The following is a 247,183-nucleotide window of genomic DNA, read 5'->3' as shown; positions in this document are numbered from 1 at the left end:
TTTCCCAAAGTCTGTTTCTCATTTGGGTTTTTTTTTTCCTCCCCCCCAGTCGATGGGTTTTGGGCTTGAAATTTGATGCGAAGAAAAACTCTGAGAGGATTTGAAAGAATCTCTCTCTCTCTCTCTCTCTCTCTCTCTCTCTCTCTCTCTCTGAGTGTGTGTGTGTGTGTGTTGAAAAAAATTTTTTTGAACATATCCCTTATTTTATGGCCTGATGTGTCCTAATAGACAGGGTGATGGGTTATATTCCCTGCATGAAGTATTTACTGGGAATAAAAAAAATCTACATGGTCTGAGTAGAAGGAAGCGGATGGAAACAGAAGCTGACAGAGGTCATGACTGCTTCTGATGTGACTCAGAGCTGAGCTCCAGGACCTCAAACTGGAAAAAGAGGTCGGGAAAAAAAAAAGAAAAAAAAGAAAAAAAAAAAAAAAAAAAAGAGCAGAGATTATTTGGGTTGCTATTAAATTGAATGTAATCGGAAATACATTTTGAAAGAAGTTCCACTGCAATACTTGAGTACATACTGTGAGTGGATTATACACTGCAAAAAAAAAAAAAAAAAAAAAAAAAAGATATCTTAGCAAATCAAACTATCTTGAATATAGTCAAATGCATCATTATATCCTGTTATGAAATTACAACAAACATAGACATTTTTACTCATTTCAAGATTGAAATACTCTTGTTCCATTGGCAGATAATTTTGCTAATTAGGTCTAGAAATTTTTATAATCTTATATTTGGTTTATGGTAATCTTGTAAGAGAAAATAGTAGATCAATTTGACTATATTTTGACAAAATATTTTCACTTGCTACGATGTTATTTTTTACAGTGTATCTGAGGTGTCTCTTAATTCTAAAAGAAATAGTACAAAATTGCAGAGAAAATTTTATATATATATATATATATATATATAGAGAGAGAGAGAGAGAGAGAGAGAATATGCAGATTGAGCGTAACTGTAAAAAGTCTTTACAGTTTTTGCATTACCACACAAAATAAATATCAGATTTTTCTTTCATCAGTCTATCTATAACCCAGGGTCAGAATTTCTGCACAAAGTTCATATCTTCAAAAATAAGTGTGTAAAGATAACACTATATTTGTCACAAGACTTCAAAGTATAATATCTAAAGTAAAATGTCATTTTTTAAAATAATCTTTCGATCAGTTAGTGGCCAGATTTCTTTCTATTTCCTGGTGTTCAACGCAGTTTGTCTAGCTGATAACTATTCATTTATTTTTTCACATTAGAATATAAAAAAACTGTAGAATGTAAAAAGAATCCCATTATTTCATGCAATTCAAATTCAAATAAATGGATAAATCCAGGTTTATTTGTGCTACACTGAGGTCAGTTGTGTTACACTGTGTTCCAGCTGTCCTCTTTAATGAACACACACATTTCTCTAAATTTCACTACAACAACAACAAAAAAAAAGAACTAAATGCAACATGGCATACAGTGTAATTTTTTATAGTAAACCCATGAATGATTACAACAGTCCTGGTTTAATTTCAAGGTCAAGTAGGCACAAGGAGCTTTCCAAAATGAAAGTAGAATAGGAAAGTAGAAAAATTAATCCTCTAAACAGACTGCTGCTGAGATTTCCAGAGTGAAGAGTGCATGTAGTTTAAGCTGGACGAATATGAATGTAATGAAAGTAGAAGCCTAGATGGAAATGTTCATTGTAAACTAAGACAGAAATGAATACTATGACCAACAGTTTGATTTAAAAATAAATAAATAAAAAAATTAGGTCAGGTACGTTAAATGTCTGGAAATTTCCAGACACTAATCTATGAAGGTCACAACCACTCTCGTACAGTTTTTTTTTTTTTTTTCATCGGGTCACAAAAAGCATTCACGGATTCATCTGAAAGGTTAACTTTATGCTAGCTGGTATATCCCAGGTATACCACAGGGCTGCTGAATTCTCCATTCTGATTGGTCAGAAGGTGTTGATTAATTTTCTATAACAGCAGCTCTGACTGTAGTTCCGGCATGCAAGTCAAATCACGGGTTTATATTAAAGCGCTCTGTCTAATATATTACCGTTTCCATAGTAACATCATTCACAGAGAATTAAATGGCAGTCAGTGTACATAATCTAAGATACTTTAATCTAAAAATAAAAAGGATTTAACAGTCACTATTTCTTTCGCCAAAAGAAAGTCTTCAAGACAAAAGACTGCATTTTGTTTTTTTAATCTTATTAACCTCAAGAGAGAGAGAAAAAAAGAGAGGCTGATGATTGAACTATTGTTTATAGCTGCTACAAACCAAGTGATACCAGGAACTAACTTGTCTCTGACAAATCATTAAATATAACATTAAATATAACTAGAATTGTATACAATGTACAATGTGCCATTCTTTTAATAAATAACAAATCGTTAGTGTTGGCATGTTGCTGGGATATAAGAGGAATAAAACATTTTGAGGTGTGCTGCTATGGGAAAATAATCATCTTCGGGGTAGTAACAGTACGACATCACTCCGCCACTGATTATTTTATTGTAACACTTGTGTGGAAGTGTTTTATCCTTTACTTAGCTACCATTAAACTAAATGCAGTAGCTAATAACTAGCTAATGTCAGCTTATGTGAGCAGCCTCACACTATAAAGGTATTAAGGCAGCTAAAACAGTAAGCCGTACAGCTTAGCCGTTAAGCAATAAAATAATAACTAGACAATTCTACAGGTCCATTTAGATGGTCTGATTATGAAAAAAAAGGAAACTACCAGACTTTAAAATTCCAAAACTTTATAATAGCAGAATCCTACTTCTTCCATAACTCGGAGGATGATGAGAGCCAGACTAACCAATCTCATTGGTATTTCCTGTAAATGTTTATATTGCGTTTGATTCATACAGGTCGAATAAGAAGCTCATATTCACAGCATGTAGTGCATCAACTTCACAGAGCACCATGGGAGTCGTATATGACTGCACGGCCTTGATATGTGTGTCAGAGGTCACGAAGGTCAAAGTGAAGAGAGGGCAGAGAGTGCAGCTGCTGTTCCGGATTAGCCTCAAACGAAAACTCCACCCTGAAGCACATTAACTCTGTTTATATTGAAATATTTGTGGTGTGTTTAGTGATTCTGGTGCTAATTTATCGGTCGCTGTTGTATTTTCATTATTCCTGTGAGAGACGTTAACAGTTGTGTGATGTGCTGATGTCACAGGGTGACATTGTGCAGTGTGCAATCTAGTGCAGTTACAACGGCGTTTATTAGGAGGAAAAAAATCAGCGATCTCAAACACAAGTCATGACGATCAGGTTTTGCTGTTAGCTCCGAAAAACAAGAGAGCAAGAGCTTCTTTTCTCACACTCTATTTTCCAGTGATGTTCAACATCACACTCTTGAGAAACCCAACATAGAAGTAGTGGAGATATTGGTGCAAACGCTGGACTCCAATTCCCAGAATGCAATGCGGCTATACGAGTATACAGCAGAGACTCGGCTCAGCTAGATGGCGATGGTATTAGCATCAGAGTTGAAGCTTTGGAAGCTGATCTGTTTGAGCAGAGTATAAAGAAGAGGAGGTGACAGAGCTGGACAAAGTAAAGGACTAAAGCGCTGCTGCATCGCTCTCTTTAGTTAGAGATGAAGCGAGGGCTAACTGCCACTGCACCACTATCAGCAGGTAGTGTAACGGCATTGTGGGTAATGTCAACTAAATTGTCAAAGAAATCATTTTCACCTAAAAAAAAATTCAAATCTTGGATGATCACATGTTAATTATAAAGATGAATATGCAAATCGCCAGGGTGGATTTTTACTTTGAGTTTTGTTTTGGACTAAATTAAACTCTCAAATGGAGACTCCACTGAAAATGTACTTTCAGTCACGGTGAAAGCCTTAATCAGTAGCTGGAATATGAAAAGCCAAAATATAAAGCTATCGCTCTGCCTGTAAAAGCTGTATTTCATACTTTCACTGGTTTAAAGGGTGACTGAAAGGGAAGTGTGGAAAGAAATGTAACTATCCTGGACCAGATCAGTACATGATGACTCGGAGAGATCTTCAGTGCTGATGGTATAGTACAGCATGGTTTCCTTTGAATTGAGGCAGAAAGAAAAAAAAAAGAAAAAAAAAAAGCAATGAAAGCATTTCTCCAGAAGGTGGTAGCCTTGCTGAGGGAGTTTGATTACACAGTTCAAAAGGGCGCCGTGATATCAACAAAACACCCAAAGATCAGTTTAATAACCACATTCATAACAGTCCTGATATAATAATAATAAAACCGTATTTATTAAACGAATCCACAAGAAATCCATAAAAATGTGAAACGTGATCACAACAGCTAAAAGGAATCCATATTTCACAGATGTGGTCACTCGTCACACTCCCTCGCCCCACACACACACACACACACACACACACACACACCCACACACACACACACACGCACGCTCCTGGACAGATCAGTATCAGTCTCTCTCGCCTTTTGGCTCCAGGGCGCATAAGGATTTCCTGCTCCTCAGGCTGTACCTCGGCTGTGGATGAGAAATGAATCCGTATTAGCAAATGAATGCAACTGCAACGTAAAAACCGAGACAAAAACAAAGCCCTAGTATGATAACATCTTACAGACGTATGATCAATCTCTAAACTGTCATCTGTGTGAATAAGCAGGATTGGAAGGAATGGAATTTAAAAGGGCTGTCTTAGTGAATTCCTGACATGCCTGGGAATTAGGAAGGAATTTTTAGAACGTACTCTGCAAAAAAGGACATGCAGGTTTTTTTGTTTTTTTTTGGCATCCATTTATCAAGGATTGAAGTCATACACTGCGTATCAGGATTTTATCCTTATTCACCACTGACGCATCTCTGGATTAAAGTCTGGTTGCTCTAAAGCATATAATTTTAAAAGATGATGCTGTTTATACTGTTTAATACAACAGCAAACAGTATTATGGTCCACAGTTACATTTCTGAAGATGGGCCTTTCAGAGTTCTTGGTTCTTGGCACATTTGAATGGATAGTGGAGGCCACATTTCCTGATAAGCTATTTTTCTGCTGAGGTCATGATATCATGCATTCAGAGGGACTGTGGTCATCAGATGGCTTTTACAGACGGAAGTATTTACACGTTTTGCCAAAGACCTCAAGACGTGGTTTAAATGCCTACTGGGTGCATTCTTGCCTCCATGTTGATGTGGACAATCCGTGTATAATCAGACAAGCAGGTGTCAAATATAATGACTTTTGTTTAAACATAACGTTTGCTTTTTTTTTTTTTGGTTGGGATTTTGGCCCAGTTCCTGGAAAGATGCAGTGAGATTAGAGTGAAATTTCTGTGCATCACAGGGAAAACCTCCTGTTTACAAAAGCTTGTTTATGGAAAAACCTACTGTACATCATTCCTTAGTCATAAAACAACCAACACCATATTTGGACTGAAACAAAAAGAGTAAATAAACTGATGAGATATCTCTAAAATATTTTACACTAGTAATTTCTATAATTATCTAGTAATACATTGAGTCCAGCTCCGTGTTCTCAGTGCTCATGTGATTTTATGATTTCTGCGCATGCTTGGCAAAGGTTTGATTACATTTTTCTGTCATTGTATTTCTGACCAATAAATGAAAGTTTTATGCTTGCATTTGCAATCCTACACCCCCCTCAGCCAACGTTTTTTTTTTTGTTTTTTTGATTTGTTTAAATTATGTGCAGTGAGAAAGCAAAAAACTAAATGGCAAGTGAACAAAAAGTATCAGTTTCAGTCCGATTTGGTCTCAGGAACCGGATTAACAGGTATGAATGCACCCTTAGTCATAAAACAACCAACACCATATCATTAAATACAACACGATGGGATGAATGATAGCCTTGCACATAGTGTTTATCACTGCTGATAAACACTGAAATTAATGACTCTATGTTCACACCAGCAATAGACAAACAGTTTGTCTCTTGTGGGTGTGTAGCTACGGCTACCGTCACCGTCGTCGCTTGTAGGCGTACACAAATTACACACTGTACTAATCAGTGTGATTAAATGATACATGCTTGTCTTTGTATTTGCTTCAGTGCCAGATTAGAAAAGCAAGCTAACCGTACTAGCTACTCATACTCATCAGAGACACCAATAATCTCTGTTACTTCTTTTCACACTGTATTTTTGTTTGGAATGCACCTCTATACGTTAAATGAGAAGTCTTGTATCACAGGATGTGACCAAACCACAGTTATAAGGTTTTCTTTTATATTTACGCCACAAACAGTAAATGGGAACTAACTGCAGGTAGGAATTAAGTTGTGAGTGGGGAACTGAAGAAACATCAGACCACGCGCTCCATAGGATTGTTCCGAGGAATCATTCAAACAAATTTTGAATTTAACTCTTTATTACGTCACACCTAATTTGAATCTCGGGTTGAAATGTCGCTGTGAAATCCTGGCTCTGTGTCCCCTGTCACTTTGTTGCTTGTTAGTGTAAATGTAGGATAAAATGCTTCTGTTTGGGTATGGAAATTCCTTTAGGGTTTAAATTGAAAGCTTTTTCTAGATGTTGCTCTAGACTGTGCATCAAAATTTCACTTGAGAATGCAGTTTGTAATTTTTTTTTTTTTTAATTGAACTGCAATTACAGTGAAAACACTGACAGATCTTCCCCTTCCCCATGACTTTCCCCACCTCCTCCACTGAAACTACCAATGTCCTGTGAGAAAAATGTCAGCTTATTCCAACTGGGGGCGGAGCTCATTTCAGGCCCAGAAAAATGAAAAGAGAAGCCTGAAATGAACAAACTAGCCCGGTGCACTACAAAGCAATAATGTGAATTCTAAAGTTTATTTGAAATTCTATGATTATTACATGTCTACAAACATGCTTAAACAACACAAACTGCCCCTTGAAAGAACTACAGCGAGGTGTAACATTCATCATTACAGCGTAATAGAGAAAACATTAAATTGTGTGTGGAGGCAGGGGTGTGGTCGAGCGCAGGTTTGTGATTGGAGGGTGGAGTCGGGAGAGTGAGTGGTAAGGACCTGCACCTGTGGGGGATTTTTTTGACGAGTGTTTTGTGTTTCAGTGAGTGGCGGTGAGGATAAAAAGGGAAGAGACAAAAGCCACGGGAGAGAGAGCTGACCAGCACAGAACCGAGTGTGTGTGTGTGTGTGTGTGTGTGTGTATATATATACACACACATGTATTTATGTTGGTGTGAGCCTCGGAGCATGGTGCTAAAAGAACATAAAAGAGAAAAGAAAGAGCACCCTTTTGAGTTGCCCCATGCCTGCCTCCCATTTCCCGTCGAACACGAGGGAGTGTCACACTGTGTGCAGCGCAGAGGCTTACGCCTCAAGTTGTCACCTTAAGGGGGAAATTGCAGGAGTGAGTTTTCATACCTGGTTGTGGCTGTCCTCCACTATCACGCTGTAGACGAGTGCCGAAGAGTTACGCACACGGGAGCCTGAAGAACGACGCTGCCTTCTCTTTGGGATCTCTGAGGTGCTCGGAGCCTCCAGTGGTGGAACAAAGCTCTCACACTGCCGGCCTAATAAGCACAAAGACAAACTCTCAGGGAGAAAAAAGAGGTCCAACAGGAAGGTGGCGGCATGAAATGGTTCCAGAGGGCTGACATTTTTCACTCAACTTTTTTTTTTTTCTCCTAAAACTGAAACCTTTTCAGTGGCTGAAATTTCTGTGCATTAATAAATATAGTTTTCTGATATTAATTATATTCCTGCCTAACGTTAGCCAAGACAAATATGATTGATAGATTTTTTTCACATTAATAAACTCAAAACGTGTTTATTCCATTTAAATCAAGGGCACTGCATAAGTGGGTCTTTCTAGCTGGAAAATCAAGATAATACAAGATCACAGGCCAAAAGATGACTAATGAGGTCTGTGTGGCAGCGAGAGTCGGCTGCGTATGGAGAGGAGGCGGGTTGAAACAGCAGGTAACGCCTGATGATTTTCACCTGTGTGATTACTGCCAGTTTATATATATGTGCTTTTTTTGTCCTTTCAGTAATGTGGTGGGCGAGAGAGACAGAGAGCCAGCTGAGCTGGCTCTCAACACACACACACACACACACACACACACACACAGTGCCTGATCTAGTCTGAAGTGAACTTGAACGAGGTGGAAGCCATGAACTAGTGAGATGGCTTTTTTTTTTTTTTTTTGGTCTTGTTTTGAGTGACTGTAAAGCGCACTGAAAATCGCAGTCGAGAAAATAAAGGGAGCCTGAAGCTCCAAGGAAAATTCAACCTGCCTCCTTCCTGATTCCTCCTTCACACACAGACACACATTGCAGAAGCACTCATCACAATTTTCTCATATCTCTTTCAGTTTCACTTTGTGTGTACTGGGGTTGAACACTCATATCTGATCCTTTACTGACGTCCAAAAAAAGTTAAGGAATCATAAAACCCTATAACAGTTGCTTCTGTGAGGTCATGACTGATGTCCTTTCTGCTTGGCATGATGTAGACACACACCTCTAGACCACCAAACTGCCAAAATAGAGGTAGTCTCACAGTTCTTGATGATTCATTAATCTTGTGCATTTCATTAGTAACTAGTAACCAGGCCGCTAACTCTCTTAATGACTGTGAATGTAGGAAGGGTTTCTGAAGGTCAGTTTACTTTTTGGGAGAAAATGACTACATTTTGAAATCTTTTTTTTTTTTGTCACCTGAGGTTATTTGTTTGTCGTTAGAAGGTAGTGAGGACCACACAATTGTTATTTAGAGCCTGATAAATAAAAACATAGAATTGAAGGAGAGTGTAATTTCTTTTTCGCAAGATTATACTCTTGGCCATGAAACTGCTTATGAGTCAATTGTCCAATTCCTTAAGAGTCTGTGAAAATGGATGGACTATGTAAAAAAAAAAAAAAAAATGGCTGTAATTCCTAAACTGTTAATGAAAATATTTTTGTTAAACCCTTTCAATTAAAGCTGAAAGTATACACTTCAGTCACATCTTGATTGCTTCACTTCAAATCCATGGTGGTGTACAGAGTTACAAAAACTGTGGTCTGTGAGAGGCGTACTGAATACAGGATTTTGCTGTTATCTTGAACAGACAGGGATCTTAAAGCAGACATGCAGAATGTCTAGTGTTGAGTTTGACTCAGCTCACCATCTAACTGATCGGCTGCCATTAAGACAATCCACGAAAGGACAGTTTATCCCCATAACTGATTACCATGGCTCCTCTGACCACGTAAGTCTCACAAGTTAAAGACTGAAAAAATTCCATGTGATGTTTTTCCAATCTCCAGCTCTCCAGTTTTGGTGAGATTCCTGTTCTTGGCTGACAGGAGTGGACCCCGATGTGGTCTTCTGCTGTTGTACCACAACCACCGCAAGGTTTGATATGTTGTGCATTCTGAGATGCTTTTCTGCTCACCATGGTTGGAAAGAGTGGTTATTTGAGTTACCATAGCATTCCTGGCAGCTTGAAACAGTCTGGCAATTTTCCTCTGACCTCTTACATCAGCACCAGGTTCTACAGCCTGGTACAGAAAAATACTACTGATCAATAACTCAACATTACTATTATGAATCTATTATGTTTGAGTTTCATATACACACAGGAACACAACTTGTTGAAATACAGGTAGGCATTACCATTCACGACTGTCAAGTGGTTCATTCCCTAATCATGCCATGTCTTATCTGAACAGCACGCATGGCAAACAGAAAAGCTGTGTTTACAGATAACCAGCTCTTTTGTGCAAACAACATAAAACTGTCCTCCCTTTGTGTTAGTTGTACTTTGATTGCACAACGTCCGCTTAGTCTACTTACTTCTAGGGTGTCCACCAAAGGTCAATGATTGAGGAACATCTTGTCAGTATTTATTTGTCTGCTATTTGTACATTTCACTCTATGTAATCAGCTGACACAACTGTCACTGATAGGCTGCATGAATCTACAGTCTGGGCTAGAAAGAAATCAGCCTCACTTCTTCATGCCAATCTGTGAGGTCTACCTTACAACTAAGTAACAAAAGCGAAAAAAAAATAGCCAGATGTGAAAGTCAAAATTTGAGCCTTATTTTTATGTATTTTTCCTTCACAATCAGATGCCATGAAAATATACTTATTCTTACTCCTGTGAAGGGAAGAAAGTGACGGCAAGGTGGCCTCTACGGCGCCAGAAGAATGCAAAATGACCAAACTGCTCCCCTCTTCTTGTTCCCACTTTCCACCCCATTGCTTCTGTCTGGGCTCGGTCCAGTCATTTAAATACCCTGAAAGACGCTCTGGGGGAAAAAACAAAAGAAAACAAAACTCAAACTCATGTACATACCAATAAGCAACTCGTGGTTACAGATAAATTTAAGCAGAGGGCAAATCCCAGGTGAAGCCAGTCCCTTACCTGCTTTCCTCAAGGTTTGCTTAAGATTAGTTTGAGTCTCTTTCAGCTCCTTCAGGATCTCCAGACTTTCCCTGTTCACATTGCGGAACCGGGAGGAAAAGTACAGCAGAACAACGCAGGCGATCATCACCATGGCCTTCCTGAGAAGCCCGACCAAAAAGGTGATCCGCTCCTATACAACAGCAGCAATTACATCAGGAGTGTCAACATAAAAAAATAAATAAATAATCCAACAGAAATGGACGTTCACACTAAGAATAATTCATTCTGAACTAGTCATGTGTCATTATGTGTTCATATCCTGATGATTGCTTAAAGTTTTATTACCATTTATACCACAGCACTGTAGATTTCCCGATTCTGTTAATGGGCTCGCTCTAATACACTATCTTTTCTATCGTGACAGCTCATTCACAGGAACTTATAGGTTGCACAATCGAGAGACTAACAATAAACCTATTTTTTTAAAAATGACATTTAACAAATAAAAAGATATGATCATTGATAATGTGAAGTCTTCTGTAAAAAGATATTGATTTAACATTTATAGGAGTCTCCAGTGTCAGTAATAGTTAGTTTTCCACCACGGGAAAGTCTTCAGGGAAATTCCCTCACCAGCCTCTCTTTCTCCTCTCTCTTGATGTTAGTAAGACAAAAACTACAGCTTGTGGTGTCACTGAGAATGCATATGTCATTCATGAATTAAAAAATTGTGATTGCTGTGAAATTGCTGTGGTATAAGAGAAATAAAACACTTCCGGAAAACAACTTCAGAGTGGTAAAAGTAACTCAACTTTTTGTCATTGATTATTGTCTTATAACAACATGCCCCATCTTGTTTTACTCCTTACTCCTAAACGCTTTTTTCGGCGCTCTCTCTCTCTGGCATTTTCTATAACTGATTATTGCCAAATATGTTAAAAACCCACCATCTGCTGATATCCGGGATTATCATCTTCCAGCACCGTCCTACAAATCAGACGCTCCAGGTACACATTCAGAGCCACCAGCCCGAACAGAAAAAGCCTTCAAGACAAGACAGTTTCATTTTACAAAATGTAACATATGCAGTTTATATGGTTAATCCCTTTGCATTACATTCCAACATGAGCAGGATCAAACAATGCACCATGATGACATGTGAAACAGCGGGTATGGGCAACTCTAACCCTGCTCCAACACGCCGGATGTAGCTTATCAGCTAATTATTGCGCCCTAGATGAGCTTAATCAAGAAGCCCTTCAAGAACGTACTCTGAATACAAAAACACTCCCATCTGAGGGTCATCTTCACCTTGCCGGTCTGTGGGCAGTGACTGCATTAAAGCCTGATATTACTGAAGCACTGAAACCATTTATCTGTTTAATCATAATGAAAGAGCAGGAGAACATTGTCCCCTTTCAGACAGGGGTGAAAATTACTCTTAAGCTTGCAAATTGTCTTTTGCTAGCCAGATGAACGGCCTTCATATAAAACTACTGCAATTTTGCTTCCAATATTACGGTCTACTGTACTTACAGCCCTGGATGGAAAACCTGGATGTAAATACATGGTGGTAATCACTCACCTCGCTCCTGAGGTGCGGCGTGTAGAGGTGAGCAGGAAGGATGCACAGAGCCCCAGCGCATTGTACAACAGAGAGCTGAGGGTGTGTGACTCAGACATGATGAAGCTCTGAAGGAAAGCGACGCGGTTAAAGATCTCGGCAAACGCCACCTGCTGCTCCTCAACAGAATGCCTCATCTCAGCAAACACATCCCTCAGACCTGCAACACAAACGCCAAGTAAAGAATAAACCACAACGAGGTGTGCGGTTATAGGATAATAATCAACGTATGTATGATGCAGCCTGAAGCAAAAGTTACCACCCTGAAGTTAATTATTTTCCAATAACAGCATGTCCCAAAGTGTTTTATTATTCTTATACTACAATTTGTCAACGATTACAATTATTAATTTATTAAAGAATGACATGTCATACTTTTAACCATTTATAGTTACTTTTAATGTTATGGAACTTCCACAAGACAAGTTAGATCCTGTTACAACTTAGCTTATAGCAGTTATAAACAGTCATTCCCTCACCAGCCTCTCTTTTTTTCCCCTCTTACAAAGCACTGACACTGGAGACTCCTTCCATAAACACCTCCTTACAGAAAACTTTATGAAGAAAACTATATGAATGCTTATACACCTTTGTTAAATAGCAAATGTTTTTAGCTGTTCACTACTAGCCTTAGATTGCATACATTGTTTCCACACACATCCTTGTGAATGTTACTATAGAAACAATGGCATATTATAACAAGCCCATTAATATAAAACTGTAATTTGCCTTACAGCCGGAACTATTGTCAGAGCCACTGTTATAGAAAATTAATCAACTCCTTATGACCAATCAGACTCAAGAATTCAACAGCACTGTGGTATAAAAATAGATAAACAATGTTAAAGACAAAATATGACTAAGAAATATGTCTTCATGCCATTTTTAAACACCAACTAAAACTTGATGATGTATTACAATAAGTTTTACAGCTCTAAACACCTGATTTATCAAGTCATTAGGTCAAAATGGTCCAAAAACACCAAACAATATTAAATGAGTCATAAACTTAGAAGAAAGAAAAAAAAAAAACTTGAAATGTGGCAGAAAATTTAATGTGCATGAACAGATCACAGAACTGTATTTCAGGATGTGTTCAGAGACATAGAGAGAAAAATATGCATAAAATAAGTGTAGAAAAATATTTAAAGGTATGTGAAATTACAGTAGGGATGCCTGAAGGGCAGAAATGGTTATTCCCACTGATGGAACTTCATACACAAAAGGTCTGCTTTTAAGAGAAAAAACACTCAGGGTTGTACACAGTTATTGTGCTTGCAGTATGTGAAAGCATACCACAATTTCCTTCTGGTTTAAAGCCACCCTGTTACCCTTTGTGGAGTGCTGCAGCGTGGTCTTCAGCTCTTCTCCGTTGCGCAGGATGGTTTCCTGAGATTTCAGAGCAGCACTTTGGGCCTCCACTAGATCCTCAGCCATCCTCTGGGTGGACGCAAGCTGCTCGGCCACACCGGCTGAACTCTCCGTCAGCCTGAGACACACGCAGTGAGAAAAATAAATATAATTGATATAATTATTAAAACAATATCAGACTGGCATGCTTTATGTTATTGGCACAACCAGTACACTAGACAGTCAGCTCCAGAATTATTGGCAAAAAAGGATATGATATGAAAAATGTTATTGATAACGGTTTTTATTTTCTTCTATTAAAGGGTAGATCTCTCATATTTGACTTAAATTTCTTCACCCACCTTTACCAAGGGTGCCAATAATTATGGAGTTGACCATAACTGTGGACAAATGCAAGACTTTATTTCCAGGTAGGTGTTATGTAAGTGTTCATGAAATTGTCCACCTCTGCACTACATTAAACTTTGATGTGTTCTTAACACTGTAATTAATATGAAAGGGTCTGCAGTACTCAAGCTGTTGGAGCACCTGTGGATGGTGTTTTCTGCCCGATGCTGCCACTGCTCACTCTGGAGGTAGTGGCAAATGCTGTGGGCGTGGGTGAAGAACTCTGTGTAGGTATTAAAAGCGACGGGGTCCATGTCGCGAGTGCACGTTTTAACATCGCTGCCCTCAGGACACTCCGGAAAACTCCGTCCAGACCTGTAATGAACCCAGCTGGCTTTTTAATGGACACTACACATGCTGTAGAAGATTTATGGAGTGTAATTATAATAGCCACTTGGGATCTAGCCACAATGTGTACACAGTATACACGGTTTACAATAGCCTACTGGAAATATTTTCCTCCCAAAGCAATTACCCATTGCAATATACAGCATTAAAACAAAATTGTAAACCTGGGATGTTCCACAAGTTTAAAAAAAATCGGCCCACGTGAATTTGACAAATTAATTTCTGATCACTCCAATGCCACAATTTAACAAAACTTACTGTAATGTAGCGGTTCTCAAACCTTTTGCAGCCCATGAACCTTTTAACTGTAAAATAAATTCCACACACTCCCTCAGCACATATTTATTTTATGAACATAATCCAACTATTCAAACATTTGGCTCATCGTTTAAAGGTGTACAATATTATTCTGGCTATTTGTTAGAACCATGAGATTTTATTCCTGAACTTTCCACCAGCAGAAAACAATAAGTCCAATTCAACATTATTTATAGGCTGACTTGTTTTCGAGTTATTGATGTTTTGGATTAAACCCATTCAATTCACATGACAGGCTTATAACTATAAAAACTCAATAATGAATAATGAATAGTAAATTTGATAAGGGTGGGTTGGGATTTCCATTGCTGTAATACAATTTAAAAAAATAAATAAATAAAATTTCACAGAACCTCTGGCTATGCTTCACAGAACCCTGGAGGTCCCTGGACTCCACTTTGAAAACCACTGCTATTATACACTGCTATTATTCATGCAAGCTTATAATGAGTCATATTTAGCTCACGTTGATTAAAACAACCAAAGCCTTGCAGTTTAGACCTAATATTAAAAAAACTGAGATCTCTGTACATCTGAGAAACCAAACGGAGACTTGATCGTTTTGTTGAGCACCTCTGTACCATCCGAATGAAGGATTTATCCTTTCCAGTGGTCAGGCTCTTCAACAGTAATGGATAAAACATTAATGACATCTCTCTTTGCTTTACTAGTTTTTAATGGAAGCAATCATATGAGAAAAAAGAGCTCGTACTCACGCAGCTTTAGAACCCCATGTAATGAATGTCATGTTTTGACATCAGCTATTACATCATCAATCATTTCGATCTACTGGATTCACCTCCAAAAGCACAGCGGATGAAGGACTTCTCTGATAGATTGTGTTTCTCTGAAAATTTTTTGTACTACTTCTCTTAACTTTTACTGTATCTACAATACTTAAGTATTCTGCGGTTACACCCTGGATTTTTCTTCAGATCTAAAGGTGGTGTCACCTTGGTACTCCTTTGCCAACCCAGGTGTAAAGATAAGGCATGCTGTTGCGTACTTGCTGTTGAAGGCTTCTGTGATGTGATGTGATATCAGGAGTGCAAAAGTCAGTACTGGAATTAAAAACACCGACCCAGTTGAACGTTTCCTTCCTCCACAGAAAGAGGATAAGGCTGGATTCTTGGGTCAGAGCTCAATGCATAGGACATGACTCTGGGCTCAACTTAAGCTTGCAATGCATTAAACTGATCCAAAGAAATAAGATCCTACATTCAAGTCAAATCACACCAGTTAAGACACAAGGTACTGAATCCAGCTTCATATCAGCAGCAACAGAGCCATCCAGCACACTGGGAGAACACTGCTGCACGCATGGATGCACAACTCTGTGTGTGTGTGTGTGAGTGAGAGATAATTCTGACCTTCTCAGGTGACAGTGAGTGAAGGCCAGAGCCATCATACTCTGCGTGTCGTCGGAGAAATCCCGACAGTTTGCATGGACTTTCTCCAGCGCCCTGGACCAGCACGCGCCATACCGCGTCTGACCCGCAAACTCCCGCAGCTTCTGTAGCTCCACGCGCCCTTTCTCTGCTAAAGCTTTATCCGCAGCCGTGGCGAGAAAAAGATTAAACGCAACGTAAAGCACCGGAATCGTGAACATCGCCCGTTTCTGGAAATTAAAAGCGAGTCTAATATAAGACAGATATAAAACTTATCCAAATACAAAATGAACTCGAGTTCAGCGCGTGCACAAGGCCAGCTTGCAGGCACTTCCGGTCGACGATTAGAGAAGCTGTAAATAGTATGGAAAGGATTGAATTAAAAAGGCATTCTACTGCCCAGTTTCGTTACTGTTCGATGTACTGAAGTAAATATTGAAGTAAATCTATGAAGTGGTGAAATAAAGTGAATTAGGGTCCTGTTTCATTACAAACATAATGCAACCCCATTAACTTGCCCTTGCTACATTTCTCTGAGGAAAACACGCCGCCATTTTGAAGGCCACTACAGTGACCAGGTCCTGAAGTGTTTCTCACTTTATTAAAGCGTATACATCAAAACACGGTGTTTATCACCTTATAAATTTATGTTTCTTAGAAGACTCTGGAGGACTGATGATTCAAAGAATATATCTTTTTTCTGAAAATGTACCAATTCCTATCACACTCCCTACAAATGTGCATTAATGTCTGCTTTGTATCCAGTTGCCAACTCTTTTCAGGGGAAAGTAGCTAAAGCACGCTCAAAATGTCGCTGGAAGTCACCGGATGACGTCATGTGCTTGTTTGCATATTTATTGATTCGTCATGATGATTTGCATATCAAAACATGCTAAATGAAGAAGGAATCTTTTCTGGAGCCATTTAGAATAGTACAGAATAGAATAGATTTGCGTCTGATCAGAATGGAAAATAATTGATTATAATCTAAGAACACAGAAATGCTAGTTCAAGAAATACACATGAAGGAAACAATTACAGATGGAATAATTTACTTTTATTACTTGTAAGTGAAGTGACATATGGCCAAGTATGGTGACCCATACTCAGAATTTATGCTCTGCATTTAACCCATCCAAGTACACAGAGAGAGAGAGAGAGAGAGAGAGAGAGAGCACAGCAGGCAGCCTTTTTTGCTGTGGCACCTGGGGAGCAGTTGGGGGTTTGCTCAAGGGTCTCACCTCAGCTGTGGTATTGAGGAGGCGCTGGTCATTCACTCCCCCACCTACAATCCCTGCCAGACCTGAGACTCAAACCCACAACCTTTGGGTTACAAGGCCAACGCTTTGACCATTAGGCCACGACTACCCTGTAGAGACAACCAAGAAGTGTGCAGGTGGGACAAACAATGGTGATTAACTGCCGAGCTAACTGCCGAGCTACACTCCTGAGCTGCCGGTGATCCAGACCTCCCCCCCCCTTCACTCTGGACCTGTCCACCGGCAATGCTTCATACTGCCACGAAAACGCTTCAGCTGTTTTCCATGGACTACACCAACACACATTGTGCTCACACACACGCACACTACAGTGTAAACCCATATGAGGATGGGTTCTCTGTTGAGCCTGGTTCCTCTCAAGGTTTCTTCCTATCACCATCTCAGGGAGTTTTTCCTTGCCACCGTCGCCCTGCTTGCTCATCAGAGACGGCACACACACACACTTCACTTTACTTTTGTTTGTGTAAAGCTGCTTTGAGACAATGACCTTTGTAAAAAGCGCTATACAAATAAAAATGAATTGAATTGAATTGAATTGATTAGTGATTGGTCTTTGGGGACAGTAGTGATCAGTGATTGGTCATTGAGGACAATGGTGATCAGTCATTGGTCTTTGGGGACAATAGTGATCAGTGATTGGTCATTGAGGACAATGGTGATCAGTCATTGGTCTTTGGGGACAATAGTGATCATTGATTGGTCGTTGGGGACACTGGAGTTCAGTGATTGGTTATTAGAAACAGTGGTGATCAGTGATTGGTTATTGACGCATACCCTTAACTCAGTCAGGCTTTACACATTGGTGGTGAGTTGGACAAACCTGGTCTTTCAGCTTGTATAACCAGCAGCTACGATGTGAGCTGTACAGCTGAATCAGTTGCAGGACATTCACAAGTTTTGTCTCTAGACACTTTTTTGAAAAGTTCTAAAGGGGTCTAAAAAGTCACCAAATCCAGCAACAAAGTCACAACATTTACAACACTGTTTTGTACCAGCAGCTTTTGTACACGAAGCAATTGCAGTGCACTGTGGGATTGAGTGCGCTGAGTGTAATTCATAATGCTTTCATAAAATGACTGTAAGATGGCAATGCTCCACCTTCACTAAACCGGGTGTGATTTTCACACAGAGTGATAATAAACTTTGGGAGGAAAAATTACCCAGGAGGCGTTGTGGTCTCATGTTGTTTCCTTTTCAAACCACTAACAAATATGAAAGCTCTTTGTAAGCAGGATCAGTGTTTCACATAAAATGTAACATAATTTGTCCACTTCAAATTGTGTTTTATTTAGCCCACTGCTCCATTTATAGCTGACATAAATTAATTCACTCTGCATTTCGTTAGCACCCTTATTTTAGGGCTCTGTTTCAATACAGTGTGATACTTCGGCAACTTGCTCCTGCCATTTCCTTACAGGGGAATCCCCACAGCCACCTTAAGGACTTCTTTATCAGTTTATGAAGTGCTTATCACTTTATAAACACCAATGTGTTGAAAATAAAGTGTTACAATTCTAAATTGTATAATTGCTTAGATGAGATTTTGAAAGATTAAGGGATCAATTAAATTTAACTATAGACTTCAGAAGCAGAAATGACAGAGAAGGCATTTCCTTTTTAAACTTGCAAAAAAAAAAAAAAAAAATGGACAAAGCTGTTTATATGAACACAAGACAGTTAATGAAAATTGATTAACAGTTAATACTAGATATTGTAATTATTACTAGTTATTGTAAAGGTATCTACCATCAACACTACCCCCCCCCCCCCCCCCCCCCCCAAAAAAAAAAAAAAAATTAGTTTAAGGGTGAATACAAAGAAATGCAGCACTTATACCTCTAAACGTGAAGTGTGTTTAAAACTAATAACCCTGAAAAAACATAACATTTTAAGTTTCAAGAGTCTTTCTTTTATTATTATTTTTTTTATAGTTAATTTTGAGCTTGCTTGTTCAAAAATAAGAAATGTGATGCATGTGCCACATTGGAGCATTGGGTAAGAGATTTGATCCTGACTTCACGTTTCTGTCTGTGCAGACTTCTGAATGTTGTGATTCGATAATCTAACTCTTAATCATTTGTCAGAAATGTAAATTTTCTTAATTCCTGTGGAACCCATAATCAAAACCAAGATCAAAATATTGACATTTAATTGCTCGTACACCATCTTTTAAATTTAAAGGTTATTTCTTTATGAGTAAATGTCAGAAAGCAGAGGTGAGCACAGGAAACATGTCAATAATAACTGCACTATTTTTATAATATGTGCATGTTTTTCTTAGAATAATATTTCATACCACAGGACTATTGAACTTTTAAAACTGATTGGTCAGAAGGTGTTTAATTTCTTATAACAGCAGCTCTGACAGTACTTCCAGCAGTAATTCCAGCTGTAGTTCCACATAATATAAGGCTAATAATAAACAGATTAAAAACGTTATTTAGCAGTGAAAACGTATAATCACTGATATGGTGAAGTTTTTCTTTAAGGAGACATTTATTTCACATTTATGGAAGGAGTTTCCATAGTCAGTATTCAGACACAGGAAAGTCTTCAGGATAGAGGACTTTGCGCTTTGTGGTTTGCAGATTATCGGTAATGTGATAAATTATATTTTTTAGCTTATTGAATAAAAAGAGGGGCTGGTGAGGGAACGACTCTGTATAGCTGCTATAACATAAGCGATAACAGGCACTAACTTGTCTTGCAGATGTACAAAATTAAATGTAACTACAAATGGATAAAAAGTGTGCAGTATCATTCTTTAATTAATAAATTAAAATTTGTTATTGTTATTAATTGCTGGGGTATAAGCAGAATAAAAAAACTTGAGGATGAACTTCTATAATAAAATAATCAACTTCTGTGCGGTAACAGTAACTCTGCTTTGTGTTGTCGATTACTTTTCTATAACAGCACACACTGTCATGTTGTATTCATTACTTATTTGTCTAGCAAATATTCCTGTCTAGATATGACTGTACATAGTTCAAAGGGAATTGAGTGCACAAGACAAATCGCTTCATTTGGAAACGTTGTGAAAAATAAGGCTCCATTGTACTGCTTTCTCTTGGTTGTGAAGCGCACCAGTCGTGTGATGTGGGTGCATCAGCCATCAGAGGAAGTCAAAAGGCCAGGCAGAAAACAGTAATGAAATGGAGCTTAAATGATCCTGTGGGCTGATTATTTGTCCCATAAGCATTGTGGTGTTCAGATGATACAAGCTGTGTATCAGTTTACAGATGATCAATGAGATTTGACGCTTTGGGGAACCTCTGTTCAATAATTTTGGCTCAGATGGAAATGGAAGTGGGATTAACAATACAACAGGCAATGTAATCATGAAGTACTTAATGCCACAATGATATTTTCCAGTTTAAAAAAAAGCTTGGTTTTGTTCATGCATGTCATAAATGAACTGATACCACAGCACTGATGAATCTTCAAATCTGATTGGTCAGAAGGTGTTGATTAATGTTTATATTAATATGCTCATTCTAATATGTTACTGTTTCTACAGTAACAGCTTACACAGAAATGTTTATGCTGGTTGCTTCACAATACTTTGAGGATAATAATCAAAAAATTATTGTTACTTAACAAAGAGGAAAATCAGATAATCGTTGATATAATAAACCTTTCTGTAAAAAGATGTTTAGGTAACATTTTTGGAAGGAGTCTCCAGTACCACTGCTATAACTTCATGACAGAGGAGTTTATGTTTTGCTGTTTCTCTGTAACATGACAAGCTATGTTTTTTGCTTTGTTACCTTTGAATAAAAGAGAAAAGCTGGTGAGGGAATGACTGTTTATAGCTGCTATAACATAAGTGATAATAGGAACTACTTCGTTACGTGGATGTTCAACATCAAAATGTAACTGTAAACAATTAAACTGATGACGTCAAGTCAAGAAGCATGTATCCTGTAATTGCAAATGTGTGTGTGAAGGTAAATATAAAATGGTGTAATGGGCCTCAGGGACATATTAGAGTCATTGAATGGGAAGCAAGGAGTGGATTGCACAAATAGTAAGTGGGCTATTTGTGATGCAGCTTCAGGGAATACAAAGAGCAACACGGAAAGTTAAACGATTGTTTTATTGGACTAGAGGAATTGTAAATTAATGATTGTAAGAGAAAGTAAAGTAAAGTAGCTTTAAGATATTCTGCATTCATGGCCCTCTGCTTACAATATTAGTTTATAATAAGCCACCGTAGATGTAAAATCTGGGGGAAATAAGCTAGGGTGTATAGACACTACATAATTCTGTTCAGGTTTATGACAGACATTTAAGTAAAAACAGTGAACCTCTACAGCTAAAAAAAAATAGAAATACTGTCTCACATGAGAATAAAACATGCTAATGGGAATGATTTTTATTGAAACATTTTCTTATCAGAATGTAATGATTTTAATGATTCTAAAAGCCCGGATATTTTCAGTGTAAATAATTAAATTGTATTTGAATGGAGCATTAGCCAGTTTGATCTAGATCACTATGAACTAGATACACCACTTCTTTCCTGTTTCTTTACAGGCAACTTGAAGTGCAGAATCATTACAGACTTCAGCATTTATCACAGAAGTCCTCTGTGCCCATTAAATCAGCCTAGGTTCTATGGCTATGTCTGAGAAATGGATTTGATCAGTTCTTTACCAAGCAGAGGGATGTTTTACAGGGAGGGTGACCTTGAGTGATCTGGGAAAATTCTTTACAAAATTGACTTCTCTAATGTTTTCTGTCCTCCAGCCAATATCTTAGCATGACTTGTTATGGATTTCTAAAACTCCCAAAATATCATATGGAAAAAATACAGATATTTTGCTCCTTAATGATATGTGTTCCTCACTTATGTTAGTACTATTTATGACTTTTTGTGTCTAGTGTCGGCTTCTAGAGGTCAAATTAATTTATATGACAGCAAATCTCAGGTTTATATTAATGCGCTTGTTCTAATATGTTATCACAACACACATAGGAACTTGTATGATGGATGCTTCATATAAACAAATTTTAAAACTGTAATTATTAATATGGTGAAGTTTTCTGTCAAGAGATGTTTATTTATCATTTCGGAAGGAGTCTCCAGAGTCAAAGCTTTATAACAGTCACAGGTAAAGCTGTAACTGAAAGTCTTCAGTCCAGAGGAGTTTTTGCGATTTTGTCTTATGGAGTTTGTCTTATGAATTTCAAGAGAAATAAAAAAGAGAGGCTGGTGAGGGAACAACTTTTTATAAAAAGTTTATAGCTGCTACAATGTACATGATAACAGGAGCAAACTTGTTTCACAGACATTAAATGTAACTATATGTGGATAATAGATAAAAACGTTATTTGGCAAATTGCTGTAGAAAAAGTGGAATAAAACTCTTCAGAATATATAGGAAAATAATCAACAGTTATGTTTTATCCTTTACTTAAACACCAATACGTCACACATTACCTGAGTTCACCCTACAATAAATAGGCTTACTGTTCATGTGTTTAATTTGTATTCACTATTCCCTTGCTCTCCACAAACACATAGGGTGTATCTGTTTAAATACAGCTGTTTAATACAGACGCAGTTTCCTGGTTCACACGGGTTACTGTCTGTGTGGAGTTTTGCACGTTCTCCCCGTGTCTGTGTGAGTTTCCTCCACATTCTCCGGTTTCATCCCTCCTCCCACCAACATGTTAGTAGGTGTGTGTGTGTGTGTGTGTGTGTGTGCAGGGGCGGATTTAGTGATTTGGGGGCCCTTGGCAAAATATAGGAATGGGGCCCTCATTTCAGTGTTTTAACGTCAATATTTAAAATTTCAGCATACGTTATTTAGCATTAATAATTACAAATATATATAATTTGCATTTTTAGGGGGCCCTTGGCTTCTGGGGGCCCAAGGCGGTTGCCTATCTTTGCCTAGTGCTAAGTCTGCCCCTGTGTGTGTGAATCTGCCCTGCGAAGGACTGGCATCCCACCTGGCGTGTATTCCCACCTCCCACCCCGTGTTCCTGGGACAGGCTCCGGTTCCATCTTCAGCTCTTACTGAAGATAAACGAATGAATAAACAATGTTTAAATGGTTAACCATACAAGGCGTAAAGGTTTATTGACTCGATTGAGTTAGTCAGACTGAGTCAGTGACGTGTCTGTCATTAGTTTGGTGGTCCTATTTTAAGACTCTTATTAAATGTGATATCAACACTTCATTTGGAAAAAAAAAAGCATCACTAATCACTATCATTAAGGACTGCCATATGGTTAACATAATATTGAAACACATGTTGTGTAACTTTGTGACTTTGTTTTGAGAGAAAGACGAATGGAAGTAAATTAGGCAGTTAAATGAAAGAAAGAGAAAAGAGCGCCAACACCGTACTGAGCAGTTTATTCTGATGTGCACCGCAGTGTCCCTTGCGAGGCCTAGACATTCTTCTCTGATGATCATTACCTTCCGCTGGTTCTCGCGAGAGGATCTGAGACCCGCCGTTAAGCGCGACTGGAAATCTCGCGAGAATCGGGGCAGCTTCTATGGTGTAGTAGAGGGAGTGGGAGAGAGGGTGAGAGGAGGGGGTACTCACAAAGATGTTGCGTGATTTTTTTGGAAATTTATTTATTTAAATAAAAAAAATGGCCGCCGCAGAGAGCGGAGAGGAGAGACTGTAAGTGTGAATGACTATGTTCATGTTGTAATGTTGTGGCGAATTCAAACGGCGGGCGCCGCAAATCGCTATTGCGTATTTATCGCAGCTAACCATTATTGTGTGTGGTGAAAAACGTTAGCTTGCTAAGTCCGTTAGCTTTAGCTTTAGCTTTAGCTTGGAATAACGTCACTTGTATTTCCCCCCATTGCTTTTCCCAGATCATGGATGAACACTTTTAGCTTACTTGCTAACCAGCTAGCTAGCTAGCTACCTACTAGGAGGAGGTGTGTGTGTGTGTGTGCGTGTATGTGTGTATGTGTGTGTGTGTATGTGTGTGTGTATGTATGTGTGTGTGTGTCATTTTCTGACGTTACTCTGAACTCTTAGCTAAGCTAATATCACATTTAATGTGCAACACTACAGCAGCTTCCTGTCGCTTATCTGATATTTGAAAGCATGTTTACATCCTAAACTCTGCACATTTTTAAAATAAGTGCTGCTAATGTTTAATGGCTGTCAAAACACCAGCCAGTTAGAAGTTAGCTGGCTAAGAAGCTAGTGCACAGCTGCATGCTGGAATTACATTTTGTCCCAAAAACCTGTTTAGCTCATGTGCTGGGATATTAGTAACAGAAATCCTGATGGATGTGCAGGTTTGTTTATGTGGCTGCACATCCAAGTTTGCACATGCATGCAAGTTAGTTAGTTTGGTTTCTAAATGCACAGCACTATACTGATATTCTAGCAATTTCAGCTCACTGTTTCTGAGGTGGTCTTGTTTTTCAAGTGTCCCTGAAATGAAAAAAAATTGGTGTTTCACAACACCTTGTACCTGTCTCTTGGTGTTATGGACACTAATATGATAATATATTTAGAAAAAAAAATAGTTTTAGAGATTCAAATTCATACTTCCGTCACTTCTGGGAATTTTTTTTTTTGATGATTCATCCTGTACTTGTCTTGTGTTCGTCCAATTAAATCATTTCTAGAATGATTATGTCCCGCCCCTGGGGAGAGGGGGGCGTGTCTTGTTCTACATCGCAACTTGTTAGCAGCAAACTAGGGGCGGAATGAATTCAAATCCGATACGATACATTTTCAACACAGCACCATAACATGAGCATTGACTGAATATAGGTTTCCATTTCGACATGATAAAAGTACAAGATTTTAAACTTAATGTCAGTGTTTACGTCATCTGCGTCTTAGCAGCGTATAATGAAACGTTACATGTAGCGTAACAAAACGAAAGGCGTGAATCACGAGGTGGGCGTGTCTAAAGCACGGGGCTTTTACTGTGCTGCCTCAGAGTCACGCAGCTCTCTGTAGCACAAGGCGTGTTTTCGAATCCTGTGTTCTCCACTTCCTTGTTGATTTCTTTAGCCCGGATTGATTCATCGAGGAAAGTTTGGCTGAATGAAAGTTGGTGTGTGTGTGTGTGTGTGTGTGTGTGTGTGTGTGTGTGTGTGTGTGTGTGGTATTAGCGTCGTAACTGAAGAGGAAGTCGAATTTCTTCCAAACACCAGACCTTAAAGACTTGGGGGAAAGTTCCAGCTTCTGAATGTAGGAGATACTATACCAGTGTATTGCCTCATCAAAAAAAAAAAAAAAAAAAAAAATCCAGCATGCTTAAAGGTGCAATAGTTAATTTTTTGTACTCTTTACATGAACAAATAACCTGGAACATTTTTAGAAAATGATTTACAAAAAAATAGATGAAGCCGTCGTCTGAGCAAAAGTTTATAAAGTCGCTGAGGAAACCCACTTGGAGAACTTGCTTCCGGTCCTGAACGCTTGTTTGTGTTTGGACGCGTCTCCTGTCAGTCATTTTATAGACACGCTACGGGCCACTGGGGCGGAGCTTCATGAACATGAGCGGGGAAAAAAATATAATTCAAATGTCGAACCCACCTAACTGTTAGAAGAAAAGACTAATCGTACCTAATGCGCCTTTAAGAGAACAATTTTTAAAATCCCTGTTGCCTCTCCTGAGTTGAGACAAAGAGGAAGCTACTTTTTTTTAAGCTTTTTTTAATTTTTTATTACATTTTTTAAAAGATTTAAAAATGTTTTTTTTTTTTTTATTATTTTTTTTACACACATCATGTAATATAAGCGCTTTTTTACGACAGCTAGGATACTGTTGTACATATTGTTGGATGCAGAGAAATATGGACTAGAGAGCCTCGTATTGTATCACATCGTATCGTTACGTCCCTACAGCAGACGTGAGTTTTTTGGCTTTGCGTCTTCTCATAGCCTGTTCCCTTTTCGGAAGAGTGTTTTATCAACTTCGAGCTGTTCTTGGACAGATCGCGAACATGATTCCGTCTTTATACACCATCGAGGCTTCTCCATCAGTATGAGTCAGTAATATCATTTTATCAAGAAGCATAATATTTCAAATTAATTTTAAGCCTACCACGCATCAGATGTCTCCTGATGACATTCTTGCGGTTCTTTGTCACCGTTATCGACCTCGGTTCAAACGTACAGCGCAACTCACAAAACACACACAGCATCTTGTCGTTCAGGATATCGTCCTGTATAAATCGGACAGTTGTGGGGGGAAGACAGCGGTAAGAAATCCTCCACAGCTGAAAAAATTCTCTCACCGGGTCTCGTAGTTAGCTAGTTCGCAAAGCTACTCTTGAGTTTGTTCGGATTTTGTTTAGACTTTAGGGTGTGGCGTATTTTAAATTTCGCTATTGGCTATTGGCTGCAAATCAGTCGAGCATTTCACCACACCATCAGCATGATGTCTCATTTCTGAAGTAAATACGTCAACGAGCGAAATCAAATCGAAGTAATTTCACAGAGGCTTTAATGAGTATCAGCGTGTGTGTAACAGCACACGGCACTACCATGTTAAACAGACTCGACACATTAGACAGATTGTTAGATTTAGGGTTGAGATGGCTTCCTGTTCGCAGCTAACATTTAAGCAGCGTGTTGCGTGTGATTGTGTGAGTGTGTGTGAGAGACATAGCTGGGGATTTACCCAAACTACGTGAAATGAAATCATTCTGTTTGTAAGTGCAATGCATTTGGGATTTCCAAAACCTCCCATAATGCATGTATGTGAACGCATGTGAGAAATTTTCTTCTAGAGAGCATTAAAATAGGAAGACTAGAGTGCAGTCGGGCTGACCTGATGTGACCCGTGTGATGCACTCACTCACACGCACTCAGACACACACACACACACACACACACACACACACACACAGTGCTGCTGCGTCCCTTCCCTTCCCTTCCTGAGCGTGATGGCTGGCTACATTTGCTTTATGAATTTTGCAGTGTGACTAAAACGAGGCAGAGAGGACAAGCATGACGTTTTCACACAGGTTAAAATTGTGGTTTTTTGGTCGGTTGTGTATTATACCACATAATCATCATCAGCAGTTAAAAGATGTTGCACTGTTCTGTTTCTCTCTCTCTCTCTCTCTCTCTCTCTCTCTCTCTCTTCCTCTCTCGCTCTCTGTTTCTCTCTCTCTCTCTCTCTCTCTCTCTCTCTCTCTTCCTCTCTCGCTCTCTGGTTCTCTCTTTGCTCTTTACAAAGTTGTTCTTCCTGCATGCTGGACTAACTTTTCTTTCACAGGTCCTGCACTTAAATGTGCAAATCGTGTAATCGTATAAATGATGATAATAGGAAAGACTGATCCCGTGCTTTCAATATGATAACAATATCAGAGCTCTGATGTATCCGGGACGACTCTCTATCAGCTTTTCTTTTCTTTTCTTTTTTTCTTTTTTTTTTTACTAACTTTAATTAAGAACATTATGTGCTTTTAGACAAGGACGCAAAAAGCTTCAATGGATCAGACGAGGAAAATGCAAATGCGATCTAATATCTAATATTCTGAGTACGGAAGAAAACATTTTGGACTCGCTGTGAGCTTCTTTTGCTAAGTTATTAAGAACATTACAGGCGTGATGTGATATTTCGCGTTATCAGATGACGAAAGAAACGCAAGTCTGATCTAAGCTCACTCCAGCTCGCCAGAAAAATTTTGGACCTCCGTAAAGCTTCCTAAATATAAGGAAAATAAATATAAGAAAGAAATAAAACACTTTGTGGCGTGCTGTTACAGGACAATATTCAAATGACAAGATAGTGTGTTCCCACCCTGTTACCACCCTGAAGTTGATTATTTTCCAATAACTGCATGTCCTGAAGTGTTTTATTCCTCTCGTACCACAGCAGTTTGCCGATGAGCATAATTTTTTATTAACTAAAGAATGACGCGTCATACTTTTTATCTATTTATAGTTACCTTTCACGAAACAAGTTAGTTCCTGTTCTCTGCTGTATACTGTCGTTTCTCTCATTTTTCCCTCTCCTGAAGACTTGCCCGTGTCGGAAAACTTAAAGCTACAGCTTTACCTCTGACTGGTACAAAGCACTGACACTGGAGACTCCTTCCAAAAACGGACTGATTGTTCCTACAGAAACGATAATGTAGATTGAGTGTGTTAATGTAATCCTGACAGCAGAGCTGCTGCTATAGAAAAATAATCAGCATCCTCTGACACATCTGATGCTGGGGTAGACAAAGAAATTAAACAACAGAGTTCACGTTTGTTCTGGTTTGTGCCGATTTGGTTTAGATGTGGTATTGTGGTAAAAATAAACGTACTAAACATAGACATTTGTTACATTAACCATTTCCTGCCTGTGTCTGTTGTTTACAGAGAGTAATGTTTTTGGGGTGCTGTGTTTATTCTGTTTGAATTGAACCCCTGTGTGTTTTACCCCACAGCAGTCACACTTGGGTTAATTCCTGCATTCGACTTACCTCGGAAGTGGAAAGTCGGAGGTCGGAGTTATGTCATTTTTGCCCTCGTGCTACAGAGTGGGAGGAAAAACACATTTTCGTCTTTTGTTAGCAACAAGCTAGCCAGCTAACTGTCATGAGTGGTGTATATTTCCATCTTGTACAGTCAGATTATAGATTTAATAAGTGAATATGTCTGTATGTTGATTAAAGCAAATATTTATATATGCAGTGTACCGCATTTAAAAGTAAGAAGTGCTACTGTGTTTACTGTGAGCAGCCATTTTGATTTGATGTCGCTTGCTGAACTCGGAGTTGAGGAGACCGTCCTGAGTTCCCAAGAAGGAATTCTGATTTGAAGAGACATTTTCTTTCTTTTCTTTTTTTTTTCTTGTTTTTTCCCCCCTGGAATTACGCATTATGATCTCAAATGCAGCATTAGACAACCAGTTTGAGAGCGCTTCCAAAATCCCAAGAACCCTACTGCGAGACAAGCGTTTTCGTCTCTCAAACTAACCAAACATGCCGCAACTATTTGTTTTATGGGTTGCGAGCAGTATTTTTTTGTAGACGTGAGCTGCTAAACTGAGCCAAGGGACAGAGATGTAGCGCTGAGGAAATGCCATGTGTTCTGGAGATTTGATCCAACGAACAAAAAGAGGAAAACAACTTTTTGAACTAGTTATTTATATAAGTATCGAATCATTTATTTTTCCGTGTTTTCTGTGCTTTGGTGAATTGCTTTTTAGTTTGTTTAATTATATGCAGTGCGAAACCAAACCAAACCAGAAACCAAAAGTATCAATTTCGCTTTGATCAGAGTAGGCAAATGACACCTTAATGTGCGTGAAAGCTGGCTTAATGGTACACTGAGTACTTTTTGAGCCTTTTCTTTGATTTGCATAGTACTCGCTGTTCTCTGATTGCATCACTGGGCACGTTGGCCATAGCATGTAGTTTTTAACTGTTTAAACGTTTAAACATTTAAGCGCACACACAAGGCGTGAATCAGTTTATTAAATCGTGACACGATCGACACTGGAACACAGCTCCGTTTGCCGGGCCTCTGAGGACGCCCCTGTGTAACTATTTTACAAATCAGCATTGCTAGCTGACAGCTTTTCTTCCCACAAGCGCAGTGACCACAAGGACGTTTTATTGCTTTCGGTTTTTTTTTTTTGAATGCATTTATCACAAAGCAGACGGTGATGGCTTGCTGAAAGGAAAAAAAATTAAAAATACAGCACGCTGTGTGTAGTGAACCATGATGTTTGTGTTACTAATGAGACAAACAAGACAGTCGCTTCATTAAAGCCTTATCATGACCCGTCTTCATCCTTTTAGCATTTTGGAATTGAATGAATTTAATAATGTACACTGTCACAACGAAAGGTTTCAGGTTCTAAAAGTGTGTCTGATAGGAAACAATCACCAGTTTCATGTACTGCTGTTCATTTCAGGTGATTTCCCTATTTATTGCGCTTTCACTTTTGGTCACAGACCAGCGTTCTTTTATCAATACTATTTTAAATCTTTTTTTTAGTTGTGCATTTTATTTCCTGCACCTTTAAGAAGGGACTGATTTTAAAATTTGCAAAAGATGTGTCAGTGAGCAAAAACTTCCTCATACTTTCACATTTGAAGACATTTTGATGATGCACAATACGTCAGTACATAGCAAGATACTTAAATCTGCTGATGTTTATTAAATCAGTAGACTGCAAAAAAAAAAAACACGTAAATGATTTTTAAAAGATTTAAAAAATAAAACCACTAATATAAGTAACAAGAAATGAACGGGAAATCAATTAATCAGACACTTGTTTCTGTGATTAATGAAGGAGATAGTCAGTGATACACAACAAAACTCTCAATAAAGCATAAAGCATAACTTCTCACAGTAAATCAAAAAATTACTATGAACTGTGAGGTTTCATTTTGTAAACAAAATATACTACAGGTTCACCCTATCTTAATAATTAATAATAATAATAAAAAAATTTTAGATTGAATAAACAAAGTGTCTGACCCGGGGAAAATGATTGACTGAAACAATGATAATGAGCTCCGTAGTATAAATAGAGCTCCAAAGTCGGCTAAAATGCCCGATTTGCCTGCGGCCTCAAATGCCCGATTTGCCTGCGGCCTCAAATGCGATCATGTGACCAGTATGCTCTCTGTATATTTAAACTCTATGGGCTGCACAGATTGGGGCCTCTGGTGTTCAAACAGTGCAACTGCATTAGATGCATAATTAATAGAAAGCTAATTCCCACGATGTGAATCGCACACATTTTTGCATCGTGATGTATCGTTACACCCCTGAAATACCGATATCATCACCTCACCCAACTTTACAACATACTTTAATGTTCAGCATCAGTCTTACAAGTTATTATTTCTATAGTAACAGCTGATTCACATGGATTTTTATGGTGGACACTAAGGCGGGGTGATATGATGATATAATATTGGTATCGTGATAAATTGTTATATTGTTTTATCTTTTCATTACATTAAAATTATAAAATAAAAATTACAAACTGGAAGTAGTTAATATGATTTTGAAATGTTATCTTTAAAATTTAAGAATTTTTTTCTTTTTCAGTGATAAATATTTTTTTTAAATAACATAATACATATAAAAAAGAAACAATATATTAAATTAAATATTTTAAAAACAAATTAATAAATATATTTTGAATTTTGAAAATAATTTATATGTTCAAGTTTTTTTTTTTTTTTTTAAGCGCAATGCTACTGTTATGGTGGCAGGTTGTGATCCAACTAATATTTATTTATTTATTTATTTATTTATGGTGTGTCATTGAATGTCTTTCCCTGAATCATGATATGATATTTTTTGTCATATCATCCACCCTTAGTGGATGCGCCACATAATCTAAAAGTAATAATAAGCAACTTTCTATAAGGAGACGTTTATTTAACATTTTTGGAAGGAGTCTTCAGTGTGAGCACTTGTATAACAGTCAGAGGTAGAGCTGTAACTTTACATTTCCTGACACTGGAGGAGTTTGTGCTTTACGGTTTCACAGTAAAATGACAAGCTGCTTTTTTTTTTTGTCTTACTAATTTAAAAGGGGGGGTTCATGAGGGAATGGCCGTTCATAACTGCTGTAATAACAAGAACTAACATTAAATATAACTACTAATGGATAAAAAGAATGATGTGTCATTCTTTAGTTAATAAAAATTTAATTGGTAAATCGCTGTGGTATAAAGGAATATAACACTTGGTAACAGCAACCGTGTTTCATCACACTACCTTGTCATTGATTATTTCCCTGTATCCGCACACCCGGAAGTGTTTTACTCCTTACTTATTAAAGTGATGACGTATTATGAAGCTAAACACTGAATCAGAGAACAGGAACACGAACAGCCAATGAACGTGATGAGAAGATTTTGATTTTGCACGTGCCTCATAGATTATGTTGGGTAAATTCTTTACAAATAAATTTTTAACTAGACTTGTGTTTCGCAGTTATTCAGGATTTTCCCCCCACTGCTTTGTACGCTGCAGATTGAGTGCGAGGCTCGTGGATGGTGGGAGCAGGAGCAAACCCAGACTGATTGAACAGGCCATGAGATTATTGCAGGAGTATTATAGGCCTGAGTGGGCTTTTCTTTTTGAGCAGAGTTAGCCTCGTGGTGCCAAGTAGGAAGAGATCTGAGCCTCTAAGGTCGTTATCCCGCTCACCATCATGGTTGCCGTGTTCTTCATTATTAAGTGATTATTATTCAGTTTGCCCTGGCGCTCTCTGTCTGGCAACATGGATCAGCCATTTAGCTTTAAGCCAGAAGAGGTTTATTCCTCAAGCTTTTTGCATCTAACTAACACGTGAGTGACAATCAGTTATACAACATACAGCAGTATTCAGGACGCAATATTATCATCATACACAGTTTAAAACTTCATCAGTACAGTAGAGATGTAGAACTTTTCCCTCCAAGGCTTGCTGGAAACTGTCAGGAAAAAAGAAACGATTATAGTTTGACTGCTTTTTATTTATTTTAATTGCTAAAATACTTAAATGAAAAGGACATTGCAATGTGTAATTTGCAGTGTGTAATTTGTAAGGAATTAAGCACTTGGAGCATGCTGTTTTTGGGAAAATAATCAACAGCAGGACGGTGTGATGTGGCCCGAGGTGAAGCGGAGTTACTGTCACCACCCTGAAGTGGAATATGTTTCCAATATCAGCAAGAGTTTTATTCCTCTGATACCACAGCAATTTGCCAACACTATTTAGTTATTTAGTTATTTATTTAGTTAGTTATCTGTTTATAATTACGTTTAATGTTGTGGAACTTCCGAGAAACAAGTTATTTCCTGTTCTCATTTATGCGATAGCAGCTATAAACAGATCCCTTCACCAGCCTCTCATTTTTTTTCTCTCTCTCTTGAAAGTAACAAGACAAAAAAAAAATGAAGCTTGTCATGTTACACAGAAACTACAAACCACAATGTCTTAAATATTTTTGCCTTTGTCAGGAACAGCTTTACCTCTGACTGTCACAAAGCACTAGTTCTCGAAAATTAATCAAGCCCTTCTGACCAACCAGAATTTAACAGTACCTTGGCTGAAAAGGTTTTAAAATGATCTTAGGCTAAGCCTTTTGTACAGATTTAAAAAAAAAAATTACAGGGAAAACAAGAGGTATAATCCACATATTTGTTCATATCCTGCATTTTTTTTTTTTTCTTACACCAGTGTCAGGTGTAAATCATTTCTGCTTTTTTGCATCTTTGTGGCTTTTTTTCCCCCCACAAGCGCAAAACAAAAAAAGAAAATGTAGGCCTCCAAACTAAAATGCCCACAAAGGGGCCAGCAGTGGCCTTGAGGGAGATTCCACCAGCACTCATCAAAAGGTGCAGTAATCTCGCCCTCGCACAACAGCTGGGGAATCTTCACACTCCACTCGAGTGAGGTGAAACGACATGGCTGGTGATTTCCCTGCAATTCTTCAACCAACTGCAACTAAATACACTGTCACTGTTTCTGGTTTTGATAATGGAAAATTCATCATTGTGTTAACTTTCCACAGATTGCTTGTTAATAAACATTTACTATGAAGTGGCACAGATTTTTGCAGTCACAGCTCTTTGGTCTCTGATTCTTTTTCTGCTTTAGGGTTTGGCACCTCAGTAGACGTTTCTTGCTTACAGTGCTGGTGGTGCAGGATGTGATAATGAACACACGTTTATACAAAATCAGAAGTCATAACTGCAGCATAGATATGCATAAGGAAAATACAGCTGCATTTTTAATTACTCAGTTGATTTTGCATTCTCTCTAACTTGGAGTCTTTCCTCTTGTGTTGTGTGCAGAGGTGACGGAAAGGGGGAGGACCAGGAGGGTTCTAAAGAAGCAACTCAAAAACAGAAGAAAAGCAAAAAAGAGCAGGAACAGGATGTGGAGAGAGTCGAGCCTGCCGTTGTGGAGGGGGACGACGGACAGCGAGCAGAGGCGGGCCAATCTGAGCCCTCGGCCCCTGAGCCTGCAGCGGCCCTCGGCGCTCCGGAAGCTTCTTCCTCGGCCAAGCAGCGGCGATCCATCATTCGGGACCGCGGGCCTTTGTACGATGACCCCTCGCTGCCTCAGGGCTGGACGCGCAAGCTCAAACAGCGCAAGTCAGGACGATCGGCTGGCAAATTCGACGTCTACCTGATCAAGTGAGTAGTCCATAGGGCTGTCCCAGTAATCGATTACAAGATGTACTGCAATTATCAAGACGGTTATTGCCACTAACATTTAATGTGATGCCGCTGGTTAAAATGGTGCTTAATCAGAACAGGATCAAGTAAAAATGTAGTCATAACAGAATATTGTGGTATCGTAAACCAAGATAAAATGTTACGTTTTATTAATGTGGTATGAAAATGATGTTGATGTTAAATAGTGGTTTTGAAGGGGCAGACATGCATATAAATTCTAAGATGGCTTTGGTTAACTCAGCTAAGACCTCTGATAATATTAATCCTCCACAGACTTTTCTTTTTTTAAACCAAACATGTACTGCTGGAGGAGGTGAACTAGATGAGGGGAAGTGTAATGTTGTGATATGGTTCAGACGAGGCTTGTCTGGGCTCTTGAGTGCTGAGACAAACAGCCTGGGTGACTCCTTGCACTCTAGTGCTCACAGCGTCTAATTCAATATAACTCTAAATTGCCTGCACAGAGATTTATAATGTTTTTGCCCTTTTTTTTTTTTTTCTTTTTTTTCCCCCTCCTTAAAACGAGGAGTCTTGTGCTGTTCGATTGCTTGGGAGATGTGTGTTTTAATCTAGAGCTGTGATCCGATTGAGTTACAAGATGCACTGCAAAGCTGAATAATTCAGTGGTGTGAATGTGAAGTGGTGTGAATTGTTCGACTGACCAGTTTGACATGATGGACATCTGAATAATACACATCCTGTGGGAGTTTGTGAGTCAGCATGGACCAGTACTTCCCAGTTCCCACACCACTTCTGTATCTATAACAGCATGAAAGAAAGTGCTTGACTTTTGGAGGGATTTACAGCATGAGCAAGGATTATTAGCTCAGCATTTTTTTCCCTACTTTTGTGTGTTTGTCATCTGTCTTTAAATATGTAGCAAACCTTCTTTGTTTATTTTTCCAGCCCAGAAGGGAAAGCCTTCCGTTCCAAAGTGGAGCTCATGGCGTACTTCCAAAAGGTGGGTGACACCACCACAGACCCAAATGACTTTGACTTTACTGTCACGGGGCGCGGGAGCCCATCGCGCAGGGAGAAGAGACCGCCGAAGAAGCCCAAAGTGGCCAAGCCGACTGGCCGAGGGAGGGGCCGGCCGAAGGGCAGTGGCAAAGTACGGCAGGCCACAGAGGGTGTAGCGGTGAAACGTGTGGTAGAAAAGAGTCCGGGCAAACTCCTCGTCAAGATGCCCTTCGTGGCTCCGAAATCGGAGGCAGGCTCACCCTCAGGGCAAGTCCCCGTCGTCAAACAGCGCCCAGGACGCAAGAGAAAAGCAGAAAAAGAGCAGGCAAGCGCGCCAAAGAAACGTGGTAGGAAGCCGGCAGCTGCTTCTCAGTCTGCGGCAGGAGGGACAGGCTCCAGTGCAGCTTACGCTGCTGCAGCTATCGCGACATCGGAGGCCAAGAAGAAAGCGCAAAAGGAATTGGCAGCCAAGCCTGTGCAGGAGAAGGCGCTTCCCATCAAGAAGCGCAAGACACGGGAGACTATGGAGGAGGCAGAAGGATCTACTACGACTACACCCGAGGCACCAAGCAGTGTAGCAAAACGACCTGTGAGTCAAACGGCGCCCTCTGCTGGAGTGGAGTCAGAAACAGGACAGAAGCTTCACAAGCACTCAAGCCGGAAGCATAAGGAAGCAATGGATTCTGGAAATGGCAGCAGCAGTGGACCAAAAGTCCACAAAAAGAGAGATCAGCGTGAGCAACAACTGAAACACCTCCACCATCACCATCATCACCACCATCACCAACATCACCTGCCGCTGATGGAGCCGTCCATCTTCACCCCGCAGGCTCACCAGCTTTCCCTCGGCCACTCCATGCATGGAGGACCCCCAGTGGAGAACGAGCCCCAGGACTTGAGCACTTCCAGGTCGAGACAGGAGCCGCTAGCCTGCAGGGAGGAGGCCCGAACCGATAGTAACACGGTTAGAGACACTTCAGGCAAGATGGCAGCAACGGAGTTGCGAACCCAACAACAACAACAGCAGCAGCATGGCACTGTGACGGGGGATGGAAAGGAACTGAGAGACATTGTTCCTCCTTCCGCCGTTCCCAGGCCGAGTCGAGAAGAAACAGTCGAGTCCAGGACGCCTGTGAGCGAACGCGTGAGCTGAAGGACGTGACTGATATTCAGACTAACTGACCAATCAGCAGCAACGGCTGTATTCTCGCGCAGGAATAGAGGCACTCACAGGGGGAGGAGTTGTTTTTTTGTTTGTTTGTTTGTTTGTTTGTTTTATTTTTTCTGTTTTTTAAACAAGAAATAATGAAAAAAATCCACAAAAATGTAAATGTACTTACAAAAGGCAGCTGTTGTGTCGAGTGTTGTGAGTTGTATGCAGAGCGATGATACAATCGCTGGCATACCGCTTCTGAATGAATTCTCAGATTTCTTTTTGTTTGCCCAGTTTCATTTTATCGTTATATTAATATAGAAATCATAGGAACCACGTGTTATTGCTTCATTAGAGCTTCTAGGAAATAGCAAGACACTGAGATAGTAATGGATGCACAAGTAACACTTCACTGGGAAGCTGATTTTCAACTAATCTTTCCCTGCCAAAACCTGACGCCTCACAAACGTGTTATAAATAAGGGTTGATTTTACATCATATTTCTCCTCTTTCTTCATATTATAGAAGTGACTATTAGAAGAAGGCAGTCTGGTTAACTGCATGAAGAGTGTCAGTTCTTTATAAAAGAAAGGCCATGCTTCATGAAAAAAAAAAAACAAAAAAAAACTGCAGCACTTGTACCCCGTCAATCATGTTTTAAACAAGAAAGGCTTATGGGATGGGAAGAGGGTAGTTTTTAAATTTTCTCTTTTTTTTTTTTTTTTTTTGGGACATCAATTATGTTTTGCGATGGCTGGTTAAGTTCTGAACCTAAATGTCTTTCTCTCGTTCTTGCATTTTAAATGCAGAGATATGGAGAGGAATGTCTGAACGCTGAGTAATGTGATTAACCTCGCCATCTGTTTCAGCAGTGCTGGATAGCAGCCTAATACAGTAATATAGTAGGAAATGTTTTCTCTATTATACTTTCTTTTTAGGTGTTTGGCGGGGGGGGGGGGGGGGGGGGGGGGGGGTTAAGCACAAATGGATTTGTGAATGAACGCTGAAAGCACAGTCTAAATAAGTGTGTGAAAAGAGAACAAAAAAATAGAAATGAAATTCCAAAGCAGTGCGTTCTAACACATTTTCTTCCTCTTCCTTATTTTTTTTTTCCTATTTATCTATCTAGTTTTTTTCTATGACGTGAAATTGAAAACAGTGGCCTTGTGTTTCCTGAACACATCAGAGCCAACAGTGTTTGGAAATGTAGCCATTCAGTTTTTTTCTCCTTGACATGGTGATGGAGAGCAAATAGGGAAGTCGATGTGAACAGAAGACACAATATGCGTGCTATATTTACTAGACTTCCTATCATATGACAGCTGCGACAGTTCACACAGGACATTTTTCACGTTGACTCCATCCACGTTGACTCCATTCTTGACGCAAAGAGAGACGCACACTTTCTGGATATTCAGAGTTCAGTGGAGGGAAAACAAAGATATGTTCAGAATCCCTGTTTAACCTTTGTTTACATTTAAAATATCATTGCAATGATAAAATTGTCTGGATTTTACAGGGTTGCCATCTTGTATGGAGCCATATCAATGGCTTAAACTATAAAAAATGAGCATAGGAAATTAATTAGAAAGTGTCAAATAGTCACACAATTTGCAAATTTTGGTATTTATTTATGCACTTGGGAGATAGCAAAGGAATAACAGACATTTTTTCAGGCACCCAAATAAAGTCTTTATGATAGATTAACATCCATCAAGTGTGTTTTTATATCATAGGTGGAAGATCGTTGAGATATCAGGGCCTCCCCCACATTTCAAAGTCACACATGAAGTCACACATTTCTGTTTCATGTCCGTTTTGTCTTCTTTTAGACCGTAGCGCAGTTTGCAGACTCACAGCGGATGTGAGGTATATCCTTCCTCATTTCATTCCTTTGAGCGACTTTTTATTCCCCTCTCCTCTAAAGCCATGAGGTACTGACACGAGACAGTACGCATAAAGATGTAACATTGATGAGTGTGATTGTAGCGAGGCACTCAGTTGATTTACAGAAATACATGTATAGAGACGTATGGAGACGATGCCTGACCACAGGCTAATCTCATCTATTTTATTTAAATGCATAATAATGGCCAATGATGTACAAGTGGAGGCCATTACGAGGAGTCGTTAACTCCTCTCACATGAAGCAGTGCTTTTATGGTAGTGGAAACGTTTAACTGGTAATACCTTATAGACATCCCCCATTTATTTTTCCTTCTACAGGAAGCCTTCTGGCCGAGAAGGATTGGTAGTCATTGAAGTGTTCATTTCAGGGAAGTGTGCGATTCAATTTCTACATCCTTGCTGATGCTTTCCCTGCTGATGAAGGTCAAATCATCAAACATCAGAAAAGAGCGCTCAACATGCTCTTCATTTCTTGTTGAACTTTGAATCCACAGTGTCATCTATTTTTTTTATTTTTTTTATTTTTTTTTTTTTTAGAACCACATTGTAGCGTTCACTCGTGTTTAAAAAAAGCATGCAACTGAGAGCTACACATGAGTCATTTTTATGAAGTGTGCTTTAGGATAGTGAGTGTTTCATTATACGGTATCTTAAAGATGTTAGAAAACCTCCCTTTCTCTAGCTGACTGTAGATCGATTTAGATTTTAACAATCACCAGAGAAATATAAAATTTTTTTAAGTTTCTACTAGTATCTACTTTTATTTTTTTTTCCTTTCATCGAAGGTCAGTGTACAGAAGTGGTGCTTGACAGAACTCATCCTTTAGCCTCCTCTCCACCTCGACCCTAGCCAGTGGGGAAGAGGACACAGAGAAACTAGAGCACTTGCGCTCTAGAGAAAAGGGCTATGAAATTATCTCAAAAAAGAAAGATTGATTCGAAGGCATTCCTAGGTGCGTTCGCACATGGTTACCTGCTTGAGGTCCGATCACTGAGGTCTCAAGCATCTTCAGATCCCACTAGCTTGCTCTGTTCCAGCAGATCACATGTATTGAGTGCTCACCTCGACTGGAGAGAAAAAAAAAAAAAGATCCAGGATGTGTGATGCGTGTGACTTGCTGGAACAGAGATCTTAACCAGCGGACTATGACGCACCTGACCTACATGTGGTAGATGTCGTCGTTCCTGGTCTGACTAATCTGAGAGGGGAGGCTCGAGGATTACAGTGTTGAGTATGCAAGCACAGCATGGAATGTGTACACATGAAATGTATCGTGACAAACTGGCGTGAGATCAAAAAAAACAAGCAACAAAAAAAGGATCACCTGAATTGCAGTGGTCGTGGCTCTACGTTAAATTAATGTGTAAATATCGACAGCGCTGTGTGAGAGAAAAACAGCAGCGGTCTGCCACAGAATGGGCAGTGCCTTCATTTTGGGAATCTGACCAAGGTGGCCTTTGATTAAAAAAAAGAAATAAATAAAAGAAAAAAAAAAAGGAGATGCCTTTATCCCAACTTAGCAAAACAAGAGGTTAAATCAAGATGGGCTGATTTGGTCCTTTTTTTTTTTTTTTTTTTTTTTAAAAGCAGGCTCTCCATTAATCTTTGCTGTACCATTTGTTATTTTTCATCATCTGGTCATATGGTGTCCATAGAGAAGACATATCCATGTAACCTTCCACTTACACAGTGATTTATGCTTTTTGTATCACTCAATGCCCACTGTCAAAAAAAACAAAAAACACCACCACCAACAACGGGGGTCCTATAAGTAAACATGAAATGACCTTTATTATATCTGTTTTGTGCCTCTGGCAGACAAATATGCTATGGAATGTCCTCGTGTCCCTGTAGCCAAAATTTACATGCTATGTACGTGAACATGTATCAGTATGCATGATTGCCATTAGAAGTTAGTACATTGCTTGCCCTTTACTATTCTTCGTAACAATGTTTTTTTTTTGTTTTGTTTTGTTTTGTTTTTTTTTTCCTCTGGAACACTCCTCTCCGAGAGCCGGCCAAAAAGTCTGAGCGCAGGATTCTCACCCAAAACCTGAACACGGCTGTACACAGCGAAACTACAAGGTTACTTGTATGTTTGTGCACTTCAGTTTAAAACAAAAAAAAAGGACAAAAAAAACCAACAAAAAGGAATCAAAAACAAATAAAAAAAAAAAAAACTTCAGTTAAGTTGGACAAGAATAGTTTTTACGTTATTCAGATTTTTTTTTCTATTCCAGTTGATTTCTCAGATCTGAGATGACGGTTACGCATGGGCTCCTAAAGCTGTTCCTCCTTAAGATGTCCCCAATGCCGTGGCAGACCTATTCCAACTAAATTATTATTTGTGGATTTTAGTGTTTTTTTTTCTATTTTTTAAAAGAAGCCAATGTTAGGAGTAGACTATTTTACCTTAAGAGCAATAGTTATATTTAGTAGATCTTATTTGCTTTTATTTTTATTTTTTTTCCATTTCTTGTGTCTTTAGATTGTGTACGATGTTATATATTTGAAGAAAAAAAAAACAAAAAAAACAAGGTTAAAGCTGAATTATAAGGAATGCCTGAAATACAAATTCAATTATAGCACTCGAGATAATACAAGAAAGGAGAATGAAGGTCAAATAAAACCACACATTCAGCTTCAAGTCTTCATCGGTAGAACATTCATGGTCTATTTAACATAGTCTTGTGCCTTGAAGTTTCAGTAATAGAACTTTATACGGTAGTTGTATTTTTATTCTGAGTCCTGTGTTTGCCTCTTGTTGGTATTCAGTGCTTTGGCTGTGTTGAGGATTTATAGAGACTGATGATATGTTTGTCTTGTTTTATTTTCGTACAGGAAAAACCACATTTGGAATAAATTAGGACAAATGTACCTGGGCAATATTGACTGTGTAGAAGGTAATAGGATACTGGTATTATTATTTTTTTTCATCCCTGCTATGTTGAATGTGTCTCCTGTTGGATGAAGTGTATTTGTTGGGAAATGTTCTCCATTTTAACATTTTAACGTGGCAAGTTATTCGTCATTATATATATAAATATATATATATATATATATATATTTACGCCTGCCTCAAACGGTATCTTCCAAGCACCATTTTGCATTTTATGAAAGGAATTGTTCAACCATGACTGATGTGACGATGAATTTAAGACCTGCACTTTATAAAGTATGTTTCCTGGCAGGACGCCCATTAACGTTTTTTTGTATGTATTTTTTACCGTTGTCCGAAGTTGCTGTTTTATTTTCCTATGTTCTGATTTAGTTTGAAATAAAAGGGATGGGTAGTACTATGTATCTAAAAGGTATATTATTTTAACCAAACAGTCCTACAGCCTAGGTGTCAGTGGTTCCTCACCATTTGCCAAGCTAAGTCCTTGCCTTCCTGAAAGTGAAAACAAAAGTATAGTTTGTGTCTACTTTTATAGTACTGTGTTACTGTATTATTTGTTTGCCGTATGTAACAGATACACAACAGTAAACAACATTTACCTTCTGCTTGTCTAAAACATTTATTTCACTCCCGGTCTAGATTTGCACTGAGGACTTGAAGGTCTTAACAATCTTTTTAAAAGAAGGGCATGATAGAGGGGAAGGTTTGCTACATTTTTATTTTCTAAAATGTGCAAAATTTATTCACCCGGACGATTTTCCTTCATGCCCACAAGTTTAGGTGTAGTGCGATTGAAAATAAGATCATACAGTGGTGTCCAAAGTCTGAGAGCACTCGTGAAAATGCTTCTGTTTCGAATCATTTTTTAACGTACAGAAATTTACATTACAAATCATATCATCAGCAACAAAGTGAGTGAAATGTAGAATCTTAGAAATATGTATAAGTATTTGGTATTTGCTCTTTTGCTTTAATGTCAGTGTGCACTTGAGCTGGAATGGTCTCCACAAGTCTCAGAGAAAAGACTCAAGAAAAATCTGACCGCTTGTACAAAGGAGATAGCATGGGTTATATCACAAATTTGCTTACATTTAAACAGACCTAGAAAAACCTAGAGAATATCCTCTCTTTGTTTTACATTTTTCAAAATTCTGAAATCTTCTGTGTATTTCCAGTTTTAAATGGAAAACAAACTTTTTTGGACTCTGCTGTATGAGTAAAGATTTTCACCAGCTTTACGCCATGTCTCCATGACACCATGGTGTAATTTTTTTTTCTTTTTAAACATTTAAAGCTGTATAAAGTACTTACCTCTTTTAATGAACTCAATTCAAATTACTCAAGGCATTTAAATGAAATGCTGTCCCTCGGGAGAGTCAGACATCTCAGTACTGACGTGACCTGAAATCGTTCAAGAAGACATGATCAATGGTTTCCAACAGTCTGCTATCACACTGCAGTCATTTCTGAGGTATTTTGTACATTCTTGTTTAAACAGCTAACTGTAAGTAAGTTCAAATCTGAGACTTCGATTATTGATTCCTACCTCTAATAGTGTCACACTTGCAAATGTGTAACAATTTACATGACTCAAATCATATGAACGAAGGTTAGACACATTTTACTAAGGTTAAACTTGGAGTTAGTGTTTGTTATGACAAATTGAATGTTTTTTTTCCAATTTCCCATATTTATTCAAATTCATACAAATTTCTCATAATGTCTGGTTGCATTTGCAGAATCAGAATGCAGATCCACTATTATGCAGGTTGTATATAATACTATAAGACCAGGTTCTCAGAGTGGGGCCTGTGATTTTTACCTTTTATTGCAGTGGTGGAAATCACAAGCCATCATTAACAAAGTTATTATTTTTAAAATATAAATATGTGTTCTGTGAGTGGAACATTCAGAAATATAACTAATAAATAGCCAAAATATCAATATACTTGTTTAAATAATGAGCCTAATATTTGAATGTTTATGAAATAAATCTGAGTGGGGTCTTTGGGATTTTTATTTATTTATTTATTTATTTATTTATTTAAACCGTTAAAGGGGTCCCTGGCTGCAAGACATTTCAGAACCCCTTCTATTAGATAAAACAATATTTAGGTCATGGCAAAACATCAAGAAACTCAGTGAAGTACCACAGACCACAAGCTACATCCAGCGTTCTACATTTTTGACGTTGTGGAAATTTTCATAAAGCTGAAAACTGGTCAAGAGGTTGCTGTAGTAGAAGGTAGGATTGAAAAAGCACATCAGAAATGAAAAACACAAAAACTCATTTGATCAGTTCTGATGGGAGCACCTGAATGTGTGTTTACAGCATCCTGCAAATTCTGTTTATTTTTATATGTCAATTAAAAGATAATTTAAGACAACTTCCATGCTTTATTCCATCTGCATCTTCATTTTCTTCAGAAAAACAGCACAAGCGGCAAAAAAGATAATTGAACTTGTAAAGTAAACTAGGACCTTCCCTACCTCTCATCCGACATGTCTACAACCTTTAGTTTAATTCCATCAATTTAATTCCATTTTGTTAATTGATATGATGGACAGGTGATATCAAAATAGACCACAGCTTTCTCCAACCTCTTTCATAAAAAAAAAAACTTGCAGTATTTATTGTTAAGTAGCTTAAATATTGTTTGATGAATTTATGGTGGATAAATGAGGATTCAGTTTAATCCCAGTCTAGCACATCGGACTCAGTGAATGATCGTTCTGATGGTTATCTGAACATACAGTTCATCAGCCTGTAAGCTGCAGTTCAGATTATTAAATAAAACCTAAATGAAAGCATAATGATCTGTTTATTGAATTGTGTTAACTTTATGTTCTTCTTGCTCAGAAGCTTTAAGCTAGTTTGCTCAGTAGTCTACATTTACTGCATATCTAGTGATTATATTATGCTTCTTCTCAGTGCACTTTACGCATTTGTGTTACTGTAGGGCCTGGTATAGATTCATCAGGATGTAGGATTTCTTCTACGCTCGTTGTCTTAAAGGAGTAGCTCGCTCTAAAACGCCCATGTACGCCAGGTTTTAAGTAAACAGTAAACGTAACTGTTTGCAGTTTGTATCCTGCTGCAGGCCCGCAGTCCAGCGATGTGAAGCCCCAGACGGGGCAGAAGAAGCCAATACTTGGCCAGAACTAATCTGCCATTTAAACCAAAAGCCTGGTGATTAAAATGTGGACTGAAATAATGCTTTGGCAAATAAATTATAAAATAAATATTTAATTCACGAACTCACACAAATTATAATTATTTATTTATTTATTTATGTTACCAGAGTGCTACTTTGTTTAAAGTGTTCAGTTTGAAACGTAACTACTGTATATAATGACAGCATTCCTTTCACTAAATGGCACACAATCTTCATTAGTTCCAGCTAGGACTGTGTGATATAATTTTTTTCCCTGCTCGCAGTTTACCATTTTAAAAAAATCATGATAAACTGTGTTTATCAAAAGACTGCTGTTTTGGTGTATTTTTTGGTGTACTTAAAGTAATAGATAGTAAACATCACTGGATATTGAAGTATTATAATATTGTGATGAGGCGATAAAATTGTTATAGTGCAAAAACCAATTTCCAGCTGTAATTCAAATGAGATGTTTATATTAATGCGCTCGTTCTAATGTTAGTTTTTTCTAGAGTAACAACTCATTCACAGAGCAGGCACTCTATATAATCTAAACAAATAATAAACAGATTAAAAAGTGTTGTTATTTAACAAAAAATGTATAATCATTGAAATGGTGAAGCCTTTTTTTTTAAGGAGTCTCCGGTGTCAGCAATGAGGGAATAATCGTTTATAGCTGCTATAGCGTAAGTAATAAATTTTTTATTGATTAATGATGGACACATTGCTCTTTTTAACTGTTCATAGTTACGTGTAGTGTTACAGGATGTCCGCCAGACTCGAGTCTTCAGGACAATTAAGTTTTCGCTTTGCGGTTTCTCAGTGACAAGCTACATTTTTGTGTCTTATTAACTTCAAGAAAGAAAAAAAAGAGAGACTAGTGAGAGAACGACTAGCTGCTATAATATCTTACTCGAACACTGACACTAGAGACTACGTCTATGGAAGTTAAACAAATGTCTAACCGAAAACCACATATAGAGTGAATGATTATATGCTTTTCTTTTTGTATAACAGCACATTTTTCATCTGTTTAATAGTAGGCTGAGATTATGTGAAGCGTCTGCCAGACAAGTCCCTGTGACTCCGTAGTTTTAGAATGAAAAACCTATTATTTATGTTACAGTTGTAAATATTCAGGTCCATGCTGTAATAGAAAATTAATCAACACCTTCTGATTCGAGAATTCAAATGTGATAATAATTGTAAAGTGGTATAATCAACACAATCTCTGTTAAAAGAAAAATTATTTGACCATCATTCAGGTGTGATATCATAGCTAGCCCCACGAGTATGCTGCTTAAAATGATACAACAGTTAGTTCCCGTCCTCTAATTTGATTGGACAAGTGGCGTTCCAGGAGCGCTTATATTTAGTATAACAGCACTGGGATATTTCACTGTTTGTATCACTCCGCTTGTCTGTGTTCATTATATAAAATTCCAATTGGAGCAATAATTCATTAAATTAAAACTGTTACTACACTTATTATGGGCTGTCAGTCAGTCTGTGTGTTACACTGCAACTTGCATCGCTCAATCCAGCTGTGGGAATTATTTCTCTTGACTGAGCAAAAATGAACAAACTATATAGCCATATTGTGTCTGAAATGTCAGTCACTTAAATATCAGTCAGTCAAAGAAATATCACACTCGCAATCGTACTGTTGTACTGAAGACTGGCACGGTGCCGCTATTCAGCGTAACACTTTTGCTCGTGCGTTATTGCTCAATTCCAGCACCCCAATGTAAAATGCCTTCCTGCGTCCCTATGCTGTGGATTATTTTCCTATAACAGCATGACATGGACTGTTTTATTGATTATTTATTTTTTATGCTGGCTTATCCGTCCATCCGTATGAGATTATCTTTAGCGCGATATCTCAAGAACGAGTGGTTGAATGTTTGAAGGATTTATAGGGGATTATCATTGTAACCAGTAGTTGAACTGATTAGATTTTGGAACTGATCCAAACAGGGCCAAGTTCACAGCATGGTCAACTGTCTGAAATAGTCTTCCTTCAATAGCTTCCTTTTTGTTTGTCAGAAAAAAAGCTGTTACGTACACGTTCATGTTCAGGAACTCAAGACCCATTTTTGGCTAGCTACAGTTTTTGCCATTGGTCCATCCTTGTGTCCATCCATGTGTCCCTCCGTCTGTCCGTCCGTGTGTTGGAGTGAGCTTCGAGATTCTCTTTAATGCGATATTGCAAGAACAGATGGTTGAAATAGTTTATCTTTAATAGCTTAATTCCTGTCTGAAGTATATTTTCATAAACATAACATTTAAACATAACATTTAGTGACACGAAGGACTAGACCTTGGCATTGAGTTCGACTTATTTGTAATAGTGTTGCATTTTGATATGCAAATTTATAACTGTGATTCAGTGGTTATGCATATTAATTTGTGGCGTCATCAGGGGACTTTTTTTTTTTAAAGCATGCATTAGCTACTTTCCCCTGAAAAGAGCTGGCAGTAACGAGTTGATGTCACTCTGGTTTTAACATTTACTGAAGAGTTATTTTTTTTTTAGACAGCAGTATTAGCATGTCATTCACATTTCATATTAAAGAAACTTTAAAAGGTCTGGTTTGGTGAGTATTGCTGGATAGAACAGGCGTCTTGGACAAATCAGTTTTCATGAAAGGTGAAGTTGATGTCCTTTTTTTTCTTTTCTTTTTTTTTTTAATAGTATGTGAAGAAAGGGGAAGTGCAAACAAGCTGCCTATATACTGATCTATAGCTGAGAAAGAAGTAGTTGTCAAACATGACACGGGAACATGGATTCGCGTCCCAAAACCTTGTAAAAGCTGACATTTTTAGCCACTTAGTCACACAAGTAGGAGAAATCATCACTTCAGGCTCAGAGTCGATACTGGGCTTACTTAGTCATTTTTCCTTCAGCCTGTTGGAGTGTTTTTCCCCCTACAGCCCTAAATGACAGGGTTAGTAAGATAGTTAGCTCTGTTTAGGCACCGGGATCAGTTTTTTAACAAGCTCTTCAACTCTTTCAGCTCGGGAATTTTGGTTAGACATGTCAAATTTGACTTTTAATAGCGAATATCTTTACAATTTACCCGCGGCTGCTGTTCATGAATTCACCCGTGTTATGGATTCACTCCCGGATTCAGACTGGCTGAGATTTGGTAAGATTTTTTTTGTTCTGTTTTAATTATTATTATTTATTTGGTTGTCTCAAATGGTTTACTTTCATATCCACATGATATTCTAACTTTTATAATACTATCCCCCCCAGTAGAAAACATTGTGTAGTTGTTTAGTCACGTTAGTCAGGCGACTTCCTCAACTTGAGTGAAAGTTATCCATTTAACACACTGCTTGGTAGCTAGCTAGCATTATTAGCTGATGTGTGTTTAGCATTTTAAAACCTTTCATTCTCTTTAATTCTGAGTCATTCTTGTTGTTAAATATAAAGTATAATTTTCTTACAGAACATGGTGAGTTAATAATTCGTGTCGAAAACGTCGTTAGCTAGGTGAGCTAGCTAAATAAATATTTACCTGTTTTACTTAATGCTGTCAGCTGAGCGAAACGATTAGCTGACACAGTTAGCTGTATTAGCAACATTAACAAATTTGGAGAAAATTCGAGAAAAATTTCCCAACTACGTGTAACAGCTAGAAAAAAGAAACTCCATTAAGGATGTAGGTTCACTGCACTGAGTGAGTGACTGCATCCCAAATGACTCCATGCTGCCTGTATAAGTGCACTAGACAGCCAGAGATGACCAGCTTTATCCCTGGTTTCTGAGAGGAAAATTTACCTACACTGAGTTCAGTGTTCAGTTAATGGTGCTGATAATCCCTTAAATAACATCACTGACCACTTTAATAGGAACACCTGTACCCCTGCTCACTCATGCACTTGTGCAGCATAAAATCACACAGATACAGGTGAAGAGCTTCAGACTATTGTCACTAGGTTCACTTTAAACAGAACTGTGTCCTGGTTGGCGCTGCACTGGGACTTACTATGCCCATTGTCTGTCCCAGTAGTCATTGTACTGTCTTGTACTGTTTTGTGCTGTCTGCGCATGTTTGCACTTGTGCACATCATTGTATAATTTATGTAGTCCCTTGTAGTTCTATGTTGTTCTGTGTTTCTTATGTAGCACCTTGGTCTTGGAGAAACGTTGTTTCGTTTCACTATGTACTTCTACATGGCTGAAATGACAATAAACTCCACTTGAACTTGAGATAAAGTTCAAATCAAACATCAAATCAGAACATGGGGAAAAATGATCTCGGTGTTTTTGATCGTGGCATGGTGGTTGGTGTCAGATGTGTTGGTTTCAGTATTTCTGAAACTGCTGATCTGCTTTGATTTTCCCACAAAGCGGTCTAGGGTACACGGAAAGGTGTGGGAGAAAAAAACATCCAGTGAGCGGGCGTCAGTTCTGTCAGTGGAAACGCCTTGTTGATGAGAGAGTTCAGAGGAAAGTGGCTAGATGTGTTCAAGCAAATAGAATGTGTACAGTAACTCACATAGCCACTCTTTACAACCGTGGTGAGCAGAAAAGCACCTTAAAACGCACAAGATGCTAAACCTTGAGGTGGATGGGCTACAACAGCAGGGGAGCGCATCATGTTCCACTCCATTCAGCCAAGAACTGAAATCTGAGACTGCAGTGTTTTTTGTTTTGTTTTTTTCCCCCAACCTTCAACTGTCTGGTTTTTGTGAGCCTGTGACCACTGTAGCCTCGGATTCCTGTTTTAGGCTGACAGGAGTGAAACCTGATGTTGTCCTCTGCTGTTGTACCACATCCGCACATGTTGCGCATTCTGAGATGCTTTTCTGCTCACCACGTTTGTAAAGAGTGGTTATTTGTATGTACGCTGTTCCTGTTCTAAGGAGTTCAGTCATTTATCTAAAGCCACTGGAAATGCCCCTTCTCTGACCCATCATCTATAATTTATTGTTCTGCCTTTTAAACTTGGCCAGTAGTTGGTCTTGTTTTAAATTCAGCAGAAAAAAGTGAGAAAAGCACGAGCACTGCATGAAATGTCTTTTCACCCAAGAAAAAATCCGAAACTTCTTATAATCCGCGGGATATAACTGTATCTTTATCGACTTGTGAATCCAGACGGGATATATTTTACCTGGAGGTGTTTTTACTGGTCATTTTGTAGAAGGTAAAATATGGTGCATGCACAACCCTTTTAAAAAAATTACAGATCTGATGGATTTGGATGGGACTAAAATCCCAGAGATACTCTGGTAATAACCACATTACAGTACCTCCCTGCGTAAAACTAATCCAGTTCGAATACGGCTTATGTGCCGAAATAAGTAGTTAAATAACAGTCATAACATACTTTCAGTTTTATTTAAGGCTTTATTTATTAAATAGTCTCAGTCTTCAAGGAAATTGTTAGGAGTCAATGAGATCAGGAAGCCAGCTTTTTAGACAAGCGCTAAAAGAGAAAATATCGACGTTTTAAGTGGTAAGTGTTTGGTGAGTGTTTGCCAAATTCATTCATTCATCATCAGTAAGTGCTTTATCCTGGTCAGGGTCACTGTGGATCCGGAGTCTGTCCTGGGAACACTGGGCATGTGGTGGAAATACACCCTGGATGAAAACCAGTTCATCAAACAGCATCATGAACACACACCATATTTTTGGTCGTGGGTGGCACGATGGTGCACCGAGTGGCCATGTCGCCTCAGAGCTCCAGGGTCCCGGGTTCTTCCCTGAGCTCGGCTTACTGTCTTTGTCAAGCTTCTTATGTTCTACCTGGGTCTGTGTGGATTTCCTTCAGGTTCTCCAGTTTCCTTCCACCTCACAAAAACATCCCAGTAGGTGTATTGGCGACGCTAAAGTGCCCTTAGTGTGTGAATGTGTGTGTATGGTTTCCGGGGTGTATTCCCTCCTCATGCCCAGTGTTCCGAGGATAGGCTCTGGCTCCATCACATCCCTGACTAGAATAAAACACTTACTGAAGATGAATGAATAAATACTACTTTGTTTAGATCTTACAGTTCCTCTATATGTATAATATTTTATAGTATAATAATCTGTTTAATATGCTAATTTTTCTGCACATCATTATTCGGTCAGACTGGGACTTTAAAGGATTCAACCAATATTTTTAATTTAGTTTGACATTCATATGAAATGAAATCTCCTGAGAAGTTGCTTCATATTCGCCTCATAGTGCCAGTTTTCGATAACATAGAGACAGTACCATCTGTGAAACTGAGACATTGACTCAACAGTGACTTGAAGACAGATTGTGGTATCTACTTAAGTGTGTAAAATATATATATATATATAAACACACAAACAGTATTGACAGTGTTAAAAAAATATTTATTTCTCTATGAAGAGTTAAAAAAAAAAAAAAGGAAAAGTCATGAGTATGTCAGCACTCTTCCCTGAAGGAATGATTCATTATGATGTTTTAGCAACATTTCCTGAGTCAAGAAAGTGAATCTTTCCCCCCCCTTGTTGTTTTTAACAATCCAGCTTCCCGAGTAATATGTGACCAGACAGAGCTTCGGCTTGTGGCGAAGAGCAGCAGACGGACGGAAACACTAATGCACAACTGGGGGTGCAGGAACGGGACAGTCGGGGATCTCATAACCATCCTGCAAGATTTGGAGCTATTCAGACCTCGAGATATCATTCTTAAATGTGAGTAGGGTGGCACGGTGGTGTAGCGGGTAGCGTTGCTGCCTCACAGCTCCAGGGTTCCTGTTTCGATCCTGATCTTGGAGTGATGTCTGTTTGAAGCTCTACATATTCTCGTTTTCTCTGGGTTCTTCGGTTTCCTTTCACCATATATTGCTGTGACTAAACAGTTTCCTTCAGGGATCATTAAAGAACTCTATCTGTCTATCTATCTATCTATCTATCTATCTAAGTGGCCCTAAGTGTGTGTGTATCCAGGGTGTATTCCCACATAGCGCAGAGTGTTCCCGAGATAGGCTCTGGATCCACCTCAAACCCTAACCAAGGATAAAGTGCATACTGGATAGGAATATCTTTTTTTGTTTGTTTGTTTTTTGTTTTTTTTCCCCCCACTTTTTACAGCCTCAGAACCACAGCTAATGAAACACTGTTGCCCAAAATGTACTGGTTCTCTGGAAACTTTGTGTACTATGTATAACTTTCACTACATCCCTATATATAATTCATAGATTGCATCCAGAAGAAATGAGTCATAAATAATATTAATAATATTTGCTGGCAGGTACCTCAGACTCGATCTCTTTGCACCAGCTTTGCCGTTTTGGACTGGTCTCGGACTATGCTAGCCATCAGAGGAATTAAAAAAAAAAAAAAAAAGGAAATTTATTTGGAAATGAATATACCTGTAGATTGAATGGGTGTTTTTGAAAAGACTTTGACACTTTGCCTTTTGCTCTTGCTAGCTCATTATTCTTTTCAACTCCCATCATTTCAGCTGTCATTGAAGTTAACATTTCCTTGTCTGATTTTATTCAATTGTCTGATTTTATTCTGTAGCTTTTATTATGTCTAATATGATCCCTAGGAATGTTTTTGCTTGATTGGTGCAGCCACCATCGCTAGTTTGAATCCTGACGATGCTGTAGTCGTACCTGGTTGGGAGTGTGAGAGCGTAACTGGCTCTACGCTCTGACTGGGAAAGATGGCTGCCCTTTCTCCATTGATTAGTGCAATAACTGCCATTCACAGACATATGTATGGGCACGTAAACAGAATAGGGCAAATCACTGATGTCGGAGCTGTGCATTATGATTGGTTAGAAAGATTTAATTTAATTTTGTTACTGTTACCAGATTATAAATAATTTGCATAAAATTGAAAGATAAAAAAAATCTTGCTTTCTAGCAGTTTTCTGATACATTTCTATCTCTCTCTCTCTCTCTCTCTCTCTCTCTCTCTCTCTCTCTCTCTCTCTGTAAAGGGCGGCGTATTCCACAGCTGAGCTCTGTCTCAACCTCCTCCAGCTCCCTGCTATCACCGAGCCTCACCCGCCACAGCTCACCCCCCTCATCGATCTTTACCCCCTCTAAAGATGTCACCCGGGCCCTCCCCATTCTAGGTAACCCCTTACTCATCTTCTTCATATGTCATGCACAAAGGGCTGGGCATTTTGTTGATGCAACGTTGATCTCGTGATAAATTATGTCGCAATACACTTTTCTGTTATATGGGTCCCTGGAGGAGTAGTGGTTAGGCCACAGCACTCTCACCACTGCGGCCCAGGTTCGATTCCCGGCCAGGGAACCGTGCAACAGTGTGCTCTCAGTGCCGGTCCCAAGCCCCGGACAAAACTGGGGAGGGCTGCGTCAGGAAAGGCATTCAGCGTAAAAAAACTGTGCCAAATCAAATACGCTGACCAGTGATCTGCTGTGGCGACCCCTAATGGGAGCAGCTGAAAGAGGAACAACAACAACACTTTTCTGTTATATCATCTAATTAGAACCTATTCTTTTATATAACAGTTTCAAACTCATCACAGACAGCTGGTTCATTTTGGACTGAATTAAAAAAAAAATTGTAATATGTTTTTCAAAAATTTTATTACAGAATTTAAAAAAAAAAAACTTTTTCAGTGTTTATTTTTTTGGAGATGTTAAATACACCTATCATTTAACGAACTATTTAAGTTTTTTTTTTAATGGCTGCCAAACCTGTCGTATATATCATACATACAGTATCTTGATTTTTTTCATATCACCCATCCCCAAATGCACATTAGTAAAACATATACAACAAATGGACAGTACATTGAGTCTTAAATCACACACACACACACACATATATATATAAAAAATGTATGTATGTATGTATATATTTATACAATGTGTGTATCACCTCTAAAACCCCCTGTTGGTGTATTCTAGTTTAGTCTTTGTCCCATTTTAGCTTCAGTTGCTATCTATGTATTCTATTGTGCAAGGAGATATTAGACTTCATTGCAGTTAAAGTCATTATGTAACTATATTTTGGCTATTTGGCTTATTTTGGTTAAAAAGACAAGCTAACGGGTGCTGTTTTGTCTTTGCTTTATTATTCATAGCACAAAAAAAAAAAAACACGTTTGAGTCCAAAAAACACAATGCAAGCACTGTTCTTCACTTGTGCATAAACAGTAGTTACAGGCTGTTCAGTCAGGATATAACAATAGCTACATTTCCTATGACCACAATTTACAACATGAATAATTTCCTCCATTATAATGCCACCTGTTTGTTTGGTGCTCGAGAGATTTTTTTTGATAGTCCACTACAGTATTCTGGTTTTGTTTGTGTCCTTAGAGAGCAAGAAGCTGCTACCCAAACCTGGACCTCCACCCCCGGATCTGAACAGAACATGTCCCTGTCCACCATCAACAGTTTTAAAAGAAGGAGAGAAAGAAGAGGTAAATATATTCAATTTGCCCTAACACTAGGCAAGTGCCGCTAATCAATCATAATACGACACGTTATGATATTTAGTATGCTCGCTATTGTTATTGCGATGGTTCCAACATCATCACACCCTCGTGTCCTATTTAGACGGCAGCGCAAATGCAGCTGCTTCTTAATGGCTTTTATTTTGAACACACTTGAAGGCAGCATCACGTTTTTGGAGAAGACAATCTCATAATTCTCTTACCCGTTAAAATCTTGCCACAGAATTATGATTGAGGAATAATTTAATAATTAAGTTAATTTAATATACAATATTGTAATAAAAGTGTTTCACAATTGTCCTGGTTATTAAAAAAAAAAAAAAAAAAAAAAGGTGGCGCAACAGAAAAGCTCTCACCCTATCGTCTGGAGACTGTGAGTTTGAGTCTCGACGATGCCACATCCCTGGCTGAGAGTCCACAGGAGCAGAATTGGCCGTGCTCTCTGGGTGGCAGGGGTGGCATTACTCTCTCTCCCCCTGCCAATCACAGCGACGCCAATCATGGGCGTCTGTGAGTTCATGCATGCGGAAGAGGGCGGATAGTGCTTTCCTATGAGTGTGTTACGCCGCCCCCGATGTAGCATGAGTAGCAGTTTGAAAAGATGCAGCTGACTGGATTCACATGACTAGCCACATGTGATAGCCTTCACCCTCCCGGATTGCTAGCTGTCATATGGTAAGGGAGACTTGCCTAACTGGTGGGTGGGCATTGCCCAACAAAATCAGCCACGGAGTTTGAATTTAGTTGTTGCTGTATTCAACTTTAATTATCTGGTGTTACTCTGTTCTCCTTTGTTATATAATTTAGCAATTCATTATAATTCTATTTGCAGCATTCTTGTGATAGCTATACAGCTGAGTCTCCTCTGTTCACGGGCGTCATGTGCTGGCCGTTTGAAGAAGTGCAGCGAGGTACGGACAATTTCTCCGCAGCCAGGCAGATCGGAGAGGGAGGCTTCGGCCACGTGTACCGCGCCTCTATGAGGAACACTGACTTTGCAGTGAAGAGGCTCAAAGAGGCAAGTGGATGGAGAAATGAATGAGTAGATAAGTAAGAAGTAAAACTTGGAGGTGTGCTGTTATAGGAAAATAATCAACCACGAGATGGTATGATGCAGCTCAACATGAAACAGAATTACCATTTGTTACCATTACAAAGTTGCTTATTTTTCTGTAACAACATGTGGAAATGTTTTCTTCCCTTTATACCACAGCTACAAGTTTGCCAAAGCTACAATTGCTTTTTATCCATTTATAGTTACATTCAGTTGTGGAACATTCTTGAAAGAAGTTAGCTCATTCTTTTTCCCCCTGAAGTTAATAAGACAAAAAAAAAACCCGCAGCTTTTCAAGTTACTGAGAAAGCACAAAGTCCTGAAGACTTAGTTACAGCTTTATCTCTAAGTGTTACAAAGCTCTGACGCTGGAGACTCCTTCCATAAAGAGACGTCTCCTCACAGAGAACTTGTATGGAGTGTCCACTATACAAGTCCCTGTGTACAATAAGCCATTGCTCTAGAAGTGTAGTATTAGAATGTATTAGAAGCCATAATTACTGTCAGTGCTGCTGTTATAGAAAATTAATCAACACCTTCTGACCAATCAGAATCAAGAATTCAACAACAGCTCTCTTTTGTGGGCTTTGTATCATTTTTGTGGGCTTTTTGTTTTTAGCTGTGTGTTGTCTGGACGGGGCCACGTGTCTTGTCCATTAATGAGAAGCTCTTAATGTCTTAAGCAGGATTCCCATATGGGTTGGAGTGTGGTGAAGGAAAGTTTTAGGACTGAGGTGGAAAGACTCTCACAGTAAGAAGCCTTCTCTTTCCATGCTTGCTTTGGCAACTGCTTCATTCATCTGGCACTTTCTTTTCTCATCCTTTCACACTCCTTTAGGTGGCATTGGCCATGGATTTAAAAAATATATATATATATTTATATGTATACTTTGTATTACAAACACACACTGTGAGAAGGACTTTCCCATCTGAAATTTTTATTGCCCACTGTACAGGCCACATGAGGGCCACACCCATAAAAAACAAAAGTCTTCTGCCTCTCCGTCTCCCCTTGTTGTGGTCAGTTACCTTTTGTTTGACTCTCAGTTTGGGTCATTGGGGTTTTCACACTTTGTAACCTTTTTTCTTGCTTTGCACTTTCAGCCTTTTTGGTTACTGCCTGTCTTTCAACATGAAGGCTTCACCAAGGCCTGTTTTATTTCCTAGATATCGACACCCAAACATAATGGACTTGGTTGGTTACAGTGTGGGAGGTGGAACGTACTGTCTTATCTACGTGTACATGCCCAGCGGTTCTCTGGAGGACCGGCTACGCTGTGAGGTAAACCACCGTCTTGAGTGCAAATTGCCTTTCCTGCTAATATGCACTTATTTACAGATTAGATTTGATTGTGGTTAAAGAAATAGTTCTAGTTTTAACCAAAATGTAGCTGATCAATCAAGGTGGACAAATTAATAGCCCGTCCTCATTACATGTCCGGACTGTTAGTTTCTTATTCATAATTGCAGACAAAGTGGCTCAGGAAGCTAGCATTGTCAAGTTGTTTTTTTTTCCCTTCTTCAACAACAAGAGACAGGAAAAAAAAACTTACACACTTTTGACTTTGACAAAACAAAAGTTTTCACTTCACGGTGGTGCGACACACATCGGTGCTCTAACTCTAACACATGCTACTCGTTCTGAATCCCACCACCTGCTGCACCACACACATCGGCATTTACTACTCAGATTCATTAGCTCGAATGGCTAATTACCACGTTTTCAGAATCAGGAATACAGAGTTATGTGGAGACACCGAAACGACTGAGCAAAATAAACTGCAGAGTAACAGATAAATATATCGAAAAAAAAAAAACATATGAATTGAATATTTTTTACGTGCTATGTGAAGAGAGCTGCAACACTGCAGCTCATTGCCAAACACTGACTAGCAATTTTTGTTGAGGACACAAACACAATGTGCTACCAGAATGTGACACTTTCTTAGAAAGGGATAATGACTGAGTCATTCTCTACACATATGTGTGTCTGTATTAATGCACTTAACTAGCTAACTATCTCACTGTACTTTATTACATTACGTTAGCTACCACTTCTTAGCCTAGTCAGTTTCTGGGCAACTAAAACATCGGACCGGGCAGCATGCTTTCTCAGAGGGGATAGCTTCCGAGGATTTGTTCAGTACCGAAACACGTTTGGTGTTTGACTTTTGTTTCTGTAGTTTTGCACTGGAACTTCCATGCTAATGAAATGAAAGGAAGATTTTGTCTGTAGATCTCTGCCTTAAGCCAGATCAAGTTCTTCATTGAAGTCACACAGGCTTACTCACATTGGAGCTTCCAAAGCTGAAAGTTCAGCTATTTAGAAAATTGCAGTGTGACATCAAGGACTTTTTTTTTTAACCTCCCAACCAATCAGGTTGTGGGGCAAATGAGGAAAAACAAACATGGCTGAGGAAACTTAGCCTAATTAATGCGTGAATAGGAGGAAATTCACAAAAGATTGCATCAGAAATATTTCTTTACCAATGTTCCAATGTTGCAATGTAACTAAATATAACAACTTGGTTATTTTTGGGAAGTTCACTGGTAGGCGATGTGATGTCTCACTTTGACTGTGGCTGCACATAGTCACGTCACCCAAGCAGCTCAAATTCTCTTGATTTTCTGCCTCCAAAGCTACAGCGAGAGCAAACCACCTCCTCATCACCAATCTTTATTTCATCTCTATTATTGATAATAACAAAATCGACACTAGAGAGCAAGTTAGGCTAGATAGTAGGCTTAAAAAAAGTGTGAAAGCAGCCTTATTGTAATCACTATGATTGTAACACTGTGGGTCAGCTCTCTTGAAGAGCTGTCAAATAGTTTGCCTTCTGTATCTCCAGTGAAAAACTAAAGATGAAAACATCATGCACCAGACATGTTTTGGCTAATAAATTACATTTGGCGATTAAAAATTTCTTGATTTATGCATTTTAGGTTAGGACTGTTTAGGTAGCAGAAGCTACATATACACAGAAGGCATGTCTGAATTCTTTAAACAGCTCTGGAAAGTCATCACTCTGCACGGTTTAGCTATTGGCTAACTTTTTTTAATTTATCTTAATGAGGGTTAATTATTAGGCACCTTCCCCAGTTGATGTTATGGGTTTGCTCCTGTCTTTCAGAATGGCTCTGCCCTCTCCTGGTCACAGCGTGTAAAAGTGGTGCTGGGTTCGGCGAAAGCTATTCAGTACCTTCATTCCTGCTCTCCTGCACTCATCCACGGAGATGTCAAAAGGTACAGCCAGTTTGTTTTAGTGTCTTCATTTAATGTTCAGGCAGTTTAGTATCATTTTTAACACAGTGCAGAAAATAAAACTTTTCTCTTCATACACGGTTATTCTGTTTCTACTCCTCAATGTTTTCTTTTTTTAATTTGTGGTTCTTTTTTTTTTTTTTTTTTTTTTTTTTTTTACATGCTTTATAAAGTGACCTTGGGTATTAGAAAGGCACGATATAAGTTGAAAAAACAAATAAACAAATGAATAAATAAATAAATTATTGAATGAAGAAGCAGATAGATAGATAGATAGATAGAGTTGTTCTTTGCAATGTGAAATTTTATGCATTACAATTATGCACACATTATATACTTTATAATCAAACTAAATGGCTTTGGAAATGGGAAAACAAGGGACAGGTGCACACAATGATGGAAACATCCCAGTGATGAGATGGGGGTGGAGTCTAAACAACAGAACAGGAAGTTGCCATGACATCATAAATGTATAATAAAAAATCTGTTATCCCTTCTCCCCCAGCTCCAACATTCTCTTAGGGGAACATCTGGACCCGAAGCTGGGCGACTTTGGTCTGGCGCGGTTGTGTCGTAACCCCAGCAGAACTCCAGGGAAGACGAGCAGCGTGGCTCAAACCTCTACAGTGCGCGGCACCCTGGCGTACCTGCCCGACGAGTACCTGAAAGATGGCCAGCTGGGCACGGAGATCGACATTTACAGCTTTGGAGTGGTACGAGCCGCCATGTCTGAGATTAACGCTCACAAATCTTTAGTAGCTTATAATAAAATGCTGCATGCACATTTTTTTGCACAGTTTCTAAGAATGCGTCTGTTAAAGACACAGTGTAATTTGTTATTATGATTATCAAACGCTTAAAAAAGGAATACATGAAAAAAAAACTGCAGATGATGAATTGTAAATACTTATTATTGGTCCAGAAATGTATATATATTTAATATATAAGTAGGTAAAATGTTAATCTGTTCCCTTCAGGTGTTGCTGGAGGTACTGACAGGTCGAAGAGCTTTAGAAACCAGCAGCCAGTCAAAGAATGTTTACCTGGTGAGAAGCTAAGCTTTACATTCACAGCATACTCCAACATACTCACTCACAAGACAAAACCCAAAGACAATATCTTTTGTGCAGAAAGACCTGGTGTCAGAACTGGAGGACGATGGGAAAAGTTACAGCAGAAAGAAGGACACTCGAGAGCTCTCTAATTCACAGGCAGCAGAGAACATCTGGAAGAAGCATCTGGATCCTTGGCTGATGTCGGCAGGAACGTCTGGCCCTCACGGGTCAAAAGAAATCGCTCAGCTGGCGTGTCGCTGCTTAGACCGCCGGAGAAAGAAAAGGCCTCCGATGATTGAGGTGGGACAGAACGGCCATTTTATCTCACTGGCTGCAGTGCTTTTGTTGATTTCATTTTTAAGTCATTTGTACGCAAGAAAACAGTCACATTTACAACCATAAAACGCATTATACAAACTTAATTTAAAAACTTTGCATAAAAAACTACACAATATAAAAATAAATAAAAAGTCTTTTAAAAAAGTTTAATGTTTTAAACTAATTCATTCATCTAACTGTTTACAGCTACATATGAAATTAATAACAAATATTAATATGACCCATTACAGGCAAAGAAATGAATTTGAATAAATTGTGACGTGGAACTTGCAGTTGAGGTCATTGTGAAATCTAGATGTCGTAAGTTTTATATTTGATATGTTCTATCTCCTCTTCCAGGTCTTCAGTACTCTGCTGGACGTGCAAACAGGCTTGGAGGCTTTGAACACAACGGTTACAGTCAGAACGTCTCCTACTCTTCCTCATCTGTCCGGCCCGAAGCCTCTGCGCTCCGATAACTCTGTGGACTCTCTCTCGTGTCAGTTCTCAAAGCTCGGCCCTCAGGAGAACACTTTCTGTTGCTCGCACAACCACAGCTTCCCACACTCCCCTTCCACAGTGACTTGCTCAGAACTCCCCGAGTCGGGAAGGAGAGAAGGGTCATGGGACAGTCGCTATTCCTCCTCTCATGCGCCGTGTGAATCAGATGAGAGTCAAGGATATTCACAGTATTTTTTGCCAACGTGTACAGCGCAGAGAAACACGCCTCAGCTGGCCAATGTCAAGACCACACAGTCAAGTAGCTTCTCAATAGTTTCACCGATGCCATCGAGTGTCACTGCAGGTAAAAGGCTTTCATTTGTGCTTAACAGAAATACAGTCTTTATTCCCTTTGTGGAAAAAAAAACCCAAAACAAAACAAAAAAAAAGACAAAATCCTGGGCAGTTTGGGTGGGTTTAGCACTCAAGAGATCAATATTCCCTTAGGGCAGTTTACCAAAAGCAAATTGTTCATTCTTAAAGGAAATGTCCACTCTCAGAGGGTAGTCAAATGGCATTGTGGGTAATGTAGGAAACTGTTAAAAAGAAAACAGACCAAAAGATCAATGAAAGAAGTTTAAACTAAAAAGAAATTCATTAAAAAACAAGTCTTGGATGCCATTAAAAGTCTCGCGTTAATTCAAATATTGACAGGTTGGTCAGGGTGGATTTCTCCTTTAAGTCCATTCCAACTGTGTGTTTAAAGTGAGAATTTTTAGCACTGAGACCACTAAATTAGTCAGAGGAAAAAAAAAAAAAAAAAGTTCCCTTTTTGGCACCAGACAACCTGCTAATCTTAAACTGAGGAGGTGAGGATGCTGTATCCATGGAGCAGATGATCATTTTATTGCCATAACAGCCATTCAGGGTATTGAGTTGTCAGCAATATGCTGCAAAAAGCTTTAACGGTTACTGTTTTAGAAAACAGCAAATCATTATCACAGCAGCGGCTCTGTAACCCTGTTTACATAGTGCAACTGCAAGTTTATTTCTTTGTTTTGATTTTAGTTCTGATTTTATCAGCTACGTTGGTGTTTTTTCTCCCTCGTCCACTCAGAAAATTACAGATCAACAGTTTTTTTGACCAACTCTGTAGTGGTTTAATCATTTCAGTCCTGAGAATAGACGGCTCTGTGATTTTCGCAGGCACATGCTGCCATTTTTTTGCCTGCTGCTACTCGCATTATTATTTAGCATCATATCCATATTATAATACCAAATGGCGAAATCAGAAGAGCTTGATGCTGCAAGCTGATTAAAGGAGCTGTTTACTGCCACTTTATATTCACATATGCCACAATATCACACCTGTTTTGTCAGCTAATGTTAGATGCTGCAAAATGAACATGAATGTAAATGATTAATTTTCTCTGTATTCAAACCACTAATGTGTATATAACAACACATGACTGTGTCACCCAGACATCCACGTCCGTAGGAAAACAGATCACTCATCCCACGTTAATTTAATTGCCATCTGGAGAGGTTTATCTCGGAGGTGTCGTGTAAAAATGATATTACACCCATAGACACTAACCCCCTCTAGATAAGGTTTATGATCCCTAGAAGTAGCAAATGCTTTAGCGAGTGATTAGGCCTATAATAAAGTGAGTAGACAGCTGATGCTAATACTAACAAAGAATAAACAGCTAACGCAATTCAAAGCGTAGTTGTCTTGGGCATACTCACTCTGAGTGTGTGTATGATGAAGCATTTGACGTGAATAAAACTGGTATAGAAGTTGTAATTTTGGTTATGTGCTGGGTAAATTCCATATCTAAGTATGTAATGGCTCAGCTCTCAAATCAGCTGAAGTGTGGGCTGGTTTTAAGTCCAGCGGGTTCCCGGGGTCAATGAAACAGTAGGTTAGGGGTTTGTTTTTCCAAACTACAGTAAAAAAAAGTGTTTTTTTTTTCTCCCAGAGTCAGGACTCATACATGAAATTATGATTGAAATCCTTTGAGGTGTTTAAAAAATGTTTTAAACTAACAATATATTTGTAGTCCCGCTCTGTCAGAAGTGCAAACATCTACAGTTTAGCTGCAATATTTATGATTTTTTTTTCTCCCAGTTTAGTCATTTGCCAATTTCCACCCACTAGCTAGTTCTCCTCTATCATACAACAGCTACCAAGGGAGGGTGAAGCCATGTACCTACGACCACACAGAGGAAAACTCGCTATCTGCCCCCTTCCACATACATGACCTCACACAAGCCTGTGATTGGCTAGTGTCACTGTGATTGACAGGGGAGAGAGAGTATGCCATCCATCCCACCCTGAGAGCACAACCAATTTTGGCTGTACATCACTCGCAGTCTCCTGTTGAAAGGGTGAGCGTTTTAGTGCCGTGACCCTTGGGAGAATATTATTGTTTTTAACCAAAGAATATTTATAGTCGTACTCTGTCAGAGATGCTGGCATATGACTTAGCTGTAGCATTTACAGTTTTTGACCCCTCGATACAGTAATACAGGAGATACCTGAAAGGTTTCCTGCTTTTTCAGCTAAAGCAGACGTCAGACCAAACGCAAATAACATTCACCTGGAAGAAAAGCTAATACACTGAAGGAGAAATTATGCAGTGATCGATGGATTTGCTTCTGATATCATGTTTACTTTATCTAGGGGGACTTTGACCTGTGAATTCATGAGCCTCAGTCTTGTGAGCTGATAGAAAACTGGACTGTGGTCTCTTTGATTGGTTAAAAAAAAAAAAAATGGAGGCGCTGCTTATTTTGTAGCTTCCCCCAACACCTTTGCCTAAATTTTCTTACTGTTGCTTGGTGCACATCTGGGGGGTAAAATGTTGTCTATGTGGGCATCTGATTATCACATCCATATGTGCCCATTCCAAAACCATGGGCATTAACACCAGTTAAGTGTGGCTGTGGGGATTTGTGTTCATTCAGCTACAAGAGCATTAGTGAGGTCAGGCACTGATGTTGGGCGACGAGGTCTGGGGTGCAGTCGGTGTTCCAGTTCATCCCAAAGGTGTTCAGTGGGGTTGAGGTCAGGGCTCTGTGCAGGACACTCGAGTTCTTCCACTCCAACCTTCACACACCATGTCTTCATGGAGCTCGCTTTGTGCATGCTGGAATATGTTTGGACCCCTTAGTTCCAGTGAAGGGAAACTGTAATACTACAGCATACAAGTGTGCTTTCAACTTTGTGGCAACATTTTGGGGAAGACCCACATATGGATGTGATGGTCAGGTGTCCACAAACTTCCGGCCATGTAGTGTGTATGTTAGGGTTTTTGTGGTAAAATTGTTTTTTTTTTTTTTTTCCCTCTTTCTGTCGGCTAGCTTTTCTTGGTAGCAGTGTTGGCACCTCTGCTCTGTGCTCACTCTCTGATTTTCTTCCTATGTCTTTGCAGATGACAGAGTTATTATTAATCCAGTCAGACAGCGTTTAGTTGAGAAAATGGCACTTTACGAGGAAGGTCGGATCCTGACATCAGACCTCTTCTCTTCTGGCGGTCCATCAAGTAAGTCCTGCAGGTGAAGTGTGACTGCACAGGTCCTGAAAAAACAACTTGTATATAAGAGAATGATATCATTTGCATTCATTACTTGCAGTTTTGAAATGTTATTTTTCCTAAATGGATGGCTTGTGGAAAATATAGCTTAGAGACAGAAAGAGATGGATAGAAGTTCCCTTTTTACACTGTTTAGAGTTAAAGGTAAACTCCCCGAACAAAAAAAAAAAAAAAAAAAAAAAAGGATCAGATGAGTAATTTCTTTTCTAATACTTGGTCACGCCTCCCCTGGTCGTAATAACAGGGCTGATCCTGTCAGATGAGGATTCCTCTAGTGTCTTGAAGCCGCTGTTCCAAATGACATCATGAGTAATGTCACAGGGGACGATGATTTTGCAGGCCTGTTAAAGTGTCTCAGTGTTCCATCATACTCACTGAACAAGTCATGACCCAGTACATCCTATAGTCATCATCCTGGAGCATGGGAATGTCAGCGTTGTGTACTGCTTGGATATAAAGCACAAAAAGGAACCTCAAAATCTGACCAATTTGTCCCTCAACATGCATGTTTTTAATCTGGGGAGCTTATCTAAGGGATGGTTTAGATACAACCCATACAGGCTGCACTGTGCTGAACATTTCTTGTCAATGTCGTCATCTGGTATCGTTCTTTTCTACCGGATTCTGTGTTATGTAATGTTAGGGTAACAAATCTGTGATGCAACATTTTGTCATAATATCCATCGCAGTCTTGACTACCCTTCTTTCCAGGGTACCAGGACAAAGTAAAGCAGATCATTGTTCGATGTAAAATAAATAAATAAATAAAATAAAAAATAAGAAACAATCGGCACTAAATCATCATGAGTTGTAGAATCAGACAACTTCCAGTTTTTGGAAAAAACAACAGCAAAAACATGCAAGGGTTGTGTCCCAAATCACAAACTGTATATGTATTAAATAGTACGCTATATAGCCAAAAGTTTGTGCGCACCTGACCAACACACCCATATGTGCTTGTTGAACATCCCATTCCAGATTTATTCCCCTTTATTCTTCTAGGAAGGCTTTCCACTAGATTTTGGAGCGTGGCTGTGGGGATTTGTGTTCATTCAGCCACAAGAGCATTAGTGAGGTCAGGCACTGATGTTGGGTGATCGGTCGGTGTTCCAGTTCATCCCAAAGGTGTTCAGTGTGGTTGAGGTCAGGGCTCTGTGCAGGACACTCAAGTTCTTCCACTCCAACCTTCACACACCATGTCTTCATGGAGCTCGCTTTGTGCACAGGGGCATTGTCATGCTGGAACAGGTTTAGACCTCTTAGTTCCAGTGAAGGGAAACTGTAATACTACAGCATACAAACACATCCTACACAGTTGTGTGCTTCAAGCATTGTGGCAACATTTTGGGTGAGATAGTCAGGTGTCCACATACAATTGGCCATATAGCGCATGTCAAAAATAGCCAAATACATACAGTGTTGTACTATTTAGAACAATGTACATTCCTAACATTTGTACTTAGTACAATGAAAAACCTGGAAAGTTTCTTTTAGTCGGCTGCTTTATGCGTGTTCACATTAGGGATGTGTACTGCTATTCAAATATTGAAATCATTTTGTTTTTTCTGCTATGCTGTACATCCACAGTAAGAAAATGTGAAAAAGAAAAGTGACGTCTGGTGATATTTTGAGACAGTGTTGCAGTGTGCACGTAAAAGTATCGGAAGAAAGCAGTTTTCACTCTCATGCAGGCGGGAGTGAGAGGTCAGATATGAAGCTCATAGGATAAAAAAAGAGATAATAACATTCAGTACAACTCCGTTGGCATTCAAGACTTTTAATAGACACAAATCAGGTGGCTCAGGTTTGCGATTTAACTGCATTCCCAGACGTCACACTGCAATGCTTTTTATTTTATACCTGCTGCTGCTCTCACATGGGGCATGTATTTCAAGGTTCCATTCACTTGCTGAGTAAATACACAAATATCTTTCCTATAGATGTGTTAATCCAATGGCAGTTTTAAAGGTGTTAATAAAGAGGAACATAATCATTGACGTGATATAGTTTTTTGTTAGGAGACGTTAATGTAACATTTGAATTCAATTCAACTTTTTTGTCATTATGCCAATACAGGGGCTATACAGTATGATGAAACACTGTCAAGCTACTTCTCTAGTGCAAGACAATAGACAGAGACAGTAGTCAAAAGACAGACAATAAGTGCGTAGACATTGAAGACAGGATGTGTGCAATGAACAGTAACTATAGGTCAAAGGGAAGAGGTAGGTTTATGGAAGAAGTCCTGGTTTCAGTACTTTGTTATCGTTATTTTGCTTTGTAAAGTTTCCCTAGCACAGGAAAGTGTTCAGGGCGGAGGAGTTTACGCTTTCCAGTTCCTCAGTAAAACGACAAAGTTGAATTTTTGTCTTATTAACTTTAAGAGAGTCTGGTGAAGGAGCAACTGTTTATAATGTAAGTGAAAACAGGAAGTAACTTGTCTTGTGGATATTCCATGACATATAAAATGTAAATACAAATGCTGAAAAAGCGCAGTATACGATATACGAGAATTTCCCGTCATTTACCAAACTTTAGAAGCTTCAATGAAAATTCTGAAGGCTATCAAAACCGTTCCAGCAGCGCTCCTTTAGCACCAGTGGCAGAAATGTATGATTTTATATACAACTCTATACAATTCTATACAATTATCTGTACATCTATACATATCTATACATAATTCTATACAAAACTCACAAGTAAAAAAAGATGACGGATAAAAATAGCCTATGACAGAATTTTTACAACCCTGTCCGTCAAGGTGATTTACTGTAATGCAACCTCTGGCAGTATGTCATTACTTAATGAATGAAAATTTGTAATTGTTGACATCGCTGTAGTATAAGCGGAATAATGCACTTGAGACCATGCTGTTATATGAAAAATAATCCACTATAAAAAATAATCCACTCAGGCCGTATCACACTGATTATTTTCCGTCTGTTGTTGCAGTTTCTCAGATATAACGTCCATCAAACAAGTAAACACGCATCACTGCTGACAGGAGGAACGTTGCTCCGTGATGCGTTACGTTAAAGACAATTTCCCCCTTCTTTTAAAAGTTAACCGTATATCCATTTGTTAAATCTTACAAATATTTGAATATTATAATTAGACAGAATATCCCTTCTTCACATAAAACCAAATTCTGAGTAAAATCTGAAGTTTCTGGAAAACGGATACAGGTTCCAGAGCAGATCTGGAATTGGATTAGCATCCATACCCTGACGTAACACACAGTCCAGTGGAAAAGTGCTATTATTTGAACAGTAGAACATTTATAAAATAGGCTGGTAATGCATATTCAGTACATTAGACACTTGACCATATTGTCAGAAATATTGTATTTGCACATAGATAGTTGAATGGTTTATATTTAGTTCTAAATCTAAACTGTTTTCTACACAGTACTGCTCTTAACCTGTGTTTAGATATTGTGTGTTTTAATGCAGTAGATTAATGACTTATGTTGACCCATTGCAGACGGAGTGATGAATACACAACCACGGGAACCAGAGGAGAGCGACGAGTTTGCTAGCGGTTTAGCCTAGACCACTCAAACTGCTACCTGCTGACGAATTCCAACACTCGAGAGGAAATCGGGCACGAAGGCGCTTAGCTGGTCAAGATTTCCCGGCACCAAATGTTCTCAACACCAAAGTGGTGGCCTATGAACAGTTTTATTAATACTATATATATTTTTGTACATTTTTAATCGTTGGATGGAAATTTCCCAAATAGACTGTGCTGCCTAACCACTGGACAGTACCTCCTATATGAATCAGGACATAAACGTGTGTGGGATTTAAGGAGACACTGGATAATATACCTTATGCCAAGTTTAATCCCGGATCCTGCAATCTTCAAATCTGCACAGAAATCACAACTCTTTCTTTCTTCTGTCTGAAAGTGGACACCGGTACAGAACAGAGCGAGTCAGCCTGCATCGCTGGCGGTAGTAACCGTGAAACTGCGATATGTTGAAATTTCAGGAAAGGCAAACGGTTTTAAAGCCAGGCCTGGCTGCTGTTAGGCTCGTTTTGGCGGCCTTTATACTGTGACTGCACATTGCATGAAGATTAAAACATGCGTCTGACTGGTTTAATATGAAAAGGTTTGTACAAGTGTTGTCGACGTGAATAGTTTCTATATTTCTTAGTCTGATTTTTTAGGATTATGTTACACTTGAACAAGTAATATTATCTTTCTCGAGCGTGCTGTGATTTCAACACCGTTCCTGTCATGAATGTGGTCTTTATGATTTAGCTGGACCACAAACTGGTAGTAAAACAGTTTACTCTTTCTTTTTCCTTCAGACATATTTCTGCTTCACACTTCACACCACAGCTTGGAGTTGACCTACAAGCTGAATAAGTAATTCAAGTGCTGCGTTATTTCAAGGGTACATTTACAGGATTTGCAAACTACACAAGGGATTTCGTTTGTGATTAATAACTCTTTGGTCTTGCACTATTGGCTGTAGGAGTTCAACTCAGTTCAGTGTCATTTTCCACATCCAAGTTTATCACAGTTAATGCTGACTTTGATGTAATTTAATGTGTGTATGTGCATGCTAGAAGTGGGTGATATGTGAAAAATATCATGTCACAATATTTGTGTAATGCACGATATGCATCACAACACTTAGGTTTTTTAAACTGCCAACATCATTTTTTTTTTTTTGTTTTGTTTTGAAAAAAGTAGTGTTATTTAAGAAATATGTTTATTTAACATCTACAAAAATGACTTAACACTGAAAATTTACCTTTTTTTTTATACATTTAATCAGCTGCTTTCCATCGGTGTTATAAAAATTTTAATGATACTAATGATACCAAAAATCAAGCATATTGTGACGCTTTAATTATCACAATATCAACATTGTTATATTGTCATATCACTCAGCCCTAGTTCCTCTGTCTCTCATGGTACGTTTCTGTTTGACTGTTGGGTTTTAGTGGATCTTGGTGAGGGGGGAAAAAAAAATTAAATATTAACATTATGTAAAATATCAGTCTGTATGTGTTATGTGTATGGTTGTTTAGTAAGGTGCCTGACCTCGCTTGTTTTATTCTGACTGTTTTTGCTTAATTTTATTTGTCCATCAACATCAGTCAAGTTATAATAAGATTTCATTTTTGGGATCGGCAATATGGCAAAAATGTCATATTGTGATACTTGAAGATGTTGTGATACAGGGCATGTATCACAATATTTTGTTTTTCTGTTTTATTAACAGTAAAAAAAAAAAAATAAGTAAGTAAGTAAGTAAATAAATAAATAAATAAGATGTGTGTGTGTGTGTGTGTATATATATATATATATATATATATATATATATATATATATATAAACACACACACAAGTTTATACATTTATAAATTGAATTTATAAATTCAAAAAACTTAATGAGGCTAAGGAGAGAAAATTTTCAATGATTGCTATACAAAAAAATGTTGGCACCCTCTCCGTAATTGGTTGTAATATGTAACAGATGAGTTTATTGATAGCAGTATTATAGTGTCCAGCCCCATTTAAAACCATAAATATATTTATGATTTATGAACATAATATATTAGTTGTGTAATAGTTACTAGTGGACAGATTCACTCATTTTAAATCAAAGCATCATGGCCAAAACTGCTGATTTTTGCTTCAGATTTTCAGAATTTTGGATCTCTTCCGTCTGTAACTTTCATTTTTCAAGACTACGTAAAAAGAAATTGACAATTCTTGACATAATTTATTTATACCAAAAAAATTGCACATAGCAAAATTTATTTTAATTTGTTTTCATTAATTAATTTTTTCAGATAGAAGCTTTAAATCTGTCTGTATAGTTACATTTAGTTTGATGTCATGTCTTCCTTTAGTCTATATCTATCCCTATATCTATCTATCTATCTATACTGTATATATGCTGTATACTGTATATATACTTTTTATATATATACACACACACACTGTATATTCACTTACATGATGTAAAGATTTGCTGAATGATTATTTTCTGATGTCCCATGAATTACTCACATCATCAGTTTCCTAATAATAACCCATCTCCCCATGAGTCATTTGTCCTGAGCCTTTAAAGGACGTACATGCAGAGGTTTTACTGGGTGGGAGATTGTAGGAACAGAACTTCTGAATGTAGGGTTTATCATCATGAACATCTCATGTACATCTCTCAGAATAAGACACCATTTTATATTATTTTAGTGGAACAAGGAAAGCTAGAAACTTAAAGTCTGGTCATGCAGTAAGTAGTTAAAGCCCCTAGGACAAAGACAGATATAAAATCAGATATATGTTTTAATCACATTTCATTATATCAATTTTGAACATTATATAAATAAGGAATAAAACAGTTATAGGAAAATAATCAACGACTCAGTAGTGTGATCCAGCCTGCCTCAAAGCACAGTCACTGTTATCATCCTGAAGTTAATTAATTTTAAATAACAGCATGTCCGGTAGTGTTTTATTGCTCTTATACCACAGCAATGTGCCAACATTAACAGTGAATTATTTATTAAAAAATGATACGTCATACTTTTTCTATCTGTTTATTGTTACATTTAATGTAACAGCTGTAAATAATCTTCTTTCACCAGCTTTTCTTTTTCTCTATCTCATGAAGTTAAGACAAAAAAAAAAAAAGCATCCTGTTACCAAGAAACTGCAAACTGTATCTGAAAACCTCAAAATTTTTATCCGTTTATTGTTACATGTAATGTAACAGCCGTAAACAATCTTCTCTCACCAGCCTTTCTTTTTTCTCATGAACGTAAGACAAAGAATGCATCTTGTTACTGCAGACTGTATCGGAAAACTTCAAGTTACAGGTTTAGCCCTGACTGTGGCACAGTGCTGGCACTGGAGACTCCTTCCACAAATGTTAAATAAACGTCTCCTTACAGAAAACCTCACCATATCAACAACTACACAGATGAATGAATGAATGAATGAATGAATGAACACAGAATAAGCCCATCTTTGATCAGCATATTTTTCAGAGAACTTTTTAACTGAGTTCTGATGTGAATAAAAGGAAACACAAATGAGGTACCGTGAGGTGTGTGGTGTAATGACAGGTGTAAAAGTGCTCTGATGTGGAAAACAAAACCGGATATTTGCACTCATTTGCCGTGCTGTAGAAGCTCCACAGCTGGAGCAGAGCTGCAGTTAGTTGTTGGAGAAGAGCGCTCGGTTAGTTGGTGGATGTTATGAGTGAAAGTTGTTGGAGGGAAGCGGAGGGAAGCGGAGCGCCGCTCACCGTCCGACCCGCCGCACTGCCGGCGCTACAGAGGCACAAGCAGCCACGGCGCTTATTTACTGAAGGGGCTTGTCAAGAAGATGGCGGCTTCCTGGGCGGCATGAAAGGATGTAGAGTTAGCAATATCTACAGAAAACAAACACACACTCGGGGTTGAATTCGTTTAACTGAGTCTCTCCCTCGATTTTTTCGGTTTTAAAATAACAACTCGGAAGTCTCGAGTAAGTATTTATTCACGCTTCGAGATGAGCGAGCGTGAATACTTTTGCACCATTCTGATGACGGCTAACGGTACATCCGCCATTTTTCTTAAGGGAAGCTAGCTAGCGATAAACGAGACAAACGAATATTTGAGGGAATTGCATAAATGCCTCTCTTTCATGATGAATAAAAACACACTGCAAATGAAGCATGTAATATTTCTCTGTCGTGCCGAAAAACTCATATTTCTGCACAGTCTTGTTTTTTTAAGCTGCTGCTAAAAAAATGTAAGCTATTCGCCGTTTTATGCTAACGCTGTAGCTTAGCTGTCGAACTAGCCGTAAAGCTTAGAGATACCTCAGCTAGTCTGCTAACGTGACTCGTTAGCTAGCTTAGCCTAACCAAGTTAGCATTTGCTGTTTATTTTTTACTTGTTTAACTCGCCGCGGTTGTGGTGTTGGTTGGTAATAAATGGTATTTTGGCTCTAATTGTTGTATATTTAGCGATATGTTTGCAACTTGTGGGCAAAAAAAGCGCTTAGCATTGTGCTAACTGGAGGTGGAGGCGCAAATGCGATTATTTGGTTTTGTTGTATCAAGATGGCGGCTCCCATAGAAAAAGGCTGCAACTGAACACTCGGGGGGGAAAAAAATAAAAAATAATAATAAAATGCTGTACAACAAATTCGAGAATAAATAAAGCAATGAAGATTTCTGCTGAGGTACTGAATTAGGTTCTTCAACGTGCAGGAAAATATTTTCAATTAATTAATTACTTCACTTTAACCCAAAAATATGGAAATTGAGTTTTTTTTTTGTTCACCGCCCATTTTTAATTCTAACGCTAAGTCTTAGTAACTTAACCATTAAATCAGCTAAACCATATTATATTATTACCATATATATTAAGTGATATTGCAAATGTATTTAAAAAATAAACATTGAATTTAGTTTTTTTTTTTGAGAGGGCTTCTATTTTTATTCTTATCTTGACGGTGGTTAGCTTATTAGCTTAGCCTTTTAGCCAGTCGGCTAAGCAGCATTATTATTCCCATTAGCCACCGGGTTTGCTAACCAAAGCTACAAGATGGCGGCACCCGATGGGAATTTGCACGGCTTTTCTCTCTCTTTCAGACATCTTTAACAGACAAGATGGGAACTTTATTTTTCGGATTCTCAACGGAATGCGAGTGGAAATGAATTTGCATGAGATGCATTAGATTTTGCTGGAATTAAAAACAAATACGGATCTCAAATCAGTCTTTTTTTTTTTGCTTCACCCGGCGGGCTTGTTTTATTTTGTCGCAGAGTGTATGCCGCTAAAATGGCGGCTTCCATCAGATTTTAAGCTAAGCTAGCATCTTAGCTGGCTACATTTTCTACGGACTTAAAAACGGCACATTAATGCAGAAAAAAATTAGTTTACAATTCGATGTTGACTAATTTAGAGTTTTTCTTTGAGTTAAATGTTTTTGTTACCCGCTAAAATGGCGGATTGTGTGGATTTTTAGATGAGCTACCGAAACGTAGCTGGCTACATTTTTTTGTGACGCGGCTAACGCGAAGCCTGAAGCTTTTATTATTATTTTTTTATTCCACTTTTAAAACTGCTCAAGCGGGGCAGTAAACTTGGAATGGACTAATTGTTTTGTTGTTAAAAAAAAGAGATTTTTTTCTTGCATTAGGTAAACCATTCGATTATTTTTTTTTATCGTATTAGGCTTTATATTACACGTCCTGTATTTTGTGTTATTTTTACCTTTGCATGCTAATCCTGTTGAAAGAATTAGCTCCTGCTTTGGCAAAACGGCGGCTAGTTATTTATATACAGAGATACATGGATATAAATATCTAAATTAAAAGAGTTCGTTACCAGGGATTTTATACGTTCCATAGTGATAGTTTAACGCGGTGTATTTATACGTGCATCATTTAATTTTCTTAGTAAAACACTTCGTTGTTGTTTTTTTTTCCTTCACTCGCCGCCTTTTTGGCGCTAGCTAGCGAGCTAGTTAGCATGCTAGCGCAGATACTTAGCCATTTTTAATATGCTTTAAATTTCTTTTGTGAATTTTGTTTAATGGCGTTTTGTTTTCTTGTTTAAAAAAGGGGGAAAATGGCTTCTTCTGGTACCAACACCACATCGAGCGGTTCGGGCTCAGTGCTGCAGCCGAGGTGGAAGCGGGTGCTCGGATGGTCCGGCCCGGTGCCTCGGCCTCGTCACGGCCACCGCGCCGTCGCCATTAAAGAGCTGATGGTGGTTTTCGGCGGCGGCAACGAAGGAATCGTCGATGAACTTCACGTATACAACACAGGTGACTGTTATAATTATGCTGTGTACTCTACAGCAAACTTTTTTTTGTTTGTTTAAGTTGTGATTTGCATAAATAGGTAGCGTAGTGCAAGGTAAGCTAGCTTTGCTAACTTTTAACATGCTAACTCGTGCTAGCAGCCAGACCAGCGCTGATGTTAATGCACAACACAGGCGGCTAATGTTACCGAAAATATGCGCTATTTATTCCTGCACATTTTATTGGGTGGATTATTAAAAAAAAATAGCTCACATTTCAGATGCATTTTTAGTGCAATTCCTGTTCTTGGCTCGAGTAATAAATTACCAGAATATATATTTACATATTGATGCATATTTCTGACTGCTGTTGAAAAATGCTAACCCAGGTGTCGGACAGGGTTAGCGCTTTCAAAGCTTCAGAAGCTAAACAGCTAGTGCTATAGAGCTTGTGTGTGTGTGTGTGTGTGTGTGTGAGAGAGAGTGTGTGAGCTAGCCATAACAGCCAGCCTGCTACAGCTCCTGCACAACAGAGAATGGAGGGAAAAATGCAAACAGAAATGGCGGGATAATAGAGCAGCTACGTCACTGCGCCAACAAACCACGCCCCCTTTATACATCCTCACGCTTCTCTGTAAATATTTACAACAAAATGCGTGAAGTTCAGAGTCAGTAATGTACACTTCATTGGTTAATAACTAACTGACGTAATTCGTGCAACACCTTCATACATTGTAGAATGTATATCACACACATATTTACAGAAATGCACGAAATTAAGATTCAGTAATACATTGCTTAATTGGTTAATAGTTAAATGAAGTAAATAATGCAACACCTTCATACATTATAGAGTATATATTACAAATATTTACAGAAATGCATGAAATTAAGATTCAGTAATATACATAATTGGTTAATAGTTAATTGAAGTATTTAATGCAACACCTTCATACATTCTACAAGTGTGTGTGTGTGTATATATATAAATATAATGTGTATATATGTGTATGTATATATACACACTCACATTTTATACAGTTGAGTGCAAAAGATGAAGTTTTATTTATAATTATAAGAAGTTATTTAGTATTATGTTTCAGTGAAGAATAACCTAAAATCTAGCGTCATAAATATTCTCTTATAACATTTGTGCCCCGATGCATATTTGTGCCGTCTTAAAGATGTTCTTGTGTATCTATTGCTTTATTGCGGAGTGTTTATTTATAAATCTGTAATTTATTTCATGTGTTAAAAGGGGAAAAATACAACCAGAAATTCTCTGTACACATTTACATAAATGCACGAAATTAAGTTTCAGTGATACACGCTTAACTGGTTAATAGCTGATTGAAGTGATTAATGCGACACTTTCATACATTATAGAATATATATTACACATATACCTTCATATGTTATACAGTTAAGTGGAGAAGAGCAAAAAGAAAAGTTTTGTTTATAACAAGAAGTTATTTACTGTGTTAGACCTCATTATTCATTACTAAATTATTATAGTAAGTATTTTTTTTAATAATGTGGATGCCCACCACACATTTGTGCCATTTAAAAAAGAAAGAAATGTTTTGTGTCCCTCTTGCTTTTTTTTTTTTTAATACAGTTAATACAGTTGCTCCATAACAGAGCAAGAGGGACACAGAATGTCTTTATCTTTTTTTAATTACTTCAATTAGTTAATAATATCAGTCTGTATTATTGAATCTTTATTTCATGTGTTTTAGTAAATACGTATATATGAATTCCTAGTTGCACGTTTCTTCTTTAGGATATTTTTTTTATTTGTCTTAATAGAGAAGAAACATGTAACTAGGAATTTGTATATACATATTTAATACTAATTGAAATAATATACTATATTAATATATATTAATGTAATAATTGTATAATATACTAATTGAAGTAATGAATGCAGTCTCCATAAATTATAGAAACTGTTTCTGTATTTATAAAATATAGACACAGATTTTGCATTAGTGAAATGTAACCAAAACATCATTTCAAAAGTTTGCATTTGTCTTTCTGAAAATTCTCTAATAACACACAGGTAGGCCTAAATCTTATTAAAAAGGTGTTAAAGAAAAACATCATGAAAAGATTTAAAAAACAAAAAAAACAAACAAAAAAAAAAAACCAACAACTTTTCAATAAAGCAAAGGGGGGGATGCAAGCAGAAATGGTGAGGTGATGGAGCAACTGTGTCACTGCAACAGCAAACTCTGGCCACTCTCTAAATTTCATCTCAACAAAATTAACATTCATCACTGCACACTTAGTTGTTTAATAAACAGTTGAGCTAATGAATGCAACATCTTCATAAACTTACAGAATTTGCATTTGTATATATAACGCACACATTTTGTGTTCAGTGCAAAAAAAAAAAAAAAAACTGCATACCCATAAAACAGTGGTTCTCAGAATAAGGCCCAGGTCCATGATTTAATTAACTGCAGTGGTGAAAATCACAACCCATCATTATAAAAATTATTCTATTTTTATTTTTATTTCATATAGTTATTTAACTGGACTCTAGATTTGAATGGATTTAATCCAAACCTCAACAGCTCAAAAACACGTACATGCCTGTACATAATGGAAACTTGGACCTGGTGTGTTCTGCCAATGTAAAGTTCAGGAATAACTGCAAAAAGTTTGAGAACCCCTGCCATAACATAAACTGAAAGATGAAGTTTCGTTATGTCAAGAAGCAGTTGCGTGTGAGTTAGGTTTCACAGATGTTCCTTCAGTGATGAATAAGCCAAAATGAAATTTCAGATGTTTGCTTCTTCCCTTCTGAATTTTCTCTTAAAACTTGTAGACTCGTTGTGTATTTGTGTCATTTTAATAAGATAAAGCTTTTTGTGCATCTTTTGCCTTATTGTTGTAGTGTTATTTATCCTACAAATTTTTAAATCATATTGTTTTTATAGAAAGCACCATGCGGAAGTAGATGTTGCAATCATATGGCAGTTACTTGACGCCGATTCCACGCCTTCATGCTTACTTGTGTTGCACGAAATGGCGGCATTAAGCTAGAATAAATCTACACATATTTAGTTTTATAACTGTTTAAACTGTAATAGAAACTCACAGTTGCCTCAATTGTAAATGGTTCCTTTCTTTTTGTCGATCTAATTCTTTATTAATGTTAATCATAACGTCGCTTTGTTAAACGTCTTGTTTGTGATGTTTCTGTTCCTCTGCAGCGACTAATCAGTGGTTTATCCCGGCTGTCCGGGGCGACGTGCCACCCGGCTGTGCTGCGTATGGATTTGTGTGTGATGGCACCCGGTTGTTGGTGTTCGGGGGAATGGTCGAATATGGAAAATACAGCAACGATCTCTACGAACTACAGGTGGGTTTGTCATAGGTTAAGTAAGCTTAAAATAAACAAAATTATTTATGATTTAACTCAAACATTATGCTGTTTTTATACAGGCCAGTAGATGGGAGTGGAAACGGCTGAAGCCTAAAGCTCCAAAGAACGGCCCGCCTCCTTGCCCACGTTTGGGCCACAGCTTCTCCCTCGTGGGGAATAAATGCTACCTATTCGGCGGACTTGCCAATGACAGCGAAGATCCCAAAAACAATATTCCAAGGTTGGCCACTATATCAAACCGTAATGAGTCGTCACATTGTGCAAGCTGTAGCACAGTTTGCAGCACCTTTTACACTCTGCATCTGTGTTCCCAAATTACATTTGAGCAATGTGCTGCATTTGGATTAATCAGACTTTATTATTTATTTATTTTTCTTAATACCAGAACAGTTAACCAAGAGTGTTTTTCTTCCCCACATACAGATACCTGAATGATCTGTACACACTCGAGCTCCGTCCGGGCTCCAACGTAGCAGGCTGGGACATCCCCATCACATACGGCGTGCTTCCTCCTCCTCGCGAGAGCCACACAGCTGTAGTCTACACAGAGAAAACCTCAAAGAAGTCTCGCCTCGTTATCTACGGAGGCATGAGCGGCTGCCGCCTCGGAGACCTCTGGACATTAGATATAGGTAACAGGAAGGTTAAAGAAATGTCTCAGTTGATAAGCTGTGAATATTAAGAGCTTTGTGATTGTGAATGTTTGAGAGTTTATGAATTTTCTTCTTTTTAGGAAATATCCACTGGGCAGAGCTCAGTTGTATATTTGGAGTAGTTTATTTAGTAGAGTTACACAATATCGACATTAATTAAATCTGGTGATTTAATTACAATTTAAACAAACATTAAAACAAATAGTCCTTTAATCCTGTGCCTTTTTTTTTTCCTAAGTCAAGCTAAATCCATTGTTAGCCAAATCCAAGCTCTGTGTCCTGACAGTATTCCTATGTTGCCAAGAGGTTTTGAATGATTGTCATAAACAAATTTTGCGTCCTACAGACACACTTACTTGGAACAAGCCGGCAATCAGTGGCACTGCTCCTCTCCCTCGCAGTCTCCACTCTGCCACTACCATAACCAACAAGTGAGTTTCCTCAGATCAAATCTATAAATACTTATAAAACATCATCTTGATTTTACTGTACAGTGTGCAGTTAGAGCTGTGCTGTATTGTAGATCATGCGCATTTAGTGTAGGAGATTGTATCTCTTATAATTTAATAGTGAACAGCAGTGGTGGCTTAGTGTTTAGGGTCAGACTAGTGATCAGGGGTTGTGAGTTTAATCCCAGGAATGCTGAAGAGCAGTTACTGGGCCTTTTTAAATAAAGCACTTAATTATCCTCTGCTCATGGATTGTGTTAATTTTAAGTCTTTGTGGATACGAACAGCGTTGTGTAACATGGGAGGAATTTTGTGATGATAATGCATCGTGAGTGCACCTGACTTAAAAAAAAACAAAAAACTTGTGCTATCACCATCTCTCTTGAGGATGTACGTGTTTGGCGGGTGGGTGCCCTTGGTGATGGATGACGTGAAAGTGGCTACACATGAAAAGGAATGGAAGTGTACAAACACACTGGCATGTCTAAATCTGGGTAAGGTTTAATAATGGCTATAATTAATCTTAAAATAACTGATGTATACTTTACATGTATTAGGAAAATAGTTAAATGTAATTGTTTCTCTCTCTCTCTCTCTCTCTCTCTCTCTCAGACACAATGACATGGGAGACTATTTTAATGGACACTCTGGAAGACAACATCCCAAGAGCCAGGGCAGGGCACTGCTCCGTAGCTATCAACTCCCGACTGTACGTTTGGAGTGGCAGAGACGGCTACCGCAAAGCCTGGAACAACCAAGTGTGCTGCAAAGATCTCTGGTATTTAGAGACAGGTGAGTTTTTATCTTGCTAATTAACTACTCACCTGAATTATTTAGGCAATTATATATAGAGTGGAAAGAACGTTTGTGTTGATAATGCATCATTTCTAATGAAAAAGAGAGTCAGCAGAGATGGATTTGTGTCTCTTTAAATCCCCTTTCATCTTAGTTACAGATAAAAATGAAATTGTGGTAATAAATCATTATTTTGTCCTCTTTGTGTAAACATTTGACTTGCATGCTTTCTACAGACCGTCCACTGGCGCCCTCTCGCGTACAGTTGGTTCGTGCCAATACAAGTTCTCTGGAGGTGAGCTGGGGCGCTGTGCCCACTGCTGATGCCTACCTGCTGCAGCTGCAGAAATACGAAATTCCAGCAGCAACGACAGCCTCCTCTCCCAGCGTCACTCCTACTTCATCGCTGCCCTCCAACTCTCCCAAGAGCCCGGCCCCGGCCGCCGCTGCCCCTGCCTCTCAGAGCGTGCCTGTCACAGGGGTCACCCTCATACCCCAGGTGCCCTCACCAACCATGTCCATGCCTGGGAGCCCGCTCGCTGCAGCCTCACCGCGTGGTCCAGGTAAAAGTGGGTAGCGTTAGAGACGTTATTTATAATGCCCAGTTTATGTATGAAATTTGTACAAAGAGCAACAGAATGTTTAGTGACGTTCTAATAATGGTGTGAAGTCAACTCATTTAAGGTCTCCAGACAACTAAGCTGCATTATCCAGAGAGGGAACTGTACCTTGCCCCCAAAATTAACATGAACAAACTGGGTTAAAAAAAAAACAAAGCTCGTTGAATTTAGAAAATGTCTTAGAATGAGTAGCTAACACTGGAGAAATTTTCCTGCTTAGGTGTGACACATCTTGCTGGCTGTTTACCGAACTGGGAAAACATTAAATATTGGTGCACATGTTATGAATGTTATGTTATGAATCTGCTCTGTGCTTTTGCAGCCATCCTGAAAGTGGCAGCACCTCAGTCCACTGCTGGGACGTCTATTGTCACTGTGCGTCAGGCCAATCAAGTAGGAAAATCCCCAGTTACAGTTGCATCACTTCCTGCTGGAGTACGTATGGTCGTTCCTGCACAGAGCGCACAAGGAACAGTAAGTTATTTATATTTCTGAGCAGCTTGCGGGAAAGTGTTTTTAGTCTCATTTCAAGTTAACATTTCTATCCATAGTGCTAACTTTTACCATGTTCATTTTTTGAAACCTTAAAGAAAATTTTCCTCCTGTTCTGTCTAGCCGATCGGAAGCAGCCCTCAGATGAGTGGCATGGCTGCTCTGGCTGCAGCTGCGGCTGCCACACAGAAAATCCCTCCTTCATCAACAGCCACTGTGCTGAACGTTCCAGCAGGAGCCACCATAGTGAAAACTGTTGCTGTCACTCCAGGCTCCGCAGCTCATCCTGCTACAGTGAAAGTAGCCTCACCAGTGACTGTGCGTGCCATTTTAGAGCTTTAATTGGGAATAAAAATTTAAATGTGACTGTTTAAAACAACAGAGATTAGCTTTTAAAAAAATTACTAACAAAAAGGTATACATTGGCTACTCTCCTGTAACAAAGGTAAAACTCGTAAAATAAGTGCGCGGTTGCAATAAAAACAACCTGTATAATTGAAAAATACATCAGTATCTCAGGTATAATAAGGCTTTTAATATGGTTGAGGTAATAACCTAACATTAATATAAAATCCGAACAGGACCTGAGCCTACCAAATACTAGAGACATGATGACCGCCAAACTTGAGCACCCTTCATGGTGCTTAGTTGTAGATAATCTTAGAAATGAACAATTTGCACAAGCAGGTCTTCTTGAGAACAAGGTTTAGAGCATGTTTTTTCTTTTTATGGGGCCATTTCATATATCTGCTTTACCTGCTTCTGTCCCCATGTATACTGAAGTCTCACAGTTTTATTTTTTCTCTCCATCAAGGTGAGCAACCCAGCCACCCGCATGCTAAAGACAGCTGCAGCTCAGGCTGGAACTTCCACCATCACTACCCCTAACACGCCAACACGTCCCATCATCACTGTGCACAAATCAGGCACAGTGACTGTGGCCCAGCAGGCCCAGGTGGTCACCACTGTGGTGGGAGGAGTCACTAAAACCATCACACTCGTCAAGAGCCCGCTCACTATGGGCAGCGGCGGCGCTCTGGTGAGGATTGAGCACTAAGTGTTTCATTTGTATATAGTATTAAGTGTTAGGAAATGTCGATGTTTACTTGGTAGTGAACCTATACTATTCAAACTATTTTAATTTCTTTTCATACCTGATAAAAGCTCTACTGTCTACTGCTTACTCCATAAGCAGAGTGATCTCTTGTTACTATGTGTAATAATCAAGCTGGTGAGTGTTATAAAAGTTCAAATGATGTGTGTGATACTGAAACCAAGTACATAATGAAGTTTATTGTTATCCTGTGTATATTAAAGTTGGGGTTTGCATCTAGGTTTCCTTGAATATTTGAATTCTAATGCTTGCACCAATAGTCCTTCACAGTGAATGTTCATAAAGTTTAATTTTTGTTCGCTTTCTTTCTCAGATCTCTAGCCTGGGGAAGGTGATGTCCATGGTCCAGACAAAACCAGTACAGACCTCTGCAGTGACCGGACAAGCTGGTAGCCCGGTCACACAGATCATACAGGTCAGCACACCAGGATTTATTTCTTACACTAGGTTCTAGATTTTGGTTTTCAAAAGACCACAGCTGGGTGATCATTAACAGATGCATCATTGAGAGAGCTTTGTTACAATTTTAAGATCTCTATATCATAATTGTTTAGAAACAAGCCTAATTGTGTGTGAGTGGGGTGTATTATGTTTGTGTTGGACCAATCTATATATAAACGGTAAGGCTGCTGCTGGTTGATCATGATGACTGACTTGACATTTTTCTTCCAGACGAAGGGTCCTCTGCCTGCAGGCACCATACTGAAGCTAGTCACCTCAGCAGACGGCAAACCCACTACCATCATCACTACCACGCAGGCAGGTGGCGCTGGCACCAAACCAACCATTCTGGGCATCTCCCCTACCACTACTACCAAGCCTGGCACCACCATCATCAAGACCATCCCAATGTCTGCTATTCAGCAGGGAGCTGCAGGTTTGTCTTACCGCAAATTCTGTGAGCTGTAATACTTGCCAACTTGGGTTGAACTAGTTCATTGTTCTGCTGAAGTAAATGATTTATCTTGTCTTGCTTGTTACCTTTTACTTTGAAAGTTTCTCTGCAGTGATTTTTTCCCGTTGTATTTTTGACAGGTGCTACCAGTAGCACTGGTATAAAGTCTCCTATCACAATCATCACAACCAAAATGATGACGCCGGGCACACCAGGAAAAATCATCACCGCAGTACCAAAACTGGCTGCAGGAACTGCTCAGCAGGGAGTGACTCAGGTGCGGTCCTTTTTAACCCCTGACCTCATAGACACGGACAAAAATGAAAACACAAGTGACTAGTCGACTATAGATTTTTCTGTAGTCTATTGAATATTGTAGTGTCACTCAAATTCATTGTTTATTGGGGCGTAAGGATTCTCCTATTGTAAGTATGACCTACTGGGATGAGTTTTTAATGTTTGTTTTTGTTTTTGTTTTTGTTTTTTTTCTTCAGGTGGTCCTGAAGGGGGCACCAGGGCAGCCTGGCACCATTCTTCGCACTGTGCCCATGGGAGGTGTGCGTCTCGTTTCTCCTGGTACAGTTTCTGCTGTCAAACCCACAGTTACCACACTAGTGGTTAAAGGAACCACAGGTAACACAAGGCTATTAAGACATTAAATGGCAAAATATATTCCTGCTTATCAATTGTTTTACTTTTTCAGTCTTTCCAGCCTATTTATAATGCAATTGCCGGCCCTCTTTGGATTTTTTAATTATGGGGATTTATAACATTTTTGCCCCGTGTCTGTGTAGGAGTAACTACTCTTGGCACTGTGACCGGAACAATCTCAACCAGCCTGGCAGGGGGCAACGTTGCCACTGCCAATGCTAGCCTGGCTACACCCATAACCACCCTGGGCACCATCGCCACGCTTTCCAGCCAGGTTATCAGCCCCACAGCTATCACCGTGTCTGCAGCCCAGACAAACCTGACTACTGCACCTACAGTGGCCATACAGGTACTGCACATGCTGTTCAGTCTGCTGAGTAAAATCCTTTAATCTGTCATAGTTCTAATATGGTGAGTAACTGAATGATTGATTTCCTCTTGTAGGCAGCTACACAGCCCACTCAGGTGACGCTGATAAGCACCCCTAGTGGCGTGGAGGCGCAGCAGGACCTCCCCGTGTCCATCCTAGCCTCCCCCACCTCTGAACAGCCTTCCACCACAGGTGCTGAAGCGGGCGATGCCCCAGGTGAAGTCACTCTGGTCTGCTCCAACCCACCATGTGAGACCCATGAAACCGGTACCACCAACACGGCCACCACAGCCTCTGCCAAGATTGGAACTGAGCGTGTGTGTTCTAACCCACCTTGTGAGACGCACGTGACTGGAACAACCAACACGACGACCACGGCATCGGCTGACATGAGCCGCGTGCAGCAAGTGTGCAGCAACCCACCATGCGAAACACATGAAACGGGCACCACAAACACATCTACACTGGTGTCCTCGAACATGGGCACAGAGACCAACACGGTACAGAGAGTGTGTTCCAACCCACCTTGTGAGACCCACGAAACTGGCACCACCAACACAGCTACGCAGGCATCTTCGAGTATGGGAAGCGCGGAAACCAACACAGTACAGAGAGTATGTTCTAACCCGCCATGTGAGACCCATGAAACCGGCACCACCAACACAGCTACGCAGGCATCTTCGAGTATGGGCAGTGCGGAAACCAACACAGTACAGAGAGTGTGTTCTAACCCGCCATGTGAGACCCACGAGACCGGCACCACCAACACAGCTACGCAGGCATCTTCAAGTATGGGCAGTGCGGAAACCAACACAGTACAGAGAGTGTGTTCCAACCCACCATGTGAGACCCATGAGACCGGCACCACCAACACAGCTACGCAGGCATCTTCGAGTATGGGCAGTGCGGAAACCAACACAGTACAGAGAGTGTGTTCTAACCCGCCATGTGAGACCCATGAGACTGGCACCACTAATACACCCACACAGGCTTCATCCACCATCGGAGCAGGGCAAAATGGCATGGTGCAGAGAGTGTGTTCCAACCCGCCATGTGAGACCCACGAGACAGGCACCACAAACACAGCTACTACCGCCACCAGCAGCCTCGAGTCAGCAGAAGGAACAGGTATGGCTAATTATCTCCCAGGTTCCTAGGAAATGTTGATATTTTGCTTGAATGTAGACTTTGGTTAGCCAAATTGAAGTCAAAAGCATTTTAAGAGCTAAGTAAGGCTCTTATATCTATCTATCTATCTATAATTTAGGCTTAGTTTATGTAGTTAATGTCTGGCATATACAACTGAACTTGAAGTGATTTGCCCTTTCTAACAGATTTTAAGAGGTCGGTAAACAAATCTCCAGTTTAATTGTAGGCACAGATGAACTACAAGTGGTATTTACTGTTAATGTGTCAATCTTAAGCCTTCAGATCTTGCTCTGAGGCCTTCTAAGATTTTGAAAGCAAAAACCTATACAAGTTTTGTAGTGTCAGATGGTCACCAGTGTAAGCGGACCTCTGATGCATCCGGTGACGGTCTAGGAAGACTTTGAAAAAGTCAAACAAGTATATAAGGTATAATAATAATAAGCTAAGCTGTGTTTGCTGATCACATTTTCAAGTTAACGCTTGGTTCACTGAGAAAATACTGCGGATCCTGATTTTATTTTATTTTATTTATTTTTTTGCCAGACATGTTCATTCAGGCATTTTTGCCTGTGCATACTGTTTGTATCCATTTGAGCCTCTTTGCATTAGGTTTGTGTATTATGACCACCTTTGTGAGACTGTAATTTGTCTTGCAGTACAACAGAGCGGTAATGGACAAGATGCTGGCACCAGTGCTGAGGCAACTTCGTCGACAGAACCTGCCAATCCCCCAATTCAGAGCAGAGCCATCACCACAGTGACGCAGGCCACACCCACCCCAGGACCCTCTGTTCCTGTAAGTCTTGACCTGTTTCAAGTCATTGTAACTTTTTCTCAGGCAATATTCCCCTGTTCAGTGACTACACTGATATCATGATTTACTCAGTTCAGTACCTGAAGGGTGTTGGTAAGGTAATGTCATTATCTTAATGCTAATTTTGTTCTGTGTACTTCAACCATCAATATATTTACTGTATTATGCCGCTCTTTTATTGCACCATGATTGTGGAGGCTCAACCCACTGTATCCCACTGTATGTATTAATATGGATGGGATGACCATAAACAGACCTGACTCTTGCCTTTTTTCTGTTGTCCCCTTCAGGAAATCTCATCCATGGCAGGCTCTGCTGCTGTAGTGGAGGGCTCTGGTGAAGCTGAGGCAATGGAGCAGGGAGATTCTGAGGCAGTAGCAATGGGCGAGGAGCCCATGCAAACTGAGGGTGAACTGGGTGAAGAGGGAGCAGTCAGAGTTGTTGCTATTGAGGAAGGTGCTGCCGGTGAGGCGGGCACCATGCTGCAGGTTCACGTTGCTATGGAAGCACAGCCGGGCCAGGGAGAGCAGGCTGAGGTAGGGGTGGGCGAGGTGGCCAAATGCAGTATGGATATTTAGGTTTGCTAAACGCAAGCAAAATAGTAGTTCCATGTTTAAAAACTTCAAAGTTATTTAAAATCTACAAAAAGGAGGAATTAAAGTAGGTCACATATATAATATATAATAATAATAATATTATCTCTTTTAATGTCCAGTCAGCTTCTGGTCAATGTTTTAAGTCTGTCATACTCAAATATGGTAGATATCATCTACTCCTAGCCTGAGGCAGGCTGTGCTCCTTTGATATGACTTCTTAACTATTTGGATTTATTTACCAAATACAACACAAGCACCACACAGGTAACCTTTAGGAATAAATTAATTACTAGGAAAATATTAATGTAATAAATAATAAATCGGACTGTATGGTTACTACATGGTACAGATCACTGTACTACTAGAGCAATCTCTCCTTTTATTTTTTTTATATTTTTATTTTATTTAATTAATAAATTGGTCTAATTGGTCATGTCTGCAGATGGAGCAGGGTGGTGAGGGTGCGGAGGCCGTAGCTCTGGCAGGGCAGGACTCCGAGGCCTTGGCACTGCCTCAGGAACTGATGTCAGCCGAGGGGCAGCAGACCACGCTGATGGTGACAGGACTGACCCCGGAGGAACTGGCCGTCACTGCAGCAGCAGAAGCTGCTGCTCAGGCTGCAGCCACAGAAGAGGCCCAAGCGCTCGCCATACAGGCTGTGCTGCAGGCAGCCCAACAGGCCGTGCTCAGTGAGTCATCATCTTACAGCCTAAGCTTTAACAGGATGCTCACTACAAGATGTATGAGTTGGTGTTGTACAAACGCTGGAAACAGCATTGCAACTAAATTGTAATTTACTTTCTTTTTTTTTTTCTACTATCTACTTTTTCTGCTCTCAGATGAAGGAGACGCTGGACAGGATGGTCAGCAGACCACCACCATTCCCATTGTACTGACGCAACAGGAACTGGCTGCTCTGGTCCAGCAGCAGCAGCAACTCCAGGAGGTTCAAGCAGCAGCAGCCGCCGCTGCCCAGCAGCTGGGCGCCAATTCGGGTGCAGCGCCTCTGCCCACTGAGGGCCTCGCGCCTGCGGACAGCCTCAACGACCCCACGACCGAGAGCAACGGCCATGAGATGGCCGCCGCAGCAGTAACTGGAGCCGTGGCTCAGCTTCTACCCAGCACTTCTGCAGAGAGTGAGGAAAATAAAACATGCAGTCAAAGCCATACTGTATAACAGTTATCTGCAAAAGACCTCATTTGTCCTGTACACTTTATGCCACAGCAATGAACAAAATTGAATCTGTCACTGATGCCAATTTACAAATGCTTACTTTTGTTGCAGCTTTGGCTCCATCGAGTACACTTGCCCCGGCCCAGCCCATGGTGGTTGCCAGCCCTGCCAAGATACAGGCCGCCACTGCACTTGCTGAAGTGGCCAATGGCATTGAGTCTGCAGCTGGGGTGAGCTAACCAATCCATTCACACACACACTCACACACACACACACACGTGTACACTTTTGTACATTATATGTGGCTGTATTAAGGGTTTAGGAAGAATGTGCTGTTTAAGTGCTTGAGTTTCTTTCTCTTTGTCTGGTGTTAACAGAAGCCAGGAGCACCCCCTGCAGTTGTGAAACCGCCAGTGAAGAAAGAAAATCAGTGGTTTGATGTTGGAATAGTCAAGGTGACCAACATGGTCGTCACACACTATTATGTCCCAGCAGATGATTCGGAGGTTACTGATGTGAGTCAGATTTTCTCTCTTGCTGTGAATTACAGATTTGTCTCAGTTTGCACTATGCTATTATATTGTGAGCTGTGTGTGAATGTCAGTGATTGAGTTTGCTTTACATGTGTCATATTGCAGGATGATTCTGGGGCCTTACCAGACTACAGTCAAATGAAGAAAGTGGAGCTCTCTCCTGGCACTGCGTACAAGTTCCGCGTGGCTGGAATCAACGCTTGTGGCCGTGGAACGTTTTCTGAAGTGTCGGCATTCAAGACCTGCTTGCCTGGCTTCCCTGGAGCACCATGTGCCATTAAAATCAGCAAGGTGAGCTTTGAGAAATTTCAGTATTCACGCTATTCTTTCTTCAGAAAGCCTTCTTTCCTCTTCCTCTTTTTTTTTTTTTTTTTTTTTTTTCTTCCCACTTTTCGTTCATTGTACATTGTGGGTTTTTTTTCCCCCTAATCAGAGCCCTGATGGTGCTCACCTCACCTGGGAACCTCCATCTGTGACGTCGGGGAAGATCATAGAGTACTCCGTCTACCTGGCCATTCAGAGCTCTCAGACGACCGAGGCAAAAGCATCTGCCCCGGCTCAGCTGGCCTTCATGCGGGTGTACTGTGGGCCAAACCCCTCCTGCCTAGTCCAGACCTCCAGCTTGTCCAACGCCCACATCGACTACACCACCAAACCTGCCATCATCTTCCGCATTGCCGCCCGCAACGAGAAGGGCTACGGCCCTGCTACGCAAGTCAGGTGGCTACAAGGTGAGTTGGCATGATGTAATAAAAAGCCACAATGTTTTGTGCCAATAAAGTATTTTGTGGTTTTGATTTGCCACATGACCACTAGGCATATCATTTGACAAGGTAAAATAGAACATACCTGATGCCTGCTAAATATATCAGAAAAGTGTACTGTGAGCTAATATATCTCAAAACTACATTATATTGCCCAGCCCTATTTCCCCACTGTTTATATTAGTATTACATATTTAAACAATACTTTAAAAATGCTTACTTAAATTGTTCCACATTCAGAGCAACAGTTTTGCTTGCTATATTTTATTTGCCACTTTGCATTGGTGACATTGGACAGAAATATTGTGCATGCTGAATATGATGCGTTGTATAGTGGACTTTCTTCACATTTATACCGAATTCGGAAGGGAGTCTAAAGAACGTATTTTTGTTTAAATATGTTGTGTGCGAGAGAGAATATGGAGAAGTGTGCTGTGTTTTTAAGCCAGGAATGTGTGTGATCTTTTCCAGAAACCAGTAAAGATGGATCTGCTGCCAAACCTGCAGCAAAGAGACCGGTCTCATCTCCTGATACGTGAGTATTTCATTAATGCGTTCCTAGTGAAGAATACATACATAGGTTAAACACTATATAGGGTCTATCCTAAAGATAAGGGCCTTTCGCACCACTTTAGTTCCAGAACTAAGTTTACAGTACTAAGTACTGGGTGATTTTGCACTATTTCCCAGTACCGTTTAAAGGGTTGCATTCGCACTGACAGTGGGCACTAGGAAGTGACGTAAGCCAGTCGACAGCGACCTCATTTGTGCGCGGCGTTCAACGTAAACAACCGGAGGATGGAGGACGCTGTGATCGGAGCTGTGTTTTTGTTGTGTCTCGCGTCCATTATCGCCGTTCTCCATACTTGCGAAATAAGTTGACACTGCAGTATGTTTACACAGCGTTTTAAATCTTGTTGGGTGAGGGCGTTTTCGTACGCATTTGGCCAATCAACGTCTACTTGCGTCACGGATAGTACCAGTTGTGCTGGTTAGACCCTGCTCCGGAGTAGGAGCTAATGTGGTTCTCGAAAAAGGCAGTCCAGTACTAAATTCGCACCCAGTTCCGGAGGTGCGAAAACGCCAAAAAGTGGGTCGTTCCACAATTAGTTCAGGTACCATGAAAAGGTTCCCGCGGTGCGAAAGGCCCTATAGACTGTATAGAGTCTATCCTAAAATGTGATTCAGTGGCGAATAATTGGCCTAATAGAGCTGAGTCCTACCTAAGTGTTATAAGTGTTTTTTGGTTCTGAGTGAAACAGGCTCAGCACTTCTCTGTGATAGTTTAGCATGAGGTGAGTGAGGGACAAGTGAAATGGGACATATTACTGGTTAATATTACATTTCCTTTGTGCACAAACGCATGGTGACGTAGTTAAAAGTTAGGAGAAATTTAGAAGCCTGAAAAAGGCATTGCAATTTGACCAAACATTTCAGAAAAGCAATTTTTTCTTTGAAGTGATGAAAACTGAATGGTGAAGTTAAAATAGGGACAAACTAACAACTAAAAAGGTCAGGTTTTTAAGGTGATGCCAGATTAGTAGACTGATAAACGGTGGTCCAGACGCAGACCAAATAACCAAAGCAAACTACTGTAGAGAAACTACTGTAGCAGAGACAATTTCATAGAATTTATCATAGTTTCATATGTTTCATAGACTTTTCAAGTTGTTGAGGAAAACAGTGTTTAAAGATGAATGGCCTGTTTGAAACAAACGAATCTCCTCTGTTTGAAAGGGTGTGTGTCAGAAGTGATACCATGAAGTGCCACTATGAACCAACCGCTTCAAATTGTCTTATTTATGGCCATAAACTGGTTAATCTTTTAAAGCTAACGAGTCACCTTTCAGTCATATTAGTAGTTTATCCAGACCTTTGTAAGCAAGGAATTTTATAAAACTGGACCTTCACAAATTTTTTGTTGAATACCCTTGTTCTAGATGGTTTCTACCAAACTGAATGATCTGACTATTTATTTATTTATTTATTTATTTTCCCTCCCACTCTCTACAGGAAAGGTACCGGTCCAAAAAAGGCCAGAGCCGACCAGTGAGAGATTTTGACATGCCCCTCCCCCATTGAGACCAAGACCCCTGACCGAACTCCTTCCTGCTGAATGCCCTCCCCAGCCTTATTAAACCCACATCCCCTACCACCTCTGACTTAACATGAAATGACAGCGGAAAAAAAGGAGAAAGATCAAGATAATCTGTTTGTGCCCTACCCCAATCATCACTGGACATCCTGGTGCCATGGACGCCTTATCGCTTCGACTGTGTTAAAATGAAACCGTATTATAAATGTTTCTTCTTCAGACAAACAGTTAAAAGCACATTCTTTTTGCTTTGTCCTGGAAGTTTTGTGTGATAAATTTCCAATGGCAGCATTCAGTCAAGTTAACTGTATTGTTTTCTGTAGTTCGTTTTTTTTTTTCCTTCCTTCATGTTCTTTTATTTTATCTTACAAGCAATAGATAAAAAAAAAAAAACCACAACTTTGCTCTTCTGCCAGTTTTTTTAAGTCTGTATATTTCAGTTGGACACAGACGGACGTTGGACGGTAACTGAAGAGGGAGAAAGCCGACAATGAAGCTACACCTGGAAATCCATTGAAGGATGGGAGGGGGAAAAAAGCAACAACACAGCACTTGGTGATGCTTCTGAAGAAAAAAGAAAAAAAAAAAACTTTTCATTTTAAGACATCTGTAATTATATATTCAATCTGAGTCCAGTAGCCTGTTATTACATCACTGTGTTTTCATTCATAGCTAAGAGGGAATTGGAGAACTGTATTTTGTACCGAAGATGTAAGGACTCCGATCCTTGTAGATGGGGAGGCGTATGACTTTTTTTTTTTTTTTTTTTTTTTTTTTTTTTTTTTAATTGCATTGAAATGCATCTTGTATAAAGAAAGAAAGGGGGGAGGGGGGATCCCATAAATAGTAAGAAGTGACGCAGAAGCTCACTGTGTGCTTTATTTTTGTATTTTTTCTTCTTCTTTTTTTTTAAAACAGAAAAAAACGTTCCCCTTATTGTGTACGTGTGAATTTGCTCAGTTTTAAAAACATATGTTTCCTGCTCATTCCTGTAGTCCGAGTGTCTTGTGGGATCCTGTGGCCGATCGTCCTGTGCGCCACGGAAATTTTCTACATCCCACCTTAAGGAATCTTTCAAACGATGATTTGGAAAATTAAAGATTGAAGTGAACTTTTTCTACTCACTTTGGAGAAAGACTACCCACTTAAAACAAGCTTTAGCATACTGAATATAGGTTTTTCTTTCTTTGTTTCTTTATGCATCTTTTCCTCCCAACTTGTATATTGTTGCTCATTTAAAGGAGTGTGTTGCTGGAAGGCTGTTTTGTTCTCCTTTGGTTCATTTTTTTCTCTTCCTGTTAACCTTTTCACTAGTCCATAGTTTATGTAAACTTTGCTTTTTCGAGTTTCTGTGGATTTTTTTTCCCCCCCATGCTTGTTTGTGAGCTGGTTAGAGGTAAAAGCAAAACTGGGATTCTTCTCACTGTGGGGGAAAATGTCACAAGCATTTTCATTCATCTTGGGGCAGTTTTTTTTTTTTTTTTTCTTGGCAGATGGTTTCGGGGTGCAGGGTACAGATGGATTAACAGTGTCGGATTGAGAGTGCTGATACGGGATGAGTTTATTCATTGTGTTCAGTTGGATGATGCTCAATTCCGATCCTGGACCAGCATGCTTGCTCTGAAACGTGATTTGCATTACGACCCCCAGTTTCTAGAATGGTATTTGACTGAAAAGTGGACCGGTATGTGTCTGAATGGAATTGAGAAACATTGGTTTGCTTTTCTGACAATTTGTGAAAATGATGGATTATTGGCACAGCCAGCGTTTGAACTCAGTTGTAAATTAGTTCTTTCACGTAGCAAGAAGTAAAACAGAACTCCGCCTTTTTATATAATTATCTGTAACAAATGTTTTTACATGTTGTCATCTATTGATTGCTTTTGTGTCTTGACATATAAAAGTAATGGAAATCTGTCTCTGTGTTCATTTGTGTCATGTTGCTTGACATTTTTCAGTTTTTTTTTTTTTGTTGTTTGTTTTTCTTGTTTTTGTGTTTGAGGATTCTTGGGTCATGTCTTTGGGATATGTGTAATTAATATAAAAGACCAGCAAGAATATTAAATGTCTTTCTAATCAGAAATAGCAAAAAAAAAAAAAAATCTGCGCTAGGATTTTAACGCTGTTTATGCACACATGGCTACTTTCCAACGATAATAAACCATTTTAGAGAATACTGAATACTGGTTTATGGAGTTGGCTTGTGGTCTATTATCTAAAACGCGAATCTTGGACTAGGGGGCCTTCCGACTTGCCGTAGCGCCATGTTTCTGTATCCATGGAAACGCGGTGAATCAGTTGGCCCGAGATTAGCTGCTTGTTTTGGTCTGAGTAGTTAGCTTAATTAGTAATGTACAATATCTGATTAAGATGTTTTCATGTATATTATTTCTAATTTCGGCTTTTGTTTAAAGATAAAATGAGCTGTCATTTGGTGAATGAGGCTAGTTAGCTAGGTTAGCTTTACGGATTAGCCGGGTTAGCTCGTGCCATGGATCAGTACAGTATTCTCGGCAGGATTGGCGAAGGAGCGCATGGAATTGTGTTCAAGGCCAAACATATCGAGGTAAAACTCCACACGCGGGTATATATGCTGCTGTCTGTCGTGCCTGCGTCGCTTTTAAGGCGTGCTGCTGTAGCTAGTGTTCTCTGTTTAAGCCGTGTGGAGAGAGCCAGCTCTGTGCGCGTGCCAAAAGCCTTTAATACAGTTAGTGAGTGTATCCAGTGCGCTGTCCGCTTCCACCCCGTGCTTCCGCTACTGAGCACATATGAGCTGTGTAGTGCAGCTCGCTTTCCTTATTTATTTATTTATTTATTTATTTACCAAATTGCATTGCAGCACACCTTCCCCTCCCGGTTCTGGAGTACCCAATGTTCACCCCATGTCCTCCCCATCTACCCCATATCCACCCCATGTCCACCCCATGTCCACCCCATGTCCTCCCCATCTACCCCATATCCACCCCATGTCCTCCCCATCTACCCCATATCCACCCCATGTCCACCCCATGTCCACCCCATGTCCTCCCCATCTACCCCATATCCACCCCATGTCCTCCCCATCTACCCCATGTCCACCCCATGTCCACCCCATGTCCACCCCATCTACCCCATGTCCACCCCATGTCCACCCCATGTCCACCCCATCTACACCCCATCTACCCCATGTCCACCCCATGTCCACCCCATGTCCTCCCTATCTACCCCATATCCACCCTATGTCCTCCCCATCTACCCCATATCCACCCCATGTCCTCCCCATCTACCCCATATCCACCCCATGTCCTCCCCATCTACCCCATGTCCTCCCTATCTACCCCATATCCACCCCATGTCCTCCCCATCTACCCCATATCCACCCCATGTCCTCCCCATCCACCCCATATCCACCCCATGTCCTCCCCATCTACCCCATATCCACCCCATGTCCTCCCCATCTACCCCATGTCCTCCCCATCTACCCCATATCCACCCCATGTCCTCCCCATCTACCCCATATCCACCCCATGTCCTCCCCATCTACCCCATGTCCTCCCTATCTACCCCATATCCACCCCATGTCCTCCCCATCTACCCCATATCCACCCCATGTCCTCCCCATCCACCCCATATCCACCCCATGTCCTCCCCATCCACCCCATGTCCTCCCTATCTACCCCATATCCACCCCATGTTCTCCCCATCTACCCCATATCCACCCCATGTCCTCCCCATCTACCCCATATCCACCCCATGTCCTCCCTATCTACCCCATATCCACCCCATGTCCTCCCCATCTACCCCATGTCCTCCCTATCTACCCCATATCCACCCCATGTCCTCCCCATCTACCCCATATCCACCCCATGTCCTCCCCATCCACCCCATATCCACCCCATGTCCTCCCCATCTACCCCATATCCACCCCATGTCCTCCCCATCTACCCCATGTCCTCCCCATCTACCCCATATCCACCCCATGTCCTCCCCATCTACCCCATATCCACCCCATGTCCTCCCCATCTACCCCATGTCCTCCCTATCTACCCCATATCCACCCCATGTCCTCCCCATCTACCCCATATCCACCCCATGTCCTCCCCATCCACCCCATATCCACCCCATGTCCTCCCCATCCACCCCATGTCCTCCCTATCTACCCCATATCCACCCCATGTTCTCCCCATCTACCCCATATCCACCCCATGTCCTCCCCATCTACCCCATATCCACCCCATGTCCTCCCTATCTACCCCATATCCACCCCATGTTCTCCCCATCTACCCCATATCCACCCCATGTTCTCCCCATCTACCCCATATCCACCCCATGTTCTCCCCATCTACCCCATATCCACCCCATGTTCTCCCCATCTACCCCATGTCCTCCCCATGTTTTCCGGGTTGCTAGGTCTCCAGCAAAATTTCCAGCCCAAGAACTTCTCAAAAATTACATGAAACTAGCTTAAAAAATGCGGGCATTGGGGGGAAAAAAGTGAGCCATTTTTCTATTTTTTTTTCCACCATGGTGTGCACACATTTCTTTGCACTATCTGCAATACGGCCTTTATCCCCTCCTTTTTCCTCTCCCAGTCTTTACAATATATCAGCAGAAATGGTTCTGTATGTTTTAGATGCTATCTGTATTTCACTTGCCCTTTGTTTGCCATATCCAATGTTTGCGGAAATTGGTTAGATTCTGATTATTTTCTCTCGGTGGAGGTGAAATATTGTGAAATTAGCCCCCGAAAAGCCCCACTACCCTCAGACTTTCTTTTCCTCCGCGCAACCTTGTTCCAAAGCTATCCCAATTTGCCATAAAAACGAAATAAACCAAACCAAATAAATAAATAAACAACTCTGCCAGTTCTGCACGATTCTCCTACAGCAGCACGCTGTAGGGTTTTATTCCTTACTTGCCTCTGTGCATGTCATTTATCTACCCATTAAATCCATACTGTTATTTATATGCAGCTCATATCAGCTTTCCCTCTTGCTATCTTTTCTTTTTTTTTGTCTCTAGACAGGAGAGACAGTGGCACTGAAGAAAGTGGCCCTACGAAAGCTAGAAGATGGGATTCCCAACCAAGCCCTAAGAGAAATTAAAGCACTTCAGGAAATTGAAGATAACCCATATGTGAGCGTGCTTAATAAAGATATGGCTTTTGTTTATTACACACACTTCTGGTTCATGTGCAAAAACAGTCACTGTGGGCTCACTTACTATCTCTAGACAATGAAAACATGTTATTCCAGGACAGTTTAGAGCCTCTTAACCTATGGGTCTTGGGCTTGATTATGTTTTGGACAAAGTTGCATTTGCAAAATATCTGATTTGTTTACTGGTGTAAATTGAATGACCGTGTAATAAATTTAGCTGCTCAGTAGCTCCAAATTCTCAGGATTTGGTTAAAATACCTACAATGCTACAATGATGACTGAAATGAACATGAGCTAGAAATGATTAATAAAGACCTCTCAAAGGCCACGGCTTTGCTGTTTCCCCCACCTTATATTTTGGTGAATGACTTAATTGCCTGATGCATTTCCTCCTTTTAGGTAGTAAAGCTGAAGGATGTGTTCCCACATGGTACCGGCTTTGTGCTGGTCTTTGAGTATATGCTGTCGGATCTGTCGGAGGTTATCCGGAACTCTCAGAGACCCCTGACCGAGTCTCAGGTCAAAGGCTACATGATGATGTTGCTCAAAGGGGTGGCCTTCTGTCATGAGAACTCCATCATGCACAGGGTATGTGGCCCCTCATGTTTTGAGGTTCTCTTTTTTTTTAAACCTTTTGGGCTTAATGCTGTCATCTCAGACATCAGGCATTTGGAGTGATACCAGATTCAATCACTGAGACTAGACAAAAGAGTAATAATAGTTAAGTAACAACTCTGATTTAACTAAAATCTAATTATACCACAGCGCTGTTGAATTCTGTCATATGATTGGTCAGAAGGTGGTGATTAATTTCCTACAACAGCACATCTGATGGTAGTTCCAGCTGCAAGACATATCACAGTATAATATTAATGCGACTTGTTCTAATATGTTGTCGTTTCTATAGTAACAATTTACACAGGGACTTGTCTTACAGACACATTAAAAACATGTATAATTGTTGATATGGTGAAGTTTTCTGTAAGGAGAGGTTTATTTAAGGTTTATGGAAGGAGTCTCCAGTGTCAGCGCCTTTGTAACAGTCAAACGTAAAGCTGTTCCTTTAAGTTTTCAGACATGAGAAAGTGTTTAGGACGGAAGACTAGTTTCGGGAACGTTACACAATGTTGAATGTAACTGTAAACAGATAATAAGTATGATGTGCCATACTTTAATCAGTAATAAAGGTAATTGTTTTCTGTGGTACAAGAGGAATAAAACACTAAAATAAAAAAACAACATAGACACAAAAAAGGAATAAAACACTTCAGGGTGTGCTGTTATTGGAAAATAATCAACTTTGGGGTGGTAAGAGTAACTCCGCTTGATCACACCACCTTGTCGCTGATTATTTTCCTATCACAGCACATCCCCAAAGTGTTTTACTCCTTTCTTGTGTCTATGTTGCTTTTCCACATAATAAAATACATTATGTTATGTATGTACTGTTTATATGCAGGATCTGAAGCCTGCAAACCTTCTAATCAGCTCAACAGGTCATTTGAAGATTGCTGATTTTGGTCTGGCCAGGCTTTTTTCCAACGACGGAGAGAGGCTTTACAGTCATCAGGTGGCCACAAGGTGAGTATTAGGTTTATTTACCAGTATAGTTTGACCCAACACTTGACCAGATTCTTTCTACTGGGTGTTAATTCAGTATAGAGCCACTCAAAAAGCTACTTCCAGCCTCTCTGGTTGTCTTTGCTAAGTGGTTCCTTGTTCTCGTGTGTGAAGCAGCACGTGAAAGCTGAAAATGGATTCTTGACAAAAATCTTAAGCCTGCTTTTGCTGTGAAAATTGTATGCTGTCGTGTTGCAGGTGGTACAGAGCTCCAGAGCTTCTATACGGCGCTCGGAAATATGACGAAGGAGTGGATCTCTGGTATGCTAATTCACAGCTCCGCCTCACAGTTATACACGTTTAACAAGAAAAGATCATTTTCAAGAATTTATGAGTATAAATTCATAACAAAAGCTCACCATCAATATCTTTCACATTTACTTAAATTCTACATGATGATGGAGTGGATTTCTTGGTAGCCACTTCATGGTTTATAATTCCAACAGAAAAATCAGGATTACGCAGAAAAAAAAAAAAACACATTAAAGGAGTAGTTTGTAATTTCTCCAGGAAAGTGAGGAACAGTTTGTAACTTTGAGAACTCTGTTCCGGTTTATAATGCATTACATTGCAACACTGTGAGCTGCAGATTTGCGAAGGTAATTTTTAAAATCATATCATTGTTATAGGTCTGGGAACACTTTAAAATATTTTTAAATATACTTTTCACAATTCTAATTATTAATAAGGTACTGCAGATATGAAAGTTAAATTTTTAAGGGTAATAATTATAATTACTATTAGATGAGATTTTATTAGAATAAATTCCCTTGAAGGTTAGATATCACTCTTTTTCAGTGTGATATTAATCTAATTAAGCACAAAGACTTTCTTTTGTGGCCATCTGTACCAAAGGTGCCAACATTTTTTAAACTAAATGTATAAGAGAAGCTCATCTTTATTTCCTTTGAGGTGATAAATATTTGCTTCTAACCACCTTCCCCAGCACACACCTTGGTAATGTCTTTTTATCTGTATTTGCTAAAGTGCACACTAGATGGTGACAATTTCACAAATTCTGCAGAGTACCCACAGAAGCTGTTAGTCCGTTAGTAATCAGGGCGGTGCTGTTGGTTTCTAACCCCTGACCTGTGGTTTGGCGTGTGCTTGTCGCAGGGCAGTGGGTTGTATTTTCGGGGAGCTGCTGAATAACTCTCCTCTTTTCCCTGGAGAGAACGACATCGAGCAGCTGTGCTGTGTGCTCCGTGTCCTGGGAACTCCCAACCAGAAAGTGTGGCCGGTGAGCTTTTCCATCCTCACGCCTCATTTTCAGTCCCTGCACACTTTCTCCAGTTTTTTTCTAAATATATGCCTAAATATCATCCTCGGCTCATGAGTTTAAGCAGACTGAGACCCAGTGTTTTAAACCAGCAATGCCATATGTGAAATCTTATATCAGAAAAACGTCAGATTTGGATCTGAGGTATTGTTTCGCATAAAGAATGATGCACCAGGGACAAGCTGAGTGCAAAATCATGGCCATTAACCTGGATTAGTTTTGTCAGGATCTATCAACTATGGGTCTCTCCTTTCATGACAATACAATCCACACCCAGATACATCACGAGTGATCAGATACATTAAAGTTGTGTTTAAAGTGATACAAAATTTGAGCCATTTTCATGTGATACATTGCAGTGTAATGTGATGCCATTGCACAAAGCAAATTCGGAGTCACGTCTCCTTCATTGTGACTGTCGGCGCTTTGTAACAGTCAAGAGGTAAAGCTGTAAGTTTTTGGACACGAGAAAGTCTTCGAGACAGAAGAGTTTGCGCTTTGCTGTATTTTTTTGGCTTATAAAGTTAAATAGAGGCTATTATAAAAAATGTAAGTGATAGATTTAATTCAGTTTTATTTGTATAGTGCTTTTAAAAATAGACATTCATAGACCACAAAGCAGCTTTACATTAAATTGTCATGTAGATTTAGATGAACAAGCAAGGTGACAGTGGCAGGAAAAAACTCCCTTTACAACATTAAATGCAACTATAAATGGATAAAAACTACAATGTCATTCTTTAATAAATAAAAATTGCAATTGTTTACAAATTGCTGTGGTATGAGAGAAACTAAAAACGTTGGATTGTGCTGTTATACTGTAGGAAAACAATCAATTTCGCAGTGGTAACAATAATAATAATAATTATTATTAAATTAAAATTATTATGCAATGAATAAAATACTTCTGGAATTGCATAATAATTCTAATCTAGATTTAAGGAGAGCTGTGCATGTAATATAGCTTATACTGACTTATATCTGTTTCTAACAAAACATATGTTGTATCATAAATATATTTTTTACAGGAGATCACAGAGTTGCCAGATTACAACAAGATCACGTTTAAAGATAATCCACCGATCCCTCTGGAGGAAATCGTGCCCGATACGTCCCCTCAGGCCATTGACCTGCTGAAGAAATTTCTCGTGTATCCGTCCAAGCAGAGGATTAGTGCCAGACAGGTGTGATCACACAAACCATCTCACTTTACCGTCTATACACAGATTTAACTGTGCTGTACGTTTTAGAGGAAGGTCCGTCCCTACAGTCGGTCAGTGAGGTAATAAACACTGCTGCGCAGTGCACAAGGTTTCCAGAGATACAATAAAATGTATATGAAGGACGCTAAGAGAGGTCTGGCTCACTGTTTAGAAGGATTTTGACGTTCCCTGCTGTTGGTAAGACACATCACCAACAAAGAACGTAACATTAATGACATGTATGACATAGTTGTTGCTATGGTAGCAATGAAATGAGGAAACATAAGTAACCCAAGGAGTAAATGTTATATTTAAAAATGTGCTATTTTATATATCAACTGGTTTCACCTTCTACACCTTTATTAGCTTTTTGTTGTACATCAGATCTCTAAAAAGTTAATTTTTCTCTTGAAACTTTATGTACTACAATGTAATTTTTAGTTCCACGACATTTATTACTGAAGGACACTGTCACTCTGTCACTGTCACTTCTTTCTGTTTCTTTCTCTCCGCAGGCTTTACTGCATCCCTACTTCTTCACTGACCCGCTCCCTGCCCATCACTCGGAGCTGCCCATTCCCCAGCGAGGGGGGAAACACTCTCGCCAGCGACTGCAGCCCCCCTACGAGTTCTCAGTGGACCGGCCTTTGCACGAGAGCCTGGTGGATCCCAGTCTGATCCAACCACATGCATGGGGGTGTTTATGAGGCCTGCTTCCCTGATCATGGCTTCTTTGCACAGTAGCAGGTGGCTGAAGCTGACTTTGCATTACTGATTTGCATTCTTAAAATATTCATGAATATATAACATTATAGGTGACAATGATATTTATTTCCTAACTGTAATAATACAAATTGCAATGTCAGGATTGTATGTCAAATATTGTCATTTTTAATGTTCACAAGGGAATGGCCATGATTGTTGTAAAGTTGTTTAGATCATACTAGACCTGTGACTGGATCCCTTCTTCTTTAGAGCACATTTGAATACAGCAAAGTGTCTCAGAACTACTGATTTGAATGTTGAGCTTAACTTCCTGTAAATAGACCTGTCAGCTCTGCCCTTGTGTTTTGTTTTGTTGTTGTTTTTTATTTTCTTTTTCAGCTGTGCATTCGCTTCGTAATATTAACTTTGCTGGCAGTGTTTCATAATCCTCAGCAGAGGTGGCTCATGGGATTCGAGCGACGCCTTAGATAACAGCAAACAGCCACCACATGACTGAAACCACACCCTGTTTACTATATAGTGCACTGTCATGTCTAAAAACTTGGTGGAGAAGATCCAGCACTCTCATAAAATACTGAACAAAATACCCTTAATGCAACTGAGTAGAGTTCAGCTCCCTTGCTAAGTGTGGTTTAAGTTCATCTCCTTCAATCAATCGCCTTTCTTTTTGCAAACATAACTCTAATGATTTTTTTTTTTAATTTCTGTTTATTTTGACTTTTTGCCTGTTATCACCTGATTTGGGAATACCAGCAGTAAACGGTCTGATTTCCTCTAACAGCCACAGCACATGTTAAAGATGCAGATTGCAATTTTAAACATTATTCTAGACCTACATATAAGTAGTATTAATTGAATTTTAAATCTACTTTAGTAAATTTGTGATTGGCATTATTCCCATGTAATGGATCTCACTAGTCTCTTCATTTTAGGCTCCTGATACTGATTTTTTTCAAACCCAGATGCAGCCTAGCAGCTCAGCTCTGAACCTTTTCTCTGAAATGCAATTCATCAGACATAAACAGTTTGGGTTGTGGGGGAAGAGGAAGGCTCGTCAATGCTTTCATTGTATTTTACTTGCTGTTTGCTTCACAGGCAAAAGAAGTTGCTAAATATTACAAACTGCTACTTTATCGCATTGTCATATCACTTCGATTATTCTTACTAGAGAAGTCACGCAAAGGCACACTTTACACACTGAAATATTGTTTAATAAAAGGGTTCATTAAATCAAAACAAAATAAAACAAACAAAAAAAAAAATGTATGACCCATTGGGTAAGGGTGTTCCATCATCTGAAAAAAAAAAGCACACTTTTTCTTGGTTAAAAAAATTGTATGTCACACATCTTAAAAAAAAAAAAAAAAAAAAAAAAAAAAAAAAAAAAATTGAGCAGTAGTTTTGAATGTGGTATGTTCACACTTTCACACTTTTACAGTCGGTAGAGAAGAGATACTGTAGCTGCAGTCCTAGTCCATTAGCGCACATGTCAGTTTGGGGCAACTTCCTCTTGTATAAAATTGGTGCATAAAACGTGCTCAAAAATCATTATGCTATGTTGTATGTTATTATATAATATATACCGTATATTATTTATTTGATATTATTTACTTACTAAGTATATGTGTTACATGTGTCTACTAACAGGCAGTATATCCACACACACACACACACACACACACATATACACACTATAGCAGCCACCCCTTTCAGATCTGGCCCTATTGGTTCTTTGATTAAGTTGTATTTTGTTCTGAATTTAAAATAAAAGAAAATCAATATTTACAAAGTCCAGTGTGACATCTTCCCCACTGAAAGGGCAAATTGTCACAAGTGCACACCCTCTACTTCAGGGTTCCCAAATTTTTTTGGCAAATAACCCTAAATGTACATTATGAATTGTCTACCACTCTACATTTTTTTTTTTAAATTCCAGATTTATAATTTAGGACTCCTGCAACATTTGAACATTTTATTATGTCAGTAACGTGTATAATGTAAGTGACTAAAAACCAAATGAATATTCCTAGTTGGGAAGGATAAACTTGTTTTTGCTTGCATGTTTTTCTGCTGTCACATCCAGCTTCGAGTGATACATAAGGAATAAAACACGACAGGTGTGTTGTTATAGCAAAATAACATGAAGCAGAAGAGCCTGGTTTATACCTGACACATGACTTTCCCTGTGTATGTAAAAGCAATGGTTATGTGAGCGGCATTATTCACCCACTCACCTGACTATCTTATGTGCATCTGTCAGATTAAATGCGACATTCACTAGACGACATATCGGAGCCAAAAACGTCCCTGTCCATCAGGTTTCTAAGAACTGTCAAATGTTTATCGATTTCATGCACTGTGATGTTAAACACAATGCCAAGCTCTGTTTCTCTTAAAACTTTCCACCGCCGTTGTGACTGTTGTCATGAGCTGCGTCTCAAATCAAATACTCTGACCTTACATTAAAAAATATTTACTAATCTAGAAAATCCAGAAGATGGTACTCAAAACAGACCTTTCGGTACGTTTGAAGGCTACATGAGAGGTTTTTAAAATTCAAACACACAACTGTAATCGGAAAACTGTAACTGGTTAGTGTTAATGCTCAATAACAATCTAGACTATAAGTATGTGATTTGAGACACAATACTAGTTTGCTTAGTGGAGGTAGATGGATGAGGAAATTTGTCCATTATTATTGCTGTATTCCTAAGCTACTGCTGCGTGTTAGGATAGTGAAAAGACTAAAATAGCACATTCTTATTTTAAATGTGGCTCGTTTGAATGTCGTTTCAAAATAGCACACAAAATCCGTTTTCGTAGTCAGAACGATATTTCTATAACAATTTGTAAAATAAATGAATAAAACAAAAAAGAAGATTGCGGGTATTTCTTTTTCTATATCAAGCAACCTCATGTGGATATGTATAGAGAATACAAAAACAAACAAACAAACAAACAAACACAAAAAATATGTGCCTGAGAATTCATTCTTTCAATTTGTAACAAATCAAGACCAAGAAAAGTAAGAAACAGTGAAAGGTTTGACAACACGCCCCGCTCTCCCCAACATGTAGGGACTCCTTTCAGTATCAGTGAAATTGTAAAATATGTCACAGTAGTAACCTTTTTTTTCCCGACTGCTTTGTTGTTTCTCAGCGGAGTAGCACTATGGAGTATGAGAAATGACCAACTGTTATTACATATTTATGCTTTACTGAAAATGTGAACTGCACTACTAAAGTTTCAGATTGTTATTAGCAGTGTATACAAGCTGCAGATTTCTACAATGACCAGTCAGACAAAGTCAGGCAAACGGCTAAAATTCACTCAGGCACTTCTCTCTGGATCGTCCACAATGACAAGGCCAGTATCATCCAGGTCTCATCTGTTCAGCAACACTGGAAAAAAGAAAAAAAAAAAAAAAAAGTCCCCTCCCAAACGTTACATTGTTCAAAAGCCATGGAGGAAACGGCCCCCTGTTATCTGTGCAATGCAAAATGCCACCAATTTGGTTGCTCCAGTTACTATGAATAGGGCTTCTTGATTTTATCAATTCAGTCTCACCTGGGAGTACATCAGGTCTGCTAGTGCATATTACTGTATCTTGCTAATTTTAGTTCACTTTGGGTAGTCCATTTAAAACCAGGAATTTAAATGACGTGACATGCTTCATAGCTTGTTGCACATTGTGACAAAGTCAAACAACTGAGGCTTGAAGTGTTGTGTATGATTATGTTTATTATTAATATTATAACAGTCCTGCCCATGGTTCAGCTTTGCCACAGCTATCCTTCTGTCCTTTCTCTAATTTCCCTGAAAACTGAATGAACAAAGGAAACTGGAACAGTTTGCTTTGATTAACAAATCACCTCCATGACAGTGTTCAATGTGTGAGCTGTGTCGATGCGGCCTGGCTATCTTTCCACGTGATTGCTGTCTTTCTTACTATTTGCATCTCAAACTCTCATCTTAACTGCTTTAGTTGTGGTACATAGAAAGCTGTGTTTTGCATCTTTTATCGACTTTTGGGTGACCCAAACCTCTTTCTTTTGTACAGTATCTCTGGTTTAGTATTTGGATTGACTAGGTTGGTTGGGTGACATTTTTCCCCCCTTGTGTAGAAACAAAGCCTTTTCTCATTACTATCACTTACTTGAACCACAAACACTTTCAAAAAGTATTTGGGTGCTTTGTATTATTGCTTATAGATGCGATCCGGGTCTTCCACGTATTTCTCAGCTAGCAACTAGCAACTAGAAAGAGCTGTCTTAACCCTTTCTTGCATAAATGATTATAAAACATATCAAGATATAATTGCATGCAACTGAATTTGGACTTTTTCTAAAAGCTTTTTTCTAAATAGCTATAGTTAGCCGGCATCCAAGGAGTACAAAAGTGGTAAAAACATTGCTGAAACAACCTTAATGTGTTTGTAAAGTCATTTTACCAACTTTTTACTTCTAAAATATTACACAAGAACATTTTTAAAAAATAATTTTTAGAGGAAAAAAAAAATCAAATATCGAAATATGAAGTGTAAGTCTGATGTTATAATATTTGTTACAGTCTAACATTTTTATTATTTTTTTTTACTTTTTTAAAATTTTTTTTTTATACACTTTCCTTATTATGTAGAAAGTTTAGACACAAATGCCTGAGCCATACTGCGTATGTTACTGTCAGCCACGTTGGACTGCAAGGAGCAACACTCAATGGAGTAATAAAAATTAGGAAAATGGTGTATATAACATTGGGTTGGTTTGGAGGTGATTTACATGTTAGATAATTCTAAAAATAGCCTTAAATAAATGGTCTAAGATTGTGGACACCATCTTATGTATCACTTCCGTTTAGCGCACATCCCACCGTGTAATAACAACCACAACTCAGCTTTAATGAGATCGTATCTCAGGCATGATAAGGACCTGAACTACCATTTGGGGCCCAAAATTTAATGCCTCACAAGACATGGCTCAGATGTGGTTGGCTGGTGTTTTTGGTGCTTATTCTGAATGCCATAAAAGTACAGTATATGTGTGTGCTTACAGCTCAGTTTTTTGGCCCACAGTACATTTTTCCATTGCTGTAACTGTGGGCCCTCATGCACCTAAAGTCAGCCATATTTGATCTGCTAATTGAATCTTTGCTAAAACAAAGCAGCGTCTGCAGATCATCTCGGACGAACTCTTCTACTGAGTTACACAATCATTTATATGAATGCAGAATAAAAAGTTATGATAATAGAGTGAATTTATCTCTGTCACTTCCCTCTGAAGCACTAACTGGTGTGGGAGGTGTGTCTTCAGCGGAAGAGCATTTTCTAAAATTACCTCCTACACCATGCCCCCTCCCTCCTTTCCCTTCAGACCCTCGCCACCTCCACCACCACACCACCCTCACTTTCTCTTATCGGACCAGCAGCACTTCAGAGCAACGCCTGGTCTTAACTGTAGCTCTTTCACCTCTCTCGCCCACCTGGAGGCACAGAGATCATCCACACCAAACTACAGCCAGGTAAGAAGCACCAAGAGCACGGATGCAGCAGGTGAGCCGAATTATTTTATTTTTTTGCTCCCTGTCATAACTTACTTTGGCTTTGCTGTCGTAACATGTCAAATTATTGCACCATCAAATCAGCTGTGCTTCAAACTATAAGAAATTAATCTAAGACCTAAAAAAAAAATGAACTGGATTATACCTACAGAAATATCATATTGCTGTACACTCTTGATATAACAAAGTTTTATCTCTGTTTATTATTTGTATTATAATATCAATTGCTGTAGTTTACCAAGACTGTCATCAGATGCTATTAACCATTTTTGATTATTTATTACTGTTGATATTGTGTGGTTAAATACAGTGGCTACTGAGTAATTATAGTAAAAGAAATGCATGGTTAGAGCAAAAAGTTTCTGCACTAGGTGTGTAATGACTCATATTATATTATGAATTATATTACGTGAAAAAATACTCACAATGAGATTACAATTAAACTAATATTTCTATCATGATTAAGCCCATAAATTCCATTAATTTCTATCATGATTAAACCCATTTCTGGACAAGCTTGAAATTACTTTGCTCTAGTGGCTCTATTTGTTTTATCGTAGTTGCAGAAGTAAGAAATAAAGCACGACGGAACGGTGTGTTATATAAAAAACAACAGGGTGGTATAATGAGTTACTGTTACCACAAAGAAGATTATTTTCCAATAACAGCCCAATAACTCTGAGTGTTTTGTTCCTCTTATACTACAACAATTTGCCAATAATTAAAATGTTTTATTAATTAAAGAATGACACATCATACCTTTTATCCGTTTATAGTTACGTTTAACATTGTGGAACATTAGGAGAAAAAAGTTAGTTCTGTTACAGCAGCTATAAACAGTCCCTCCCATGCCAGCCTCTCTTTTTTTTTCTCTTGAAGTTAATCAGACAAGAAAATGCAGCTTGGCATGTTACCAAGAAAACCACAAAGCCCTCTGTCCTGACGACTTTCCTGTGTTGGAAAACTTAAAGTTACAGCTTTAACTCTGACACTGGAGGCTTCTTCCAAAAAAAATGTTTCCTCATAGAAAACCTCACTATATCAGTAATTACACACTTTTAAAATCAATCAACCTTCTGACAAATCAGAATTAAGAATTCAACAGCACTGTGGTATAATGAGAAATATGAGATAGATGGATTTGATATATTCCTGATATTTGATTTGATTATATATTTTATATGATAAAATTATATATTTTATAGATTATATGATTCTTTCTAGTTTTGTGTGTATATATGTGTATATATGTATATGTATATATGTATATATATATATATATATATATATATATATATATATATATATATATATATAATAAAATATAATATATACTTTTTTTTTTTTTTTTTTTTACAGTTTAGGACTGAAGCTGAAGGACTTTTGGCCATGGAGGCGACTGTAGAGTCTCGCTGGGCATCCTCATCGCTGCTGCCAGGTGAGGTGCTGCCCACTTACCCGTCTGACTCCAGCTTTGTGTCTCACACCGAGGACGATTCGACTTTCTCCAGCATAGATGCTGAATGTGGAGGCCTGCCTTCCCTCTTCTCCAACGCCGTCCAGAGCCGCGGCGCAGCGACATACAGACACAGCCCAGGTCAGTGCTAGACACAAAAAGATTTAAAAAAAAATTTATTGTTGTCTTCAAGGTAAATAAAAGTGTATTGTGGAATAACAGACAACAGAGTATAGTAATTTTTTTAATTTTGACGTGTAATTTTCTACTACAATTGAGGCAGGATACAATTAAGCATTTGAGAGTTAAGTTTCTTCTCATAAGGTCTGACAGTGGCTCTGTGGCAGTCGTGGGATTGGAACTCGTAACCAAACCCACTAAGTTTCGTTCTGCGGCTAATGTTTTACATTAGAGCTGTGAAGAACAGCGGAAACACCTGCACTGTCCAAAGATGGTTTTAGCTTGATGGTATTCTTAGATTGTTTTCATACTTGGTCTATTTATGACTCAGCTTGTTTTGTGACCCTTTCACATTTGGTCATTTTCAGTGTCCCAAGTGGTCTCAGATCGACTCAGCATTTTTTGTGCATATGTGATCACAACAAATAAACTCAGCCCTCTTTTAAGGGTGTTTTCACATACAGGTCTATTTAAATGAAACTTTCTCAGTTCTGCTGAAGTGAGCACGAAAGGGAGCTAGCTGCAAATCACCTCAGTGCTTTAAGTGTTCATGGTATAAGTGGAATCAAAAGAGAATTCAGTTCTCTTTCTGGACATTTTACTGAAACAACTGAGACCATGTGTCTAACTTCTTTAGACCTCAGATTCCAGGTGTGTAAAACTGAATTATGAATAATATCACTCAAAATGGTTCAAAAACAGAATTGTAGTGAAAAAAAAAAAAACAGAAAAAAGAAAACAAGGAGAGGGAATTTTGTTGGAAAAACACAAAAACCAAGACCTACTTGTGACTCTGATGTTAGTGGATGGCAGATAAAATACATGCATACACACTCCATGAATCATCAGGGCTGGAAAAAGTACCGAGAAACTGTACCTAAGTAAAAGAAGTGTAATGGTGTCAAAATCTTGCAAAATCTTATTAAAAGCAGAAGTATAAAGGCAAAAATCTTCTTACGTGAAAGACAAAAATGATCTGCTGAAGTATTCAGGTAAATTAATGCAAAAAGTAAATATATTTAAATGATGAATAGAGCAGAAAAGAGCTGATCACAATGTTTAATAACCCTGTTGGAATGAATGCTAAGGCACACAGCCTTACATTAGCAACAAAATAAAGCTTAACTAGCTAGCTAATTTAACTAGCTAAATTACAAAACATAACTAGCTAATTTGCTAAAATTTGAAGTTATCATACTTCTTTAGCTTTGATGGTGACTTCTAAAGACTGATATTTCATAGGAGGCAAGTGAGACACCGGATCTCCAACAAAAGACACCTTATTAAGAAAAAACAGCAAACCACTCCATAGTTTACGTTTCTTTCTCCCAACACGACTCATCAGTGTATGATCCTGTTTCATCGGTACAACAGAGATACAACAGCGCTCATGCCTGAAGTGCAACATCAAAATGGAATATATTTCATTTCATTTGTATGTATTTCTAACCTCACTGTCATTCTCTCTCTCTCTCTCTCTGTCTCTCGTCCTCCTGGTCTCTCTTTCTCTATTTCATTCACTCTCTCTTTCATTCTTTCTTGCTGTTTCTGTGTCTTTCCCTCCCTCTCTCTCTCTGTATGTCTCTCTCTCTCTCTCTCCAACCCCTTCCTGTTTCACTGTCTGTCTCTCTTTCATGCTTTCTCTCCCCTGTGTCTCTCTCTGCCTGTCCCCCTCTTTCTCTTTCTCTCTCTCTCTCTCTTTCTGCAGTGAGACAAGTTTACTCCTCTCCTTTTCTAAGTGGCTTGTCATGGCTGGAGGGCTCCAGCGCTCACTCTCTCTCTAGCCCGTACCCATCACCCCCTTCCGCCTGGCATGGTGGTACGTTCAGCAGGACCCCGGTGCTCCCCCACAGCTCCTCCACCTCCTCTCCTTTCCATCCATCCATCCCTCTGTCCTCCATCAGAGCCCCTCGCTCTGAGCTCCACCCACCCGGCCTGGACTGCAAGGACAGTGTGAAAGGCGAGAGGGTCAGTCCTGCAGCGGGCGCTGAGGGTGTGGGGGGAGTTTACACCATCAACCACGTCGCCAGCGGTGGTGTATATCCACACGATCACGGGCCGCCGCAGGCGCACACACACACTCACACACATTCTCTAGGACACTACAGCTCCTACAGCAACCCAGCTCAGGACTTCAGCAGCGTTGGCCTCTACTCGCCCTCCTCATTCTCCCCGAAACTGCGAGGCAAGATGACTCTCTCTCCCACAGGTGAGGACTGCCTCTCTCTCTCTCTCTCACATACATACACACACACACACACACACACACACACACACACACACACACACACACACACACATACAAACACCTACTTGGAAGTTGGAAGTGACTATGCATTATACTGGGGGTTCTTGTACTTTCCTTGTTTTAAAAATATATTATATAAGAGTGATGTTGAATTCTCTAATCTGATTGGTCAGAAGGTGTTGATTAATTGTCTATAACAGCGGCTCTGACAGTAGTTATGGCTGCAAGTAAAATCGCAGGTTTATATTAAGGTTTAAGGTTCGTGTAGGTTGTCACATACATATTAATACACTTCCAATTATCATTTCTATAGTAACAACTAACCTACAACTTTCATTAAATGTAATGGTTTGTTTATTGACAAATAAAAAATTATAACAATTGGCAAATTGCTATGTTATAAGAGGAATAAAACACTTTGGGATGTGCTTTTATAGAAAAAGAATCTACTTTAGGGCGTAACAATAACCCCGTTTCATCAGGCTGCCTCACACCGCCCCATTGTTGATTATTTTCCTGTAACATCCCCAAGAGTTTTATTCTTACCTTAAACTTTTGAATTATAGTTGAATAAACTGATCCATTGGTGCAGAGAAAAGTAAAAAAAATTATAAATAAATTTATATATTTAATCCTAAGCATCCTAAGAAAACTGACTCTTTTGCTTTTGGTCTCAGAAACGCGGGAGTGTGTGAACTGCGGGGCCACTGCTACCCCTCTGTGGAGGCGTGATGGTACAGGCCACTACCTCTGCAATGCCTGTGGACTATACCACAAGATGAATGGACAAAACAGACCTCTGATCCGGCCTAGGAAGAGACTGGTATGGCTTTTGAATCCTAAACTAGCAGAGGATGGAACGCTTTTTGCAGGCAGCACATCAGCCATTTAAATATTGAGTTAAAAATGATGTAATTTTTATGTTTTCTTTTTTCATTCTTCAATCTATCTTCTCTCCTTGCCTCTGTAGGTTGTGAGTAAGAGGGCAGGAACTCAGTGTGCCAACTGCCAGACGAGCACCACCACACTGTGGAGACGTAATGCCAGCGGGGAACCTGTGTGCAACGCCTGTGGGCTTTACTTTAAACTACACAATGTGAGAGCTCCTCTTTTTTTTCCATCACTTTTTTTAGGACAAATGTAGCCTTGCACACCAATATCCTAGATTTCTAACTTTGTGTGGGCAGATATTTGGATATATCAAGTGGAAATGTTGTCCACACTGGAAAAAAGATGATTTAGAGGAATAGCTTGAGAAAATAAGGACTAGAATTAGTCTAAGTATGCTATAAAGTTCTGGATGTCACACACAGTAGTGAGTTTTTCCCAAGAAATGAGTGATTCCAGTGTTTACCTGTGAAGACTAATCAGTGTGATGGGAAAGAAATGTGAGATACTTATACCAACCCACGATTATACAATAGCAATAAAGCTAATGTCACAAAATGCTCTAGATATTCCACAAAAAATACCAAGAACCGCGTTTCTACAGTCTTCCGATAACATACTCAGAGTTAATACCAATTCGGGTCCCATGTGGCACAACAGAAAAGCGTTTGCCCATGAGTTCGAATCCTGGTGATGCCACAGCCATCTGTGGCTGGGAGTCAAGGGAGCAAAACTGGCTGGGATGCCATACCCTCTCGGCTGTCAATCACAGCGACACTAGCCAATCGCAGGTGTCTGTATGTGGAAGAGGGCAAATAACCCTTTCCTTTGAGTGTGTTACACAGCCCTGTGATGCAGCACGAGCAGCAGTTTGAAAAGATGAAGTGGGCTGGATTCACGTGTCTCTGATGATGCAGGTGTTAACCTTCACCCTACCTGGTTGGTGGCTGTATTTTGATAGGGGGGAGCTTTCACATTGTCCTCCTTGAAAATGTGAAAAAGTTAAACACCATCTGATTACAAACGCCTGACCTCCAGATATGAAAAGCCCCAACATTTATCACTGATATTAAAAGTTTCTTACCTGCAACCTCCTCAGGTGAACAGACCCCTCACTATGAAGAAGGATGGAATTCAGACACGCAACCGGAAGGTGTCGAGTAAGAGCAGGAAGGGGAGGAGGAGTACTGCTATGGAGCTCGATTCATTCTCGGAGCCCTTGAAGGCCTCCGGGTCTGAGCAGCCTGTCGACACCTTTTCACTGGGACCCTACAGCCACAGTGTCCACCCTGCCGGCACCTCCGCTACACTCCACGCCCCATCTCACCTTTCCTACCCATACCACCCTGCAGCAGCCATCTTTTCCGGCATGGTGTGACAGAATGGAAAACGGACGCTGATGGTGTACACACTTGCACAAAGTGAATTTAATTGTTTCCAAGAGGATTTTTTTTTAAATAGAATGTATCATGTTTCATATTCATATAAGTGTGGATAAATGTGAGAAAATAATGAGTGTTCTATTTTATTAATATTTGTACTTGGTGTAAAGCCATTTCTCTCCTATACTTTTGTTCATTGGCTGGGAGTCTTACAGATGCCGTTTACTGGCTAACCCTTGTGGTGGTGTGAATAAATTGTACAAATGAATACACAATTTATTTCTGTAATTCATCATGCAAATACGTACTCTGTTTTTTTTTTTTTTTTTCATTCACGCACGCACATAGACAAATCACTTTCAGGACTGGACACAATATAACCAAATGCACCTGGCACAACTAGGCGGGAATTTAAATAAAACTCTGTTGCTGAACACGACAACACTTCTAACGCTTTTTCCTTTGTGGTTAGGACTGTCAGTAGCTCCATTGTCTATGCAGAAACTCTAATTGTTCGGACTGTGGATCATAAACGGTGCATACGCAAATCCGTCGCTTTCCATAGTGCGGAGGTGTGAGCCTGAGTGATACGTCTCACCAGATTCAAATCTGTGGCTTTATGGAAACAGTAAGCGAGTCAAAAGATCCATTTAGGGCATGAAGCACTGTGCATGTTCCAGTCCAGTCAGTGTGCAACAACAAAAATCTTGTCATGTAAATGCCATGACAAATTATAACATCTGGATATGTCAGAACAAAGCCACATTTACTGCATGAGGTCACGAGTCGATAATAAATTTTCATATCACACTAACTGCCTAAGCTTCATCAGGATTTAGGCACAAGGTTGTGAGAATCCTCTCTTCAACAGCTCTTTTCAATTTCTGTAACAGCAATTACTTGCTAGCTTCTCTGCTTCAAGTGAACATGAAATGGCCTGAGAGCCGAGATTTGATTCTGTCGACGTATTATGTTGACGTATTTCCTTTTGAAACAGGAAGTCAGGGAGGGAGCGTGTCAAAGGGCTTGACTGATTTTCAAGATAAGCGACACCTCCGACTGTATCTAAAGACACTGCTACAATAATGGCTGTGTAGGATTTCTCATGGTCACTTTTGACCCGCACTAAACACACTGCGCATCACCACATGAGCAACCTTGCCACATTCTATACGCTCCCATGTTCATCAGCATGGCCTTTCTTAGTCTCTCATGCTTCATCTGTAAAGACTTCTCCTGTGACTTTTTTTGGGGCCCCTGGGATCCCAAACCTGCTGCACACCTCTACAGTGCCACTTTGTCATGGTCAGTGTCCTAGAGCGGAGGCTTCTAACTAGCGTGTCTCCGATTGGTAGCGGCCCATGGATTGTTTGTTACCCTGGGCAGTTTTTTCCTCACCCCTGCAGCAGTGAGAGCATTAAGCTTTCCGCCTGGGGAGGGGGAAACGATAGCAGTGATGATCACCTTCACTGATCATTAATAATATTGCATGTGCTTAATACTGCAATATATAGTCTAATCAATTATCAGCAGATGTCCATGTGTATGTTTGTTTGTTATAATGTAGAATACAATGTATCCTTTACATAGTTTCACTGCTATACAATGGAGTAAAAATACAACTTTTGCACTAGAAAGGCATACAGGCAACTTAATTTGTAGTTTCCATATCTTTATACTTCCCTGATAAGGCTTTCACCATGCAGGAGGATAGATAACATCTGTTTAAGACTCAACACAGAAGCAAGGCTTTTTTCTTAGCTATCTTCAGACTTTCATGCTGTAAAAATACACCATTTTTTAAAAGAGAGGCACAATGAACAAGCACCACAGGATTAAGATCAGTGTAGAACATGCAAATAATATTATAGGAAGTAATATTAATCCTGTACTGGACTTTAGTCAACTAGACAAGTTTTATTTTATTCTACAGAGTCATTATTTTTAAAACTCTACATATAATATCTTTAGAAAATACATTTATTTGCTGATTTTTTGTTGCTAAAATACAATTCTTTCAGCACCAAGAACCACCTGAGGTGACACAGGGCTTAGTTTCTTTCACTGGCCCTGTCCACTGGAGGGTTGTGTGGTTGGTTACAATAGTTAAGGGCCAGCTGGTCAAGTAGCACTAGATCTTCATGCAGGGTCTTGAGAAGTTTTTTACAGCCTCTACCTTAGTTTCTTGGTCCTAGTAACTGAGGAAAAATAACAAATGCTCCATGGAAGCCAAAGGGTAGGACCCAGTCTTGACAAAGATAGTGAGGAAAGCAGTTTGGGCCAGCGTGAGTAGCTCCTGCTGATATACTGTGTAGACACGCTGAGTTTAATGAAGTCAAATTTTTTGAACTCAAGTTTGATGAACTCAAACGATCCACTCTATGACAGCTTGCTGCAGGGTAGACAATATGGCTGCAGTTGCACCTGGACATGTTTGGATTCAACATCTGAATGAGGTCATTTTATCTAGGGGCTGTTATGAAGACATCCTCAAACTGGTCTTCAAACTGCAGCAGGTCCTGGAGCTGGTGGGCAAAGAGTGTGGGTCCTGGTTCTAACCATTCGCACAGCACTGCAGTTTCAGTCTAGTTTTTTTTATTATTATGATTATTATTTATTTTTTTTTAGTTTATCGAGTACTCCATTTTGGGCTGGGTGAGATTGCAAAAAACAAACAAAAAAAACCCCACGATTTTTTCAACTTCGATTCGAGAACAATTCTCAATTACGATTCAATTTTTTTGTTCTTACACAATGCAATTGAAAAATTATTTATAAAGTTTTTTTTATTCATTAGAATTGACTTTGGGAAATATAGATGTGCAAAAATAGTAACACCACCATCTATAACAAACAAAGGTTCTTTTAAATAAAGACTATTTAAAGAAACAATATTAAAAAAAAAAACATTGTTTGCACTATTTGCTATAGATGGCCCTGTTACTATTTTTGCACAACTCAGTGAATCCTTCTTTCTCGACAGAGTAAATAGGGACCATGTCTTTCGTGACATGAAATGCCACCGCAACTGAGAAGTCAACTTGGGGTATTTTTCTCAAATCTCAGTTCCTTCCCCATTTACGGAGTGACATCAAATCAACATAGCGGTACACAGCATCAGAAATAAACAAAGTAAAACTTCTTGCCTTTGAATGAGTTATACTGTATCTACAAGTATTAGCTTTAATCAACATACAGACATATTCATTTGTTAAATCTAAAACACTGACTGTATAGCTTGCTGTTTGAGAAAGAAAATATACATCCCTCATCCAAGTTGGCTTTGTTAGCTTGTTGCTAACAAAATAGGAACATGGAGTTGTCAATTTTCGAATTTTTTTTTTTTTTTTTTAAATCTAAGCATGCAGTGTTTGGGAGTAGAGCAGGCTATAGGAGACATTTATCAGGTTAAGAAGGCTGTGTTTTTCCTTTGTATTGGTTTAAACTTTTAAATGGCATTTACAGTTGTTTTAATTAAAAATTTAAATATGCATATACAAACACATGTAAAATCTTGATTAGAACATTTTGAAAATCATGTTAGAACATTAATTTGAATTAACCAAATTAATCATGAAAATCGCCCAGCACTAACTCCATTCTGACATCCTGGTTGGCTGATCTGGTAGATGTCTGGGATGATCCGATAGTGTACACTCTCTTCAAGGTTATCAAGAATTTGCAGCTTGTGTTTAGCTTGAAAACCATGAATCAGTTATCTTGCAGAAACATATGCTGGTTGTGGGTTGTAGAAGGCCAGTGAAGCCTGTCCCATGTGCTCTACCCAGAAGGTGGAAGTGCACCAGGTGTACAACAGCGTAAATCTTTGAAATCTTTTAGTGGAACATCACAGTGAGTTAAAGTGGGCAGTAATATAAGAAGCCCTGTCTGCTCATTCAGACTTCTTAAATTACAACGACTTGGCTACAGCAGTTTGAATCCAACATTCACCCAAACCTGCCCCTTTTACCCAGGCTTTGGAGTTGACCTCCTCTCCCACGTGGTTCCCAAACAGGACGGACTCTGGTCTGCCAGTGGAGTCCGGGTCATTTGGATGCGGTTACAAACAGCTTGTTGAAGTCAGGAAATTTGTCCTATGGGGACAGCAAGTGGGGAATGGGATACAACACAGATCACCATGGGCTAGAGTCTAGTGGGGTCTCTACATTAGTCCCCACTAGGTACCACTGGGCACATACCAGGTGTCTCTGTGGACACAGGCCACCTGAAGCGTCCCCTTAGGTGGGTGCTGTCCTTGGTCCTGAACCTGCTGCAGTTATACCTGTGAATGAAGCCTGGGGTCCAAACGTAACTTTCTATAATATCATGTAGACTCCATGTGAGCTGATGTTTGCTACTCTCTCCTCACATCCTTGTAACCAAAAATGTTAACCACTGACACATAAACATGTTTGAGCTGGGGTGAGTTAGAGGGATCAGGCACAGAAAAATGTGGGGCTGCTTTTGGAAACTTTGCAAATTCCATCATATTTGAGAGAATTCTAGGCTAAATTGCTGAACAGAAAGGAAGATTGATATGACATATAATCTACTTTTAATCTAGTTAAATTTCCCAGTTTCTCCTCACCAGGCTGTCCATTTTAAAAAGTTCCAGCAAGTTCCACCAGGTGTGTAGCATCCCTGACTCCATGGACAAATGGTACAAAGGTATAAACAACCAATTTACAATATAAAAGTCTGATGGATACAACATTCTTTTTTTCTCATTTGTCCCCCTCACCCCCCCTTGCCTCCCTCCTTTCTTTTTACTCTTTCAGCAACAACCACACAGCTCTGCTCCTCAGGCCTATACTGGTGCCTCATTGTGCAACGCAGGCAGCTTTTGGTTTTCCGGAGTCACAAAAAAAAATGCAGAAGGGAAGGAGAGATGCACATGAGGAGGCATCAGTCGATGTCATGTGCCACTATAGGTGGTTTTTTTTTTTTCGAGGTGCCATGCATGTCACATCACACTCTGGTTTCTGTTGCTGGCTTCCTCCATTCATGGTGCACCGGGTTTATCTGGGCGGCCAAATGAGTGGGAAATGGAACAGAATGACACATGGAGATTAGCAACCACAGGCCAGGTCCGGCGGACGCATGGGCACGACCGTTAGCACTCCCCTCGCTCTGTCAACCCCGCCTGTCACACACACATACACACTGGCACACTGTCTCTCTCTCTCTCTACACACTCACTCACACACACATGCACAGCCATGCAAACTGACATGTGGTAAGTGGTTAGTCATATCCCTCTCCTCAACAAACCACTCTTTTCTGGTCACTCTTTTCTGGCTGCTTGACCTTCTGACCTTTGGAACTGTAGCATGTAATGAACTCATCAGTACAAAATGTTGACACTGAGCAATCTGAAATTAAATTACATTCAGATGGATACACTCGTCATCAGTGTGAATTATAAATTAAACACATTTTTGAGTAATTTTTTTTTTAAATGTATCAATATTGGTGTATATATTAAATTCTAATTTAGCTAATGTGTCTTTTGGTCAGGGGGTCACGTCTGAGAAAATGTTTACGTATAGCCTACCTTTCTGAGCATAAGCAAGATCGAGATTGTTAATTTTATTTCAATAATTGTAATAAAGCTTAGAATAATTAAAATTTTTTTTAAACTTGGTGTTGGAGTAATAGTGGCCCCATGTGGTTTTGCAGTTCATGTGTGTCTCTTGTTTTTCTAGCAGATTTTGAAGACAGCTGGGAAACCAGTTATTCAGTACATTGCCGCCACCAGCTGGACTGGAGTATGGGGCATCACGGCTGGGCCTTGAATCCTTCGAATAAAGGATGTAGTTCTTAGGAACTACGACACTTCCTGTACACTCTATCTATCAGACACTGCAGCAAGCTCCTTAGTGATATTTTTAGTAGTATCCACCATTCCTCCAAACTGCTGTAATCTCTCATACACTCTCAGGAAAAAGGGTACTAAACTATACCTTTCCTTGCTGCTGTCATTAAGATACATCTCCTGTACCTTAAGTGTTAATCTTTTACTTGGAAAGATGCATTTAGTGTACCTTGAATTATTACTCTAAAAACTAATTACAGGTACTTTTAAAGGTACACTTATAGGTTCAAGTTACCATTTAAAAGATGAATACTACAGGTGCAAAAGATGTACCTCTGATGGTACCACCCCAGTGACAAGGAAATTTAGTTCTGTTTTTCTGAGACCATTTACTGTAAATCATAGCAACACAAAACTTCTCACTGTTTCAAGCTAGTCATTTTAGTACTTTCCTTATACTTACAAGTCCACATGAAGAAGAAGACCGGTATGAACTCATGTGCTCAGTGTGCCGCTAATCTAACTAGTTTTTCCCCACTAATCTATCCAACTTCTGGACGGGAAACAGATGTTTTTCAGTATCCCACATTGTCTCCTGTCAGTTTTTGCATGGAAATTAATTTGATAACGGATTTTGCCTCTAACTATTCTTAATGGAGCTATTCTTTCTTTGAAAGCCTATTTTGCAAAATTTTTGTACTATATTCCTAAGCTCTCAGTACTAAAGGTGCCAAACTGCTTGTCGCTGGTACATTTTTTGTACTTTTAGTATGTGTCATTTACCTGGACAGGATACATGTGGTGTAGCTTTAAAGAGTTATGCTTTAAAAGTACATCAGCAGTCCTTAAGGTCCCACTTTTATACCTTAAATTATTTTTAAGGATATAAAACTACACACTAATGTATCCAGTTTGGTGCCTTTATTCTTGAAAGTTCTTAAAGGAGAGAACCTACAGACTACCTGCTAAGGGTAAACACTAACCTACTGCAGTGCATTGTGGGATTTCATGAGCCTAGAAAACATTCTCCACTACACTTTTGGATTAGAAAGTGGCAAAACTACCAAATTTGTGCACTATATTACTAAATATGGTGCATTTTCCGGCATGTTTGCTTAAATAAATAGATAAATAAATAAATAATTCAGGCGCGCGCAGTTTGAACTAGCGGCTTGGCCAATCAGAAAAGAGCTATCAGTATAAACAAGGGCGGGGCTTAAAAACACTCAATAAAAGTTATAATAAACATATACATAATATAAAATTAAATAAAATTATATATTAAATGGTCGGTGAGCTTAAACCTGGAGATATTAGAGAACATATCAGCAATTTAATGTTAATACGTTTAAATACAATTAGCAATTGCTAATATAATTAGCTCTTAATTCTACAGTTCTAGTATGCGTATACATGCTTTCTGTTAATTAACTATGCTAACTATAAAAACTATTAAAAATATTATCTCTAACAATATCAGAAATAATAACATTTAGAGTTTAATTTGAATTGAACCCAGACACTCCCCTACAGCACTGCTAGCGGTCGCGTTTACACGTCATCTGTACGCGTCCAAAATGTTTACGCACACAGATGTGCGACAGCACGGCTGAATTTCAAAAAGCCCCGATATTCCCTATATAAGTACACTTTGTAGGGTATAAGATTATAACAATTCTGCATCCTCAATAGGGATTAATAGTGTGATTTGTAATTCAGCCTGTGAGGGAACGTTTGAGCGCGTTAGCCTGCAATCACTGATCCTGGGCTTATTGGCCTGTTTGCTTTAATTGATTTGTTTTTATTCGTGCCTCATTTCGTGTCAAATTTCTATGCACTCTTTAACATCTTTCTTTTTTTTTTAAATGGATTTCAAATCCCATTTTTGTTGGAGGAGCTGGTAAAACGCAAGTGAAAGCAAGTCAAGCAAGCAAGACTTTTTTTTTTTTTTTTTGAAAAATAGTAAGTGATCATAGAGATTATTATTATTTAGTGTATAATTATTTTAATTATGATCTTTCCATTTAACATTGACACTTAAACAGGAACACATTAACTGTATTTAATGATATTTCTAGCTTAAGGTTTTCAAACTAATATTATTATTATTATTATTATTATTGTTGTTGTTGTTGTTGTTTCTGCATGCATTTTGGTTAGGTCTTAGTCAAAGACACATCCATGCAAAATGTCATTCAAAACATCAAAACAATTAACTTCATATTTTCCATTTGTGAAATGGGATTTCCTTGACATCAAGCTATTTAAAAAAAATCTTAATCCATGTAGCAATTTTCATTTTGAGTAAAAAAGTGCTTAACATAAAATATTAAAAAATTAGATAAAGAATAAAACAATAGACAATCATAATACATTTGAGGATAATAGAAATAAACATTTTTAAAAAGGAAAACAAAGAATCACGGCTGAGATGAATAGTAAATCATGTTAGTACAACAACGAATAAATAACAACATTAAAGAAAGCAATCCACAATTAATAAAACAATTAGTGATATAATTCATAGTTTTGGAAAAAAAAAAAACTACAATGTAAATTGGGTTGTGGTTTTAATCCAGATGTAATTAGGCTGATTTGTTGGTGAAGCAGGATTTGGATTTGCTGACACGTTGTGGAATTTACGTCATCATGGATTCTACATCAGATCAAACTCCGAAGGGTTCGAAACGCTCTCCAAAGAAAACGCCACAGAGCTCCGGCAAGGTAAAAAAAAACCTTCATCGTCTTATTTAATATTAAACTGTATTCTTATGCCATTTATTTGAACAACCAGTTTGTTGTTTAATGAGATCAGACTTGATTTTTGTAGTGGAAACAGTTCATATTTTGCACTGCAGAGTTTCAGGATTTTCTGGAATGATCCTGCTGAAGGTTTTACCAGGTTACTGTATAGTAATGAGTTAAATAATAAAACTGTCAGTTCAGTATCAGTATCAGTATCAGTTTAGGCAGTATCAGTTAAGTTTTCATGGATCTGAGCTTTAGAGCCCTCGTTTATTTTCACAAATGTTTAAAAAGTCACAGTTTGACACAGCTGATCGAGAGCCAGGGTTCAAATTCTAAGCTTTTCGTTAATGTGATGTGGCGTGTGTTTGTGATTAACTCGTGTCTGTGTCTGTCAGCGGGAAAGCAGCAAACGCAGCCAGAAACCAAGTCTCCAGGAGGCTAGAAATAAAGGTAGAAGGGACCGAGGCAAAGCAGAAGAGGAGATGACCAACAAACTCAAAAACATGGTACGCATCTCTGTGTAGTTTTAATCTCGCTTTTTTTTCTTCTTATATTTTTATTTCTCTGTTGTGAGCCATATTCTGGTCATCAGAGATAACATGAAGAGTGAAGGCAAGGAGACTGGACCTTTTCTGAGATCCTCTGATTGACCTTCACTTCACCCCTTGGACAGTTTATTTTATGATATGATAAAATGTGCATTTTTTTCACATCACCAGTTAAATCGTACATTATTCTAAGCTCTGTTCTGGGATGTTTAATAGATGGCAGATTGTATTTGTGATTTCAGATGTGGGTCGTCACTTACCTCTTACCTTAAGGCGCTTACACGTGTTTGGGTGTGTGTTGTTGTGTTTGAAGGGTTTGCATGACAAGCTGAAGGCAACTGGAACTGGCCTAGTTTACTCCGATGTCTTTTCCCGTTATCGCTGCCTGTGGGACTCCAGGTGACTCCAGCACTCTATTTGACCTGTTTAGAGATAAACTCTAATATTAACTGTAATGATATCAGATGACATCAAGGTCTTTAATATTTATCTAATCTGACTCTGAGCTTCTTCTTTATGAAATCTGTCGTCCCTGTTGTGCTTCCAGTCACCCCGAGTGTCCAGAGAGAGTGACCGCTATAGTGGGGATGATGGAGACGGAGGGGCTGCTGTCTCGCTGTGTGCAGGTGGAGGTGAGAAACACGGCTGCTGCTCACGTGTCTCAGCCAAGTGCCTCACGTGTGGCTGCTAGCTAATGGCTACAAGATATCGTGTGTTAAGATTTATTGCAGTATTGATATTTGAATATGAATATGAAAATTTTGAGCATTTTTAGCTTTATTTAAAAACATATCCAGAGTCTTTAGAATTTATTTTCTTATAATTTCATGTCATTTTGACTTTCTTGAAATAGCACTTGTATTAAAAATTAAATTGATGTCCATATATATGATTACCATGAGAAAAAAATGGAAAATACTATACCTGCAATAATAATAATAATAATAATAATAATAATAATAATAATTTTTATTAGTGAAATAGTGAAATACTTCCACTGCATTTATAAACAAAAATGATCAACATTCAAGTCTAAAATATTTAATACTGGTGACCAAAGTTATAGAAAATATAACTTTTAAAATAAAGTATAGCAATATTCATGACAAAATTTCCTCAGTGTAGGATTTTTACATGATGCAGCTGATTTCTAAAAATCTATCTTTTAATTAAGTTTTTAAAAAGAGTCATTGGAGTCTGGCAAATTTTTTTTTTTGTATAATTTTGTGTAGAAAGTTTGTACAGAAAAGCTGATTTACTTTCTATATATAAAACAGCTGTAAAATGGATCCATAAGTGTGGACGCAATGCATGAAAGGGTAATTTTGATTTGTTTTTTGAGTACTTGCATAATCCAGAAAAAAATAGTGAATTATTCATTTCATGCAGGTTAATTTGAACCATGACACATTACAGGTTCACTATTTTTTTGCATGTATTGTAAGACACATCGTCATCACAGTGTGTAGCAATATAGTTACAGTGTGCTGTTGTTTTGTCCGTGTTATAGTGATGGAAAACTTGTTAGTCCTCGCAAGTTCTCCAGTTCCTTAGCTGCTTCTGTTCATGTTTCAGACGAGAGCTGCATCAGAGGAGGAACTTTCTCTTGTTCACACGTAAGTCTTACGATAATGTTGTGTGTGATCAGTAGTAGTGCTGTGGAATGACTGTGTAGTTTGTGTGTCATCTGTGTGATTTGTGTTGTTTATGTGTGACAGGAAGGAATACATTGATCTCATGAAGTCCACTCAGACGATGACGGAAGAGGAGCTGAAGTGTGTCTCTGATCGCTATGACTCCGTCTACCTCCATCCTGTAAGACCTGCCACCTACACGTCTCTTGTCCTGAGTGTGGTGGTGTGACGATGTGTTGGGCAAAGTGGGTTCATTTGGGTGTGTGTTATGTTTGTCTGTATGGTGTGTGTGTCTGTGTGTCTGTGTGTGTGTGTGTGTGTAGGACTCTTTCTCATGTGCCTGTCTAGCTGCCGGCTCTGTCCTCCAGCTGGTCGACAAGGTGATGACATCGGAGCTACGCAATGGCTTTGCCGTGTGCAGGTGACATTTTGACACACAGTTAAAGTTTTCAGTCACATATTTTACTTATTGATTGATTTTACTTTATTATTTATATATGTATTTATTTGACTTAAGTCCAGCTGTTGAACATGGTCTCATCTTTGTTAGAGTTTTCAATTTTAATTAAGTTTTGGTGAAAATGTACAATTGTTTTAGTCAAATTTCTAATATGTAATATATACTTGAATTTTTGTTATTTGGTTATTGTTAATTTTAGTCTAAGTTTAGCTGATAAAAAAATTATAGCAAACAGCTTGAAAGGTGTTAGTGAGTAAAAACTGTTTTGTTCTCCTCAAATTTCCCTAATATTCTTATTACATTTCCAAAATACAAATGCAATAATTTCCAAAGTTTTAATTCTTTCCTGAAACAATTTTATCCTTTTTTTTTTTTTTTTTTTTTTTTTTTTTACAATACATACTTTTAATAACGTCACTATAGTCAAAATGGCACAATTAAAATGTTTCACCTTTGTCCAGGCCCCTGGTTCTGAAAAATTTTTTGCCTCATATTTATTTACTGAGAAAAATTTTTTATATATATTATAAAGTTACATATTTTGAGTAGAAGGTGAATTGTTTAGTTTTTGTCATGAACAAAAAAGCTCATTAACAAACATAATTAAGACATCATTAATAGAACAAACCAAAGGCTACTAGCATTTAATTGATTAGTGTGTAAAATGGCCTCGTCTCATATAGACGATGTTTCACCTATGAACATTTCACAGATCGATTAGTTTTAATATATTTTTTTTTATTACTGTGTGTTTAAAAAAACTGCAGAGAATATCACTAGTCTAATTCCAAAACTACTTTTATAAATTATATAAATATAAATATAAATTAAATAAATATAAATAAATATAAATATAAATTACAGCGCTTAATTCAGAGGGCAAAAATTTCTCTTAATTAATCAATACACTGTTATTCCTGTATAGCGACCAGGCCATAAACCCATGAAGCTGTCCTTTCACAGTGAATAAATTCAGCCAGGAAACACTGTGTTTTGTGATTTCTCGTCTCCCTCGCAGGCCTCCAGGACATCACGCCCAGGCTGGGCAGATGAACGGATACTCCATGTTTAATAACGTAGCAGTGGCAGCGTGTTACGCTCAGAAACGGCACGGCGTCCAGCGGTAAGAGTGTATTCTCCTGGACGTTATACACTGTGATGTGCTTTACATGTACTGTGATTTAAACAGTTTATATAATGTGTGTGTGTGTGTGTGTGTGTGTGTGGATTTGTGTTACAGGGTTCTGATTGTAGACTGGGATGTACATCATGGTCAGGGAATCCAGTACGCCTTCCAGGAGGATCCCAGGTACATACAGCTCCATTTCTCTTAATAAAAGAACATTTTATTAATTAAACAGTCTCACCAAAATTCTAATCTACATCCTCCTCGCTTCTCTTACGCCAAATATAATCAATCATCAAGAGAATATTCAAAGTCTGAACAGTCTGTGCAGCTTTGCATTGTAAATTAAACCCTGAACTACTTGCATATTAAGCTTTATCATTTACATGTGAGCTTCAGTAACATCCAAGATTTATTTTAAAGAAATGTAAAAAGTCTGAATCTGAATTTACTTTTTAGTTTTTTTGTCAATCAAGATTTTGTTATTTTCAGACATTAATACATTAAGATTTATGATGCACTGTAATAGTTTCAAACAGTAGGGTGACAAGTCTTTAAAATTACTGCTCCTGGTTTGTAAAAAGGTGAAATCGAGCATAATGTGCAGGAAACAGACTCCCTTTCTGGATTTTTTACTAGAAATAATGAAAAATACCATACATACAGAAGTGTGGGGCCAAGTTGATGTTAGTAAATGCACTTTTACCAAAAGTTAACATAACACACACACACACAAAAACAACTCTACAGACATCTACAGTAAATACAGCATTTATTTCCATGTGGTCTCATATATGAATTGAAACACCTTTTAAGAGGTGACCCAGTTCATAAACTTGTTCCAGATTCCCATTAGCACAGGAACTTTCCCTTTGATTCTGGTTGGCATTTTTTCCACGAGGCTGTTTCCAACTTCGGCACCCTCCACCCTTCTTCAGCACCACCCTTCTTTGAGAGCTGGAGGCCTGGCTGATTTCCAATGTTCCAATATTATTCTAGCTGCTGTAGCAATTCCACCTATCAGGACTGAGAGTTTTCTCTTGTTCACACTGGATATTTTAGTTCTGTCCCCCAGTAGACATAGATGTGGGGATACTGGCAGCATCAAGCCCAACCAATCACACAAGAATTTCAAAATTTCACGCTAAAATGCCTGGACTGTACAACATTCCTACATAAGATGTAAAAAGGTCTAATTGTTACTGGTTATTCCTGTTCTAAAGAGCCTACATGGTGTCCAATAATATCTATGCAATAATTTATACTGAATAAATTTCCCTTTTGCTTTCCTTATGTGTTTGCCGTTATTGGCTAGGATCTGTTTCCACTTACTCTCATCAATTTCACAGTTAAGTTCTTTCTGCCAGATTAGCTGTCACATGTGGTGCTAGTAAAATAAATTGAGCTATTGCAGAACACCGATGCCTTGTGGGATCTAGGTGATATTTACTTTTTTAGTTTAAACTTCTTTCAACAGCATGTTGGTCTGTTTTCACTTTGGTGTCCTACATTACCCACAATCCTGTTGGACTACCTGCTGATAGTGGTGCAGTGGGATTTAGCCCTCGCTTCATCTCTCCATAAAGAGAGCAATGCAGTGGCACTTTAGTCCTTTAGCCTGTCCAACTCTTTCACCTCTTCATTTGTACACTAACTAGCTAGCTGAGTGGAGTCTCTGTCGTAAATGCGTTGTATAGCTGCATTGCATTCTGGGATTTTGAGTCCAGCGCTTCCACTGCGTTTTTCTACCAACATGTCCTCTACACTGGATTTCTCATTAATATGACATTGAACATTGCTGGAAAATGGTGATTGAGAAAAGACACTTTTGATCTTTTGTTTTTAGGAGCTGTTGGCAAAACCCCATCACTAAAGTTTTCATTTATGTTTGAGATTTAAAAAATTTTTCTCTTATTAAACTTTATTGTAACTGCACAAGCAATAACAATGTCCTCTTGAGACATCAGCGTGGCAGACGCCGCTAACGTCACACAGGAATAATGAAAATACAGCAGCATCTAACAAATGAGCACTCAAATCGCTAAAGACATCACAGATATTTCAATATAAACATTATAAACATATTTAATGTGTTCAGAGTGGAGTTGTCCTCTAAAGCCACTGGTTTAGCATGAGTAAATTGTCATGCACTCGTCCCACAAAATCTTCATTTAGTTAAGTAATACTGTTTGTGCACAATTTTGCATTGAAAGTTAAATATTCAAATCAAATTAAAATTATATTCTTATCTGAATCACTTCTAACATGCAATATTCAAACTTTGGGCCACAACAATTACTTAAATATGATTCTCTTGTGGATTGACTCCAAAATATGTGCTAGTAAGCCTCCATTACTTGTTAGCAACATTAGCTTCATAGCTTTAGTGTCGGACTAAGGAAGTGAAATTCAGACAATAAACATGTGTTGGCTAATCGATGACATTTGGAAGGAAAATTGTTTCAATTTTTGGCCAAAGTATCTCATTAACGCTTGTAATATTTACAGTTTAAGGTGAAATGGTAATGAACGGTAATGACTGTGCTGTGTTAACTAATGTGCATTGCCAGTATGCTATTATTTTACTTTTCTCTGGTGTTGTATATATTCTCTCTCTGTCACTGTCTTTGTTTCTCGTGGCAGTGTCCTGTATTTCTCCGTGCATCGGTATGAGGAGGGCTCGTTCTGGCCTCACCTGCCCGAGGGAGACAGCAGTGTTGTGGGTTCAGGACAAGGCGAGGGCTACAACATCAACGTGCCCTGGAACAAGGTTAAAAACGCAAGCTTGCTCATGTATAAAACGCACACCCGGATGTGCAGAGGGACTGAGCGAATGAGAAGCTCACTCAGTTTTTTTCATTGCTGTGTGTGTTGTTGTGCAGACAGCGATGGAGGACGGAGATTACGTCTCAGCATTCCAGAGAATTCTGCTGCCTGTAGCCTATGAGGTACTGAGCACGCTTCTCAAATCACTCAGCTACAGCCGTGTAGCCAGACTGTCTGTGATTTTAGTATTATTTAATCATTAGTATTACCGTAATGACACGATGAAGCTGGCAATAAGCTACTCTCAGATTTGTTAAAATTGTTGTAAATATTATTTTATTAGATTTACTTAAATTAAGTGGGATTAAATTGTTGCACTGATTTCTTACAGGAAATAAAATTAGGACAAATGCTTTTAAACAGATACAAAATGTTTTAAATTTATAATTTAAGTGTAACTTTTTGCATGGAAAGTTCAGAAATAAAAAAGTTTAATCTAATAAGTAAATATAAATAAATGTATCATTTCTATTTTGTAAAATATTTTTTGCCTAATATTCTTATATTTTTACAATATATAAATAATTGGATTATGTTCATGATTTTATTTCTTACATTTATTTATTTATTTTTTACTTTTTTACTTTTTACTTTATTTTGCTTTACTTTTTTGCTTTGCCTTTTTTAAAAATTTATTTTACTTTATTTTACTTAACCTTACTACACCACACAGTACTGTCTGTCAAAAGTTTTAGAACCCCTGCTGTATGACTGCTGATCCATGATTCATCTCTCTCTGTGTGTGCGTGTGTGTGTGTGTGTGTTACAGTTTCAGCCTCAGCTTGTGTTAGTAGCCGCTGGCTTTGACTCTGTGGCTGGTGATCCCAAGGTCTGCTATATATATTAATAAATAAATATATTCCATGTGCGTATCATGTATATATCATTATATCGTGTAGTAATGTGAATGTAACATTGCTCTTGAATAGTATATGTGTGTGTGTGTGTGTTTTTAGGGTGAGATGTGTGCGAGTCCCCAGTGTTTCTCTGTACTGACCCACATGCTGATGGGTCTAGCCGAGGGCCGAATTGTGCTCGCTTTGGAGGTACAACATCTCTCTGTAATGTATTTATTTTATAATATTCTATAATGTATTTAATTTCAGTTAGTGATATAACGTCATATAAAATAACATGAAATTGAAGCTGATACGACAAAAAATTCAGCTTGTCATGTTACTGAGAAAGCACAGAGAGCGAAGTGCTCTTTCTTGAGGACAGATGGACTCCACAAATGATGATTAAACGTTCTCCTTGTAGAAGTCATCACCATAGCAACTTGTTAATGCTGCTTAGGTCTGAATTATGTCAGTGTCCACCATACAAGACCCCGTGCATCTACAGTTGTTACTATAGGAACGCTAGTATATTAGAAAAAGCACACAAATTCTTTGGGATGCGCTTGTCTTGTCTCGTACTCACCCTGCTTATGTATGCTCCTGTTCAGGGAGGCTATAACCTGCAGGCCACAGCAGAGGCAGCTTGTGCTAGTTTGAGGTCACTCTTGGGTGACCCCTGCCCTCATCTGAGCACTCCAGGAGCTCCGAGTGAGAGGTCAGACATGGCTGCGACACCTTCCTCTGTCTCCACAACATGTGATGCCTCCACCACCGTGTTTCATTTCTCTTTGGCTTTGTCTGTTACAGTGCTCTGAAGTCCATCTCAAAGACAGTTTCTGCTCTGTATCCATTTTGGACCAGCCTGCAGACTCTGGGTAAGTCTGAACCAGTCTACGTTTACAGTACTTTTACTCTGAGGTGCCAGTTTATCAGTTATACCGATCATATAGATCACTCTGTAAGTTTACAGTCACTAATCAGAGCTCATCTGTTAGTATTCACAACATGTCAGCTCCCCTCCATGGAAAATTACCACCAGATGACCATCACTGAGCTGACATTATGTGAGTAGTGGTTCATTCTCAGCAAAGCAGTGACACTGACATGGACCTGACCAATAAAGTCGCAGCATATATTTACAACATATTGAATTGCAAATTTTGGGACATTCACTGTTATCCGATGTGACGTTCCACTTTAACTGTGGCTGCATACAGTCAGATCACACAAGCAGCTCAAATTCTCTTGATTTCTGCCTCCAAAGCTACAGCGAAGGCAAACAAGCTCCTCATCACTGGAGTCACACCAAACTTTATTTCATATTTATTACTGATAATAATAAATCTAATGTCTAAAGCAAGCTAGGCTAATTAGCTGATACTAGCTAGGACTAGTAAAAGAAGAAGCCTTCACATATTCATCACATATACATTACAGCACAGTGAAATTCTTTTTTTTCGCATATCCCAGCCTGTTAGGAAGTTGGGGTCAGAGTGCAGGGTCAGCCATGATACAGCGCCCCTGGGGCAGATAGGGTTAAGGGCCTTGCTCAGGGGCCCAACAGTGGCAGCTTGGCAGTGCTGGGGCTTGAACCCCTGAGTAACCCAGAACCTTAACTGTTAAGCCACCACTGCCCTAAAAGTGTTGTCTTCCTGTAAAAAAAAAAATAAATAAATAAAGGCTTGTGTGAAAGCAGCCTAAATGACACTGATGAATGCTAGAGAACAACTAACACACTGTACCTGTAAAAATATGAGCTCTTATCACTGCATAGACCTACAAGGTGTACCAATAAGGATTTTCTTTATAATAAAGCAGTCAGTAAGTGTACACAGTGTTTAAAAGCTGACTTACCAATAGATGAGCTATGGTCAGTAACTGTAAACCTACAGAGTGCACTGATATTGTTTTTGCTGTATGTTTGTAAGACACACACTGATTATATAATGAATCCATATTTTGTTTTCTCACCATTGTGTACTTTACCTGAGTCAGAGCTGTATAGATGGAACTTGTCATTGCTTTGTGTGTGTGTTTCCCTCAGAGGGCGGCCCTCTTTCTGAGGCAGAGCCCTTGCCCTCAGCCGTGTGTGTCGAGAAACTGGAATCCTGTGTCCAAGTTACTGGACTCGTTTATGACGAGCGTATGATGGAGCATCACAACATGTGGGACAGGTGAGAACACACACATCCACATACTGGGGCTTTAAAAATTTGCAGTTAATTAATTAATTTATAGAGTTCAATATTATAATGCATGCGAATATGAATCAATGTTCATGTTGTATAAACTCGAGAGGGTGAAAATGGTCTCTACTTTAAGCAAAGAAAGTTATGAGAAGAAAAATATTGGGATTGTGTCATAACTTCATTGTTTTACAAATGACATGCCTGTATAAGTACAGTAATTTTCTTTTGTTACTGATTTTTATTTAAATTTATATAAAAACTGCACTGCTACAGTGGGGCTAAATTGCAGATCTCATTTTATTCACTATATATGCTCATTATGTAGGGTATAACATAATAATGCTGTAGACCCTAAACAGTGTACTATTTGGTCAGTAGAATGCGATTTCAGATTCAGACACAAAAAAATCAGTGCTTAAATCATTAAATCATGTTGCTTTATGTAATCAGGAAATTGCTTTATAATTTCAGAAATGAGTATAATGTGCTTTGTGTGTTTCTGTGTTTATCCAACCCTCCAGCCATCACCCTGAGCTCCCTCAGAGAATCTTCCGGATCTTCTCCCACCATGAGGATTTGGGGCTGGTGGAGCGTTGCCGGCGGATACCGGCTCGTTTAGCCACAGAGGAGGAGCTCGCGCTTTGTCACGGGTAAAACATGAGAAATTTAATCAATGCAGGAAGGAAGACCGAGTACACAAAGTGTTCTTCTTTGTTTATGTTGCTTTTCCAAAACCCAAACCATCTCTTTCTCTCTCTCTCTCGCTCTCTTTTGATCAGATCACAGCACATCGCTACGATAAAGAGCACCGAGCAGATGAAGCCCAGAGACCTGAACAGGCTCGGAGACGAATATAATTCCATCTACATCAGTAAAGAGAGCTATAAGTGTGCACTACTGGCAGCTGGGGCATGTTTCAATGTAGCTCAGTCCATCCTCACTGGTCAGGTGGGTCTCTCTGACTAACTGACCACTCTCTCTCTCTCTCACTCACTCTCTCACTCACTCACTCTCTCACTCACTCACTCACACACAGCAGCAGTATAGTATATACAGTCAGGTCCATAAATATTGGGACAGTGTCACAGTTTTGGTAATTTTGCCTCTGTACACCACCACAGTGGATTTGAAATGAAGCAGTCAAGATGTGACTGAAGCGTAGACTTTCAGCTTTAATTTAAGGGGTTTAACAAAAATATTGCATTAACCGTTTAGGAATTACAGCCATTTTTTACAGTGCCATTGAGATCAGATTTTTCCCCATTCTGATGTTTGATGTGAACATTATCTAAACCTCTTGACCTGTGTCTATGCGATTTTATGAATTGAGCTGCTACCATGAAAGAGAAGGTGTACTGTGTATGTGTGAGTGTATATACATACTTTTTTAAATCAGTAATTCTGGAGCTGACTGTATATGTTGGAAGAATCATATTTAATATTGACTGGAGATCATGAAGGTGTGCATCAGTAGGGTTAGGGGTTTGAGAGTTTCAGAGCAGGACGTCAGTGTGTGAAATGGTTTAGTTTCTCTGATCTCACATCTCATGGCTTGTGTTTGTGTATCTTGTGTTCGTGTGTAGGTGAGGAACGGGGTGGCTATTGTACGTCCCCCTGGGCATCACGCAGAGAGAGACACCGCCTGCGGCTTCTGCTTCTTCAACACGGCTGCCTTGACCGCCCGCTATGCTCAGACCATTACCCACAATGCCCTGCGTGTCCTCATCCTTGACTGGGACGTGCACCATGGCAACGGCACCCAACACATCTTTGAAGATGATGACAGGTGGGGAAGGATTCTGGTCTTGTATCAGATCCCTGGTACTTTTGTTGTTCTTGTACAAATGTAACTTGCACCAAGAGTGCAATAGCTTTTGGACAGCATGTCTTAAGTGACCAAAACTGCACATTATTCACTACTTAGTGCACTATTTTGGAAAAAAAATGTCGACGTAGACATGCTTCCAAGCCTTATGAAGAATATCCAATGCATTCATGAAATCCCAGTGTAGTAAGTAATGTCCACACATTGGGCCTCATTCATCAAATGAACGAATTTATTCATAAATCATATGCAGGATCATTAACACAGTAAACATGTATTGATGAAAATATAGTTAGTTCGGAAAAAATATTTGTATCACTTAAATCACTTATTTATTTCAATTGCACATACTTGCATGAATTTAACGAATATTTTGTGAAATTTATTCATTTCATGTTAACGTTTTAAAAGAAAGTGATCCAAAACAAATCCATAAGTTAAGACATATAAGACTAGCCATTCAATTAAGACATAAATAATGGCACCCTATAAAAGGAGTTAGTGTGTGTCTTTGGTATCTGATGCGCTGCAGTGGCTGAGCTGCATTACTAGAAGTACATATTTATATGTGAATTTACTAACATGCAACAGTCTGTGAATCAGTCTCAACAGATTACACGAGCCTGTTACTATATTAGTGTCTTATACAGTCCTGATTGTTAAATATAGGGAATAGTGTGTAGGATCCATAGCTCAAAAAAATCAGGGTTCTCATGTGCAAATCAGTGATTTCTCTATTTCATAACCAGTACCTGTCTGAATCAGATTGATTCTTAGCCCTAACTTGGTTAAGTTGATAATTTAATGGTTTACTGGAGCAGAGAGAACGCCATACTGTTGTAGAGTTCAAAGTCAGAGTTAGAGTAAAATACGGAGGTGAGTTGATAAAGTGTAGTATGTGTGAAAAATCAGTAGCTAGACCTGACCACACCATTTTCCTTGCAGTGTGCTCTACATCTCTCTCCATCGCTATGATGAAGGCTCATTCTTCCCCTGCTCAGAGGACGCCGACTACGATAAAGTGGGCCGAGGGAAAGGTGCGGGTTACAACGTCAACATACCCTGGAACAGAACCAAGATGGGCGACCCAGAATATCTAGCGGCCTTCCACCATGTGGTGATGCCGATAGCACGAGAGGTGAACACACACACATGTGCAAACATATCTGGATTGTATCATAATTGCGTTTTAAAGAAATTCTGATTTCTGTGTTGCGGTGCAGTTTGCTCCGGAGCTGGTGCTGGTGTCGGCCGGGTTTGATGCCGCTCGGGGTGATCCATTAGGGGGGTACCAGGTGACCCCGGAGTGCTACGCCCACCTCACACACCAGCTGCTGAGTCTAGCAGCAGGACGAGTGCTTGTCATTTTAGAGGTGAGTGAAAATTTTGTGCTTTCTTAGCAAAATGCTGCTTCAGTCCAATTCTTAAATCTGATCCTGGTTTTTCTAATTAAATGTACACACACATAGTTTTTACTACTCAAATCTGTCTCGTGGTACTGAATACTTTATAGCCCCAGTAATTACTGCCTTTGCAATGTGTAGAAGTACTAGCGATTGTAGTAGAGCTGTGCAGTATGACAATGTAATATCAATATCGTGATAAATTATCACAATGGTTAATATGTTTTTATAATCTTTTTATACTTTTTTAATGGCTTCAGGATGGAACATGACATTTTCACAAGCTGTTTTTTTCCCCTTTTTTTTGTCAAAGAGAAAAAGAGAGGCTTGTATAAATGTATAAAAAGACTAAAGTGTTGTTCTTTGATAAATAAAAACTTGTAATCAGTGGCAAATTGAAAAAAAGTGGAATAAAACACCTAACGATGTGCTGTTATTGAAAAATAATCAACTTAAGAGTGGAAGCAGCTTCATGTCTCGCTGCATCACAACCCCATTGTTCAATATTTTCCTAAAAGCGTGTCATCTTGTTTTTTTCCCCTTACTAAGAGTAATTTTTAAAGTCTTTTCTTTTTTCAAACAAATTTTCCTGGATGTTTATAAAAAAAAATCTCCGTGTTGTATATCGTTCAGTGTTATCATATGAAAATGTACACTTTCCTCTTATACCACATTCCCTGGGCGATTGACTGTGAACAGTTTGTGCATTAATTGCATGTGGTGTCATTACTTCTCAATGCAGGGTGTGTTACAGTAAGGAAAGCACTAAATTAGAGCAGTGAGTCCCGTGGATTCGATCTCAAAACCCATGGTTTAGTATTTATTTACATCAATGCACACTTATCCACACATCAATATATGTGTTACACTGATGACGGATGGCTTTACACTGTGCAATCTTTGGCCCGATTTTGCTGTCACAGACAAAAATCTCACTCTGTTAAAGAATTATTTGGTCTTGAGTTGATAGGACGACAGCACAAGGTTATGCAATATGTTTGTTTGAGCCAGCGATCATTTAAAATACTGACTTGCTCATAAATTAATATAACATTACATAGATTGCGGTGACTGATGACGTAAGCAAAACGTAGTAAATGTCTTTTCTTCGTCATATAATCTGACATGGAGAATACAAGTATTCTTACAGTGTGTTATAGAATTCAGCTAAGATTTTATTGAGCCCATATTATACAGTGTCTGATTGTCACGCTTGAGCAGCTTTGTTTTGTGGCTGAACGAATATTTTTGGTCTTCTAAGCTCAGTCTAAGCAGTAGGTCTTGTCTCCTTTTTCTTATAGGGAGGTTATAACCTCAACTCCATCTCCACATCCATGGCCATGTGCACCAGCATGCTCCTGGGTGACGCGCCCCCGCTGCTGCCTCCTCTGCCCCCCCCGCACCCCAGCGCCGCCATTAGCATCAACAACGTCCTGCGAGCACACGCCCCCTACTGGAGATCTCTCAGAATACAGAGTGAGGATGTGACCATAAAGGGCAAAATGCAAGACTAATTCATCAATAAAACACTTTATTCATCTCTCTATTTTATTCTCTCTCAGTTCCAGAGTCTCTACGTTTGTCCTTGCCTTCTCCTAAACCCAAAATCAAGCACACGCCTGCAGGAAAAGGCAAAAATTCTCCTGCTCAGGTCACCCCTCAACAGCAGCACCAACGTACCCCAGTGACGACTTCACCAGCATCGCCCCCTACTGATCAGGAGGACTCGGGGCTGGACGAGCTCACTCAAGGCCTGCGCTCTCTGGACCTGAGCACATCTACCATATCTGCCAGTTCCAGCCCCGCCTCTGTCCCTGTGGGCGGGGCTAGACCTAAAGTGAAGCCCAGCCCACAGAGGGACTCCTCAGCAGTGCAGGAGGTGTTGTCTGTTGGAGTGATAGAAAGAGGTATAGAGGATGGTGATGTAAAAGCTGAGTCCACGCCCATCAAACAGGAGAAACAGGTAAACAGCAACATCATTCAGTTTTTGAAGGATAAACCTGATTCTTCACACCTTTGACGTCATATAGAAATATGAGGTGATGTGGGATGTTTAATTTGATGAAAACATTGCTTCCATTTTCACTTGTTGCAGTCAGTACCACAGACGGCAGAAGAATCGGACGCTGGGGCCGTGTGTGATCAGGAGAGTCCTGCGCTGGAGGGAGCGTGTGGTTACACGAAGAAATCCATCTTCGAGCTTGTGTGTGGAGCCGTGGACCTGGCTGGGGTACGATATCTGTCACAGGGGTGATGAAAAGTTTTCTGTCCCTTTGTGTTGTCTTCTGACCTATTGCTTAATTAACATAATGAGTTTAAAGCACACACGAGTTTGTTGTAAAATGGATTATTTATTATTAAGGTGAATGAATCTTGTTTTAGTAAACAACATAAATCGGAAAAACCATGCGAGCTGATTTACTAACAGGGTCTGCGGATGATCTGGTCTTTCAGATGAGCAAGATGGTGTCTTGTACATGTGAAGCGTTAGCTCTAATCAGCATACAGTTTGAGGTGTTTCTGCATACAGTTGCAAAACGAGGATTAAAAAACAGCTTAATTTAGCTCCTGCACTGTGATTTATCACAGCCTTAAAAGCACTTTGGGAACAAGATTTGTGTGTGAATTAACATGACTGAAGGGCAAGTATTAAAATTGGCAAAGCTTATTTTTAACACGTCTCACTGCCTTTAATTTGGGTTAAACATAACATGCAATTTCACATATCTGTGGCAAGTTTCAGTTGCAGTTTTACTCTTCCGGAAATCACTTTGAGGTTTTTGTATGTGCCAACTGTTCTCAATAGCTGTGACGATCTCAGACCGCTATGTTTTCTCCCCTAACTTTGCACAGGACAGTTATTCTCTATAAATCACTCTCAGCACACCCAGTAACTGCTCATTAATGCACCCTTTACCAGATTGCACATGAAAATGCTTGTTTTTTGGGGATTTTAGTAAATCATAGCAGAAAGATTTCTTTATGGCAGTAATACATAAAAGAAGGTTTCATATGTGTTTAAGGAAATATGACTTCAGTAGAAAGAAAGAGTGAAACTGTGAATCAGTCAATGAATAAAACGGATGAATGAATGAACGAATCGATGAATCAACCAACTGCCATCAACACTCAGCAGTCTGCTGGGGCTGGGAGATATTTTTATCATATCACAATATTTAGACATTTGAATGGTAAACAATGTGTATTAACATCTTCTATATAGGATTGACTGCCAGTAAAGCACTTCAGGATGTGCTGGTATTGGAAAATAATCGATTTCAGCAGGGACAACAGGGATTATTCAGTTGTGTACATAAAAATGCTAGCTGTGCTACATGATAATTTGAGAGCACATAAATTGGCTGATGACAAAGAACTGTGGGCCTGTTACATTTTATTACATATTATATTTAGGCAGTTTTTCTAAATGAAAATTTGAAAATATCTTGCTGTACCCTGGGTGGAAAACACTGCACTAGAGGGCTGGGAGGCACTCTGAGGACTGAGAGGATAAACGACTCGAATTCCTGCTGACTCTGCATGTCGGGTGAATCGCAGAACTCAAAAGCAATTGTTAATAGGTTCAGGTTGAGGGCTTTAGTTTGTTTTGTCCACAATCTCCATGTGTGTTACACTGCAAACACCAAGCCAGAACAATGCCTAGGGGCCCTGTTTGCTCCAGAAGGCTTTAGGGAATGATATATATGGATGTGGATGTCTGTCAGATAGACAATAGAAGACAATAAGCAGTGAAGCAAACTGTTCTTCTTGTACAGAGCATTTGGACGAGTCACGATGTCTGTAAGTTGAGTGTTTTTTTTTTGTTTGTTTTTTTTATGTTCATGGTATGTTTAAGTAGAAAAATGGTTGAGTGGTTAGTTATACAACAGCGCTGCTGAGTTCTCGAATCTGATTGATCAGAAGATTAATTTTCTATAACAGCAGCTCTGAAAGTAGCTCTGGCTACAAGGTTTATATTAATGCATTAGTACTAAAAGCATTATTGTTTCTATAGTAGCAACTTACACAGGGACTTATATGATGGACTCTTCACACGGACAGCTTTAGAAACTGTAAGCGTGATGTTGATGTTTATTTAACGTAAAGTTTTCCAGCATAGGGAAAATCTTTGTTTGTGCTTTCTGGTTTCTTTGAACATGACAAGCTGCATTTTTTTTGTCTTATTATTTTATAGAATGAGAAAAAAAGAGAGGCTGGTAATATAAGTTATTAAAGGAAATACCTTGTTTTTCAGGTTCCACAATGTTAAAGATAACTGTAAATGGATAAAAAGTACCACAGGTGATGATTGGCAAAATACTTTAGTGTCAGAGGAATAAACTATATGTATGAGCGGTAACAGCGATTATTCAGTTCTGTTTGTTGGTAAATCAGTGATGCTTGTAAAATTAGTATAGAATTTGGGGTTTGTTTTTACCCTCCAGTAACCTAACAATGAACATGTATAAGCATGTATTTGTTTCCTTACCCCTCTATGTGTAAACGTAAAACTATAATATGACAATCAAACTCGCATATTTCAGAATGTGAATGAGATATTTTGAAAGTAAATGATGCATCTAGTTGTAGATAAAGCTGGATGAATTATGTAATAAGGGCTACACCGCCTCTGATTTGCCAGGTATACTAGTGTGTAACTTCACACGTTGTTGCTACATCCCAGGATCTCATCTTGTGGCTTCTCCTTGTAGGACACGATGTACGTGGTGGACCCTTTGGCGTGGTGCCCACACTTGGAGTCAGTGCGTCCAGTGCCTGCAGGGGGCATCGACGTGTTCCGGCCGTGTGAGGAGTGCGGCGCCGAAACGGAGAACTGGATCTGCCTCTGCTGCTATAAGGTGCTCACCACAGGACAGTACAGTAGGGGAGAGATTTAAATGTCTGTGCCTTTAATAAACACCATTAAATAGTACTGAGTGAGCCTTCTGCCTAATTATCATTAATTATTCAGATATACTATCACCGGCCACTTTAAAAGGAACACCTATACGCCTACTCATTCTCGCAATTATCCAGTCAGCCAATCACATGGCAGCCGTGCAGTGCTTCAAATCATGCAGATGCAGGTCTAGAGATTGGCATAACAAATACGTGATATAGTGTTTCAGGCACCTGAAATGGTTAATCGAATACTCAAATACCTGCACGTGCCCGTATTAAATATAAAGCAGCCCGCTGTTGCTGAGGTTCTTAGACTTTTTGCAGAATTAAGCAGAATTATCTGCAGTGCACAGAGCGATGCTGTATGTGTGTTTGGTCTTTGTGCAGGTTTTGTGTGGGCGTTTTGTGAACGAGCACATGGTGGCCCATGGTCAGATATCCTCTCACCCTCTGGTCCTGAGCTTTGCTGATCTATCAGTGTGGTGCTACTCCTGCGAGTCCTACGTCCACAACAAGGTGGGTGCATATGAGCTCTGACCTTCACGCTGTGAAACATAATGCAGCTAAAATCAGCGTGCTTCACTTCAGAACATGTTTATGAGTCTTCATATTCTACAGCTTTATATACAGTCCTATCTCTCTCTCTCTCTCTCTCTCTCTCTCTCTCACTCTCTCTCTGGCCTTATGTCTGTGTGTCTCTGTCTTTCTCCATCTCTTTCTCCATCATCTCTCTCTCTCTCTCTCTCTCTCTCATCTCTCTCTCTGGCCTTATGTCTGTCTGTCTCTGTCTTTCTCTCTCTGTACCTCACTTTGTCTCTGTCTCTCTCTCGCTCTGTCTCTCTCTCTCTCTCTCTTTCTTTCTCTCTCTCACCCTGTCCTCTCTCTGTCTCTCGCTCCCCTGTCTCTTGCTATTTATGGCTCTCTCCATATCTCTCTCTGTCTCTCTTTGTTTGTCCCTTGCTCTGTCTCTGTCTATCTCTCTATCTCTCTTTCTCTCTCTGTTTCCCTCTTTCTCTCTCTCTCCATCTCTCTCTGTCCCTCTCTGTCTTTCTTTCTGTAGGTGCTGTATGAAGCCAAGAATGCTGCTCATCTTGCTAAGTTCGGGGAGGAGATTCCCCCTATCAACTAATCCAGCACTGAAGATGAGAAGATTCCTGTGCAGGCAAAAAGGAGGGGTGTTTTTGTGTGTGTGTGTGTGTGTGTGTGTGTGTGTGTGTGTGTGTGTGTGTGTGTGTGTGTGTGTGTGTGTGTGTGTGTGTGTGTGTGTGTTTGTGTGTGTGTGTGTGTGTGTGTGTGTGTGTGTGTGTGTGTTTTCTTGCATGTATGCGGAAGTAACCAACTGGCATTACATGACACGGCTGAATGTGTGTGAGAAACTGTTTTCACACTGAACACTCGTCTTCATTTCCAAACTCATACACGTCCTCCTCTCTGCAGGAGAGCCAAACTCATTATCCTGCGGTAATTACATTGTAAGTGTGAGTGAGATCACACATTTCTCCTGCACTACTTTAGTGCCAAAACTCTGATCATTTGAGTGTTGGTTCATCGTTTCACAGAATCTCTCCACTCTTTATTTATTCCTCGTAAAAACAGCACAGTACCAGTTTTCTAATCCTTCTAATACTCATAGTTAAAAATGAAGCAGCTTCTGAACAACAGTTTAATAATGAATAAAAGAAGAAGGTTGCAGTGACATCGGCACTAACACCAGCCAGGCGTGTGAATTTCAGCGCCAAACCCTTGAGCATGCTGTTAATCGCACTGTTAATCACGTTCCTGTTTGATAACGAAGGACTATTTACAGGCACATAACCAAAATATATTCCTTCAACTCACAAGCAATAAATAATGCCGAGTTGTCTCAGACAAAAAGTAGTTCTGACAGTTCAACTTTGTAAATTTCACTGTTCTTTTATTCTGTTTTCTTAACATCTTTCTTGTGTTCCTCTTTGAACAAACTGTGTATCTGTGTTATAGCAAAAAAATAAATCATTGTAAGTTATGCTTTTGTAAACTTTGTTACACCAATACACTTTGAATGTGAAGAATTGTTTTCCGTGTGCTTTCTGCATCTTTCTTGAGTTGAAAGTAAAAAGTGTCCACGTGTCCAAACATACTAATATGTATGTATATATATATATATATATATATATATATATATATATATATATATATATATATATATATATATATATATATATATATATATATATATACACACACACACACACACATGTGTCAATACACAGTTACTTTATATTTGAATTTACAGAACAGAAAAAGATAAATTAGCAATTGGGACATGTGCAAATGTTTGAACACCGCTTCCAGATGCAGAGTCTCAGAACTTAATTAACTCATTAGGCCTTAATTGACTCATTAGAACTCATTGGGCAGGTCAACTATTCCAGAGCGTAATAAATTCTCTGACTCTGCAATCCATGTGCTGACACTCAACAACCATGGGTTCCTCTAAGCAGCTGACTGAGGATCTGAAAGTGAACCTAATTGATGCCTACAAAGCAAAGGAAGGCTGTAAATAGAAAAGTGCTTCCAGGTGGCAATTTCCAAATACTGAAATGTCATTAAGAATTAGCAGCTCGGCGGAACTGTGGAAGTCAAGGCAAGATCTGGAACTGCCCATATGCTGGCTAGAAAAGCAAAGCAAAACCCCCATATGATACTAAAGACCTGCAGGAAGGTTTAGCTGGCACAGTGTGGTTGCACAATGATCTACTGTGCAGCGTTGCTTGTGCAAATATGGTCTGCATGGAAGAGTCATCAGAAAGACAGCTTATGTGCAACCTCATCACAAAAGTGAAGGTCTGATGTATGTAAACAATATCTAGATAAGCCAGAGGCATTTTGGAAACAAATTGCTATGGACTGATGAAGTAAGAATGGAACTCTCTGGCCACAATCACCAAAGGTATGCTTGGCAAAATGAAGGAGCAGCATTTGATGAAAAGTTCATCTTGCCAACTATTAAGCATGGTGGTGGAGCTAGTATGCTTTGGGTTTGTGTGGCGAGAAACAGCCCTGCTGTCATGGATATTGTGAAAACATTTGGTATTGATAACATGACATCTTTGATATTGGATGTAAATTATGGTGGCTACTCATGATAGCATATAACAGCTTCCTTCATATGTATATGACATAATTATATCAATCTTATGAAGCTGGGTAAATGGTAAATATTTAACATTTTTTATGGTTTAATATAACATAATTGTTTTCCATTCTTTCCTTCCCCTCTCATTCTTTACCTTCTTTTCTATTTTTCTCTTTCTCTTCCCTCCTGGAGGATGCTGATGTGGCTCTTGTCGTCTATTTTCCTCCTCCCTCTTTCCTGTGACAGGAGGAATTTATTCTTCACTGCACCAGTGCTCTGTCTAAAATCCTCTCTCGGAGTAGAAAAGCATCATGTGCTCTTTCTGTTTCTCTCACCCTCCCTGCACCCCTCCATCCCTCCCTCCTCGTCCTCATCACCCCTCCCTCAGTACGTGTTGGAGGAACATCACTTGCTATTGGTGTTGGCCTGCTGTTAATGTCGTGCATCATTGCCACCATAACCCCACAGGGAGGAGGAGAGAACCTCTTTTTTTTTCCTGGCTCACTCCCTCACTTGCCGATAATGCGGCTCTCGGTAATTGAATTTTGGTGTTTTTTTGCTTCCTGCTGAAGGACAGAGTGTCGCAGACGACCAGCCTGAGGAGAAGAGAGGTGATCTCCATCATCCCATGCTCTCATCTCATATGTCTTAGCATGCAGATCCTGCTTGTTGTTTTTATCTTTTCTGTGAGCATTATCATCTCTCTCATCTAGCCGTGTCTGAAAACATCCTCATGAGTCTCCCCCTGTCATTAAGCCCCCACTGGTCTGCTGTTTTCACCGCATTGTTTCAGGCTGTTATGACAGGAATCTCTGAGAGCTTTTGCTCCTGAGGCCATGTGCTGAGATTTCAGACTTCACAGCTCGGCAAAGAGCAGCTTTCCAGCTGAATAGCACATTTAATATACTACTATACTGCAGCTTTTGTATAACAGTATATCTTCAGGATAAAAAGAAAATGCATGAACAATCTGCTTTATTCTAAGCCCTGTTTGAACCCCAAGCTGAAATGAATTTAAGGTGCACTTAGTAATTTTTGAAAATGGTCCTAGAAGTATAATTATTATTTTATTTTAAAGATATATAAAAAAAAAAAACAATTATTTGCAGCATTGTAACACATTCAGTCTCTGTTTGTTTCATTTCAGGCTTCTGTTTAAAGTCTAATTTTCTGGCCCAGAAATTAACCTTGCCTATATATATATATATATATATATATCTTTTTTTTTTTTTTAACCATAGTACAAGCTAAAAATTCATTTTCTAACAAACATTAAACAAATGTGTTATTTTATGGTGCATTGTGTCCAAACAAGAATCCATCAGATTTTCAAGTTTGAGTTCTGTGCTTTTTAAATACTTGACTAACTAATTAAAAGACAAGTCATAATTAAATGATTTTTAGTTAAAAATAGGTTCAAACCTGTTCTTGTAGTCAAGTAGGCTTTATTGTCATTCCTCTCATCACAGGTGAAATGTTAAGAAGGAACTATTGTTCATGCATTATTTTCTATTATAACATTGTATTAACATTTTCAGTTGTGATTTAGTTTGCTGTATTGACATACAAAAATAATGTCTGCAGTAATATCTGGTGAAGTTGAAGCACTTAAACAAGTTCACTACACCTTTTTTCTGTGTTTTTTTGTGGATCCAATAACACATTTTCTCTTTTGATTTTTTAAAATATTAAAACAGCTGAATGGTCATCTTTGGAACATCTTTGGACACTTTAAGGTGAATTACTGAAACTGAAACAAGAGAATCAAAACAATGGCCCCATACAGTAAATATAAATATAAAGCTTTGTCATTGTTTTCCTACATTAAGCAAATTTAAGCTTTTTTCAAGATAAGCATCTTAGAATTAATTTCCAGCACGAATCCAAAAAAACTAACTTGGATTCATAGCAGATGAATTATTTGGAGCACTAGAACTGAATTTTGTAGAAATGTAGATGTCTAGGGGCATGGTTGGTGATCACTAAACTACATGGTCATGCATAACTGTATATTCAGTGTAACGTCTGCAAGAATCAGAATTTAAAGGACAATGCATTGTATTTAGCTCTCCTTTTGCAGCAGTCATGCAGCCCCATGCGGCGGAGGTGGCACGCCTCTACCAGACAGAGTTCATCCGGAGTGCGCGGGCTATGGGTGTCCTGTGGGCCATTTGCACGCTCTGCTTCGCAGTCATTGAGGTGGTCATCCTCATTCAGCCATCCTGGGTAGGCACGCGTGAGCTCCGTTATCCAGCCAACAGTGTTGGTGGTAAGGCGCCACCTCAGACTGGTACCCTGGGCTTGTTCGAGGTGTGTGTGGATTCAGACTGGCCAGTGCCAGAGTGCACAGGCTCCTTACGTACCCTGACCCCGATTCCAGCCTTCCAGTCACCGGCTGTACTGGTGTGCATCTCCCTCACCATGGTGTGGGTCAGCGTGGGTTGTCTGTGTCTGTTTCGCTTCTGCAACGCTGCAACCGTGTACAAGATCTGTGCCTGGCTACAGCTCACCGCTGGTAAGAGCACTAACTCAGCGAAGCATTGGTTCTTTGGAAAACTTTGAGTATGTGCACCAAAGAAGCAATCGTAATCCCATTTCCTGTGCAGTATATCTTAAAACAGAAATGGCTCTGTACATCAGAGATACGCTGTCTGCCTTTACACTTTCCATTTGTTTCCCATAGCCAATGTTTGCTGAAGTTGATTAGATTTAATTCCGATTATTTCCTTTAAAACAAGATCTTGGTAGTTGTAGATATTTTGTTTAACAGATCACCCCCCACCCGAGAGAAGACCCATCACCCGTTGACTTTTGTTTTGCCTAAGAAACAGAACCTTGGAGACCCTGCTAATTTATAATGACTAGGCAGTTCTCCAGGAGATATACATATAAGAATCTGTAATTATTACTTAATTCATAAAGAAATACCAATCTATTACCTTATTATTACTTACTGAGTAGTTACCCAGTATTTATTAGTAGTTATGTGTGAACGATTCATTCATTCCTGCTTAGTCCCTAAATAGTTACCTATGAGTTATTGAACAGTCTTTTAAAGCATTGCCACAATACATACACCTAAGAGGGGAGGGACACATTTTCATGTTTGTAGAAACCAAGCAAGGTCATAACCAGAACATGAGGGTTATTTGCTTAATCCAAGTCTGTGTTGTAGGTTTCTGTCTGGCGCTGGCCTGCATGCTCTTCCCAGATTCGTGGGAGTGTGCTGAGATGCGTGCACTGTGTGGAGACAGTGTTGAGAGTTTTTCTCCGGGGAACTGCACCGTGCACTGGGCCTACGTACTGGCCATGCTGGGAGTGCTGGATGCCGGCATCCTCGCCACACTTGCCTTCGTCCTGGGCAACCGTCAGGATGCACTGCTCCCAGATGACGCCAAAGATGGTGACGGTAAACACTACATTCATCAAACTTTATTTAATATGAGTTAAACAGTAATATTAGAGTTCAGTTCATTAATTTAGACAAAAGACAGCTTCTCTTCTGTGTTCCTCAGTGACTGGATTGTTACTGGAAGCATAGCCTGGTGATGAAAACATACCACAGGTACGGATATTAAGATAAAATAAGTTGCCAGTTTATTAGGTACAACTATCTTGTAAATACACATTGGTCAGTCACATACCGTGTACCCTTACAGAAGTCACATGAACTTCAGATGTGAATAATCACATGATTAATTTATTTTCACATGAATTTTTTCCCACTTTTTTTATTGTAACGTGTTTTTCCACGATTTACTTTTACCTGGAATCTTTCTACCTGATTCATTTATATTCACATATGATTTTTCAAATTTCATTAATTTTGAAATAGTTCAAATTTCCACATTATTCATTTTCACAGGTGATTTTTTTCCCCACATGATTCATTTATTTTCACAGGTAATTTTTTTTACCTGATTCATTTTTTCACATATGATTTTTCACAATTCATTTATTTTCATGTCATTTGTTTACCCAATTTTTAACGTGTGATTTTATTGTGTTCATTTTTCATGAGATCACATATTGTTCACATGTTGTGACTGAAGCTCATCTGATGGTGTAAATAATTTGTCAGCCCACTTCGACCCCATCAATGACCAAAAAGACCACAATTAAGACTCTCATTGATTGAAACTCAGAGAGCATCCTATGGTGGCCCCTTTCATAAATAATGTACACTAAGAGACCTATATGGTTGGAGTCCCTGATAAAAAAGCCACTGACTGCAGAGTGTGTTTGCTTTGAAATTCTGTAACGTGTTCTGTGATAGTTTCTAGCGTTCTCTTTTATTTCTTCCCCCATGTTGTTTAATCTTTCTTCATTAGACTCCTTTCATCTGGGGCTGATCACTCTGTCCTCATCGTAAGCCGGAGAAAAAAGCTCACTTCCTCCTCCCCCACAACATGACATCATCTCCCTGACGCTTACATAAAATCTCCGCATAGAAACTAGAGACGGTCGCCTGGCAACCGTAACCGACGACTTCTCCAGCTGTAAGTGGAGGCAGGGAAATACAAGGACACTTGTTTTTCATTCTCTGTCACCTCCTGATGAGCAAACGGATGTCATAATAGATGTAAAAATTTTTTCTGTTAATTCATCACATTGTCCTGTATTGAGACCATCAAATGTATTCTCTCCTTGTTTGGAGCTCCTGTGTGGTGTGAATTTTAGGTTTCTTCATGATCTCATTAGTCTGCAGTATTTATTTTAAAGATGAATATAGAACAAGTCAAGCAATACCAGTAATAAGGCCTTAATTAAAAAAAAAAAAAGCATAGCTTTGGATAAGATTTTGATTAAAGAGAGAGGATTTAATTTTTTTCTCAGTCTGAACCTTAAATGATTAAATATAGTTTAATATATTTTTTAGATGTTTTAATAGCCTTAATCACAATATCTTAACACTTACATGGTGATTACTGAATATTCATCTTTGGGTATTAAAAGAGGAATTACAGAATTCACAGTGTTTTTAGGCATTTTCATGAAACATTGCAATCAACGTTTATTACACATTGCATTAGCAACACAGTGCATGAGCAAATATTGAGCTCTAAAGTGAATGATGAGTACAGAAGCACATAGAACTGATTTTGACATCGACATCCAATTTTTATTATAACTCGTTTTTTTCTCATTTCATTTTACAATCCCACCTGCTAGTCACAGATGCATAAGAGTTATAAGATTAAGTTTTCATAACCACACAGATAGGGAAACAAAAAGCATATAATTAAGATTTAAAACACAGTTTCTTGCACATATTCTCATATAGAGTAATCAGAGAGGGAGCTCCAAAGGGGAGGTTATGTGTAAAACACAGCCAGCGTCATCGTTTTGTTGGCACGTTAATGTACTAAAGCCAGTGGCGAAGCAAGAGGAAGCAGAACAACAGTGACTGACTCGTCCACAGCGAGGATGGTCAGAGTAGGTTTCAGTAATACATGCAGGTCAAACGCTGTCCAAACACGAGATCAGAAAGAGAGCAGAACAACACAGTGCTCAGTTAACGCCTAATTTTATTATATGTCCAGCCGGACCTAAAGAATTAACACAGTGCTGGGAATTTTGCTGTGTGCTTCAATGCCAACGTCTGAGGTCGTACCACAATAGGTCTGCTATTTCATGGCTCATTGACTGATAAATTGAGTTGAGTGAAATTTGATATATTTAAATAATAATGTAATAGACAATATTCTCAGCAACCCTTGTGCTTAGGCTCAGTCTGGCTGTATAAAGCTGCGTAAAAAGCAAGAGCCAAGACGTTTTCATATGTGAACTCTAGTGTTTTGTGGTCATTATTGAATCACGATCTTCTACTACTACTATATTCAAATATCTCATAGTTTGCTCAATAAAGAGTTTTCAGTGAAGACGGTGTCTGTCCTAGTGTTTGCTTTATGAACAGTTCCTCTTAAAATATCAACTATCTCAATGATAAATGGATAACACCAGTTAGCATTGTAGTAATTGGTGGCTCTTAGTCCTGTTTGGATTTTTGGTCCAACAATATGTTTAAAAGAAACCTACACTCAGTCTTCCATTTAATCTAGCTCTCAATATCTAAGGCTGATAATCCACTGGGTGATGTTATCTTTGGTGCAGATGGGGCAAATTGGATAAAGTTCACATCACAGGTCATAATATTTGTTAACCCATGGGAAAACATTAAAGTGTACAGCAGACCAGTTGCTCTTGAAAGACAGCCAAGTCATCACAGCCATAAAGGTCGAATACATATATATCCTGCCCCTTGTATTACGTCATGCTGGGGAAGTGGTGGCGCAGTGGTTCATGCTCTGGGATGCTGATCAACAGGTTGTGAGTTCAATCCCTGGTACCATTAAGCTGCCACTGTTGGGCCCTTGAGCAAGGCCTGTAACCCTCTCTGCTCCAGAGGTGCTTCATCATGGCTGACCCTCCACTCAGACCCCACAATATCTAACATGCTAGCATAAGAAAAAATGTAGGTTGACTTGTATCTGTGGCAGTAAAGCCTGTCTTTTTTTGATCTGGGAAACTATTTCCAAAGCTAATTTGTTGGTTACATAGATGATTCCAACTGGAATGTTCCTTATCAGTTTTCTGATAGACATTCTTGACATTTGTATTAAACTCTCAAACTAACTGTGACACCATATTCTGCAAAGGTCTTGGACAAAAACAAGTGTCTCGACGCAAGAACACTGCAGCAGTACCATTTGCTACCATTTATATATGTGCTAGCTGCAAATCCATACACTTTCATGACCAAGAGCTTGATTTACATTAAACTCATTTTGTTGTTGCTTTAATCCAATGTGACTTACAAGTGAGACAAGATACAACTGAGCAGATGAAGGGTTAAGCAACTTGTTCAAGGGCCCAACAGTGCCAGCTTAGTGATGCTGAGATTTAAGCTCATAACCTTTCAATCAGTCGCCCAATGCCTTAACCACTGATCCACTGCTGCCTCATACAAGCTTGATAGAAGGCTATGGGCTTAGGGGACAGAAAAATTCTACATTTTAGTGCTTTATATGTTGAAACATGCTATGAAAAAGACAGAAAAGAAATCAAACCACCACCATATACATACAAATAGTATATACTAGGAGACAGGTTCACAACCCTGATCCTGGGGAACCCCCTGGCCCATACATTTTATTGTTCTCCCAGCTCTAAGACACAACTTTAACTCAGGAAGGGCTGTTAAGTAGCTGATTAATTGAATCAGATGTGTTGAGACAAGGGAAATCACTGAAATCTGCAGGATAATGGGCGTGTATACTAGGACCAGGAATCGAAACCTGTGTGCTAGAGGGTTGATCGGAATTTACCTTACTTCTAGAGCTAATTTGGGGGTTTCACTTTGCCATAAACCAAGCCAAATATGGTTGGGTTTAAGAATATAAAGGCCAGTGATGGCAAAGGCAAATATTTTTTTCAATAGTAAGTAACCAAAAACAATCCAAAAACAGTTGGGAATGGCACAAATACAAAAAACGATTTAAATTTTCAATTTTGCATTGAACATGCTAGTTCAGCAAGGCTGTTAAGGCTGTGTTCTGGCAGCTAAATTGGGATATATTTAACTGTCATTCCTCAAGGATTATGTGGGCTAGATAAAGTGGTAAGTATGGACCATTAATGGCCCATTTACTCATTTGCTATTAGTAAAGGCTTGGGGTTGTGGCACTTTAGGATAACCTAGGATAACCTATTTTCATGATGTCATATCTTTAAAGGTTTTCTTTAAAATAGTTCCTGTAATGCTAGAAGTGTAGCATTATTTAATCCCAGTAAAAGGGCTGGTGACCTTGGAAAGTCCAGTCTCTTTTAAGGATAAAATAGGTAAATTCATAAGGTGCTATTCTGATATTGTGTCCACTGTGTTGATGATGGCCAGTATGTCGAGAAAACAGCTACTCCTTTGGGGAGAAAGATTTTACATTTTTGACTATAGAAAGTTTTAAACGTATAAGGTCATGATTTACCGCTCACTGTCAGTGATTCAGATTAAGAAAACTCAATTTAAGAAAAGGATAATTTGGTCTTGAGACTCAAGTGGAACTCAACTGATGTCAATACCAATATCTGAACTACCAGGACTGACAGGTTGCCAACTGCAGTGCATCACTGCATCTACTGCAAACCCATAAATAAAAATTACATTTGCTCATATGCATTAGCATGTGGAACAAATAATTGAATGTGTTTACCATTTTATTATAGCACTGAAGCAGATACATTGGTTCGCCAGACAGAAGCAGTTAACAGTGAGTTCTCGCATATATCTGTCAGCATGTGAACTGTTGCAATCTTTCTGTCTTCCTCTTTTTCTCTCTCTCACTTTCTCAGGTACTGGATGATGTGCTGAGCGATGAGCTCAGGGTCGTAGGTCACCGAGCGGCGTTTGCGGCTGTGCTTCGCAGGTGGAGGCAGATCTGTGTCGATGCGCTTCATCCTCTGCAGGCCAGCATGGGGTGACCGGTTGTTCTGACTAGCAAAATCATCATGGTCTTCATCACCCACTCGCTTCACCCGCAGTAGCGAGGCCTCGGCATCAGGGGAGGCAACAGGGGCGGAGTCTAGAGAGCGCCTAGCTCGTCTCAGAGGCGTAGCTCTGTCACGTCCAATGCTGGCTGCTGCTGCCACTTCCCATTTGCCTCGGCGGTTGGATGGGTTCAGCTGGTTCTCAGATGCCAGACTCGAGAGGACCTTCTCCACCAGGTACCTGGGTAAAGCATCAGGAATGAGGATGAGGATGTAAATGTTGGTTTACAGTGCATATGTGAGGTAAATGTTTAAAATGTCCATTTACAGTGTAATGATGACAGTCATAATGTAATGATGACATGCTCAGCAACCAGTTAACCCTTTGAGGATAAATAAGGTTACCTTTACCATACGGTATCAAATCCGTCCCTTTTGCTGCTGTGGATGATCCCACATACAGCAGTTACCCTAAAGATTAGCCTTTCCCAAAAACAGTCTCTGCCCGTGTCTCACTCTTGCTTTAGAGGATAGTCTCACCAGGATACTGTAGACTTGTACCTAAGAACTGCTGCTGTAATCATAAACACTGTCTTGAGCTCATCCCAGGTCTCTTATTCACAATCTATCCATATTGAACATCCCTTTAACACACTAAGTACTGTTTGTTTCTACAGTATACAGCTGCAGAAGAATAATGATTTATAATCCCACTATTTGGTGTTGGAAGGGTTCCCCTTTGAGTCTGGTTCCCCTCAGGGTTTTCCTCACGTCATCTCAGGAAGTTTTTCCTCACCACTGTTGCCACTGGTTTGTTTATTAGAGATTCAAATCTACATCCGGAGTTTTGTAGAGCTTCTTTGTTGAGAGTGCTACATAAATAAAATGGAAATTAATTGAATTATAGACCTCTTATACTTATTGATGGAAACTGAGGTAATCACTGGTCCAAAGGGACTAGTGGGATGAAATCGCCATCATATTTACAGCATCGCTGCTTCTCAGGTCTTTGAAGGCAAGAGATTCCATTTGTTTTCTGTCCAACTACAGACATTGGCCTAACTAGCAAATGGCCATTTGTTAGTGTGTAGCATTTCTTTCTGCCTTCAAACTGCCTCATAAATCTGTGGCAAAAAAGTATTTATTAAATATGACTTGCTGGTGGATTATACACTCTGTCACTTGGTATGTAGATAAGCTTTTGTGCGCCATCTTTGTTAGTTACAGCCAGTCAGGACGTCTTATTTAGAAGTGTTAAACCACAGAGGTGTTTTACCAGCTCTGGTAGGCTGTTTTCTGACTTCATTGTAGGTTCTGCAAAGATATATGCATGTCATAAACATACAAATGTGGTTCAGGGCCATAATGTCTGGCTGAACAGTGTAATTTATGCTTTACTGATCCTTTTTACAACAGAAAATGTCATATTTCTTCCATCAGGACTCCATTTTACAGCCCAATCATCAACCAGTCAGTCGTGGGATTCAAACCATTGACCCTCTGAGTGTACCAAGAGAGAGACTCAGGAGGATGCTGTTATAGGAATATAATCAACAACAGAGTGCTTCGTTGCAACCTGGCACTAAGTGGTTTATTTCCCAATAACAGCATGTTTTATTCGTCTTATATCACATCGTTTTATTTACAGAACAGCACATAGTACTTTTTATCAATTTATTGTTACATTTAATGTTGAGGAACGTCCATGAGACAACATATTTCCTGTTATCACTTATGTTATAACAGCTATAAACAGTCAATCCTCCCTTTCTCATGAAGTTAGTAAGACTTGTTCCAGAGAAAGCACAGCTTGACCTCTGATTGTTACAAAGTGCCAACACTGGAGACTCCTTCCATAAATGTTAAATAAACATCTCCTTACAGAAATCTTTATTTAAACAATATCAGTGATTACATATTTTTAAATCCGTTTATTATTAAATTATGTTATTACATTATGTGGAGCATCCTCCATGCAAGTGCCCGTGAATGAGCTGTTACTATAGAAACGATAACATGTCAGAAGATTAAAAGATGTTAAAAGGTATTTTTCTCACCGGAGCATCTCCTGGTCTCGGTCCTTCCCTGCCTGAAGCATCCTCTCCTGCCTGTAGTGGTTGAGCAGCGCCTCGGTGAGCTGTGGGTCCAGCAGTGCCTGGGGTTTGGCCATGTTCACCGTCTGCTCTGTCTCGTCATAATCTGGAGGGTATGATTCCTGGAAATCACCTTCCACCTGCTCTTCCTCTTCCTCTGGTCTTGCTTGGCCTTTACTCTCTGCCTCACTCAGGAGGCGCAGTAAACCTGCTAGGTAGGCTGCCTCCTGCTCCTGCCTCTGGTCGTTCTCCAGGCGATGCAGGGCGTGGCCCAGCCCCTGTGCTCTCAAGGCCTCTGGCTGGTAGTACAGATCGTTGCCCCGTCCATTGAAGCCAGCAGGAGGGTATGACATCATCTGAGCCTCGTAAGGCAGTGCATCACGCAGGTCACGACGAAGGCGTGCAGCTCCGCCCCCATGCATGGCAGAGAGAGGCTGACAGAGAGAGAGAGAGAGTTATATTAAGTGTAAGTTAATATTAAGTGTACTTGTATAAAAGTTACTTGTACTAAATTCCCCTCTAAACCTCTAAACCGCACACTCTCAGTGTTAGTAACAATGTTCTTAGGCATTAAGAGACTTAAGAGGCTGTGTATAGTGATTAGTACATTTACTGTGTACTCCCTTACAAAGCATCTCTCTTCTTTTACCAATAATACACTAATTAACTGCTGAAACACACATTAACCAATAATACACTAATTAACTGCTAATACACTAATTAATGGCTGAAACACACATTAACCAATAATACACTAATTAAGTGCTAATACACTAATTAACTGCTGAAACACACATTAACCAATAATACACTAATTAACCACAAATACACTAATTAAGTGCTAAAAAACACACATTAACTGCTAATACAGTCAACGTTCAAAATTATGAAAATATATATAGTTATAGTTCTTTCTTTCTTTCTTTCTTTTCTTCCCTCTGTTATTTTTTTAACTTCTTTCTTTCTTTTTTCTATTTTCTTCCATATTTTCTCTCATATTCTTTTTTTTCTTTCTTTCTTTCTTCAACTATTTCCTTCTGTCATTCTTTCTTTCTTGACTGTCACATCTTTAAAATTCCACAGAGCTAAATATTTTTAAATCAAAGACTCTACACATATTTGAAGACTTTGTGACTTTAAACACTGGAATAGTCATATCTAATCTACACAAACACACACACACACACACACACACACACACACACACACACATAGGTGATGTGGTTGTGTCTTGTTATCTAAAGTGTGCAGTAAATGGCAGTACTGGATGAGGATGCTGAATGACGAGCTGAAACACATTAAACCAAACTTTGGATTCAGAGAGGATGAAAAGGCTTTTAGGGACATTAATGCTGCATTGAGACTGAGCTGTGTGTCTCTGTTATGAGTGTCGGCTTTCAGAGTGGAAATTCATTAAATGGGGCAGTCTTATACTGAATCATTTAAACAGATGGGATTTTCTCAACACTGGCCATGTTGTATGTCATTATAGAACATTTTGATCAGGATAATTCAGATATGACAGAAGAGTACTGTATATTTATATGTAAGAGAAACCTAATGTGGAAGCAATAAGAACAATAAGCGATGATCTGAAAAGTAAAAGTAGGACTGATTGAGACAGAAGAAGAGGAAAACTGACAGTAAAACTCAGAAACTTTATATCAGCTCCATTAACATGAAAGTGGAAGTCTGTGTTACATCACTTAATATAATACTGAGAATCATAAGAACCACATGCACCATCCTGTTTATACGATAGAAAATTTTGTTTATTTTGTTTATTTCTTTCTTAGATTTTGTTTGTTTAACTCTCTTTCTTTCTTTGTTCTGTTTTGCTCGTTTGTTTGTTTGTTTGTTTCTTTCTTTCTTTCTTCAATTTTGTGTGATTCTTCCTTTCTTTCTTTTATTTTGTTTGTTTTTGTTTGTTTATTTGTTTTTTGCTTGTTTGTTTGTCTGTTTCTTTCTTTCCATCTTCTATTTAGTTAGATATCCAGTTAGCTAGTTAGTTAGTGAGTTTCCTTCTTTCTTTCTTCCTTTCTTTCTTAAGATGTGAGTCTGTAACCTGGATCAACCTAATTTACACAGCAAGCACACTGTGACAACCTCATACACACCCACACTCCTCCTCTTCAAATACATCAGCCAACACCACGCTTCAGTGGGTTTAATCCAATATTGCAGCTCAAGGCAAAAAAATATTACAGCATACATTATGTTTTATAGGCTGCGTGTCTAAGCCTGTGATTTACAGGAGGAACTGTTCCATTAGTTTCATTTTTCACAGGATGCGTACTGAGCCTCAGGAAAAAGAAATAAAATACTGAGATGTGCAAAAAGCTCACTGAGTTAGCATAAAGGTATTGTTTTACAATATTAACCCCTTAAACTCTCACGACCAAGCGGGATCCAGATTTACACCGTTCATTGTCAGAGCCACAAACATTTCACTATTGGTTCCACTGTAGTTATTAACTACAGTATGTAGTTATAACTGAACTCTGTGCACTAAATCTTCCAGTAATGCAGCTCAGCCACTGCAGCTTGTCAGCTGCCATAGACACACACTAACTCTTCCTCCTTTTATTAGGTGCCATTACTTTTGTCCTAATCGAATGGCTGATCTTATTTGTTTCAATTTATGGACTTGTTTTGGCTCACTTTCTTTCAAGTCATTAATAAATGCCTGAGATTCACAAAATGTTCATTAAATATGTGTGTGATTGAAATTAATAAGCTTTCAAACTTGACAGCATATAAAATAGGTGTTTAAAAAAAGAAAACGAACACTTTAAAAAATATGCATCAGAGTAGTCTGTCTTTAAAGTCAGCTTTGTCTGGAGCAGCCATATCACTGTTAGGCAACTAATGATCAGGGCAAAGTTTCCCAAAAGCATCACAGCAACATAAGATCATCATTAAATGGTAGAGCGAGCATCACACTAAACACTCTCTCTCCCAATTAAAATCTCAACTTTGCTTTTGGGAGACTCATCCCAGAGCTTTAAAAGCTGCAATCAATACAAAAATTCTGAACCAAATGCACAGCTTCTCTAATGATTTCTGTGGGATGAGAGTGCTGTTTTTGTTGAGTTTCACTGAAGTATCTAATGAAGACTCCGTGGCTTTGAGGGGTTTCTTAGCATGAACAGGGTGATGAATAATAGATTGTTCGGAGACTGACGTATGGAGGTGTAGAGAAGGAGGCAGTGCATGAGTCACTGGTGAGTCACTCTGGCACATGATGACGTCTGTGCCTTGCAAGAAATACATATGTGTGCTTGTGTGTGTGTGCGTGTGTACATGTACATGTGTGTTTGTGAATGTACACTGAGTACAATCTGTTCATGTAATACATCCAAGTCCCGAATTTCCTGTTGTTCTTTCCTAACCAACTGTTTCACAATGTAGAAGAGTTCCTTAGGTATAATATATAAAATCTATATTCGACTCTATTTGTGTGGTGGCTGGGGAAACCCTTCACATGGTGAAATTTTTACATTATCTTCTATATAGTTCTAAAAGCTAAAGACGTTTTTTTTTTAAATCTGAATATGTTTCCCTTTTGCATGTACTGCAATCACATAGTCAAAGTCGTAGTGTTTTAAAGTTGAGCTACCCTCGAAAGTGAAAGCGGGGACTCTTCCCGACTGCGGGTCAGGAGCGTCACTGTCATTTTCACAACAACTAATAAGTAAGGTATGTAGTTATTCCCTTGTGAGAATGAATTTGTTTGACTGAACACCATCTCCACAGTGAAGCATGGTGGTGGGAGCATCACTTACAAATTTTAAGTGATGCAATTTTAAAAATTGTTTAAATGACCTACTAAAAAAAGACATGTAAGAAATATAGCCAATAGAACAGAACTGAGTGAATCAGAGTGATCAGTGATTATTTATGATGTAACATTATTTTTATTTATTTTGTTGGGGACATCATATCACATGCTGCTTTACTGCTTCCAATATTTATTCTGGTGTTGCGCCATGTGGACGCATGGCATTAATTTCTGAGGACGTGCATAAGTGGCGTGCCAAACAACCACACAGTACACGCTGAGGCTATCTCGAGTATGCGTAGGCTTAGTTAACAGCAAGTATAAATCAGCTTTTGAACTGATTTTTACACAACATTATAGTGAATGGACGATTATAAAGTAAATAGAAAGATTTCCATGTTGTTTTGGTCAAATATAATGCTTATGGTTTCTTAAAGCTGAGGTGTCAGACTTTGTTATAAACAAAAAAAATCAATTTTTCTGTCTATGATCTTTTCATCGTTTGTGGTTGTTCACTCACAGCAGTATCTCATGGGTTTCCCAAACCGCCACATGTACATTAACTATTGCGCTATGTTATATTTACATAGAAACCATATTAAAGTGTGGTGATGAATTACTGCACATACACTGTGTCTACTCTTAGTCTGAGTCATTTCTTCTCCAGAATTGGAATGCAACCAAAACATTTGAACAAATTATTACCAAAAACACCATCTGTAATATTGTGAAATGGTAACAGTTATTACCAAAAAACACCATCTGTAATATCTGTAATATTGTGAAATGGTAACAATTATTATCAAAATCACCATCTGTAATTGTTTACTTAGTGAAGAAAATTGTATTAAAAAGTATAATAAAAATGGCATCAGCTCAGACTTACACAAAACAAACAGACTTGACTTTGAAAACACGAGCAGAATAGAATAGAAGAGATATTAGTAACCAGTCAAGGAGTAAAAATATGGTGGCAAAATTGATTATTAATATCAGATGAGTTCTTTGTTCTACTTCCTTGTTCTTCGGGAATGTTCCATTATTTTGTGGTGAGATTTTCTGTAAGGGTTACGAAGCTGACATGAAATTAAGGTACACCCAAAAATGACTTTTAATTCTCTAAAATTTCATTAATGGGGATGCAGTGATTTTATTCGGAATATAGTATAGAGCTAATGCTGATCTAATGCTCTGGATTGTATCGGATCAGATTTAATAATACAGTACCATGCTGTGATATTGGTACTGTATGGAATAGAAAATTGGTATTATATTATGTTGGTATTATAGTGAGGATGCCACACAGAGTAATTAGATATTTAAACTGCTTATTATTATTATTATTATTATTATTATTATTATTATTATTACACTTTTGTTGCTGATTATTTTTTGAAGACAGAAAAGGTCAGCCAGCTGTTTACATGGAATTACCCAGAGGAAGATTAAGAAGGAATGGAAGAAGTACAATTATATGTGAGCTATTACCTCACTGTATTTATCAGTGTGTGTATCCGTGTGTGTGCGCGCCCACTGAAAACTGTTGCCATGACAGCGCAGCTCCTCGGCTCGCGACGGTATATTTGTAGCTAATTAGATTGTACAGCAGCTCCTGGCCTTCTTACTCAGTCATGTATTCTCTGCACATTTACGTTGTTTCTTGCTTTTTTATTATTTAATTTAATTTAATGAAAAGGGATGATCCCTCATACATATACGGGTCACAACAAGTCACATGGAAGAACTGATATAGTGAAATTGTATATGTTTCTCATAATTAGATAATAAGATACCATTATATGCTCACTGCCCACTTTATTAGGAACACCTGAGTAAGTCTCCACTTTGCTCTCAGAACAGTTCTTCATGGCATGGATTATATAAGTTTTTGGAAACATTCTTTTGAGATTCTGGTCCACGTTGACATGACTGCTTCACATACGTGCAGAAGATTTGTCAGCTGCATATGCATGCTGTGAATCTCCCGTTCTACCACATCCCAAAGGTGCTCTCCTGGATTCAGATCTGGTGACTGAGGAAGCCAATGAAGTACACTGAACTCATCGTCATGTTCATGGAACCAGTATTTTGCGACATTTTGCATGATCATGCTGGATGTAGTCATTATAAGATGGATAAATTTTAGCCATAAAGTGATTCACGTGGACTGCAACAATGATGTATTAAGGGGCCAAAAGTGTGCTAAGAAAATATTCCCCACACCATTACACCACCTCCACCAGCCTGAACAACCTGAACAAGGCAGGATGGGTCCATGGATTCATGCTGTAGATGCCAAATTCTTACCCTAACATCTGCATTTTGCAGCAGAAATGGAGATTCATCAGAGCAACCAACATTTTTCCAGTCTTCAACTGTCTAGTTTTAGTTATCCTGTGCCCACTGTAGCCTCAGATTGCTCTTCTTGGCTGACAGGAGTGAAACCCAATGTGTTTTTTCTGCTGTTGTAGCCCACTGTTCAATGTGTTGTGTGTTCTGAGATGCTTTTCTGCCCAGCATGGTTGTAAAGAGTGGTTATTTGAGATACTGTATCCTTCCTATCATGACCAGACCAACACAACTGAATGTTTTTTGTTTTTTGCTCCATTCTGTGTAATGAATGTTGTGTGTGAAAATTCCATGAGATCGGCAGTTTCTGAAAAACCCAAACCAGCCCATCTGGCACCAACAAGAAGATCACATTTTTCCAGCTCTTGACCTGTAGCTACATGATATTATGCATTGCTTTGCTGCCATATTATTGGCTGATTGAAAAATTGCATAAATGTGCAGGTGAACAGGGGTCCTGCATTGTGAAATGTAGTGAAATGTGCTTATACATTGTGAAATGCTAACTTGCTTTTACATTTGGTTATAACAAGGAGATAAATATTTCTATCATAATGCAGATCTAGAACTTTGTGACAGAGCAAAATGTAGACTTCTCTTTGCTGGAACATGATGCACATACAGTACGTGGCATTATCATTCATGTGATGATTTAAAAAAAAAAAAAAACTATTAGATTCCATGGAAGAATATTGAATCTTGCACAATCCTTGACTTTGGGCTGGGTCTGCCATTTCGCAGCCATATGCTAGATAATGTGAGGCATAACCCTCATAAAAACCTGTGCTTTCCTATTTCCAGTCATCTAACCTGTATCAACAGACTTAGAACACATCAATAATCCTAAAATGCATTGCTGTCTTTTCTCGTCCTGTGCTTATGCTCAAGGCTATTAAGCAAAGCAGCATAAATCAACACTCTTATCTTCGCTGTACACGAAACTGTGTTTGTTATTCCCTGTTCTGAGATTGCTTCATGATAACTAACATCCATAAAATAACCAGGAGCATCATTTTAAAGAAAAAAACAAACATCTTGTTAATCATTAATAACCTGGGGCTTGATATTTAACCTTCATTCTAATACCTTCTAAATTTAGGATCACTTGGGTTTGTAACCTGCGTGCATTTTTGTTTGCTGGAAACAACGCAGCTTGCCTCCCAGATCTTTCCAGACTTTATGAGGCGACATGGCTGTGTTGCCTGGTGATGAACGTGTGTGCGTTTACTTCACCTTGCAAGTCAAATATCCACCCAGCACAAATTAACACCATCAACCAGATGGTCACATGGTTGTGTCATTATTGCAATGCTTGGAGATGCCCTGGGAGGCATTTTAGATGTGCTTCATGTGCATATGTGTTTTTTGAATGCCATGAAATGCATGGTTGGGAATTAATATTCAATACAAGCCATTTCCCTCATCCATCCACATTTCAGTTCATTTATACATCATTTCACAAAATTGTTCATGTTTTGACACTGATAAAAAATAGCATTTGACATGTACATTGATTACGACCTAATGAAGATATTTAATAACATAATTCTGTATTATATTTCATATACTGTAGTATTGTATATTAAGCAAAAAATAATAATAAATAAATAAAGGGAATAATGATAGAGACATAAAGCAAATGCTAAATTCCTTGTAGTGACTGTAGTAAACACCCCATTGCAAAGATAGAAGAAATATAGAATGTGTGCGCGTACCATCATAAATAAGTGTGTGATGTGTGTATGTGTGTGATGTGTAAGTGTGTGTTACCTTGGCCTCCAGGAGCGGATTCTGGAGGAAAGCCACGCAGAAGAGGAGCAGTATGGAGCTGGTGCGAGGGCCCGACATCCTGCAGGAGAGAATGAAGCTGCCCCTTATGACAGAGAGATACGCCGCCACTGAGCTCCGGACCACAGATGGAGTGATCCAGATGGAGGGAGGGGGAGAGAGTGAACAAGAGCGAGGGAGGGAGAGGAAGAAAGGAAGAAGGGGAGGAGCCTGTCTCTAAATAAAGAGGGATGAGAAAGCACTCCTAGGAGATGCGAGAGGTAGAATGAGCAGGACAGAAAGTACGAGAGAGAGAATGCTAAAGGTTAACGTGAAACGTGTGAATGTGGTTTGCATGAGGTAGATAGTAACAAGGAGGAGACCGAGATGAAAAACGAGATGCAAGACGAGTCTCGTTGTGAACGAATCATTGTGAAAGATTGCCTTACCTCAATAACAATTTACATATTAAATTTACATATTTAAACAGTGCTTTAAACACATTAAATAAAATAGATTTTTTTTTGTTTTAAAACAAATGTAATTTAACCTTATATGGATAAAAATCAGCAGCAAATTGATAGGAAAAACATTTCATGGTTCATGTCAATCATGCAGCAGAAAACCATTTAAAGCATTCATTCATTCATTCACAATTGTAATCCTTGCTTTCTGAGGGGAAAATGAATATTTGTCTCTTCATGGTAGAGATGTTGGACTATGCTGAAGTAATCAGCACAGTATTTTTTCTCCTATAAAGTGATCAACATTATAAGCAAACAATTTCAATGTCAGTTCTGCAAAACCAACCAAGTATGTCTAAAAAATAAGCACAATAATTCAAATCTTCCACTAAACTACTGGGAAAAGTATCTGTAAAGTCTTAAAAAAAGAATATAATAATAACGATACTAATAAAGAATTTAAAAATAAATACGTAACATCTTTGGAAAGAAATCTTTAGAAAGAAAAATACTCGTTTTAATCACTCTTGGCATCCATATTGCTGCATTTGACCAAATATGAGGATGCACATGTAAAATCTCTTTATAAGCATGAATACAAATGATTATTAATATTGTGTGTAGGTGGGGAGAGGTGGGGTTGGCTTCCACAGCCTTATGATTCATTTTAGATCAAATTCATTGGAGTGTCTTCTGAACACATGCTTCAATAGAAGACATTAGACATGAGGAAAATCTGACCTTTTGTACAAAGCAGTTGACGAGGTCAATATCACATATTTGCTTACATTAAATTAGGGACCTAGAAATAATGCAGAATCATGAATATTAAATATTGAACATTTCCTTTTTCTCCACAGGATCCTGGATTTTCTGATTTTGGCAAAATACTTTTTTTGCATTCTTGAGTATGTGATCAATAATTTCTATTAAGTAGTTTTTTTAATTATTGCAATTTATTGTTAGAAAAACGTCTGATCATCCAAAACGATTCTCCTATCGACTTCTCTCTCTATAGCTTGGGCGACTCTCTATGTCTGCTGACCTTAAAATTGTTAAAAGTTGATCACATCTCATCGTGTGCTAGAGATAGCAATCTTTTACACATAAGAACAATTTATAAACAAGATTTAACTGCTGGGGCCAGAGACACTTTATATTGAGAAACTTTCTGGACAGAACTTTGTCTTAAAGGAACCAATAACACAGCACTGTTATATTGAGAGCATACAAATTGATGTGTTTATTAATGTATAAAAAATAGCAATATAAATGAAATCATGTTCACAGGTATGTGACTGCAAAAGATTTCCATGATTATGTAGATGTATATTCATTACATGATGTGTATTCATTACAAGCATACACAAAGAAGAATACATTTAATATAATGACATTTCACAACATAAATGACAAATGATAAATGGAAGTGAAGCAAATGAAGCACAGCCACAGCAGCACAAAACCATTAATGCGGCGATGCTTACTGTACATTTCAATGTCCTTTTTTAACACCTTGCTAATTTCACAATTCATTTAATCGGTTTATAAAATGCAATGCAAGGTAGTGATTTTATTAATTAGAGGGTAGAGTAAGATTTTATGACACACTTTAAGGCAAAAACAATCACTGGTCAAAATATTGAGAAAAATGATGTCAATGATCCGTCTGGGAGCCGAAAGAGTCGACTCCTACTGGTGATCTGAGCCAAATGATCTGACTCACTTAAAAACAAGCAAGATTCCCCCTTACTAGCAATTACAAAACTGTTCATCTTTTTAAAAAAAAAAGTAAGTGATAGGTTATATGGTATGTCCCAAATTGCATATGCTGTACTAAATAATATGTCAAATAGTACTCAACTTCATACAGGCCAGTGGAATACTGTTTAGAGTGATAGTATGCGGTGTGTGATGGAACACTTGGTGTGCTGCTTGTAATTAAAGGCAACATGAGTTCTCATGTTTTATATTCACAGCTTGTGAAAGCCTAGGATACACCAAATATTTCAACGTATATTAGGTAGAAACAAATCGGGTCAAAAAGAGATGGAGAATGAGAATGCCTGAGAAACGTAAAGACTGCACAGAGGAAAGTGTTAACGAAAAGCTGAGAATTGTCTTGATATTGAACTGTAGCCCTACTAGGATACATTAATTAGGTGATTAGCCTACATTGATAGCCAGCTAGTGGTGATGTGTCATTTATGAACGAGTTATGAAAGCTGGGAGTCAACTCGCATACATGAAGAGCCGTAAGAAAGGCTTTCACAATTTTGCTGAGATTTTGCGTTCGATTCCGTAATGCCATTACCATTTGCCATTTTAATGCCATTTGGTGTTTTGGCTGGTAAAAAAGGCTGAATTATGGGATTACATGACAGAGCAGCAGCATTTGGCCGGGTAGCTGTCAGTGTGAACAGAGTTCTCGTTCCCAAACACAAAGTAAACGTGGGACTTCCCTTTCCAAGCGTAGTTCACCCGAGTGATGGGGATCAGCTCGATGGAGTGACGCTGCAGTAGGAAAGATTATCAAATCAGTAATGTGACAATGACTACTGTTAAAAACACTATGCAAATAAAATTTAATTTCAATGAACTTATGATGCACGAGTGTCAGTAACAAAGCTGAATAGAAAAACACTTCGTGGCATGGTTAAGTTAAACAGACATACTTTCCTCTAATTCTAGTATGAAATCTTGTATAAAATTGCTGTATTTCGATTCTCTGGTAACATTAATGTGCTACTAACATCGGTAGTAAAGAGTAGCAGTACCTGCTGCAGAATGCGAGAATTCTGGAAATATTTGGATTGATGTTCTTGTATTAAACGCTCAGACGCTTGGCTCACTGAAGGGTCGGGGAAACCCATCACTGGGTAAAGCTGTAACACACACACACACACACACACACACCACAATCGACAAACTGCTTAATTCAGTCTCTTTACCATGTGCACCGTTTATGGACATGACTTTCGTGTGTGTGTGTGTGTGTGTGTGTGTGCACGCATTATTATTATTACCATGTACTGGGAGTCTGTGAACATCGCCCTGCCAGAGACCTTATTGAGATTCTCCGATTGCAGACCGCTCAACTGCTCCACCATGTATTCATTTTTATAAGTGGTCCTGAGGAGAGCAAAACATGACCAGACCTCACACTTCAGTCACAGTAGGGAAAATTAAAGGAAATGTATTTTAACTGTCATAATTAAAAACTTCAGTAGTATATAAGTGCTGGTAGAAAAGGAATTTTGAGCTTATTGAGAAATAGTCTGGAGTTAGCAGCATTGCTACTAAAACCATATGCAGTCATTTTTTTAAAGACAAAAATAAGTTTGAAAAGTCCTGCAGGTGGAGGAAATGGCAGCATGGAGATGTGCCAGTGTGCCATTAATAAAATGTGAAATAGTTTTGCCTTTTTAGATGGGGTGGATTCATTGTGGATTCATCATTAATGTGCTACAAGATGGTTTAAACAAGTTAAGCAAACTATGAAAAATCTGTAATATTTTGTCATTATTTGAACAGATCCATTTAAAGCAGGTTTTATAATTTGACCAGGTTTTATAACCCAATAACTGGTTATAGGATAATTTTTTAATCCTTTCTGGCAATGAAAATAGATACTGTGATGTGCTGAAAACGATTACATAGGCTTGTATGTTTATCATATTGTGAATACTTCATACCATCTCACTCTATGTCTAGTCTAATGAAAAAATATTCTTGAAAGCTGGAGATCTCACCACGTGATCTTGAGTGTGATGAAGACGAGGAGCTGTCTCTTCCCTCGACAGGTTTCACACTTGCGTGAGCCTTGTCCATGGCAGTGGCTACAGCTGCACACACACCACACACCGGTTGAAACGTAAGATCATTTCCCCCACCTCTCATGATAAATACAGAAACTTTTGTCATGTGTGTAGTTATGTTTCTAATTCAGTATATGCTTTCATTGGGAACATCTGTATAACTGTGATAGTTACGTAGCTTACTTTTCTCTTCCACAGCCGTTACAGTGCGTGCAGCGCTCAGTTCCGTGGCGAAATCCACTACCATTACACACCCAGCAGATTTTCTGAAAATAGATCGCATATAGATACATCATTCACATCATCAGAGCATGTTAAAATAAAGAGTAATGTATACTGAAGTAACTTTTGAAATATGACTCACATTCCCAGAGCCTGCACAGTCCTTGCATGGCATTTTTCCCATGCCCATGCAGGCATGACAGTTCTACGGATAAATGCATATATACACATCACACACTCAGCAATGATAAACTCCATATTTAATTTTAATTTAAAACCATCAAGCCAACTGGTGGCCACGATGGGACACATTTGTTGACTGCTTTGGTGTAAAACTTTGACACATTGTAAGATAGTGTAATAAATGAAATTCAAAGCAAGAGAATGTTGAAAACTAACTTGTACTCTACTACAAGTAGGTCTCAGTGATGAGTTTAAGACAGTGGTAGGTCTCTAATGAGGAGTTTGGGACAGTGGTAGGTCTCTTATGAGGAGTTTGGGACATTGGTAAGTAGGGGTGTAACAATACACTCCGATCATGATTCGATTCACGCTACTGGCTTCATGATTCAATTCAATTCGATTCTCAGAATATTCTGAACAAAGCTTGAATGAAGAAAAAAGGCTACTTTCTTATTTTTGAATCATAAACAATTTTTGTCTGCATAAAACTAAACTAAACTACAAACAGAGGTTTAATATTGTAAACAAATGTACTACAAGTGCACCAGGTCTTAAAAATAAACAAATAAATTTATAAATTCTCCAGCACGTGCTCATTATATTTGAACTCTATGGGCTGCACAGATTGGGGCCTCTGGTGTTCAAACAGTGCAACTGCATTAGAGGCATAATTAATAGAATGCTGATTCCCATAATGTGAATCGCACATTCCTATGATGCACATTGTCAATTTTTTTGCATCTTTATACCCCCAGTGCTAGATCTCTATGATGGGTTTGAGCCAGCGATAGGAGTTTACAATGTTATCCCTATAAATGAATTTGGGACAGTGGTAGGTGTCTGTGATGAGTTTGGGACAGTGGTAGGTGTCTGTGATGAGTTTGGGACAGTGGTAGGTGTCTGTGATGAGTTTGGGACAGTGTTGGTGTCTATGATGAGTTTGGGACAGTGTTGGTGTCTGTGATGAGTTTGGGACAGTGGTAGGACTTTATAACGAGTTGGGACATCAGTAGTTCAGTAGGCATGTTCTGTTCTAATGACTGAAAGGTTGAGAGTTTAAGTTAGTGAGTTTAAGTTTTCTGATTTCTCTACCTTGACTGAGGAGGTATATGGAACTCTGATTTTCTGTGTTTGATCCTGGAAGAAAGTAGGTGTTTGGGCTGCGATGGCCCACGGTGCTGGAGCAGGCTGGATAAAAGCATCCACAGGCTGGCCTGAAACACATCACACAGAACCACATCACACACCAGCTGGCGTTTCGGAGTTATATTTAATTCCTATTTAAGGCAGAGTGATGACACTCTTCATTACAGTACATCTCTTAGACAACATTACTAATATCTAATTTCTAAATGCAGTCCAGCCAAGACATGCTTGAAGATGTTTTGTGTGAAAAATATCTTCAGTTTTTGCAATAAAGCGTTGAGGCTAATTTAGCTAAAAGTAAGGAAAGCTTATAGCCGCCAGTTTAACTTTGTGCAAGCTGCATATCTAAATCATAACACACGCCACAAAAGAAAAGTGTTTGCCCTATTGCCGGGAGATCCCAAGTTTGAATTCCGATGATGCCACAGCAGTCCATGGCCAGGAGCCAAATTGGTTGTGCTCTCTAGGTGCGAGGCAACTGTGCTAACCAATAAGCCACCGTGCCCCTCCTTAATAGCAGTGGGGTGTGTCAGAAAGCACAAACTGCACCGCAACCAAAAACCTGGAGAATGTTCTCTACCTGTGTACGGTTCTTGACTCCATTCAGTAGATCTCGTCTCAGCGAAAGTCTCCAAGCGATACTATGAGGAATTTACAGGAGGAGAATAAAGCAAAAGTCAAGACAATTAGATCATAATCACCACATGCAAGACACTGTTTGTTTCTTTTGCTATTGATTATCGACATTGGGGAAAGTGGAAAATCATGTAAAGTAGAATTTTTTTTTTTTGCCTCCCACCCTGTAGGTGTTGAAGGGCTCCAAGCTGGTGATGACTCCTTCTCGAGCAGGTGCAGAGCTGTAACAGCATTTACTAGATGCGTAGTTCACCAAGGCCTCATGTGCAACATCCTCTGTAATGGAGGTTATACTGGAAATAAAGAACAACACTGGTTAAATAAATAAATCAATAATAACAGTGTATAAAGACATAAATTTTCAGTCATCAATACACATTGAGCTAAAAATGACGATATCAAATCCCAGTGACGTCACAGCCATCTGTGGCTGAGAGTCTAGGGAGCAAAACTGGCCATGCTCCCTGAGTGGGAGGGGCATACTCTCTCTTCCCCCTGTCAATCACAGCGACACTAGCCAATTGTGGGTGTCTGTGAGCTCTTCTAAGTGGAAGACGGCAGACAGCGATTTCCTCCGTATGAAATACTCAATGCACTTTTTTTAAATAAACCTGGCTAAAGATTAAAGTGAAGATATCACTCTAAATTTTAGGTTTTCTCTAAATTTTTCCTCTAAATTTGTGGTTTCCTAAAAAAAATTTTTATTCCATAAGGACACTTTTCAGACAATCTTTTGTTGTCTTTAGGAAACCTTTTTTTTTTTTTTTACTTATTTTTTTATTTTATTTTTTTTACCATGGCATTACTCAGAGTTCAAGTGCTCACTGCCAGTAATTTGAGATTATTTTATGGACAATTATAACTAGTAATATTAATGTTAAATACTAAATTAATAACTTTAATTAATCAATTGAATTATTATTACTATTACTACTACTACTACTACTTCTACTACTACTACTACTAATAATAATAGAAAAGCACCAACAGAAATGGTTAAAAATCCATAAATCTGAAAATCAAAAAAAAAAAAAAAAAAACTGTTCTCCCATGGTATCACTATAAAGAACTTTGTTTGCCACTTTTATTTTTAAAGAATGTACACAGAGAGTGAGAAGGTGCTTACTTCCAGTTGGACTGGGCAGGGAGATTGTCCGGTGCAGGCATGGGCGCTGAGGGCATCGGCGGAGGAAGAAACCCTCCTGCAAAAACCAGAGAAAAAGATAGCGTGAGAAACAGACTAGAATTTATCAGTCTCTTCTGTACAATACAATAACTACAGTTAACATCTCTACTGTAGAACAGATATACAAATAATATAAATAATAAAATATATGAATAAATATAAGGACCAACCTGACGTTTATATAGATTATAAGACATTATATTGATAATGTTCTCAATAGAAATGAACATATTTAATGATCCTCACTGGCTAAGAATCAGACTGATTTAATGCTTTAGTGATACAGTAACTTAAAATGGAGCCAGTAAACAGCTGAAATGAACCAAATGTGATTTCTTTTACTTAAACAAAACAATCATTTTGATTGTCAGATACACATGTTTATTCACATGTTTTATTTACTGAATTTATCTTTTATTTACTCTGAATTCAGGTTTTATTTACTCAGAATTCACACATTTTATTTACTGAATTTAACTTTTATTTCCTGTGAATTCACATGTTTTATTAACTATGAATTCACATGTTTTATTTACTCTTATATTTACTGAATTTACTTTTTATGTACTCTGAATTCACGTTTTATTTACTGAATTCACGTGTAATATTTACTGTATTCACCTGTTTTATTTCCTCTAAATTCACATTTTATTTACTCTTAATTCACACGTTACTTTTACTGAATTTACCTTTTATTAACTCTGAATTCACATGTTATATTAATGCTACATTCCTGCGATATTTGAGGTATTAATGTCATTAATAAAAGATAAAGATAAGCTTTGTTTTCCCAAGATAAGTAAATAATTTTCTCAAGATAATAAAAAGGGTTTTAGGGCATCTTAAGGTTTACTGGTAAGTCTCAACAGATTACTGCACATTCAGGTTTTTTTTATCTCAATAAAACTGCTTTATTTTCAAAAGATCTCAAATTTATGGTGTCATTATGGTGTTTTTTTTTTTTTCACCCCAAGATGCTGGGGAGATGCTGTTGAGGGTATCTTTGGACAGGCCTGTGCTTATGACACCAATGACAATTAATAACTACAGTGACTTAAAGTAATGGCACCACTTTAAAGATCAAGGATATTGGTTATTCCTTCAAAACAGAATTTCCTTACAGTCACAATTTCCAAACAGAATATGAAAAAAGTGATTAATCAAAATGTGAACATTTTTCTGATCAGAGTTATTAGCTTGTTTGATGGATAGGCCTAGAAATAATGTCAACTTGACTCTAATTATAATTATAAATGTTTCATTGGTGGAAGGTTCAGTAATAAACAGCTTCAATAAAGGGCCAAAAAAAAGTACTGCACATGTTTAAATAAATGAGCATAATAAAATAAATAAATAAATAAATAAATATAAAAAAAAAGCTAATAAAATAAATCTGTACTGAAGAAGTCAGGTGAATTTACTTTACAGTTGAAATACAGTTTAACAACTTTTTTTTTTTTCTTTCTTTTTTTTTTAAACAGTTACCCTGACTTCAAAACAAGATATGGAATAAGTAGTTGAATAAATCTCTCTCTCTCTCTCTCTTTATTTATTTCTTTTGTAAGTAAACAGTGTTCACCTGCTTCCCCGGCCATTGTCCCCTCATACCCCGGCACTGTGTCGTAAAATCCAGCAGGGGGCGCTGAGGGAGCTGCAGGGGCAAACATGGCACAAATGCACACAAAGCAAACAGAATCACACACGTTTCAGTAAAATGCATCATAATCTGATCACTCACCCTCAAATCCTAAAGCAGATCTTAGACAAATAACTAATGAAGAGGAGCACTCTTAAGTAGCTTAAAAGGTTGTCACAAGTCGGTGACGTCATTGACTAATGTGCATATTCATTGATTTATCATGATCATTTGCATATAAAATTAGTGCATACGAAGAAGGCAGATTTTCTAACTAACTTTTTAAGCATTTCCAAAATATCATACCTTCTCTATCAAGAACAGAGACAAAAACAAGCAGTTGTGGTGAGGAGTCTTGAAACAGTCACGAATAAAATGCTTAAATGTTATTCATATTAATATATAATTATATATCGTATATCAGGGTGTCCAAACTTTCTTCAAAATAGGGCCAGATTAGACCTCATTACAATACCAGAGGGCCAGTCATATATACACTCATCGTCCACTTTAATAGGAACGCCTGTACACCTGCTCTATTATGCAGTCATCCAATCATTCATTCTTGGGGCAGCAATGCAATGCATAAAATCATGCAGGTACAGGTCAAGAGCTTCAGTTAATGTTCACATCAAACATCAGAAAGGGGAAAAAGTCTCATTTCTGTGACTTAACCATGACATGGGTGTTGATGCCAGATGGTTTGAGTAGGTCAGAAACTGATGATCTCCTGGGATTTTCAACCACAACAGTCTCTAGAGTTTATACAGAATGGTGCGAAAAACAAAATACATCCTGTATACACACACACACACACACACACACACACACACACACACACAACTGTGCTCTACAATCCGACACCAAATGTCTCTTTTATTGTACAATTTTGCTGCCGTTATATTGCTAAGAATTTCATTGTATGGCCTGTTTTACTGTGCATATATATATGACTTATTATAAAGTTTATGAAAAAAGGCACGATTCAGAATGCCATCAATCACCAATGCAATCTCAAAAATTTAAAAATTAAGTCATTTTGATTTTGCCAGGTTTTATTCAATCCTAATCTTAATGAAAACAGAGAGCAAGACTCAGCCCATTACCTATATGACCTGACATCAGCCTCAGAAAAAGTGGCTTGTGAATATTTTAGGGATCACTGGGATCTTTGATTTCCTCCCACCATGCAGGTAGATGATTGGCGACTGTAAATTACCCCTAGGGGTGAATGTGTGTGCATGGAGTCCTGCGACGGACTGTCGTCCCATCCAGGGGGTGTTCCTGCCTCACACCCAGTGTTTCTGGGATAGACGCCACATCTCTGACCAGGACAAAGCTGTTAAAGATGAATTTATACTACTACTACTACTACTATTACTACTATTATTATTATTAATAATATATATATTTTTTTACATTTAATTTGTTGTATTAGTGTTGTGTTGAATGTTGTTTCTAATTAATGGGCTATTATTTAGCTGTTTTAATTGTGTAATACCTAAAAAGCAGGAAACAGGAAATCTGTTGCAAATATTAATTCCTGCCCCCATAGTGTTGCAAATCTTTCCTCCTGTGCTGGGATTGGCTGATGGTTAATGACGCAACACAAATCCGCCGATTCTATTGGTCCGAGAGGCGGGACTCACCGAATGCGAGCTCGTTTCCGCAAATAGTTGCACCACAAATGATCAAACATTTAATAAAGCACACTGATCATGAGAAAGATTATAGTGAAAAAGACACAGATGTTGTAAAGTTGAAAAGAACTGGCACGTGACATGTCATCACGTGACTCTTTAAGGGTAAAGCTGACAACCAAAAGTGACGCATTCTCCATTTTAGATGAAAGCGAAGAAATAAGAGGTCTGATAATTGAATATATTTATTTTAGGATAATTATTAATAGCTTTACCTGGTGCTGATAGTGCTGAAGGCATATACCCAGGGTTGTCTATGCCATGTGTGGCTCCATAATTACTTTAAAAAAAAAAAAATCACATCATCACTGTTTAAAACTTCACATTTACATTGTACAAAGAACAAAAGTGTATGAAGTGTTGATCTTACTTAAAGACTGGGCTCCTCTCCATCTCGTCAGATGCAAAAGTTCCAAAATACTTGAGTGAAGATGTTCGTGGGATGAAAGTCCAACAACTTCCCCTCAGGTCACGTGAAAAAAACGTGACTCACGCGCGCGTCAGAGCAGAATATTACCTTCAGAACAGTATTACAATTTATTATAAGATGCAAAAAAAATCTTCAAAATGTATACATCATGTGCATAAAAGTAAAATTTGATCTGTATATTCTGTAAAAAAATAAAAATAAAAAAAGCGCGTCATGACATCCAATCAGCGAGCTAGTTTTTGCATATATTTGCATGTCAATGACAGCTTGAATAGCTGACATGGAAAATGTATTTTATTGGTTTTTATTTTATGATCTTCCTGATCATAAATATGTTTCAGGTTTGTTATGCTGATATAACAGTTGAGGTGTTTTTTTGTTTCTTGTTTTCTCATATGCCTTAGTAATTTACCTAAACAGGACATTTTAGTATCACTTTCATTTTTGCTCCACAGATATGCAAGCTGAAATGAAACCAATGTACCCTGAAAATGATTCCTTCTAGTTCCATGCAATCAGATTAAAGTCTATAAATTATTTCCATCTTATTTCATAGGAATATTTATTTATTAATTACTAATGAAATGCTGTTTTATCCTTTGAGATTCTCCCAATCTTGATTGCACATGCAGTTTATTCACTGCCCATCTGGGACCACATAAAATCTTTTGCTTAAAAAAAAAGTGTTTAAATGCAGTAAATGATAGAATTATTTACAGCCAAGTATAGATTTCCCCCCAATTTCCAGATATACACAATATATCCCTTTCGTATAACTTTTATTATTAACACACAGACTTATAACACATATTGTTTTACACCAGGAATCATGCATGTTCAATAACCAGATGAGAATTAAATACAGAGTGATTTCTGTGCTCTATAAATTCATTATGAGGAAATTTTCTGTCCCTCACTCATCATAGTTCTGGAGGTTGTGTCCTACACTGAGAACAATAGCGTCTTGTCTAATACTTTGAGTTAACAGAAGGAGTAGAATAGATTATTTGTGTCTTCAGACCCTGTGGTCAGTGATGGCTGTCCTGTGCTCCTGCCATGGATGTGACAACAGTCTGGGCATTTATTCTACAATAATCATCACACTAAGAAGCTGTTCAAGACTGCTGGCTTCTAATTTAATGAAAAATCCTACTGTCCAAGCACATACTTCAGTGACAATACTTCTGCTCTACTACGATAAAGAAAAGATTATAAAGTATATTATTTATCATTTACATAGAATGTCAGGGAATTTTGTACATTGAAACAAAAGACATGGCGCAGATAAATTAGAATGTAATTCTAAAGTTAGAATGTAGTCAGAACTGTTAGAAGATGATTTTTATTTTAAAGCAACTACACTATTTTGCTTGAAAACCTCATTCAGTTTGTGTAAGTTTGAATTTGACCTGCTGCTTATCCTATTATGTTAACTACTGGAATCGATACTAGTCTAACCTGGGATTAGCAAAGAAAACAGGCTAACTTAGTTAAATAGAGCCAATTAATGTACAATTCAGCTAAATTTATCTCAACATGTATTTTTTTTATTTTTTTTTTATTAGATGTTAATGCCTTCTAGGGAGGAAAAGAAGACGCCTCAATTTATACAAGTCTTTGCTTACTCCAGCATATTGAAACATTTTTCTGAAGTAGAACCAGGGGTGTTCATCCTCAGGTTCAACACTATAGTCCACTAACCACATTATGTTGCGTGAGAAGGCCCTGGGCAATGATGAGTTGGCATGATTTTTTACAGTTTTTTCTACACTAATGGACTTGATTAGGGGCTTTAAACTGAAATGATTGGATGCTAAACTGGGCCCATTTGATTCACGTGTAGCACACTGTCATTGGCTGGACAACAGAAGAGACCTTGGAGATAAGTGTTGCTTGTTATAAGAGATAACAAGAAACACTTGTTTGCATCACTGTGCCTTCTCATACAAAATAATACCATTCTCATAAAAATTACTTCCTTTCTTAGGCCTAAGACACCAAACCCAAAGCCAAAATCTGATCTTATTTGCATAAAGCAATGCTGGGAACAAGTCAAAGTCTTGAAATAATATGTAAACCTTATGTCCAAAGACGCTTGTCTAATCATCACCAAATGTAATGCCATCTATTAAAAAAAAACACCAGCAAAATAATTGTAGTATATTACATTTAAATAAATCATAGATGGTTGCTTATTATATCTTCAAATAAACAATTCAATCCATTTTAATACATAGATAACACTCTCATGTTCATGTTTTATTATTGCCTTCAGGACAGCATGATACTGAAATTCATGGACATTACACTACACCCCGGATGGGTTACCAGTCCATCGCAGGGTGCCATGTACACACTCATTCACACCTTGGGGCAATTTTTAGCAGCCAATCCACCTAGAATATTTTTGAGAGGTGGGAGGAAACCAGAGAACCCAGAGGAAACCCAAATGGACACGGGTAGAACACATAAAACTCCACACACACAGTAACCTGACCTCATGATTGAAGCGACGTGAAGATCCAACGCTACCATCTGCATCAATGTGCTGCTACATTGGTAATGCTACTGATGTCCTGACTGCTCTTAGACATCCATTATAAGTGAGGCTCAAGTAAATGAGTTTTCTGTTCTTTTCTCAGTGCAGGAAAACCTGTTGAAATTCTTGTCTGTGGTAATCACGCAATTGCTATATATGCCGTAGATACAGATATTAGGCTTAAAAATGCCTTAGTATTCCTTTAATGGCTATGTACAGTGCTCTGATAATTACCCTGGAAAACTTTGTCAGCTGAATTATATAATAATATACTCACACAGATTATTCTATATTAATATTACTAATATTAAAGTCAGTTCTTCTATTGCGCAGGTTCTCCTAATGTATAATAGATGAAGTCAGCTGTGAGCCATGTTCTCAGGATGGAATTGTTCCTGTGGTTTGGCCAGACTGGATCTCTGCAGAGAGAAGCTGTTCTCCATCTGCTTTCTACTCTACAGGCCAGAAATGTTCTCACATAAACACAAACACACACACACACACATGCACATGCACACACACACACACACACACACACACACACAGATACTGACAAACACAGCCCCACCAGCATCTTTGTCTTGTGGAGTTGACATTGATCATTTTTTCCCATCAAGTGACGACGTGACAATAAATAAAGAGGGATCCCCTGTGTATCTTCTGACTGTGAGATGAGGAAAAGAAAAGGAGGAGAGACAAGAATGTGTGTGAAGAATAGAGATGCCTGGTTGCACGTTCAGTAGCTTCTAAGTTGAGATGTGGCGGCTGAGTTGCAGCATCAACCCCAAACGCTTTCCCGATGGAGTTTCTTCCTCTGTCAGCTCAGTGAAGAAGGGATCGGGTGGAGGAGCGAAGGGGAAGAGGAGGGTGTTCTTCTCGTTACGCTGCCGCATGGGAGTCATCAAAGGAAGAGTGAAAGGTACCTGTGAGTGTGTATGCATTTGAAATGGGAATGAAGGTAAGGTGGAAATGCAGAGTGAATGTGATATTCAATAATCAGTGTAATGCAGGGCAAGTGTGTGTGTGTGTGTGTGTGTGTGTGTGTGTGTGTGAGTTTTCATGTGTTCCCACTGGTGTTTCCCAGTATAAGAAAGTAAAAGGTCATGTTCAATGTTTGTAAGTCTCAACACAAGACCAGTTTTGGAGTTCTTTCAAACCACAAGATGTCAGTGTTGCTATCAAAATCATCCCAGACCATCAATTTAGCAAGAATTCTTTGAATGTACTCATTTTTTGTTTGGGTGTTTACCACATTAATGGAAAGGTTTCACACTTTCATATCATTCTTTTGGTAGCTGAAATTCTCTCACAGCTCTGAGTTGTAACTTAGTGTTGACTTTCAATATGGTGGTACTTGTGGAAGTTTATTTAAAGTGTAATTAGAGTAAAGTTTTAGACATATTAAGCCTTTTTTTAAAAAAAATAATTTACCAACAATTCTGAGGAAAATGTTGATATTCTTGATAGCTCTGTCTCAATTCCACTGCTATCCTGTCTTTACATCCTGTCTGTATAAAAGACTTAGCAGCTGTACTAGCTAGCTAGCTAGTTTCTGCCCAGCATCAATATGTTCCAGTTGGCTAGCAACAGTGTTCTCATAACTTTAACCACCTGACCATCTTCCCATGTTGAGAGAACAAATCAAGTGGAACACAGAGTTTTTCCTTAAAAAATAAACAAATAAAATTAAAAAAAAAAAAAATCCACCTTAAATTGGACCAAGTAATCCTGCTATTTTAAATCAAGAGAGTTTATTGAGAGAAGAACCCAGAAACCCACTTCCAAGATAAAACCCCAATATAACTTCTCTCCAACTCTCTACATTTGCACTAGCGCTACAAGGCTAATGGAAGGTAATGGAAGTATAGCTCATCTGTAAATAGTCTTTTCTGTAAAATATCTATCTCAAACCACATCCAGTTCTTCAGTCTCACAGACTCACTGACATGTTTTAAGACACAGCTGAATTTACTATCGTATATAAACATGAACAAAACCTAACTTCAGTGCACTTCTGGTTAGATGCTAACTGCATTTCACTGGCTATATACTCCTACTCTGCACAATGACAATAAAATCTAATCTAATCTAATCTAACTGTGTAGCTAAACACTGTAACCTTATGCGGATGGCCATATTAGTCACTGAATTTCTTCATGAGATTATGACACTTAACAATCTTGTTTAGCAATGTTGGGACATATATTTAAAGAAAAATTATGTGAGATAGACATTCATTACTATATTGCCATAGTCAGTATATAAGATGCCTGGGAATGTTAATTTAGGTTTACTCTTGCTAAATCGAGATTCACAAGTTTGTGTTCCAACTTTGGTTTAACACTGTTGGTAAAAGGCACCACTGGAATATTCCAGCAGAAATTCATATGTTTGAGATATGTGTTCATTTATAATTGGCTTGGGGTTGGGCAATATGACAGTATAATATCAACATTGTGATAATTGTGATATTGTGGGTGTCATGATATCTTTATAATTTTTGGTTACAAATTGATTGCAAGCATCTGATTTTATAAAAATGATTACTGAATAGTCACATCTGTAAAATTTAATTTTATACATTGTATAAAATGATTACAATTTTATAATTGTAAAAATTTCCTTCCTTTTCAGTGTTAAACAATTTATTTTTGGAGACATTAAAAAATGTTTTGCTGGAAGTTTCTAAGCAAACTTCATGTATTATGATACATATTGTGGATGTTAGAAAAGTCTTCAAGTATTGTAGTATGATCTTCTTTTCATATCGCCCAGCCCTACATTTGTTACTTACACTTTAAAAAAATAAATATATATTAGCATAAAGCACATTTGTGCTCCAGACCAAAGTCATACAGATATTAGTACTGTATCTTTTTTCAGTTACCTAATTCTTATATATAAAATGCATAGATAAATAAATAAATAAATAAGATGCTTTATGAAGATCAACAGCAAGAGCTAACATTCAGTCATTCAGTCAGTACCTTTTATTAATTCATTGCAACAATATATTAAAGTCTATTGGTTTTCCCATAAACCAGTGATCAAGTGGTTGAGCCAGACAGGAGTAGCTGCAGATTTAGATCTCTGTCTGACAAAATCACAGAAGAGAGCTAAAAGAAGAAGGACATGTCTCTGCGATCTCTTTGTCCCTGCTCTACATGTCAGAGAAAGGACAGGGAGCACGCAGTGACTGTATCGGAGCTGACTGTATGTATGTGTGGTTAAGGGAAATGGGTGTGTGGGGGAAGGGTCTGGTATGTTCAAGTGACAAATGGACAAATGGAAAGACAGGTGTGAGCACTGGAGAGCCTACATCATCATCATCATCATCATCATCACACGCACACACATGCTGTAAAGGATGAACCCAGTTGCTCTCAGTGGCTGAAAGACCTTCTGAGACAATGAAACATGAGAGCAGTCGCTGATAGACACTCCTGAGGCAGAGCAGTGTTAGAGCTAGTAAAGTTAATTTCCATCCAGCAGTTCTACTTTACTGTTCTCCAGAGGGCTGAAATTAAAAGCAATAATGTGTATAATGAGTTAATCACATATTTCACTTGGTAGTGATAGTGATATAGCAATGAAAAGAACCATAAGTACTGAGTGTAATTGAGCACTGTGAGAATCTATTTAATAGAGATAAAAAGAAAAAGTGGATATGCATAAAAAGTAGGCTGTGCAGCCATGGATCCTCTTAACTATAAAAAATTTCCTGGAACCCATTAGCACAATTTTCTCTAAAATCAGCATAATCTAGCTATTCAAATATTAGCTTCATTATTTACTGGAGCCATATGGATTTTTATTCCTGCACTTTTTATGTACAGAACACATTCTTATAAAAATTGGCATTAGGTTCAACCCCCTGGCTATAATTCAGAGACCCCTGTGGGTCCCTGGAGCTCTGTTTGAGAACTACTGGTTTAAGGGATTGGCTAGGCGAATTAAACACAGTGTATTAAATCAGCGATCATCCAAGATATTGCTGTGTTAAGTTTGGTTCTTTAGTTTTTCACTCAAGAGTTTTTTTTTTTTTTTTAATTAATCTTAAACTGCATGCAGTTCTTCAGTACAATGATATCACACAATTTTGCTAATGCTAAACCTAAACTTCCAGACTTACTTATTAATTACATTAACCTTGTAACTACAGGGCAAAATTTGCTGCAGAAGAGGAAAAGAGTGACAAATGAATATAAGTGAGGTATTAGTGTGGGAGCATGTGTTGAGTAGGATGTTTGGGTACTAATGTTAATGGCACATGGGTGTTATGAGTGTGCCTGAAGAAGGAGGTGGCTCTTGTGTGTGTGTGTGTGTGTGTGTGTGTATGTGAGGTGTAAGACTCCTAACACCCTGCAGGAAGAAACTCACTATGTTACATGTGTCTATATTGGTGTGTGTGTGTGTGTGTGTGCTGAGTTGAGTAGGATTTTTGGGTACTAATGTTAGAGGCGCATGAGTGTTAAGAGTCTGCCTGAAGAAGGAGGTGGCTCTTTTCTCTCTCTCTATGTGTGTGTGTGTTTGTGTGTGGCCCAGCACAATGAGGTGTATGACTCCTAACACCCTGCAGGAAGAAACTCACTATGTTACATGTGTCTATATATGTGTGTGTGTTGAGTTGAGTAGGATGTTTGGGTACTAATGTTAGAGGCACAGGAGTGCTATGAGTCTGCCTGAAGAAGGAGGTGGCTGTTTTATCTCTCTCTCTCTCTCTCTCTCTCTCTCTCTCTCTCTCTGTGTGTGTGTGTGTTTGTGTGTGGCCCAGTACAATGAGGTGTATGACTCCTAAGATCCTGCAGGAAGAAACTCACTTTGTTACATGTGTCTATACTGGTGTGTGTGTGTCTGTGTATGTGAACAGAGATGATTAATAGGGAAAAGGAGGAAGGACAGAGATGAGTATGAACATCTCAGGAGCATGAGAAGAGAGGGAGGAGTGAAAGGAATGAGAGGAGGAGAAAAAGAGGGGGATAGACTCTGCTTCGTCGCTTGGAGTCTCATTGCAGCAGTGTTTTTATTTCAGCCTCGTGTTACGGCTCCATCACAGCTGGAGCTTCCCACACATGCTTGTCTCCACACACGGATCAGACAGTGTGAAGAAAGACACCGAGTTTGGAGACTAGAGTTTGAAGACTGAGGCACAGTGTTGTGTGGACGTTCATTACCTGTTTGGATTCTACAGTTTGGACGTTGCATTTTGGTAAAAAAATCTGCTTGGGAGTTCAATTTTGGACATTGTGGATTGGGGAAGCAATAGTCAGTGGACTCTGGAGATTGGACATTGTGGCATGGATAGCCTTTTTTGGACAATAGAGTTTGGATACTGAAGTATGGATAGTGAGTACCTTTCTGAGCGTTAGAGTTTGAATATTGGAGTATGGATAGACAGTTCCTTTTTAGACACTTTATTTATATTGAATTATGACTATACAGTATCTCAGTGGAAAGATTTGGAAAGGAAACCTTGGAGTAGGATATTGATAAGGAAAGGATATTGGAGTATGGATATTAGGAGTCTCCTTGGAGTATGCATAGAGTTTGAATATAGGAACACATAGGAATATTCAATAGAGTCTGAATATTGGAAAAGAGATAATCAGTATATCTTTGTACATTAGATTTTGTACATTGTAGTATGAATATTTATTTTCATATTGGACACTTGAGTTTTAATATTGGAGTATGGAAAGCCAGTGTGTTGTCTGGCAATAGAGTCTGGATACTGGAGCATGAATATTAGGTATCCGCTTGGATATACAGTATCTCTTTGGAAACAAGAGTTTTTGATATTGAAGTATCGACCGTAGTTTAGACATTGATGTAGAGATAGTCAGACATTAGCGGTTGACTTTTGGAAAATGACTACTAGATACTTCATTGGACAGCTGGTGTCTCTTTGGAGACTTGTGTTTTGATATTGGTGTATGAATAGTGAATGTTTAGACATTAGAGTTTGGATATTGTAGTATTAATATGAGCTCCTTTTGGAAACTAGTGTTGAGGCATTAATTGTTAGTATCTCTGTCTAATTTGGCTCTTGACCATTAGATTCAGACATTGAAATATAAATACTCTGACAATTTCTTAGATATTGGTGAATGAATAACCAGTATCTCTTCAGAGACTATAGTTTAGATATTGGCATATGAATAACCAGTATCTCTTCAGAGACTATAGTTTAGATATTGGCATATGAATAACCAGTATCTCTTCAGATATGAGAGTTTGGATATTGGAATATGAATATCCAGTACCTCTTTAGAGACTACAGTTTGGGTATTGAAGTATGAATAGCCAGTATCTCTTTAGAGAATAGAGTTTGGATATTGCATTATAAATAGACAGTATCTTTTTAGAGACTAAAATTTGATTATGGGAGTATGAATAGCCAGTATCTCTTTAAACATGAGAGTTTGGATATTAGAGTATGAATATCCAGTATCTCTTTAGAGACTAGAGTTTGGATATTGGATTATGAATAGACAGTATCTTTTTAGAGACTAAAATTTGGATATGGGAGTTTGAAGAGCCAGTATCGCTTTAGAGACTACAGTTTGGACATTGGAGTATGAATTGCCAGTACCTCTTTAGAGACCAGTATTTGGCTATTGAAATAGGAATAGCCAGTACCTCTTTAGCATCTTTTCAGAGAGTAGAGTTATTGAGGTATTGAGTACTGCTACAATTGGTATCTTTTTAGAAACTAGTACTTGGATGTAGCCTGATACAAATTTAGCTACAGGAAGTTGAAAAAGGATACCATCATATGTAGAGCTGTTAAGACATTGAGATCATTAGCACTTGAGGGAAATACAAGCCACCTACATACATGCATGATTATATTTAGTCATTCAAAGTGTATACTGTACATACTCACCCATTAACTAACCACAGATTTTTTAGAAAAGTAAAAATTCCCTGTATACATTTGCAGAGTTGAATGGCACCATGGATGATATGTGATCTCTGATCAAAGACACACATGCCAAATTTATTCTAAGGCGGATACACTGAGGAGCTTTGGCTTGCTTTTGGAGAGGGTGTGCTTTAGCATGCTCACTGTGAGTTTGGAAGTAATGCTGTAAACCGCAGTGAGGGTTAGCAATAGCGTATGTAGAATATAGACGGGTTTCATACTCCGGTGTGGAAAAGCATGGAGACGTGACACCGCAGCCATGCTGTGCGGTTTACGGAGAGAAGGCCGCAATGGTGAGTCTAGTCATCTTTTACATCTTCATCTATCCATCTCTATTTGCCTAACAAACTTCACTCTACCAATACAGGTGATAATAACACATCTTTATTTCTGGGTACAGTATCTCCTGTTAAGAATTGATCAAGAAAACAGAGTAGCCTCCTTTTCAAAAAAAGGAAATATGGCAGGCAAAAATTAGACAAAAATGTTTTTCTACATTGTTTTGACTACTAAAATATGTATACTGTTAATGATGTGTTTTGCTGTTGTTAGTGATGACATCATACCTTTATGTCTAAAGTTATTTCACAAGATTTAATTTCATGAGGTTTTTTTTTTAAAAAGGGAAGGACAAAGCTGAAACAAAGTTTATTTTGATAAACTGCTATAGTCAGCTAAATCAGTTTGGAATAAATATTCTAGCATTTTGCCTAATCAAATAATTCTATACCTGCACTATTACTGTTTATAACTGCTAAACGTAACATAAGTGATAACGAGAACTAACTTGTTTTGTGAACATTTCACAACATTAAATGTAACTATAAATGCATATAATGTAAAGTCTAATCTAATCTGACTAATAATCAGACTAATAATCTAATGTTTGAATAATGAAATATTGTAACATTTGGCAAACTGCTGTTGTATAAGAAGAATAAAACACTTCATTGTGCTATTATAGGAAAATGATCAACTTTGAGATGGTAACTCTGCTTCATCAGACTGCCCTGATGTTGATTATTTTCCTGTAACAGCACTCCCTAAAGTGTTTTATTCCTTACTAAAACACAATATACAGTGTAGACGTAGGTATCTAATAAATCCATGGTCATAATGCTGGAATTTAAGTGCAGTATATGGGATCTCTGATGGCCATATGGTATTGGTATTTACTTGTTCATTGGGGTACCTGTTTGCATATGTGGCAACCCTCTTGAGTTATCTTTTATTGAAAATGAGATTAATATATTACAATTAATAGTATAATGCTATTGATTATAGCATTTTCTGTGTTTGCAAGCCTCATTGCTATGTGATCATTGACTCATTGCTATGTGATCATTGACATACAAACTTCAATCTTATTATTTTTACCACTAAAACCGTCTGTCTAGAACGTTCCTCACTGATGTTTGTAGGTGTTCATGGAAAACTGTGGAGCTATGGGAGAGAAGTATTAACCAGGTCTTGTGTCGGCTCTATAAATAAACCGGGTCTGAAAATAGGCCCACCAGCATTGTAGGAACATCCGGCGTTTAACCTACATCAGGAATGGTGTCATCGCAAGTTGGGCTGCCGGAGTGTAACGCTCTAAATTACTTTGGGACTTTTTAATTGAGTTGCAAAATGAGTTGTGCATGCTAAAGTGAAGCTTTTTTTTATGAACTCATGAAGCATGTGTTTCAGAGACTTTGTGTATCTGCGTCATGTGGGAAATACTATACAGCACATTAAAAAAGAAAAAAGAGAAAGCAATGTTCTTCTTCTTCTTTTTTCGGCTGCTTCTGTTAATGGTCACCACAGCAGATCATTGGTTCACATATTTGATTTAGCACAGTTTTTATCGTGTGCAACCCCAGTGGCTGAGTTCAATTCACTGGCCGGGAATCGAACCTGTGGCACAGCGGTGAGAGTGCCATGGCCTAACCACTAGTCTTCCAGGGACCCAAAAAAGAAAAAGCAATAATAAATTGATATAAATATATAATAACTCTAGTATTAGTCACTATTTTTGGGTCCCTGGTGGTCTAGTGGATAATGATGGCACGGCCCGGGTTCAATTCCCGGGCAGGGAACCAACCCAGCCACTGGGAGTGTACACTCAGTGCCGGTCCCTAGCCTGGATAAAATGGGAAGGTTGCGTCAGGAAGAGCATCCGACGTAAAACCTGTGCCAGATCAAACATGCAGACCAATGATCCGCTGTGACAACCCCTAATGCGAGCAGCTGAAAAAAACAACAACAACAACAACAAAATTAGTTACTATTTTTAATAGGGTAATAAGCTGTAATTTAATATATGAAGAACGTCTATTATTTGGATGGTTTGGGACTTTGGATTTGGTTTTGAAATCAAAACTCAAAATAAGTGCAGTATTTGCTTACATAAAGACTAGCAATTTTTTGTACTTTTTGGAAATTCCTGTTTGTTCTGATGTAGAAAAAAAGCCAGTCTGGAGATCCTTATCTTTCACATGTGCTTCCTTGCACTGTGTGTGTGTGTGCGCATATGTGTGTGTGTGTGTGTTTGTAGCAATGATAGCTTTGACCTATTTGGCACTCTTGGTGAAATTTCACTTGGAGACTGAGGGGCATGGCAGGGGTAAGGAGACTTAGCAGCATCACTAGGACAGATCGGGGCAGATTTCACAAGTGTCTATATAAAACACGCTGTGTCAGTGTCGCCCCTGGCAAGTTGGCGCCCTGGGCAATTATTTATGTTGCCTTATATACCAGGGAGTTTTACTGGTAGTTAGAGATACTGTTGCCAAAAATGATCTGTAAACAGTTTTCCCCTTACCTCACAAACCGAAATGTTTGTTGTCTGATGTTTGCTTTATTTTTTATTTATTTATTATTTTTTAGTTTTGTACTGGAACTATAAATCATATGTACTGTAGCGAACAAGTAAGGGAAGCTCATAGCTACCAGTTTAGCATTATGCAACCTGTAGGTCTAAATCATCACACACTCTCCTTAAAAGACACTGTCTCAGTAACACCATTTGTACAATTTGACTTATAAACCAGCCGAATACATAGGTTTTAAAAATGTAACCAACAAAACTGTATAACTTGTGTACAATTCCGTCTTCAACCTGAGTGTGATGTTTATGAAGGGGAAGAGAGTGATTTGGTTTCAAGATTTGTTTTTAGCTCTGTGATGCCCTTTTGGTCCATTTTTATAGAACATCATAAACCATATAAGCAACTCTTTTTGGAGGTGAGATAATTTAGACAGATTTAGAGGTTTGCACAACAATTAAAACTGGTAGCTATAGGATTTCTTTAACTATTACCAACATTCACTAGCTCTGGTGCAAATCTAAACATTGCAATGTATTATATTATTACATAGTCAAATTTATCTAGTGCTTCCTATTAAAAGATTACAATAAACCAACTATAAGATTACCAAACCTATTTCTACAATTTTCAAGATTTACATTGTCTTATTGTAATCAAAATGATCTGCCAAGAGAACGATTTCATTAGTTAAAAAAAGTATTTATATATAGGTTTAATAATCTTGTAATGGGCTTACAAGAATGGGTGTAATCTTATATTATGAAATAATAGATATTTATTACTATATTCAAGATATTTTCACTTGCTGTCATTTTTTTGGGGTAAATAAATGAATTTTAGACGGGAAACATGTCTCACAGTACGTTTTTGTCCAAAGCCTTCCTTCATTTCATGCCATGGATCAGTGAGGAAGGGTTGCCAGATGTTCCTGCAGCACTAATGACGAGTATTATTTTATTGTTCCAGATGACGGCCCTTATTCAAAAGGGAATAAAGACTGCGCAGCCAATGACAGCAGTGTGGTCTCAAAGAGGCGCAGCATTCCAGGTAAAATGCTCATTAAATAAGATTAACAGAATTCTGTATGAAATGTCTCATGAGAATTTCAACACGCGCACACACACACACACAAATGTCGTGATAGTCTTGTGTGCTGAGGTGAACAGACAGCTTGTCTGCGCTGGTACTGATGCCGAACTTTAGAGTCTCTTTAGAGTATAGAGTCCCTGCTTAACTCTAAACACAACTTGTCCCCTTCTTCCTTCTTACAGGTTTCCTCTCACACTTTCTTGCTCTCTAAGGATTTGTGAGAGCAAATTAGCTTCTGTTTATAGATCAGCAAAGATAGGGAAAATAATCATTCTAATTTCTAAGTAATTTTCTCAAAATATTTTGCATCCATGTATATCATGACTCTCTCTGACTTTTATATTGGCGGGAAAACTGTCAATAGTACCAGATATGTCTGATCAAAATGACAAAAAACTGGGGCTTATCATGAAGGCTAAAAAAAAACTATGTAAGGAATAAAACACAACAGGGCATGAGTTTATAGGAAAATTAATGCCAGGGTAGGTTGATGTAGGCAGACATTTTGTAAATACATTTCTGAGGAGCATCTGTCATACAAGTTCCCGTGTCCTACAAGCACATTAATATAAACCTTGCAATATAAACTACAGACAGAGCTGCCGTTATGGAAAATTAATCAACTTCTGATCAATTGGATTCAAGAATTCAACAGTGCTGAGGTATAAATTCTTTTAAAAAGCAGCACCAGTGAAATTATGGAAAACCATTACCAGGTCATCTTCCAAAAAGATAAGATTGTGAGTATTAGACACAGAATTAGTCAGGTAATGTGATGTCATGAACAAGGGCGTGGCTTATTGGATCAAAATGTATTATTGTGCTCGTCTATCTGTAAAAAAAAATCATAATGTCAGCTATAGAGATCAGAAAATAGAATGTAAGAAGATACATAGAGTGATTTTATAATGAAATCTTAATGTAAAGTATAATCAAATTGTGAAGTGCACAGAGATTCTCACCTCTAAGCAGTGCTGCTAAAATCTCTTAAATTATTTCCCTAAATGATCAGGATGCTGGCTGAAATGCTGTCCTGATTTTTCTGTGTATGGTTTTGTGTGTGTGTGTGAGTGTAGATGAGATTCGAGGTCTGACCACAGTGGAGCTGATAAAGAGAGAAGGCTCCAGTCTCGGCCTCACCATCTCTGGAGGCTCGGACAAAGACGGCAAGCCTCGAGTGTCAAACCTTAGACCAGGAGGCCTGGCAGCCAGGTAAGACAATGCTCTGTCACTCTATCTCTCTCTCTCTCTCTCACACACACACACAAACACACACACACACACACACACTCCTAAAAATTTTATAATAATGCAGATGTTTGCAATATGATTTGATCAATGACTGGACATAATACAAGCTATCAGTGTTTGTACAGAGAATAACTTTCCATGGGTGTTTAATACTTGTATTCACATGAATCAGTTCTGGTAAATTGGAGTTTGTTAAAATAATATCCACCCAGTATTTTGTGCCTAGTAAGTTGTCATAAATTATACAATGAGGCAACAATGTAAACGAGTATTGGCCATCCCTTATATTTTTGTTTTTTTAATTAAAGGTGTGAATAGCCAGCCAGTAAGCCAGAGAACTTTCACACTATTTTCACTAAACATCACCAAAAACTGCCTACTTTCACAAGGAGAGGCCATTTGAAGGACACTGCAACAAATCACAGACTTTTTCTGTAGCTCGTCGACACATTGCAACAAATCACAGACTAATAAATAAATCTACGCAATGGCTTTTAAATACAGCGTACTGTAAACATTTCGGCATGATGTATGTCTTTTCAGCGGTAAACAGCCTGTGGAAGCGTTTATATGCAGAAGTTTCAAAAGCCAGTCAGATTGTGAGCTTAAAGATACTGAAGCTTGTGGCCAGATAAGTGTACAAAAGGTATTAGATGCTTTGTGGGATGTGGGCGGAGCAGCTGAGGCTGAGACATGTCAGGTGGCAATGTTGTCAGTATTGTCAGGAGAACAAGAAGCCTGGATGATTGAATGGCAGGATCAGAAGTAGGTGCACGCAACATGAAAACATCAACATGGAGATGTCCCGTTTGGTGTAAACAGTAAGAGTTGGTGGTGGATACATTATTCTGGGTAGGGTACATTATTCTGGCATACATTACAGCCTTTAATACCCACTGGAGAAATCCTGAGCAGCACGTAATGACCATGTACACCTTTTCTTGGCTACAGTTTACTCACGTTCAGGTGGACTCTTCCAGCATTATTATGTACCCTGTGATTAATCTCTTGGATAAGGTCAAAAGTGTCTTGTTGGCTGCATTAAGATTGTGCAACTTTAATCACTTCTTTATGGAAAAACATTTGATCCAGCATTTTGGGTAAACACCCTGACCTTTAAGTTCAAGTTTAAGGTGTAATATACTACTAAATAGGTGAACATAACCTGAAACTCGGTGATTATGCAGCTTTAGTTTGTGTTTGTGTGTGAGCGTGTGATCTCAGGTCAGTACTGATGCATCACAACAACCCCTGAGACCATGAGGTCAGGCAAACACCTTTGGACGTTTGAAAATTGAAATAGAGTACTACAGCTGACTTGTGAGGTGTAAAAATAACATTAGTGCAGCAGTGTGTGTGTGTGTGTGTGTGTGTGTGAGTGTGTGTGTGTTTGTGTGTGTGCCCACTCTCTTCACAGCTAGTAGCAGAAGGTGTGAGACAGTCCAAAATTACAATGCAGCCCAGTTCACTGCATGCCTAGCCTTTCAGCATGTGTGTTTCTTCATGGAGGAGGCATAAACTAAAGGAACACACCAGCCAAAACACATTTTAAACATCTTAAATCTTTTTCTAGATCAAGTTATAAAATAATGAATTGTTTGACGTAACAGTTCCATAAGAAATAAAAACGCCAAGAAGCGCATCCATTTTTACCCTCCTCCAGAAACACAGTTTCTATTAAAATGCAAATCCAAATCAGGATAAGTCTTTTTAGTGACTTGAGTGATTAAATGATTAAATCATTTGTACAGATTCATTCACTGATTTGTTCAGTTGTGTGGTTTGCCACAAATGTGCAACCTGATCATGCTGCTAGCCCAACATAGACTACTACTGAAACGATGGAAATCTCTAGCTAGTTAAACAAGCCCAAATGCTACTGATTGAACTCACTGTCACAGCTACACAAGTAAGGAACAAATCTCGATCTTGTCCAAAAGGATTCACAAGGGGCATGATTTGGGTTCGACATACATGCAACTATAAATACAAATTTTACAATTCAAACTAAACTAACAAACCAGCCACAAAAACAGACTAAAAAACATATAACACTACATAAAAATGTCTGCTTGATAATCATGAAGTCGGTTGTGGAGGTGCATGGAAATATGTAAGTTTCATATATTTGTTTTTGTGGTTCGCAATTTTGCAGGTTTAGCAACACTGTCAATACCTGCATTTGCATATTGAAACATGATTGGCTGTTATATTTTATGATGCAATAACACTTGTCTCTTACATATTCAGTACTGAGGAAGCTTTGTGAGTTTGTGTATGAGAGTAGCACAGGCTGGAGCTGTGACCGGTCTGCAGTAAGAGTGTTGTATGTGTGTGTGGAGAAGATAAGCACGTTTGCTTGTGTTAAATTCTGAATACCCATGTTTAGCTAAATTACATCTTAATGCAGAGTGAATGTGTGTGAGTGTGTGTTAATGGCGCTAACAGGCAAATGCACAGTGCTGCAGGACAGCAGACAGAGAAGCTTAAATTAGCATCCATGCAAGCTCATTATGTGTCAGCTCAAGCCACATCGCACACATACTGTATACACACACACACACACACACACCAGTATGTTGCTTTGCATCTTAAAGGAATTATGTGAAGCTGACATAGCTCTTGATTTGTCATGCTGTCACAAGTCATATCATGACTTGCACAGACCTGCCTTATAAATTTCCTTCGAAAGGATGCTGTTATGTTAAAATCCATAGACAGGGCTCAAGCTACAATGAGACATAATGAAAAATCTGACAAAACATGGTTTAAAGTTGCATTCCTATCTAAATAATGAATTTGTAAAGAATCATTCAAGCCATCCAGAGCAACATAAATCATGATTTTTTTCTTTTCTAATGCAATAATGTTCAAGTGGTTATGTTATAATTCCCAGTCTGTGTGCTAATCTCAGGAGTGACCAGCTGAACATGGGCGACTACATAAAGTCAGTGAACGGCATCAACCTGTCCAAACTGCGGCACGACGAGATCATCAGCATGCTGAAGAACATTGGAGAGAGGGTGGTGCTGGAAGTCGAGTATGAGCTACCTCCTCTCGGTACGCCCTGAGAAACACACTCAAAGTCCTGATTTACGAAGCAAAGTTCCAGGTCCCAAGACCTATTCATTAGAGGTGTGAAGATCAAAAACGAGTGCAGGAACTAAAATGGAACTAAAATGTAATCCTGTCATTCAGCTGAGCTGTGGAGGGCTTAAAAAAGTGATTGAACTCACAACTAGCACAGTCATTAACACATAAACTACTGAGCTATTGTTGTACCATGTTTTCAGGACCACGAGTCTGTTTAGCCATATTAATTGTGTTATTTCCTGCAGTGTGTGATTTCGCTTCACGTGTCCGTCATGTATATGTAAATTTGGATTATAAAAATCCAAAATGTTAGGCTAATGCAAGCGTGTGACTGCACTACTACGTGTGAAGAATTTTGAGAAGATCTGTGTCAGAGTGAATGACTGGAGCTTTATTCTGGAGAATGATGCGAGCTGTTATTTCTGTCCTGTTGTTGCTGAGCTGCTTTGCTCCGTCTGTGTGTTTCAGCTCCCAGCAATCCGAGCAGCGTCATCTCCAAAACCATAGAGGTGTGTTTGGAAAAAGAAGGCAACAGTTTTGGCTTCGTGCTCCGAGGTACATCAGAGTCTGTAGCTTTTCTTTTTCTTCTCAGAGCCTTTACCACAGAGGTTTTTGATATTATTTGTGGCTGCAGGTTTCCATTCTAACCAACCAGCAGCCATTTATAAACACTTAGTATTATTTTTCTTCCTCATAACTGAATTACATGAAAAAGCCCAGCAAATGAATTCTCATTATATTAAACTAACTTTTTATTCCCCCACTGCTGTAGTTATTATAGATACCATTATAATGATTCATTGGATTTTCTTCAGCGTAAACTGAAGAGCATCTTTGATTATTGATTGCATCGTTAGAATAAAAACCTGCAGCCACACGGACACTAAGTACTCGATTTTAAATATAAGTTGGTGTCAGGACTGCTGCACCTCAGGACCCATCTTCTGCTCTGTGAAAAGATTATTGTGGAAAAAAAAATTCATTTCATCATTTAGTGCTAATCGAAATAACACACTGTGTGTGTGTGTGTGTGTGTGTGTGTGTGTGATCTTTGCAGGTGGGTTTCATGAGGACTGGCATAAGGCTCGTCCTCTAGTGGTGACCTACGTCAGACCTGGGGGCCCTGCAGACAGGTGAGATAAGATGAGTCACAATGTGTGTGTGTGTGCGTGTGTGTTTCACTGTGTCCATGTATGTCATGAGACAGCTCTGTGAAATGTGTTAGACAATCAGTGTTTGTGCCAAATGTGTGTGTGTGTGTGGGGGGGAGGTGTGTGGAGGTCTGTTAACTGGTTGCTGAAGCTGCAGCATTAACTTATGGCATTATAATGAGTGAGAAGTACACACACACACACACACACACACACACTCACCTCAAATGTAATCTATCAGCCAAGATATGTTTGATGGCTTTAGTTTTCTGATTGCACTATGAGGGTAACGTTGCTAACCGGTAAGGAAAGCTCATGGCTACCAGCTTCATGCAAAGGAAATGTCTTCAAGTTTTCACACACTCACCTCAAACTGCATCAAATTTTTTTGTCGTTTCTGACTCTGTATGACTCTGTTATCTATAAAAATAGACAAAATGACGTCAGAGAGCTAAAAACAGTCGCAGCTCCATCTTGAAGCTGAATCACTTTCTTCCTCAGCATGTAGTTTGGTGTTACTCTGCGCCAGGATCACACTCCAGTGTAATGATGTCCTTTGAAATGAGTATGTGATAACTTCGACATGCAGTCTGCACAATGCTAAACTGGAAGCTATAAGCTTTCATTACTGGTTAGCGACATTTAGCTTTGTAGCTTGTGTGGAAAGATAAAGAAGCAGCACACGTCAGACACCAAACACGTCTTGGCTGACTGACTACATTTGGTGTAAATGGGGAAACGGTGTAAATTTTATTTTATTTTATAAAATTGTGTATATATTTCACTTTCCTGTATTCTCTTTTTTAGCCTCACTGTCATTTTCTATTTTATTACCAATTTTTATCTGTCCCTCTGACTCACTCTGTAGGTGCATAATGCAGATTTCTCAGCTGTCGATTTTCCTCCTGTTTATTTATTTATTTTTTCACTTTTCTAACCCTTTTGCTCTCTCTCTCTCTCTCTCTCTCTCTCTCTCAGGGAGGGGACTCTGCGTGTAGGGGATCGGGTGTTGAGTGTAAACGGTGTGGCTCTAAACCGACGGAAACATGCTGACGCTCTCACTCTGCTCATGCAGAGCAGCCAGGAAGCTTATTTCCTCATCGAGTACGACATCACGGTCATGGGTGAGCGTACGTGCACAATGAAGCAAAGACAATCAACTTCTGCTACCTCGTTTCATAAATCAACTGTACTTTCCCATATGACACACATGCAATACTTACACACTGGGGTGTTACACAATGACACTATCTGTATCTGTATCTGTTCAATTCTCCAAATATTCATATCTGTATCTGTATTCGGATTAATGCTGCGTTTGACTAAAGCTTATAATTCAGAATTTCCAACCTCTGACTTGGAGAAACCAAAGAAATCACAACTTGGATTTCCTATTCGGAACTCCTTCCCTATTCAGGAAGGTCTCTTCAACCTCGAGTTCAGCACATGACATCAAATCAACATGGCCGCTCACACCAGCAGCAGTAAATAAATGATCACTTCGCTACTTTAACTTGGTTACAGTAATATTTTCTTTCGATCAATCAACATAGACACACTTGTTGGTTACATTTATAACACCGACCATATAATTCGCTGTTTTGCGAAAGTAAATACAGCAAACTCACGATCACTAATATTAGCTGGCTAGCTTTTTGCTAACAAAACACGTGCATATGTTTTTTTCCCCACTTTGTAGCTTAAACACACCAAGCTCGAAAATGACATAATTCCAAGTTCAGACTTCTCACTTTCAAGTTAAGTTGAATGCAGCATCAAGCCTGCAGTGGGCGTGGCCTAGTGTGTACAAGTTTCCAACTGTGTCTGTGTGTGTGTGTGTATGTGTGTGTGTTTGGTCAGAGTCAGTGCAACAGTCTTCAGGTCCTCTGCAGGTGGAGATCATGAAGAGCGCCGGCTCTGTGCTGGGACTGAGCCTCACCACTGCCCTCTACAGGAACAAACATGTCGTTACAATCCAGAAAATCAAGCCTGCCAGCGTTGCAGAGAGGTACACACACACACACACACACACACACACAGTCCATGTTAAAATCCAGCTAATCTGATAATCTGATGTTTCGGTTCAAGATAGCTAGCCTTAGCTGTGAAATTGATGAACATTTATGAATATGATTTAAATGTCCTCTCAGAAGCTATAGAAGCTGCCACTGGTCTTGGCTGAACTTTAATACACCACTTTGTAAAATGACATCCATAAAATTCAGTTTGGCATGGCATACAGTTTGATTTTTAATGTCTCTTTCTCTGCGTGTGTGTGTGTCTCAGGTGTGGTGCTCTGCATGTAGGTGATATCCTCTTGGCTATAGATGGCATGAGCACTGAGCACTGTTCTTTAATGGAAGCTCAGCAGCTGCTGGCCAACTCCTCAGAGGTCACCAAACTGGAGATCCTGCCTTCTCCACACAGCCTACATGACACGGGTATACACACACACACACACACACACACACACACACACACACACACACACACACACACACACACACACACTGCTCCTCTCTGACCTCTGTGCATGCTGTGCTGTGTTTGTAGTGGCTGAAGGCAAACCTCTTTGGGCTACTCTTGTGTGTGCAGTGAATCATTCTTAATCCACAGAACGCTGTGGGCACGGGCACACACACCCACACACACACACACACCCACACACACACACACACACACACAGAACAGTATATGTGAAACAGTATATATGAAAACTGTATTAATTCACAGCCAATGATTTTCACAAAAAATTTTTCTCTTTATTTAATATAATTTTATAAGCAGCATTTCACATCACAAAATGGCAAAAGTTTAATTTACACCATTTCCCCCGTCACCCCAAATGTCATTCATGAATCAAGACATGTTTAGTGTCTTTTTTTTGTGTTGCTAACAAGCATGTCTAAGGCATCACCCACTTGCCACCAAAGACATCGTTCTGCGATCAACTGTCAAATAAAAATACAAAGTCAAATGATAGATATATTATCATCTGAATTGTTTGTACAATTCTACAATATACAGTGCCGCCTTCAAAAGTCTTGTATCCGAGTCTGCCATTCTGAGGAAAAAAAGTGATTCAGCTTCAGGATAGAGCTACGACTTTTTTTTTTAGCTGGGCAATACAATTTTGTTCATTTTTAATAAATATAAGAGCATGTCATACAGTGTCAGTATCAGAAACCCCATCAGCAAGTCTGTTTGTGATAGATGCTGCTTGAAAACTAAAACCAGTTTTATGCAGCTGGCACGACGCTAAACTGGTAGTTATAAGCTTTGCTCATTAGCTATATTAGCCTCGTAGCTCCAGTGCAACTCTAAAGAAACTGCTTTGCTCCTCGTATTCGGTTTTCAACACTGCACTCTGTGTGTGTAACGCTCAGAATGTGTGTGACAGATCTCAGCTATAATGCAAACACAAACAGGGTTTTTCTTTCTACTGTTTACCACCTAAACTGATAAATCTGACAGATGATAAAATTGGGCCCCAGCTCCACCGCTGCTGCATGTCTGACACCTTCTTAAAGCTCTGCTGTCAGTAGATGTGACATGGAGAGACGTCTGTGCTGAGCTTCAGCCACCAGGGAGAAAAGAAGAAAGAGGAGAGAGAAAATGGATAACAATGAGAGAATGAATGCCTGTTTGTGATTCAGATCCACCAAGATTCAGAATCTCAAGCTCAATGCTCAAACCGAATAAATGGTTTTGTTGATACAATAAATTTGGTACAATAAACCTGGGAAAGATTAAGAATCTGTGGAGTTGCTGAGGTGACACTGTGATTCATTTTAATTAGCTGTGGCCATGAATTAATATATTAAGGCCACAATTTAGTTTCTCATGATCTATTTCATGGTCATGAGATACTTAATTTTTTAATTATTGAGACACAGAAATCAATTGAATTTAACGGCTGTGTCCACAGGAACCTAATTATTGGAGAGAATTTATAAGTACACTTTACATCAATCTTGGAATGAAACAAAGACATAATGGAGTCACTGGACATAGACATAGATATACCATTAAGCAAATTCTTAAAGTGAATCACCTGTTTCTGTTATATAATTAACTGGAAGCCACATATTAAACATGATGTTCATGCAACATATGGCTCAGGTTACACAATTCATAGCCATGACTTTGGTATCAATATATTATTTCTGTAAGTCTATTTTCACTGTGTGGTGGGACAGTGTGCTCATGAGTCCAATTCCTGCCAAATTGTCTTTGGATTTTTTTTCCTATTTTCTCCCCCAATTCCCACCCATCGCCTGGCATACAACAGCTACCAACCAAGGAGGGTGAAGGCTAACAAGCCAGCCAAACACATCTTGAAACACTACTGCTCATGCTGCATCACACAATCAGAGGAAAGTGCTATCCACCCTCTTCCACATATATGAACTCACATACACCTATGATTGGCTAGGGTCACTGTGATTGACAGGGGAGAGAGAGTATGCCCCTCCCACCCAGAAAGCACAGCCAGTTTTGCTCTCTAGACTGCGGGTGGCTGTAGCATTTTGGTAATCGAACTCATGATCTCCAATGATAAGTGGGAGCCCAAATGTCCAATTCTGTTTGTGTATTTTCATTTCCATTACATAATTTGCGCAGGTCAACAAATCTCTGTTGTGTTGAAAAGTCTTTGTTTTTTTCGCATGGTAATGGGTAACAAAAAGAATATATATATATATATATATATATATATATATATATATATATATATATATATATATATATATATATATAGACACACACACACACTCCAGGAAATCAGAAAATAAATAAAAGTATTAATAAGTTTTTCAAGAATGAGATTTTGTTTGCATTTATTTTACAAACATTCCTCAGGAGTCTCAATAATTTGGCCTGAATATATTTGAGAGAAAATACTATTATTTGAAAAAAATGTACTTCTAATGAGAATTATTATTTGTGAGAACAAACATAAATACTTTGTTGAGTGGAATTTTTATAATGATTACGTAATGATTAATGTTTATTTTATATATCAGTTTTATGAAGGGTGCCAATAATTCTTCTCCAATTTCATACCTTTGCGATGCTCCAAATGGAAATTTCTTGCATTTATTTGTGCTCTTGACTACAAAAAACCTTCCAGAGAGCTGATTAGTTCTGGTGGGTGTGGCCTGAACTAACTAGTGGTGCAGGCTGGTGATTAATTTAGCATCATTAGTGTCTTCTCTCTCACATACACACACACACACACACATTTCACTCTTTCAAAGCAAATCCCAATGTTTTGATTTTTGTTGAAAACTGGAGACGTGTTTTTTTTTTTTTTTTAAAAAAAAAACATGCTTATTTCTCCGTTGCTCTCAGCTTTATCCAAGCTGGCGAGCAAATGTAAGAGACAGAGAGAAATGAAAGAATGAATGTGCAGAACATGTGCCTGAAGCAGTGTGGAGAATCATCTCGAAAGAATCTTTTCCCTCAGCAGGATTTCTTAGCCTATGTCCAAAAGATCATCTTTCCTCCTGTCAAAATCTTTCTGTCTGTGTTTTTATGTGTGTGATTGGTGACTCACAGACATGATTTTGTGTGTGTGTGTGTGAGATTGGTGGCTCACAGACATGATTCTGTGTGTGTGTGTGTGTGTGTGTGTGTGTGTGTGTGTGTGTTATTGGTGGCTCACAGACATGATTGTGTGTGTGTCTGCAGTGCGTGTCCAGAGGAGCAGCCAGCGTCAGTGGGAGTCTGGTGTGAACTACCTCAGTGCCCCTGCACCCACCCACAGCAAAGCCCCATCAACCTGGAGCAACACCACCCCTACACACTCTCACTGCACATGTGAGAGCACCATCATGCATATGTCTGTGTTTGCATGTGCATACGCAATATAAATACACATTTCATCCTGAATAGTAGCTTGCATACTCGTGTGACAACTTCGGACCAATACCCCTAACTGAAAAACTAACAGTTCCTAGTTCTTTCTTAGATGAATTTTTTTAAACAGGTTTATGGAATAAACATATGGCTGTTCTGTTGTGTAGCTGTGGCATCAGGTAGCTCGTCTCACACGTCAGGCTTTCACAGCGGTAAGAGCGGTTCTGTGTATCCAAGCCCGTACCCCTGCAGCACTCTGCCAGCATACCCCTCGAGCCCGCGCAGCACCACCATCAGGAGGAAACCCAGGAGAACCGAGCACAAGAGCTCATGTAAGAGAACATTCTCTAGGTTTATTCCTTTCTTCTTCTACAGCTATAATTGTTACAGACCGTTGATACAGTATGTGTAACATGATGCACTTATCTAATCCCAATGAAATAAGTAGCAAAACCTGTATACAAGGAATGTTCTTAAAAATTAGGAGTTCTCATGTTCGTCTGTGTCTGGTCTGATCACACTTTTGTCTGTCTCTTTTTCTGTCACTCTCTTGCCCTTTCTTGTCTGATCTTTCTGTGCTTTTGTCATATCTTTCTCTTATCTAATCTAATCTCTCTCTGGTCTATATTTCTCTTTCTGGTCTTGTATGCTCTTTCTTCTTGTTTCTTTCCTGTCTGATCACTCTCTGGTTTCTCTCTTCTATCTCTGGTCTGATCTCTTTCTGGTAATGTCTGATCTCTTTCCTTCTGTTTCCTTCCTGTCTGATCACTCTCTGGTCTCTCTCTTATATCTCTGGTCTGATCTCTTTCCTTTTGTTTCCTTCCTGTCTGATCACTCTCTGGTCTCTCTCTTCTATCTCTGGTCTGATCTCTTTCCTTCTGTTTCCTTCCGGTCTGATCACTCTCTGGTCTCTCTCTCTCTTCTATCTCTGGTCTGATCTCTTTCTGGTGACTTTCTCTGCTCTCTATTTATTCTGTCTTTGGTTTTATCTGATTTATTTCTTTGCTCTTGTCTGATCTCTCTCTCTCTTTCACTTTGTCTCATCTGATCACTCTTTGGTCTGTTTATCTCTCGCTGGTCTGTTTGCATTTTTCTCTATGGTCTTTCTCTCCCTCTGGTCTAATCTGTCTTTGGTCTCAACTGATCTCTTTCAGCTCTCTTTCTGCACTTGTCTTTCTTTCTCTGATCTCTCTCTTTGTTTTTGTCTTGCTGCATCATCAGTGTCTCTCTCCAGCACGGTGGGTGTTGGTGGTCAGGTGGTGCATGTTGAGAATAATGAGGTGGTGCTGAGAGGAGACCCACTCACGGGCTTTGGCCTGCAGCTCCAGGGAGGAGTGTTTGCCACGGAGCCGCTGTCTGCACCCGCCTGCATCCGATTCATAGAGCCAGACTCACCTGCTGAAAGGTGGCGTGTGTATACACCTGTGCTTACACATGACGTTCTATAGAATATGTAGAATTGAAGAATCATGGTTCAGATGTCTGAAACTTCAGTGGTGAACAAGATCTCGTAACACGCCATGTTTGACCTTGTCCCTGAGCTTACACATGTTAACCATTTGAAGGTGAGCTAATTGGTAGATCAGTTCAAAGACCGTAAACTATTGCACCGCTTAATCTCATTACTGTAAGCTATATAACTCCATTTTCCCTCAGAAGCTCACTATATGTTAGATGCAGTCAGATGCAAAGTGAGCTGTAATGAAGGCACAACACACAGGGCTAATTAGCCAACACCAGAGCTGCACATTATAATAACAAGGAAGATGAAGATGCTTTACAGGGAAATGTGAGTGCATTGAGTTAAAGACCAGCGACAAATGAATGGAGTACGGTGTTGGGACACCATGGGCCTCCAGAACTCCTTAGTGCTGAAGCTGTTCCCTCAGTTGGTGTTGTGGTGATGGTGGTGGAGCGTGCCGTCACTGTCTTAACATGGCAAAACAAATCTCCCATAGCTGTTCAGGGTTGAAGTCTGTGAAGTCCATTGCATAATATTTCCATCACTTTCATCCTCATCAAACCATTCAGCTAGCCCTTGTGCCTTGTGAATGGGGCGGGGTTATCCTGGAACTGACCACACCCATTAGAATAGAAATGTTTCATTATTGGATAAAGGTGATCAGAGAGGAACTGCAGATTGATTTACAGTGATGCTTTCATCCAAAGGGACAAGTGGAGCCAAACCATGCCAGCAAAATAAATAAATGCACCCCCCCCCCCCCCCCCCCCAATCATATAACAGCACAATTTCTATATAAATACATTAACCAACACTATCTGACTAACTGTCTCAGAATTGAGAATTCAAGACTATGGTATAAAGGCTATTAAAGGCAAACATCTTTTTCAAACCAGTTATTATTTCCTTGTTTTTCTCAATTTGTGTGTTGTGAGAGAATCTGTTATTCATCAGTCAGTTATTTTGTAGGTGTGGAGTGCTGCAGGTTGGAGACAGAATCCTGTCTATAAATGGAATCCCAACTGATGACGGAACACTGGAGGAGGCCAATCAGCTTCTCCGAGATGCAGCTCTGTCCAATCAGGTCACACTAGAAGTCGAGTTTGATGTCGCAGGTACCTGAATGATGTTGCAGCACCTCTAGCATCTTTCCTACATGAATGAAATTTTACAGATTAACAGCAAGGTTAATGATGGCTGGAGCAGGGAAAACACAAAGCAGTAGTAGTGTATATCTCTACAATGTGTGCTGCAATACATGATTGTTAATAAATATATGAAAGACATTTTAAGCTGTTAGATATTTAACATGATATGATTTAGATTATGAGGTGATATGTTGCATGCAATATGATGTTATACAATGTAATTCTGTATTGTGCAAACAGTTTAATTTTTATTAGAAATAAGTGTTGGAGGAGTAGAAGTAGGCCACAGGGACTTACAGGCACCGAGGCCACACCTCCTTTCATAAGACTGACAGGCAGAGAGATGACACCTCCATCCCTGGGACTGACAGGCACAGAAGCCACTCCTCCTTTACTGGGACTGACAGGCATGGAAGTCATGCCTCCTTTCCTGGGACTGACAGGCACAGAAGCCACGACTCCTTCCCTGGGGCTGACAGTCACAGAAGTCACGCCTACTTTTGCTAAGACTGACAGGCATAGGAGCCATACCTTCTTCACTGAGACTGACATGCACAGAGACCACGCCTCCTTATTTGGACTGCCATGGAGAGTGAATCCTGAAGGAAGAGATGGAGCAAGAGAGAAAGGAAGTAGCAAAAGAAATTAATTTGTTAATGTTTCTAAATAGTAGTCATTTATTTAAAAATGAGATGTGTGTAGTGATGGACAGAGATGTGATTGTGTTCTCGCTTTTACCCAACACCTGGTTTTGACACAGCCATATTGTACGAATAAGTGAATCAACTCCTGTGTAAGAGAAAATTACATCTGTACTAAACTGTAGTATTGTGACTCTCCATGAGTTTGTGGTGTTTAATGTCTTAATCAGAAGATCAGTAGATTAACCACTGTGATTTATTTGTGTGCTTCCTTTGTCAGAATCTGTAATCCCGAGCAGTGGTACGTTTCACGTGAAGCTGCCGAAGAAGCGTGGGGTGGAGGTGGGCATTACTATCAGTGGTAAGTCGTGACCAAGAGGTGGCATCGTCGCTTAATAATACACAGCATCTACTATTGTTTACTTGATCAGCCAATGTATAATACAATTTCTATATTAACTGAATGGAGTTTTATAGCTGACAGTAATTTTATAATGTTACAGCCAGCAAGAAGCCAGGCCGGCCTCTGATCATCTCTGAGATAAAGAGAGGGAGCATTGCTCACAGGTAAATTCACCATGAAGCAATATTTGTGTCTTTCATGCGATTTAACACCAATGTGAAGAGCTGAGAATATAGGATACTTGATCTATGCATGCGTACTCTGGTGTGTGTGTGTGTGTGCACACAGAACAGGTACACTGGAGCCTGGTGATCGTTTGCTGGGCATAGACAACGTAAAACTCGAGAACTGTGGAATTGACGAGGCGATGGCGGTCCTCCAGCAGGCTGAGGACATGGTCAGACTGCGCATTCAGAAAGACGAGGACAACTTAGGTGTGTGTCATACTCAGGAAGGGTTAAATAATTAAGCACATGGTGAGCTTTGTATTCCCAACAACTGGTGTTATCTGATAAAAGAACATACATGACTCATGAATATAACCTCATGAACACGCAAAAGTACAAATATATGTGTACTAATATATAATATATAATATACTTACTTATTTTGTTGAGTTACTGCACACATTCACCAAAACGCTACAGGTCGGGGAAATTTCCTTGTATTATAGATGGAGAGAATTCAATCATCAAAATTCAACAACTTCCTTTATTTTAATTGTTTCAGAAAGAAGACCAACATCTTTATTTGGCACTGTAATTAAAGGTGCCAAGCCATACATAAGTATTCACCCCTCTCTTTTTTGCTTCTCTGACTAATGCCCTCCTTACTCAGTCACTGATTTTTGGTGGACAGCCTCGTCTAGGTAGAGTTGCAGTTATGCCATATTTAAAAAAAAAATGATTTAATGGCATTCCTTGATATGTTCCAAGTTTAATTTTTGATGGCAGATGTGTACAATGCTGTGGTATCACAGCAAGGGAGGTGAATACTTATACAATCACAACTTTTATGCTGCTGTATGTCACCCCCAGTTAAGGGGGTGAATACTTTTGCAAGGCACTGTATAATGTTCTCCCTGTTTTTCTGTCACTTGTAGCTGTTTATGATGATGTTTAGATTTTGCAACATGATGAATAATGAATTGTGTGTGCTGCAGATGAGCTGGAGTCGTCCGGCTCTGTGATTTTCACTGTGGAGCTGAAGAGACACGGAGGTCCTCTGGGAATCACCATTTCTGGTACTGAGGAACCTTTTAACCCGATCCTCATCTCCAGCCTGACCCGTAATGGTCTCGCACACAGGTACACACACACACGTGTTCATACATGTATAGGATGTGTCTGAGGGGTAACTGCTACTTCTGCTGAAATTGCTATTCCTTCTGTATGTGGCTCAACAAAACTGCAATGCCGTCTGGGACTGTGCTTTTTCCATTAACTGCTGATTTAATGTTAAAGGTTCCAGTTGTGTGGGTTTTGGTACTTCATCAACATTGTTAATCGAAGAATTTAGTGGTACTCAGGGTACGGGTCTAGCAGTGCCAAGCCTCCATTTTTAAAGAATTTTTCTTTTCACAAGTTTACTTTTCTGAGCTTTGGGCTTCTTTCAGTGACAAGTTTGATCAAAGGAACAAAGTTAATCCAAGCACTTCTTCCACTTTTACTCTTTTAGTTTTAAAGCTGGCATCCCATCCTCTAGCTCGACCTCCTAGCTAACTACAGTACATGGTTTATTTTATTTTTTTGTGTAATAAGCTTTTGGGGTAAAACTGTTTGCTACTTTTAATTGACCCTAGGTGTGAGTGAGGTGTGTTCATGCCCAGTGTTCCTGTGATAATCTCTCAAACAAAACTAGAACTTACTTAAAAGTCTGTTGGTTCCTGTCTTTGTTTTGAAAAAAAAAAACATAAAAAAGGTGAAAATCAAATCTGAAGGATCCTAAGGGTGTGCGTGTGTGTGTGTGTGTGCATGCGTGCGCACAGGACTGGGGCTCTTCACGTTGGTGACCGCGTGTTAGCCATTAATCACGTGAGTCTAAAGGGGAAGCCACTGAGTGAAGCCATCCATCTGCTGCAGACTGCTGGAGATGCTGTGACACTCAAGATCAAAAAACGAACTGAGCGTGAGTCTAACACACACCAACACGCCCACATGCTAACACGGTTACACAAGGTGTTTTCATTACAATCAGATATGTGTTTGTGGTGTGTGTGATTATTCAGTGTGTGTATAGGTTACTGAGATCTTACTGACATCTTGATGAATCCTGTATGGCCTGATGTCCTTATCTCTCTCTCAGCTGTGTTTGAGTCAGACTCTGGCAGCCCTCAGAGGGCGGGATCTTGTCTGAGTGACACTGAAGACGACCACTCTGATTCACTCAGACGCTGTAAACATTCTGGTCTTCGTCACCTAGCCACGCCCCCCAGCCTGGACTCAGCCATGGACTCGTGGGATGGCTCCGCCCACGATGCCGGCTATGGGAGTCAAGGTGAGGGACGAGCATTAATGAAAAGGCTGAAATAAAGCTGAGTTTGGGGTCAGTTGTGGTAAGAGCAAAAAAAAAAAAAAAGTAATTTTAAATTTAGATCCTGAGCTGTGGGGGTTGATGGCTTTCTTTTTTTATTAATCAAAAAAGTTGTTTTAAATTATGTATTTTAAACATATTTTAATTCACTTATATTTAATGTAATATTATAATTTAATGTAATTGTTTACTGTATGGTATACCTTTTTAAATATATACTATATATGTATCATTTCATATAATTTATATTTCTATTTAATTATATATGATATTATTTCAATTTATATTTACAATTAAAAAAGGGAAAGGGGAATATACTAAATTGTGTATATGTAACAAAATTAGAAATGTACATTTATTTTTATATTTATTTATAAATTTTTCTTTTTTTAGTATATTAACACTTTTCCCATTATTATTATTATTATTATTATTTTAACACTATTCAATGGCCCATCATGGGGGGAGAAAAGTATATATACTGTATATAAAATGAATACAGTGGGTGATGATGCTCTTGATACTTAAATGTACAAATCTGAAAATGGAAATTGCATCTTTAAAGGAATATTTCAGCCAAAACACATTTACATAACGTTTTCCTCACCCCAAAGGTAATCAATCAGTCATTTGAAATTTGAAAACCAGTCACTCTTTTCTCCATCTGTATTCCAGGGGCCTACATCCATCGGTCATCTGACCTGACCATCCACCCTAATGAGTGGAGACGAAATAATCAACGGAGCCCAATGGCCTCCAGAAGACTTACCCACCGTGCTGCAGTGCATGATGGGAAATTGGGAGAGGAAGACTGGAAATACCATGGGTAAGCATGCTCACTTTTTTATAAGCTACTATTTTAATGTTGGTTTTCAACGTACTTCCTCCTCCTTGTACTCTGTACTGAGATCTGGGGACAATATAATTTGTTGTTTTTTATTAAATATGTTTCTGTCAGGAGATTTCTGCTACCTCCATGCTAGACTACTATTGCCTTGCTGTGCTCAGTATTAATTACTTACACTCATTTACAGTTCGGGTCTGTCTGCTTTCTCTTGGGCTCTCGTCTGCTCTGTGTGTTCAGTCTCACTGTTAAACAAAACGTGACGGGACAAGAATAAAGCCATAAATAAAAAGCATTCAAAGCTGTTTTATCCCTTTGGGGAGTACCAGTGTGCTTGGAGTTTCATATAAAACACAGGACTGTTTATCATGAACCATCAGTTACCTACTAACATTTTCATTCATACCTTCCAAGTAGCCTACTTGTTACAAATCTCAGCAATCATGATTTTTTTTTTCTTTCTTTAACTGCTTTAAATTTTTTTATTTATTGAGTCATGTGAATAGGTACAAAGTGAGATCATGCTGAAAAACAACAGAAAAAAAACCCACCCTGACTTCTAATTTCAGTTATGATCATTTACTTTCAACATTTAAATACATTTAAGTGTGGACACTTTTCACTTCTGACTCATGACCCATGACCATGAAGATTCAAGAGAATTTATTTTTTTGGCAGAATTAAAAAAAAAAAAAAAACTATAGGAATTAGGTTTTTTTGTAGAAATTTTAGTAATTTTAGTAGGAAAATCAGAAGGAGCAACAATTGAACAAACGTTACAATAAGTGCTCATACTCGTGTGATACAAAATGAATTTAACAAAACATGTTTTAAAGAAGATGGAATTTACACAATTTTTTGCTTTGCCAAATGTAGTCAGTCAGACATGTAACTCCATACGGGTATAAAAGTGTTGTTTTAAAAAAAAAAAAAAAAAAAAACTCTGATGCAGGGTTCTACATAGACATTACTTACATTATAACTTTCTAAGTGCATACCAAGTTATGGACTTTATTTATAAATATTACAGTAGCTAGTTTTTGCTAACATGTCATTTTCAAATGCTTTTCATGCCTTTTTTTTTTGTTTTTGCATTTACATTTACAGCATTTGGCAATGCTATAAATCCAGAGCGACTTACAATACTTATTCAGAGCGACTTACAATTATCTCATTTACACAACTAAGCAGTTGAGGGTTAAGGGCCTTGCTCAAGGGCCCAGCAGTGGCAGCTTGGTGGTGTTGCGATTTGAACTCTGAACCTTCTGATCAGAAGTTCAACGTCCTAACCACTGAGCTAACACCCATTTGCAAGACATATACATTTACCCCATTCCGGTATACAAAGCAACAGTTAAGATGGGATACAACTGAGCAATAGGGTTCAACAGTGGCAGCTTGGTGATGCATAGGATTTGAACTCATGACTTTTGTTTGTAGCTCAATATCTTAACCACTGAGCTACTCCTGTTACTGCAACAAATCACTTTATAAAATGTTTGAGCCTAAGGGGACGTAGCACACGGTAATCTGCTCTAACATTGTGGGAACTGACTTGGGCTCTTCCGGTGTACATTTTGGTGTTAACTGCATGGACCTGCTCTGATCATTAACTGATTATTTGGCACCAAAACAAATGTACACAATTTTCCACATACTCCAAATGCTTAGTGGAAAATTGTAGCCTATGCATTTCATTTTTCTCCGAATTCTTTTGTTTTCTGTGCCAGAGGATTTGACTATGAATATTGAATACCAGTATGTGGCACAGAAAAACAATCTTTTCTCCTTTTTTTGTCTGTGCTTCTGTTTCTCTCTTTCTCAGGTGATCTGTCCTTCATCCACCTTACTAATCACCTATGGCTCTCCAACATCATCTTTTTCTATCGCTTCTGTTTTCCGACACTTTGGCCATGTCTCAAAACAGGCCATGGCATCTTCAGCTGTGTGTGTGTGTGTGTGTGTGTGAGCGTGCGCCCGTTCATATATCTTACATATTCCCCTCATGTTGTAGAGAGTGTATTGGAGATTTTACAGCAACTTTACAGTAGAGGGTGCTACATTGTTTGATAGAGAGATAGACAGGGAAGGAGGGAGCAAACACCATCTCGTGCGCCAGGCCTTGCATTACCCTGGATGCTTTGCATTGACGCAGATCCGTTAGCCCCATGCGTTGCCGTGGCAACACCGACACTCAGGAGAGCTACTGGTCGCAAGCCCTGCAGGACCTGGAGACGTGCGGCCAATCAGAAATTCTCAGAGAGCTGGAGGTAAACAATCATAACTTTCATGATGAGTCTAACAAGCTACCTCAACTGCTTTTATTTATACTGCTAAACAATTTCAAAATAATAACACCTAATTGAAAATGAACATTATACGCTATATTGTAATTAATACTGTGTTCATTAATTTAAAATGTAATTCTTTTAAAAATGTAAAAAAAAAAATCTAATTAATTTAAATATTTTAAAAAAGTGGCATTTTGTAAATTGTATTTTATGCAGGTAATTTAAAATATTAAATTAAATATTTTATTATTAAATATAAAAATATTGAAAACTAAAATATTTATGAAAATATTTTTAATATTCATTAAAAATAGTGGCATTTTATAAATTGTATTTTATGCAGGTAACTTAAATATTTAAATATTTTTTTATTAAATATAAATATTGAAAGACTAAATGTATTTATCTATAATATTTATTTTTTTAATATTAAACAAAAGAAATATTTTAGATGCATTTATAAATATTATAAATGTATCTATCTATAATATATATATTTTTTTAATATTTAATATTGTCATTTAAAAATATCTCTCTTGTTTGTTTATTCATTTATTTATTTTCCAAATTTGATTATAACTTGCAGGCCACCATGATGTCAGGCAGCACACTGAGTTTGGGGGACGAGAGTGAGGTCTGTAACGACGGTGAAATCAAATTTCCAGCAGTGAAACTGAAGCAGTGCTGGGATTGCAGCCCAGAAACAGAGCTCAATGACTCGAACACCACCGTGCCGTTAGAGCTACACAAGGTATAAATGACTCGATCACTGATTTATCAGAAGAACGAATGAGCTAGCAAACTAATCTAGCTAACGAGTAATGGAAGATTCTGTCACCCAAAATCTTCTATAAATATCTTAGTGATGTCACACAGACTCACTGATGTAGTTTAAGACACAGTGTGACTTACTGTTATCTATAATCAGGAACATAACTATATCAAACCATGTAACTCTCTAACATTATGGTGGCAGCAATCTTGGACAATTATCACTTTTTTTTCCCTTATTTGGTATTATTGCATCTCTGAAGCTCTGCCTCCAAAGTTTGGAGGAATTGATGATAAAGTTCCACTTAAATTTCTAAATACAGACTCTCTCGACTATTCTACAAAATTATCAGCTCAACAATGTACTGAACAATATTTGAAGAAGTTTTACGATGTATTTATTTAAAAGATTTTGTGTGAGATGGACTTGGCTACATTAGCCTCGTAGCAACAGTGCAAAACTCAAGAAGCAACTGTCAGTCACCAGACATGTCGTTGACTACGTTCTCATGTAGGAAACTTTGACTTTGGATTCGTTTAACACTTATGCTCTGTCCAGTTGGCCTTGGGGATCCTAGTCACATTAACATTGATGTTAAAATCCCCAACATGATTTTTCTTCATCCTAATTACTAGCAACATCATCCTGCTGGTGAGGAGTGGACGAAAGTGGAACACCTACAAATCGCCTTGTTCCGGACACCATTTTTATTTCACTTTGTTGCTCTTTGTAATTAAAATTATGGGTTGTAAAATGTTTGTTTCATGGTCATTTCTTGTTCTCTCTCGCTCTTCCTCTCTCTCACTCAGATCTGTGTGTTGAAGGATGAAGAAAGCAGGGATTTTGGCTTCAGTGTCTCTGATGGCTTGTTGGAGAAGGGTGTGTATGTGAACATGATCCGTCCGGATGGTCCTGCAGACCAGGCGGGTTTACAGCCATACGACCGCATTCTTCAGGTAAAGTCCTACTTCTCAGGATTTCTCGGTCATGTAATCCAAGAAAACTTGGATTAACAGTCTGCTTTGTGTTTGGTGTGTTGTTGCACATTTCTTGTTATAGTAACGATGCTGGAGTGTGTACACCGAGTACTGCAGGGGATGTGAATATTAGTTACTTACCATCTTTGGGGGTGGCGGCGGCATTCAGACTGTAGATATTTTTTCCTACTTATCAGGGGGTGTGTGGGATCATATTTGAGCTGTATGTCTGAATACAGCCTCTGTCTCTCCATCTCAGGTGAATCACGTGCGCACCCGGGACTTTGACTGCTGCTTAGCCGTGCCTCTGATTGCCGAGGCGGGAGATCAGCTCCAGCTTGTTATCAGCAGGAACCCTCTCACACAGGCACCTCAGTGGTCCCCTGCAGACAGCCAGGACCCCTCGGACACACTTCCTACTCTCTCTGTCCACAGCCCAAAAAAGACAGAACTCGGGCCTGAGATGGTGCCACTGAGCAGCAGTTTACTATAGTCTCTATCTCTCTCCCCCTCTCTCTCTCACACACATGCACACACACACACACACACACATACATGTGCACTTCTTTTATTTCACTTCTTACACAATTTAAACCACTTTCACACATCATTAACAATTTTTGCTACATGTAGGTTTTGTCTGTTTCCATGACACCACTTTTTGAAAATAATTTAAGTTAATCACCAAATTCACTCATACACACTGTCATTTTTGTCACTGATATGCACAACTCTACACTTTACTCTGCTTTGGTCTTGGGTCCATTTTCATTTTAAATTATATTCAGTTCCCTCACTGTTTTAGGTTCACACACACACACACACACCTGTACATCTGCACAACTGCACACGTAAACTTTCACAAACATTAGTTTATAGTGTCTTGGAGCATTTTATATGGTTATAAAGAATATGACTCACAAACAGAGAGAGAAAGGAGATACACACTCACCTTGAAAGTTTATAAAGACCAATTATTTATTAGTGGATCATGTTTTTAAAAAATTACACAGATTTTCCTGCCAACATTTACACACTCTGAATTATTGTTTTCTTTTATGTGCAAATAATTTAAGGTGCAGCTTTAATGTGTGTAAAACAGATTTCTGTATATCTTGTATCCTGTTAAAGTTGGCTTGACAGACCTAGATTGAGACTAAAATTATTTTAAAATTAGGAGTAATATGTATATGGAGAAGTGTAAGTGTGTGTGTGCGTGTGTGTGTGCGCGTCTCTTTACACTGTAAAGAACACTGTCCAGAGTGACACAGTGGTGTGTTTTCTCATGAGAAACCAAGGCTTTGATCACATCTGGTCATTTTATACTCGAGTAATTGTGTGATAAGTCTGTTAAAGTGTGAGATTAGTTTTAACTGTAACTCTTTTAAAAGTGGGACAAATTTACCCGGTCAGTGTTTTTACCCACATTCCTTTACTATCCCATACACCACATCACAAGTGTCTGAGTGTAATAACTGATAACATGTATATGTAAATGAATGCTTTTATTATTGGATGCAAAAAGTTTCCTTTTTAAACAAAATAAAGAATGATAAGCCAGTGTGTTTTATTGATGGTAGATATCAGTAATAAAGAAACACTGACGCAGATGGTCTTGCTGTAATCAGGATGTCATTTTGGGCTAAAGTGTGAAAGTGCGCAATACATTTTGGAAAAAGGATGGATGCAATTCATCATTAATCTCTAACATTAATAAAATGTTAGTGATTTTAGTTACATACTGTTTAGAAAAAGTAATCACAATGAATTGCATCATATACAAATAATGACTTCTCTGTTAACTAGCTGAAGTTGATTTTTTTATTTTGCTTACTGTTGGCTAGCTAGCAAAGTTAATTTTTTTAAGTTAATACTTTTTATTGTGACAGATTAATTAAAAAAAAACAAAAAGTTGTTGGTTGCATACATATTCAAACCCTTGGGTCAACATTTGTTGGCTGCATACATATTCAAACCCTTGGGTCAATATTTGGTAAAAACACCTGCAAAATTGCAAACACAGCTGCAGCTCACCTGGGATATGTTTTTATCAGCTTTGCACATCTGGATCCTGATATTTTTGCCCATTTTTCTTGGCAAAATTGCTCAAGCTCTGTGTTATTTGATGAAGACTGTTGGTAGACAACAATTTTCAAGTCTTGCCATGGATTCTCAATTGGATTGAGGTCTGGGCCTTACCTGGACACATTGAGGTTCTTGGTTTTGAGCCTTTCCAGTGTAGTTTTGACAGTGTGTTTAGAGTCATTGTCCTCTTGCAGAATGGAACAGGGTTTCTTCTATGATTGCCCTGTATTTAGCTCCATCCATCTTGACCAGTTTCCCAGTCCCTGATGATGAAAAGCAGCGACAAAACATGATGCTATCGCCACCATGCTTCACTGTAGGGGTGGTGGTCTCAGGGTGATGAGCAGTGTTGGATTTCTGATGAATGTAGTGCTTTGTACCAAGGCCAAAAAGTTCAGTTTTGGTCTTTTTAAACCAGAGAACCTTTTTCCAACATGCCTTTTGGCAAACTCTGAATGGATTTTTATATGGCTTTTTTTCCCCCAATAATTACATTCTTCTCTCGCCACTCTTCTATAAAGCCCAGGTTTGTTTAGTGTGTTGTGAGTGAGCTGTTATTGTCCTGAGAACAACTTCTTCCATCTGAGCTGTGCAATTCTCCAGCTCCTTCAGAGTTACCCATGACCTTGGCATACCATCAGCCCAAAAGGCATTTTCTCATTATTTTGTTTAAAAGAAAAAACTCTCCAGAACTCAAATGGGCATTTTTTGGATGTTTGGGTGTGTACATACTGATGTGTATAATATGTCAACAATAAACTTCTTGCCTAGATGTTTAACTCTATTTACTGTATATATAATAGAAAATCTTTATAGCATGAATGCAATTTTATACATAGTTCTAGTCATTTTTTCTATGCAAAATTCTGAGATATTTTCTAACATTTGTATATTCTTCAGATTTCTGTACTACAACCTTCATGTACATTTATATTGAATTCCAACATGGCAACTTAAAATCCTGCTGATTCCTGTCGACCCTGACGTGCTTCTGCCTCTCTCTTTTCTACTTTCCTCATGCATTCTTAATCTTCATTTTCCTTCATTCGTTTTAATTGGAGTGTTCCTGTGTGTCGGAGTCATTTAGGTAACGACCCGAGGCAACCTGTGGGACCGGGACCCAGGAGTGCTGACATGTTTGCAGTGTTGGCTCAATTAGAGCGATGTGCCGTCATAACCCCACATCCTGCTCTGAGAATTCAGCTGAAACACTCACTAAGTTTAGGCTGAAAGTCAGTTCATGGAACAGGACTGCAGTGGAGACTAAACTTTGGATGAACTGAACTTTAAAAGCTCCAGTTAGAAGAAGCTGAAACAGTGACTGGTATTGTTTTGGCTGACAGAACTGTTGTTTTTAATAAGGGTTACAATTTACTACAAATTTATATAAAACATTTCCAATCTATTTTTACTGAGTTGTCCTGCAGTTGGGCGGCGCAGTGGTGCAGTGGATAATGTTTGCGCCACACAGCTGCAGGGTCCCTGGATCTATCCTGAGCTCGTGTTACTGTCTGCTTGGAGTTTCGCATGTTCTCCCCATGTCCATATGGATTTCCTTCAGGTTCTCTGGTTTCCTTCCACCTCCCGAAAACATGCCAGTAGATGGACTGGCAACTCTAATTTCCCCCTAGGTGTGAATAAGAGTGTGAATGTGTGTGCATGATCTCCTGTGATGAACTGGCTTCCCATCCTGGTTGTATTCCTGCCTCACCCTTAGTATTCCTGGTACAGACTCCGGATCCACCACAAAGCTAAGCAGGATAAAGTGCATACTAAAGTGCATACCAGGAGGTTGTAAATTTAAATCCTCGGACTGTTACAGAGCCACTGTTGGATCCTTAAAAAAGACCAATAACCCTCAGTTCCTCAGACTGTAATCTGCTTCACTTCTACATCACCTTAAATAAAAGTCTTCGAAACTGAGCTAGTAGTGAAATTACTTTACCAAATAAATACTCTGTAAAAGTTGAAGCTTCAGATTCTTTAGTCAATTAAATTAGAAAAGTATAAACTCTACAAAATATCCATAAAAGAAAAAGACGCCTCACTGATTTTAGTTCCTGAAATTACTGCATGTGGGGAAACAATTAGCTGAGGCTAACAACAATAACTAACAGCTTTATTGCTAATCTCTCACAAGCTAGCTAGCATGACAGTAACTCTGACTATACAAACTAGCCAAATGCTAATGGCTAGCTTGATAAATACAAACTGCTGTGATAAATACAAAGTGTCCATGCTAGGTCTTGAGCTCACTGTCACATCTGTTAAAGTTTTGATTCGTTAGGAATTTATATTGACTCCTCAAAGCTACTGTATCTGATGCTAAAAGGCTGCCTTATGACTTTACAAATATATGATTATAGAGAGATGTAGTGATGTTTGAGGCTTGTAGTGAGTAGAACATAGAGATTTTTCTTTTTGAAATGCTGGAAGTAAAATTCAGAAGTAATTATGTGTAAGAAAAACTCAATTACACGATAAAATCCAGTCTTAATACAACATTACAATATAAAAGCTTGCAATAATAATAATAATAATAATAATAATAATAATAATAATAATAATAAAAACAGACACATGCTTCCAGAGGAAAAAAAACTTTTTATTTAGGATCTAAATGATGCAATATGCATCTCGAAACGAGTTCATAACAAAGCTACTTTGGTTACACAAAATGTTTCGGTTTATTGAATCAAATCCAGTTCCAATATATTGTATTTGTTTGAATGGACTTTTTTTTATGCTCATTCAAATTGTTCATTTTATTACATGTTCAAGCTGAAAATTATAATAAAAAACAGACAAAACCACTTCTTTACAAATATTGCACACTGCAAGTTTAGGCTAACATTTAGATATAAATTTCTGAATACAATCAGAAAAATAGAGGTGAATCACTGACCGTTTACGTTGTGCACCATATAAAATGGCTGATTCAAAAGGCAAATGTGATTGGAGAGGAAATACTAGTGAGTAAATTTTGGTTTAGTTGTGGACGCAGTAAACTCAGAGAGCACAGAGTACAGCAGAGTGAAGAGTGTGTGGAGTGTGTGGTTTGGTTGGCTATACAGCCGTGAAGTGTGCACTACAGAGTGCTCACTGCCAGTCAAAGATTCCTGAACACCCAATAATATTAATGCTATGCATACCTCTACATCATAACCAAATCTACTTATGGAAAACCAATATTAACAATATATTTTAGGAATTATAAGTTTACAATGGGTTTTAAATGATTGTCCGGATCATCCACATCAGTCACTGTTTCACCACCTGAGGTTAAATTCACCACGGCGTTTAAACACGAGCCTCATCGGTGTCTCTACACTGAACTGACCATCGGTGAGGAAATAATCATTGATTCTTTTGGCTGAATTTCTTGTTATTAGGTCTTTTAAACATTTTTGAACTCTGTGGGCTGTTGTTCGTGCTGAGACTGTAAGCACTCTTCTCTTTTGATGATGAAGTGACGGCAAACATTTTGACAGCCGGCATCTGATCGCAAACTGAATTGTATAGGTTCATGTCTGTCTAGCTATCCAACAACTTACTCCAAGTGTGACATTCACTGTATGAGAAAAATACACTTAGCTAACAGATTATTTACTGTTTTATTGTTTTTTATAGTTTGTATAAACAGTTTTACAGACTGATTTTTCTTCGGCATTTGTTAAACAGCATTTGTTAAATCTTTGCAGGCAGATGCCAAGGAAAGATTAGATTTCTGTATAAAGCTGCTTTGGGAAAATGTCCATTGTTAAAAGCGCTATACAAATAAAATTGAATTGAATCGAATTAGAAAGCTAAAAAAAAACACTTCAGAGTAATTTCCATTTCCAAACACAAACAGTTCCATTTTGGTAAAATATTTTTTTTTGTCATTTTTGTCTGTTTTCCACCAAAATCCTACTGGTTACTCTTGAATAAGAAAACTTAAGTCAGAGCGAAGTTTGTGTCTATATATATATATATATATATATATATATATATATATATACACACATATATATACATTATATATATATATATATATATATATATATATATATATATATATATATATATATATATATATATATATAGGGTGTTTTCGTAGTTCTTAGAAATACATATATATATGTATGTATTTCTAAGAACTACGAACTTTCATACAAGTTCTGATACAATGAATTAATGGACACCTATGGATACGACAAATTTTATGACAAGCCTTTCATATAACAAATGAAAGGAAAACCAAAAGTTCTTCTGACTGATCACCTTTACCCTTTAATAAAATACTTCTATCCCAATGGGCGTGGTCTCTTCCAGGATGACCATGCCTCCATCCACAGGACACGAATTCACTCACTGAACAGTTTGATAAGGATGAATTGAACTTAACTGAAAACCTGTAGGAGATTTTGGACTTGCCATCGTCACCATCAGCAAAACAACAACTGAGGGAATATCGTTTGGAAGAACGGTGTTTATTGCTCCAGGACAGTTCCAGAGACTTTGCCAAAGTGCATTGTAGTTGTTCTGGAGGCGTATTAAGAAACTTAATGTTGGTTTTACTTTTAATGTCAGTCATCTGTAGCAGCCAATTGGAAACAAGGATCTTCATGACCATAGTATAACAGTAATTAAATTGACATGAAACATTAAGAAGGGTGTTTTATAGATTTTGACTGGCAGTGCACAATAAGGACAGAGGACACAAGGCTGTATGGTGTAAAGTGAGGGGTTATGGGTAGTCAGAAAGTTTAGAACTAGGTGAGGATGAACAAACTGCAAAGTGATGAATCTGATGAGAAGGTGTCTTGTTTTCTGAAAGGTATTAAAATGAGGGACAGATATTGCTGGACTACGGGTAAATAATTTACCCTCGGACTCAGCAGTAGGATGGTCAGGCAACCCTGAATTACTTTTAATTAAAAAGAAATTGATTCAAACTCCTCTCTTAAATGAGAAGAGCAGCATGTGATACTTAGCATATATAAAAAGCACAGCTGCCTACATTATTATAGCAACACGATGGCCGTATATATACTGTATGAGCTTGTGTGTGTGTGTGTGTGTGTGTATTTGTCTCATCTGGCAGTGATTACTAAAGTGCACAGAGGGTTTTTAAAAGGGCACCATTGAGAAAATGGGCACACACTTGAGGACTTAACCCTCTCCAATAAATCAAATATCTGTGTGTGTGCATGTGTGCGTGTGTGTGTGTGTGTGTGTAAGCAGTGCAGAGCTTCCGCGCAAAGCGGAGGTACATTCAGCTTCATCAAGACGAAGAACGCTGTACAGGAAACCTCACTGTACAATAAGGATCACTGCCACAAACTGTCACCTACACACCTGCTGATTAGTGCAGCTATCTTTTAAAAAAAATCACGTTTACTTCACTGCTGTATTTGTCATTTTTCTTTAAAAAAAAAAACAAGGCTCAACATCCTTCTAAACAACTTTCACAGTTCCTATCCGTCTCTCTTTGCTCGTGTGAAGAAGACTAGGTGTCTCTCACAGCTTCAACCTCAACAAATCTTAGCATTACTAGCAATGATTACAGTGATATCATAATAACAACAAGAATAATACCACAATAATAATAATAATGATAATAAAATTCCTAAACAGCAAAAGATATTATAAGGAAGGTTTTTTTTTTACCTCCTTGTGTAAAAATACAACTAGAACACACTATGAAGCAGTCTGATCAGACTAAAGGAGAGAAAAAGAGTTTTAAAAGAGGAGAAAAGGGAACACGGTTCTCTCATAGAGAGTCTCACATTGTAGTTTCTACGATGGTGTGAGTGTGTTTGGAGAGGGCGTAAGTGCCATTAGGGTCGAGCGGGTGGAGCAGCTCGCTGTTCTTCAGGACGCACTCTTTCGGACGAGAGCTCGCTCCTTTCACCGGCGCTGCCACGGCCTTGATCCGCTACACAGACACACAACGTTAGTGAGAAGTCAGATTCATACTACGCTATCTAAAAAGCCTTATGTGATTCAATGCTTCTGGATGGACGACCAAAATGTACAAAGTATAAAATATTTACAGGTTTCTACAAGTCAATTCAGTGACAAAGACAATTTACACTGTTTTATGCACCACAATTGTTTTGTTTGTCTTTGCTAAAGCTTCAAGTTCCCTTAAACGTCACAAAACATGTTATTTTGTAATTAAATCCTTTCATAGAAACTAATTCAAATGCACAAACTGGTCAAAGTGTGAAAATCTCATCGCAGTCATTATTGAAGAAGCTTTGTGCAAGTGTTAGGTAAGGAATAAAACAGTTGGTAACAAGCTGTTATAGGAAAAATAATCAACGATTGGGTGCTGTCATAAAGTGGAGCTACTGTTATCACCACACAGTTGATTATTTTCCCATAACAGCAAGACAACAACAATTTGCCAACGTTAACATTTTTCGATTTATTGAAGAATGACACGTCATACTTTTTATCCATTTATAGTTATGTTTATTGTTGTGGGAATATCAGCGAGATAAGTCAGTTCCCTTATCTTGTTAGCCCTTGTTTATAGCTGCTATAACATAACTGATAACCTTTTGTTTTGCAGACGTTTAACAACAATGAATGTAGCAATAAATGATAAAAAGTATGACATCATTCTTTAATAAATAAAAATTGGTAAACTGCTGCTGTATAAGAGGAATAAAACACTTCAGACATGCTATTACCACCCTATTGTTGATTATTTTCCTCTAACAGCACAACAGCAAAGTGTTTTATTCCTTACTAACTTTATAAAGGAATTTACCTCAATCAGTGAACCATCCGATTGGATGATTTTGACGACCACCACCATGGGGATGCAGATCATCGAGGCCAAAGCCAGACACCAGCCCACTCCGATGGACCAATCGGGATACTCGTACACTTTGTTATAAGTGAGGGGTTTGTATTTCACCAGAGAAAACACAAAACAGCCCTGAAACAGGAAGCAGAATGGCGTTAAGGAAAAGACTTGATGACTCACATCACAGTCTAAGTGCTTAAAATACCTTTATCTGTTTTCACACACACTGTACACACTTACCACACACAGCACAGGAGTGATCAACATCCAGCTCCATTTCATCCAACCGTTCGGTCTGTAGCCAATCATCTCCTCAATAGCATCGTAGAAATTATCAGCGCCTGCAGACACACACACACACATGTTTACATTCATATGTGTGTAAAACCTTCATGGTCTTTATAGTTTGCGTGCTGATGTAGTAGATTTATAAATTGTGGAAGTAATTTGTCTAAGGTTAAAGTGATCAGGAATGTGGGTCAGAGAGACCATGTGAACTAAACCTGGTCATCTAAACTATGCTCAACTACAACATTCCTCAGAGCATGTTTGCTATCGATCTAATCCATATTTCATGGTGAACAATGTGGTGACATCGTAAATATCATATAGGTTTAGGAAACATCATTTACAGTATATGTTGCAATATGTGTTCTTTCTTCACACACACACACACACACACACACACACACATACACACACAGTAACTGATGTTTCCTAAACCTACATGAAATATCATGAAATATGGTGAACAATGTGGTGACATCGTAAATATCATATGAAAGCTTAGCATGGAGCTGTTTCAGATTGAATACAATAAATAAAATAATAAATAAAATATCGATACACAGATATTATACTTCTAGAAATAACTAACAGATTATATTATCATATTATTATAAATTGGAGTCAGATAATTTATTAAATGGATTGGCGTCAGATATTTAAGTCATAAAGTTAAAACACGCATTTAACCTTCGACTGCACCTCTTTCCGTCCTTGGTCATAGGAGATCAGTGGGCTAAGATATTAACCCTTTATATTTTACTTACATTTTTAACTAAAGACTCTTTCTGATATTTAAAAAAATCTATTTAATATTATACAATAGCAATGTTGAATTCTTGAATCTGATTGGTCAGAAGCCGTTGACCGATAAGGTAAAGTTTTCTGTGATGAGATGTTAATAATAAAATGTAATCTTTAGTTATTAATTGCTGTGGTATGAAGGGAAAAACACTTAGGGAAGTGCTGTTATAGGAAAATGACAATAACGCTTCCTTTAAAATACCAAACTAATGTTTGTACAGTGAAAAGACATAACAAAACAGAATGAGAGAGAGAGAGAGAGAGAAAGAGAGAGAGAGAGGTAAACGACAAAGTAAAGAGGGGAGTGTAATGTTTATGCAAACACAGAGCTTATAAAGCACACCACTGACAGTTATACTTCCAGGAATACTATATGCTGTGTGTGTGTGTGTGTGTGTGTGTGTGTGTGTGTGTGTGTGTGTGTGTGTGTGTGTAGGTGGGGGAGTCTTTAATTTTATGGCTCTTCTAGGAGAAGGTCACATTCACATTCACCGCCAACTTCAGTGATTGATGCGAGTGCGTGTGTGTGCCGTGTGTGTGTGTGTGTGTGTGTGTATCTGAGCGCATTATCAAGATGACCAAATGTTGGTTCAAATCCATCGCCGCCCACACATGCAAAGAGGACAAATTGTGCTTTGAATCATTTGTTATTACACACAGAGCATTTTGAAGTGCTGTGTCCATGGTGTGTGTGTGTTTGTGTATGTGTGTGTGCGTGTGTACATGTGTGTTGACTCACCATAAACCCAGGCTACTGCCACACATTCAAAGAATGCAACCCAGAGAAGGCACACACCGCTGGCTGCATAGTAATCAAACAGCTGGAACACATACATGCCACCCTGGAAAAAAGACAGAACAAGTGAAGGGGGTGTGGCCTCTGTGTCTGTCACTCTTACTAAAGGAGCATGGCCTCTGTGTCCGTCAGTCCTAATAAGGGGTTTGGCCTCTGTGTCTGTCAGTCTCAGTGTAAGAGGCGTGGCCTCTGTATTTGTCAGTCCCAGTGATTGAGCAGCAGCCTCATCTGTGTATGTCAGTCCCAGTGGAGGGTGTGGCTTTTATGCATGCCACTCCTACTAAAGGGATGTGGCCCCTGTGTCTGTCAGTCTCAGTGAAGGAGGTGTGGCCTATGTGTGTCAGTCTCAGTGAAGGAGGCGTGGCCTGTGTGTTTGTCAGTCTCAGTGAAGGAGGTGTGGCCTATGTGTGTCAGTCTCAGTGAAGGAGGCGTGGCCTGTGTGTTTGTCAGTCTCAGTGAAGGAGGTGTGGCCTATGTGTGTCAGTCTCAGTGAAGGAGGCATGGCCTATGTGTGTCAGTCTCAGTGAAGGAGGTGTGGCCTATTTGTCAGTCTCAGTGAAAATGGTGTGGCCTATGTGTGTCAGTCTCAGTGAAAATGGTGTGGCCTATGTGTGTCAGTCTCAGTGAAGGAGGTGTGGCCTATGTGTGTCAGTCTCAGTGAAGGAGGCATGGCCTATGTGTGTCAGTCTCAGTGAAGGAGGTGTGGCCTATTTGTCAGTCTCAGTGAAAATGGTGTGGCCTATGTGTGCCAGTCTCAGTGAAGGAGGCGTGGCCTGTGTGTCTGTCAGTCTCTGTGAAGGAGGTGTGGCCTATGTGTGTCAGTCTCAGTGAAGGAGGCATGGCCTATGTGTGTCAGTCTCAGTGAAGGAGGTGTGGCCTATTTGTCAGTCTCAGTGAAGGTGGTGTGGCCTATGTGTGTCAGTCTCAGTAAAGGAGGCATGGCCTATGTGTCTGTCAGTCTCAGTGAAGGAGGTGTGGCCTATGTGTGTCAGTCTCAGTGAAGGAGGCATGGCCTATGTGTCTGTCAGTCTCAGTGAAGGAGGCTTGGCCTCCAATTCTTCAAAGTTCACACATTAAATCTGATGGAAGTATATCATATTAAATTGTTGGTAGATTTAAATGTATCTTCATGCATCAGCCATTAATGTTCTAGTCAGGACACACACACACACACAGAAAAAATTCTTACATTAGTGACCATGGTGAGTCCCACCAGGTAACTGATGACACAGATGACAGCGATGAAGATCTCTCTCCGGTATCCCTTCCTTAGGAGGGATGGGTACAGGTCCACCAGGGAGGTGATCTGACCCTCCACTTCTACAAACTGACAACACACACACACACACACACACAGAGAGAGAGAGAGAGAGAGAGAGAGAGAGAGAGAGAGAGAGAGAGAGACTGCTAGTGAAAATGCTGGATGGGCGGCATGGACAACCTGGATGGGCGGCATTTGGAAATGGCATTTACAAATCATGTCTTTGGACTGGGAGGAAACTGGAGTGCCCAGAGGAAACCCCCGAAGCACGGGGAGAACATGCAAACCCCCAAACCCGGAGGTGCGAGGCAAACATGCTAATCACTACATATATATATATATATATATATATATATATATATATATATATATATATATATATATATATATATATATATATATATATATATATACACATACACACACACACACACACACAAACTGTCAAATTGCTGCAACACAGTCAGCTTTTCATCAAGTCATGTACAAAGTGACTAACGGAAGCCAGGCCTAAATATAACCCACTAATGTCTGCTTGCAAGCTTATGGCCTGAGTTCGAGATAATATTTCATATCCTCACTGAGTGTGTGCATATTAGAGTTATGAATGCTTGTCATAACACACATATACCACTTCACTCACACTCCAGAGCTCATATATCTTATCTTAGCCTGAGTCGAGTGTCCTAAAAGCATTGCAGAATAACGATAACTGTTAAATGGTTGCAGTGTTTTTGGGAACTCAGCCCTGTACAAGTATTGAGCATGGAGGTTTTGGTTTGAGGTTAGGGTATACGTGATTTTATTAATATGTGTTCATGCAAAGAAACTCTGTGCTCACGTTAGAAGAAAACAACTTGCTGATGTCACCCAGGTTTGTCTTGTGTCCTTAAAATTAGCTTGCTATATGTTCAGGAGTTTTGGAGTTACCATGTTTCTGTGTACCTACTGATTGCATAAACTGTATAAAATCTTGATCTGATTGATTGAGGATCTGGGTCTGATCTGGATTGATGTCAGGAAACCCACCTGACTGTCTAGGCCCAGTAGCAGAAGCATGATGAAGAAGAGTATAGCCCAAAAAGTGGGCAGTGGCATCATAGTGACTGCCTTTGGATACGCGATGAAGGCCAGGCCGGGACCTGAAAGAGACACACATCCATTACACACTAATGAACACTGCTCTAATTACATAGATGATTGATAAAAATGTCTAGAAAAATTCCTCCAGTATATATATGAGTGCACTGTTGACCTTTAACCCCCAGCCTACCTGACTCAGCTACGTCGGCGATGGCCACACCCTGCTCCTGCGCCATGAAACCCAGGACGGAGAAGATGGCAAACCCAGACACAAAGCTGGTCCCGCTGTTCAGGCATCCCAGCAACAAGCAGTCCCTACACACACACACACACACACACACACACACACACACACACACACACACACACACACACACACATATTAGTATAGTATTATTCTACTACTGTATTGAGAATTTATTCATTGATAAATCATTCAATAAAATCATTCTACACCTTAGGAAGATTCTTGTATAATTAAAAATAAATTGGTAACAAACAAACTAACAAACAAAAATGGATCAACAAAAAAACACATAGATTGAAAGTAGATAAGAAAATACAGGGAAAAGGCAAAAATTGGCCAAAAGGGAAAATTAAATTTTAAAAAACCATTAGGCTTCACCTCAGTACAATATCAATGAATATTTTTTAAATCAGTTTGTCTTCTTATCTCTGACAATATGAACCAAGATTGTGTGACTTCTTATGAACAGACATCATCTAATCTATCAGCTACTAATTCAACATATACATTGAAAACAAAAATACAAAACCATGATCTCTTGATGTAATCATAACCTTAACTGTCTGACTTTTTCTATTTATTTTTTATTTTTTACAGAACATTTAATTTTCTATAACCAGAAACTAGATATGCAGTTACAGGGATAAGCAAACAAGACCTGATATAAGTTTTTACATTTACAGGCAAGACGACCTGACCTACAGCTACTCTCTGAACTTATAAATACTCTGACTGGGCAATTCCAGGCCTGAATACTAAACAGTGTACAGCTAGTGACATTCAGCCTGAAACTGAATCTTACAGTTAAAGAGTTAAAAAGAAACCACAACTGAGTACTTACCTATAGCAATTATATTTATATTTATTATAGCTTCCTAGAGAAGTCATTGCACCAAGACAAATAGCATAAGAGAAAAAGATCTGTGTCCCTGCATCGATCCACACCTGCCGAGGGAAAGAGAGAGAGAGAGAGAGAGAGAGAGAGAGAGAGAGAGAAAGCAAATAACTGAATTTAATCCAATTATAATCCTATCCACTTTAAACATCTATATAATTTATATAGATCCATATATAAATATTACATACATTTTTGTAATACATCTGTTTAATTCAATTAATGTTCTTATTTTTTATGCTTACTTGTTACTGTCTATAGAATTTTTTGTATTCTTTTGCTTGGCAACGTTGTTACTAAGCAGCAATGCCAATAAAAGACACTTGAACTTGACGGAGAGAAAGAGAGAGACAGAGACAGAAAGACGAAAGATAAACAACAAACACACAGAGAGATAGATAGATAGAGAGAGAGAAAGAGAGAGAGAGAGAGAGAGAGAAGCAGGCAGGGAAAAAAATTACAATGGCAGAGGAAGACAGGTTGAAGTAGAGAACTAAAAATTAAAGAGAAAGAGACAAAGACAGAGAAAGTGAAAGAGAGAAAGAGAGAGAGACTGAACCTTATCGGCTACTGTAAAATAAAATATTAGGACTCTTATTACATAAGAGATGTCGTTCACTGAACAATTTCTAATTTAAGAATTGTCTTACTATTCTTGTGATGACCTTCCACTGATATAATTATTAATTCAGCTAATTAATGCTATGGTGCACTTTACCAAAATGAAAACCTATGGCTGTTTTAGCATTGTTAGATATTTTTATTAAAACACACACATACACACACAGATTGTACCTCAGGGTCTTGGAGGCGGCTCAGATCGGGGTACAGGTAGAACTTGATGCCCTCGGCAGCACCGGGCAGAGTCACTCCTCGCACCAACAACACGATGAGCATGAGGAATGGAAAGGTAGCAGTGAAATACACCACCTACATGACAGAGGGAGATTAACTTAGTGATATAATTAATCAAATTAGTCAATAATTCTATAATGACGCAGTATAGTTTGGTTATACAAACAGTACAATTTATTCAGTAATGCACACATTTAAGTAAAGTTTTACATCTGTTTCCTTCATGCATTGTTTTGATGCATCTTCTGATAAAAAAAACATTCGCACACACACACATTTGCACGCACACACATATGCGCGCACACACACTCGCACACAAACTCGCACACGCACACACACTCGCGCACACGCACGCACACGCACACACACACACACCCCTGTCTAATTTGTCCCTCTGTTCCTTTATCTTTTTCTTCATCCCACCATACCTTCCTCCCTCCCTCCCTCTGTCCCACTGTCTCACTTTGCCAGTGGATTTCACTCCTTTCCAAATGCAGAAGAAGCAGATGACCCAGACGGCGAGCAGACAGAGGGCAAGATCCCACTTCAGCTCACCCACCTCATCAATCCCCGATGACAAACTTAGCACATTACGCCTGAGGAACACAGCAGAGCCAAGGGTCAAACACTCAGAGAAAGAGGGAGATGGAGAGAGAGAGAGAGAGAGAGAGAAAAAAAGAGCCAGAGAAAGTGGAAGAGAGGGAGTAAAAGAGAAATGAATTAGATAATTAGACACAAAATGACAGCAACGGGAAGCAACAGGTAAAGAAAGAAAGAAAGAAAGAAAGAAAGAAAGTTTCTTAGTTTAGAAGGTTAAACAGATACATATTATAGTACTTCACTAAAACAAAATGTATAACGTATCAATTAATTAAACAAACATAATCAAATACATAGCCTAGAGCTAACATAGCTAATGCTTGCAGAGACACCTGGCTAGCTAACGTACCTGATAAGATTTTGAATAATGCTGGACTAGGGTTAGGGTTAGGGGTAGCTCACATCAGTCTTGCAAATTTCAAATCCATGAAATAAAACTTTTTCATTTAAACTTGCACATGATGGCATTATTGGAATATTTGTGGGTTTTTTTGGGGGGGAATATTTACAGTGACTCCACTTTACAGAGCAGACAGGAAACAATAAAATGGTAGCTTCACAACAATATGTACAGTACGACATCATTTGCTATCTATGTCTGTATATGTACATTTATGATGTATAACATGCTTTCTGAGGCTCATTAATTTAAATTCCAGCTCAGACTACAATTTCAGTATTCATAGCTTGATACCTCCTGTACTGTACTATATTAAAACCCTTAAAGATAGTGTGTGTTGTTGGCACGTGCACTCACTCCCAGAACTCAGTCACGGGTGAGGTGAAGTTGGTGACATTGGCTGAGAGCCAGAGGGTTTGGTTCTTGCGGATGGTGTCTTCCACACAGTTGGGGGTGTTCCAGCTGTGGCGACAGCGCGCCCACGGCAGCTCTCTCTGCAAACACTGCAGCAGGTAATACAAACCCCAAGCCAGGATCACGATGTAGTAGATGTTCAGCAGGGACACAATCACAATGGATGCGTAGCCAATACCTGACACACACACACACACACACACACACACAATATTAGTGAAGAGCTGATATTACATTTTGTGCATGAAACTGCATTTGTGTTACATTTTATATCTCACAGGTTTGTAGTGTTATGTTACAACTCTCATGTTTTTCATATATAACAATCTGAGGATGTTCTGGATACAGAACGCACCTGTGTCCTGTGGTACTCAAGGGAAAATGGTTACCATGTTACCACCATCGCTATCTACTGTGTTGGAGTGGTATTGCTAGTAAATTGCTTCATGTTTCTGCTTTTTTTTTTAAATAAATAAGTGCTTTTAATTAAAGCAAAGAGTTATTTTATACTTAAAAGGACAATAGTTTTGCTAAGTGAGCAGGGTGAAATGTAAAGCTTAAAATAAACTGCTACCAGACAACTACTCTGCTTGGTTACTAATAAAAGTCTATTGTTTTTCTTAGTACAGTATATTAATAGCTAAATGTACTACTATATTAATAGCAAAATGTACAACATACTAATCACAAACCCATTAGACAATAGATTAAAAAAAAACAAAAAAAAAACACATTGCTTACAGCTCAATCAAGCTTTGCTGAAGTTCTGAGAATGGCCAAGAAAATGTAGCTAAGCATCAGTATACTAGCTTGGAGGCTAGTTAGCTAACTAGTGTTAGTACTCCACAAGTAAATGTGTACTATTTCTGAATGTATTCTTAGAGCTACATGTACAGAAATATACACACAGCATTCTTTAGTACTGTCTGATCATATCCATTTATTAAAATGGAAAAAACCCAGGAATCTCTGTATGGTCAGCTTCATACAAATAAAACCAACTGCCGAGAAAAAAGTCAAATAAGACCTTGAAGTTCCTCCATTGTTACTACTACTGTTTACTGTGTGTCACATGGAAATTATTTCAGCACTCCTTCTACTTTCATGTGATGGTAAACACAGGCGTTTGTTCTGGATATTGATTAGTGGAGCGAAAGGATAACATTCATCATCGTTAGGAGATCGCAAGCTTGAATCCTGACAATGCCATAGAAATACCATAGCTGGGAATGCTCACTGGCTGGGAAAGATGGCATTATTCTCTCCGCTGTTGATCAAAGTGACACTAACTGATCGTGGGTGTGTGAGAGCTCATGGACCAGGGCAATTAGCACTTTCCTCTTGGTGCTCTGTGACACTGCATAAACAAAAGTATGAAAAGAGAAACTGCACATATCTTTTGGCATTTGGTGGGAGCTAGTTGGTAGGAATTGGCAATGCCAAACTGAAAGAAAATTGGGTTTAAAAAAAGATACAGTGTGTACCATACTGTCTGATGGAAAAGAGACATCATAATCGGGACACATTAAATCCAAAGTTCAGAGTGAACCAATATTTCCAACAAATGTTGAGTGTGGACATTGGAAGTCTACAGAGTGTTCTCTTCATGTTCACACTGGCTCATTTGGCTTATCGGTTTCTTTTTGTGGAGCACTCTAAAGCCAGCTGGCAACATTACATAACATAACAATGATATCTGTCGGAGAAGATTGATTCAGGGTGTCCTGGTCTTTAGACAGCAAGTTCCCTGACTCTAATCCTGGAAAGCAGACTCGCTTGGATTATTGGCTATCGTCATGCGGAATCGGACATGCATACATGATGATCACTGATGAGGTGTGTCAGGTTTGAGTTTGACGGCATTGACGTGTCAGATCAGGTCAGCGATATGGAGTTTTCCAAAGCCATGTAGAGGGCACGCCACCAGCAGGCGCCAGATCCGTTAATAACAGCGCCACAGCTGCACCTTTTATTTTCAGATCACATGGTGGTGTCTACTATTGAGTACCAGCCTTCCTGCCCTGATGACCTCTAAATGTTTTTGTGTTGTTGAGGGCAGCCAAAAGGCACTGGGCCAGGTATAATTGCGACAGCTGACTCTAATCCAAAGTGCGTGATTGTGTGTATGAGTGTGTGCGTGTGAGCGAGTATGGGAGTGTGTGAGTCTGTGAGGATGTTCAGCTGCTCCAATCTTCCATGACGTTTCTGGGGTAAAAGGTATGAACCCCTGTGCAAACAAAAGGGGAGTCCAGGAATCATACAGGAACACGCAACCCTGCTCACATGCACGTCCACCTTTTTGCCAGGAGAACATGTTTGTGAAAATTATGTGCACACTTGGAACACTTGTTTTTTTTTTTTTATGGGTAATAAGGTTATTAGTGTTTCGTGTGTGCATGTACAAAGGTGTGTGAGTGTTAATGTGAACAGGGACAATATTTAAAGAGCTTAGGAGCTTAGAAGTCATTATGTTCTCCATAATACACCCACATTTTTGGTCTCTCACTCTTATTCACGCTGCAAACAGATGAGATCCAATCGACAAATGTATCTTAGTCATCACTGGCTGCTGTTGCCATGGCAATGCAGATTCCAAAATGTCCTGACTAGTGGAGTTTGGGCGTTAGTCAGCGTATGTGTGGGTGCACTATTGAAACAGGACAAGAGCAGAGACAATACTATAGTAATAACCAGGTGTGTGTGTGTGTGTATTTATGTATTACATAAATGGGTCAAAAGTTCAAAGACCTATGTATATATATAGTGATACTGACATGGACATGTGTGTTGCACTGCTCTGAGTACGTCAGTAGTCAGTGCATGGTTGCAAAATAGTCCACCAACTCAATAGCCAATAGTAATGCTGTGGGCAAAATCTGGCCAAATTGTGACAATCAACACACACTGTGCATGAAAAAAAAATAGCTATAGGGCATAATTTTATGCCTTGAGTGTAGTCTAACATGGCGGAGCTGTCTAGTGCCTAGTAAGTGTACACACGTGTACATTAGGGGTGTAACACAATGTGAAGTGGATGTGGCCTAAATTTTATTAAATTAAATATGAACCACACCACTGCGTCCTAGAAAACCTGGGAAAAAACTCAGATGTTGAAATGTCAGCATCTTCAGCATGATGTGTGAATTCTGGCCCTGACAGTTCCTCAACCTCAGCTATATCACTCCAGTTCATAATCGGTCTCGAGTAGTCAACTTGGACTTTTTTTAATCCCACTCATAAAGTTCTTATTTTGTATTCTACCTGCCTGTGATATTTTCTAACACTTTTAGTTGGTTCTGTTTCCCAAAATATAAACAGACTAGTAGCTTAATTAAAACCACCGGAACCCTGACCAGGCGGTTACTAAAGATGCTGTAAATTCACCACTCACCACTCACCCGTGCCCGCATGAAAGAAAAAAAACCTTTTTTTTGTGTGATAACAGCCCGGACGCAGACCTCTTATCTCAACCAGTTGCTAAAACACGAGTAGTGCACCTCCTATTTGTATCTATATCTGTATTTTCTTAGAACACATTATCTGTTAAGGCTGAATAAGGCATTCGTATTTGGTTATATCAACAACCGCCAGTAATAATGTACAATAATACGACAATAATAACATACATGCAAAAACTCCAGGATGAAAGTATACACTAGATGGAACTAATCATCTGACAAATGAGTCTATATAAAACACAACACAACTGAGAGTTAATTCTAAAGAGAGAACAGCATCTCCTGCTGCTGCCTAGAAACCAAAACTGCCCCAGTAACACAGCTCACACTGCTTAGGCACTGAAAGCAGGTCACACACACACACACACACTCATACATACATACATACACTCACACATATTGCAACAACAAACAATGCCTACTGGTTCTGGCGGTGATTTCCAAGCTTAAATAATCTAATCAGTGTTTGTTTGCTAATCTGAATGTTTGATTGGATTTATATCACCAGCTCTCAGCAGAACTTATCACAGACCGAACACGTCACATCATGGCCATTATTACAGGAAATGATTTCTGATCTCTACTGAGATTATGATTTCACAGCTGACCTATTTTAGACGTGCTGTGTCATAGCGAATCATAAATCTCATGCATCATTATAACATGTTGCCAAACTGTACTTCTCTGTATGACTCTCTGTTTTTCTCTCTTACTCCCTGTCTTGTTCTTTCTGTTTCCCCCTGTGTTTTGGAGTCTATGGATCTCTTTCTCTCACCAGTGAAGATGGGGCAGAGTTTCTCCCAGCAGGTGATCCCTCCTTCAGAGGTGAACTGGCCCAGCGCCACCTCCAGGAAGAACACGGGAAGTCCTCCACCAAACAGGAAGATGAAATATGGGATGAGAAATGCACCTGAGACAGAGAGAGAGAGAGAGAGAGAGAGAGAGAGAGAGAGAGACATCAGTGAGAGGAAGACTAGCATTACAATAAGGAACCAAAAAAATTGTTTTAGATTTAGAATCGAAACTGTTTCTATAAAAAATTCTAGTTGGACTTAGAATTAATTTTATTTAAAAAAAAAAAAAAAGTTATATTTGAAATCAGAATCAAGTCTATAAAAAAAGATTCTATTCAGAATCAGATTCTGTAAGATACACCGTATTTAGATTCTAATAAGAATCAATTCTATAACAAAATACTGTATTTAGATTCTGAATCAGAGTCACTTCCATGACACAGCCTGACTTCACTCTTTCTAAAACATTCACTTTGATCAGTGATGAAGTAGTTTGTGGCAATCCAATCAATGTTTTGTTAGGAAAATGACTGTTAAGAGTTTGCATGAAACAATAAAAAGGGAAAGAATTTAACTTAATCACAGCTTTTAGATTCAATATTTTATCAGGTTATGTAACATATCATGTTATATTATTAAATTGTAATAAGTGTAAGAACAAATAGTTACATTTTGTGCAGAACTGTGGCGCATATTGTTTTACATATAGTTGCATTTTTTAAAATAAGAAAATAATAATAATTTAACCAGACAGAAGAAACGTGTTTAACATAATGATGCAGTGTGAGGATGAGGTACGGGTGGTATTAGGCATGCTGGAGACATATGGTTGTCCAGTTGGGCCATTAAAGCCACCTTTCACATCAAGGTGAAAGCAATGAGTATTTTTAGATCATGTTTACACCACAGAGGTTGAAAAAGACCTGGCCTCATTAACTTTATTTATGAAAAACAAAGTGAGGTCTGTGTCACTGCTCAAAAACACACCTCAAAAAGTCACCTTTGTCATTCTCAGATCATAGGGGAACAGGGTGAGCAAATACACACACACACACACACACACACACACACACACACACACACACACACAAATACCATCTATATGAGACACACAGATGCACATGTCCATATGACAGACAGATACATGCTTCCATATTAGACACACACCTCTATCTGACACACACATACACACACCCATATGAGACACACTCATAACAAAAAAGTTATATAGTAACAATCATTTCCATTACTCTACAATTAGACAAAATATCTATATGTTTGTTCACAAGATTGAAACACAAATGTGTGGCAATATATTTAAAATAAAGATTTTTTAAAATAAATTAACATCAGAAGTCACTCATAAACACTGACCTCCACCGTTCTTGTAGCAGAGGTACGGGAAACGCCAGACGTTCCCCAATCCAACAAAGCCGCCGGCTACAGAGAGCAGGAAGTCCAGTTTGCTGGCCCATTTCTCCCTCTGTGGAGGTTTTCCCTCTGCTTCGTCCTCTGGACGCGTGCCTGGACTTTTACCCGGAGATGGCTTTAGCGTGTCCTTATGGAAATCCTTCAGACACTGCAGCTTCTCTTTCTGTGCCATACTAGAGACAGAGAGAGAAATCATAAAGTAAGGCAACAAGTGCTTCTGAGTGTTTGTGTACAACTGCGCAAGTATTAGACAGTGATGTCATTTATATATTCATATTATTTTGTCATATTATACATATTTCCCACAGTCCAAGTCCTACTTTTGCAAGAAAAAAAAAACATGTAAGAGCATATATAAAGCCAAAACTCCCAAATCCACCAAGCGGACGTTAAAAACAAACAGAAGGAAAAGAGACTATAAATGAGCAAAGCACAAATTAAGCCATGAACTTTAGGTACTCCTTTCAGACCAAAGACAAAGCCTGAGAGAAGGCCTGATCACCAAATGTCTGTAGGTGAGACTAAAGGTGGACTTGATGACTGGATTTGTGGGATGAGGTCAGATATCAGAGGTCACAGGAAGGATCACATGTTGACTTCACAAATTACCATGAGATCAACTCTATACTCCCAGGGATCTATATTCCATTGGACCAGTATACCATCTTGGGTACTATGTACTCACAGTCCTATGCTCCCAGGTACATGTGTTCCCTAGGTCTGGTATCTTATAAACTGAGGGTCCTGTGTTCTCAGAGCTCTATGTACTTAGACTCCTATGGTCCCTATGACCTTTGTAGAGAGACTCCTATGTCCTTTGTTTCCAGGGCCCTACGTTCTCAGGATCCTATGTACCTAGAGTCCCATGTTCCCAGGTTCTTGGGTTCCCAGGATCCTACGTACCCAGAGACCTATATTGCTACAGTCCTGTTTCCTCATGGCTGAATGTTTGCAGGGTTCTATATTCCCAAGGGCCTATATACCCAGGTGTTTATTTACCCACAGCCCATTGTTTCCAGGGTCCTAGGTATACTTATTTTAAAAAGTCCTGTGCTCCCTATTTTTAATTTTCAAAATAGTCTTATGTTCCCTGGAGGCTAATGGTTTAGTATACTGTGTGCCTCAATCCTATATTCCTTATTAAAAAGAAAGCTAATGCCCAAACCTCTTATGTTTGCAAACCTACACCTTCTAGTATTATATTTTGAGCAAATATCTGTAGGTTTCATAAATTAAATAAGTTCAAATGCATTAGAAGGCATTTATTTTCTTGTAATGTTGATTAATTACATGGACCTTTGGTGACCCCATGACCTAAAACCTTAGGAGCATATTAAAGGAATACAGGGTTACTCTCATTGGCTAACTGTTGGATGTTTTAGTTGAATTTAGTTAAAGATGCAGGGGTTGTGTTTTATTGATAAACAATCAGAAGCCAGATCAAATTGACCTGTATCCCTACATGAGTGTCACTGGCTGACATTACCACAGTGCTTCTTATTTCTGAGGAAGTATTTTGAATTCGTAAAAATTCTATGACGACAGTATAAACAAATAGTGTGACTGTGATTGCAATAACAAGTGCCTAGGGAGATTCCCTACCCCCTAAAGCTAAATTTCAAGTTATTTTGGATCCTTAGGGATCCGATGAGGTCGTATTTGTTTGAGGTGATAACATCGGAGCCACATTTTTCGAGGATGACTGAGGACTGCGACAGTTTTGTAAACAAAAGAGCAAGAGATTATTGATGAGGGTGTTCAGGTTGGGATTAGGAATAACATGACAGGCCCTAAAAGGTACGCTTTACACATAACACTTACGCTAATCAGAACTCAACAACAGCCTTTAGCTATTGCTGAGTGATGTGCTCTATTGTCTTCAATAAACTGGAGGTTGGTGGTCTTCCTTGAATGCAACTAAATGCTTACCTTGCTGTGAGACATCAGCTAATAAATATTCATAAGCTAATAAATAAATTAAATAAACTCTCATGAAGTTAGAGGTCTATCAGGGCAGGCACATTTTAAAAAATGCAAGCTAAATAATAAAGTGATCAACGGGGGGTATAATGCAATGCCACTAACTGTATCTGTACCTATATAATGCAATGCCACTCTCTGTATCTATTAGAATATTATTCTGAAGTGGGTGTGGCCTAATCTGAAAAGGGTTGTCTTTCTTTTCTTTTTGAAATAAATATGAACCCCACCAACGTGGTCACTGGAAGACAATGGGGGAAAAAAAACAGAAGTATAAATGTCAGCACTGTCAGCATGGCGTGTGAATTGACAATTCCTCAGCCTCAGCTACATCACTTAAATACATAACTGGTCTCTACTAGAGATGTGTGCATTTTTTTTATTTAAATTCTGCTCATGCAGTTTTTATTTTTGTTTTTACCTGCCTGAGATATTTTTGCCACAATATTTTCTAATGAAATTAGTTGGTTCTATTTCACAGGTCCAACCCCTGTCACCCTGTAAATGTTCCCCTGGTCAAACAACTTTTTATTTTTTTGCATTTTGGTCTTTCTAGTAAACATACAGACAAGGTGGTACTATGTTGTGTGCGTTGATCAAATTTGTTACACCAGGCTTAAGTAAACAACAAAAGGTGATGCTAAGAAAGTGTATAGTATAGCAGATACCTCCACCAAGATCATCAGGGATGATGGGTTTAATATTGCAGAAAGGAAACTTATCCATAGTTAAAGATTTCTATTTTGGGATGGGTTTGAGGATATAATCAGTATAATCATTCACTTCACCAATTTTGTTTAGTGAGAAGAAAAAAATGAGGGGTGAAAAAGAATTGGTGTAATTCGGGAGCGCAGAATTCAGTACACATCAGTATTTCTTACACTTGTCCTTACTGCTTACAATTTGTAAGCCTGATGCTGTTATTTACCTTAAAATCTTGGTAAATAGTGAGAGACCCTCCAAAGAAGACATGCAAATTGCATGTAGGGAAGCTTTTGAGATGCTAATCTAATTGGCTTACCTCAAATGTAATATTTTCCTTACACAGAGGACACAAAGTAGTATCGTTATATTAGATATTACATAAATATTACATTTTGCAAATTGCCCACATTATATTTCCACATACAGTACACATACTGTAGCTTCCATTTTTCTTGTTTCCTTTGAAACTATTGGTCCAAATTTTGCCAATCAGAATACCTTTAGGCTCCTGGGCAGATTTTACAAAGTCCAACCAACTATTGCAGCCTCGAACCATCAGAGTCCGTATGAATTTAGTTATTTCTGTAATATCTACCAAAATGCCAAATATGTACAGGATACTGCGCTCCTGCATTACATTTGGTGTGCGATGCTAAATAGCGATTGTGGCATTTGAAGTTAATGTATTCAAAATTTCATATAGAAAAAAAGTATTGCTACGAAATACCATGCTAGTAATACATGAAATGTGGTGGGACCCAGTTAGCATTATGCCAGTGTGATTATGCTACAGGTTTCCCATTAAATGTCATTCATTTAAAATTGCTCATACTGGATTTGTGAAAATTTAGCTGAGATTTAGCTCAGGATTTAATGTACCGAAGTAACTGGCTATTCTCAGTTACAAAGAGCAACAAAGACAAGTCATAGGGGTTCTTATATTTCTCCCAACTGGGAACATGTAAGAGATGAAAGCGACATTTAAAAATGGACTTTATTACATTAGCAGTACGATAGCACCAGGTGGATTATTGTTTATTAAGGGTAAATAGGATGACAGTGAATGAGTTCAGTCAGCCATAGGAGGCTAGCAGAGAGATCAAGTGGAAGGAATCCAGATAGAAAGGTAACACCATAGCAAAACCTGGTGATTATCCAGAGAAAATCCCGAAAGAATGTCCTTTTGAAAACTGTACCGTCTGGGGAAGGGGTGGGGGGGTCAGAGAGATCAGCACTCCCGCAGAAACATAAGCAGCTAGTCAGCCTGCTGATCGTGGGACAGAACTGTATCCCCATAACCAACGAAGAAATGGAGCACAGACTTACTCAGCCATGGCGGCCTGATGGTGGCTGATGATCGACATATTGGACTGGTTTATACTGTGAGAGCGAGGGTAAAACGACACGGCTGGAGCAGGCAATGGTTAATCCAAGGCAGGAAAACACAAGGCTTCTGTGAGTTTACCAGAGTCAAAACCAGGCTGAAGTTCAGCTCAGAGGAAGGACATCATAATCCTCACACCAGCACAGATGGTGTGAAACATGGCAGTTGCGCATAGCATCATGTGAAACAAAATACAAGACAATAAAAAAATTAGTTGAGGACACTTAAACAGCCAGCTTTCGTGCCATATAGGTGTCCACTCACTATCAGGTAGATTATCATTTTAAGACTAAATACAGTTTTACATTTTGGAAGACATTTTAAATAAACTCTGGAAGCCATTGCCAGAAAATGAGACAAAAAGGCATGAAAAAGAAGAACAAGAATTTGTGTAACTTTTTTTTTTTTTTTTTTTTTTTAAGTGTTTTGCATTTTCTCTCATTTTCCCATGGAGTAGGACATGATCCCTGGTGTGTGTGTGTAGGAATATATTTTCATATTACATTACTTTTATAGTGTATTAGTAAATAAAATCATTTGATACCACATTTGACTTTGTAAATTTAAATAAATGATACAGTAGACAAGCTTAAATTAAAGAACTTTCAGGACAAAATTTCAGGACATTCAGCACTCTCTTCATGCTTATCGTATGTCATCACAAGCAGATGACATTTCCAGCTAACTTGTTAACATGGACAAAAACACGACTAGGCTTTTAAACCGAGTTAGATGCATCCTTGTGCAGATTTCATCTAGAAATTTAGCCTAGAAAAAAATGCTAATCATGGAAGCCATTGAGTGGACACCATCTTCTTCAACTCACTCATTCATTTAGCTATTTCTGCACTATCTGACCCAGAAGGGATATAACACAACACAGGAAACAGCTGTATAAAACATTTTCTCAGACTTTTACCTCAGTAACTGCAAACAAAACACATAGCAACATGCTAATCACCGTGATTTGTGTTGTTGTTTTGAAGCTACAAGACATGCAGCTAGCTAGTTAGCATTTAAACATTGCTCCCTCAAATGGTGTCACATTCAACTCTCTTGCAAACAAATGAACAAGTGAAAGTCTGATCTAACTAGCAAGCTAACACGCTAGCTAATATGGTTGCCTGATGACTTCCCAATAGACATTTAGAGAAAGTCTTCAATACTTCTGTAACTTTGACCACCTTTGTCACCTCTGAGGTAATTATTCTGGTGATTTTTGTGAAGTGTGTGAGGAAACAAACTTGTTTGAACTACAAAACCTTTAGCTAGCCAGCTTTTAAATTTTATTGAGTCACAGATCTCTTGCAAACAAATGAACATTACTGAGGTGATTATTCTGGTGATTTATGTGAGCTATGTGAGGACACAATTTCTTGTTTTCAACTACAAAACATTAGCTAATTAGATTTTTATTTTTATTTTTTTTACTTTTGCATCAAATGCAGATCTATCGCAAACAAACGAGTGAAGTGAAAGTCTGACAGAACTAGCAAGCTAACTTGCTATATATAATATACATACACAATATGCACGATATACACAATATGCACAATATACATCCTAAGAAAAACACAGGTATTGTTAATACTTCTGTAGCACTGGCAAACTGTCATTAATGAGGTGATCATTGTTTTGAACTACAAAACATTTAGCTAGCTAGCATGAAGATTCCACTGGGCCACATACAGCTCTCTTGTAAACAAATTAACAAAGTGGAAGTCCGGAAAACTAGCCAGCTAACTTTCTAGCTAATATAGCTGGGCGACATGATTCACAATAGACAGAAAAACACAGGTGTCGTTAATACTTCTGTAACACTGACCAAATCAGTTATCACCGAGATAAGCTAACGGATATTAAAAAATCCTTTTCCCCCAGTTGTTTTGCATTTTCTTACTAGATCATTCGTCATTTATAAAAATTGTAGCTTAACAGATTTGCAGGCAATGTACTAGCCTGCAGGACAAGAAAATGTTAGCTGCAAAAAAATAAATAAATAAAATTTACCTGCTAAACAGGCTAGTCAGGCAGCTTGTATCATATGACAGGGATCTTGTATCATGTGCTTTATTTGACTTGTAAGTAAGTTGGCTTGCCACTCTCATACCCCAACAGAACTAGATCTATGCCTGCCTTAATTAGGATACATACATGTCGCTTTTAAATGTTGCATCCTTATTGGAATAACTTGTATTTTGTGTTTCTTACAGGATAGGCAAGGATAGTGATGATAATGTAGAGGGAACACAAAATTTCCATGGATTTGATTGTGACATTATTATCATATTACAGGTAAACAGGTTTACCATTTTATATTTAAGCTTACAGACCTGCAAGAAAAAAAGCAGTAAACCTACTTAGGGTGGCTTTCCTGCAGCATTATATAAACCAATTCCTAGAGGGATTACCAGAACCCCATGTAGATTTCACATCAAATTAACCCCTTGAGGTTAACAGGTTCACTCTGTGTCAGGATGTGGGATTTTCGTGTTATTCATAAAGGGCAGCACCACAGTGGTGTTGATTTATTCTTTATATGATCTACACAGACATGTCATGTGGATTCAGAGCAGTTAAGTGCATGAACATTCTGGAAAATAATGTTTGCATTGGCCTGACCTTTAATCATGGTTGTAAAGCATTAGCAGAGTTATATCGTAGGTAGTATTATTAAATGTGTCACGCTGTTGCTTTATGGTGCGGTACTTTAGCAAGTGTTTTGCGTTTATAGTGGCAATAGCTTGAGTTTTAAAGTGGGTATTAGATTTTATTGCGTAATGGCACTCCATAGCAAAAACAGCGTGCCTACTAAGGCTTTATCTTTTCTTAGTTGCACTCTGAGGAAGGCATATAATGCAACAGCACTCAATCTTTTTTGAATAGACGAGTTAAACTGCACAATGTGGATCAGCGAGGCAGTGGAGACATACTAGCCACACAGACGATTTTACTTTTTGTTTAATAGAACAGAAAATGTACTGCAAAAGAGCCCAGTGTTAAGTGTTTAATTAACACCTAATTCAACCTGGGAATTTTGCTCCACATTATCAGAGGGTGAAAACGAATGTATCTGGTTATTTCAATCTCATCTGACTAAGAACAGACAAGCAACCATGTAGTGACGTATCAGAGCAGATTAAAATAGCTCTGGTTTTGTGTCAGGCATTTGGCCTTGTATGCCTTTCCCTTGGCTAAACGTCAAGATAAAGTGTCAATGTAGGATTGGTTACTGAGTTATGTGTCTAGTGTTTGCGTTTGTTTCTATGTAATTCAGACACTACAGTTATACCTTCTGCAAAAATTAACTTAAGTTGTCCAGAGATACAGTATATTTTATATTTCCGACCACTGCTTTATTTCTTTATGCTTTTCCTGCGAGGACAATGAGATTAAGGCATGTGTCATTTACAAATGATTCACTCCTTTGAACAAATCTTTTAAGTGAATCTTCGGTGAAAGATTCACAGCTACAGCTGATGCTGTGACAGTCACAATACCAAGAAAAGTTAAAAATGGCTTAAAAACAGGACTTACTATACACAATGTCAAACCTAAAATAGAACAAAAAGGATGTATGTTTAGTGGTCAGATCAATGACAAGCAAAACCGACTTTAAATATTCCAATTACAATGTTTATATATAGGCCAGGTTAAGTTGTGCTGATTATGGTCAGTTTGTGATCAGTGGATTGTGATTCTTACCCTGTGTTCACACTAGCAGGTCTGTCATATTACTTGCTGCTTGTAGGTGTGTAGCAACCTCTACTGTTGTCTTTTGTGGGTGTACACTGTCCAGCTTTTTTATTTTTTAATGACAAATAGTAGTAACTATATATACTGTAAATCCAAAAGTTAACTATTTAATGTCATATTAAATAATGCGGTAATCACTGTGAAATTTGGATGTTTGATTTACATGCTAGGTGCTACATTTCATACTAGCTTCATTGACAGATTAGCAAAGCAAGTTAACTGTAATACCTACATACACTCACCAGAGGCACCATCAATCTCTACCACATTCTTCCTTTATTTTTCTTCATAATGTCTCTATACACATTTAATGAGAAGTTGTATATGACAGGATAAAATGAAACCACAGTTCTATGTCTTCTTCCAGTTTGATCATTTGCTTAAATCGTGGCTGAGAAATTGAACAGTCACCTGTCGCTTTGTCACTTGCTAGTGTGAATGTAGGGTTAAGCTGTTCTGTTATGTTTCTATATACCTATGCTCCGATAGGAAGGCAATAAACTCTGGTTAAAGGTACAAACGCATGCCAATGGGGTCCTTATACATATGTCTTTTGTACCCTTAGCAAGAGAATCATAATGGCAAAGGAACATGATTAAGGTACATAATTGGGCCTTAAGGACCACTGTTGTGCCTTTGAGGGTGTGTCTAAATAGGTTGTACCTTGGGAACAAAAATGTAGCGGTGCAGTTCCTTATTTACTGACAATATTTGGATAACCTCTTAAAGTTGAAGGACACGTCAACAGGTCCAGACCTGGACTCTTTACGCATGTAACTACATACTTTTTGCTATTAGTTTCAATGTAGTTACTGAATAATTCATAGTAGGCTAGTTCCTGAATGCTCTAAGGTGAATAACTAAATAACAGCAATGAGGCTTTAAGGGGTTAAATTACTTGGCTTAACATTATCCTAGCTGTTATCCTTACTGCTTATAATTTATATACTATAGGCTACTTAAAAAAAATAGATGAGCAAAATATGGTAAAATATGAGCAAACATAATTAACCATAGAGAAGTAGCCTCATCTGTGTGTGTGCGCGTGTGTGTGTGTGTGTGTGTGTGTGTTTGGGTGCTGGGGGGAATCGGCTGATGATTCAGAAGAACGAATCATTTCAGTAAACCGAGTTAAAAGATTCGAATCTTTGACAAGAACCTTAAATATCCACCATTAAAAGAGGAGGAACCAGGTTTTTAACCATATCAGGGTTATTAAATGGCATATTCTTCAGCCTGAATGACATTGTTACACATATCACGGGTAGGTCCTAAACAGCATGATACCAGAGAGTACTAAATAGTACCCTATGTCAAAACAGTACCGTATCTATAGCAGCTCATTAATGATAAACAATACCGGCGTGTCTGTAGTGCGTTTAAACAGCCATCAGGCCGCATCCCAAATATCCTCCTAATGCCCAGACAAGTCCACTAGGAAGGGTGTGAAACAATGCCTACTAGAGACTACGTAGTGCACTATTTGTTCATTACAGATTTTTTTGGGATACAGCCTGTATTAACTGGCCCCAGACACACTGGCAAGCGTCAAACACAAAAGAGCCGGAGAGCTCCGAATTGGTGTGTAGCCTAGTCAGGAATAAAGTGTGTGTGTGTGTACTTTAACCAGCACCATAAATACACTTTATGTTTACAAGGCGTGTAAAACATTTTTGTCCTAAAACGTTTCCTTGTTCAACCCCCTGCGGGAGACGCGGGACCGCACGCGCTTCACGCAAATCCGATTCCTGCCATTAACCTACTTTATAATCTAATTATAACCTAAGCAGGAGCTTATATCCGAGCACAGCAGAGCATGCACAGCTTTTTAATTCATTCATTTAATTCATTGCAGCGATCAGACATCTAGCATCCAATATATCAGTCTGAATAAAGCCGCTGTTTAACCCAATGAAAGCACGTGAGCGCACCAAGCATCACAAGACTGTATCAATAACACCGTTTCAAAGAAAGCGTGCAGGAAAAGAATGAGATCTTGACTGAAGGATGAACTTACACCACGTAGCAACAGCGGGAAAATACTTCACCACATCTGAAAGTGTGTATATAATTAGAGCTCTAATTTCCCTAATGAGACGGGATGTCATTTACCTGTGCCCCGGATTTATTGCTCAGTCTCTCAGTCTCTTCTCGTCCTGCCGTTTCTTTGTGCGGTGTGTGTGTGTGTGTGTGAGAGAGAGAGAGAGTGGGTTTGTCTGCGCGCGCGATCGGCGAGGCAACTACAAATAATCTTCACGCCCTCTCTCTCTCGCCGACCTTCGTGTCTTATATGGGTAATATCGGAGTGAGTGGAAAAACACCAGACTCTCCATGCAACAGGAGTGTGTTTCTTAAAGAGACACGCGCGCGCGCGCTCGCGGACGCACACACACATACACGCACGCACACACGCGCGCACGTTACTACGCGCTACGTTGCAGCGTTCACGCGCTGACTGTGTTACCGCAACGCATTTAAATTGCTAATCTATAGTGTAGCTTAGTGTAGTGTAGTATAGTGTAGCTTAGTGTAGTGTAGTATAGTGTAGCTTAGTGTAGTGTAGTATAGTGTAGCTTAGTGTAGTGTAGTATATTGTAGCTTAGTGTAGTGTAGTGTAGTATAGTGTAGCTTAGTGTAGTGTAGTGTAGCTTAGTGTAGTGTAGTGTAGTGTAGCTTAGTGTAGTGTAGCTTAGTGTAGTGTAGTATAGTGTAGCTTAGTGTAGTGTAGCTTAGTGTAGTGTAGTGTAGCTTAGTGTAGTGTAGTGTAGTATAGTGTAGCTTAGTGTAGTGTAGTATAGTGTAGCTTAGTGTAGTGTAGTATATTGTAGCTTAGTGTAGTGTAGTGTAGCTTAGTGTAGTGTAGTGTAGTATAGTGTAGCTTAGTGTAGTGTAGTGTAGCTTAGTGTAGTGTAGTGTAGTGTAGCTTAGTGTAGTGTAGTGTAGCTTAGTGTAGTGTAGTGCAGCATAGTGTAGCTTAGTGTAGTGTAGTGTAGTATAGTGTAGCTTAGTAGTGTAGTGTAGCTTAGTGTAGTGTAGCTTAGTGTAGTATAGTGTAGCGTAGTGTAGTGTAGTGCAGCATAGTTTAGCTTAGTGTAGTGTAGTATAGTGTAGCTTAGTGTAGTGTAGTATAGTGTAGCTTAGTGTAGTGTAGTATATTGTAGCTTAGTGTAGTGTAGTGTAGTATAGTGTAGCTTAGTGTAGTGTAGTGTAGCTTAGTGTAGTGTAGTGTAGTGTAGCTTAGTGTAGTGTAGTGTAGTGTAGCTTAGTGTAGTGTAGTGTAGCTTAGTGTAGTGTAGTGTAGTATAGTGTAGCTTAGTGTAGTGTAGCTTAGTGTAGTGTAGTGTAGTATAGTGTAGCTTAGTGTAGTGTAGTATAGTGTAGCTTAGTGTAGTGTAGTATATTGTAGCTTAGTGTAGTGTAGTGTAGCGTAGTGTAGTGTAGTGTAGTATAGTGTAGCTTAGTGTAGTGTAGTGTAGCTTAGTGTAGTGTAGTGTAGCTTAGTGTAGTATAGTGTAGCTTAGTGTAGTGTAGTATAGTGTAGCTTAGTAGTGTAGTGTAGCTTAGTGTAGTGTAGTGTAGCTTAGTGTAGTGTAGTATAGTGTAGCGTAGTGTAGTATAGTGTAGCTTAGTGTAGTGTAGTGCAGCATAGTTTAGCTTAGTGTAGTGTAGTATAGTGTAGCTTAGTGTAGTGTAGTGTAGCTTAGTGTAGTGTAGTATAGTGTAGCTTAGTGTAGTGTAGTGCAGCATAGTGTAGCTTAGTGTAGTATAGTGTAGCTTAGTGTAGTGTAGTGTAGTATAGTGTAGCTTAGTAGTGTAGTGTAGCTTAGTGTAGTGTAGCTTAGTGTAGTATAGTGTAGCTTAGTGTAGTGTAGTGTAGTATAGTGTAGCTTAGTAGTGTAGTGTAGCTTAGTGTAGTGTAGCTTAGTGTAGTGTAGTATAGTGTAGCTTAGTGTAGTGTAGTATAGTGTAGCTTAGTAGTGTAGCGTAGTGTAGTGCAGCGTAATGTAGTATAGTGTAGCTTAGTGTAGCGTAGTGTAGTATAGTGTAGCGTAGTGTAGTGCAGCTTAGTGTAGTGTAGTATAGTGTAGCTTAGTGTAGTGTAGTGTAGCGTAGTCTAGTGCAGCATAGTGTAGCTTAGTGTAGTGTAGCATAGTCTAGTGCAGCATAGTGTAGTGTAGCTTAGTGTAGTATAGTGTAGCGTAGTGTAGTGCAGCATAGTGTAGCTTAGTGTAGTGTAGTATAGTGTAGCTTAGTGTAGTGTAGTGTAGCGTAGTGTAGTGCAGCATAGTGTAGCTTAGTGTAGTGTAGTGTAGCGTAGTGTAGTGCAGCATAGTGTAGCTTAGTGTAGTGTAGCGTAGTGTAGTGCAGCATAGTGTAGCTTAGTGTAGTGTAGTGTAGCGTAGTCTAGTGCAGCATAGTGTAGCTTAGTGTAGTGTAGCGTAGTGTAGTGCAGCATAGTGTAGTGTAGTATAGTGTAGCTTAGTGTAGTGTAGTATAGTGTAGCTTAGTGTAGCGTAGTGTAGTTTAGCATAGTGTAGCTTAGTGTAGTGTAGTGTAGTATAGTGTAGCTTAGTGTAGTGTAGTGCAGCATAGTGTAGTGTAGTATAGTGTAGCTTAGTGTAGTGTAGTATAGTGTAGCTTAGTGTAGTATAGTGTAGCTTAGTATAGTGTAGCTTAGTGTAGCATAGTGTAGTGTAGCTTAGTGTAGCATAGTGTAGCTTAGTGTAGCTTAGTGTAGTGTAGTGTAGTATAGTGTAGCTTAGTGTAGTGTAGCTTAGTGTAGTATAGTGTAGCTAAGTGTAATGTAGTATAGTGTAGCATAGTGTAGCGTAGTGTAGTGTAGCATAGTGTAGCGTAGTGTAGTGTAGTATAGTGTAGCGTAGTGTAGTGTAGTATAGTGTAGCTTATTGTAGTGTAGTGTAGTGTAGTATAGTGTAGCTTAGTGTAGTGTAGTGCAGCGTAGTGTAGTGTAGTATAGTGTAGCTTAGTGTAGTGTAGTGTAGTGTAGCATAGTCTAGTGCAGCATAGTGTAGCTTAGTGTAGTGTAGTGTATCGTAGTCTAGTGCAGCATAGTGTAGCTTAGTGTAGTGTAGCGTAGTGTAGTGCAGCATAGTGTAGTGTAGTATAGTGTAGCTTAGTGTAGTGTAGCTTAGTGTAGCGTAGTGTAGTTTAGCATAGTGTAGCTTAGTGTAGTGTAGTGTAGTATATTGTAGCTTAGTGTAGTGTAGCTTAGTGTAGTATAGTGTAGCTTAGTGTAGTGTAGTATAGTGTAGCTTAGTGTAGTGTAGTGCAGCATAGTGTAGCGTAGTGTAGTGTAGTATAGTGTAGCTTAGTGTAGTGTAGTATAGTGTAGCTTAGTGTAGTGTAGTGTAGCTTAGTGTAGTATAGTGTAGCTAAGTGTAATGTAGTATAGTGTAGCTTAGTGTAGTGTAGTGTAGCATAGTGTAGTGTAGTATAGTGTAGCTTATTGTAGTGTAGTGTAGTATAGTGTAGCTTAGTGTAGTGTAGTGCAGCGTAGTGTAGTGTAGTATAGTGTAGCTTAGTGTAGTGTAGTGTAGTGTAGCATAGTCTAGTGCAGCATAGTGTAGCTTAGTGTAGTGTAGTGTATCGTAGTCTAGTGCAGCATAGTGTAGCTTAGTGTAGTGTAGCGTAGTGTAGTGCAGCATAGTGTAGCTTAGTGTAGTGTAGTGTAGCGTAGTCTAGTGCAGCATAGTGTAGCTTAGTGTAGTGTAGCGTAGTGTAGTGCAGCATAGTGTAGTGTAGTATAGTGTAGCTTAGTGTAGTGTAGTATAGTGTAGCTTAGTATAGTGTAGCTTAGTGTAGCATAGTGTAGTGTAGCTTAGTGTAGTGTAGTGTAGTATAGTGCAGCATAGTGTAGCTTAGTGTAGTGTAGCGTAGTGTAGTGCAGCAAAGCGTAGTGTAGTATATTGTAGCTTAGTGTAGTGTAGCTTAGTGTAGTATAGTGTAGCTTAGTGTAGTGTAGTATAGTGTAGCTTAGTGTAGTGTAGTGCAGCATAGTGTAGCTTAGTGTAGTGTAGTATAGTGTAGCTTAGTGTAGTATAGTGTAGCTAAGTGTAATGTAGTATAGTGTAGCTTAGTGTAGTGTAGTGTAGCATAGTGTAGCGTAGTGTAGTATAGTGTAGCTTAGTGTAGTGTAGTGTAGCATAGTGTAGCGTAGTGTAGTGTAGTATAGTGTAGCTTAGTGTAGTGTAGTGTAGTATAGTGTAGCTTAGTGTAGTGCAGCATAGTGTAGCGTAGTGTAGTGTAGTGTAGTATAGTGTAGCTTAGTGTAGTGTAGTGTAGTGTAGTATAGTGTAGCTTAGTGTAGTGTAGTATAGTGTAGCTTAGTGTAGTGTAGTGTAGTGTAGTATAGTGTAGCTTAGTGTAGTGTAGTGTAGCTTAGTGTAGTATAGTGTAGCTTAGTGTAGTGTAGTGTAGCTTAGTGTAGTGCAACATAGTATAGTGTAGTGCAGCATAGTGTAGTGTAGTGTAGCTTAGTGTAGTGCAGCGTAGTGTAGTGTAGTGCAGCATAGTGTAGTGTAGTGCAGTGTGCTGCGTCTAGTCTACAATTTATAAGTGAGCCCTGGACAGGGATTCACCAACAACAACATTCAGAATTCAGCCACAGGATATAACAAAGAACAGGAGCATTCATACTCTCATACAGAAAGTTTAATCAGAAAGATATCATGTGGTATTGAGTTATTTGTGTCAGAGGGAAATGAAATAAGCTCAGTGTTAATACAGATACAGCCATGATGGTGTTAACGCTTTTCTGAAATGTACAGCTCGATCTCTCTCGCTCTCTCTCTCTCTCTCTCTCTCTCTCTCTCTCGGACCTTAAAGATGGTGCTAAAGTGGCAACATTTACTGCTGGAAGACCTTTAACTCCTATCAGAATGCTTTATTCAGGTTATTTCTAAAAATTCTACATTATATTTCTATAAAAACTATAAAAAACTACAGCACACTGAGCACAAAACTGCACAGATGAAATATACACTGTCTCAAATCATGCACTATACACCTCATACCTGACAGATCAAACACTAACTCTATCCGTCTCTCTGTCTCACACTCTGTCTGTCTCTCTCTCTGTCTCTCTGGCTTTCTCTCTCTGGCTTTCTCTCTCTGACTCCTTTTCTATCTGCCTCTCTCTCTGCCTGCCTCTCTCTGTTCGTTTGTCTGTCTTTCTTTCTGCATCTCGCTTTCATTCTTTCTCTCTCTCTCTACCTCTCTCTCTATCAGTGTCTGTCTGTCTCTCTGTCTGTAAGTCTATCTCTCTTTGTCTCTCCCTCTGTCTCTCTCTCTCTTTGTCTCTCTTGATATCTCTCTCTGGCTAGCTCTCTCTCTGTGTCTCGTTTTCTGTCTGTGTCTCTCTGTCTCTCCGTCTCTCTCTGTCTTTTTTTTCTGCCTGTCTCTGTCTGCCTGCCTCTCTCTCTCTCTCTCTCTCTCTCTCTCTCTCTCTCTCTCTTGCCTTGGGTGAAGATTGTGAAAAGATTGTGATGGTGAAAACAAGGTTAACCACAACAACCAATGGAAACAGATAATAATGTGGACTTCACACATTCAGTTAACTAAGTAGTAGAAGTCTGGTCACACTGTTATTACAGATTCTACACTCTTAGTAAAAGGTAAAATCTGGAAAGGGTACTTCAGTTGTCCCTCTGGGGGACCCCTTGAAGGATCTACAGTGGATATAAAAAGTCTACACACCCATGTTAAAATTGCAGGGTTTTGTAATGAAAAAAAAAGAAGATATTCCTGTAGCTTCTTTATTGTTTCCGCAGGTCTCTTGACAGCCTTCCTGATAAATTTTCGTCTTGCTTTTAGTCAATTTTGAAAGGACGCCCTGTTCTTGGTAATGCCACTGTCCTGCCCCATTTTGATGGCCTTCATAGTGCTCCATGGGACCTTTAATGTTTTAGAATTTCTTTTGTACCCCTCTCCTGATCTATACCTTTCAACAACGAGATCCTGTACATGCTTTGCAAGCTCTTTGCAAAACTCAAAGATGATGCCATAAAAATCCTACAGATTGATCTGATGTTTATTTGAGATTAATTAGAATCACTTCACTGATGACAGGTGTGTGATAATTACTTCTGAACATGAGTTCCGATTCTCATTCTGAGCACAGTCACATGCTCCATTATAAAAGGGTGTGGACACTTATGTAACAAGGCTAGTGTAACCAGTGTGGGAATACAAATTTTAAGAGCCATTCTTTCTCGACATGTATAGTCTCTGCCAGTCTTGTTCCTTTCTTTATAAGTCAAACTATCACCTTTTTGTAACTGATAGTTCTTGGTGCTCCTTTTTGTAATTGATAGTTCTTGGTGTTCCTTTTATATCCTTTGAACTTGGGACAATTGTTCGCGTTCCTCAATACCTGAATGTACCCCCATAGGTGTGGATTTTGCTTTGTTTCTATGATAATGAACTGTCTGAGTAGGATAGTTATGTTGATTGAATTAACACTAGTGAAACGGGGCGGGTGGCCAGAACTGTCTACTTCATTTGCATGCTTTGTTTAGGGTCGCCATCCTAGTGCTTTGCCTCCATCTCTAGGCACTGCCCCTAAATGTATATAATCTACAATGTATCACTGCCTCAGTCAGACTTGATGACTGCAGCGACCGACCAGCGCGTTCTCAATAAAGAATCCTGCTGAAGAGAATCCAAGTCTCCTGGTCTTACATATATACATATATCCACTGTATGTAGAACCCTTTTGGAGGTTAAGAACCCTTAATATACAAAGAACCCTCTGAAGAACTATTGAAGTAAACAAAGTGTGTAGGACAACAAACATCTAGTTGACACTAAAACATATTCATTATATAAATAACGAATACTTCTGTAACTTAATTCAGAATTATAAGTATCAACATATACATTAACTTTATGTCTTCTAATCCTTCGAAAGACATAAATATCAATGTTTCTTTGATACCCAAAATAGTGAAAATATCAACAGTTGACGCATGAAAAATGTTATAGCTAATTATGTGTTAAATTAAATTAAAATTAGTACATGGAATACATGGAAGAATTTCACTGCATGTAAATCAACTGAGATGTGGCAATTGATTGCAGTATGAATAGCAGCGCAAACGAGCATGCGCAAAGCAAATCAGTAGCAAGAGAGCGAGGACGGAAAGGAGCAGTGTGTGCTGTGACACGGCCTTGGAAACCAAAGCGATGGGGTGTGTTATCATCAGATCTTCAATTACACACGGGATCCTTTCCTATTTGTGTGGTTTTATCTTTCCATTTCCATTTCATTTGTAGCTCAGATTCAACACACTGCAGTGTCACATGACAAACTCACTCTTCTTCAATTACAGTATAATCCACATCTCTTTAGTGTTCTTTAAAATCGCCTTGAAATCAAAACTGGTGTTTTAGAGGTGTCATGGACACCAACATATATATGTTCGTACATATATATATGTATGTATATCTTAGATAAAAAAACAGTTTTGGCCATACATCTTCCTGCACACTGTTCCCTTTTCCAACCATCGCTTGAGAAAAAATGGTTGGGGTTTATTCGATGTAATTTGTGCAAGTTGGCCGTTATATGAGTTTTCGGAGGAGAGTTTTAACAACTTGGGGCTGATCGAGAACGTAATTCTGTCTTTATGCTCTGTCAGGGCTTCTCCAACAGTAAGAATAAGTTACACCATTTATTCTACCATATAGATTCATAAAACATCTCCTGATGATGACCTTGCCATCATTGGCCTCCTTCACCATCATCGGCCTTGACGCAAACATAATTCCAAAAACACAGCATTTCATTGTCACATCCTTGTTGACGATGAAACCAAAAAACCCTTGTGAAACAAAAACCCAGAAAAACAGTTATGTAACTGTGTTCTCCATATTTCGTTAGCTTGCTAAGCTACTGTCGAGCTTGTTTAGATTTGGCAATTTTGTTTGCGATTGGCTCTTGTGTAAATCAGTCAAGCACTTCACTCTAACTTCCTATTTCAAAAGGAACATGTCAACAAGTATCAGAGATATGTTCAGAGTTCCAAAGTCTTTTTGCAGAACACCTGGGCCTCCTCCAGCTCCACATGCCGGTGTTAGTGAAGAGTCACGATCTTTACACCTCAGTAGAAAAACACAGCAAGATTGTGAAATTTATCTTCACTTCACTCTGTTGTTCCCAAAAAGTGTCATAAATGAGTGAGTTAGAGGGAGGTCACTGACATTATTACAGGTCTTTCTGACTTCAAGGCCTCATTCTTATCAGAACATCAAGATAAAAACTGTTTATGTGTAGGTACTGTTGCTCTTGATCTCTGTCATTGGCTAGCAAGGCTTGAACACGTACATCACACACATAAACACAGTCCACCTACTGACATGTTTAAGGGTGGGAGGTGGGATGAAACCCCACTAGGGGAACACCAAACAGAAAGTAACCAGAGTTCAGGGTCAAATCCTGGAACTCTGGCATGGCAATCACCATGCCACCTTAACAATATTATTCCAATTTAAAGAATTTCTACAAAAAATAATGTGTTCAAAACAGTAAATGTGCTTTACAGTTCGATACACTATGCTGCCTGGTATTCTGGGAAAATATTATC

General features: G+C 38.8%; 12 protein-coding genes across 30 annotated transcripts; 8 read left to right on the top strand and 4 right to left on the bottom strand.

Moving 5' to 3' along the window:
* Positions 1 to 4,248: 4,248 nt before the first annotated feature.
* Positions 4,249 to 16,562, bottom strand: LOC113535168 (uncharacterized). Of its 3 annotated transcripts, none has more exons than XM_026928364.3 (9): positions 16,427 to 16,562; positions 13,878 to 14,051; positions 13,310 to 13,467; positions 11,940 to 12,138; positions 11,302 to 11,398; positions 10,373 to 10,544; positions 10,104 to 10,256; positions 7,381 to 7,529; positions 4,249 to 4,515 (listed from the first exon to the last, which is right to left on the bottom strand). In XM_026928364.3, the coding sequence occupies exons 2-9, from the start codon at positions 13,988 to 13,990 to the stop codon at positions 4,450 to 4,452; spliced, it is 1,107 nt and encodes a 368-aa protein (XP_026784165.3). In that variant the 5' UTR covers positions 13,991 to 14,051; positions 16,427 to 16,562; the 3' UTR covers positions 4,249 to 4,449. The 3 variants fall into 3 exon arrangements, with proteins under 3 accessions (XP_026784165.3, XP_026784163.3, XP_034162264.2); XM_026928362.3 differs by lacking the exon at positions 16,427 to 16,562 and adding an exon at positions 15,773 to 16,389; XM_034306373.2 differs by lacking the exon at positions 16,427 to 16,562 and adding an exon at positions 15,119 to 15,230.
* A 7,010-nt stretch (positions 16,563 to 23,572) lies between these two features.
* mecp2 (methyl CpG binding protein 2) lies at positions 23,573 to 37,275 on the top strand. The gene is made up of 3 exons (XM_026927959.3): positions 23,573 to 23,714; positions 33,828 to 34,172; positions 35,121 to 37,275. Exons 1-3 carry the CDS (start codon positions 23,683 to 23,685, stop codon positions 36,325 to 36,327), a joined length of 1,584 nt encoding a protein of 527 aa, XP_026783760.1. The 5' UTR covers positions 23,573 to 23,682; the 3' UTR covers positions 36,328 to 37,275.
* Positions 37,276 to 46,771: 9,496 nt separating this feature from the next.
* On the top strand, positions 46,772 to 68,420 carry irak1 (interleukin-1 receptor-associated kinase 1). 3 transcript variants are annotated; one of them, XM_026927822.3, is made up of 14 exons: positions 46,772 to 47,439; positions 50,781 to 50,948; positions 52,207 to 52,344; positions 53,564 to 53,667; positions 54,533 to 54,718; positions 55,441 to 55,505; positions 55,922 to 56,036; positions 57,886 to 57,998; positions 58,522 to 58,729; positions 58,994 to 59,062; positions 59,147 to 59,371; positions 59,750 to 60,194; positions 63,268 to 63,391; positions 66,913 to 68,420. In XM_026927822.3, the coding sequence occupies exons 1-14, from the start codon at positions 47,328 to 47,330 to the stop codon at positions 66,965 to 66,967; spliced, it is 2,127 nt and encodes a 708-aa protein (XP_026783623.3). In that variant the 5' UTR covers positions 46,772 to 47,327; the 3' UTR covers positions 66,968 to 68,420. The 3 variants fall into 3 exon arrangements, with proteins under 3 accessions (XP_026783623.3, XP_026783624.3, XP_026783622.3); XM_026927821.3 differs by having other exon boundaries at positions 46,773 to 47,439; positions 63,268 to 63,378; XM_026927823.3 differs by lacking the exon at positions 63,268 to 63,391.
* Positions 68,421 to 70,637: 2,217 nt separating this feature from the next.
* hcfc1b (host cell factor C1b) lies at positions 70,638 to 91,671 on the top strand. 2 transcript variants are annotated; one of them, XM_034306432.2, is made up of 28 exons: positions 70,638 to 70,926; positions 73,016 to 73,221; positions 76,418 to 76,566; positions 76,650 to 76,810; positions 77,014 to 77,222; positions 77,590 to 77,674; positions 78,080 to 78,186; positions 78,305 to 78,484; positions 78,724 to 79,050; positions 79,430 to 79,581; positions 79,723 to 79,917; positions 80,414 to 80,638; positions 81,027 to 81,128; positions 81,386 to 81,590; positions 81,749 to 81,885; positions 82,103 to 82,241; positions 82,403 to 82,608; positions 82,704 to 83,757; positions 84,435 to 84,574; positions 84,883 to 85,128; positions 85,631 to 85,877; positions 86,028 to 86,324; positions 86,474 to 86,592; positions 86,740 to 86,877; positions 87,001 to 87,186; positions 87,329 to 87,626; positions 88,131 to 88,194; positions 89,673 to 91,671. In XM_034306432.2, the coding sequence occupies exons 2-28, from the start codon at positions 73,023 to 73,025 to the stop codon at positions 89,710 to 89,712; spliced, it is 5,607 nt and encodes a 1,868-aa protein (XP_034162323.2). In that variant the 5' UTR covers positions 70,638 to 70,926; positions 73,016 to 73,022; the 3' UTR covers positions 89,713 to 91,671. The 2 variants fall into 2 exon arrangements, with proteins under 2 accessions (XP_034162323.2, XP_034162324.2); XM_034306433.2 differs by having other exon boundaries at positions 70,638 to 72,591.
* Positions 91,672 to 91,817: 146 nt separating this feature from the next.
* Positions 91,818 to 101,763, top strand: cdk20 (cyclin-dependent kinase 20). The gene is made up of 8 exons (XM_026927986.3): positions 91,818 to 92,320; positions 94,756 to 94,869; positions 95,292 to 95,480; positions 96,352 to 96,473; positions 96,711 to 96,773; positions 97,629 to 97,752; positions 98,820 to 98,975; positions 99,509 to 101,763. Exons 1-8 carry the CDS (start codon positions 92,246 to 92,248, stop codon positions 99,698 to 99,700), a joined length of 1,035 nt encoding a protein of 344 aa, XP_026783787.1. The 5' UTR covers positions 91,818 to 92,245; the 3' UTR covers positions 99,701 to 101,763.
* Positions 101,764 to 105,073: 3,310 nt separating this feature from the next.
* gata1b (GATA binding protein 1b) lies at positions 105,074 to 111,871 on the top strand. 3 transcript variants are annotated; one of them, XR_008302189.1, is made up of 6 exons: positions 105,074 to 105,267; positions 106,635 to 106,872; positions 108,620 to 109,120; positions 109,837 to 109,982; positions 110,130 to 110,986; positions 111,147 to 111,282. XR_008302189.1 is itself a non-coding variant. In XM_053236507.1 (6 exons), exons 1-6 carry the CDS (start codon positions 105,259 to 105,261, stop codon positions 111,423 to 111,425), a joined length of 1,299 nt encoding a protein of 432 aa, XP_053092482.1. In that variant the 5' UTR covers positions 105,075 to 105,258; the 3' UTR covers positions 111,426 to 111,871. The 3 variants fall into 3 exon arrangements, 2 of the variants coding, with proteins under 2 accessions (XP_053092482.1, XP_053092483.1); XM_053236507.1 differs by having other exon boundaries at positions 105,075 to 105,267; positions 110,130 to 110,255; positions 111,147 to 111,871; XM_053236508.1 differs by having other exon boundaries at positions 105,077 to 105,236; positions 110,130 to 110,255; positions 111,147 to 111,871.
* Positions 111,872 to 118,729: 6,858 nt separating this feature from the next.
* On the top strand, positions 118,730 to 139,798 carry hdac6 (histone deacetylase 6). 3 transcript variants are annotated; one of them, XM_034306926.2, is made up of 28 exons: positions 118,730 to 119,206; positions 119,855 to 119,968; positions 120,388 to 120,498; positions 120,854 to 120,939; positions 121,088 to 121,172; positions 122,116 to 122,156; positions 122,259 to 122,355; positions 122,498 to 122,595; positions 123,653 to 123,757; positions 123,875 to 123,943; positions 126,404 to 126,530; positions 126,643 to 126,708; positions 127,356 to 127,415; positions 127,543 to 127,632; positions 128,034 to 128,140; positions 128,233 to 128,300; positions 129,470 to 129,599; positions 130,136 to 130,264; positions 130,394 to 130,562; positions 131,198 to 131,400; positions 132,385 to 132,577; positions 132,663 to 132,812; positions 134,144 to 134,318; positions 134,405 to 134,805; positions 134,938 to 135,072; positions 137,555 to 137,701; positions 138,132 to 138,260; positions 138,805 to 139,798. In XM_034306926.2, the coding sequence occupies exons 2-28, from the start codon at positions 119,894 to 119,896 to the stop codon at positions 138,871 to 138,873; spliced, it is 3,315 nt and encodes a 1,104-aa protein (XP_034162817.2). In that variant the 5' UTR covers positions 118,730 to 119,206; positions 119,855 to 119,893; the 3' UTR covers positions 138,874 to 139,798. The 3 variants fall into 3 exon arrangements, with proteins under 3 accessions (XP_034162817.2, XP_034162818.2, XP_034162816.2); XM_034306927.2 differs by having other exon boundaries at positions 119,852 to 119,968; XM_034306925.2 differs by having other exon boundaries at positions 119,824 to 119,968.
* Positions 139,799 to 140,056: 258 nt separating this feature from the next.
* Positions 140,057 to 145,812, top strand: lhfpl4b (LHFPL tetraspan subfamily member 4b). Of its 2 annotated transcripts, XM_026928338.3 has the most exons (6): positions 140,057 to 141,473; positions 142,560 to 142,598; positions 142,929 to 143,377; positions 144,038 to 144,271; positions 144,378 to 144,427; positions 145,194 to 145,812. In XM_026928338.3, the coding sequence occupies exons 2-5, from the start codon at positions 142,564 to 142,566 to the stop codon at positions 144,401 to 144,403; spliced, it is 744 nt and encodes a 247-aa protein (XP_026784139.1). In that variant the 5' UTR covers positions 140,057 to 141,473; positions 142,560 to 142,563; the 3' UTR covers positions 144,404 to 144,427; positions 145,194 to 145,812. The 2 variants fall into 2 exon arrangements, with proteins under 2 accessions (XP_026784139.1, XP_026784140.1); XM_026928339.3 differs by lacking the exon at positions 142,560 to 142,598 and having other exon boundaries at positions 140,062 to 141,473.
* A 147-nt stretch (positions 145,813 to 145,959) lies between these two features.
* pcsk1nl (proprotein convertase subtilisin/kexin type 1 inhibitor, like) lies at positions 145,960 to 159,507 on the bottom strand. The gene is made up of 3 exons (XM_026928336.3): positions 159,340 to 159,507; positions 151,404 to 151,873; positions 145,960 to 149,587 (listed from the first exon to the last, which is right to left on the bottom strand). Exons 1-3 carry the CDS (start codon positions 159,415 to 159,417, stop codon positions 149,200 to 149,202), a joined length of 936 nt encoding a protein of 311 aa, XP_026784137.2. The 5' UTR covers positions 159,418 to 159,507; the 3' UTR covers positions 145,960 to 149,199.
* A 1,507-nt stretch (positions 159,508 to 161,014) lies between these two features.
* Positions 161,015 to 170,807, bottom strand: ssuh2rs1 (ssu-2 homolog, related sequence 1). Its single transcript, XM_034306914.2, has 13 exons — positions 170,698 to 170,807; positions 170,543 to 170,607; positions 168,571 to 168,642; positions 166,932 to 167,007; positions 165,969 to 166,098; positions 165,750 to 165,810; positions 165,116 to 165,237; positions 163,983 to 164,045; positions 163,802 to 163,884; positions 163,553 to 163,645; positions 162,827 to 162,932; positions 162,578 to 162,685; positions 161,015 to 162,314 (listed from the first exon to the last, which is right to left on the bottom strand). Exons 1-13 carry the CDS (start codon positions 170,718 to 170,720, stop codon positions 162,174 to 162,176), a joined length of 1,143 nt encoding a protein of 380 aa, XP_034162805.2. The 5' UTR covers positions 170,721 to 170,807; the 3' UTR covers positions 161,015 to 162,173.
* Positions 170,808 to 173,841: 3,034 nt separating this feature from the next.
* grip2a (glutamate receptor interacting protein 2a) lies at positions 173,842 to 208,104 on the top strand. 8 transcript variants are annotated; one of them, XM_026928416.3, is made up of 25 exons: positions 178,316 to 178,505; positions 180,240 to 180,514; positions 183,998 to 184,078; positions 185,197 to 185,332; positions 188,268 to 188,431; positions 188,933 to 189,019; positions 189,522 to 189,597; positions 190,594 to 190,739; positions 191,476 to 191,623; positions 191,902 to 192,056; positions 195,307 to 195,435; positions 195,642 to 195,806; positions 196,696 to 196,879; positions 197,906 to 198,051; positions 199,006 to 199,086; positions 199,229 to 199,292; positions 199,417 to 199,562; positions 200,291 to 200,435; positions 201,116 to 201,255; positions 201,433 to 201,624; positions 202,336 to 202,486; positions 204,660 to 204,774; positions 205,382 to 205,546; positions 206,377 to 206,523; positions 206,804 to 208,104. In XM_026928416.3, the coding sequence occupies exons 2-25, from the start codon at positions 180,481 to 180,483 to the stop codon at positions 207,035 to 207,037; spliced, it is 3,231 nt and encodes a 1,076-aa protein (XP_026784217.3). In that variant the 5' UTR covers positions 178,316 to 178,505; positions 180,240 to 180,480; the 3' UTR covers positions 207,038 to 208,104. The 8 variants fall into 8 exon arrangements, with proteins under 8 accessions (XP_026784218.3, XP_026784212.3, XP_026784213.3 ...); XM_026928414.3 differs by having other exon boundaries at positions 178,316 to 178,642; XM_026928411.3 differs by lacking the exons at positions 178,316 to 178,505; positions 180,240 to 180,514 and adding an exon at positions 173,844 to 174,215 and having other exon boundaries at positions 206,392 to 206,523.
* Positions 208,105 to 214,347: 6,243 nt separating this feature from the next.
* slc6a6a (solute carrier family 6 member 6a) lies at positions 214,348 to 239,055 on the bottom strand. 2 transcript variants are annotated; one of them, XM_026928206.3, is made up of 15 exons: positions 238,692 to 239,055; positions 232,766 to 232,954; positions 228,698 to 228,927; positions 227,305 to 227,439; positions 223,015 to 223,249; positions 222,121 to 222,253; positions 221,598 to 221,732; positions 220,749 to 220,852; positions 219,851 to 219,975; positions 219,607 to 219,719; positions 218,506 to 218,643; positions 217,260 to 217,362; positions 215,672 to 215,772; positions 215,393 to 215,563; positions 214,348 to 214,549 (listed from the first exon to the last, which is right to left on the bottom strand). In XM_026928206.3, exons 2-15 carry the CDS (start codon positions 232,801 to 232,803, stop codon positions 214,397 to 214,399), a joined length of 1,914 nt encoding a protein of 637 aa, XP_026784007.1. In that variant the 5' UTR covers positions 232,804 to 232,954; positions 238,692 to 239,055; the 3' UTR covers positions 214,348 to 214,396. The 2 variants fall into 2 exon arrangements, with proteins under 2 accessions (XP_026784007.1, XP_026784009.1); XM_026928208.3 differs by lacking the exon at positions 232,766 to 232,954 and having other exon boundaries at positions 238,692 to 239,052.
* Between the last annotated feature and the right edge of the window lie 8,128 nt (positions 239,056 to 247,183).

The sequence above is a fragment of the Pangasianodon hypophthalmus genome, chromosome 8 (assembly GCF_027358585.1).
Source record: "Pangasianodon hypophthalmus isolate fPanHyp1 chromosome 8, fPanHyp1.pri, whole genome shotgun sequence".
NCBI lineage: Eukaryota > Metazoa > Chordata > Actinopteri > Siluriformes > Pangasiidae > Pangasianodon > Pangasianodon hypophthalmus.
The sequence above is the reverse complement of the archived record's forward strand: the minus strand, read 5'-3'. Positions and strand labels throughout refer to the sequence as shown.

Bases quoted from the DNA above. Each gene is read 5' to 3' on its own strand.
- mecp2 (XM_026927959.3), top strand. From the start codon at position 23,683: ATGGCCGCCGCAGAGAGCGGAGAGGAGAGACT. The intron at 23,715-33,827 runs GTAAGTGTGAAT...TGTTGTGTGCAG, and splicing joins GAGAGCGGAGAGGAGAGACT to AGGTGACGGAAAGGGGGAGG. The intron at 34,173-35,120 runs GTGAGTAGTCCA...TTATTTTTCCAG, and splicing joins TTCGACGTCTACCTGATCAA to CCCAGAAGGGAAAGCCTTCC.
- grip2a (XM_026928410.3), top strand. From the start codon at position 174,053: ATGTGGCGGCTGAGTTGCAGCATCAACCCCAAACGCTTTCCCGATGGA. The intron at 199,087-199,228 runs GTAAGTCGTGAC...ATAATGTTACAG, and splicing joins GGTGGGCATTACTATCAGTG to CCAGCAAGAAGCCAGGCCGG. The intron at 202,487-204,659 runs GTAAGCATGCTC...GCATTGACGCAG, and splicing joins GAAGACTGGAAATACCATGG to ATCCGTTAGCCCCATGCGTT.
- hdac6 (XM_034306926.2), top strand. From the start codon at position 119,894: ATGGATTCTACATCAGATCAAACTCCGAAGGGTTCGAAACGCTCTCCA. The intron at 122,596-123,652 runs GTGACATTTTGA...TCTCCCTCGCAG, and splicing joins AATGGCTTTGCCGTGTGCAG to GCCTCCAGGACATCACGCCC. The intron at 130,265-130,393 runs GTAAAACATGAG...TCTTTTGATCAG, and splicing joins GAGCTCGCGCTTTGTCACGG to ATCACAGCACATCGCTACGA.
- cdk20 (XM_026927986.3), top strand. From the start codon at position 92,246: ATGGATCAGTACAGTATTCTCGGCAGGATTGGCGAAGGAGCGCATGGA. The intron at 95,481-96,351 runs GTATGTGGCCCC...GTTTATATGCAG, and splicing joins AGAACTCCATCATGCACAGG to GATCTGAAGCCTGCAAACCT. The intron at 96,774-97,628 runs GTATGCTAATTC...TGCTTGTCGCAG, and splicing joins GACGAAGGAGTGGATCTCTG to GGCAGTGGGTTGTATTTTCG.
- irak1 (XM_026927822.3), top strand. From the start codon at position 47,328: ATGTCAAATTTGACTTTTAATAGCGAATATCTTTACAATTTACCCGCG. The intron at 59,372-59,749 runs GTGGGACAGAAC...CTCCTCTTCCAG, and splicing joins AAAGGCCTCCGATGATTGAG to GTCTTCAGTACTCTGCTGGA. The intron at 63,392-66,912 runs GTGAAGTGTGAC...GACCCATTGCAG, and splicing joins CCATCAAGTAAGTCCTGCAG to ACGGAGTGATGAATACACAA.
- ssuh2rs1 (XM_034306914.2), bottom strand. From the start codon at position 170,720: ATGGAGAGGAGCCCAGTCTTTAA. The intron at 167,008-168,570 runs GTGAACACTGTT...TGGTTTTTGCAG, and splicing joins GACAATGGCCGGGGAAGCAG to GAGGGTTTCTTCCTCCGCCG. The intron at 162,933-163,552 runs GTGAGATCTCCA...TGCTCTCCTCAG, and splicing joins ATCACACTCAAGATCACGTG to GACCACTTATAAAAATGAAT.
- pcsk1nl (XM_026928336.3), bottom strand. From the start codon at position 159,417: ATGTCGGGCCCTCGCACCAGCTCCATACTGCTCCTCTTCTGCGTGGCT. The intron at 151,874-159,339 runs GTAACACACACT...TCTCTCTGTCAG, and splicing joins ATCCGCTCCTGGAGGCCAAG to CCTCTCTCTGCCATGCATGG. The intron at 149,588-151,403 runs GTGAGAAAAATA...TGCTTTACCCAG, and splicing joins CGAGACCAGGAGATGCTCCG to GTACCTGGTGGAGAAGGTCC.
- lhfpl4b (XM_026928338.3), top strand. From the start codon at position 142,564: ATGGTCATCTTTGGAACATCTTTGGACACTTTAAG. The intron at 142,599-142,928 runs GTGAATTACTGA...CATTGTATTTAG, and splicing joins ACATCTTTGGACACTTTAAG to CTCTCCTTTTGCAGCAGTCA. The intron at 143,378-144,037 runs GTAAGAGCACTA...TCTGTGTTGTAG, and splicing joins CTGGCTACAGCTCACCGCTG to GTTTCTGTCTGGCGCTGGCC.
- LOC113535168 (XM_026928362.3), bottom strand. From the start codon at position 16,011: ATGTTCACGATTCCGGTGCTTTACGTTGCGTTTAATCTTTTTCTCGCC. The intron at 7,530-10,103 runs GTAAGAATAAGT...TGTGCTTATTAG, and splicing joins ACTTTCTTCCCTTCACAGGA to GCCGGCAGTGTGAGAGCTTT. The intron at 4,516-7,380 runs GTATGAAAACTC...TCTCATCCACAG, and splicing joins TGGAGGACAGCCACAACCAG to CCGAGGTACAGCCTGAGGAG.
- hcfc1b (XM_034306432.2), top strand. From the start codon at position 73,023: ATGGCTTCTTCTGGTACCAACACCACATCGAGCGGTTCGGGCTCAGTG. The intron at 79,918-80,413 runs GTGCGTGCCATT...CTCTCCATCAAG, and splicing joins AAGTAGCCTCACCAGTGACT to GTGAGCAACCCAGCCACCCG. The intron at 85,129-85,630 runs GTAGGGGTGGGC...TCATGTCTGCAG, and splicing joins GCCAGGGAGAGCAGGCTGAG to ATGGAGCAGGGTGGTGAGGG.
- gata1b (XM_053236507.1), top strand. The intron at 109,121-109,836 runs GTGAGGACTGCC...TTTTGGTCTCAG, and splicing joins GATGACTCTCTCTCCCACAG to AAACGCGGGAGTGTGTGAAC. The intron at 110,256-111,146 runs GTGAGAGCTCCT...CAACCTCCTCAG, and splicing joins TTTACTTTAAACTACACAAT to GTGAACAGACCCCTCACTAT.
- slc6a6a (XM_026928206.3), bottom strand. From the start codon at position 232,803: ATGTCGATCATCAGCCACCATCAGGCCGCCATGGCTGA. The intron at 227,440-228,697 runs GTCAGTGTTTAT...TCTCTGTCTCAG, and splicing joins CTGCTACAAGAACGGTGGAG to GTGCATTTCTCATCCCATAT. The intron at 219,976-220,748 runs GTAAGTACTCAG...GTGTGTGTGTAG, and splicing joins TATAAATATAATTGCTATAG to GGACTGCTTGTTGCTGGGAT.